The 288358-nt window shown below is 38.3% G+C and overlaps 2 protein-coding genes across 3 annotated transcripts in view; one reads left to right on the top strand and one right to left on the bottom strand.

The window, feature by feature from the left end:
• The window catches only part of LOC110293680 (FERM domain-containing protein 3-like), a 16108-nt gene extending 13937 nt beyond the window's left edge, over positions 1-2171 (bottom strand). Inside the window, exon 1 of the mRNA XM_021161550.3 lies at positions 2122-2171. The gene's annotated coding sequence lies outside the window, so the exon portion shown is untranslated. The remainder of the gene's footprint in view (positions 1-2121) is intronic.
• A 74285-nt stretch (positions 2172-76456) lies between these two features.
• On the top strand, positions 76457-275925 carry Frmd3 (FERM domain containing 3). 2 transcript variants are annotated; one of them, XM_021160425.2, is made up of 15 exons: positions 76457-77277; positions 129596-129700; positions 156400-156442; positions 176538-176616; positions 184321-184418; positions 191578-191701; positions 216583-216670; positions 224899-224987; positions 230677-230740; positions 235708-235796; positions 237041-237115; positions 237389-237457; positions 244676-244800; positions 261194-261649; positions 275704-275925. In XM_021160425.2, exons 1-15 carry the CDS (start codon positions 77131-77133, stop codon positions 275715-275717), a joined length of 1665 nt encoding a protein of 554 aa, XP_021016084.1. In that variant the 5' UTR covers positions 76457-77130; the 3' UTR covers positions 275718-275925. The 2 variants fall into 2 exon arrangements, with proteins under 2 accessions (XP_021016084.1, XP_021016083.1); XM_021160424.3 differs by lacking the exon at positions 275704-275925 and having other exon boundaries at positions 76458-77277; positions 261194-264558.
• Positions 275926-288358: the final 12433 nt, after the last annotated feature.

Below are 288358 nucleotides of genomic sequence, written 5' to 3'. Positions count from 1 at the left end.
CAAGCCACAATCTTTTTAAATGAAAAAATATTTAAGCAGTAAATCACAATTATTTTTCATAAGATCTTTTATTTGAAAATATAATATCTTGGTTCTGATAGTATGGCTTCAACATGCAGTGGTTTGTTAAGCAGTTCACATTTTTCAGTGATAATGATGTGTGTTGCATGTGTATAGAAAGTCTCGATTGGGACGAGCAACACTGATGATGGTATTTAGCAGTCACATGGGGCAAGCATGCTGGACTGGACTGTTCTCACTAAAGCAATTTGCATGCTTCATCTCCATTCCCATCACGATGCCAACTCTTCAGTTAATTTACAAGGACAGGATATGGAGAAAATTGACCTAGACAAATTCATAAAATTAATAAGTGGTAATCCATGCTGAAACTTGGAATTCAAATAATATCACTTGACTAAAACATAAATGTCCATACTGACAGCTGTTGGTAGCTTGAATTACAAGCTGTAATGTGTTTTAAATGCAGGAGTCAAATATCACGTTCTTTTTACACTTTGAGACCCTTGCACTTGTGCATCTGACAGAAACATGCCCGCTAAGGTTACAAACATTCTCATTTTTGAGTACACAGTATATAACTAAAATTTTTAGCTGACTAATAATAATACATAAAACACTTTTATTTGTATGGTTTTGTTGGTATTTTTTATTGCCACCAATTTCAGAAGAAAATCCTGTGCACTATGTCATTTTGCATGCATACATTCTTTGGCTTCTAATGGCTACATTACTGACGAACAAAGACTTTATAATGGCAGTGGATTGTCCTTTTCTCAGGAGACAAAGGGTTATGTTTAAAACCATCATTTCTAACTCTGCATTGTTATATTTCTTTGTGAGACAAAAATTAGCAGCATTTACAGAAAGAAGTTTAGCAAAACGTATGGAGTTTTACAAGTCTGGCATTCCTTAATCCTAAAATCCACTTTTAGAAATGTATTTTGAGTGAATACTCAGAAATGTTGACAAAAAGGTTCATCAAACTATCATTTATTACATCAATAAAAGCATCAGTCTAAATTTCCAATGAGAATATTACTCTTATATGTAATAATTCATAGACATTAAAAGTTGTTTATAGGAACTTAATGATGTAAGAAAATGCCTGCAATAGACAACTAAATGAAGAAAAATATGTTTATATAATCATAAAAAAAAAAAAAAAACATAGCCGGGCGTGGTGGCGCATGCCTTTAATCCCAGCACTCGGGAGGCAGAGGCAGGCGGATTTCTGAGTTCAAGGCCAGCCTGGTCTACAGAGTGAGTTCCAGGACAGCCAGGGCTACACAGAGAAACCCTGTCTCGAAAAAAAACCAAAAAAAAAAAAAAAAAAAAAACCAAAAAAAAAACAAAAACAAACAAACAAACAAACAAAAAAACATTTAGTCCAAGATAAAAAAAGAGACAGCATCTGTCCTGAAAGAGAAGGCCACAGCACACTATAGTTTTAGGGAGGCAGAGGTTGTCACTCCTGAAGACATCACAGGGATCCTATCTCACTGCATAGATTGGTAGTTCCAGCCACAGCAAATATGCCTATAGGGTGAGATAGTTTACAAATTCGAGCCTTGAACCGAAATGTTTCAAATTTCAAACCCAAAATTGTCATACTATAAATGCATAAATCTTCCATCATTTTCAACTCCCCTTTAGATATAATTCCAAGTAAAATCTCCACAAACAAAATAGACATATATCAAAAAATATAGGCCGTAGACAGTGGTGTAAGTCCTCCCTCATTTATCACCAACAATAGTTCTTATAGATATAATTTTTTTAATTACACACCATAAATGATTTCATTTAAAATGTTTTTAAAATAAAATTTAATTTTAAAATACAATAGCTAATTAAAAACTATAGGAAATATTTTTTAAAATTAAAAATCAAGTTTGAAAACCAATTTTTATGAATTTCTGGGTTTTAGTATAAAATATGAAGAATTTCACAGGATTGGTAAGGATTCATTTAAACAGCCAGAGCTTAGTAATGAGCAATTATCACTTTGACCTCTTTTGGGAAGAATTGATTAACCAAAAACTGCCTCCATACGTATTTTAAGTGGAGACGAAAATTCTGCTAATAGTGAGCCCTTACTTGATAGTTTCTTCAAAACTCTTGAAAATAGGTCTGGGTGTCAGCAAATCTTAAGCCAGCTGTTCCTTCCATGTCCAAATAAGACACATAAGCTGTAATCAGTCAAGTTGTCTCTGTTCACTTGGATTTTGTGTGCTTACTTCCTCTTCTGTGGTGATAAAAATAGCCATCCTATGTAGTAAGCCAAAGAATTCTGAACTATTTTTGTCCAGACTACCATCTGATTCTAGAATCATAAAGCTTATTAAGATCTACAAAACTAGCTTTGCTGTAATGTTGACTTATAATGTAGATCATCCCACATTATTTCTATTTATTTCTCATCCTATTAGAACAACCTGTGACCTGTTGGATCATATGAAAGAAGCAGACTTTTCAAAAACAAAACACAAGGAAGTAAAACTCCTGAAGTAAATTATTTCCACACTTTTCTTTCCCCTAATTCTCAAGCACAAAATCTCACCATAGTTTACATACCTTGTTTCTTCATTTTATTTGATTTTTATCATAAAGATTATGATTTTTAACTAAGGTGAATTACAATATTTACCACTCACTACATATTTCATTTAATCTCTCTAAATTGAAAAATCAATTCTCTACTACACTTTTCAGAGACCTTAAATTCCTAATTCATCTGTGGAGCTTCTACATTTAGAGGAGGAAAACGAACAAGGCTGACTTTCTCCATTGTCCTTGCTACTTTTCTTCACCTTTTTAGACTCAAGGCAACTATACAGCTGTCTTTTGGAGGAAAAAGAAAAGGGAGGCAGAGATATGCAGCCCTTCCAAACATTCTTGTTTGGAGCACAGAGTTCCAAAGAATACTATATGTAGCAGAATACTCAGAGACCCTTAAAAAGAAAATTCCTATTCAATTCATTCATTTGAAAAAATTGGAATTCATGTTTAAACAGTGAGAAAATTCTGAGAGCAGCATGCTATTCTCTTCACTGATACAAAATATCCAACAAGAACCAGCTTAAGAGAGCAGAGTTTATTTTGCCTCACAGCTCAGAGAATATAGTCCATGATAGGAAGGTGTGGTGGGGATGTACAGCAACTTCTGCATACTTCTCAATGAACCATGGAGCAGGATGTAGTGAGTCAAGGGGAACTCCTTCCTCTTTCCACCATAATGGTCCCATGAATCTCAGTTACAACATTTTAGGTGTTGCATGGTTTCCTGCAGACACATGTAAAAAAAATGTCTATTTATCAAGTCCACTTTGAGAACTTCTGAGTTTATTGTTTGCAATATAGGTGAAGGGTAACCTACAGAATGATGTAGGATACAAAGGGCAGTTGAATCCCACTAAAGCACTTCCTAGTGAGACAGTTGAAGGGTCTTGATAAGGTACATCAACTCAGTCAGCTAAAGAACAGAAAATCAAAAAAGAATCTCCAGTACAGCAGGAAGCAACAGAGAGTCCCCCAGCACTGGAGACAGCATTAGACAGAATTGGCACTTACAGAAAGGATTCTCTCAGGGTTAAGAAAATATATATATGCAGGAAGACACAGAGAAAAAAACCTGCAAAGCAGAGAAAGACACTGGAAGCCAAAATACCTAGTCTCTTCTCCAAGGCTGGTTTGTGTTGTTTGCTTTGGTTGGTTGTTTAGTTTAGTTTAGTTTTGCTTTTTGATGTCAGACTTTTGTTGCAGGTCAGAAAGTAAGGAAAAAACCCATGAGTATTACCTAGTCATGAACTCTTTCCCTGTCTGTCTGCTTCCCAGTGAACCTGTGCCTAGTCTCAAACTAGAAAGGGTAATAACTCATAAACCTCTGAAGATCCCTGCTGGTCAAAGATGCTTCTCTTTGAGAATTGTTACTGCTTGTTTTTGTTTTTTTGTTTTTTGTTTTTTGTTTTTTGATACAGGGTTTCTCTGTGTAGCCCTGGCTGTCCTGGAACTCACTTTGTAGACCAGGCTGGCCTCGAACTCAGAAATTCGCCTGCCTCTGCCTCCCAAGTGCTGGGATTAAAGGCGTGCGCCACCATGCCCGGCATGAGAATTGTTACTGCTTATACAATACTGTTGTACTGGCTAGTTTTGTGTCAACTTGACACAGCTGGAATTATCACAGAGAAAGGAGCTTCCGTTGAGGAATGCCTCTATAAGATAAAACTTTAAGGCATTTTCTCGATTAGTGATCAAGGGGGAAAGGCCCCTTGTGGGTGGGACTATCTCTGGGCTGGTAGTCTTGAGTTCTATAAGAGAGCAGGCTGAACAAGCCAGGGGAAGCAAGCCAGTAAAGAACATCCCTCCATTGCCTCTGCATCAGCTCCTGCTTCCTGACATGTTTGAGTTCCAGTCCTGACTTCCTTGGTGATAAACAGCAGTATGGAAGTGTAATCTGAATAAACCCTTTCCTCCCCAACTTGCTTCTTGGTCATGATGTTTGTGCAGGAATAGAAACCCTGACTAAGACAGCTGTGTAGAGGTTTTATATTTTTTTTAAATTTCAGGAGACTCCTGACCTCGTAAATTTCCTTTACTTCCTGAGTTCTGCATATTTTACTTAATTTCCAAGTCCGGTAAGCTTCATTTAGGAATGAATGTTTCTGTTGAGATGAAATAGCTCAAAGCAATAGCTTTTGGCTAGTCTACAGATCCAAACTCTTCCCCCATACAAAGGGTTCCAATTGGTCAGGTTTCTTACAGCAAATCAAGAACTCTTTTTTTTTGGGGGGGGGGACAGCAATTTTGTGTTAGCTCTTTTTCATAGCCTGGTGATCAAGTACAGGCAAGAAACAATTTAAACAAAGAGTTTATGTTTACTAAGAGTCGAGGAAAACAGTCCCTCCAGATTGGATGTAGAGTCAGTGATACAAGAAAGTAACAGATTGCTCTCTTTTCAGGGGACAATGAAAAAAAAAAAAAAAGGTCAGAAAGAGAGCAGGGTCCATCTTTAAATATCTGTACCACTCCTTCTTATACACCTACTACCTGTAGCTAGGCCTACCTTTAACCTTCATATGACAATGTCACAATCTGATATCCCAAACTGTTGTGCTCAAACACATGGAGAACATTTTATATCCAAACAACAATGCAAAGGATATTCGAAGGAAAAAAATCAATTTTTCCATAATATTGTCAAAAACACCCACCTTTAAATGAGGATGAAACCAAGGAGAAGGTACATAACCCAATGATGGGAATATGAGTTTGTTCATAGGCCTGAATTACATGTCTACTGGAGATATGAACTCTGTGGAATGTACTTAGAATAGGAATGTGTCTGCTCTGCTGATAACTCAAACTTACTAAACACTTCGGGGTTCTGCTGCCTCCAATTATAAAATGAAGACTAAGGAGCCTTCTCCTGGGTTTTTAACAAGGAAATAAGGTAAATACATTAGTGACTGTCCTGGCGCTGTCTTCTGGGTGGTAAACCGGTCCTTGCGAAATGGGTATAGAAAATAAAGCTTAAAGCACAGGCTCCAAAAACATCCTTGGCTGCCAACCTTGCCTTCTGTGCCATACTACTTTTTTCCCCTCTCAGCCTCTCTTTGCAATGCTGTAATATGAGCCTTGGACAAACAGTTTGTACCTCCAATGGTGGTTGTTAGGAATGAATAATATATGGGCATAATCACTCAGATCACTTCCAGGCAGTAAGTTATTTTAAAAAAAAAGTAGAGATATTTTTTCTAAATACATTATTTATTTACCTCTGTTAATGACACAAGAGGAATATAGCGGTGATAAAAAAATTGTCTTCTTCTCCTTTGAGGAAGTTATTCTTTCTGGCAAATTATAATGAAACACTTTTACTTATTTTTATGGATTTACCTGACCTGTTTGATAACTTGGAAAATTTGTCTCATCTTGGTTCCCTTCATCAGTATTTTACCTTCAAGTTGGTGATATTATTAGTACTTGCATGTACTGTATTAGATGTTTGGTAACGGATTTTGTAAGCCTTGTAGATTAATGCATTGGTTCAGATAGTTATGCTCAATCTGCACTGAAGAGCTAAGGCTGTTCCACAGCCCTCTGTGCACAGGTCCCACCAGTAGAGAGCTGATCTCCCAGGAGTGATCTCACTCCTGGACTCAAAGGTGAGATCACCACTCTCTATCCAATAACTGTCAAAAGTGGGACTGGCTAGGAGCACACAAGGCACAGGAATAGTGGAGCATCTGGAACAGGATCCTTCTGATTTCCATCTGCACCCAGGACCTGGGGTTATTCCACAGCTTTCTGTACATAGGTCCCTCCAGAAAAGAGCTAGTCTCCCAGGAGTGATGACACAAGTGTACAGGACAAAGGGCAGGAGAAACAAGCTCCAGCCAGAGACAGCAAGACCAGCTAACACCAGAGATAACCAGATGGTGAAAAGCAAATTCAAGAATCTTACCAACAGAAACCAAGGCGACTTGGCATATTCAGAACCCAGTTATCCCACAACAGCAAGTCCTGAATACCACAACACATTGGAAAAGCATGATTTGGATTTAAAAATCACATCTCATGATAGAGGACTTTAGGAAGGACATAAATAACTCCCTTAAATAAATACAGGAGAACACAGGTAAACAGGTAGAAGCCCTTAAAGAGGAAACACAAAAATCCCTTAAAGAATTACAGGAAAACACAACCAAACAGGTGAAGGAATTGAACAAAACCATCCAGGTTTGAAAAGTAGAGGTAGAAACAATAAAGAAATCACAAAAGGTGACAACTCTGGAGTTAGAAATCCTAGGAAAAAGATCCAGAGTCATAGTGCATAACCAACAGAATAAAAGAGATAGAAAAGAGAATCTCAGCTGCAGAAGATACCATACAAAACATTGACACACAATGAAAGAAAATGCAAAAAGCAAAAGGCTCCTAACCCAAAACAGTCAGGAAATCCAAGACACAATGACAAGATTGTCACCTAAGGAAGACAGCTAAGGTGTAGAAGACAGCTAAGATTCACAACTTAAAGGGCCAGTAAATATCTTCAACAAAATTATAGAAGAAAACTTCCATAACATGAAGAAAGAAATGCACATAAACAGAGCTAAACAGTCAGAATAGCTAAAATCAAAAATTCAGGTGGCAGCAGATAATGGTGAGGATGTAGAGAAAAAGGTACACTCCTCCATTGTTGGTGGTACAACTACTGTGGAAATTAATTTGGCAGTTCCTCAAAAAATTGGACATAGTACTACCTGAGGACCCAACTATACCACCCCTGCACATATAGCCAGATGATGCTCCTATATGTAATAAGGACACATGTTCCACTATGTTTATAGCAGTCTTATTTATAGTAGCCAAGAGCTGGAAAAAAACACAAATGTCCTTCAACAGAGGAATGGATACAGAAAACATGGTACATTTACACAATAGATTACTACTCAGTTTTTAAAAACAATGAATTTTTGTAATTCTTAGGTAAATGGATAGACCTAGAAAATATCATCCTGACTGCAGTATCCCAATCACAAAAGAACACACATGGAATGCACTCACTGATAAGTGGATATTAGCCCAAAATGCTCCAAGAACAAAAGATACAATTCACAGACCACATGAAGCACAAGAAGAAGCTTGACCAAAGGGTGGGTGCTTTGGTACATCTTAGGAGAACAAAATATTCACAGGAGCAAATATGAAGAAAAAGTGGAAAGCAGAGACTGAAGGAGAGGTCATCCAGAGACTGTCCCACCTATGGATTCATTCCATATACAGTTTCCAAACCCAGACACTATTGTGAATGCTAAGAAGTGCATGCTGAAAGGTACCTGATAGGACTCTTTCCTGAGAGCCTTACAAATATGGAGGTAGATGCTCACAGCCAACCAATGGACTGACTGTGGGGTCCCCAATAGGGAGTTAGAGAAAGGACTGTAGGAGCTGAAGGGGTTTGCAAACACATAGGAAGAAGAACAATATCTCCCAACCAGATCCCCAGAGCTCCCAGAGACTAAGCCATCAAAAACGGGAGTACACATAGCTCTAGCTGCATATGTAGCAGAGGATGTCCTTGTCATCAATGGGAGGAGAGGATCTTGGTCCTATGTAGGCTCAATAGATGCCACGATTTAGCGGAATAGAGGGTGGATGAAGAAACACCTTCATAAAAGCAGGGAAAGAAGGATCGGATTGGGCATTTCTGGGAAGGGGGGAATTGGAAAAGGGGATAATATTTTAAATGTAAAGAAAGAAAATATCAAATTAAAAATAAAAAATAATTTAATGAAGATGAAGCCAAAACATACCCAAACATATGGGATACAATGAAAGCAGTGTTAAGAGGAAAATTCATAGCTCTGAGTGCCTCCAAAAAGAAAATGGAGAGAGCTTACACTAGCAGCTTAACAGCACATCAGAAAGCACTAGAACAAAAAGAACCAAGTACACCCAAGAGAAGTAGATGGCAGGAAGTAATCAAAGTCAGGGCCAAAACCAATCAAGTAGAAACAAAAAGAACTATACAAAGAATCAACAAAATCAGGAGCTGGTTTTTTGAGAAAATCAACAAGATAGGTAAACCCTTAGCCAGACTAACCAGAGGGCACAGAGACAGTATTCAAATTAGCAAACTTATAAATGAAAAGGGAGACATAACAACAGACAACAAGAAAATTCAAAAGATCATCAGATCCTATTACAAAATGCTATACTCAACAAAACTGGGAAATCTGGATGAAATGTAAAATTTTCTGGAGTGATACCAAATAACAAAGTTAAATCAGGATCACATAAACTATCTAAACAGTCCAATAACCCCTAAAGAAATAGAAGCAGTCATTAATAGTCTCCCAACCACCACCACCACCACCACCCCCAAAAAAACCAAAAAACCAAAAAACAAACAAACAAACAAACAACGACCAGGACCAGATGGATTTAGTGCAGAGTTCTATCAGACCTTCAAAGAAGACCTAATACCAATCTTGGTTCCCGTACTCCACCGAAATTAGGAACTTAGTCTGCACAGGTGAGAGTGTGCACCACAGAAGCTGACAGCTTCTGTGACCTGCCAAAGCAACACAGCATCTGGGTAAGGTCCTATTTTGGGCCTTCTTCTTCGGCCAGGAGGAGGTCCAAACACCAATATCTGTGCACCTTCCCTGTAAGAGGAGAGCTTGCCAGCAGAAAGTGCTCTAGCCACTAAATCTCAGAGGAGAGAGCCAGTCGCCCAGGTCTGCTGATAGACGGTAATCAGAATCACCAGAAGAAAAATCTCTAAACAGAGACAACTATAAAAACTAACTCCAGAGATTACCAGATGGCTAAAGGTAAATGTAAGAATCTTACTAACAGAAACCAGGACCACTCACCATCATCAGAACCCAGCACACCCAATTCTCCCAGTCCAGGGCACCCCAACACACCCGAAAAGCTAGACCTGGATTTAAAAGCATATCTCATGATGATGGTAGAGGACATCAAGAAGGACTTAAATAACTCACTTAAAGAATTACAGGAGAACATTGCTAAAGAGTTACAAGTCCTTAAAGAAAAACAGGATAACACAATCAAACAGATAGAAGTCCTTAAAGAAAAACAGGAAAAGACAACCAAACAGGTAGAAGTCCTTAGAGAAAAACAGGAAAACACATCCAAACAGGTGATGGAAATGAACAAAACCATACTAGACCTAAAAAGGGAAGTAGACACAATAAAGAAAAACTAAAATGAGGCAACACTGGAGATAGAAACCCTAGGAAAGAAATCTGGAACCATAGATGCAAGCATCAGCAACAGAATACAAGAGATGGAAGAGAGAATCTCAGGTGCAGAAGATACCATAGAGAACATCGGCACAACAATCAAAGAAAATGGAAAATGCAAAAAGATCCTAACTCAAAACATCTAGGAAATCCAGGACACAATGAGAAGACCAAACCTAGGGATAATAGGAGTAGATGAGAATGAAGATTTTCAACTCAAAGGACCAGCAAACATCTTCAACAAAATTATAGAAGAAAACTTCCCAAAACTAAAGAAAGAGATGCCCATGAACATACAAAAAGCCTACAGAGCTCCAAATAGACTGGACCAGAAAAGAAATACCTCCTGAACATTATAATAATCTGAACAACAAATGCTCTAAATAAAGATAGAATACTAAAAGCAGTAAGAGAAAAAGGCCAAGTAACATATAAAGGCAAGCCTATCAGAATTACACCAGATTTTTCACCAGAGACTATGAAAGCCAGAAGATCCTGGACGGATGTTATACAGACACTAAAAGAACACAAATTCCAGCCCAGGCTACTATACCCAGCCAAACTCTCAATTAACATAGATGGAGAAACCAAAGTATTCCACGACAAAACCAAATTCAAACATTATCTCTCCACGAATCCAGCCCTTCAAAGGATAATAACAGAAAAAAACCAATACAAGGACAGGAACCACGCCCTAGAAACAACAAGAAGGTAATCCCTCAACAAACCTAAAAGAAGACAGCCACAAGAACAGAATGCCAACTTTAACAACAAAAATAACGGGAAGGAACAATTAAATTTCCTTAATATCTCTTAATAGCAATGGAATCAACTCCCTAATAAAAAGACATAGACTAACAAATTGGCTACGCAAAAAAGACCCAACATTTTGCTGCTTACAGGAAACTCATTTCACAGAAAAAGATAGACACTACCTCAGAATGAAAGGCTGGAAAACAATTTTCCAAGCAAATGGTATGAAGAAACAAGCTGGAGTAGCCATTCTAATATCTGATAAGATTGCCTTCCAACCCAAAGTCATCAAAAAAGACAGGGAGGGGCACTTCATACTCATCAAAGGTAAAATCCTCCAAGAGGAACTATCAATTCTGAATATCTATGCTCCAAATACAAAGGCAGCCACATTCATTAAAGAAACTTTAGTAAAGCTCAAAGCACACATTGCACCTCACACAATAATAGTGGGAGACTTCAACATACCACTTTCACCAATGGACAGATCATGGAAACAGAAACTAAACAGGGACACAGTGAAACGAACAGAAGTTATGAATCAAATGGATCTGGCAGATATCTACAGAACATTCTATCCTAAAACAAAAGGATATACCTTCTTCTCAGCACCTCATGGTACCTTCTCCAGAATTGACCACATAATTGGTCACAAAACAGACCTCAACAGATACAAAAATATTGAAATTGTCCCATGCATCTTATCAGATCACCATGTACTAAGGCTGATCTTCAATAATAAAATAAATAATAGAAAGCCAACATTCACGTGGAAACTGAACAACACTCTTCTCAATGATACCTTGGTCAAGGAAGGAATAAAGAAAGAAATTAAGGACTTTTTAGAGTTCAATGAAAATGAAGCCACAACATACCCAAACTTATGGGACGCAATGAAAGCATTTCTAAGAGGAAAACTCATAGCTCTGAGTGCCTCCAAAAGGAAACTAGAGAGAGCACACATTAGCAGCTTGACAACATACCTAAAAGCACTAGAACAAAAGGAAGCAAATTCACCCAAGAGGAGTAGACGGCAGGAAATAATCAAACTCAGGGGCAAAATCAACCAAGTGGAAACAAGAAGAACTATTCAAAGAATCAACCAATCAAGGAGCTGGTTCATTGAGAAAATCAACAAGATAGATAAACCCTTAGCCAGACTCACTAGAGGGCAAAGGGAAAGCATCCTAATTAACAAAATCAGAAATGAAAAAGGAGACATAACAACAGATCCTGAAGACATCCAAAACACCATCAGATCCTTCTACCAAAGGCTATACTCAACAAAACTGGAGAACCTGGATGAAATGGAGAAGTTCCTAGACAGATAACAGGTACCAAAGTTGAATCAAGATCAGGTTAATGATCTAAACAGCCCTATATCCCCCAAAGAAATAGAAGCAGTCATTAATAGTTTCCCAACCAAAAAAAAAAAAGCCCAGGACCAGATGGATTTAGTGCAGAGTTCTATCAGACCTTCAAAGAAGATCTGATCCCAGTTCTTCACAAACTATTCCACAAAATAAAAACAGAAGGTACTCTACCCAACTCATTCTATGAAGCCACAATTACTCTGATACCTAAACCACAAAAAGACCCAAAAAAGATAGGAAACTTCAGACCAATATCCCTTATGAATATTGATACAAAAATCCTCAATAAAGTTCTTGCTAACCGAATCCAAGAACACATCAAAACAATCATCCATCCTGACCAAGTAGGTTTCACCCCAGGGATGCAGGGATGGTTCAATATACGGAAATCAGTCAACGTAATCCAGTATATAAACAAACTCAAAGACAAAAACCACATGATCATCTCCTTAGATGCAGAAAAAGCATTTGACAAGATCCAACACCCATTCATGATAAAAGTCTTGGAAAGATCAGGAATTCAAGGCCCATACCTAAACATGATAAAAGAAATCTACAGCAACCAATAGCCAACATCAAAGTAAATGGTGAGAAGCTTGAAGCAATCCCACTAAAATCAGGGACTAGACAAGGCTGTCCACTTTCTCCATACCTATTCAACATTGTACTTGAAGTCCTAGCCAGAGCAATTCGACAACAAAAGGAGATCAAGGGGATACAAATTGGAAAAGATGAAGTCAAAATATCACTTTTTGCAGATGATATGATAGTATATATAAGTGACCCTAAAAATTCCACCAGAGAACTCCTAAGCCTGATAAACAGCTTCGGTGAAGTAGCTGGATATAAAATTAACTCAAACAAGTCAATGGCCTTTCTCTACACAAAGAATAAACAGGCTGAGAAAGAAATTAGGGAAACAACACCCTTCTCAATAGTCACAAATAATATAAAATATATTGGCATAACTCTAACTAAGGAAGTGAAAGATCTGTATAATAAAAACTTCAAGTCTCTGAAGAAAGAAATTGTAGAAGATCTCAGAAGATGGAAAGATCTCCCATGCCCATGGATTGGCAGGATCAACATTGTAAAAATGGCTATCTTGCCAAAAGCAATCTACAGATTCAATGCAATCCCCATCAAAATTCCAACTCAATTCTTCAACGAATTAGAAAGTGCAATTTACAAATTCATCTGGAATAACAAAAAACCTAGGATAGCAAAAACTCTTCTCAAGGATAAAAGAACCTCTGGTGGAATCACCATGCCTGACCTAAAGCTTTACTACAGAGCAATTGTGATAAAAACTGCATGGTATTGGTATAGTGACAGACAAGTAGACCAATGGAATAGAATTGAAGACCCAGAAATGAACCCACACACCTATGGTCACTTGATCTACGACAAGGGAGCTAAAACCATCCAGTGGAAGGAAGACAGCATTTTCAACAAATGGTGCTGGCACAACTGGTTGTTATCATGTAGAAGAAGGCGAATTGATCCATTCCTCTCTCCTTGTACTAAGGTCAAATCTAAGTGGATCAAGGAACTTCACATAAAACCAAAGACACTGAAACTTATAGAGGATAAAGTGGGGAAAAGCCCTGAAGATATGGGCACAGGGGAAAAATTCTTGAATAGAACAGCAATGGCTTGTGCTGTAAGATCGAGAATTGACAAGTGAGACCTCATGAAACTGCAAAGCTTCTGCAAGGCAAAAGACACCATCAATAAGACAAAAAGACCACCAACAGATTGGGAAAGGATCTTTACCTATCCTAAATCAGTTAAGGGACTAATATCCAATATATATAAAGAACTCAAGAAGGTGGACTCCAGAAAATCAAATAACCCCATTAAAAAATGGGGCTCAGAGCTGAACAAAGAATTCTCACCTGAAGAATACCGAATGGCAGAGAAGCACCTGAAAAAATGTTCAACATCCTTAATCATCAGGGAAATGCAAATCAAAACAACCCTGAGATTCCACCTCACACCAGTCAGAATGGCTAAGATCAAAAATTCAGGTGACAGCAGATGCTGGCGAGGATGTGGAGAAAGAGGAACACTCCTCCATTGTTGGTGGGATTGCACGCTTGTACAACCACTCTGGAAATCAGTCTGGCGGTTCCTCAGAAAATTGGACATAGTACTACTGGAGGATCCAGCAATACCTCTCCTGGGCATATATCCAGAAGATTTCCCAACCGGTAAGAAGGACACATTCTCCACTATGTTCATAGCAGCCTTATTTATAATAGCCAGAAGCTGGAAATAACCCAGATGCCCCTCAACAGAGGAATGGATACAGAAAATATGGTACATTTACAGAATGGAGTACTATTCAGCTATTAAAAAGTATGAATTTATGAAATTCCTAGCCAAATGGATGACCTGGAGGGCATCATCTTGAGTGAGGTAACACAATCACAAAGGAACTCACACAATATGTATTCACTGATAAGTGGATATTAGCCCAAAATTTAGGATACCCAAGATATAAGATACAATTTGCTAAACACATGAAACTCAAGAAGAATGAAGACCAAAGTGTGGACACTGTGCCCCGTCTTAGAATTGGGAACAAAACACCCATGAAAGGAGTTACAGAGACAAAGTTTGGAGCTGTGATGAAAGGGTGGACCATCTAGAGACTGCCATATCCAGGGATCCATCCCATAATCAGCTTCCAAACGCTTACACCATTGCATACACTAGCAAGATTTTGCTGAAAGGACCCAGATATAGCTCTCTATTGTGAAACTATGCCGAGGCCAAACAAACACAGAAATGTATGCTCACTGTCAGCTATTGGATGTATCACAGGTCTCCCAATGGAGAAGCTAGAGAAAGTACCCAAGGAGCTAAAGGGATCTGCAACCCTATAGTTGGAACAACATGATGAACTAACCAGTACCTCGGAGCTCTTGTCTCTAGCTGCATATGTATGGAAAGATGGCCTAGTCGGCCATCACTGGAAAGAGAGGCCCATTGGACTTGCAAACTTTATATGTCCCAATACAGGGGAATACCAGGGCCAAAAGAATGGGAATGGGTGGGTAGGGAAGTGGGGGGGGGGGGTATGGGGGACTTTTGGGATAGCATTGGAAATGTAATTGAGGAAAATACGTAATAAAAAATATATAAATAAAAAAAAAAGAAATGTTAAAAAAAATCGAAAAATGGGACCACATAAAATTGCCAAGCTTCTTCTGTAGGGCAAAGGACACTTTCAATAGGACAAAACTGCCACCAAAAATTTGGGAAAAGATCTTTACCAATGCTACATCCGATAGAGGGCTAACATCCAATATATACAAAGAACTCAAGAAGTTAGACTCCAGAAAACCGAATAACCCTTTAAAAAATGGGGTACAGAGCTAAACAAAGAATCCATATGGAGGAATACTGAATGACTGAGAATCACCTAAAAAAAATGTTCAACATCCTTAATCATCAGGGAAATTAAAAACAAAACAACCCTGAGATTCCACTTACACCAGTCAGTATGGCTAAAATAAAAATCTCAGGTGACAGCAGATGCTGGCCAGGATGTGGAGAAAGGAACACTCTTCCATTGTTGGTGGGATTGCAAGCTGGTACAACCACTCTGGAAATTAGTCTGATGAATCCTCAAAAAATTGGACGTACTATTACCTGAGGACCCAGCTATACCACAGCTGGCCATATACCCAGAAGATGCACCAACATTTAGTAAGGACACATGTTCCACTATTTTCATAGCAACCTTATTTATAATAGCCAGAAGCTGGAAAGAACCCAGATGCCCCTCAACAGAAAAATGGATACAGAAATTGTGGTACATTACTACCCAGCTATTAAAAACAATGACTTCATGATATTTTTAGGAAAATTGATGGAACTAGAAAATATCATCCTAAGTGAGGTAACCCAATTACAAAAGAATACACGTGGTATGTACTCACTGATAAATGGATATTAGTCCAGAAACTTGGAATACCCAAGATATAATTCATAAACCACATGATGCTCAAGAAGGAAGACCAAAGTGTGGATACTTCAGTCCTTATTTGAAGGGAGAAGAAAATACTCATGGGAGGAGCTACAGAAACAAAGTTTGGAACAGAGACTTAAAGAAAGGCCATCCAGAGACTGACCTACCTGGGAATCCATCCCATATACAGTTACCACACCCAAACACTATTGTGGATGCCAACAAGAGCTTGTTGACAGGAGCTTGATATAGCTGTCTCCTGAGAGGCTCTGCCACTGCCTGACAAATACAGAGGTGCATGCTCTCAGACAACTATTGGAATGAGCACAGGGTCTCCATGGAGTAGCTAGAGAAAGGAGCCAAGAAGCTGAAGAAGTTTGCAGTACCCTAGGAGGAACAACAATATGAACCAACCAGTACTCCCAGAGTTCCCAGGGACTAAACCTCCAACCAAAGTTTCCACATGGTGGGACCCCTGGCTCCAGCCACATACTCAGGAGAGGATGGCCTTGTTGGACATCAATGGGAGAAGAGGCCCTTGGTCCTTTGAAGGCTCTATGCCCTAGTGTAGGCCAATTCCAGGACAGGGAATCCGGAGTAGGTGGGTTGGTGAGCAGTGGGAGGGGGATGTGATAAAGTTTTTTTGGAGGGGAAACCAGGAAAGGCCATAACATTTGAAATGTAAATAAAGAAAATTTCTAATAAAAGATAATAATACAAATAGTCTCACTGAAATGTTAACTTTGAATTATGAAATAATACATACATACATTACATCTTCATTGCCACATATATTAAACAACAAAATGCTTTTTTTTATCTCTTCTTTACAAAACAAACAAACAACAAGAAGAACTTCACCCTTATTCAGAGACCCAGGGCATTTTAAAATCCCTTGAATAAAAGTAGTTTGTATATCCTCCTCTAGAGGTAATGGTAGCATAAGAAATGGAAATCTACCACAGCAGTCTGCTATTTGTGGTATTGTGATTAAATACCCTAGTAAAAGCCACTTGAAGGAAAAAGAGTTTATTTTTGGAGCATAATCCAAGTTATAGTCCACCATAGAGGATGGTGATGCAAATCATGACTCTTACCTCAAACGGAATAAGAAATAAGTTTATTCCAGAGCCATGGCCTAGTAACACATATTTAGGTTACTCCAAATTCTATGTTCTAATACCCCGTTTCATAAAGTTTTCATAGTAATAGAACAAAGAAAGTCATGAATCTGATTATTTCTTCAATTATACTTGTTGAAACACCACTACAGATATGTTACAGCCAAACTGAGAAATCTCACTATAGGTCTCATAGCATTCTTAGTCCTTTAGTAGTAGGAGAACTGGGTTTTGTTAAGTTAATATGTTCCAAAGTTTTTTATCTAATCATCAGAATATTGGGACTAACACAGAGGTAGGCCAGGAATAACTCTTTATACGGTAAACATAGCCCAAGAGGAATTGTATTTAGGCTTTGGAACCGCAGTATTCCATCTTCTCTACATCATAAAGTTAATCAGCCTTTGAAGATACAGTTTTTCTTCTGTGGTGGCGCACACCTTTAATCCCAGCACTTGGGAGGCAGAGGCAGGCGGATTTCTGAGTTCGAGGCCAGCCTGGTCTACAGAGTGAGTTCCAGGACAGCCAGGACTACACAGAGAAACCCTGTCTCAAAAAACCAAAGAAAACAACAAAAAACAAAACAAAACAAAACAAAAAATTTCTTCTGAAATTCTTGTTCATGTGGGCAATATACAGTAGCTAGCAGAGGAGCTTAAGTGAATTGGTTCCATCTTGTCTACAATCAAAGACATGCTAATTAATGCTAAGCTTAAACTCTTATTTTCACTCATTCTATAGCCAAGATCATAAAATAATACTGCCCACTTTCAGGGTGAGCATTTATACTTCAGTTATCATAATCATGATAAACTCACACAGACATGCCCAGAAATGAACCTGACATAAAGTCCTTCAATGAGACTATTTTCCAGGTAGATCTAGAATGTATCAAATTAACAGTTAAAACTAAACATCCCTCTGTCCAAAGATAGTCTTTTACAGAGATTAGACAGGAAATGAAGCCATCATAAGTACAGCATGTTCCTCAGAAACATGAATGAAGAGTTCCCTTTGAGTAGAATTCACATTATCTTATTAACCAATGTTCTTATAATACAGATTCTTCCTTCTGTACTAATGATGCTCCTTTTTGTCCTGTTTGACATAGTACTTTAATAGCATCCTGATATTGTCTAACTTGAATATATCATGCACTCTACTGTAGATTTCTTAGGTAACAGTATGAACTCCCAGAAACCTCACAAACGCACAATGCTGCCCAGCTTGCTAGTTTCATGTCAGATTGATATAACATAAAGTAGTTTTGTAAGAGAGAACCAAAATTGAATAAATCGCCCCTCCATATTGGTCTATACTGTATTTTCTTGATTGATGATTGATTAGGAAAGCTCTCTGTGTGCAGCGCTACCCTTGGGATTTTACTCCTGGGTCCTGTAGGAAAGAAGCACAATCTGTGAAGAGCAAGCCAATAGACATCAGTGCTCTGTGAGTGCCCCTGCAAATGTTACAGCAGGCAGACAAATGATCCCCATGAAGTGATAAGGAAATCCAGGTCAGCACAACTTAGCTAGCCAGTGCTGCTTCAACATGAGTGTAGGAGGAACAGCATAGCCAACTCTGCATAAACACCAGGGGCTGGGTAGTCACAAAGGCATCTCTCAATTAAGAAGACCTAATTGAGGACTGCGTGAAAGACCAAGGACTGCTGATGCAATCCCAGCCAATCGAAAACTGCTGTTTAGAAGAGATGCTTTCTTGAGACCAATGGAGCAGTGGGTGGAGGGTATTAAAGGAGCCTGCTGCAGACATTTCTCACTGTTCCAGGAGTCTATGCCATTGATTCCAAACCAATTCACCTCCAACCTCTAAAGGCAAGTAGGATTGGTCAGTGGATGGCCCAGGACACAGGCAACACATGAGGATCTTGTGTCTTCTACACTCCTCCATAATCTTTGCAATAGCTCCTGCCTCCAGGTTTCTGCTCTGCTTTCCCCCTCTTCCTTGACTTTCCTCATTTTTAGACTGCTATGGAACTATAAAATAAAATAACCCCTTTCCTGCCTGGGCTGTTCAGCAATAGAAACCTTAAGAAATTTGCTATACTTATGACGCCAATTAGAGCAGCCTTATTTTGTGTAGTTTTTCAAGGATGAAGCTGCTGACTTCGTCAGTATATGGTGGATTTGGTTTTGTTTCATTTCTGCTTTACTAATTCTGTGAGAACACAGCCCATTATTTCAAATAGGCTAGTATTGTTTGAATAAAAACAATAAACTTGGGTTACATAAATCAATGAAATGTTAGAGCTTTTTATTAATTCTTCTTAGCAGTATGGCAAATGGTTTCAAGAAACATGACATTGTTGGAAGCTTTTTGAAAGTATCCCTTATGTTTCTGCTGTGTGTTTAAGCTTCTTGACCCATGCATTCATCCTGGGAAAGAGTCACATCTGTCATTCCTCAACAGTCTATCCAAATGTTCAGAAAGAGAAAAACAAACAGCATAAAAACATGAGAACAATGTCCAATGATGATTGTGTTGGTTTTGAAGTTATTAAATATTTTTAAGTTACTTTACCCATTTTTGCTAGAATACAATGAGAAATATTCCTATAAATAATTTATGAAGAAGGGAGAAGGAGTTGAGACATACATGTGTTCACTGACAAATTCCTGGAACAATATTGAGTATGATGGACAAATATTCATGTTACCCTGAAAGTGAAGATTTAGACTTTAAAGTGGTGTTTTATGTATTTTCTGTGTATTTGTATATATGTGTTGGTAAGAAAGTATGTAGTATAATGTGTACCTGTGTCTATGTTTATTTATGTGTTGAAGCCTGAGATTAATATCGCCCCTCCATATTGGTCTATACTGTATTTTCTTGATTGATGATTGATTAGGAAAGCTCTCTGTGTGCAGCGCTACCCTTGGGATTTTACTCCTGGGTCCTGTAGGAAAGAAGCACAATCTATCCTCAGTCATTCTCTCAATGTATTTATTTTTAATCATTATTTATTTGTTTTATTTATATTTATACATTCAAATGTTTATATTATTTACTACATATGTAAAAAAGTCAATCCAATTGTTTGGGCAAATAGAATGAAAACTGAGAGATGAGAGAACAACTACTGAAGGGTTATATTAAAAGCTGTTTATCTCCAGCAATAGTATCAAAGAGATGTATGTGCTACTATGTGATTGAATAAAATACAATCCCCATAGGTTGATATAATTGATAGTTGTTCCCAAGTTGGTGGAGCTGTTTGGAAAGGATTAAGAGGTATGATCTTCTTAGAGGAGTGTATCACTGTGAATGAGCTTTGATTAATCAAAGGCTTCTCATCATCTCCATTGATCTCTCTCCCTCACTCTCTCTCTCTCTCTCTCTCTCTCTCTCTCTCTCACTCTCTCTCTCTCCCTCTCTCTCCCTCTCTCTCTCTCCTGCTTAGGGTTCAAGATGTGAACTCTCAGCTGATGCTTTTCACTATGTCTTTGCTCCTACAAAATTTCTAAGCCTCTAGTACCAAAAGCCCAATTAAACACTTCATATGGTGTTTTATTTCAACAATAGAAAAGTAAATTATGCAGTTGTCTTTTAACATGGTTCTGAGTCTAAAAGTTGCTGATTTTTGTGGCTGGCTAATCATGAATATAAATCAAAAGCATATTATGAGGTAAGCGTATGAAGATGTAGAATTTGCTTATAACGACTAAAGACTACATGCCTATTGTTAATGTTCATCTATTGATATTAAGAACTGTTGCGAGCTGACCCACAGCTCACATCGACCGGGTACATGTGACAGTGGCAGGCTGGGGCTGAAAGACAGAAACTAGGTGGTCGAGAGAAAAATGGAGCTAAGTCAAGATTGCTGATCAAAGCTCAAATATTTAATAGAAAACTGTGCTTATAAAGTGGGGGGGAATGCTCATCCATCCATCCATCCCCCTTCCCCCCCCAATCCATTCTTGGAGCCTAGAACCAGCTGCAGGTGATAATGTGCAGGATAGGGTGTAGTCTCCAGAATAGTTTAGGGGCCTCTTAGCAGGTAGCAGTGTATTGAAGAACAGCGGCAATGGCTGAACAATAGAGTCTTCTAGGCAGGAAGGCCCCACCCTAGGTAATCTCCTTAGTGGCAGCAAGTTCAAGGTCTGTATCAGCCTGTATCAGCCTGGGGGGATTACAAAGACCAATAAACAGCATTACAAATCAGTAGATGAAGTACAGTGTTGATACATACTGATTTGTGTGGAAGGAATGAATCAAACGTAAACCATAGAATCCCTGAAATAAATTGTTGTATACCATCTTATACTCCTTTTTCCCCACTAATTAACTTATTTATTTACATTACATCCCAATCACAGCCCCTCTCCTCCTAGTCCCTGTCGCACACAGGCCCTCCCTTCTCTTATGAGAAAAGTGAGGTATCCCCTAGGTACCAACCAACCCTGGCACATCAGGTCACTGCAGAACTAGGCACATCCATTTTCACTGAGGCCAGAAAAGGCAGCCTAGTTAGGGGTACAGAATCTATAATCAGACAACAAAGTCAGGGACAGACCCTGTTCCAGTAGTTGAGGGAACCTCATAAAGACCATGCTGTACCTCTGCTGCATATAAACAGGTAGCCTATATGCTGGTTTGGTTTGTGGTTCTATCTCTGGGATCCCCTAAGGTTCCAGACCCTGTTGGTCTTCTCATGGAGTCTCTATTCACTCTGGGTCTCTCAATCTTTCCTCCAACCTTTTCACCAGGCTTCCTGAGCTCTACGTAATGTTTGGCTGTGGGTCTCTCAAGATGGATATGCTAAGCTCCTGTCTGCAGGAATAACAGGGTATAATTAATAGTGCCAGGGATTGATTTTGCCCATAGGTTGGGTCTCAAGTTGGGCCATTCTCTCAGTTTTTATGACTTTTTATTTCCTGCACTTCTTGTAGACAGGACAAAATATTTGGTTGAAGGTTTTGTGGTTAGGTTGTCCTTATTCCTCCATTGGGAGTCCTGCTTGGCTACAGAAGGTAGCCACATCAGGCTCCATATCCCCCCACTGTTAGGATTCTCAGCTAGAGTCACCCTCATAGACTCCCTAGAGACTACCCAACCCCAAGTCGCTGACATTTTCTAGACATGTATCCCCAAACTCACCCACTGCTGATTTCCATTCACTCTACCAGTTCTCTCTCTGGCTCTCCTACACCTGACCCTTCCACCCAATTTCCATTCTCATTCCCTTTCCTATCCAGTTCCTTGCCTCTATTCACTTCTGATGACTATTTTCTTTCCCCTTCTAACTGAAATTCAAGCATCCTCCCTTGTTCCCTCCTTGTTTTTCAGCTTCTTTGGGTGTGGAGACTGCAACATTGGTATCCTGTACTTTATACATAATAACCACTTATAAGTGAGTACATACCACAAATTTTGGGGGCTCTGGATTATCTCACTCAGAATGGTATTTTCTACTTCCTTCAATTGCGTGTAAATTTCCTAATGTCCTTGTTTTTTATTGCTGAGTAGTATTTCATTGTATAAATGAACTACATTTTCTGTGTCCATTCTTTGGTTGAGGGACATCTGGGTTGTTTTCCATTTCTGGCTATTAAAAATAAAGCTGCTATTAATATAAGTGAGCAAGTGTCCTTGTGATATTGTGGAGCAATTTTTGGTATATGTCCTGGAGTGGTATATCTAGGTCTTGAGACAGAATTATTACCAATTTTCTGAGAAACACTCAAATTGATTTCTGGAGTGGTTGTACAGCTTTGTACTCCCAACAGAAAAAAAGAAAAAGAAAAGAAAAAAAAATGTGTTCCCTCTGCTTTACATCTTGGCTCTATCAAAACTTGACAGGATATTTACCCAGAGCACCCCTTTATTACTACATAGTTGTGAAATTAACTTTCTGCATTGCAATGTCTGTGGCCCTACCTGCTACATCCACTCCAGTAGTGACTCGGGTGACAGGCCTAGAAACCTGGACACAGTCCTGAGGCAAAAAGTTCATGGAACTTAGTTTCCTGGAACCGTGGCACCCTGTAAAACGAATGCTCCAATTCTGTCCTTGTGTTTAGTCGGGTGTATGGATCTGTGTGCTTTCTTTCAGTATTGTTTTATTATAAGGGCCTTTAAGGATTGATTTTGGCATATAGCTAAGTTAGATAAGTCTCCACCAGTGTTCCAATGTCCTAGGCATCCTTGAGCCCACCCTGAGCTTGGAATTCAGTAAGAATGTTACCTATTCAGTAACATTCAGAATTACCTCTAGTCTTGTAAGGGAGACAATTAAAGAAATCAGGCATTACAATTTATTTGAATAGAGCTAGTAATCTCAGGGCTAGTCTACATAGTAAATACTTAGAACAATAGCAGAGTCACACCCATAAACAGGAATTTACAATGGCCTAGGAAGAAGGTGGGTTGCAGTTTTAGGAACTGAAGTATTATTCATGTAAGGGTTTGTAGAATGGAATTCCCCTAGTACATGTTTTTCAGTAGGCCCAAAGGAATAGCATGATCAGGTATTTACTAAAGGACCCCTGGTGGTGGATTTAACAATAGACTAGCATTGCATCAGACCACTCACCTGGCTCCTGTGTTTAGCTGATCTTAATTAAGGGTTGTTCTATTCTCAGTTGTAAATACTGCCTGACGCCCCCTAGCTTTTTATGTATGCATTTTCTTTGTTTTGTGTCAATGTACCTTGGCGGATGTATTTGCCTAGCTTTCTTGTTTTTCTTCTGTATTGAAAGTCTGATGCTTGCTTGGAAAAATTACATTCAGATACCACACTCCCTTGTGTCCGTGTCTGTTTGTCACCCATTTCTTGCTGACTCCTGCCCACCTGTAACTGGAACCCTGATTTTTTCCAGTGGATTGAGGGGGTGGGGGGGAACTGAGGCTGGTCCATGGCACCTACCCAAGTACATCCCAACCCAGAACCAAGATACTTGATGTATCGTGGCTGGACTCAAAATAAGAGAAAGAGTTATCAGTTTGAGAGGATCTGTCACAAGATCTGGGGAAACAATAATCATTAAGACACGGCTAACTCTCTACTAAGAAGATTCTTCTTGCAGTACATTACAATTAGAGAGAACCATAACTTATCTAGATATAGAGAATAAGAATCTCCAGAAAGCAGGCCCTAAACCAGACATTTATGTCATATTGCCTTCTCCCAATGCTCAGGAGTCATGGTGGAAAAATGTGCACAAATCATTGTAAGAGCCATATGTGGTAGAAGTTCACCTGTAGTTTCTGAGACAGTCCTACAATGAAATTCATCAGTTTGGAGAAGCTGAGTGTCACTTGGGGTGATTCATCATTTCTTCCCTGCTCAAAGCAGCTGGGGTTATAGGCATGCACTTATAAGCTCTCTGCTGCTACTGCTACTGCTGCTGCTGCTGCTGCTGCTGCTGCTGCTGCTGCTACTGCTGTTGCCACCTTCTCCTCTTACTCCTCCTCCTCTTTTTTTTCTTCTTCACACAAAACAAAAAGTTTATTGTCAACAAATATTAATGTATAGGTATAACAAGTCTAATTAAAAGGATGGAGGGACAAATAGGAGGAGGGAGAGAGAGGAGAGAAAGAGAGAGAGTCAGGGACACAGGTAGATTTCTCAGCAGGTTTAAAACGTTCAAAGTTTGGTAGCACAATAGCTGATACAGTATTTTATAGATACATCTGGACGTTTTATTTACTTGATAACTTTTACACAGGGTTCTTACAATCTGAAGTTGTGTTTTGGTTTTACAGCTTGTTGAGGTAAAAAGAGCAAGCAAAATTTCCCTAGTATAAAGAGGCATTCAGAAGTTTGTCTTTAGGCATTCTTTTGAAAGCATGAACTTTAAATTTTAAAGAGACATCTCAGTTTTTCTTACTCTAAAAATCACAACAAAAAATTTCCCCAAGTTCGATATCACAGGAGCTTTATAAACTATAAAAATAGATGTGCAGCTCTTCCGGTCAGAAAATCACCGGGGTAGCTAGGGCACAGAGTCAGCTGACACTCGCCAGCTACCCACAACACCCGCCAAAGGATCTTAAGACTTCTGGTGAGTGGAACACAGCTTCTGCTCCAATCCAATTGTGCGCGGGACCCGAGACTGCATTAGTTAGGGAAGCAGAAACCGGCCTGAGTAGGGCCACAGGCCTCATCCAGCCGGAACAGCACCGGTGTAGCTAGAGCGCAGGGTCAGCTGACACCTGCCAGCTACCCACGACCCCCGCCACAGGATTTTGATACTGCTGGTGAGTGGAACACAGCTTCTGCTCCAATCTTTAAACACTGACAACGACAACAACTAACCCCAGAGATTACCAGATGGCGAAAGGTAAACGTAATGATCTCACTAACAGAAACCAAGACCACTCACCATCATCAGAACCCAGCACTCCCACTTCGCCCAGTCCAGGGCACCCCAACACACCGGAAAAGCTAGAAACGGATCTAAAAGCATATCTCCTGATGATGGTAGAGGACTTCAAGAAGGACTTTAATAACACACTTAAAGAAATACAAAGGAACACTGGTAAACAGGTAGAAGACAATAAAGAGGAAGCACAAAAATCCCTTAAAGAATTGCAGGAGAACACTGCTAAAGAGTTACAAATCCTTAAAGAAAGACAGGATAACCTAATCAAACAGGTAGAAGTCCTTAATGAAAAACAGGAAAACACATCCAAACAGATGATAGAAATGAACAAAACCATACTAGACCTAAAAAGGGAAGTAGACACAATAAAGAAAACCCAAAATGAGGCAACACTGGAGATAGAAACCCTAGGAAAGAAATCTGGAACCATAGATACCAGCATCAGCAACAGAATACAAGAGATGGAAGAGAGAATCTCAGGTGCAGAAGATTCCATAGAGAACATCGGCACAACAATCAAGGAAAATGTAAAATGCAAAAAGATCCTAACTCAAAACATCCAAGAAATACAGGACACAATGAGAAGACCTAACCTACGGATAATAGGAGTGGATGAGAATGAAGATTTTCAACTCAAAGGACCAGCAAACATCTTCAACAAAATTATAGAAGAAAACTTCCCAAATCTAAAGAAAGAGATGCCCATGAACATACAAGAAGCCTACAGAACTACAAATAGACTGGACCAGAAAAGAAATACCTCCCAACACATAATAATCAGAACAACAAATGCTCTAAATAAAGATAGAATACTAAAAGCAGTAAGAGAAAAAGGCCAAGTAACATATAAAGGCAAGCCTATCAGAATTACACCAGATTTTTCACCAGAGACTATGAAAGCCAGAAGATCCTGGACGGATGTTATACAGACACTAAAAGAACACAAATTCCAGCCCAGGCTACTATACCCAGCCAAACTCTCAATTAACATAGATGGAGAAACCAAAGTATTCCACGACAAAACCAAATTCACACATTATCTCTCCACGAATCCAGCCCTTCAAAGGATAATAACAGAAAAAAAACAATACAAGGCAGGAACCACGCCCTAGAAACTACAAGAAGGTAATCCCTCAACAAACCTAAAAGAAGACAGCCACAAGAACAGAATGCCAACTTTAACAACAAAAATAACAGGAAACAACAATTACTTTTCCTTAATATCTCTTAATATCAATAGACTCAACTCCCCGATAAAAAGACATAGACTAACAAACTGGCTACACAAACAAGACCCAACATTTTGCTGCTTACAGGAAACTCATCTCAGAGAAAAAGATAGACACTACCTCAGAATGAAAGGCTGGAAAACAATTTTCCAAGCAAATGGTATGAAGAAACAAGCTGGAGTAGCCATTCTAATATCTGATAAGATTGACTTCCAACCCAAAGTCATTAAAAATGACAGGGAGGGACACTTCATACTCATCAAAGGTAAAATCCTCTAAGAGGAACTATCAATCCTGAATATCTATGCTCCAAATACAAAGGCAGCCACATTCATTAAAGAAACTTTAGTAAATCTCAAAGCACACATTGCACCTCATACAATAATAGTGGGAGACTTCAACACACCACTTTCACCAATGGACAGATCGTGGAAACAGAAACTAAACAGGGACACAGTGAAACTAACAGAAGTTATGAATCAAATGGATCTGGCAGATATCTACAGAACATTCTATCCTAAAACAAAAGGATATACCTTCTTCTCAGCACCTCATGGTACTTTCTCCAAAATTGACCACATAATTGGTCACAAAACAGGCCTCAACAGATACAAAAATATTGAAATTGTCCCATGCATCCTATCAGATCACCCTGGACTAAGGCTGATCTTCAATAACAAAATAAATAATAGAAAGCCAACCTTCACGTGGAAACTGAACAACACTCTTCTCAATGATACCTTGGTCAAGGAAGGAATAAAGAAAGAAATTAAGGACTTTTTAGAGTTCAATGAAAATGAAGCCACAACATACCCAAACTTATGGGACGCAATGAAAGCATTTCTAAGAGGAAAACTCATAGCTCTGAGTGCCTCCAAAAGGAAACTAGAGAGAGCACACATTAGCAGCTTGACAACATACCTAAAAGCACTAGAACAAAAGGAAGCAAATTCACCCAAGAGGAGTAGCCGGCAGGAAATAATCAAACTCAGGGGTGAAAACAACCAAGTGGAAACAAGAAGAACTATTCAAAGAATCAACCAATCAAGGAGCTGGTTCTTTGAGAAAATCAACAAGATAGATAAACCCTTAGCCAGACTCACTAGAGGGCACAGGGAAAGCATCCTAATTAACAAAATCAGAAATGAAAAAGGAGACATAACAACAGATCCTGAAGACATCCAAAACACCATCAGATCCTTCTACCACCAAAGGCTATACTCAACAAAACTGGAGAACCTGGATGAAATGTAGAAGTTCCTAGACAGATACCAGGTACCAAAGTTGAATCAAGATCAGGTTAATGATCTAAAAAGCCCTATATCCCCCAAAGAAATAGAAGCAGTCATTAATAGTCTCCCAACTAAAAAAAGCCCAGGACCAGATGGGTTTAGTGCAGAGTTTTATCAGACCTTCAAAGAAGATCTAATCCCAGTTCTTCACAAACTATTCCACAAAATAGAAACAGAAGGTACTCTACCCAACTAATTCTATGAAGCCACAATTACTCTGATACCTAAACCACAAAAAGACCCAACAAAGATAGAAAACTTCAGACCAATATCCCTTATGAATATTGATGCAAAAATCCTCAATAAAGTTCTTGCTAACCGAATCCAAGAACACATCAAAACAATCATCCATCCTGACCAAGTAGGTTTCATCCCAGGGATGCAGGGATGGTTCAATATACGGAAATCCATCAACATAATCCAGTATATAAACAAACTCAAAGACAAAAACCACATGGTCATCTCGTTAGATGCGGAAAAAGCATTTGACAAGATCCAACACCCATTCATGATAAAAGTCTTGGAAAGATCAGGAATTCAAGGCCCATACCTAAACATGATAAAAGCAATCTACAGCAAACCAGTAGCCAACATCAAAGTAAATGGTGAGAAGCTTGAAGCAATCCCACTAAAATCAGGGACTAGACAAGGCTGTCCACTTTCTCCATACCTATTCAACATTGTACTTGAAGTCCTAGCCAGAGCAATTCGACAACAAAAGGAGATCAAAGGGATACAAATTGGAAAAGATGAAGTCAAAATATCACTTTTTGCAGATGATATGATAGTATATATAAGTGACCCTAAAAATTCCACCAGAGAACTCCTAAGCCTGATAAACAGCTTCGGTGAAGTAGCTGGATATAAAATTAACTCAAACAAATCAATGGCCTTTCTATACACAAAGAATAAACAGGCTGAGAAAGAAATTAGGGAAACAACACCCTTCTCAATAGTCACAAATAATATAAAATATCTTGGCGTGACTCTTACTAAGGAAGTGAAAGATCTGTATAATAAAAACTTCAAGTCTCTGTAGAAAGAAATTATAGAAGATCTCAGAAGATGGAAAGATCTCCCATGCTCATGGATTGGCAGGATCAGCATTGTAAAAATGGCTATCTTGCCAAAAGCAATCTACAGATTCAATGCAATCCCCATCAAAATTCCAACTCAATTCTTCAACGAATTAGAAAGTGCAATTTACAAATTCATCTGGAATAACAAAAAACCTAGGATAGCAAAAACTCTTCTCAAGGATAAAAGAACCTCTGGTGGAATCACCATACCGGACCTAAAGCTTTACTACAGAGCAATTGTGATAAAAACTGCATGGTACTGGTATAGTGACAGACAAATAGACCAATGGAATAGAATTGAAGACCCAGAAATGAACCCACACACCTACGGTCACTTGATCTTCGACAAGGGAGCTAAAAACATCCAGTGGAAGAAAGACAGCATTTTCAACAAATGGTGCTGGCACAACTGGTTGTTAACATGTAGAAGAATGCGAATCAATCCATTCCTATCTCCTTGTACTAAGGTCAAGTCTAAGTGGATCAAGGAACTTCACATAAAACCAGAGACACTGAAAATTATAGAGGAGAAAGTGGGGAAAAGCCTTGAAGTTATGGGCACAGGGGAAAAATTCCTGAATAGAACAGTAATGGCTTATGCTGTAAGATCGAGAATTGACAAGTGGGACCTCATGAAACTGCAAAGTTTCTGCAAGGCTAAAGACACCATCAATAAGACAAAAAACCACCAACAGATTGGGAAAGGATCTTCACCTATCCTAAATCAGATAAGGGACTAATATCCAATATATATAAAGAACTCAAGAAGGTGGACTCCAGAAAGTCAAATAACCCCATTAAAAAATGGGGCTCAGAACTGAACAAAGAATTCTCACCTGAGGAATACCGAATGACAGAGAAGCACCTGAAAAAATGTTCAACATCCTTAATCATCAGGGAAATGCAAATCAAAACAACCCTGAGATTCCACCTCACACCAGTCAGAATGGCTAAGATCAAAAATTCAGGTGACAGCAGATGCTGGCGAGGATGTGGAGAAAGAGGAACACTCCTCCATTGTTGGTGGGATTGCAAGCTTGTACAACCACTCTGGAAATCAGTCTGGCGGTTCCTCAGAAAATTGGACATAGTACTACTGGAGGATCCAGCAATACCTCTCCTGGTCATATATCCAGAAGATGTCACAACAGGTAAAAAGGACACATGCTCCACTATGTTCATAGCAGCCCTATTTATAATAGCCAGAAGCTGGAAAGAACCCAGATGTCCCTCAACAGAGGAATGGATACAGAAATTATGGTAGATTTACACAATGGATTACTACTCAGCTATTAAAAAGAATGAATTTATGAAATTCCTAGCCAAATGGATGGACCTGGAGGGCATCATCTTGAGTGAAGTAACACAATCACAAAAGAACTCACACAATATGTATTCACTGATAAGTGGATATTAGCCCAAAACTTAGGATACCCAAGATATGAGATACAATTTGCTAAACGCATGAAACTCAAGAAGAATGAAGACCAAAGTGTGGACACTGTGCCCCTTCTTAGAATTGGGAACAAAACACCCAGGGAAGGAGTTACAGAGACAAAGTTTGTAGCTGTGATGAAAGGATGGACCATTTAGAGACTGCGGTATCCAGGGTTCCATCCCATAAGCAGCTTCTAAACGCTGACACCATTGCATACACTAGCAAGATTTTGCTGAAAGGACCCAAATATAGCTGTCTCTTGTGAGAAGATGCTGGGGCCTAGCAAACACAGGAGTGGATGTTCACAGTCAGCTATTGGATGTATCACAGGGCTCCCTATGGAGAAGCTAGAGAAAGTACCCAAGGAGCTAAAGGGATGTGCAACCCTATTGTTGGAACAACATGATGTACTAACCAGAACCCGGAGCTCTTGTCTCTAGCTGCATATGTATCGAAAGATGGTCTAGTCGGCCATCAATGGAAAGAGAGGCCCATTGGACTTGCAAACTTTATATGCCCCAATATAGGGGAATGCCAGGGCCAAAAGAATGGGAATGGGTGGGTAGGGAAGTGGGGGGCGCTATGGGGGACTTTTGGGATAACATTGGAAATGTAATTGAGGAAAATATGTAATAAAAATATTAAAAATTAAAAAAAAAGAGGTAAATTTTCATAGCATGAAAAGCAAAGCAAATCTAAAACTGCCATATATAATTTAAGAGGATATTTCCTGGAAGAGTGAAGTTTTATAAATTCCATTTTCTTAAATAGATAAAAATATACTATTGTTGGGGCCAGGTGGTGGTGGCGAACTCCTTTAATCCCAGCACTTAGGAGGCAGAGGCAGGCGGATTTCTGAGTTCGAGGCCAGCCTGGTCTACAAAGTGAGTTCCAGGACAGCCAGGGCTATACAGAGAAACCCTGTCCTGATAAAACCAAAAAACCAAACCAAAACAACAACAACAACAACAAAACCTATTGTCCAAATTTCTAGTAGTCCCTGGGTGGATACCCAGTTTGAGTTTCCCAGCAGTGCTGTTCACTGAACTGCACGTAGAGAGGATCTTCTTGTCCAGCCCTTCCTCAGACTGTTGCTGCTTGAGGAGAAGCACAGAGCCAGACTTTCTTTAAGAGACTTTGAAAGGTTGAACTTGATATTTAATATATCTCTCTTTCAAGATAAGAAGGATGCTTTTATAAAAACACAATTGTTCCAAGGTGAGAAAAATTTCTCTTGATTATTCAGGAACTTGTGCTTGGGTGTGGCTATGTTGAGTCACTCTGGATTTCAGTGTGTTGATATACTGTGGAGGAAAGCAGTCACTCACAGGGTACTTTTCCTTGGGACAATAACTCACAGAACATTTGGAAATGTTCATAAGTCACTTGTTTTGAGAGTCTTTAGCAACAGTTTAATAAATGACATCTAAAAAAAAAATAGATGTGCAGTCAACATTTCCTATTTTCTTGAAACACATTTCAAGATATTACGTCATGTGGTAGCACACATGTCTGCACATACACATTGTCCATTGGCTTATTCTCTGTGATTAATGTATATTCACTCCTAGACTGAAATTTTAGTTTTTGGGGGTTTTTTTGCTTTGTTTTGTTTTTTTTTTAAGTTCAGTGTATTTGGTTTTAATTTTTTTTAATTAGGTATTTTCCTAGTTTACATTTCCAATGTTATCCCAAAAGTCCCCCATACCCACCCCCCCAATCCCCTACCCACCCACTCCCCCATTTTGGCCCTGGTGTTCCCCTGTACTGGGGCATATAAAGTTTGCAAGTCCAAAGGGCCTCTCTTTCCAGTGATGGCAAACTAGGCCAACTTTTGATACATATGCAGCTAGAGACAAGAGCTCCGGGGTACTGGTTAGTTCATATTGTTGTTCCACCTATAGGGTTGCAGTTCCCTTTAGCTCCTTGGGTACTTTCTCTAGCTCCTCCATTGGGGGCTGTGTGACCCATCCAATAGCTGACTGTGAGCATCCACTTCTGTGTTTGCTAGGCCCCCGGAATAGTCTCACAAGAGACAGCTATATCTGGGTCCTTACAGCAAAATCTTGCTAGTGTATGCAATGGTGTCAGTGTTTGGAAGCTGATTATGGGATGGCTCTCTGGATATGGCAATCACTAGATGGTCCATCCTTTCATCACAGCTCCAAATTTTGTCTCTGTAACTCCTTCATGGGTGTTTTGTTCCCATTTCTAGGAAGGGGTAAAGTGTCCACACTTTGGTCTTCATTCTTCTTGAGTTTCATGTGTTTAGCAAATTGTATCTTTGATAACTATAATGTATATAGAAAACAAAATAGAATTTGGGAGGTTTTGTCAGAATTATTCAATTTTGAAATTAGAATCAAAGCTGTCTTGTAGATTCTTTTTCCTCATTCTATTAGTAGATCTTATATGGGCAGTTTGTCTTGATCATGATTTACTTTGGCAAAATTATCTTTAAAACTTCACAAACATACAAAATGTTCTACAATGTAAGGAAAATCATCTCACTCAATAACCAGTGACAAAAGTTTCTCTGATTCCCCTTTCTTCTGTGCTTCTTCATCTTATCAAAACTGTCTGGTCACTGCTCTGCTGTGTATTTGAAGTGAACTCAAAAGCTAGCAGAATGTTGAACTCTCATTCTCAAATAGTTCTGTCCTCTTTTGTCAGTAGTAACTCACAGTCAATGATCTCATTAAAACCAAGCTTTTCTGATCAGATGCTTGACAACCACCAAATAAAACAACTATTGGATAAAAGTTTGGTGGTGGGCTCTTCTAATAATGCATCTAAAAACCAACCATTCCAGGGGTTTTCTGGAACATCTTGCTGGTTTCTGTCAAAACTGTGGGAAATTACAAGAATATTAGATGCTAAAATACATTTATCCTAGCATTTGAATACCAAGATTACAGGTGGTTTTAATTTTTGTTTGTTTGTTTGTTTTCCCCTTTTGGCATTTTAAGAATCATCTAGGATGAGGTATGCTGCTTTTTATTTTGTGTTATAAAACAATCAGTCATGATAGCACAGTGTACAAGAATTGGGGGGAAAAAGCCATCTATGGAGACTGATTGACTGATTAAAAGTTCACAACTATAAAGAGACTGTAACATTACAAGTCTAGACGCTAACTACTTTATCTTCAGTTAGTTTTAGCCTCTGTCACAGCCATTCCTTGCTCACCTCTAGTGGCCGATATAGCCATTAATTTATGGGGAAGAGATCTATTACAGCAGTGGAAAATGGGAAATGTGTTATGCTGGGGCAGGCATATACCTATGTTTCCACAGGAAGAGAAAAGCTGTGGGTTCCTTCCAAGTTAATAAAAATTAGACATGACAGAGGAAGACCTCCTGAAGACCTTGGCGACAGAGAAGAGAGACTAATCAACAAAATAGGTGATGTTTATTGGGTAAAAATTTCTCATAACTTGTTATTGCATATCATCCTTTATGAGGGCAAGTATACAAAGTTATATTACAGTCTGATTATGTGATCAAACTAACCTGAAGAAAGGCAGCCGTCTTTCTTTATTGGTCTTCATTGACCAATATGTGCACCCTGCATGCTCCATGTGAATGTCTTTACAGAACTTTATGTTGCTTTTAAGTTTTGTATACAGCAGGATGAAAGAAGATAAAGACAGCCCTAAAGAGATTCATACTCCAGGATGCTGAGATTCTGGAATCATCCATTCCAGCTTAGCACTTAACTCTACCTCATCTACGTTGAAGCTGCTTCTTTCAAACACTTGCTTCCAGAACTTTTCCAGAATAGCTAGCTTGCCTATCCAGCCTTTCAGACTGTCATAGTCAAGATGTCAGCTAAGCAATGAACTTTCTCAGTACACAGTGACTGGAAGGCTAAGGAGCCAGATAGCTCTCCTTTGACAAAGCCATACTTCCTATTTCCCTTTAGGCCCCCAGAAGAGAATTCTTCACCACAATTCAGCTGGAAGCAGACAAAAGAAGACCATCACCCCAATTCCTTATGTTGGGGTGGATGGTTCTGGTTATTTTATGAATTATAGATATGTTGTCATTTAAGGGATACTTTACAAATGTAAAGGGAACTACAGAGCTTAAACTCAGGGATTTCTATCTTTCCTTTTCTCTTCTCTATGCTTCCCTCTTAGGCAAAAAGGAGGGTGTTGGAAAAGAAAGAGGGGATATAGTAATAGCATAAAAATTATAGAAATAGACAAATAGGGCTAGGTTAGCAAATGTACTCTTAAGCAAAATATTACATAGCTATATCTTACATTGGTACAGAATTTATTTGATACAAATTTAACGTTTTCATTGATATGAATATTTTATTGATATAAAAGTGGGATTAATATTGCTACTCTTTCATAGGTATTGTTCCTATATGACAGAAATAAGAAGACAAGGCTTGGATCCAGTCCTTCTATTACTGTTATTAGAAACTGATTTGAGATGATTAAGCTTGTGAATTAAGGGCCAAATAGGAAATTCATGGCTCTGAGTTTATTGTTAGGGTGCTTTCAGTTATTTTAATTAGAAATGGCTGAGAGTTGTTAACAGAGAACTTTACATGGATAGTTGGTTTTCAAAAATGTCAGAAATCCACAGAATGTGACATCTAATGATATCTATTCACTTGTTGTTGAGATAAGTCTGCTTCTAACAGAATTTCCTTTCTTGGATTCAAAGAAGAAATAGAGCATCAATGGAGTTGCTCCTGTTGTGGCGAGAGAGCCACTAGGCAAGAATTGCCTCGTTTCATCTACAGTAAAAATTCTTTCCAGAAAAAGGACACACTATGTGGAATAGCAGACTGATAATCTCTGCCAATACAGGGCTTTGAAATTCTGCATTACAGAGGTCTTTCAGATGATCCTGGACCAGAAGGCTGAAGATCAATGCTCCAACCTTTTGAAGTATAAGGGGCTGTCCAGGTGGTCAGCCTCTCTACAAATTGGCTAAGTTTTGTAAATTATATTTTGTGCTTCTCATATTTTCAGATACTATTACTTGTTCTTGGATTTCTGATGGGGTTGTAGTGAAAGACCCACAACGTGAGGACTCCCCCACGTTCTGACTCAGGAGAGGCGACACCCCAAAATCACCCACAAGAAACAGTCTTGCTGCAAATTGCAAGAGGATTTTTATTCAAGAGCGCTCTGGGCCCACGGTCATACACCACGCAGGGGTAGAGGACTGTGGTGCTCCGAGTAGCTGTATAAGGGGGTATTTAAAGGAAGAAACCACAACTCAAGGAAGTGGGGAGGGCGTTGTTGGAAAAATACCAAAGATACCAGTTAAGAGTCACAAGGAAGTGCAAAGTCACAAGAGTCACAAAGAATACCTGGTAATTGTTCTGGTTAACTCTCAGTTTCTAAGAGCCCCTAACAATAGCACATTTGCTTGGCAGTTTCCGGTAATGGTCAGGGTGACTTTCTTTGAATGAACACTCTTTGAACCCAGGAAGCTGGTGGGTGGAGGAATGTCTCTATCTGATTAGCATACCTTGGAGCATTAAGTCACAGAGGTCCCATTCCTAAGCCTGGGCCTAAAGGCCTAGAATTTTGTTTTTACGTTATACTTTCAGTAGACTGGTAGTCTCATAGCCAGCCCAAGTTGATTAGCATTGAGAAAGATGATATAGATTTGAGAGGATGGTTTTCAGTTGGCATTAAATCTAGATTCAGGACATGAGTCAGGCGTAGAATTATAAGTCTTTTTAGATAGGGTAGATGAGAGAGGTTCTATTTAATTGACAAAGATGCTGGACTGGGTGTTAAGTCTTTCTTGTACTTTATGATAATAGTTGTGTTCAATTTATATCTGAGATAAGTCTTTTTAATTGCACAGAAAAGGGGAAATGTTTCAGATAGCTCTGGGGCTACATTTAATCTGATGCTAACTCCATTCTCCTGGGAGTGGGTGTGAACAAGGAATGAGTCAGCACTCAGGTGTTTTCCTATAAACCTTCTTCTACCTTCATTTGTAAAATAAAGGCTAGAGCTGTTGATTGGGCAGATAAAGGAAATGTAGAGCTGAAAAGTTGAGAGAAAGAAGGAGTGGCAGAAAGAGAAGCTGACAAAGAAAGAAGTGGTAGGAAAGTGGAGCAGAAGCACATGGCCTGGAGAAACTGCAAGTTATAAGGGATATCAAAGATGAGGAATATGAAAGTGTAGTGGTAGATCTGCCCAATCTAAGCACACAGTTTATATTCATATTAATTGAGTGGTGTTTTCATTGCCAGGGCAAATTTGGGTTGGAGAATTATGGCAACAACCTCTTATTTGGGACTAGGATCCTATGGCTTTATCAGATAACATCTTAAGTCTATAGAAAAGATTTGCCATATTGTTCTAACGGACTCTCTCTGGTATATCCATCAAAGTTGTTTAAGATTTCCCTAGTTTTATGATATTGTTATGTAAAATTATAAAATTAATGAAATTGCATTTACGTTGGAACTTTGAATTGGTGATAGCATAAGTCTTTTGTTTTGGGGCCAGCACTACTCAAAACGACTCCAGAAGAAACTATCTCGTAGTACTTTTAGGATGATAATTGTATTTTTTTCCTCTCTCATTAACCTTTTTTTCCCCACATTTTTTATTAGATATTTTCTTCATTTACATTTCAAATGCTATCCCAAAATTCCCCTATTCCCTCCCCCCCACCCTGCTCCCCTACCCACTCACTACCACTTCTTAGCCCTGGCATTCCCCTGTACTGAGGCATATAAAGTTTGCTAGACCAAGGGGCCTCTCTTCCCAGTGATGGCTGACTAGGCCATCTTCTGCTACATATGCAGCTAGAGACACGAGCTCTGGGGGTACTGATTAGTTCATATTGTTGTTCCACCCACTGTTTGAAGATGATATGATAGTATATATAAGTGACCCTAAAAATTCCACTAGAGAACTCCTAAACCTGATAAACAGCTCAGAGCAGTAGCTGGATATAAAATTAACTCAAAAAAATCAATAGCCTTTCTCTACACAAAGGATAAACAGGCTGAGAAAGAAATTAGGGAAACAACACCCTTCACAATAGTCACAACTAATATAAAATACCTTGGTGTGACTCTAAGGAAGTGAAAGATCTGTATGACAAGAATGTCAAGTCTCTGAAGAAATAAATTGTATAAGATCTCAGAAGATGGAAACATCCCCCATGCTCCTGGATTGGCAGGATTAATACAGTAAAAATGGCTATCCTGCCGACAGCAATCTACAGATTCAATGCAATCCCCATCAAAATTCCAACTCAATTCTTCACTGAGTTAGAAAGGGCAATTTGCAAATTCATTTGGAATAATATAAAACCTAGGATAGCAAAAAAACTATTCTCAACAATAAAAGAACCTCTGGGGGAATCACCATGCCTGACCTCAAACTGTACTACAGAGCAATTGAGATAAAAATGGCATGGTACTGGTATAGTAACAGACAGGTAGATCAATGGAATATCAAATCAATCAATCTGATAGGGGACTAATATCCAATATATACAAAGAGCTCAATAAGCTGGACTACAGAAATTCAAATAACCCCATTTAAAAATGGGGTACAGAGCTAAGCAAAGAATTCTCAACTGAGGAATACGGAAGGGCTGAAAAACACTTGAAAATGTTTTCAACATCCTTAATCAACAGGGAAATGCAAATAAAAACAACCCTGAGATTCCACCTCACACCAGTCACAATGGCTAAGATCAAAAATTTAGGTGACAGCAGATGCTGGCGAGAATGTGGAGAAAGAGGAACACTCCTCCATTGTCGGAGGGATTGCAAGCTGGTACAACCACTCTGGAAATCCTCATAAAACTGGACATAGTTCTACCGCTGGATCCAGCAATACCTCTCCTGGGCATATATCCAGAAGATGTTCCAACTGGTAACAAGGCCACATGCTCCACTATGTTCATAGCAGCCCTATTTATAATAGCCAGAAGCTGGAAAGAACCCAGTCCTTCAACAGAGGAATGGATATAGAAAATGTACATTTACACAATGGAGTACTACTCAGCTATTAAAAACAATGAATTTATGAAATTCTTGGGCAAATAGATGTATCTGGAGGATATCATCCTGAGTGAGGTAACCAAATCACAAAAGAAGTCATTAGATATGCACTCACTGATAAGTGGATATTAGCCCAGAAACTTAGAATAACCAAGATACAACTTCCAAAACACAAGAAAATCAAGAAGGAAGACCAAGGCATAGATACTTCATTCCTCCATAGAATACAGAATAAAATATCCATGGAAGGAGTTGCAGCAACAAAGTTTGGATATAAGATGAAAGGATGGACCATCCAGAGACTGTCCCATCCGGGGGTCCATTCCATAATCAGCCACCAAACACCAACACTATTGTAATATGCCATCAAGATTTTGCTGAAGGGACCCTGATATAGCTGTCTCCTGTGAGGCTTTGCCAGTGCCTGGCAGATACAGAAATGGATGCTCACAGTCATCTATAGAATGGAACACAGGGCACCCAATATAGGAGCTAGGGAATTGTATTTTTTTTTAACTAAGGGCACACACACATCATCTTAAACCTTAGAAGGGTAAAATGGGAGCATTGTCAAGTCCAGACATGCTTGAGATACATATTGCAAACCTATCTCTATAAAAATGGAAGAAAATAAAGAAGAAATTCTTAGCTTCTAATAAATTCTGTAGACAGGATATATATTTATGGTATGATTTCTACCATATATTTAAATGTTTGTCTTCCTATACTAATATCCATTATTGATTTTTCACTGATTGAATAAATATTATTCAGTGCCTACAGAATGTCAAAACATGTATGAGACAAGCAAGGTATAGTTCCTATTCTGATAATAATTTACTCAAAAAGATAGTACCAAACAATCACAGCTCTTTTGAGTGATTTAAATTGCTAAGAGATAGAGCAAATACATGTAACATATCATGTTATCATATACCTTTGATAGACAGATGTTGCACCTATTGTAGGGATCTTAGAATGTCGCATGAATAAATATAGGAGGCAGTTTTTATATTGCCACGTGCTCTAAGGAAATAAAACAGAGAAATGAAATGAGGAATTAGATACTCATAAAATCCTTCCAAAAAGCTGAAGTTTGAGCAAAGGCTTAAAGAAAACAAAATAAACTACACAAACCCTACAGATAAAGCTGTCTAGTAAAGAAACAGTTTGTACAAAGACCCTAAGGTATTAATGTGCTTATACTACTCGAGGAAGATGTGGAGTTTGTAACACAGTGCGGAGGGGGGAGACCACAGACTCAATCCAATTATGATTCAAATATTTATTGACTAGCTGCTATTAGGATGATAGCCATAAAACTGAATCTCAGGCCTGTTGTGAAGGAGAGATATGGGAAATGGTTGTTTGTTTATTTGTTTTGTGTCTATACAATCAAGCAAAACTTGTTTATTATGCCAAGTTTAAGTGGTTATAAGACTCAAATAGTCTTTGGATATCTGCATAAGTTACAGAAGCTAAAAGTTCAGTTAGTTTTATCACCTTACCATAATGGTTGTACACATTTGAGTAGGGGCCAATTAGTCAGCATTATTTTCTATTAAGTCATCTTTCTGAAATTGGTTGTCTAGGGCAAACAGTCATTAGGTCCTGTGATGGAGGCCTAGAACAAAATGAAATTTCTCTGGACTGGCCTTTTAAGGATAGGAAAGCCATTGTGGGAGCAACCTTGAGAGCATATGACCAAATCACTTAAGTCTGCAAAAACACAAAAACGAACAGTTAAGTGAAATATGAACACAATTCAATACATAAACATAGAATTTCATGAAGAGATAGCATCAGTAACAAAACTCCAAACTGAAACAAATCAAAGAATATCAAACAAAACCTCAAAAGTAAACCTCACAATAGATTATGAAACATGGAAGAAAGAATTTTAGGTACTGAAGACAAGGTGGAAGAAATAGATAACTAGAAGACAATATTAAATCTAAAAATATTCAATTCAGTCACAAAATATCCATGAAATATGAGATACTATGAAAAAGCCAGAGACAGGAAAATCATGAAAACACCAAATGTATAAGAAGAAACACCAAAAGTATAAGAAGCCTGCAGAATAACAGATAGAACCAGAAAAGAAATTCCCATGAACAATTATGAAAACACCAAATGTACAGGATAAAGACAGGATATTAAGTGCTGCAAGGGAAAAAGGAACAGTAATACATAAAGGCAGACTCATTATAATAACAATCAACCTTTCAATGCAGACTCTGAAATCGAAAACTGCCTGGAAGGATATTCCACAGACTCTGAGAGATAACAGATTCAAGCCCCGTCTACTGTACCCAAGAAAAGTATCAATTCAAAATTAGTAAGAACGAAAAACATTCTAGTATAAAAGAAATTTAAATTATTTTTATCTACCAATGAAGCTCTAAAAGGGCACTCGATAGAAAAATTTAGTCTAAAGAGGATAACCTCTAAAGAAGAAAGAAAGAATAAATAATCCCAGACACAAGCTCAGGGGGAAGCAAGTTCTTTGCCTTAGATGATGTGCATGAAGAAGAGATGTCCTCCCCTCCAAACCATCACCACCACCTCCAGCAGGAGAGAGAACTGACCCTAGGATCATGAGAGCACAAAAGCTAGAGGGATGAAGAACACCAAGGAAAGGAGGCCCTCTAAATAACAGGATTGAGGTACATATAAACTCAAAGACTGATGCATCATAAGCAAGACCTTCCTGGATCTGCACCAGATAGAGTCCTATAGCTGACAGGAGATGTGGTCACATGCCCCCATGTCTAACCCAGAAGTTATCTCCAATTGATAACTTCTTGAAAATAAAATTTTAGTTTTCTCCAAGGGTATTTCACTGGGGAAATGAACACTCTTAAGGGTGGGATTCATGCCTAGCAGTCAATGGCCAACTGAAAATGAACTCAGTGAGATCTTTACAGGTTCTTCTCTCATAATGTTGTGTCCAGGTCTTTACTATTTTATTTTATTTTGTTTTATTTTACTTTTTGAATTTTTATTTATATACTTTTACTCTCCAGTTTAGTGTTTTCATTGGATTCCTGAGTGTGCAAACAATAGGGTCTCCACATCTATATCTGTTCCTTGTGATTTTTCTTGGACTCTTTTTCTTCTATTTGTTTTTTTCTTATTTCAATATTCTACCTTTTGTTTTGTTTTATTTATTTTATTGTTTTCCATTAGAACATGATTGGACAGGAGATAGGGCACAACTTGGAGGAGTAGATAGAGAGGAAAATGTAATCAAGATAGATTATGTGAGAAAAAAAATCTATTTACAATAAAAGAGAAAAATAAACAACCTAAAAACCTCTCATACCAGGAATGGGTTATATCTGTTGGGTTATTGGACATGGAAACTCCCAAACTTCATGGGCTATTCCTAAAGGTTATTGATTACTTTCTACAACTTGATGATAAGGCCCTATTGCTGAAGACAACACTTATGTCATCAAACATGGATCAGGAAAAATAGTGTATAAGTAGAAGCTTCACCACTACTTCTGAATCTCAGGTTATTCAAAGGCACTCTTCACATTACTCTAGGAGAAAGGTAGTCATCAATATTTCCAAACTTCAAACCGTGGGGCCCACCACAGTGATCAGTCTGCAAGCTATACTACTACAATCATAGCACAAATGCTATAGGAGAAAACAAGTACTTTCTATTTGGATAGAACCCATTCAAATGACCAGTAAAATTGATTAGTAAAATAATTCTCAACCTGAGAATCGATACGTCATACACCCTAGAGGAAAACCTACTATTACCATGCTAAAGGAACATAGCAATAAAATTAGTTCTAATAATGTACTGATATGCTCATATATCAGTGCTTCAAGCAGCCCCCATCAGAGAAGCTTCGTTTTGCAGTAGATGATAATTAACACAGAGATGAACAATGGGACAATGTACAAAGAGGGAGAGAATTTGGAACACTCATCCCTAAATGGAATTTCTTTATCAAATCCTTCTCAATGTTCAAAGGTATAAGTGAAAGAGGAGGTAGAAATATTGTAAGATCAAGATATAGGGTGAATAGGGTGAATAGACATACAAACTCAAAGAGACTATGAGCATATGCACAAAACCTGCTCAGGTTGAAACCGGACAAAGTCCCAGTACTGTGAAGAGAAAATGGACAGAATATCTCACCCATAACTACATTTTCTCCAATGGAGTATCACTGAACAGGCTCACCACAATTAAGAACAGACTCCCGTGCCCAGGGTAGTTGGTTAACACAAAATGACTCAATTATATTTTTGAAGACCTTTGTATCACTTTGCATCATTTTGCATTTTTTTGTCATTTGCTTGCTTATTTTCCATATTAATGTTTTTGTGAGAGATTTTGTGTGTATGTGTTTGTTAATTCACTTATTATTGCTTTTTTGTTATTTCTAGATAGAGATACAGTGAATATAATGTTGAGTAGGTAGGGAAATAGCACAGATCCAGGAGGAACTGGAGGAAGGGGGAAACATTATTAAAGTATATTGTACAATTTTTTCAATATTAAAAAATGTAGGAAAGGAGCAAAGAAGGTCAATGAATGTAGTGACACATAAACCAAAAGAAGAAAATAATGTTTTCTTGTAACTGAATCTAAGTTTCACTTGTACAGAATCATACATGCTACCTTGTGTTAAATAATGGCCAGAGAAAAATGGGCATAATGCCAAGAGTGGAATCAGTTCTCATATTACCAAAAGACAATAACTCAGGTAGGACAAAGCAATAGGGCAGGGTACTGAGCTTAATTATAACAAGCAATGAAGCAGCAATATATACTTTAGAACAAGAATGAGTTAAGAGTTGCAACTATGGGCCAATTCCAGAACCTATGAAGCTAATACTTTTCTTCTTCCTATTATCTTCTCCATTATTTTCTTTATGGGCATTTCCTAGTAAAGAAATTACTTTCTTGAAAGCTGACAGTCACATCCAAAGTCCAGAGCAAATAGAATGAGTAAATGCTACTCTTATCTACATTCATATGGCCCAAGACCCCCCTGCTGTTGGAGTGGTGCCACTCACAATGAGCAAGTCTTCCCACTTCAATTAGTACATTCGATACAATCTTCCATATACATACTCACAGGTAAAGTGATATTGAAAATCACTCCTTGAAAGTTTAAAGTTAACCTTATCATCACAGAGCTGAATGGTAAGTTCCTCTTGCTGAAGACATTGCATGCACTTTGTGGTTGATGTAAATAGAAATGTTATGCTGGAATTGACATAAATCTTTCTTCCAGTTCATTAGCTTTCATAGTTCAGAAAGATGCTGTGTAGAATGCTTAGGGAGGAAAGCCATCAACAGTTTATTTTGACCTAGATATGTATCCTGTGACTTTCAAAACCAGCCTCCAAAGAAGATGTTCTCAGAGGTGCTGTCAGGAATGGGTCTTAAGTCTTACTTATTATTGTTATCCATTCATTATTATTTTTCCTCCAAGGGTATACCTTCCAGGAAAGGGGTATGCCTTTCTTTGCCTATTCTGTATAGAATTTACTTTGTATTGATGCATAAGATCCAGGAATAAGCATATCATTTGTATCTTATTTGGGGAGCTCTGAACTGGGACAGCTCAAAATGCTACCAACAGATTGTTTTATTTGTTATTTTAGAAGACTTGACATGGCTTAGCCAAAAACAACACAAGCACCTGCTATGTATTTTTCGTGCTCAACCATGAATAAGTCCTTTTAGAATTACTCTTCTGCCGAATAGAGTTGGGTTGACACTATGGTAATGACTGTGTAGTATTTTTAGAAAGTTAAAATGAACAGAATTTTATGAATAAATTTAACAATTAAGCCCATAGCCAATAGGAGGAGCTTCACAGTCAGCTATTGGATGGATCACAGGGCCCCCAATGGAGGAGCTAGAGAAAGTACCTAAGGAGCTAAAGGGGTCTGCAACCCTATAGGTGGAACAACAATATGAACTAACCAGTACCCACCGGAACTCTTGTCTCTAGCTGCATATGTATCAGAAGATGGTCTAGTCGGCCATCAGTAGAAACAGAGACCCATTGGTCATGCAAACTATGCCCCAGTACAGGGGAACGCCAGGGCCAAGAAGTGGGAGTGGGTGGGTAGGGGAGTGGGTGGGTAGAGGAGTGGGTGGGGGAGTGTGTGTGGGACTTTTGGGATAGCATTGGAAATGTAAATGAAATAAATACCCAATAAAAATATTTAAAAAAAAATAAAAGCTAAAAAAAAAAAATAGGAGGAGCTTAACTATGGGACTTCAAAATCTGACTTCTCTTCAGAATCGTCTGAACAGATTTGCTGTATGAAGACAACATAGGACACAGGACACAGGACAAAAGAGAAGGCTAGGCAAGCTATCAATCACCAGAGAAGAGGCAAGTCTCTGATAAAGTTCAACATCAGAAGCAAAACCCAACCCAGGAAGAAACAATTAGTTACTGGGACCCAGAACACTGGAAACCACTGAGAAATTTGGAACAGAAGTAGAATGTTATGAGGGCTAGAAGACAGGACAAAGCAACAAGCAAAGCTAGAGTAACATAATAGGAAGAGTGTGGTTCTCTGGTTTAGACCTTGTCCTATGAATGTATGATTCACTCATAGTTTGATGGAAGGCTAGATCTCTTTCAGAGGACAAATGTTAAACTCTATTCGTAGTGATCTTTTTGGCACAAGACTTTTCTTGGTCACTGGGTAGTAAAGGATTCACTATACTCTTAATTAGGTTACTAAGACCTATGGCTTTCTCACATAGGTTATTTCATATCACCATGAAAAGCCAATTTATTTCCCTTTAGGCAAAGTAACTGGCCATCATCACACCTGTATTGTTGAAATGGAGATTTTAATAAAGTTGTCAACTGAAATTCATGTAAGGAGTTCCTTCAGATGTTAAAGCCAGCAAGTCAGCAGTGAAACAAGAGTCAAGCAGTAGAGTTGTTTTGGTCACTATTTCAGTAATTCTTATCCTTCACTAATACACTAGGTACTCTGCCACCTAACCCAGGCATCATTCATCATTTTATAAAGGCACAAATCCAAACTATATATGTAGAGCCACACCATAACTATCACCTTGGGTTTTCACTACCTCAATATGTTCTTTACTGGATCTAGAAATCAACTACATTCATTTTCTCCATTAGCTCTAAAAGTTGTTTATTCCAACATGAATTCAGAATGTAAGGGTCTCATCTAAATATCATCTAAATGAGGTATGTGTGGAAAGCATAGTTCACGGTAAGGGAAACTGCTTTCCAGGTATAAGCTTGTGAACCAGAACAAGTGTATGCTTCTAAGGCAAACTGATAGATCTGGCACAAAATAGTCATTCTCGTGCCTAGTTCTCATGAAGAGTAAAATAACCAATGCCAAAGAAACTAAAACCCCAATATTAACTTAAGGCTTGTGATTAAACTTCTTTGACTCCCTGTACAGCTGCCTGGATACACTAGATGTGAGGTTAGGTGCCAGGGCACTCTGGTGGAGTTAGCTTGTGAGGCAGAAATGCCAAAAAGCTGCTCACGAGAAATGAATTTCTAGGACTCTCCTCCTGGAAGTCTGACGAAAGTCAGCTCTCCAGTTTGGGTCAGTTTGACAGGCGAAAAGCCTGGAAGCTGTTCACGAGGATAAGAGTTCCATGGAAATTCTCCTCCCGGAGTTTTGGCGTTTTCCCCTAACCCATAATAATCAAATTTCCACCGCATTAGTCTAATGTATAGATTCACGTGCACTCTATTAAGCATTACCTTATAGTAAATGCCTTTTAAGATTGTATTCTAACATAGAACACTTTTCCCAGTGTTCTTAGATTCCAGATAGCAGTAAGGAGTTTAACCTATTCAGTAACTAATTAAGCACTACCATAAAACAATAAAGCACTAGCCATTAATTCAGTTGTCTGCAGAAAGAGTCTGGAATTCTCACTGAGATAGAAATTCTTATTACAGACTACATTACATGCCAAGAGCAAATTAATATACTATACTGATAAATGGGAATTCTCTAGACATAGATAAGAACTAACAAGGCCTAAGAATTCCAAGGTTCATGACACTACTTTATTCCTGAAGCCAGGCAAGAGTTAATACCCCCCTAGCCCAATTAATGCTAAAGTGTGAAACTCTTGCCTGGCGCAGGGCTGATCTGACGCAGGTGCTAATCTCTAATGTAAACATAGTCCTTTTGTAGTCACTCCTCTTGCACCTGGAAAACTTCAATGTACCGTATCTGTTATGTTTTACAATTTATGATATTTGCTGTAATATAATTAGTCTAAGCTCGACCAGAAAATTACATTCAGATTCTGCACAACCTCTCCTGTGTGTGTCTGTCTGTCATTCCATCTGACTCTTTGCCCATCTGCTCGAGAGAATCTGTTAAATGCAGACAAAGAAACCAAGAAGGTCTGCGGCAGTTAGGCCCCCAAGGCTTCAGGTAGCTTCAGAGAATGGTCTTGTAGATATGGTAAATTAATGTGACAGTGACTCTTCCAGGATGTCAGTGCATATGCCCCTACAACTCTGACATTTCCACATGGGCCCAGTTCCTTGGGTCCCGGTAGCTTTGTTCAAGTTTCTTAGTGCTGCTCTGTGACTAGGTTTTTCAAAGGAAGCTTTTAATACCTAGATGGAAGTATCCATGTGGTGAAATGTGCCCAGAGAAGCAGAACAATGTGAACACTGTCATTCTGCTTATGCCCCCAGAAGTGTAAAATGAACTGCACCTTGGCCCACTACAGTTTTGTCAGAGGTGGCCAAGTAGTACTGTGTTGAATGAATAGAGCCAAGTTCTAATGTAGCCTTGGCAGCAAAATCCAGAATGTTATGGAACCCTGCCCACAAAGCCCTGGCATGTGAGACATGTGATGGAAACAGAAGCTCCAAGGATCTCCAAATTGCCATTGGCATTAGTCTCCTACCATCTTGATAGATGATATCTTGATTCTTTTTATTTCATACTAGTCTTGTCAAATGATCCTTGTCTCTATCCTTAGTACTGTGTCAATTAGTTTAACACAATCACATGAAATTCTAAGTGTATCTAGTGGCCTTCCCATTTAATTTTTGTAGGTAGAATATTTAATAGTTTATACATGTCAAACCCTAGCCTATTTTTCCATTGAGTGACTCTTGGGTCAATAGATGTGTTCTTGCATGCTTTATTACTATGAGTCTGTAATGAAGAATGACAAAGTTCCTTTCTTTTTCTCTTCATTTTCTCTCTACAGAGATGGTGTGCATGATAGGTCAAGATATAAGCAATGCTGTCCAAAGCTTGCATTTGGCAGAGACCTCATTGTGTACTAGAAGTTCTCTACTGGCAATGTGTGATGGAGAAGTTTGATGAACTGTATTTCATAGATACCTTCATCCCTATAGAGGTGGTATGTTTATCTCCACATATGGGTTGCAATGACTTCAGTCTTTCATTCTTTAGTTCCCTTTTCCAGGAAATCCCACAAATGTTTTTCATTCTAAGATTACTGCCTTCTGTGTGACCATTATGACACATAGACAGTACCAGTGTGTCTTCATTCATTTAGGTTCTAAAAAGGTGGCAACTCATAGGATATCCCAGCCTCTGAGCTTGACTGAAGTCTTTCATTCTCAGACTTTCAAACTATGTTGGACTTCAATATGAGATGGCTGATTAATATAAGAAGAAAATATAGATCAACCTCTCTTCCTCTCATGGAGCAAGAAAGGTGCTAGGTTACTTACCACACAGAGATGGCCTTGTCAATATGTATATTATAGGAGCCCTTGAGACATTTATGTGGAAATACAGCAAACACACTTTATAACTAGTTATACTAAGGAGAAGATTCACTTTTTGGTTCAAGAATTTGAGGTGTTCAAATTTTGAATCATGTCCCAGCAAAACTATTACATTCCTTCCATTGGGTTGTAATGTCCAGCCATGATATGAGTGAGGGTTGTGCCCAGTCTTATTGTATCTTGTTAGGTCATGTTTGGTGGATGTCCCTGTGAGATGTTGGGTTTTTTTATTATTTTTTTAAGGAAACATATAAAAGGATTGGATCTGGAAGAGAGAGGAGGTGACGGCAAGGACTGAGAGGAGTGGAGGGAGGGGAATGTAATGTATGAGGGAAGAATAAGTTGTTTTAAAAGTAAAATTAAAAATTTCAGTCTTATTCCTCATCACCTCTGCCATCAGGTTCATTTACTAGGAAGACAACAAGGCCTGTCTGACATTACTTCCTCTTCTGTGAGTTTCAAGATAACAGGTAACATGAATATAATCTGATAGTATTTGTTCTGGATTCATTTTTGTTGCTGTAATAAAATACTCTGATGTGAAAAGGGAAAAAAGAAAATAAAAAAAGTTCATGACTTCTCATATGTATAGAAAAATAAGAAGTCAATCTGCAAATTCATCTGGAATAACAAAAAACCTAGGATAGCAAAAACTCTTCTCAAGGATAAAAGAACCTCTGGTGGAATCACCATGCCGGACCTAAAGCTCTACTACAGAGCAATTGTGATAAAAACTGCATGGTACTGGTATAGTGACAGACAAATAGACCAATGGAATAGAATTGAAGACCCAGAAATGAACCCACACACCTACGGTCACTTGATCTTCGACAAGAGAGCTAAAAACATCCAGTGGAAGAAAGACAGCATTTTCAACAAATGGTGCTGGCACAACTGGTTGTTAACATGTAGAAGAATGCGAATCTATCCATTCCTATTTCCTTGTACTAACGTCAAGTCTAAGTGGATCAAGGAACTTCACATAAAACCAGAGACACTGAAACTTATAGAGGAGAAAGTGGGGAAAAGCCTTGAAGATATGGGCACAGGGGAAAAATTCCTGAATAGAACAGTAATGGCTTGTGCTGTAAGATCGAGAATTGACAAGTGGGACCTCATGAAACTACAAAGCTTCTGCAAGGCTAAAGACACCATCAATAAGACAAAAAAACCACCAACAGATTAGGAAAGGATCTTCACCTATCCTAAATCAGATAAGGGACTAATATCCAATATATATAAAGAACTCAAGAAGGTGGACTCCAGAAAGTCAAATAACCCCATTAAAAAATGGGGCTCAGAACTGAAAAAAGAATTCTCACCTGAGGAATACCGAATGGCAGAGAAGCACCTGAAAAAATGTTCAACATCCTTAATCATCAGGGAAATGCAAATCAAAACAACCCTGAGATTCCACCTCACACCAGTCAGAATGGCTAAGATCAAAAATTCAGGTGACAGCAGATGCTGGCGAGGATGTGGAGAAAGAGGAACACTTCTCCATTGTTGGTGGGATTGCAAGCTTGTACAACCACTCTGGAAATCAGTCTGGCGGTTCCTCAGAAAATTGGACATAGTACTACCGGAGGATCCAGCAATACCTCTCCTGGGCATATATCCAGAAGATGTCCCAACCGGTAAGAAGGACACATGCTCCACTATGTTCATAGCAGCCCTATTTATAATAGCCAGAAGCTGGAAAGAACCCAGATGTCCCTCAACAGAGGAATGGATACAGAAATTATGGTACATTTACACAATGGAGTACTACTCAGCTATTAAAAAGAATGAATTTATGAAATTCCTAGCCAAATGGATGGACCTGGAGGGCATCATCTTGAGTGAAGTAACACAATCACAAAAGAACTCACACAATATGTATTCACTGATAAGTGGATATTAGCCCAAAACTTAGGATACCCAAGATATAAGATACAATTTGCTAAACGCATGAAACTCAAGAAGAATGAAGACCAAAGTGTGGACACTGTGCACCTTCTTAGAATTGGGAACAAAACACCCAGGGAAGGAGTTACAGAGACAAAGTTCGTAGCTGTGATGAAAGGATGGATCATTTAGAGACTGCTGTATCCAGGGATCCATCCCATAATCAGCTTCTAAAAGCTGACACCATTGCATACACTAGCAAGATTTTGCTGGAAGGACCCAAATATAGCTGTCTCTTGTGAGACGATGCCGGGTCCTAGCAAACACAGGAGTGGATGTTCACAGTCAGCTATTGGATATATCACAGGGCTCCCAATGGAGAAGCTAGAGAAAGTAACCAAGGAGCTAAAGGGATCTGCAACCCTATTGTTGGAACAACATGATGTACTAACCAGAACCCCGGAGCTCTTGTCTCTAGCTGCATATGTATCGAAAGATGGCCTAGTCGGCCATCAATGGAAAGAGAGGCCCACTGGACTTGCAAACTTTATATGCCCCAATATAGGGGAATGCCAGGGCCAAAAGAATGGGAATGGGTGGGTAGGGAAGTGGGGGGCGCTATGGGGGACTTTTGGGATAGCATTGGAAATGTAATTGAGGAAAATATGTAATAAAAATATTAAAAATTAAAAAAAAAGAAAAATAAAATGCATAATTGTCAGGCTCACTGTTCTATTCCAATATGTGAAGAAGGAAAAGAGAATGCATATACTAATAACAAGTTTTACATACTGTTTATGAAATTTTCCAGTCAACTATAAGATGCATCAAGAAGCAAGAGGGATATGCTCTAAAAGAAACATCTCAACTTTGACCCATACTACCTATAAGTTCTTCAGTGATGGTCTTCTGATTCAAGACTCCTCCTTTTCACTGTGCATCCTGGCCCAGGACCAGGACTACCTTGCCCAAATGAAGAATCCATCCTTTCATTCTCAAAAAAACATGAATCTTTATGTGGTAAGGCTAATTTACAGGTGACATATTAGGAAACTGTGTGGTGATATCGATGCAAACACCGTAGAATAGACATGTATTTTTACTAAAATCCTTTGCTGGGCCAAAGGGAGTACATGGAGTGCTTCAGGCTAGAAGGCACTCCAAATGTTTTTCATTTTGAAGGTTCATGCCTGTTATCTGTTACAAAATTCTTAGTTTATCTCCCATGCAGAAAATTTTAGTTTGAGGATGTCTTGGTTTCTAATCCATATTTCCATATTGTCTCCTTTGTCATTGCCTCCAAAATTGTTTATACAGATATTTTATCAAGAAATAGATTTTCACTTGATTTATTATTATCTGTAAGGATAGTATTAATTTTTGTAGACACCAATACTACCATTAGTTTTCTTCCTTCCTCCTTCTCTCCTTCCCTCCACCCTCCCCTTTTGTCTACCTGTTTTGCTCCTTCACATCTGCACATTGCTTCTGGTACATATAAGCTGTTGTCTAATGTTTGTGGTATCAATTTATTTTCACCATATGAAACATTTTCAGTCTCTTGCAACAGTGTCCCAGAAAGGAATTCCCATATGGTATGTGAAAAGACAATGAATTCTAGACAATGAATGAACACTTTAAAAACTTTTGGGGAAGTTGCTTTCTAGATCCAGCAGTGAGGCGTATGTTCATGTCATGTAGAGTTCCTTATATCTACTCTGGGATGATAGTTTTATATACTAGGCCTCCTCTACCCTGAGAAAGTACTTCTGTGCTAAGTCTATATGACAGAATTATTACTATTTACATGACTCTCACTAGAAATTCTGATGACTCACTTCAAGCACTGTTTCTTTATGAAAGTTATTTTAAGGACTACTAATTGCAACCAGTTTCTTGTTAATATCTTTTGTACCTTCTACACTACCATTTGGTTTATGAAATCTTAAGGTTATGTATTTGACTCTAGAGTTTTAATTTCCTGGGAGAAAGCAGGCATAGAAAATACTTTGGATACATTCACTTTAGAAATGAAATAGCTTATTTCTTTACATCCAACTCAATTGTTTAGTTCCTCAAAGTGTAGCACAACCCAACATAGCAAGGATTATTGGATACTCACTATCAATGTGTCCCTTATTTCAATCTGTAATACACAAATTATCAAGGTTTGCCCAGAAGATATCATTATCTAGTTATCCAGTGGTCAGTTGCTTCAGTCTTTTATTCTTTCTTTATTAACAGTACATAATTTAAGATCCTTGGAAAATAATCATAGGCATATACAATTTCTTACTCCAAGTATTGTAAAGTCTTAATATTAAACTATTCTTTATTAATCCTTAAATTATATATGATAAAACATAATTAATCCTTAAATTATATATGATAAAACATAAAAACCCAATTCAAAAACTATATTGCTACATCATTACAACTGCTACTTACACCAACATATACTTTTTCTAGATCTCTACCTTGCTCTCATATTTCCTTGCCCTAAATTGATATATCTGCCAAAGACAGATACTATTCAGAACTATGTGAGACAAAAGTTACCTGTTTTTATAGAATGCAAAAGTGAACTTTCTATTTACTCATTTATTTGATCAACCTTATATCTATCAAAGTTGTTCTACTTGTTTTATGTTGTGGCAGCTTGTCCTTCACTGCTGTGCAGTATATTAATGAAAAACAATACTATAATTTATTTATTCATGTTCTTATTTATGGACATTACAAATATGTTCTGGTTTCATTTTGTTTGCTATTATAAAATACCTGGACAATAATAGTTTATGGAAATGGGGCTTATTTTAGCCTATAATTACTGGTGATAGTCTATCATTGTGGAGAAACCAAAGCAGGAACTTCAAACAACTAGACCAGAGTCAAAAGCAGATAGAAACACTTGGTTACTTGATTGTTTTTATGTACACTGTTTTATTTTCTACTCATTTAAAATTCAAGAACTTTGCATATGGAATGAGACTCCTCTCAAAGAGCTGGGTCTTCCCACATCAATTTATGATGGCAACCTCCCAAAAATATACCCACAGACCCACCCAGTCTAGGTAATTCTAGATTATGTGAATTTGTCAGTTAAATAAAACCATCACATAATATTCTCAGTTTACAGCAAATAGAAGTAATTTTGTATATGTTATATAAATACAAATACAATGAAGTAATTTATTATATTATCATTTTTATGTATACTATATTTAACCAAATGAGTTACTTTTATTAGATTATATATTGTTATTCAATACTGAAATAGTGATTCAGAACCAAACTAATAATAAATACCTCACAGGAATATACTGGGATGCTTAAAAATATTTGCTATAAAACATTAGTTTGTTTTAATGTGAGACTAATGTAGTATAAATTTCATAACCAAATTCGTTTCTACAGAGATGAGAATTGAACCCAGGGTTTTGTATATTGTTGATCTGAGCTCTACTAGCTTATTCTATTTTAGGCTCCAAATATTTAAGAAATAAAATGAGGCTGAAGAATGATTTGTAATCCCACACATTTCTGAAGTCAATGGATAGTACCTAGCAGAATACCGTACTACTGTATTATCTACCCTATAAGCCATTCAGAGAAGCCACCCACTCCTGAGTTCTGTGGCCATAATTTCAGGGAACTCTGTTACCTGATACTTCACCATAATCCATGAAGAGAACTTGCCTGTATGTGTGATAATAAATTGGTATCACAGCAGACCCTGTCATCTCATAACCCACCAAAGAGCTTCATATAGAACCTGACCACTTCTGTGGTCAGAGTTAGTTATCCCAGTATACTTTTGAATCTCACACTTTGCAAGGTAGACATGAAGAAAGTAAAATAAAAATCTCAGTGGAAAATCTCATCAACACAATGAATCAGGTCTTCAAAACAAATTACAAGTTTCATAACCTGTGTTTTTGGAAGAAAATATTTTCTTGGCCTTTGGCAAGGGATTCTTCACTTTCTTTGACCCGAATGGACAGATCTCCTAAAGATCCTCATGTTCTACTCATTCATTTTTTTATTAATGTTTTCCTCTATTTAATGATCTAATTCTGCTACTTAAAAAACCTTTTTAATTAATTATAAAAAACATAAAAGTTTTTGAAACTTTCATATATATATACATATATAAAAATCACTCCTTCCTTTTAACTCCTTTAGGCCCCACAACTCATCTGTCTCCCAATTATATGCCCCCATTATTACTAATTTTTATAATCTACTTAGTATAGTTAGAGCAACTCCTATGTGCATGAAGTCATCCACCGAGTTATCAGATGTTGGAGGACATTTTTGATCACTGTATACAGATTATTCTTTTTTTTTTTTTTGTCTGTTCTTTTTTTTTTTTTTTTTTAAAGATTTATTTATTTATCATATGTAAGTACACTGAAGCTGTCCCCAGACACTCGAGAAGAGGGCGCCAGATCTCGTTACGGATGGTTGTGAGCCACCATGTGGTTGCTGGGATTTGAACTCTGGACCTTTGGAAGAGCAGTCGGGTGCTCTTACCCACTGAGCCATCTCACCAGCCCCAGATTATTCTTGTATTATTCAAATGCTGGTTGATTTCTGATCCAGCAGAGATCTGATTACAGGCCAGATTTTGGTACTGTTAAGCATGTCTTGCTTTAGTATTTTGTAAATAGTTTTCTTCATTACCTTCTGACTGGTTAAAGTTAAAAGTCTATGGCCTATAGCAAAAAAGCAGAATAGTAAGTTGAGACTTCTGGAAATGAAAAGGACCTATGGGAAGGAGTCCCACATGGGAGATTCAGCCAGTAGAACATGGAGGAAGAAATATGCTGGGAAGGAAGGTGGGATACCTAACCAGCCATGTGTCAGAACTTAGATCAGTATAGATAATTAAGCCACAATCTAATGGGAAGCAAAGCCTAGTTATGAGGCCAAAAGCTTATAAATAAATATAGTTTCCATGTCATTATTCAGGAACTGGGTTGGCATAGAAAGGCCCATGTTAACAATGGGCAGTCTGTCCCTGGTCATTTCTACAAAGAAAAATGATATTTTTCTCCCCTAGTAAACCTAAACTATCCTTAGCTATATGACCAGTGGAAAATTAGGGCTGCTATCTCCTCCAATACTGGGAGTTTTGAGTAATTGCATCTTGTGTCATGTGCATGTAAGAAACCACAACTGTCCTGAGTAAATGTATAGTCATGTCCTACTGAGAGGCCAGTATTACAGAATACTCCTTGCCATCCTCTAGTTTCTATATTTTCCCCTTCCATAATATCTCCTTAGTCTTGTGAGTATGTTATCTAGCTGTTTGTGTATTGTTGGTCATTCATACTCACTTCTTTTCAGCACTCTGAACAATTATGGATTTCTGTATTAACCACTACCTTCTACAAAAGAAACTTTTCTGACCAATATTGAGAATGCATATACCTATGGATATAAACATCAGTACTTAGAAAATATTATTATAATATGACTGTTAGCAAAAACACATCAATAGGTTCTTCCCTGAAGCCCATGGCTTCCATAGCCATGGATATAAGCATGGTTATATTACCAGGAACGAATTCTGTCATGTGAAACTGCCCTTAAACTCAATGAAGAGAGAAGTTGGTTACCTCTATTAATGATGTTACTGTTATGGCACCAATGAGACATCTTGCTTGTACAGTTGCATTTAGCATGCAGGGTTCAATTCTTGGTAAGACTCATTGATGCATTTTCTTCCTAGCTGTCTAGATAGTATGTTGTGCAGTATAACACAAGATAGAGGTTCCATTTAATAATTAGTGTCTTCCAGTAATAATAATATCGTTTACCCACATGGCATACATCTGTTTAAACTCCTTTTTAAACGAGTATATTTTATTCCAGCACTGTTAAAACTAGCCCATTGGGAGAGAGATTCCTGGTCAGTTCAAGATTGAGTTTTCTGAGTCCTATAACCAAAATGAGTAGTGTCCTTAGGACTAGATTTGTTGTTGTTGTTGTTTTTCATCTAGTTAGAATGTATTATCAAGAGCAAAGGCAATATCTTGTACTATTTTGAGGACATCTGTAGCTTCCTTGATAAATAACTTATAGGGAAGTAAACCATATCTAGCACTAAGATTTTCACTTAAATGCAAAAACTTGCATTGAGTGAGGTCAACCAAGCTCCCAAATGACAAACACCACATTTTCTCTCACATGAGTATCTTTGTTAAGGTTTCTACTTCTATAAAGAGATGCCATGACCACAGCAACTTTTATAAAAGAAAGCAACTAATTGGAGTTGGCTTATAGTTCATAGATTTAGTCCAATGTAACATGTCAGGATGCATGGCAGAATGCAGGCAGATATAGTGCTAGAGAAGTTCCAGAGAATTCTACATCTGGGTCAGCAGGACCAACTGTAGACTAGAAGAGAGTACCATACTGGGCCTGACTTGAGCATCTGAGACCTCAAAGTCCACCCCTCAGTGACACACTTCCTTTAACAAGGCCACACCTATCCAGCTATGTGTATTCAAATTATCCCAGCAGGTAATTGATTTAATTCCTTTTGGTGTGTGTGTGTGTGTTTAGCCTGGAGTTCATGCAGAAACCAGCAAATTAAAAATTAGGCCACTGTTTGTGATGTGCCAAGGGAAAATATTTGGTAGAATATAAGAGGAAAGCTTACAAAAATAAAGTGTGCTTGAAGAAGCTACATAGGAGTCTATTGTCTTGCAACTCTAAAAAATATAGTACTAGGGACTGTAGAATATGTGTGATATGAAAGAATGACATCTGCAGAATATTGGGAGCTAAAGGTTTAAAGTGTGGTGGCAATAGGCACCAGAAAAATGAGGAGTAGGAAGTGGGTTAACCCAAGTTAAGGTTGTTTTAAGAAGCCTTATAACACCCTCACAATTTCTAATCTAACTAAAATATACTTTTTAAAAATGGAGTTTAAACAAGGTTTGACACATGGATATATAATGTTGCTTCCAAAAAAGAAGAAAAAGTTCCAAATCGAGGCAAGATACCCATCCAGGTACCTTTTTTCTATCTCTAAGAGAATTCTTTTTTGTTTTGTTTTGTTTTGTTTTGGAATTTGTTCAGCTGTTCTGCTCAGAACATAAAATAGACAGAACCAAACCAGAAACCCCCTGTATCATGTTGCACTCAAACACTAATGGAAAACAGCAACAAGAGAAAAATAGTAAAAGCTGCAAGAGATAAGGACCAACTCACAAGCAAAGACAAACCCATTAAACTAACAGTTGGGTTTTCAATGGACACTGTAAAATTCAGAAGGGTTCAGGAGGATATTTTTCAAGATCTGAAATACCACAGCTGCCAACTTAGAGTACTATATGCAGTTAAATTATTCATCTTAATTTGAGAAAGGTTTTTTTTTTATAATTGCATAATTCAAACAGAGTAAAGGACATTATGACCTATCTCACAAAAGATTCTGGAAAAAATACAGCATACAAAAAAGAAAGATAAAACATTTCCCAGAGGCTAAAGGGGGAATAATAAAACAATTATTGTGTAAAGGAAACCACCAAACAATAAAAAATGATGTCATGACAGGTCTCAATCCCTTGGCTATACGGGAAACACAAAGTACACCCAATGGGAAAAGAAAAACAAACAAACAAAACAAACAAACAAAAAAAACAGAATATCAAAATTGGATATCAAGAGATGGGAACCTGAGAATGAGAGCTGGAGAGTTAAGGGTGGAGTTGGGAAATAGGATGAGAATATCCAAAACAAGCTGCATGAAATTTTCAAAGAATTAATTTAAAATATTGTTTAAAATGACTGTAATTAAGATAAGGTTACACTAATAATTGAAAAGTAGAGAAAAGACATAAACTAGTAGAGTGGATTAGAGAACAAGATCCCTGTTCTGTTCCTGTTCTTGCCTCCAAAAAAAAAAAAAATCTCATGATCAAAGACAGATACTGCTTTACAAAGAGCAAATACATTTCAAGCACAATGACAATCATTTGTAAGTATTCTAATATGTGACAAAATATACTTCAAATTAAAACTAGCCAGAGAACATTGGTCACTTCATAGCTATCGAAAGGTCATTACAATTCTAAAAATATATACAAGGAACACAAATGCTATAAACTTTTATTGTTGTACCTTTCTTTTTTTTTTTTTTTTTTTTTTTTTTTTTTGGTTTTTTCGAGACAGGGTTTCTCTGTATAGCCCTGGCTGTCCTGGAACTCACTTTGTAGACGAGGCTGGCCTCGAACTCAGAAATCCACCTGCCTCTGCCTCCCAAGTGCTGGGATTAAAGGCGTGCGCCACCACGCCCGGCCCCTGTACCTTTCTTTTTTTTATTGGATATTTTATTTATTTACATTTCAAATGTTATCCCCTTTCCCAATTTCCCCTCCAGAAACCCTCTATCCTATCTCCCCTCGTCCTGCTTCTATGAGGGTGTGCCCCCATGCACCCATCCACTCCCACCTCCATGCCCTTACTTTCCCTACACTAGGGTATCAAGCCTTCATGGGGCCAAGGGCCTCTTTTCCCATTGATTCCCCATAAGGCCATCCTCTGCTACATATATGGCTGGAGCTATGGGTTCCTCCATGTGTACTCCTTGGTTGGTGGTTTAGACCCTGGGTGCTGTGGTTGGTTGATATTGATGTTCTTCCTATGGGTTTGCAAACCCCCTCAGCTCCTTCATTCCTTTCTCTAACTCCTTCATTGAAGACCCCATAATCAGTTCAATGGTTGGCTGTAAGCATCTACCTCTGTATATGTAAGGCTCAGGTAGAGCCTATCAGGAGACAGCTATATCAGGCTCCTGTCCCCCTGCACTTCTACAACAGTGTTTCTGTTTGACGACTCTATACGGGATGGATCCCCAGGTGGGACCATCTGGATGGTCTTTTCTGTCTTGGCTCCACACTTTGTCTCCATATTGGCTCCCGTACGTATTTTGTTACCCCTTCTAAGAAGGACCAAAGCACCCACACTTTGTTCTTCCTTCTTGAACTTCATGTAGTCTGTATCCATTCTTCTGTTGAGGGACATATGGGTTATTTCCATCTTCTGGCTATTATAAATAAAGCTGCTATGGACATAGTGGAGCATGTGTCCTTATTACATGTCGGAGCACCTTCTGGATATATGCCTAGGAGTGGTGTAGCTGGTTCCTCAGGTAGTACTGTGTCCCATTTTCTGAGGAACCACCAGACTGATTTCCAGAGTGGTTGTACAAGCTTGCAATCCCACCAGCAATAGAGGAGTGTTTCTCATTCTCCACATCCTCGCCAGCATCTGCTGTCACCTGAGTTTTTGACCTTTGCATTTCTGACTGGTGTGAGGTAGAATCTTAGGGTTGTTTTGAGTTGCATTTCCCTGATGACTAAGGATGTTTAACATTTCTTTAGGTGCTTCTCAGCCATTCGGTATTCCTCAGTTGAAAATTCTTTGTTTAGCTCTGTACCCAATTTTTAACAGGACTAATTGGCTCTCTGGAGTCTAACTTCTTGAGTTATTTGTATATGTTAGGTATTAGCCCTCTATTGGTTGTAGGGTTACTAAAGATCTTTTCCCAATCTGTTGTTTGCCTTTTTGTACTATTGACAGTGTCTTTTTTTTAAATGTTTTTTTTATTATGTATTTTCCTCAATTACATTTCCAATGCTATCCCAAAAGTCCCTCCCTTCCCCCCCCCCCCCACTTCCCTACCCACCCATTCCCATTTTTTTGGCCCTGGCGTTCCCATGTACTGGGGCATATAAAGTTTGCAAGTCCAATGCGCCTCTCTTTCCAGTGATGGCCGACTAGGCCATCTTTTGATACATATGCAGCTAGAGTCAAGAGCTCCAGGGTACTGGTTAGTTCATAATGTTGCACCTACAGGGTTGCAGATCTCTTGAGCTCCTTGGATACTTTCTCTAGCTCCTCCATTGGGGGCCCTGTGATCCATCCAATTGCTGACAGTGAGCATCCACTTCTGTGTTTGCTAGGCCCCGGCCTAGTCTCACAAGAGACAGCTATATCAGGGTCCCCGCAGCAAACACTTGCTTGTGTATGCAATGGTGTCATCGTTTGGAGGCTATGTATGGGATGGATCCCTGGATATGGCAGTCTCTAGATGGTCCATCTTTTGTCTCAGCTCCAAACTTTGTCTCTGTAACTCCTTCCATGGGTGATTGTTTCTAATTCTAAGAAGGGGCAAATTGTCCACACTTTGGTCTTCGTTCTTCTTCAGTTCCATGTGTTTTACAGATTGTCTCTTATATCTTGCTATACTATGTTTCTGGGCTAATATCCACTTATTAGTGAGTACATATCATTTGAGTTCTTTTGTGATTGTGTTACCTCACTCAGGATGATGCTCTCCAGGCCCAACCATTTGCCTAGGAATTTCATAAATTCATTCTTTTTAATAGCTGAGTAGTACTCCATTGTGTAAATGTACTACATTTTTTGTATCCATTCCTCTGTTGAGGGGCATCTGGGTTCTTTCCAGCTTCTGGCTATTATAAATAAGGCTGCTATGAACATAGTGGAGCATGGGTCCTTATTACCAGCTGGGACACCAATAAGGACAGTGTCTTTTGCCTTGTAGAAGCTTTGCAATTTTTTAAGGTCCCATTTGTCAATTCTTGATCTTATAGCATAAGCTGTTGTGTTCAGGAAATTTTCCACTGTGCCCATGTGCTTGAGGCTCTTTTTCACTTTCTTTTCCTTTACTTTCAGTGTATCTGGTTTTATGTGGAGGTCCTTGATCCACTTGGACTTGAGCTTTTTACAAGGAGCTAAAAATGGATCAATTTGCATTCTTCTACATGCTGACCACCAGTTGAACCAGCACCATTTGTTGAAGATGCTGTCTTTTTTCCACTGGATGGTTTTAGCTCCTTAGTCAAATATCAAGTAACCAAAGATGTGTGGGTTCATTTCTGGGTCTTCAATTCTATTCCATTGATCTACCTGTTTGACACTGTACAAGTACCATGCAGTTTTGTTTTGTTTTGTTTTTTCACAATTGCTCTGTAGAACAGCTTGAGGTCAGAGATGGTGATTTCCCCAGAAGTTCTTTTATTGTTGACAATACTTTTCACTATCCTGAGTTTTTGTACTGTACTGTACATGAATGAGGTACATGTACTGTACATGAATGAGGAAATTGCTCTTTCTAACTCTATGAAGAATTCATTTGGAATTTTCATGGGGACTATATTGAATTAGATTCATGTAGATGGCTTTCAGCGAGATGACAATTTTTACTATAATAATCCTGCCCATCCATGAGCAGGGGGGGATCATTCCATCTCTTGAGATCTTCAATTTCTTTCATCAGAGACTTGAAGTTCGTGTCATACAGATCTTTTACTTCCTTAGTTAGAGTCCTACCAAGATATTTCATATTATTTGTGGCTATTGTGAAAGGTGTTTTTTCCCTAATTTCTTTCTCAGCCTTTACCTTTGAGTAGAAGGCCACTATTTTGTGTGAATTAATTTTACATCTAGCCACTTTGCTGAAGTTTTTTATTTAGTTTAGGAGTTCTCTGGGTCACTTAAGTACACTATCATATCATCTGAAAATAGTGATATTTTGTCTTCTTCCTTTCCAATGTGTATCCCTTTGGCCTCCCTTTGTTGTCTAATTACTCTGGTTAGGATTTCAAGTACCATATTAAAAAGTAGGGAGAGAGTAGACAACCTTGTATAGTCCCTGATTTTAGTGGGATAGCTTCAAGTTTCTCTCCATTTAGTTTGATGTTGACTACTGGTTTGCTGTATATTGCTTTTATTATGTTTAGGTATGGGCCTTGAATTCTTGATCTTTCCAAGACTTTTATTATTAATGGATGTTGGATTTTGTCAAATGCTTTCTCAGCATCTAATAAGATGGTCATGTGGTTTATTTCTTTGAGTTTGCTTATATAGTGGATTAAGTTGATGGATTTCTATATATTGAGCCATCCTTGCATCTCTGGGATGAGACCTACTTGATCATGATGGATGATAATTTTGATGTGTTCTTGAATTTGGTTTGTGAGAATTTTCTTGAGTACTTTTGCATCAATATTCAAAAGGAAAATTGTTTTGAAGTTCTCTTTCTTTGTTGGGGCTTTCTGTGGTTTAGATATCAGAGTATTTGTGGCTTCATAGAACGAAGTGGTCAGTATACCTTCTGTTTCTATTTTGGGAATACTTTGAAGAATATTTGTATTAGGTCTTCTTTAAAGGTCTGATAGAATTCTCCACTAATCCCTTCTGGTCCTGGGTTGTTGGTTTTTTTTTTTTTTTGGTTGGAAGACAATTAATGACTACTTCTATTTCTTTAGGTGTTATGGGACTGTTTAGGTCATTTATTTGATCCTGATTTAACTTTGGTACCTGGTATCTGTCTAGAAAATTGTCCATTTCATTCAGGTTTTCCAGTTTTGTTGAGTATGGGCTTTTATAGGAGGATCTGAAATTTTTGGGGGGGTTCATCACTTTCTGTTGTTATATCTCTCTTTTCATTTCTGATTTTGTTAATTAGGATGCTGTCTTTGTGCCCTCTAGTTAGTCTGTCTAAGGGTTTATGTATCTTATTGATTTTCTCAAATAACCAGCTCCTGGTTTGGTTGATTCTTTTTATAGTTCTTTTTGTTTGTACTTGGTTCATTTCAACACTAAGTTTGATTATTTCCTGCCTTCTACTCCTCTTGGAGCTATTTACTTCTTTTTGTTCTAGAGCTTGCAGTTGTGCTGTCAAGCTGCTGCTATACGCTCTCTCCAGTTTCTTTTTGGAGGCCCTTAGAGCTATGAGTTTTCCTCTTAGCACTGCTTTCATTGTGACTCATAAGTTTGGGTTTGTTGTGGCTTCATTTTCATTAAATTCTAAAAGGAAAATTAAATTTCTTTATTTCTTCTTTGACCAAGTTATCATTCAGTAGAGTGTTTTTCAGCTTCCATGTGTTTGAGGGCTTTCTATTATTCTTGTTGTTATTAAAGACAGCCTTAGTCAGTGATGTTCTGATAGAATTCATGGTAGTATTTCAATCTTGATTCTATAAAGGCCTGTTTTGTGACCAATTATATGGTCAGTTTTGGAGAAGATACTGTGAGGTTCTGCCAAGAAGGTATATTCTTTTGTTTTAGGATAAAATGTTCTATAGATATATGTTAAATCCATTTGTTTCATAACTTCTGTTAGTTTCATTGTGTCTCTATATAGTTTCTGTTTCCATGATCTGTCCATTCCTGAGAGTGGGGTGTTGAAGTCTCCCACTATTATTGTGTGAGCTGCAATGTGTGCTTTGAGCTTTAGTAAAGTTTCTTTTATGACTGTGGGTGCCCTTGCATTTGAAGTAAAGATGATCAAAACTGAGAGTTCATCTTGGTAGATTTTACCTTTGATGCAGATGAAGTGTCCCTTCTTATCTTTTTTTTTTTTTTTTTTGATAACTTTAGGTTGAAAGTCCATTTTATTTGGTATTAGAATAACTACTTCAGCTTGTTTCTTAAGACCATTTTCTTGGAAAATTGTTTTCTAACTTTTTACTCTGAGGTATTGTGTGTCTTTTTCACTGAGGTGAGTTTCCTGTATGCAGCAAAATGTTGAGTCCTGTTTAAGTATCTAGTCTGTTAGTCTATGTCTTTTTTCTGGGAAAATGAGTCCATTGATTTTATTAAGGAAAAGTGATTGTTGCTTCCTGTTATTTTTGTTGTTAGCGTTGGAATTATGTTTATGTGACTATCTTCTTTGTGGTTTGTTGTAAGATTATTTTCTTGCTTTTTCTAGGGTGTTGTTTCCCTCCTTGTATTGAAGTTTCCCATTTATTATCCTTTGATGGCCTGGATTTGTGGAACGATATTGTATACATTTGTATTTGTCCTGCAATATCTTATTTTCTCCATCTGTGGTAATTGAGAGTTTTGTTGGGTATAATAGCCTGGGCTAGCATTTGTGTTCTCTTAGGGTCTGTATAACACCTGTCCAGGATCTTCTGACTTTCACAGTCTCTGGTGAGAAGTTTGGTGTAATTCTGATAGGTCTACCTTTATATGTTACTTGACCTTTTTCCTTTACTGCTTTTAAAATTCTTTCTTTGTTTTGTGCATTTGGTGTTTTGATTATTATGTAATGGGATGAATTTCTTTTCTGGTCCAATCTATTTGGAGTTCTGTAGGCTTCTTGCATGTTCATGGCCATCTCTTAATTTAGGTTAGGGAAATTTTGTTCCATAATTTTGTTAAAAATATTTACTGGCCCTTTACATTGGGAATCTTCACTCTCTTCTATACCTATTATCCTTAGGTTTGGTCTTTTCATTGTGTCCTGGATTTCCTAGTTGTTTTGGGTTAGAATCTTTTTGCATTTTGCATTTTCTTTGACTTTTGTGTCAGTGTTTTCTATGGTATGTTCTGCACCTGAGATTCTCTCTTCTGTCTCTTGTATTCTGTTAGTGATGCTTGCATCTATAACTCCTGACCTCTTTCCTAGGTTTTCTATCATGTGCGTTTTGTTAGAGTGGACACTTGAGAGTACACATGATGCCTGGAAAGGCTATAAATAACCTAGCAGGTACTAGATGATGCTGTGTGGTATTGGCACATGTTACAACTCTTTGCTGGTCATTGTTGGGCTTTGCTGATGCTGGTCTTTGTTGACTACACTATATGGTATTGATTCATCTTGCCATTCTTTGCTGGTCATCGTTTGTTGTGACTTCATAGAGAGAAATACCACCAAAGAACTTCTGGTAGTGTTCTGGCAGCTTCTTGCATCTTCTGTGGACTTGGGTTAATTGGCAGAGCCTCACAGTTTCTTCTGAATTGAACTGCTGTTGCTGATTCTTGAATGCTGTTGGCAAGTGGACAGAGCTACCACTGCTGATTTGTGTCAACTGAACTGCTGATACGACAACAATGTAGATTGGATTTGCTCCAAACACTTCTTGTAAACAAGTCCGTTAGCCTCCTTTGTCCTATTACTTTTCATTTCTACTATCCCTGGTGGGTGGTGCACTAAAAGGAGGTTAAAACATTAAGTACCCTTATTAAGAGCAGGTTCTGAAAAATCAAAGCCTACAGTTATTGACCAGCATTGTTCAAGAGACTCCTAAAATAGTTTTTTATTTTTTTTCTCCTAAAATATTATAAGCTATTGTTATTGCACTTGCTTGGCCCTTGGAGGTGGAATGAAAACCCCTATTGTTCAAGACACCATGCCCCTTAGACAGGGCCCATAAAGCCTTAGCTTTAACTTAACAAAATATTCCTCCTGGAGTACTAGCTTTCCTGGTACCAAAAGGCACTGTGAAAGTCCTAAAGAAGAAAAGAAACCAACAGTTCTAGCCATCTTTGAAGCACAGCAAAACCTTGCCTTGTATGATAACCCTAAGAATGCAGCATGCCACGGTGGAAAACAACTGTTCTCATTGGACTTAAGACCTGCTCAATATGCTGGGCAGTAGTGGTGCACGCCTTTAATCCCAGCACTTGGGAGGCAAAGGCAGGCAGATTTCTGAGTTCGAGGCCAGCCTGATCTACAGAGTGAGTTCTAGGACAGCCTGGGTGTTAGAGAGAAACCCTGTTTTGAAAAAAATAAAAAGACCTACTCAATAAGAGAGAAACTGTGGATGGTACTGGTTAATCAAATAACCTGTACTAATGAAGTCACTGATCTTGGACTAAAATTATCAAACTTCACTTTACTAAACCAACAGAATCCCTAAATATATTCTGAATATTTATCTTTATATTCTCCTCCCCACATCATGACACTTTATATGAGGCAACTTGATTTTGGTTCCCAGCCACAGGTCAACCATCTTTGGCTCAAAATAAAATATCTTTTATTCCATTTGAGGTAAAGGCTTACTTTGTATAAATAGTTTGCTACCAGAGTGTGAGGCCACATGAATCATCCATTTAAACCAGGTGAACTGCATGGCACTAGTTAGTAGCATGGCCTTTTTGTACTCAATCATTTGTGCTGCTTCCTTGGATATAGTTGGTGAGTTCCTACACAGTAGACACAATCCCATGGTTTGTGTCTATATGTATATTAAAAGTTGTATATTTGGATATCATCACATTTTGATGTCAGAGCATTAATTTAATTAAATATTGCCTTTTATTTTAAGGAAATTTGATTATTTGGAAATATTTATCTATATACATGAACATTTGTTTTTCAGACTATATGGTTCATTTTTCTTAATCTTCTAAGCATTCATATGTTTAGGGAATAATATTAAATTTTTTTCCTGCCTCATTTGCAATGTGTAATTCTCCTTTCCTGTTATTTCTCTGGCTGTTTGAAACTGTTTCTCTCAGCTTCAAAATCTTTGAGTATCTGGTCATAAATATATTAAAAAAATAAAGGAGACTTGTTCTCATCTGCTCAATAGAATGGGTGTGTCAAGGATAATGTGCTAGGATATGAAATGTTGTCATAAAAATTTCCCCCCAAAAATAAAAATACTCAATCCCTGAAATAAAGAGAAACTTCTTGACTCACTGAGAAAGGCCTCATAAAAGGTTTGGTCAATGAATATCTTAAGATCCCACCACATTCCATTTATTATGTAGAATAAACACAAAGTACCAGAGAGGAGCAAATTCCAAGTGCAGCTGTAGGGAGCTATTCTCTCCCATCAGTAGCACACAAATGTGACTCAAAACATAAATCCCTAGGTATAAAGAAGAAGCTTGGTATTTTCAAGAGAAATAAGTAATAACGATTCAAGTATGGATGGATATGTTTGGTAAAAAAACTGTCATTCAGTATAGTTTAATAATCACAACTTATTAACATTAAAGATGTTTACTGTCAAATACGTCCATATACTCACCTGTCTGAACAGATGGTCTACAGCTAGTACTGCTGTGTTCAACACCATTACAATGTGAAAAGTTCCAGCCTTGCTGAAGGAAGTGAGTCACTTGATGTGGCCCTGTTGGTTTGATAGACTAGCATACTCTCTTTATGTATTGCATGGTAAGGCAATTTTTCTTGACATACCTAAATTAAAATGCATATGTAAATAAATATGAACATTTTAAGAATTATTTTTAAATTTGTAATCATGGCATCAGTATATAGGAACCTATCTTCTCCCCTGGCCTTGCCATTGTTCTTTATGACAAACAAGCATTGAATGGTGCTTATCATAGGCAAGTCCTTCAAGGGTTAACCTTGGAATTTGGGACTAAAAAATAAAAAATAAAATAAAATGGGTTCCATTTTTAAAATGTTACTATTGCATGTTTCAAAGCTTACAAAAGGCATCTTGAAAATTTCTCATGGAGAAAGGTAATCCTAGTATGTTGTCTACAGAGGAGTCCAATGTTATGTTGCCCATGATCCAGTGGATGACCAACATCCATACACATACAGGTAGCATTAATTAGACTTTACAAGTTAAAAATATAAATTTAAACAAAGGATCTGAGGTAAAGCAGATGATGTGTTGAAAGAGATTCTGATGAGATGGAAAGGGCAGGTGGTACGAGTTAAGTTTGTATATGACCAAGAAACATTGGTTACATGTATGAAATTTTCAAACAATTAGTTAAGAATAGTAATTTCAGTATGGAGTAAATTTTAAAATACAAAACTGAAGTGTCTACAGATTTTGTTACTCAGTTATTTACAGGAATTACATGAGCATATTAAATCTTGACTCAAGATGTTTGAGAGAGATATGGCCCATAAAAACAGTTAAACTATTTCAGAATGAATTTTGTAAAACCAAAGTAGAAAGTTTTATATCTAAGAGTTTGCTTAAATGAAAAAGTAAGCAATTTAGATTATTCATAATTTATCTATTAAATGAGAAGAAATACAGAGGCCCACACTAGATAACATGTCAATAGTGAAATTTCTTGGACAACTCAATACTAAATGGGATCTCTCTATCAAACCCCTTATGGAATCATGGAAATCTATAGAAAAGGAAATAGGAAGAGCCAGTGGGCATGGGCAACATGAAGAAAATAAGGCCTTCTAAAAACAATAGAACTGATGCAAATATGAATCACAGAGACTGTGGCAGCATGCATAAGAGGGTCGTCATAGGTTTAAGCCAGATTGGGTTCCAGAGATAAGAGAGGAAGAAAATACAAACTCCCTTTCTTGAGGCTTTTTTTTTTCTTCCCAGTTTTCAGGTTCAAACATGTAAACTTGCAAGGGCCTCGGGTGCTATGGATTGATTTTTTATTTATCAACTTGATACAAACTACAATGACCTGGGAAAGGAATATCAAATGAAACAATACCCCCATCAGATTGCAGGAAATTATTTAAGGCATTGTAGTGACATTGTAGTGAAGTCTCCTTCAGCCACATCAGCTATGATTTGTCTTGTGCTCTGGTGAGAGCACGATTTTGGCAGCTGCAGATAGTTTCTGAGATTGTGTGATGTTTAGAGTTTTGAGAATTTTTTAGAGGGTATATAAATGAGCAGACTTGACAAGGAACTTGTTGACCCCAGTCAACATGAAGTTGGCTAATGATAAAGTTGCCTCTTTTCCTACCCTTGACTTTATTCAGGGATGTCTTTCCTTTCTGCTCTATGCTCCCCCCACCCCACTTATCTAGTGTTAGGGGTTTCAAGGGGTAGAAAAGGGCTGGAGAGAGGTGGCAGGAAGAAGAGCTCACAAAGTAGCCAATGTCTAGCTACAAGGAATTATCTTAATTGCTTACTTTTGGCAGTACCACACTTAGAAAAACAGGCCAGGAAGCAGGAATGGGTGAGTTGGGGAACAGGGGGAGGGGTAGGATAAACCAGGAAAGGGGATAACATTTGAAATGTAAATAAAGAAAATATCTAATAAAACCAGTAGAAGAAAAGAAGAGGAGAGGGAGAGGGAGAGGGAGAGGGAGAGGGAGAGGGAGAGGGAGAGGGAGAGGGAGAGGGAGAGGGAGAGGGAGAGGGAGAGGGAGAGGGAGAGGGAGAGGGAGAGGGAGAGGGAGAGGGAGAGGGAGAGGGAGAGGGAGAGGGAGAGGGAGAGGGAGAGGGAGAGGGAGAGGGAGAGGGAGAGGGAGAGGGAGAGGGAGAGGGAGAGGGAGAGGGAAGGGAAGGGAGAGGGAGAGGGAGAGGGAAGGGAAGGGAAGAGAAGAGAAGGGAAGGGAAGAGAAGAGAAGAGAAGAGAAGAGAAGAGAAGAGAAGAGAAGAGAAGAGAAGAGAAGAGAAGAGAAGAGAAGAGAAGAGAAGAGAAGAGAAGAGATAAATGGCTCTGGTTTGTATATGAAAGCAGGCTAAGCAAGGCATGCATAGCAAGCGTGTGTGTGTGTGTGTGTGTGTGTGTGTGTGTGTGTGTGTGTGTGTGTGGTGTACTGAGTCCATTTACTGCTGTTCTTTGTGTATATATTTAAGGGTGACCAGAGTTTGGATAACCTATCTGAGTGGTTCATCCCTAGAGATGACTTATTCTCCTTTCCTCAATGCCACAGATTGCATGTAGTTTCATATAGGGGTAGGGCATAATTTGATCAAAACATTCCTGGTGATAATTCAGATCTGGTCTGCACAATGCAACACACATAACTAGTCTTGAGGAACAAGGTAAACTTAATGAAGATCAAATGTGATGACCTTGAAACTCTTTGTAAAGTACATGTGATACCTTACATAAAAACAGGTTCTATAGATTGAGAAGAAAACAAGCTCATGCTAAGCATCTGGGGAAGAATCCTGTCTCAGCTACGAATTGAGCAAAGGTCACCAGGCTATTAACCAAATTTGCTCACAGCTTTATGGGTAACAGGCTATGCATCCTTTCCTTTGAAGGCAAAACACTGTGTGTCTAACATTCTTAGTTCTCGTTGTCTTATCTGTGAGCACAAAGACCTCTGAGCCTCCTAAACTGCAGACATAAGTTTCACCATTTCATCCTTGGGAATATCTTGCCATGTTGGTCATTTTGTGTTTCACAAATATTATAGTTAAATAGGACTACGGTTTGCTTTTCTCTCTTTGAATTTGTAACATTCCTGCCTCATATAATATGGATTATAGAGCAATTCTTGTTCCCATGCTCTGGAAATACAGGTGTATCACCTCACCCAGATCAAGACCTTGGCTTTTAATATTATCTGTCTGTATGTCACCATGTAGTTTTGAACTTAATACAGCATTTCATTTAGACTCAGTGTTTTCTCGTTATAGTTCTTCAATCACTTTTCCATTCTGTTTCAATTTAAAAACTACTTATTCTACATCTCTTCTTGTATTCGGTAGTCAATTACCAAGCACAATTTTCAAGGAAAACTGTATTGTCTAGAGATAAAATATTTTTCAGGTTTCCAAAATGAGGGCATAGGTGCTATCTATGATTTTTTGTCAATTTCTAACTTTTATTACATCTGTTATTGCCTAGAAATAGCAAAGATCATTCAGAGTCACCTGGAGGAAGAAGATCAGATACAGTAAATAACAGAAGCACATAGCTGGACAATCTATAGTGTTCAGATTAAATTTAGTATAGATTATGAGTTCTCAATAGAACCTGCTATTTCTCGGCTTATATACAACTCCTATTCCCACTTATTCTAGATCCATCATAGCCTGAGCAAAGTGAACTCTCATTTTTTACTAGCAAAAAGGTTATTCAAAACATCTATAATTTAGGTAGTGACTTGAATATTCATTGTCTACACCCTGAGACAGTGGGCTAGAGTCTCCATGTAAAACAAGTTCTCTAGTGGTCAGGGTGTGACTCTACATTCTCCTGTATGTAATTCAAGTCATGCAAAAGTGTATGGTCTATATTGGTCTGTATACACTTGGCGTAGTTTGTTGTAAGCTACTATGTACAAAATTTCCAGTTATACCATCTGTGACATGTAAACAAGAGCTATGAAAATTAGGCTTATGCTAACTAGAGCATTTTAGGTCACAGAATGGGGTCATTGGATGCCAGGCTATTGTTGTCAGGTTTCAACATTCCAAGGTAAGCAGTTTGGCATTATCAATCTTTTGATGATTTCCAAATAGCACATCATCGCCATTTTCTAATCTTTACTTAGTTACTAGTCTCCTTTCTACAAATAGTTTTGAAAAACATCTTAAAGGCATCCTCAGCTAGTTTTTCCAACTACTTAGAGGCATCCTCAGCTAGTTTTTCTCCTCAGCTCCTCAGATTTTCACCTCTAGCAGTTATCCATCTCCTTCTCCCAAGCATTGGTAACAATTTGTACCCATTAAAAGACAACCCAACTTAGAACCTATTGCAAATGTTTACGCTATAGACACTCTCAATGAAATTTATGATTACTCTATTATGTGGTATAAAACACACCTGTTGAAGTTATTGGTTTTTTCCTAACTGTCAGAACAGAAATCTCTGCTTTCATGTATTTTTCCTCCTCTAGACCAGAGAAACCTGCTTGCTTGCTTGCTTGCTTGCTTGCTTGCTTGCTTGCTTCCTTCCTTCCTTCCTTCCTTCCTTCCTTTCTTTCTTTCTTTCTTTCTTTCTTTCTTTCTTTCTTTCTTTCTTTCTTTCTTTCTTTCTCGCTCTCTCTTTCTTTCTTTCTTTTTTACTTTTTAAAGCTTATCTTCATCCTCTTCATCACCTGTGAATAGATAAGCATGATCTGTGTGTGTGTGTGTATATGTGTGTGAGTGTGTGAAACGCGCACACATGCACCATGACATATATTTAGAGGTCAGAGAACATTCTTGTGGAGTCATTTTTCTTTATGTGGCTTCTGTTATCTAACTATCCATGGCTAGGCTTACATGTCTAATCTCTTCACTCACTGAGATAACTTGCCAATCCCCCACTTATTATTTTTTTTTGTTCCAGAAAAAATAATTACTATAAGCAATATCTACGATATTCATAAGACCTTATAGAGATTAGAGCAGGGTAGAATACAGAAGAGTGACTGCTTATTGTGATGGCAGAGAGGAATACCCCTACATAGTAGATTGTGTTCTTTTTTTTTTTTTTGTAGGTTTCTTTGTTTTTTCTTTTTTTTTTAATTAGGTATTTTCCTCATTTACATTTCCAATGCTATCCCAAACGTCCCCCATACCCTCCCGCCACTCCTCTACCCACCCACTCCCACTTTTTGGCCCTGGCTTTCCCCTGTACTGGGGCATATAAAGTTTGCAAGTCCAATGCGCCTCTCTTTCCGGTGATGGCCGACTAGGCCATCTTTTGATACATATGCAGCTAGAGTCAAGAGCTCTGGGGTACTGGTTAGTTCATAATGTTGTTCCACCTATAGGGTTGCAGACCCCTTTAGCTCCTTGGGTATTTTCTCTAGCTCCTCCATTGGGGGCCCTGTGATCCATCCAATAGCTGACTGTAAGCATCCACTTCTGTGCTTGCTAGGCCCCAGCATAGTCTCACAAGAGACAGCTATATCAGGGTCCTTTCAGCAAAATCTTGCTAGTGTATGCAATGGTGTCAGCGTTTGGAGGCTGATTATGGGATGGATCCACAGATATGGCAGTCTCTAGATGGTCCATCCTTTCGTCACAGCTTCAATCTTTGTTTCTGGATTGTGTTCTTATTTGAAAGCATATAATGTCCCTCTTACAGCTATAAGTTTCTCAGTTTGGTGGTTTAAATGAGAATGGCCTCCATAGGCTGATAGGTTTGAAAACTTTGTCCCCAGTTGGTACTGTTTGGGAAGGCTTGTGAGATGTGGCTTTGTTTGAGGAGTGGCTTTGTTTATGGGAGTGCTTTTAAGATTTCAGAAGCCTTCCAACACCGGCAGTACCTTCTCTTTGTGTTTTAGAGATGGAAATTTTAAGCTATACTGGCCACATACCTTCACTGTGCCATTAAACTCTCTGAAACTCTGATTGCACACACACAAAACAAATCGATTTTATAAGTTGCCTTGTACATAGTGATTTAACACAGAAATGGAAAACTAAGACAAATGTTGGTATCAGGAAGTAGGCTGTTGCTGGGAAGAAACTGACCATGTTGTACTTTGAAGGACTGTGAAAGATGTTGGGACTTTAGATTACAAAAGCAGTTGAAGGTTATAGAAAGAGCTTAATAAAGTCATCCTAATAGGAACCTGAAAGGGAATAACACTGAGAGCTATGAGGACAAGATGTTTGAGAAGAGAAGAATATTAGCCATTGGCTGGAGAACATACTTCTGTTTTAGCAAAGAAAAAAAGTGACTACTTTCTGCTGTTATGCTGCCCTGTCATAGGAATTTATGTGAGGCAAAATTGAAAATTATTGGACTGATTTTTTTTTTTGTGATAGAGATGTCAAGACAACATAATATTGACTCCATTACGTGGTTACTAGTAGTCAGTCTAATGCAGGTCTGTAATGTAGGGAACAAGTAGGGCAAAGAGAAATACAAAATCTACTGCTTGAAGAGAAAAAGAGCACCAGGAAATGTAAAGATGGAGCCAAGGCTTATTCTGAAAGAGATAAGATTAAGGATAGGCCTGATCTGCATTGGAGTAAAGAAAAAAAATATCACTTAGCTAAGATTACAAATGCTGGAATAAAATAATCATAATAATAATAATAATAATAATAATAATATAAGAATAATAATAATAATGGCCAAAGGAATTTTTCTATTTCTTAAAAGCAACAATCAATTGGCTCCAAGAGTAATTCGATGAGACAAGGTGTACTTCAAGTTGGTAGCCAGACTGTGGCACACGTGTGATGCTGGCTTCAGAGTCTTGAAGGCTATACAAGTAAAGGAGTCATGGCATCTTCTTCCATGGCTACAGCGAACCACTGAGGCCAGAGCTGTGGCTGTGGAATCCCTGCATGGAGGCCCTGAGAAGACGTTATGTGATCTGTGAAAGTGAAGCCTGGTTTGGACTGGAGACAGGAAGCTTTTGGATATGCCAAAGTTGTGGAATATCTGCTCCATACAGGCAGTTGAATCAGCCCAAGGGAGGAAAAAAAGGCAGAAGAGGCAAGCTGTCTAAGCCCATTGACACTGAACATTGCTCAAAGCCCATTGACAAAATCCATTGGGATTTGATGTTTGCTGGTTTTCAGTATAGCTTTAATCCAGTATTTTCTTACTATGGCGATTGTATGCTGGAAGTATGTTATTTGCTCTTTGATTTTTTATAGGGGCTTGAAATAAAGAGACTACTTTGAGTCTTAAAAGAAACTTTGGACTTTTATACTGTGTTAAGAATGTGAAAGGCTATAGGAACATTTGAAGTCAGACTGAATGCATTTTGCATTATGATATGGCTTTGGGCATGTGGATGCCAGAGAGCTTTGAATATGGTTATTTGAATGAGAATGCCCCCATATGCTTGCTCATATGTTTGAATACTTGAATCCTTGTTTGTGGATCTGTTCAGGAAGTTTCTTCCTTAGGGTTTCTAATGCTGTGATAATGAGACACCTTGTCTGCAAGGAAGGTGGGAAGAAAAGGATTTATTTCACCCCCCAGCTCCATAGCTCCTCAGAGGAAGTGAGGGAAGAAACTCAGGTAGGACAGCAACCTGGAAGCAGGGGCTGATGCAAAGGGTGCTTTGTACTGGCTTACTCGCCCTGGTTGGTTCTGCCTGCTTTGTTATATAACTCAGGACCAGATAAAAACCACCCACAAGGGGCTGGGCCATCCCAAATCAACCACTAATTTAAAAATTCCCTTCCAGCTGGATCTTATGGAAAATTTTTCTGAATTGAGAGTTTCTCCTATCAGATAATTCTAGCTTCTGACAAGTTGACCTAAGACTAGCCAACACAGGAAGGATTTATATGTGTGATGTTGAAGGGGAGGAGGCAGACTTTGAGGTTTCAAATGTCTGGTGCCTTTGCCAGTGTGTTCTCTGCTTCCTAGTTGTAGTTCAGAGATTTAAGCTTTGAGCTGTTCCTGTAGACACGCCTTCAGTCTGTCATCCTGGACTCTAACCCACTGAACCTTTAAAGCCAACTAAATACTTTCTTTTACTAGTTTCCTTGCTTGCAGCATTTTATTACAGTAATTGAAAAGTAACTATTACACCATCTTTACTTGAGCAGATGTAGGAATGTGTCTTGGGCTCATACCCCATTGCACTGACATCTACAATTTATATCACCCCATGACCCTAAAATCTGATCTATCAGATTCTATTCTATGGGATAACATAAACAATTACATAATATTTCAAGTCCCTAATTCAGCTATGATAACTTGTGTTGAGTTTTTATTAAGAATGATTTCTATAAGGTCATTTGAATGCTCATTCACCACGGTGTGACAAGGAGGCACAGCATCTGTCTCTGTCTCTCTGTCTCTGTCTCTCTCTGTCTTTCTCTCTGCTACTTACAGATCAGGATGTAGTTTGCCACTGCTCCTGCACCATGCATGCTGTCAAATGCTCCCTCCATGCTCCCGATGATGATCACAACTACCCTCTGAAACTGCAAGCTAACCCACAATTAACTGCTTCCTTTTATAAGAGTTGCCTTTCTCATGCTGTCTCTTCCTAGCAATAGAAGAGTGACTAAGATACAATGTTATACTAAATGCGCTCTCTCTCTCTCTCTCTCTCTCTCTCTCTCTCTCTCTCTCTCTCTCTCTCTCTCTCTCTCTCTCTCTCTCTCTCTCTGTGTGTGTGTCTCTCTCTCTCTCTTCCTTTTGTTATTTGATACAGTCTCACTAAGCAATCCAGGCTGGCCTCACACTCTCTCCTCCAGCTTCATCATTGCTAGTGCTGAGGTTTCAGACAAGGGGCAGTAGTAGGTTGAAAGCTCTTGCAGTTTAGAGGATTGAGAAACAGATGCCTGTAGGGTGATTACTAGTGCTGGAATTGCAGAGGAAGCAGGGAATACACAGGACAGGAAGACGCCAAGTGCATTGCTAGCCACAGCCAATCCCTTCCCAGCCTTTTTCCCTCCACAGCACAGGGTATCCCTCTGGATGAAGAGACTGCATATGTAGCAAACCATTAAAGAATTGACAGCTAACAAGCCTTCCTGGTAGCAATCATTCTCTCCTCACTGAAAAAGAAACAACAGAGCAAAGCAGCTTTCATTTAATTCCTATTTTCTAACATTTCTCCCTCCATCTCAAAGTTCTACCTACCTGTAACTGCTGCAACATCTCTGTCACCCCTTGAACCTAGAGCATTTCACACAGGGACAGGAGCACGTTGGGATGACAATGAATTCCTGGAGAGCGACAGAGAATTCCAGGGTTTCCAGCACCCAGAGAGGAGACTAAAATAGGATGGGAGACGTCTTTGTCATTAGACTCCTACTAGATTCCTATGCAGTCGGAGGTGGAGGAGGCTCCCTAAAGAGGGTGGGGCAGAATAGAGCTTCTAGTTGGAGTCTAAGGAGATAGATCCATATAAAAAAATTAAAAATTAAAAAAATCACACTATTTAAGAAAGACAATTCCTAACTAAAGGTGGAAAATGAGGGCTGATCTCAGTTAATATTAACTTTAAAATCGGCCAGGAATATCCGAGAGTGTTACCACGGTCGTGTGCATGTGCAATGCTTGTGCCTCTTGCCATTGTTTGATAATCCCTTCCAGCCCAACAGTCATCTCCACCAGCGGAATTCCCTTGAGGGTGTGTGGGTTGTTCTGAACTCTTTGCTGGCCGCCAGGATCCGGGAATTCACAATGCAGGGCGCCTTTGAGTCGAAGAGAAGCAGGGCAGGGACCATCTAGCAACCGCGATGGGAGGAGGGAGGAGGAGGCCAGTCGGAGGAAAGCATCAGGGCCTAGCCTGACGCAGCAGCAACCCTGGAAGTGGCCCCCGCCAGAGCTTCTGGGCGTCAGGGGACAGTCGGTCCTGTGCCTCCTCCAACCGCGAGCCCTAGGAGGGTCCCGGGCTCCCACCGCCCTCAGCCTTCAAGCCCAAGCCAAGGGAGGTGCCCTCTGAGCTAGCTAAGGAAAGGAGGCGGGGATTGGAGCGTGTGAAGAGGAGAGGGAGGGACGGGTTCTCCTCGCCACTCACCGCTGGTGGCCGCAGGCGCCCTGCGCTGCCACCGTCTCCGGGCGGAGCTGCACCCGGAGCCGCGACTGTATTGAGAACGTGTGAATGTCCGCGTGGACCAGGGCCGCGCGGGTCCCGCGCCTCCTACGGCTGCCTCCCGCGTGCTGCTGTGTATGTTCGCTTCTTGTCACTGTGCTCCGAGAGGCAGAAGGACTATGAAGATGATTCACTTTCGGAGCTCCAGTATCAAATCGCTCAACCAGGAGATGAAATGCACCATTCGACTGCTGGACGACTCGGAGGTCTCCTGCCATATCCAGGTGCGGTGGCACCGGGGGAGGATGCAGGGTGTGTGGTACTCTCACGGTGCAGGAGTGAGTGAGAGGGCTCTGAGGGTAGACATGCACTGGTGGGAAACCCATCTCAGCAAAGAAGAGCGGCTGGAATGCTGGATTTGCTTCAGTCCTCAAGATAGGGGCTTTGGCCCACTATAGTCATCTGCTGTGTATTACCCTTACCTCAGCCCCCTACCCTGGGGTGTTCCCTGGGCTCACATCACGTTGCTCCTAGGCTGAGACTGTAAGCAAATGTCTCTTGCTTGGCGCTGTACTGGTCCCTTTGGAGTCTATCTCACCAGGACATAGAAGCCACCAAGCCAAGGGAGACCCTTGCATGCTACCCCCTGTCCTTCTTTCTCATCCACCACGTGGAAAAGGACTCCACCAGCCAGGGTTCGCTCCTGTTTCCCGCGCCCAGGCGGTTCCGGAACCTGCTTCTTGTACCCTGCTGTTTCTCTGACAGGAGCTTGATTTCTCTAGTGTGGTGATGGACTTCTCCAAGTTTCCTAGAAATCTTGGGCTCCAGCCTTGAGGGATGGGATGCACTTTGTATCGATTTGGAGCTACCTCTAAAGAAACATGAAATATGTGTTTCAGAGAAAGGAAAAAGATACATGAAGCTAGCAAACGAGTCCGCAGGAAGCTGGGTCTTGGGTTAAAGAGCTTGGAATTTTGGTGACTATTCATGTGGTCAAGTTGGAGAAGGCACATTGCTTAGTATTTTTATTGGCTGCTCCCTTCCTTGGGAGATCATTGTCTGTGGCCTCGCAAATATATTTGCAAACTGCTGTTGTTGCTGCCTCAGCTGGTGCTGTTGGTGGTGGTTGTTGGTGGTGGTAATGATGTGTCTATGTGTTTCTATGCACTCACACAGGCTTGTGTGCCCTTTGGCTGCACTTGTTCAGGTAGGTCGGTGTGAGCTTCTCCTATGACCTCATATGACATGCACGTTCTGCAAAGGTTGTAGCAGAACTAAGCACTGTGAGCATCAGAGTTTAAAATCTAACTATTTCTAGCATTCCCTCTTCCAGGCTACTATATCTTGAGGTTCTAAGACCCATGCCTGTGGGAAATGAAGGGATTAACACCTCCAAGAGGCAGGAATCTGCCTCTAGGTTGTGCTAGAATTTTTAAAAAGACATTTTTTAATTAAAATATAATTACATCGTTTTCCTCCTTCCCCTTCCTCCTTCTATCCTCTCCCCCAAGTCTCCACTCTCCAACTTTTTCCACGTACCGCATCCACAATTTCAACTGATGCCTTTGTTCTTTTATCATTATGGTTACATATATATGTATATATATATATATATATATATATATATATATATATATATATATATATATATGCATAAGACTATAAGCACAACCTTCCCAGGGTGTTTTTATTGTTTGTGTGCTTATGGTTTCAGGGCAGATCACTTCTATCGAATAACCACTAAGTGGACTCATCCCTGGGAAGTGCTATTATCCTTTTCCATGGTCATAATTGCCCAATGTTCTTTATATAGGGTAAGGTTCTGTAAAAATTTCCTCCTTCTCAGTTTATATGTATATTGATATTGCCATTCTTTAGGTGTTGTATATGCCATTTCTATGAAAGATTGTTTCACAGTGGACATCTGGTATTCTGCATCGTGTAATCTTTCTGCAAGCTTTTACCCAATGTTCCCTCAGCAATAGATGCAGCAGTCTTTAGGAAGTACCCACATAGGCAAGATTCCCCATAATCCTTGATCTTTGCATTGTTTCCAATTGTGGTTTTCTGTGAGGGTCTCCCTTTGCATTAAAGAGATGTTTCTTGCGGGGCGTGGTGGCTCACACCTTTAATCCCAGCACTCGGGAGGCAGAGGCAGGCGAATTTCTGAGTTCGAGGCCAGCCTGGTCCACAAAGTGAGTTCCAGGACAGCCAGGGCTATACAGAGAAACCCTGTCTCGAAAAAACAAGAAAAAAAGAAAGAGAGAGAGAGAGAGAGAGAGATGTTTCTTTAATGAAGGATGGTACCTACATTTGTCTGTGGGTAAATTTTAGAGTGTAGGTAGGAGTTTTGTTGGCCTAGCAAAGTGGAAGTCATAAATTCTCATCTAAGATCCATGACCTCACCAGCTCTGGGAAGTTGGCTAGTTTTATAGTACTGTTCATGATTTCACTGCTGTTGAGTGAACTTAATGTTTAACAAACCGCTGATGTTGCACCTTTGTAGATATCTTGTCCTGGGGGTCACTGTTATAATTCCTAAGTGTTGCAGCTCGATGGGACCATTATGTTTCTCTCCTGTACTGGTTAGCTTTTATGTCAAACTTGAAACAAGCTAGAATAATTTAGGAAGACAGAACCTAAATTGTAAAACTGTCTCATCTGATTGGCCTGTGGAAAAGCCTATTGAGCATTTTCTTGATTGATGATTAATGTGGGAAGGCCTCCCTAGTTATGGGCAGTGCTGGTCCTAGGTGCTATAAGAAAGCAGGCTCAGAAAGCCATAAGGAGCAAACCAGTAAGCCCTGCTATTCCATGACCTCTGTTTCAGTTCTTGCTTCGAGGTCCTTGGCCTACCTTTTCTTCCCTCAGTGATAGATCCTTACTTGGAGGTTTAAGAGATTAAACCCTTTCCTCCCCAAGTTGCTTTTGATCATGGTTTTGACACATTAGAAATTTTACTAAAAGTCAAGTAAAATGTAAAGTAAATATTTCTCTAGAAATATTTCATAGTATTTTCTGGTATTATGTTATGGAATCTAGAACACAGGAAGGAGGATTTCAGGTCAGATCCAGTTTAAATAAAAATAATCTGAGTTCCCTGTCATAAGTGTATAGTGTTTTTAGGAATAGAGTATTACCTTCAACCTCTGAAAGGCAACAGTAGCAACAACAGTATTCTGACCAACCACTCAGAGGGAGATCTCTCATAACTGATACTGTGATTTTCCGTTAGTTTGTAGCTTTTGTGGAGGCATTGTCAGCTGAAATGTGTGTGTGTGTGTGTGTGGTGCGTTCTGTATAATTGTATAATTCTGGGTAAATGAAAAACAATAAGGTTTCTTCAGGCTTTATCAAACAATTTTGATATTGTCTGTCACCTCTCATTCCTTCAGCTTCTGTAATGACCTCCCCCTGCCCTTCCCAGTTAGTGACCCCTCCCATTTTTCTGTTTTGGCCTTCATTTTACCCATATCCTGCTACTCACCTCTGAACCCCTCCTACCCTGTAGTACTATTACACTTTCCTGGTTTCTATGCAGCATACTTGTTTCTAAAGATTTGGTACTAGGGAGGACAAATGAGAGAAAACGTGTGATGTCTTTCTTTCTGGGTCTGAGTCAATTCATTCAATATAATCTTTCCTAAGTCCATCTACTTATCTTCAAATTTTATGACTTCATTTAGAGCTGAATAGTATCGCTTAGTATATGTGTACTTCAATTTCATGACCCATTCACCCGTGAAAGGACAATTAAGTTGTTTTCATTTCTTAGCTATCATAAATAGGGCCACAGTAAACACAGCTGACTAAGTGCATGTGGAGTAGAACATCAAGTCCTTTGGACAAGTAGCAAGGAGTGGTATAGCTTTATGGTATATGGCATATGGTGTTGTTTTTATGAGGACTCACTCATCAATTATTTTAACTCCCGGATAAATGGAGTCCTATTCATAAAGTCCTCTCCTGCTGCTACACCTTGTACTGTACTGCCAATGTTGTAGCACTTCAGGTTTCAAATTGAGTTTCCTGAGCAACTTGGAGTTAATGTTTGTGCATGGTGATACACATAAGTCTAACTTCATTCTTCTGCATGCTAATATCTACCTTTCATTTGTTGAAGATGCTCTCCTTTCTCTAGTGTGTATTGCTTTTAGCCTCTTTGCTAAGTACCAGATGGTTGTTGTTACGTGCAACTCATGTTTAGGTCTTGTGTATTTGATTCCATTTGTCTACATGACTGGTTTTTCATGGCAACACCTTATAGTTTTTTGTTACTACAATTCTATAACATATCTTGAATGGCAATCCTTCTAATAATACTTTTGGTCAGGATTGCTTGGGATATTTGGCTTCTTTTCTGCTTCCATATGAATTTTAGGATTTTTTTTTTGTACTTCTGTCATGGATGTTATGGGTATTTATTAAGGTTTGGGGTTTGTCCCAGCACGTGTGGTCTATTTTATCCTTTAACATTAGGGTATTACCTATCTTTTAAGCTGATTCCTGTAGACAATAGATTGACATTTGTTTTTGTTTTTGGTTTTGGTTTTGTATTTTGGTTTTTTTCAATACAGGGTTTCTCTGTATAGCCCTGGCTGTCCTGGAACTCACTTTGTAGATCAGGCTGGCCTCGAACTCAGAAATCCGCCTGCCTCTGCCTCCCAAGTGCTGGGATTAAAGGCATGTGCCACCACATCCCAGCAACTTTTGTTTCTTAATACATTCAGCTAACCTGTTTCTTATGATTGGAGAGTTGAGACTATTATTTAGAAATTATTAAATTATTGAAAGGTGTTATTAAGAAATTATTAAATTATAAAGATTGCATTTTAGAAGGTTTATATTTTTAGTTTTCCTTTCTCTTTCTTAGAAATTTAGCTTCATTTATTTTCTTTCTACAATTTCTTGGTTGTGTATATTCTTCTTTTCAGTTCTAAGTATTGCTTCCAGAGTTCTACTTTCTTTGTTGTATTGTTTTATATGAGTTGTTTTAACTTTGTAAAACATTTTGATCTCTCCTTCAAATATGGCAGACAGTTTTGTTGGGTACAATAGTATAGGTTGGCAGTCATAGTCATTTTGAACTTGTAGTACACTTCTCCAGGCTCTTAAGCCTGTCAGAGTTTCCATTGAGAAATCAGCTGTTCAGCAGGGTGAAATGGTGTGCTCTTTTAATTCTATCATTCAGGAGGCAGAGGCTGGTGTATCTCTGTTAGTTGGAGGCCAGACTGGTCTACATAATGAGACACTGTCTTAAATCAACAATAATAGCCAAAAAAGGAAGGGGAGGAGGAAGAGGAGGAGAAGAGAGAGAGAGAGAGAGAGAGAGAGAGAGAGAGAGAGAGAGAGAGAGAAGAAAAAAAGATAAATTAGCTGCTATTCGGATGGGTTTTAATTTAGAGGTAGCTTAGTTTTTTTCTCTTGTAGCCTTCAATATTTTTCTTTGTTCTATTTGAAGTATGATATGTTGTGGAGTGTTACTTTTTTGGTCTTATCTAGTAAGGGTTCTGTTTGCATCTTGTACTTGTATTAATTTGCCTTTCCTTAGTTCAAGAAATGTTTTTTCTTTGATTTTGTTATAAATCTGATCTTTGAGATTCACATGTGATTCATCTCACTTATATATGCCTTTAATTCAAATATTTAGTCTTTTGATGGTGCCCGTGCTGGCTAGTTTTGTGTCAGTTCAACACACAAACTAGAGTTGTCTGAATCAAGTGAACCTAAATTGAGAAAATGCTTCCATAGGTCTGACTGTAAGGCATTTTCTTAATTAGTGATAGATGGGGTGGAAGGGCCCACTCACTGTGCTTCCTGGGAACAGAGTTTCAAGTTTTGTCAGGGTAGTTGTTTTTGTTCTTTGACCTGAGTGTATGGATTTCTTTGAATATCTGTCTGATATGATAATCTGGCCTTCCTTACATTGAATCAGTGTAGGAGCTGAATGGCTAGAACTAAGCCAGGTAAAGCTGATGGAAAGGCTGTTCAACTAGACTTGGGCAAAGATGGCTCCAAAATCACAGATACGGAGCTAGGTCTGTTGTCATGGAGATGACAATGGATAACCAGAAAGATGTCAGGCAGTTGTGGAAATAAGCTTGTGAGAGTGGAGATCATGCGTGATGGGTCTAGAACTAGACTTCTTGAACTTTTAGTTTCCTTATTCATTGGGGGTATTTATGAGTAGAGATCATTGAAATTTTTGTAAATTAACATGTAGGTAAATTTCTGTGCAGGGCTATGCTTCCCCATTACATGCCAGGAAATGTTGCAACAGCAGCAGTGGCTTTTGAGTATGTTCACCAACATATACAGAGTGCCTCCTCCAGAATAAGTGGAAAAACTCAGGCTACAAATTCTTGAGTTGTTCATTAGTCTCCTTTCCGTAGTAATCATTCCCAGAGAGAGAAAAAATATATATAAGCTCTGTGAAAGATTTCACTGCAAGGAGCCCTCAGGACTGTTGTGTGAGATCATATGAATGAATCCCATACCATTTGTCAGTATCTTCTATGTGTTTTCCCTTTTTAACCTATAATATTCAATACATAGTATAAATCTCTTGGGTAAACATTATTTTGATTTTATGAATAAGAAAACTGAGACACCAAAATGTTAACTTATTTGTCCAAAAGAGTTTCAGTTGTTGGCCTTAAGTTCTACAATTATCTGGATCCAAAACTTGAGTATGCCTTTGGCTTACTACTTTATATTCAAATAGTTAGATTTCAGTGAGATTTCCAACCCAGAAGCAGATGAATCCATGGAATCCTGCCTGAATTGACTTGAAGACCAGTAGGGATTCTTGTCTCGCTAATTTGCATATGGATCAAGTTCAGGATTTGGCAGGAAATCTGGCATTCCAGAGCTGACTAGAATGCCTCAATCTAAATGCCACTAAGAAACATTTCCAGTCCCAGAAAACACTGTATTTTTCCTCAAGAAAACTATACTTACATGCAGTTAGGTTCTACAAGCTGTATTTTTATGCTTCAGTTCAATCTTCAAATTACCTCTGTGAATCAAAAGATGAACTTTGAACTAAGCTACTGTACTGGCTAGTTTTGTGTCAACTTGACACAGCTGGAGTTATCACAGAAAAAGGAGCTTCAGTTGAGGAAATGCCTCCATGAGATTCAACTGTAAGGCATTTTCTCAATTAGTGATCAAGGGGGAAAATCCCCTTGTGGGTGGGACCATCTCTGGGCTGGTAATCTTGGATCTATAAGAGAGCAGGCTGAGCAAGCCAGGGGAAGCAAGCCAGTAAAGAGCATCCCTCCATGGCCTCTACATTAGCTCCTGCTTCCTGACTTGTATGAGCTCCAGTCCTGACTTCCTTGGTGATAAACAGCAGTATGGAATTGTAAGCTGAATAAACCCTCTCCTCCCCAACTTGCTTTTTGGTCATGATGTTTGTGCAGGAATAGAAACCCTGACTAAGACAGCTGCCAAGGAGATTCCTTGCCTGTGCTCTCATAACAGACTGTAATGGTCAAGGGGCATGTGACCAAATTTTTTCACATGTAGCATTACTTTTGGAGGGCACTACACTGTGTTTTTGTAATATGAGCTTTGGAGCTCATAACATTGGTGACGTAAGGACATAGGACAAAAGGAAAGGAAATTTTCAGAAAAAGTGTAGCTCTTTCATGAGATAATGAGTTTTTGTGTAGTTCAGAAAATTGCATTTTCAAAGATGAATTATTTTTAAAAATCATTTTAATTTTATGGTAAATATCTTTGATATTTCAAGAACAGGGATAGAACTAAAGATGTTTTAAAATTAAGTTAGTTAATGGGTCCTTTATCAGATTGAAACAGATAGACAAAATTTTATTTGCAAATAAAATGGCATATAGACATAAAGACAGATATATGTAGGTATAACACTAAGAGAATGTACCTATACAAGGCTGGGAAAATTCTCAGAATGTCTGGTTATACATGAAACTGGTGAATAACTAAAGGATCAGTGGACATCACCTAGAAGCAAGTTAGAAAGCCAAATCTGAAAGTCTGAAAGTTTTTTTGATTATCTGTTTTGGAATCTTCATTTGAATGGTGTAGCCATTGGTCACCCTTCTGCATGCCAATTCCTTCCAACCCCCCAACACTAGGTAGGATAGAAAGAAGGTTAGAGAGAAAGGGGACACAGACTTCTTTAGATTATTTCCTGCTGATTAGAGGTGTTGAGTTCCTTGGGGTAAGTCCTTCTTCATTGTTAGGATATTGAATTTATTATTCACTTTGTTCACTACCATTTGACAAACAGCAGCTGCAGAAACCAGCTGCAGGAGCAGCAGCCTCCTTAGAGTATGCCTCTAGCTCTGACAAGTCTCAGGGCTCTGGCATTTATTCCCTCTCAAAAGTTTCCAGAATTCCAAATATCATGTACTCTCAGAAACTATTTGCTGCTGGCAAAACTACACCTCTAGAGCTTGGGGCAAATCATAATCACCTGCAGTGATTATGCTATCTTTTATCTCACACCTGGGCTTAAAACAAAAATGTATTCATATAACATAACTGAGTTTTTAAAGAAACTGAAATTCTCACTATAGAATGGGAACACAAAAGATTGTCAATTGACTTCTATTTATCTTTTTATATGTTTTTTTCTTGGCAAAGTGCTATATTAGGGTTTTATTGCCATGAAGTAACACTATGGCCAAGATAACTCTTATAAAGAAAAAAGTTTAATTGGGATTGGCTTACACTTTCAGAGGTTAAGTCTATTATTGTAATGGGAGGAAGCATGGCAGCATACAGACAGACATGATGTTGAAGACAGAGCTGAGATGTCTATGTCTTGATCCACAGGCAGCAAGGAGAGACTGTGTACCATAATGGGTGGAGCTTGAGAATAAATGACCTCAAAGCCCTCCTCCACAATTGGCACACTTTCTTCAAAAGGCCACACCTGCTCCAGTAAGGTCATATCTCCTAATATGTCACTCCCCATGTGCCAATCATTCAAACACATGAGTCTATGGGAGCCATCCTGATGACCACCACATGTACCATTGGTATAAATAGTATAATTGGATGTGGAAATGAAGGCTGAATATGAGTCCAATATTGTCAAAATTAGTGACTAAAATATTGATAAAGCCCTTTCAAGAACTATTCACATAACTGTGGCCTAGTACTTATGCTATAGTTTGGAGTATGATTACTTGAAGGCAGGGAAGATAATTTGCATGTTAGCAGATCATGGCCAGGTTAATTAACTCTTATTCTAAAAGTATAAATTGCTGCATTAAGAGAAAAATACGGAGATAATATCAATACAATTCCTCTAAAATGCTTTAACTTTTAGACTTAAGAATGATCCTGTAAGTCAAGTCAATTCTTACAATGTCAGGCCCTCTAGAAAATTAAGAAAACATAATGTTTCAGGACTGAACATGAGCTACAACTTAGCTTGACAATTTTTTTTAAGGCTCGGGGAAAAGAGTGATAAAGTCATTGAATCACTGGAGTTGAAAAGAATAGCAAACACACACACAAACAAAAAAACCCTTCATGTTCTTCCATACCACCCGGAACTTTATCTGGGGTAGCTTCACATTTTGAATTCCCAAACCTCACGGGAGATGTGTTTCTCCAGATGGGTGTCCTAACACATGGTTGAGGGGCACCTTGAGCAATACACTTTGCTTGCAGGTTTGAAAAATGTTTTTTCCACCAGGTGTAGATAGCACCTCTTGTTGAAGAGCAAGGAAAGGAAAAGTTGTACTGTAATTCAAGGGCCACTACAGAAGCTGAGTTTGCAGCTCCAGCTGCAATGTAGCCACCTGACAACAGTAAGTTAGAAGAACAAAGCAAATTTAAACACATGCCACAAAGAGGATGGCTCAGGTTTCTTTCCAAATTGTACCTTCATTAGATTGAGTGTGTCTTTTCATGCTAGTATCCAATCCATATATTGTTAAAAAGAAAATCCTCACCAGGCTTTCTTGAATATAGGATGCCCTACCCCGGTATGTTAAGTAACTATTAAATAAAATATTTTTTGGTGTTACTTGAAATAAAATGGGGAGAGAAATCAGAATTTAGATTTGTACCTTTGAGGTATTCCATTATGAAGGCTAAATTTAACGCTTAAGAAATACTTACATTTATCCAAGCAGCAATGTTTTCCAAAATCAAACACCCCACTCCATCCCCCCGCCAAGGTGGGGAACATTGGACTTTATAAGTTCTCAGCAAAGGTTCTAAATTTTCATGTGGTGTTGGGAGTAGAGATCATTCCAAAACTTGTGTTGGCTGCAATAGCAATCAATTTCAAATTGCAAATCAGAAAATTGGGGAGCCTCGCTGTGTTTATATACCTTTTTTATCTATTAGGGAGGACCGGAGGATGGCTAGAATGTAGAAGTTCCAGGAAAGATGTGTTGAACAGAGATGCAAAATCCTGAAAGGCCTATTGGGCATTTCTGGGCATCAGAGATACAATAAGACATTTTGAATGTGTTCCATTCCATTCTAATAGAGAATAAAGACACATAAACAAATCCAACACAGTAATATTGTGATAGAAAAATCCCAGAATGCTATTGGTATGGAGTGGGGGTGAAGCTAGTGAAGTTATGAGCTGGAGACATGTTATGGCATGGGCTTTCCATTAAATATTGTTTGTTTTGTCCAGAGCTACCACTTTTTTTTTCAATTTTTTTATTAGATATTTTCTTCATTTACATTTCAAATGTTATCCCGATAGTCCCCTATACTCTCTCACCACCCTGCTCCCCTACCCACCCACTCCCACTTCTTGGCCCTGGCATTCCCCTGCACTGGGGCATATAAAGTTTGCAAGACCAAGGGGTCTCTCTTCCCAATGATGGCTGACTAGGCCATCTTTTGCTACATATGCAGCTAGAGACATGAGCTCAGGGGGTACTGGTTAGTTCATATTGTTGTTCCACCTAGAAGGTTACAGACCTCTTCAGCTCCTTGGGTAATTTCTCTAGCTCCTCCATTGGGGGCCCTGTGTTCCATCCAATAAATGACTGTGAGCATCCATTTCTGTATTTGCCAGGCACTGGCATAGCCTCACACGAGACAGCTATATCAGGGTTCTTTCAGCAAAATCTTGTTGGCATATGCAATACAAATGTCAGTGATCTATTTCAAAAATTCCCTTTAAGAAGTGGTAGCTCCATTCTTTGTGAAGAAGAATTTTTGAAATAGATCACTGACATTTCTCATTGACATTTCCTTAAATTTTACTTTGCTGTTTTACTTACTTGCAGACATCTCATCAAAACTTATTTTTTTATTAAATATTTTCTTTATTTACATTTCAAATGTTATCCCCTTTCTTGGTTTCCCCTCCAAAAACCCCCTACCCCTTCCCCCTCCCCCTGCTCAATAACCCACCCATTTCTGCTTCCTGGCCCTGGCATTCCCCTATACTGGGGCATAGAATCTTCACAGGACCAAGGGCCCCTCCTACATTGATATCCAATGAGGCCATCCTCTGCTACATATGCAGCTAGAGCCATGTGTTTTCTTTGGTTGGTAGTTTGGTCCCAGGGAGTTCTGGGGGTACTGGTTAGCTCATACTGTTGTTCTTCCTATAGGGCTGCAAACCCATTCAGCCCCATGTGTACTTTCTCTAGCTCCTTCATGAGATCCTGTGCTCCATCCAATGGATGGCTGTGAGCATCAACTTCTGTATTTGTCAGGCACTGGCAGAGCCTCTTAGGAGAAAGCTGTATCAGACTCCTGTCAGCAAGCACTTGTTGACATCCACAGTAATGTCAATGTTTAGTGATAGTATATGGGATGGATCCCCAGGTGGGGCAGTCTTTGGATGGTCTCCAGTCTCTGCTCTACACTTTGTCTCTATAACCCCTTCCATGGGTATTTTGTTCCCCTTCTAAGAAGGATTGAAGTATCACACTTTGGTCTTCCTTCTTCTTGAGTTTCATGTTTCGCAAATTGTATCTTGGGTATTCCAAACTTCTGGACAAATATTCACTTATCAGTGAGTGCATATCATGTGTGTTCTTTTGTGATAGGTTACCTCACTCAGGATGATATTTTCTAGTCTACCAACTAGAGTTGGTCATTGCCACTTGTTGTTTTTATTATGCCCTTTTGAGGACCCTGAGTTTGCTCATCTAAAGGGGCTACCATTACTTGACTTTAAATCTTGTTTGTAGACTACCATTCTTCTTATGGCTGTCTAGAGCCATCCATACTGTAATTTGTTGTATTGGTTGTCTTGTTTTAGGCATACAGTACTTCCTAGACCTAAGCTCTTGCCTCACATTATAAACTGCAATTTGAAGATGAATCCCATGTATCACTTTCTGCCAGATTTTCACCCTGCTATCATTACTGGAGCAGTGACTGGAATATATGCTCTTATGTGACATGGAAAAGGACAGGAGAACTTTTGGTAGAGATGACATGTAATGTATGTTTTAAAGAAAAAGTAGTCATTTTCCAAAACCTGGAGAGTGAGCACAATGAAGAGGTATAGTTGGGATGACATTCTGATAGAAGGCTGAGCTTAAGGAAAAACATGGAATTTGGGGGGAATTGAAAGAACTGTACTGCAATTTTATAAAATAGTGTAGTCATAACGAGTCTTAATGATTTGAAAACATTAATGATTTGAAAATATTATTGGTCATTTTTATTAGGGAAAAATTTAGACTATTCATCAAGATATGGGTTGTTTGGGCCAAAGTGATCTGAGGAAGAGTTTCTTCTGAATAGTTGTTGGGTACCATTACACCTGGGAAGATGGGAACAAATGTTTGTTTATCACAGACAGGACCAGTGACAGAGCACAGAATATTATCAAAGTCCTACTTGGTGAACCAGTCAGTCTTCCTGGGGTTACTTATGGGAGCAGGAATGACTACAGGCTCTACTGTAAGATTTACCCTTCCTTTAGAACATCCTATTTCTAACAAACTTCCCTCTAATATGGGGTGTTTTATCTGAGGATAGTGCTATACATTTATATTGCTCATATTTTTATAGATACAGGTGAGATTTGCTAAGTGTTTTGTCTCAGGGTTTGAATGTCTTAATTTTTTTTTTTTTTTGAAAAGGATAATCTCAGGGCCACTAGAATTGAATTGGAAACTTTTAGCTAAGATTTTAAACTCTGCCTCCACCATCAGTGAACCTATCAGTGAAGCAAATCATTCTTAATTATTAATCATGAAACTAGCAGATCTTGCCAAGGCAACTTACCCCTCACCTACTAAGTTAGTACTGAATCCCCATCCAACTGATATATGCAATTGTAAGGGCTCCAGGAAATCAGTATCAAAGAGACAGAAGTATACAAACTTCAAAAAGGCCTCATTATGCACAGTGTACACAGTTTTTCCACAGATAATTTGTGAAAATGTTTTTCTACTCTTTCTGACCTGACATAAGTGCTAGCTTATGTGGGAACTGGGCAACTGGTATGAGTCTGGACCTGAATTTTCAAGGATAGTCATCTGAAGCTCCCTGTGGTTTTAAGTAGCACCTGGTCAGCTCCACAGCAGTTATTAACCTTGGAAGTGAAGAGGAAGTAATTGTTCCTATACTTATATGTTATTTGGCTGTTACTGAGCATGAGTCACATTTTAAAATGGTAGGAAAATTCATAATGAATATATGCACCTTTATGCTCAGGAGTATTTGGCGGGGGGGGGGGTGATTAGATAGGATTTTAGACTTTCCAGTCCAGTCAATGTCTATCTTTTTTTAAGTCTGGGAAAGGACAAATCCATTTCGCATGTAAATAACAAAGAATTCTAGGACCTTGCTCTCCTTTTCATTGTTCTTTCTCTTTTGTGATAAGTTATTGTTCATGCAAGCTTAGATAGTGTGCTATATTTTCTCTTTGTACCTAAATATAAATGACCTACAATGATTAAGCAGATGAAAATTCACCCTTGTAAATACTGAAGAATAAATAGCACTTCTCAAATTAGTTTTTATCCTCTTATTGATTTTGCAGAGTATATCTTTTATCATTAATTATGAAAGCACAGAGTAAAAAGTCAAATAAACACAGGAGATTATTCAGCGAAAAAATGGATTCTCCTTCTGCATATGACACTAGCTGTACTCCTCAGGGTCCCCAATTCCCAGAGAAATGTTTCATAGGGTTCGAAAACCTAGCACCTGCAGAACCAAAAGATAAATGTTTTGGATTTTTTTCTATTGGGTTTTTAAAACCTTCAGTATTTTGGTGCCCATATATGTGTATATGTTTTCTTTGTGGACTTATATTTGTGCTAGTTGCTAATAGTCATGTTCTAATTTGATGGGTAATCTCTACTGTTTCAATTATTTTTATTTTATTCCCCTCCTTTGTAGTATAACTGGAGTAGATGAGTAGTTTTTCATGTCCTTCTATCTCCTCAGCTCCCCATCCTAAAACTTTTATATATCTTTAAAGAAAACTGCCTAACTCCAATGGGCCCTGAATAAAATTCCACTTTGTCTGTGTAGAATGAATTAGTTCCTGAATGACCTCGTAATGATGGGAAATGGAATGTCAGCCTTCAGAAGGAGAAGAACAAAAAGGAAAGTTCTGGAGATGTATATCAGTGTGCTGGATATACATGTAACTATGGCAGGTCCTATGAACTGGTTGTACTCAATTAGCTGATCAACCAGCAAACATTTACTGAATAATAATAGTAATGATAATAATAATAAGTAATAATGCTTTTACATTTTTGTTTGTTTATGTGTGCTAGTGCTTTGTCTGAATGTATACATTTGCACCATGTGCATGCCTTACAGATGCCATAAAAGGGTATTCGCATCTCTAGAACTGGAGTTACAGATGACTGTAAGCTGATCTGTGGGTCCTGGAATATGAACCCAGGTTTTGTAAGAGCAGCAAGTATCCTTACCCACTCCTGTTTCTTAACTAACAATTTGCTATTAGTGTTTGTTCCTTACGCACAATGTGTTTTTCCCCTTGCCACATATTCATAGCACTCGTTGTGATTGTTAACCTGCTTCTTCTTTTGTGGGCATTCTCATTATCTCTAGTCTACATTGATTAGCAGCTCCATAAAGGTTGTAATAGAACATTGTAGGGTTTAATACAAATATTGGTTAAATGAAAGAATAAATGAATCACTTGGCAAGTTGTAAAAACCAAAATAATAAGCCCTCTACCATGCATCAAAGCCCATAGTAAACACCTTCTATCTCATTAAACCTCAAAAGCAGCCTTGGGAAGTAGCAATTACTATTCTTACTTTACAAGTTCAAAAATGAAAAGACCCAATAAAAATGTTGGGTCTTTTGTCCCATTACATGTAGACAGTGGTAGACTGGGGTTTGAATAAGGCTTGGCTGGAGACCCTGAAGTTTAAAAATTATTGTAAAAGTCCAGGAGATACCAGGCACCTCAGAAAGTAGCTCTGCAGGGGAAGGAGAGTTTTGATAGATGTCTGTAGCTGGGGATAGACGAAGTTGCTGTTCCCAAAGCGCTTAGGTGGAATCGTGTAGTCCATCAGAGTACAGTGCAAAGTGGGTTTGTCCATGACCTGGGCGGATATTTTAGCAGTTGTAAATTATTCAGGTGCTGAGGCAGAGTGATTCCTTGCACTGAATCCTAAATGCAAACTGGGATGAAATTCAAGACCACAGTTACTGCCACTAATGGGCACTTTCATTTTTCCCCTATTAATAGAAGGATGAAAAAAAGATAACCTTGAAGCTCCTAAGTTCTTTTTGCTTATTATTTCCCCCTCCGTTTCTCCCTCCTTGTGGTGGGATAAACTGAACCCCTCTTGTGCATAATAAGCCCTTTCTCTACCTCTGAGCCACATCCTCAGTCCCAAGTGCTTCATAAAAAGTTGGTGCTGGGAGAACTCTTCCCACATCTTTAAAAAGTAGTTTATTGGTATAGAATACAAATAAATCACTATCATTTAATATATAAAATTCCATGGGTTTGAATTTTTATTACATTTACTTATTTATTTATTTAATGTGTGTACTTCTATGTGTGTGTGTGTGTGGGTGGGTGAATATGGGGGGTGGATATGTGTGGGTGTGTACTCATGCCATGGCATACATGTGGAGCTCAGAGGGCAATTTATGGGAGCCAATTTTCTCCTTCTACCACATTGGACCTGAGGGTTCACCTCAGATGACAAACACTTTTATCTACTAATTCATCCCACCTGTTCCAGTTGCTTGTTTTTTAGGACAGACACAGAACTATTTATCCATGACTACAGTCCATTTTAGAATATTTATCATTATAAAGAGCATTGGGAGGCACTCTGCACACCACTGGAAGAAGAAGATAATCATACATATCTCTTAGTTACAACTTCTGCAACCTGCATCAGTGATCTTCCTGAAAGATACACTAAAGCAATAATGGTACAAATTTATGGAAATAACCAACCAGTTTTTTAATTGGGCTTAAATTACATTCCATGGGATGGAACTCATGCCTGACATTGCTAAAGAGTCTAAGAACCTAAGAAAAAGGGCCTAGGGGAAATAATACTACTACTAGTAGTAGTAGTCTGAAAAAGGAACATAGAAATGAAATATCTCCCAATGAGATACTAGTATATCCATAGTGCCTCAGTCTTCCCTCTTCAAAGAAAAATAACAAACCCAGAACTGAACGATTTGCAGAAAGTGAGACACATTCAAATACTCAGCCATAAATGCTATGTCTTTATCAAAGCTTACTCTTTTTTTTTTTGTTTTTGTTTTTGTTTTTGTTTTTCGAGACAGGGTTTCTCTGTATAGCCCTGGCTGTCCTAGAACTCACTCTGTAGACCAGGCTGGCGTCGAACTCAGAAATCCGCCTGCCTCTGCCTCCCAAGTGCTGGGATTAAAGGCGTGCGCCACCACGCCCGGCTCAAAGCTTACTCTTTAAGGCTCGGAGATATATGCAGAAGATAATGTGAAAAAAATTGTAAGAGCCAGGGTTGACACATGACACCAGTGATAATAATTATTGGGATATAACAGGTCTGATGAACAAATGAACTCAGAGTGACAAAAGCACAGGCCTTCACTGGTAAGGACTGATGGGTTCCATCAGTGAGAGAACGAAGTGGACATGGACCCCCACCAGTAACCTAACTGCAAAGGATACGCACTGGCAAAGGAAAAATTAGTTTTATCCAGTGAAGTCTTACTGGGAATCTTGTCCACACCTCAGGACAGACCCCATGTCTATGAGAAGCTTAGCCAAGAACATAATGGTACTTTTGTAGACTTTTGATCATGTTTTGTTTTGTTTGGGCATTCTTGTCTTGCTTTGTTTTATTGGCCATTTTCTTGTTTATTTTGATTTTTTTAGATTTTTTTTAATATGAATACCTGTTTTAAGAGAAAGAGATGTGCCAGGCAGTGGTGGCTCACACCTTTAATCCCAGCACTTGGGAGGCAAAGGCAGGCAGATTTCTGAGCTCGGGCCCAGCCTGGTCTACAGAATGAGTTCCAGAACAGCCAGGGCTACACAGAGAAACCCTATCAGGAAAAAAAATATATGAGAGAAAGAGAGAGAGAGAGAGAGAGAGAGAGAGAGAGAGAGAGAGAGCTCATAAAGTTGTGTGGATAGGATCAGAGAAGAGTTGTATAAAATATGATCAAAATATATTGATCATATATATTATTTTTTAATAAGATAAATTAGAAAGAAGAAACATGTTTCCTGTAGCTTTGTAGGGCAGGTTTTTAGTGCTCTCGGGTTAATGGCAATTATGTATTTTATTTATTAGATTGCTTTGACCTTAGAGTCTATAAAATATTTAACATTTGGGTACTTGCACGGATACTTGTTACAGCCTTTTCTCCTGTATTTTCTCTGTGTGTACATTGCACCCTGTCTTTCAGCATAAAACCGTCTCTTTAACACTTACATACAATATTATCTCGCCAATGGACTTGGCTTCCATAATGGGAATTGTCTAGGGAGACTGTGTATTCACAGTTCTTTGGTTCTCCAGCTTCGTTGGATAAGAATATGTCTCTACTAGACTTACAAGTACATAGTTCTACTAGGACCTAAACAAGACCCAGGCTTGGTTACAACCTTGGAACCAAATCAGCGGCTCACAATTAAAGCTCCAGGGGATTTGCTGCCTTTCTATGACTTCTGCAGACAGCCACACACATGCAGCACGCATTCTCATAGAGACACACATATACTCATAAACAAAAACAAATCTTAAACAAATTGACACTCAAAGTGTCAGTTGAGTCACTACAGGGCTTTGTTATAGGTGCTTCTGTAAATATTTTCAAGTTTTTGAAACTAGCTTTTTATCATTAGCTTCTTATATATTCAGGATGATGCTCCTTGCCTTCTTGCTAAATATTTTGACTACTACCCCTAATTCCTAGCAAGATCCTGAGAGGTTCATTAGTGACATACCTCAAGAAATACTAGTTTTCTGGTATTCATATTGCTTGCACAGTTCAGTTAGGCTTTTGGTAAAAATTCGTTTCATGCATATTAAAACCTGGGAACCTTTTGGCCATATCACAGTGAGCTAAAGAAGGCTCAAAGGAGGACCAGGAGGTGGTAAGAGAGGGTTTTTTTGGTTTTTTTTTTTTTGTTTTTGTTTTTGTTTTGTTTTGTTTTGTTTAATCTAAACATAATCTTCAATTTCTTATATTTTTTTGGCTGTATGCCTAGCCTTTAACAGCTGAGCTATCTCTCCAGTCCTTCCTTCTTAATTCTCGTATCTCTTCCAATAAAGTTGAATAGAATTTAAAGGAGAAGTTGTTAGTCCTGTATAAGGAAGCAAAGAGAAACAAAGGGGTTGGGAGAGGAGGGAGAGTGGAGGGAAAAGGGAGGGATGGAGGGAGGGATGGGGAGAGAGAGAGATATCAAGGGAACTGGTAATTCAAAGTTAGGATTATTTAAGTCACATTAGCCCAAGGGAAACTTGAAAATCAGAGCTGATTCAAGCACTGTTTCAGCATCTTGACAAGTGGCTCAAAGGCCTTGGTTTACTTCACTAATTGTTAATATTTGAAAATGTTACAGGGCTTTCAGAATGTGACTTGCTGACTGTGTGGCCACTTCCAGAAGGTTGCTGGTGCACCAAGTCTTCCTGGAAGCATTTGAAGACCTAGGGTTTAATTGCACAGTCAAAAGTATATCCACTGGAACAGTAAGGTGGTCGGTTGCTATAGACTTCTGTGTTAAGTTTGGATAGGGCTGTGTGTACTCTTGTACCTCCCTTTCTTGTCTGAGTGTCTGTCTTCAGCTTGCTTTTAATCTTGTCTTAAGTGTAGGAGTCACAGACTGAGCCTTATACATGGCCAATTAAGAAGCATGTTAGAGACAAGGCAAGAGGGAAGACACAGTGGAAGGCTGCAGGGGATGTGGCCAGTCTCGTCAGATGTTATTTTCAGCTATGTAATAATTCTCTTAAACAAGGAGGTTTAGGATCATGCACAGGATAATTATTAGGTAGAATGATTACAGAAGAAACACTGAAATTAGATTCTTTTGAACGTCTAAGAACCAATCTTTAGAAATTCAAACCAAAAGTAAATGAGGCAAAAATACCCCCCCAAAAGAAGTCTATACCTGCAATTTATATTTAGCTCAGAAATTTACAATTTCTGAGGCAGTGTGAAAAGGAAAAGATACATTTGTCTACCTATTAAGTACAAGACAATGTATTGACGTTTCCATATCCTGAGATTCAGACATTTTATGAAGTAGGTATCATGCCACACTCATTTTTGGTCACAGAGAAAACAAATAGTTTTCTTATGGTTACTCAGCAACAATGAGGTGGCAACAGAAATTGACACTTTACCTTTTGTCCCTTAGTCCAGAAGCTGCCTCAGTGTCACTGTATTTTTGTAGTCATTGTCCAACCTCTGGCCTCCTGCACTGCTAGTCAGAACATTTGTGTTCACTGGGGCTAGCTGTCAGTTGTTATCCACTCCATAACTTCTGGAGGTTCAGCTACCTAGGCCCCTGTCAGTTCTGACTACAGGTCTCCTTGCTGCCTTTAGGGCAGGACTCAACCTGACCCTGGTACTTATTCTTCTTGTCTCTACCTCCAGGTGTACTGACATTCCAGACTGGAGTAGGTGATGACTAGGCTTGTGGTCAGATCCCTGTTGACCGAGCAACAGTGGCCTGACTGGAGTTGGAGTAGCTGTCTTGATTTTCATTTACACCTAACTTCCCTGACCTATATGGTTTAGAAGCTAAACTGTCTTAAAGAACAGAGGATAAGGTTGTATTTTTTTCCTCATGATTATAAGTAAAACAGAACATTTGTAAGATAGTAAACTTAGTATCCTATACTCAGAGCACCCAGAAATGCTGCTAAGAGAAAAGAAAAAAAAATACCCACCCACCGGGGACTTTTCTAGTTTTCAGGTCATTATGCTCCATGAATATTTGTGCAGTACATTAATTAATTTATTTATGTTTGCCTGTGACAGGATATGCTGGATAGCCTTTTAACAACTTCATACAAAATGGGATTATATGGGAAGAGAGAACTTCAACTGAGAAAATACCTGTATCAAATTGCCTATATTCAAGTCTATAGTGGCATTTTCTTGGTTAGTGATTGATGGGGGAGGGCCAAATCTACTGTGGGAAGTGTTACAGATCGGGTGTCCTGAGTTTTATTAGTAGCAAGCCATAAAAAACATTTCAGTAAGCAGGCCTTCACTTTGGTTCCAGCCTCTAAGTTCCTGCCTTGAATTCCTACCCTTAATTTTCATGGAGTTTTCTTAACAATTAAAATGAACCATTTACTCCTGGAGTTGCTTTTGGTTGTGGTTTTTTTATTACAATAGAAGGGAAACTAAGATACAGGATCTCATCTCAACATATATTTCAGCATTCTCTCTGATTCTCTAGACAAACAGAACTGATGACATGAATTTCTCCTCTCTCATCACTTCTTCCCCCTCTCTCATTTATCCTATCCTATCATCTGTCTCTCATGTATCTATCTACTGATCTATCATCTGTCATTCTATTTATCTATTATCTATCATCTATCTATCAATCTATTGTCATCTAGTATTTATTAGCGTATCTTACAAGCAGTGTCTCATGCTAACAATGGCTGTCTCCCAAGAGAAAGCCCAAGAATCCAATGGTTGTTTGGTCCAAGACTAGATGTGTAAGGTGGTCTTCAGTATACACCAGAATTCTAAAGAAGCAGGCTATAATGCCAGTAAAGGAATGAAGTTGCCAGTGAAGATTGAGCACAATCAGACAAAGAACAAGGACTTCCTTCTTCCATGTCCTTTATGTAGACTGCCATCAGAAGGAGTTGCCCAGATTTAAGGGTCTTCCTAACTCCAATGACCTAGATTTAGGGTGGCTCTTCCTACCTCAAATGTTCCAATCAAGAAAAATCTCTCAAAGGTTTACACAGTGTCTTGGAATTTAGTTAATTTCAGATATAGTCAGAATGACAACCAACCAAGAATAACTGTCACACCCAGACTGGTCTTCAGCTCAAGATCATGTAACTTCCCTACTACTGACATCACAGACCTCTAGTGCCATGCTGGCTGATGTTTGAAGAAACATCAAAAGAGATCATACAATATTGACCTTGGGAAAATAACAATGAGAAAACTTATTTTACCCAGGTTTAAAGTTTTCAGCCATCAACCATCAGCAATGTGGAAGCTATGCTATGTAAGAGCTGTGACAAGTAGTCCTTGGATGTTTGTGATGAGCTTGGAAAAACCTAATCAGCTGCTTGAGGTCACGTCTCCTCACTTAATACATGCTGAATATTTACTGTCTAAGGAAAATAAAATAGCATATATAATGATAGAAAAAAAAGAAAAGAGGAACATATGCTTAGAATGTTCTAGCTTTGTATCAGGACAGCAAGGGTAGTGGTAGTTGTTTTATACATTATGACTTCTTCTACCCCAAAAGTGACATACATCTTCAGAGATACAAAGCAGCTTATATTTATGAATATATGTATATATGCATATGTGTATGTATTAATAATTAATAAAATAGGCATGCATTTAAAAGATAGTAATGAGGGGAATATGGGAGGATTTGGGGAAGAAAAGAAAGGGAAAATTACTTTGATATGTTATATTGTCAAAAACAAAAGAAAAAATGAATTTAGGCTTAGTGCAGCATGTAGTATGCAACCTTTAATTCCAGTACTCAGAGGGCAGACACAGGTCATTTTGTCATTTCAAGGCCAGCATGATATACATAGCATGTGGCCAGTGTGTGAGGGATACTCAGTGAGGTTCTGTCTACACACACACACACACACACACACACACACACACAAAAACCACACACACACACACACACAGAGGGTGGGTGGGGAGAGATTAGATTCAAGTTATAAAAATCTGAATTTGTGTCTTGGACTTGGGTTTTACTAGATGAGAGCCTCAATTTACCTTGTAAGACCTGTAAAAGTATTATGCATTAGAGTTATTGAAAATATGGAAAGATTTAATGTACACAAAGTTTTATACTTGATAATTGGAAGCTCACCTCACAAATAGAATCTGTTGTCATTAAGTTAATGTGAGGAAACTCAGTTTCAAAGAAGATGATTAAGATCCCTCACCTGTTGAGGGGTAAGCATAGGATCTGATACACTGGAATGTGGAGTTAATGTTTGCTGTATTTAACTAGGTCTGACTAAGACAGTTGTTTTTTATTTCGTTGTTTTGTTGTTTTGGCTTTTTTCTTTTAAGTCCAGTGCCTTTCATTTCTTCTGTCTAGATGTCTATAAAGAAGTGGATGTTCACACTTTGAAATGTATACTAGCCTTTTGGGAATGTGGTACATATCCAGGAGAGTAAAGCATTCTGCTTTTTCTGGATGGAAAATGAGAAACATTATGCATCCTGTGGTGGCATCTACAGCTGAGACATTGACAGAAAAGGACACTTTAACAATATATTTGTTTATTTTGACTAGGAAAAAGCAGGTTTTTTTAACGTTGCTCACCACTATTTAGTAACATGGCTTTATGCTCTAGAACAGGAAAGAGATGTTTTCTCATCTATTGATGGGTTTTAAAGGCTGAAAATACTTAAATTCTATTTTCTTTTTCTGGGATGTTGACCTTGATTCTTTGGTTAGGACTATTCTGGCTGATGTTCAGAACTCTTAAGCTTTTAATCTATAGATTATTTTGTGTTTATCCCATGAGGCTTAATGTGAACATTTAAATCCTCACTTTACAAAGGCACAGCACAGATTCAGTAACCAGGATTATTTGCCTTTTCTCTTTTTAAGCGCATGTAACTAACATACCAAGGTCCTTCCTTTGTGAACTACCTTGGTCTTGGATAACATAGTCACAAAACTCAGAGTCAATATTGTCCAACATTTGTTAGATTATCCTTTCAGCAATGGTGGTCTACACCATGCTGTTATAATATTCGTTCCTAGAAATATCAGTGGCTCTGTACAACATTTCTCTTTCTGCTCATAAACTCATCTCCCATGGCAGTTGCATGTTTATTTTGATCGTCATATCACACAGTGACCGAGTATGATTGAAGCCTGCATCACAAATGATATCACAGTAATTAAAAGATATTGTTGGATCCTCTGTGAGAGGGCTCCATATCTAAATAGCACCGGGACAGAGTGAGCCTCCCAGGAGCATGGAACAGCATGTGGTGCAGGTTGGATCACCACTGCTGCTCAGAGGAACCCACCCAGAACCTTCAGAACACAGGAACCTAGGAGCAACCTGGAACAGAAGTCTTCCTGTCTCTGTCTGCACCTAGAGCTGATCCTATGCCACAGAACTACATATACAAATACCACCAGTAGAGAGCTGGTCTCCCAGTATTGCCTACACATCTGCGAGCACAGATAAGACCACCACTCCTCTTCAAATTCCTAGCCCTAAAGGGACACTCACAGAGCCATCAGAACACAGGAACCAAGAATCAGCTGAGGACCAGATCCTTCTGGTCTCTGTCTGCACGCCAGAGCTGACCCTGTACACAGCTCTCTATACCCAAATCCTCCCAGAGAGAACTGTTCTTCCAGGAGTACTGACACACAGGCTTGCAGGAAGAACAAGCCAAAGTCATAGACAGCAAAACCAGCTAACACCAGAGATAACCAGATGTCGAAAGGACAAGAACATAAACAACAGAAACCAAGACTACTTGACATCATCAGTTGCCACCACAACTCAGTTCTCCCACCATAGTGAACCCTGGTTACCCCAACACACCAGAAAAGCAAGACCCTGATTTAAAATCATATCTCATGCTGATGATAGAGGACTTTACAAATGACATAAATAACTCCCTTAAAGAAATACAGGAGAACACAAGTAAACAGGTAGAAGCCCTCAAAGAGGAAACACAAACATCCCTTAAAGAAGTACAGGAAAACACAACCAAACAGGTGAAGGAATTGAACAAAACCATCCAGGATCTAAAAGTAGAAGTAAAAACAATAAAGAAATCGCAAAGGGAGACAACAGTGGAGATGGAAAACCTAGAACATAGATGAGGAGTCATAGATTCAAGCATCACCAGCAGAATACAAGAGATAGAAGAGAGAATCTCAGGTGCAGAAGATACAATAGAAAACATTGACATAACAGTCAAAGAAAATGCAAAAAGTTCCTAACCCAAAACATCCAGGAAATCCAGGACACAATGAGAAGACCAAACCTAAGGATAATAGGTATAGAAGAGAGTGAAGGTTCCCAACTTAAAAGACCAGTAAATATCTTCAACAAAACTATAGAAGAAAACTTCCCTGACCTAAAGAAAGAGATGGCCATGAACATGGAAGAAACCTACAGAACTCCAAATAGATTAGACCGAAAAAGAAGCTCCTCCCATTACATAATAATCAAAGCACAAAACTCACTAAACAAAGAATATTAAAAGGAGTAAGGGAAAAAGGTCAAGTAACATATACAGACAGGCCAGTCAGAATTACACCAGACTTCTCACCAGAGACTATGAAAGTTAGAAGATTCTGAGGAGATCTCATACAGACTCTAAGAGAACACAAATGCTAACCCAGTCTACTATACCCAGCAAAACTTTCAGTTACCATAGATGAAGAAACCAAGATATTTCATGACAAAACCAAATTTACACAATATTTTTCCACAAATTCAGCCCTACAAAGGATAATAGATGGAAAATGCCAACACAAGGAGCAAAACTACACCCTAGAAAAAGCAAGAAAGTAATCTTCTTTCAACAAACCCAATAGAAGATAACCACACAAACATAAAAATAACATCAATAATAATAGGGAGGAACATTCACTATTCCTTAATATCTCTTAACATCAATGGACTCAATTCCCCAATAAAAAGATATATGCTAACAGACTGCATATATAAACAGGATTCAGCATTTTGGAAAAGCAGGAAAAGCACCTCAGCATCAAAGATAGGCACTACCTTAGAGTGAAGGGCTGGAAAACAATTTTCTAAGCAAATAGTCCCAAGAAATAATATTCTAATATTGGATAAAATCGACTTTCAACCAAAAGTCATCAAAACAGATAAGGAAGGGCACTTCATACACATCAAAGGAAAAAAATCTACCTAGAAAAACTCTCAGATCTGAACATCTATGCTCCAAATGAAAGTGCACCCCGAATTCTCAACTGAGGAATACCGAATGGCTGAGAAGCATCTAAAGAAATGTTCAACATCCTTAGTCATCAAGGAAATGCAAAATAAAACAACCCTGAGATTCCACCTCATACCAGTCAGAATGGCTAAGATCAAAAACTCAGGTAACAGGAGATGCTGGAGAGCATGTGGAGAAAGGGGAACACTCCTCCACTGCTGGTGGGATTGGAAGCTGATACAACCACTCTGGAAACCAGTTTGTTAGTTCCTCAGAAAATTGAACATAGAACTACCTGAGGACCCAGAAATATCACTCCTGGGTATATAACCAGAAGATGCCCCAACATGTCATAAGGACACATGCTCCATTATGTTCATAGCAGCCTTATTTATAATAGCCAGTAGCTGGAAAGAGCCCAGATGTCCCTCAACAGAGGAATGGATACAGAAAATGTGGTACATTTACACAATGGAGTACTACTCAGCTATTAAAAACAATGAATTTATGAAATTCTTAGGCAAATGTATAGAACTTGAAAATATCATCCTGAATGAGGTAACCCAACCACAAAAGAACATACATGGTATGCACTCCCTGATAAGTGGATATTAGCCCAGGAGCTATGAATACCCAAGATTCAATTCACAAACCACATGAAACTCAAGAAGAAGTAAGACCAAAATGTGGATACTTCAATCCTTCTTAGGAGGGGGAACAAAATACCCATGGAAGGAGTTACAGAAACAAAGTGTGGAGCAGAGACTGAAGGAATAACCATCTAGAGACTGCTCCATCTGGGGATCCATCCCATACACTATCACCAAACTTAGACACTACTGTGGATGCCAACAAGTACTTGCTGACAGGAGCCTGATATAGCTGTCTCTTGAGGGGCTCTACCAGATCCTGACCAATATGAATGTGGATGCTCACAGCCAACCATTGGGCTGAGCACAGGGTCCCCAATGGAGGAACTAGAGTAAGGACCCAAGGAACTGATGGGTTTTGCAGCCTCTTAGGAGGAACAACAATACGAACCAACCAGCACCCCCAAAGCTTCCAGCGACTAAACCACCAACAAAAGAGTACACATGGAGGGATCAGAGGATGACCTTGTTGAACATCAATGGGAGGAGAGGCCCTTGGTCCTGTGAAGGCTCTATGCCCCAGTGTAGGGAAATGCCAGGACCAGGAAGTGGGAGTGGGTGGGTTTGTGAGCAGGGGGAGGGGAAGCCAGGAAAGAGGACAACATTTGAAATGTAAATAAAGAAAATTAAAAAGAAAATAAAAAAAGATATTGTCGTGAATCCATCAGTGGCTCATTGGCCTAAACAAATCATACCTTAAGACACATGGTTTGGTCATATACTTAGAAGGAAAGGAATCTAGTATACATAAATGTGTCCCAAATGATCGCCGTACACTCTGGGACCAGACTCGGTATTCTTTGCCTTGATATGTCATTTATAAACTCTACCCAAGGCACATATTCCTATCTCTACATTAAAGGGAGATTTATAGAGGTATTCTAACTACTCTAGAACCCACAGTCTTAAAACAGCAACTGTTCTTTATGATACTCTAAATGAGTTCATTTTCCTCGGTTATGCTGCCTATAACAGTTTAGATTTTTATCTTCTCTTCCAACCTATGATCAAGTTCACACACACACACACACACACACACACACACACACACACACCACAGTGTTCAGGAGGAAAGAGCACCAGCTATCTCACACTTGAGAGAGAGAGAGAGAGAGAGAGAGAGAGAGAGAGAGAGTTTATTATGTTGTTGTCTTGACTTTACTAAAACTCATCAGGCTGCCCTAGAATTTTCAAAGATCTTTCTGGCTCTGTATTCCAAATACTGGGAATACAGGCATGGGCTGTCAAATTGTATATATGTTTTGTTCATTAAACATGGCAACATCTGGGTCAGTAGCACTGTCTTACAGATACTTTTCCTAAGGAAGTCTATGTGCATCTGGAGTCTCAGGCTTGTAGATATCCCCTGGCTTCCTTTCAAGTATTTCTTTTCTGGAGGTTATCCATGGAGTCATACACTGTGTAAGAGGAAAACAGGGTTGATGTAGAGCTGAGTCTTAGAACATTTTATGGCTCTCCCAACTGTGGCAGACAGAAAATACAGAACTAGAAAACTGTTTCTTTCTTTTGTTCCCAGAGTGGTTATTTGACCTACTTAGGGTCTGTGCTGTAGCTGTCCATGGTCTGTGCTGTAGCTGTCCATGATAATGGATGCTCACATTTGTGCAGAAATCAGTCCTTTCTGAAAATCACAGGACAAGCAGAGGGAAATTACTTATGTTCCTTACTAAACACTCACTTGTATGGTCCTTTTAGGATGTCATCTGTCAATGACAAGCATAGCTATCTACAGATAGAACTTATTTTATCAATTTAAAAACAGAACTTCCAGGTTTTACCTATTTGGAGTAATATCATGAATACTTATCTATCCCATACTCTGTTGCTTACTTTAGAAAATACATTTGCTTTTCTTTTTTTGGAAAATTCTGTCAGGTTGTTTTCTTGATTCAGGCCTTTTCTTAATATGGTTACTAGTAATTTAGAAAGAATTTTTAGACTTTTTTTTCCTGGCACTTCCAGCCTCTCTGTGAGTTTGCTTATAGTATCAGAACAGGCAGTGTGTGGGAGGTGAAGCTGAAAGTAGAGGCTGATGCTGAAAAATAATGCACTCTTCCCTGTGCCCTCACATGCCCTCCTTATCTGTTTTTCTCCCACACTGCCTTTTGGGTTCTTGAGGATATCCTTTGCTTCACTTATTTAGCTTTGTTCAGTGACATAAACACATATTTAAATGTAAAAATATGATACCATTTTAATTTCTTGTAGCAATCAGTCAATAAGAATAGGACACTGGGCCAAATAAGATGTAGATGTGACCTCTCCTGTCTCTGTGGTGTTTTCTACTTACACAGAAAACTCAGTTCTATGTATCTGGGTTACATGCCTGGGTTTCAGCCAGGTCAGAGTGGAGTAGACTCCATAAGAGAAACTGGTACCCAGGAAGATCCCAGTGGCTGTCATAAGTGGTGAGGATCTTAGAAAATTTATATAGGATAAATGGAACCTTGACTCAAGAATTTTGGAAATTCAGACATCCATGATATCACAGAATTGGCATTCATTACAGGACAGAGAGATGACTGGGTCAAATGTCAAGGAAAATCTCAATGAAAAATTTTCAGTAAATGAAAATACTGAGTTACCACTGGCCATGGCCACAGGGCCTCTTCAGCTAGCCATAACCAAACATCTTCTCCTATACAGATGCAATTTGAACGCACTGAGGATTTGTTTAGCCCACTAATGAAGAAACTAGAAGAATGACCAAATCAGTTCAAAGAAACATAGTAAGCATGCATATTCTCTAAAGTAAATGATGTTAACACAAAATGTACCAAGGAATAGCTGTGATGGATCTAAGCAAGGTGATTAAATGCTAAACTTTGAGGTGTTTCTTCTTAGAAACAGAAATTATTTGTGGCTTATAAATCTTCAATAAGTAAGCATCAAATTTCATAGTATCTATTCTAAAGGGTAGTTAATATGAAGTTTAATCAAATGTGTATTTCTGAAGAATGAGGCGGCTCCACCAGCCGAGCAAGTTGCCCAAAGGAAAGAAGGCCAGGGGAAGAAGATGGCCCTGGCCCCACCGTCGTCAAGAAACAGGAGGCCAAGAAGGTGGTCAACCCTCTGTTTGAGAAGAGGCTGAAGAACTTCGGCATTGGACAGGACATCCAGCCCAAAAGAGATCTAACGCGCTTTGTCAAATGGTCCTGCTACATCAGGCTGCAGCGGCAAAGAGCCATCTTCTATAAGCTGCTCAAAGTACCTCCTGCCATTAACCGGTTCACCCAGGCCCTTGGACAGGCAGACAGCTACTCAGCTGCTTAAGCTTGCCCACAAGTACAGGCCAGAGACAAAGCAAGAGAAGTAAAGGCTACTGGCCCATGCTGAGAAGAAAGCTGCTGGCAAAGGCAACTTCCCAACTAAGAGACCACCTGTCTTCCGAGCAGAAGTAAATACAGTCACCACCTTAGTGGAAAACAAGAAGGCTCAGTTGGTGGTGATTTCCCATAATGTAGACCCCATTGAGCTGGTGGTTTTCCTGCCTGCCCTGTGTCGAAAGATGGGGGTGCCCTACTGCATCATCAAGGGAAAAGCCAGGCTGAGGAGACTGGTCCACAGGAAGACATGCACCACTGTTGCCTTCACACAGGTTAACTCGGAAGACAAGGGTGCTCTGGCTAAGTTAGTGGAAGCTATTAGGACCAATTATAATGACAGATATGATGAGATCCATCTCCACTGGAAGGCAACATCCTGGGTCCTAAGTCTGTGGCTCACATTGCCAAGCTGGAAAAGGCAAAGGCTAAAGAACTCACCACTAAACTGGGTTAAATGTACACTAAGTTTTCTGTACATAAATATAATTACAAAATTAAAAAAAAAGGAATGAGGTGGCCATTATGTGACTATGTTGGAAAATGCTTTATGGGTCATTGAGATGATACTTAATCATCTCATGCCTGATTTTCAAGGTTTGGATATTTTTCTTGACAACATGATGTGATTGTTACAGAAACTGTTCTTGTATCCAACATTAAAACAGCCTTAGGATTTCTCACTTGATATTTATTCTTTTTATTTAAATGTTTTTCATATACTGTTTTCCTTTCCCAACTGCACCCAGATGATCCCCACTGATCAAACTCTATGATTTTTTTTCTCCTCTTTAAAAAAACAAACAGCAAACAAACCATAATAAAAAACAACAAAAAAGAAATGCATATTCACACCAACCCAAATTCATGAAAATACAAAATCAGAAATCATCTAGGATCAAGCCAAACAGGGCACTGAAACAAGAAAGAGGACAAAGGCTCCCTTCACTAACCAAGAAGCTATCTCCCTTTGACATCTGTTTGTAAAGAAGTAATTCATTTTCTCATTGGGCATATTAACCACATTTAAGGGTGGGCCTCATGTTCTATAATAGATAATCAACACAAAATTAATTGAATTGTACTTTTTGTTTCATATTGCCTTGTTTGGACACAGAATAAACAGTGCATACCTACCTGGAAATGGCATGGCTATTTTGGAGAAGGAAAAAAAGTCTGTCATTCTTCCTTCCTTTCTTCCTTTCTCTCTCTTTGTTTCTTTGTTTCTTTGTTTCTTTCTTCCTTCCTTCCTTCCTTCCTTGCTTCCATCCTTTCTTCCTTCCTTCCTTCTTTCCTTCCTTCCTTGCTTCCCCCCTTCCTTCCTTCCTTCCTCTCTCTCTCTCTCTCTCTCTCTCTCTTTCTTTTTTTCTTTCTTTCTTTTTCTTTTTCTTTGTTTTGTCTAGTACCAGGGCAATTGAAATGGATCATATGAATGTTAAAAATTACTATTTTATAAACTGTATTTTTACTTAAGAAACTCACATCTTTTCATTGCATTTGATACAAAGTTTTTCTTTCTGAATGAGTTGTTCTAGTTTTCATATACCCTCCTCCATCCAACAAATCTTAATTTATATTACACTAGAGAAAACAGTGCTTAGCCTATACATGTTCTTATTTACTAAATATCTAAGTATAGTGAAGCCCTTTGAATCATTTGTCATTCCTGCTGTGAAGATAGTTCTGTCAATACTTCATTTAACTTCGGATCAATCCCCAATGCCACAGACCAGCAAACAGTTTTGAAAATAGTGAATGGGTTGTTTAGTCTCAAGGAAGAGGATGTAAAGTTAAAGCCAAAGGCAAAAGTTTTAAGGTGATGGACAGCTGTGTTGAGAACCAGGTGAGCTGGACAAGTGAGGTTGAAACAGTGAGAAAGAAACTCATGTGTGCAGAGCTTCCAGGAAGACATTCTGTGAGTTCCTTACACATGTTTCTCAAGAATGTCTGTCACTTTCTTTCAATGGAATTACATTCTTGGAAGAAAAAATAAAACAAGTTTTGCCTCAAGCCAGGTTCTAGAGATTTTGATCAAATAATCCATTCATTCCCTGTATATTAAGGTCTGAAAAAAAATCTCATTAAAATCAATGGGGCAAAGAAATATTCAAAAGTAGATTTATTAATTTATATTTAAGATATGCTGAATTAAGATCTAAGGATGAAGTAAGGAAACTCCCTTTGGTAGCATTCCAGGACATCTTTTTAAAAATTGAGAATCACTCAAATAGCTGTTATATTATTTCTACACTCCTCCTACCCTATGTCATGAATAAAAACATAGTAAAATCTGTCAGAACAGATTCTCTCAGTGTAGTCATTTTGACTTCTTGTTAAGCTATCTAGACACACAAAAAAATCCACCTAAAGCATAGATGTTTAAAAAATAACCTTGCTAACAATGATGTTCATGGTTTCATGGTTTTAGGAAAGACTCTTATTTCCTCAATGACTCTACAGTAAGACTATTGTCAATACTTTTGTTCTAGACCCCTGGGCCTTCTCATTAACATTTCTGTTCGTATTAGATTCACATCTAACTTCAAAGAGGAACAAACTTGTTTTGTACAAAAACTACTTGAATTCCTTGGAATTCCAAATAGACCAGACCAGAAGTTTTTCAGGCTGAATTTTCACATAGAAGGCTCTGAAGAAGTAGTGGAAATCCCTATGTATATCACTGTTCCCGTAACATCTCTTTAGGTAGCTATAGAATTGAGATACTCGAATAAGCGATCTTAACCAAGAAATTCCGCTGTTAGCATCTCAGGTGAATTGTGTTAATGTGTTCGAAGGAGAAGCTGTAGACTTCTGATCATAATTTATAGCTTATCTTCTCCCACTCTTACTCCTTACTCCCCACTGAAAACTATAAAAATGTCTACATTGTAAGTCTATGACATTGGGGGAGAACAATTCATTATCATTATTTTATTTAATATTGGTTTTGATGATAGGACAGAGGCATAGCTCAATATATTGCTGACAGTCACCTTGAGAGTTTTATTTCCTCTTAGAAATCCCCATTTAGGTAAAATCAGGACTTCTTACTTCCAAGAAGAAAAGAAATGAGCCTCTATCAAATATATTTGGAGATTTATTTAGAGATACTTTTTAACTTCAATGTTAAGAATAAAAGTGAACTGAAAGACATGCTGGGAAAGAATAAGATAACCAAGCATGAGTATAGGTTTCACAAGAGACAGTCACAGTTATATTGCTCTATAATTAGTGGAATATAATATAACTTTTGTGGCACTCAAAGTTGCTAAGAGCACCTCCTCTTTTCTTTCTATCATTGTCCAATACCTGTAGTTTGTAAGATAACTGTAGTTTATAAAGGACAATGTCTAGGTTTAGGAAAGAGGTGGAAATGTTTGAGATTACATAACATTTGGCCCTAGGAAGCAAGAGTTCTTTGGCTGCCTTTAACATCTCTGATATCTAACTTCCCATAGCCGGCATTATTGTTGAGCACACAGACTTTGACAATGTGGCTAAGGGTAACTACTACCAAGCCCTTTATTAATATACTTCTTTCATGTAGAACCCCTTCATTTGTTAGCCTTCTGCAGTGTTTAAAAAATAATCATTTTATTAAAAAGATTTGTCTCGTATTATCTTTTATATTCTTGTTATATTTAACTTGCCAACAAATATTTCATTAGGCTTTGGGTGGGTGTTCTCTGACCTTTGCTTTGAATATTTCTCTGTCTAGCCTTTGAATTCCCAGAAGCCTTGAAGAAGTGGGTAGTACTTTCCATGGTGTGGCAGTGGGTTTTACTGTAGTTCACATAGAAAATCTTGGAATGAGAGTGGGCTTTGGGGTAATAAAGGCAGGCAGACTGTGGGAAGAGAATGACATGAAAGACACATAGTCACATTCTTCCTGGCCCCTGGGTTATGCTTATGGGTTCTTGCCATGTGGCAGCTCTACAGTGTTCTCCCAAAACTGATTCCTGAGTGTTGGCGTAACTCATTGTCAGGGATGATACAAAAGTAGCTTGTAGGAGAGGAGATTGTAGCCAGTAGGTAAGTTAACCAGCTTCTAGTGGAGGGATTAGACATGAGTCAGAAAAGAATTACCCATGTGATTTTTATTTTTAATATTTCACTGATTTATTTGCTTGCTTGTTTATTGTATGTATATACACCATGGCACACATATAGATGTAAGAGGATGACTTCTGGCAGACAGTTCTTTCAACTATGTGAGTCTCTGGAATTTAACGAGGTACTTAAACTTGCCAGCATCTACTTTGCCTGCTGAGCGATGTCACCAGGCTTGTATGTTTTCTTTCCAATGCAACATTTATAACTTTAATACATTCATATACATACTAAATGATCTATGTAAACACATGAATACATATTTTTATAGACATTAAAGTTCAAAATCAGTTCACTGTAATATTAACTGCTACTCTTCAGACATCTCATATTTCTTACCCATTTTAGAAGGAATCTGAGCCCAGCTGATATTTTCAAATTCTAGTGTCTCAGAATAAAGAATGTGCCCAAGGACACATGGATATTGAGCTGGATAGTTTTTATGTCACCTTGATACAGGTGGTGTCAACTTGCAAAAGGTAACTTCAGTTGAAGAAATCCCTCTATCATATTATCTGTAGGCAAGTGTGGAGAACATTTTCTTGATTAATAATTGATTCGGGAGGGACAAGCTAACTATGGGCAATACCACCCTTAGACAGCTGGTTCTTTGTTATATTAAAAATCAGTCTGAGAAACCCAGGAGAAGCAAGCCAGTAAACAGTGTTCCCCTATGCGCTCTGCTTTAGTTCCTACCTCTAGGTTTCTACCTTGAGTTAATACCTTTAGTTTGATCAATGGACTCTATACATGTTAGCCAAATAAAACCTTTTCTCCTGAAGTTGCTTGTGGTCAGTATCTTGTCATTTCTTATAACTTATCTCAAAACCAGAAATCTAATTTTATGCCTTCTAATCTACAGTTCAGACTTACCTTCCTTCTGAGTTTCTCATTTGAGGTTTTGTATCAGTATAGTGATTCTATATTTTCTGCTAAATTCTACTTTCACGTCATGAATTATTTTTCCATTATTTCATTCAACTATTTTTACAGTCTTCCCTGAGGCATTTATTCATATTGTTCCTGAGGCCCTTGGATATATTCATAATTGCTGTTTTGAGTTTCCTTGTCCTGCTTTTTCTATACATATATTTCTTTGTAGTTTGTACCCATGATTGCATGCAACATTTCCCTAACTCTTCTCTGCTAATTAGCAGTGGAAAACCCAAAACAAAACAAGACAAAAAAACACCCTAAAACAAACAAACAGAAAGCCTAGCTTTAAGAGGAGAGGCAATATGAATGATTTTCAGACTCTAAACAAATTTACAGTCTAGTACCAACATTATGATTGTGATACTGTTAAGTTCTCTAAGCCTAGGCTGAAAGAGTCTGAAATTCAATTTTTGAAAAGTAGACCTAACTTTCCCATCAAGTTCCCATTGCAGGATTGATTAGAAATTTTCATATGTCTCTCCTGAACCTCCTTCTCTACTAGGCATGTGGCGTCATGGCTTCCTCCATGTGCATACACATGTGCCAACATACAGACATACAGTGGATGAGGAATATGCTTGGCCACCAGAATAATTTGTTACATGTATTTAAAAACTAGAAGGCTGGATTCCCCAATTATACCTCCTCCTCATTTCAAGGGATTAGTCATGGACAAAGAAAAACATCTTGATTATACTTGTATCTGTTCTAACACAGAACAGAAGCCAAGGTTGTTTTGTTTTTCAGAAACTAAAAATATGCAGAATGCCTGGTAGCACTTTAGTCATTGCTATCAGCTGTTACAAATCCTTTTTTGTTCATTAAGCCTCCTCTGCCTTTTTTTTTTCTTCTGTGGCAGATGGGAGGTTCCTGGAAAAAGGAAAATATATGCACTCTGCCAGCTTTTTATTCTTGAAGATCATGCTTATTCGTGTCTCAGCAAGGCTCCAATGCCTAACCTACCAGGCTTCATGAATACAGAAACACTTTGGGTTCTTTTGCCTGATAATAACTAAGGTTGGATAATATATCAAATGCAGGAAAGATTTAATTCAGTGTTCAGCTTGTGTATCTCTTGTTTTGAATCAAATAATTTCCTATGGACCACTTATCCTAAAGTCAAATGTGTGAAGCTTCTCCGTTTCAGAAATATAGTTGTCTCAACTCAGTGTTCATTATCTATGCTATCTTGAAGTTTATGATGACTGAGTGTTTGTAATATGTAGAATATTTATTATTAATTTTTTAGTTTTCTTTGAGTCAGTGCAATTTCCATGTTCCTGTAGGTCTGAGCTAGTAAATCTCCAGTTCATCTGAGAAATTTTAATTGTAAATTAAAATTCTCTTTGATGAAGATGTTCACTGAGGATAAAGTGGGGATCTTCCTTTTAGGATTCCATCTGCAGAAGGCATTCACACATATATATTCAAAAATGTGCAAAATATACATAAAAAGAATCATCTTTTAGAGTGCATGTTTTACACATGTTATATCTTATACCCACATATAGAGATAGAGATATATAAAATAAAGCCTTGTAGGCAACAAAGATAAATGTTGCTAGTGATGCCAGTGGGAGATAACAAGCTACTCATGTGTGTTCATTCATTCATATTTTTGAGTTTTCCTATAATGAAACTTTTACTGAGTTGGTTATCAGTATAATGCACTTCTTTTTAACCATGTAAGACGAGACTATATTCTTTGAAGGTAAAGTGCAGAAAATATTCTTTTAATGCACTGTGAGAAAAAAGCTCAAGCATTATTAAAACTTGAAAGCCAGACTCCCAATTATCCTATTAGCTACAGAACATCACAGAGTTTCAAACAAGAACAAATAGAAGCAAGAGAGTAAGGCAAATAAAAATCACTCTGATCTTAACGTCCATGGTTTCCTACCTCTGTCAACCACTGACCTGGGAAATTAGCAACATTTTGGGGCTCCCAAGTGCCCATGTGTACTCCAATAGGCTTAGTTGATGTAGGTGGAAGACCATTCCTGACAAAAGCTTTGGAATAAATTTCTCACTATTTCTTTAGCCTTGGTGTTGTTCACTGACTTCTGAATGCAGTTATCTGGGCCCCTTGCACACTTAAAAGGAAATTTGGAGAGATGGGCTTGGGGATGAATAAAAAGCGTTTTAAAATGTATATCATTCCTTCACCTAGAGTCCTGGGATAAAGGTAGACCAGAGCCAACAGAGATTTTTAGCTTGGCGTGTTTATTAGAATAGGTACATCTGTTTTTTGGTTAAGTACCTAATTATGTTTCACTGCACACCAAAAACTTATTTTCTTTTTGTTTCACTGCACACAAAAAAACTTATTTTCTTTTTCAACAATTTTATCATATTTTCCCCATAAACACTCCACTATGTAAAAATTCTGAGTAAAAAACTTTAATACTAATGCAGAGCTTCTTGGGCTAAGCATAAGAAAGCAAATGCATTGTATTGTTAAATCATTGGCTATTTAAGCTTTCTAGAAACCACACACAAACACACACACACACACCTACCTCCTCTGCCAGCAGTCCACACCTTCCCTGTCTTGCCTGACCACTTGTTGTAAAGGGCTTCCTAACCCTTGCTCTCCAGCCAAAGTTGGAATATGAGAAGGAAACAAGCCAAAGGTCACAAAAAAAAAAAATGTCCATAATTTGAAGGACACCTATATAAGAATTACCACACTGCAGTTTATGCACACTCATATACTTTTTTTTTAATATTTTTTATTACATATTTTCCTCAATTACATTTCCAATGCTATCCCAAAAGTCCCCCATACCCTCCCCCCTACTTCCCTACCCACCCATTCCCATTTTTTGGCCCTGGCATTCCCCTGTACTGGGGCATATAAAGTTTGCATGACCGATGGGCCTCTCTTTCTAGTGATGGCCGACTAGGCCATCTTTTGATACATATGCAGCTAGAGTCAAGAGCTCCGGAGTACTGGTTAGTTCATAATGTTGTTGCACCTAGAGGGTTGCAGATCTCTTTAGCTCCTTGGATACTTTCTCTAGCTCCTCCATTGGGGGCCCTGTGATCCATCCAATAGCTGACTGTGAGCATCCACTTCTGTGTTTGCTAGGCCCCAGCCTAGTCTCACAAGAGACAGCTATATCTGGGTCCTTTCAGCAAATGCTTGCTAGTATATGCAATGGTGTCATCGTTTGGAGGCTAATTATGGGATGGATCCCTTGATATGGCAGTCTCTAGATGGTCCATCCTTTTGTCTCAGCTCCAAACTTTGTCTCTGTAACTCCTTCCATGGGTGATTGTTTCCAATTCTAAGAAGGGGCAAAGTGTCCACACTTTGGTCTTCGTTCTTCTTCAGTTTCCTGTGTTTTACAAATTGTCTCTTATATCTCAGGTATACTAAGTTTCTGGGCTAATATCCACTTATTAGTGAGTACATATCATTTGAGTTATTTTGTGATTGTGTTACCTCACTCAGGATGATGCCCTCCAGGTCCAAACATTTGCCTAGGAATTTCATAAATTCATTCTTTTTAAAAGCTGAGTAGTACTCCATTGTGTAAATGTACCACATTTTTTGTATCCATTCCTCTGTTGAGGGACATCTGGGTTCTTTCCAGCTTCTGGCTATTATAAATAAGGCTGCTACGAACATAGTGGAGCATGTGTCCTTCTTACCGGTTGGGACATCTTCTGGATATATACCCAGGAGAGGTATTGCGGGATCCTCCGGTAGTACTATGTCCAATTTTCTGAGGAACCGCCAGACTGATTTCCAGAGTGGTTGTACAAGCTTGAAATCCCACCAACAATGGAGGAGTGTTCCTCTTTCTCCACATCCTCGCCAGCATCTGCTGTCACCTGAATTTTTGATCTTAGCCATTCTGACTGGTGTGAGATGGAATTCCCCAATAAAAAGACATAGACTAACAGACTGGCTACACAAACATGACCCAACGTTCTGCTGCTTACAGGAAACCCATCTCAGGGAAAAAGACAGACACTACCTCAGAGTAAAAGGCTGGAAAACAATTTTCCAAGCAAATGGTCTGAAGAAACAAACTGGAGTAGCCAGTCTAATATCGAATAAAATCGACTTCCAACCCAAAGTTATCAAAAAAGACAAGGAGAGACACTTCATACTCATCAAAGGTAAAATCCTCCAAGAGGAACTCTCAATTCTAAATATCTATGCTCCAAATGCAAGGGCAGCCACTTTCATTAAAGACACTTTAGTAAAGCTCAAAGCACACATTGCACCTCACACAATAATAGTGGGAGACTTCAACACACCACTTTCATCAATGGACAGATCGTGGAAACAGAAACTAAACAGGGACACAGTGAAACTAACAGAAGTTATGAAACAAATGGACTTAACAGATATCCACACTCATATACTTTATGCAAACAAGAAGGCCAGCACTAGATTCTCCCTGTTCTCTTACATCAAGGGAAGTCTGCATAGACTACAGTTTCTGATGGGTTTCCCAGGACTCAGAAAGAAAGAGAAAAGGTACCAATCAGTTCTTGCAAACTATGAAACAGGCCTGGTGGTCACCCTCCCTCAGCCTTCAGTACAGCTCCCCCAAGTTAAATGCTATTTGTCTGAAAGTTGGTGGTTTAGATTTTAAGACATTACCTAAGGGTCTAAGGATCTTCATGTGGTTAAAGTTACCCAATGTCTGTGAGAACACAGGCTACTGAAGAAAATAGGCATATTCTGAATGTGACTACATCTCCTGCCTAACTTTCTGAGTTTCATTCTTCTGCTATTCTAGCCAGTTTTTCTTTATTCTCTATACTTTCTTTGCAGTCACTCAAAATACTCCACAAAACTTCCCATCACACTCTTTATTTATACACTGCCTTTTGGGAACAAAGCCTTTTTCTTCCTGTCACAATTCTGCAGTTGGTACATTAATACACAACTGCAGGCCTAGCATGGTGGCTCAGGCCTTTAATTCCAGCACTTGAGAGGCAGGGATCTCTGTGAGCTCAAGGAGAACTTGATTTACAAAGAGACTTACAGGATGTCCAGTGCTACACAGAAAAACCTTGACTGGACAAACAAAACCAAGAACAACAATAAAAATAACAACAACAACAAAATAGACAATGTCTACAGGACTGGCCCCCATAGCACAGTGCCCATATCCAGAGGATAAGGGTCTCATCCTCAGACTCCACTAGCAGTTGGTGAGCCAGCATGATCAGCTTTCATATTGTTCTGAGATGTTCTGATCTCTTGAACAGAGGCTCACCTCTCTGTTTATTAAATATAACACAACAGATATAATATGGACAAGGAATGATAAACTTTTCATTTTATATTTTCTAAGAGTCTTACAAAGGAAGAAATAGTTTTTCTGACGATGTTGACCTAGAACAGCATACAAAGCCACAGTCACATGTCATCCATCTATACTCACATTTTGTTCTCAACACCTTTTTGTGAGGTGTTGCTTTTAACACCTCACTGTTTCCAGTAAATGGTCTTATATCTAGTCATCTTAGGCACATATAAGTTTCTCTGCCTCAGGGCATGAATGGGCAACAAAGAGAAATAGGGGGGCATGGGTATAAACTCAAACCAAGCATCCAGCTTAATTTCTAAGTTAATTATATCAGGAATGCAAGTTTAAGTAAGACTGATTACATTCTTATCATCAAAGATTAATAAATTCTGAACAGTTTGAATAGACAAAATGATACATAAAGTTCCAGCTAACTCTGATAGTTAGTCTTTACAACAGCAGCCAGGAGCCAGGTTGGTATAACAGTTTCCTAACCCCAAAGTATCATGGTATTTTGTTGACAAAACAGAACATGCTGGGAAATTTGTTGTAGCAAATTTACCATCAGTTTGGCTGGTCCCTTTGTCACCTATACCTGTGTGTTATTCCAGCCTGGTTGGTTACTAATCAACTGTATTTAGTTTGAGGCTTTCTTTCATTGTTTGCCCTGAGTGAGAAGTTTGAGTATAATAAACAGAAAAGCAAATTTGCATTAGCTTCAATAATAGATGGACATCGTGACATCTATTTACATACATATTAATAGTTTAACAACGTGAATACAAAGTCTTCACTTCTCTGGATATTAGGTTCTAGCCAATGTGTTTCAGACTGGCAGTAGTTATAGGCTGTATGTCCTTGTCTATTACTTAGAGGTAAGAGAAAGTCTTTTCTTGAAACTCTTTCAGTAAGTAAACAGAAACTATGCTAAAATCTCTAATAAGTGACTTCATATGCTATATTGTATGTGCTTTCTTGAACCAGTCAGACAAGAGAAGAAGAATTATCTTTAGATCAGTCTAGCCTGTGTCCTGGAGATAAGGATAGGTCCTAGTTCTTTTAGACTATAATGTGAATTTGCATCTCAATAATCATGCACATAGTTGCACAATATTGGGGTGCCATTAGCAGAGAAGTAGGAGTATTGGGATCCTGGGCAGTCATCCAGTGACTTTCTTATATTGTACTTAGCATTTTTTGAAAACACAAAGCTTGCCTTTACTAGATATATTCTGTTTTGTAACCCACTGTTCATTCCAATCTGTGTCCTAATTCTAATAGCTACCATGGGATGAATATTAACTAAATCAGTGGATCATTAGGAGATTAAAGGTGTAGTCTGTGAAAGCTGTTCATGACACTGTTTAATTACATAAGTGCAGTTTTCTATCATTGCGTTTTTACCTTCATTCCTGATGGTAACTTCCAAACTCTTAGCTTTAGCTTAGAATCATCCTTTTGAGTAGCGTCTCTTTTTAACTTAACCAACATTTCAAAAGTTTCAAAATGCCTTAGATTAGAGCTTTAGGAATTGAAAGTTAAGGTTTTTATTATTTTTTGTGGGGATAAAAACATTGTTGATATAGGACTTTTTTTCCTTTTTTTTTTTTTTTTTTTGTATCACAGATGTATTATTGTTTTGACTTTGCCACTGATCTAGGGAATTAAAGCAAATACATTGTCAGCAACTGGCTGTTATCAAAAGACTCGAACTCTTTTTTTTTTTTTCCCTGTTCACTCCTCCTCCCTTATAAGGGACAATTCTAGGAGGGAAATACTACTCTAAAGCACACAAGCCATATACTTTGAAAACAAAGTGACCCATAACACTGTTCCCAGTGTTCCACAAATTATCTTTAAGTTTATTCCTAATTTTAGTAATAATGACATATCACTTGTGCTTTGCCATTTCTAAGATGTTTCACAGTTTCAAACCACAGGGATTTAAGGCCCCTGGGTTTACAAATAATTGCTTACTATATTTCCTTCACTGTTTCTCACTAATTGCTATTCCAGTGTATGATTGGTATTTACCAAATATGTAAATGAGACTTAAAATCACCTGTTGGGTGTAGATCAGGAAATTGTTATAATTGCTACCCATTTACCCAGTAAAAACTCAGCTTCAAGATTTCATGACTTGCTGAAGGCCTCTCAGCTGGTAAGTAGCAAAAGCGAGACTTGATTGAAGTAGTTTGTTCTGTTTGTCTGTTGGTTTTTGATGTCTTGTTTGGAATGGTGAGGTGACATGTAATTTTTTGAGAACTAATCCAGTTTGTGTTCTTAAGAATCAGCTTCTTTGAGGCATGAGGAAGCAAAACTTATCCCAGGAGAGAATAACAAGTTCAGTACTCAATCTGTGTTTAACAGAAGTTCCTGCTTACTCTAGTCCATGTGATACCCTTCAAACAAAGACCATGGCATCATAAGTAAACCTCTTCCTATTACATCATACTGTAATTGCTTTGTCATGATTCATAAGCTTCGGCCTCCTGATGCTAAGATTACGGGCAATTGCCACCACTCTTGAGTATAGTTTTTAATTTACTGAACATCTACTTGTTACCAATCCTTAAATTTATTATTACAACTATTATTTGACTTCCGAATCAGAGACTTTGTATATAATACAATCTAGCCTAGAGCTATGTACTTTCTGATGTTTCACTATGTAGCCCATGTTGAGCTAGAATTTGCAATCCTCTCGTGTAGAGGAATTTTAATCCAGTAATATGGCTACACTGACAAGGATCACATACGATACAGATAGAATGCACACAAGCCATATACTTTTTATCCCAGAGAATATGCTACTTGATGGGCAGACAAAATAATGAATCAGAGAAAGATTTGACAGAATGAGTCAGAGATAAGATATGCACAACTCTCATGAGTGCCGACAGGAAAGAGAAGCTGCATAAAGAACAGTGATGGAGAGAGAATTCAATTAAGTTCTGAGCAATTCAGTTCCGAGAGTTAAGGTCAGTTCAGTTGAGTACAATTCAGAGCAGAACAGTTGAGTTCAGAGGTAGTCTTTCTAAGCAGAGCAATGCAATCAGAAGTCAAGGGAAGACAGTCTGAGTCAGTCAGCCTGGAGAGGAGCTTGTGCTAGAACAGCTGAGTTGAATCAGACAACCAGAGTTCAGAAAGAGCTGGGAAGAGTGAGATTATTCAGCAATAAATCTCAGAGGCTGAAACATTCTAAGCCAACATTATTAGCAGATGGAAGGTACAGAAGCTAGAAGCTTCCAGGCTTAGATCCTAGCAATAATGAGATGGAAACTCTATGGACGCAGGCCTAGATACATAGTATCATAGCTTGGGCCCAGCTCTCATCAGTATAATCCCATCATCTGAGAAAATAAAACCAACATTTGTTTCCACTACTGCCAAGCATCTGCCTCTGAACCACTGGGATTACAGATAAACCCACCATGGCTAACAAACATCTTTAAAATTACCAGAAAATAGGGAATAACTTACCAAACAGACTGGGTAGTAGAAATTCAGAGAAACTACATGGTATTTTCCTTCTTTCAAAATGATTATCAAAGAATCCAACTGGAATATTATTGCAATGTTAGAATGGGCTAGAAAGGAGAGCTAATTCATCGGCAGCAATTCTATGATATGTGAGATGTCCAATCACATATTATTGGCCATTGAGCTGTTATTTACCACCCTTGGACTACAGAAAAGGATTTTGTTTAGCATTTTGGTGGAAAGGCAACAGAATTAGACCTTTCATTAGTAAAAGTTTCCTGTTTCTCTGCTCAAACACGTAGTCATTTTACACAAAGACTAATTAAACGGCATTTCAATAACACAGATAAAATTCTGCCTCACTTAAATTTGTCTTTTAAGATACCACAAGTTGGGGGCATTGGCCTTGGAAACCAGTGAGGCCTCTCCACCTCCTGGTGTGTATGGCAGGGTATCACTAATATGAGACAATATGTGGTGTAAACATGGAAAAGAGAGAAAAACAGAGTGAAGCATGCATTGAGGAGAGAAGGAGGATCTGGCTGATGTGTGTGGTCTCTGCTGCCACCTTAGGCCAAGGTGATATCTGTATTGATGTTACCATAGAGGGCCATGTCTGGCTCCAAAGTCCTACTGCACACAGGGGCCATGTTCATGGTTTGTGCTGTCACCAGAAACCATGTAGAAACCCATGATCCATGGTCCCAATAACTGTAAAAAAAAAAAAGCAAGGAAGTTACTTTTTGTCATTCTTTATTAAATATTTTATTTATTTACATTTCAAATTTTATCCCCTTTACTGGTTTCCCCTCCAAAAACTCCCTGTCTAATGCCCGCTCCCCCTGCTTCTATGAGGGTGTTCATCCACCCACCCACTCCTCCTTCCCTCCCTGTCATTCCCCTATACTGGAGCATCTAGCCTTCACAGGACCAAGGGCCTCTCCTCCCATTGATGTCCAACAAGGCCATCCTCTGCTACATAACGCAGCTGGAGCCATGGGTCCCTCCATATGTACTCTTTGGTTGGTGATTTAGTCCCTGCGAGCTCTGGTTGGTTCATATTGTTGTTCCTCCTATGGGACTGAAAACCCCTTCAGCTCCTTCAGTCCTTTCTCTAACTCCTCCATTGGGGACTCTTTGCTCAGTCTATGGTTGGCTGTGAGCATCTTCCTCTATATTTGTCAGGCTCTGGCAGAGCCTCTCAGGAGACAGCTATATCAGGCTCCTGTCAACAAGCACTTCTTACTTCTGCAGTGATGATTTCAGAGGCATAGTTGAGAAAAAGGGACATGGAAGACTTCTATGACAATGTCAACCCCCTCCCCCTCCCCCCCCCCAAAAAAAAGCAGCCTACACAGTAAGCTATCAAAGAGAATTCTTTGAAAAATGTAATAAGGATGCTGAGTTAGCTTTCCACAGTTGATGGTTTCTGGCAAAAGTGCAGGAAGGGAAGTATTCAGTCCTATTTAAGGGGCAAGCCACTGAGAGTTTGACTATGTTCCTGTGAATATACACGTAACACAAATTGAACTTGTTTTACTTTCCTTAAATTTAAATTTAATTTTTGTGGGGGGAGGTTATTAGCATTCAGGCAATTTTGCCTGCCTGCCCTCAGGGATTTAGCAATTGCTTACATCATGACCTGCCACACCCACCAGGTTCTCTAGGGGTGTGAGGACAGATAAAAGGGTTGCCTGGTACCCCAGCTCTCCCTACTTCCAGTGTTTTCTCCCCCGTTTCTGTCCTACTCATCACCAACCTCCTTCTCTGCCCTATGCCTCGGACTTGCTCTGTCTGCCTGTCTACATGTCCACTGGTCTGCTTCTACCTTTTCCCAGGTACTCACTCCTATCCATTCTCCCAATAAGCCCCCTTTATACCAGATCTGTGTTACACAGCGTAACTACTCAGTGGCATACACCACCAGGGTCCACATCATATTTCATAACAAAAGTCTCAAGGAAGTCAGGATCTGAACATGGAATGAGTGGAAAATGAGTATGAACAATGTAAAATGTGTGCAATGTAAAATTCAGAAAGAATCAATAAAAATACCATATTGAGAAAAAGATACCCAAAATTATTCCAGGTATTCCCCCCATACTCAGTGCAAGTTACAGATCTGCATATACACACAGACAACTGTGCGACCAGTCAGGGAGAGAATGTGGGAAAAGCACCGAGTTCATTCACAGTGAGGCTTCTGAATTAAAGTTCCCCACATGAAACCAAGTATGGTGCCACTTTGGATCAGAATAAACATTTTCTGGAATAGGTTCTACAATGGTTTTCCCCATCTGTTGCGAAGCAATCACAATAGAAAACACATTAAAAATAGATGTCTAATCTTACTGAGGAATATAAAAAGCAATTTGTATTACAACATAGACCATGGGAAACCTGTATAATACCGTTGCTTAAAGATTGTTTTAAACAATATTTCATTTGTATTTATATAGTTTTGGTACAATATAAGTGTGTTAAGGATCTCCATTCCCACTGGTCTGATCTGCTTTTAAAGAAATTACTTCATTAGTTTATATGCCACAGTATAGGGGAATGCCAGGGCCAGGAAGTGGGAGTGGGTGGGTTGGTGAGCAGGGGGGAGGGTTTTTCGGAGGGAAAACTAGGAAAGGCAAAGAAAATATCTAATAAAAAAAAGACAAAAAAGAAATTACTTTATTTAAACCATGTATATTTAAATTATGTGTATTAATAAACTGATTTATGTGTATTATATGTACATTTGGCAGTAAATATTACTATAGCTTATTATGATTTTTTCAGATATTCTTATTGTTTTTTTACCCTAACCTCACCTTTTTCTGTATTTATCTATCTCCCCTTCCATATTTAGAGACCCTCACCCATTTATTCCATTTTCCCCATCAGACTACTTGTACCCGGGGTTTTTGTTGTTGTTGTTGTTGTTTGGTTGGTTTGTTTTTTGTTTTTTTTTTTTTGTTGTTGTTGTTGTTGTTGTTGTTTTTTGAGACAGGGTTTTTCTGTGTAGCCCTGGCTATCCTAGAACTCACTCTGTAGACCAGGCTGGCCTCAAACTCAGAAATCTGCCTGCCTCTGCCACTTGTACCCTTTTTATTTCTCATCTATCTTCCCTCCCAGCAATGGTCCATTTTTTATTTACCTTGTTTTGTGGTTACTCCAGAATATGTATTCACATGTGAAGACTTTGAATTCTAAATCTCAGGTGAAAATAACATGAAACACTTGTATATCCAGGTCTGGGTTATATCATTTAATATCTCATTCAATAGTTTCCTGATTTCAGTAGGATTGCTTTAAGTTTCTCTCCATTTAGGTTGGTGTTAGCATATATTGTATAGGCTTAAATTTTTTAAAGTCTACTTTCAAGAAGGGTTCTTAAATGCTTTAACCTCCCTTCTGGCCTACCAGAGATAGTGGAAAACAAAGACCACTAAGACACAGAGGAAGTGAATCTGTTTAGAAGTAGGTCTTTGAAACAAATCTAATCTGCGTTGTCAGGATATCAGTGGTTCAGTTCACATGAATCAGCAGCAGCAGCTTGATCCACTTGAAAACACCATCAGCATACCAGCAGTCCAGTTCAGTAGTGTCAGGATAGCAAACACGACTCAGCAGTGGTGACACGACCCAACAGAAACAGCCAGCTTCAGTCAAATAAGCAGGAGCAACCAGGACTAGCGGAAACTCCATGAGAGGTTCTCAGCTGTGCCTCTCTCAACGAAGTGAAGATCAACAAAGACAAAGACAAGAGACCAACGAAGCATTGCAAAAGTAGTTATAGTTATGCAAGCCCCCACCCCCACCCCGTCAATGTCCGAGGAGTCCTATTTATACTCTATACAAGCATCGCATGCCTTACCTCAGCAAAACACCACATGAGTCTGTCTTAGCAAAACTCTTTGTGAGTTTGTATCAGCTGACATATCCAGAAACCTCCACTTCACTCTGCCAATCAGCCTACGTCTGCAGAAGTGGCAAGAAGCCACTAGAACACAATCCCAAGTTTTCTGTTGTGTTTCTTCCTATGAAATTACAACAAATGATGACCACTAAGGAATGACAAGGCACACCAATACCATCCCACATCATCCACTGTCTGTTGGGTTATGTTCATATTCCTTGTTAACATCATGCATCCTTTCACATGTTTGCTTTAACAAAACATCCTTTTACCTGTGTCTGTTTCAGGAAAACATTCTTAAGTGTCTGCTTTGGCAAAACCTCCTTTTACCTGTGTGCCCCAGCAAAACATCATTTGACATAACTGTCTTTCCAGAGAAACAAGAAGTTTCCATTTCAATATTGTTCATATTATGCTGAACTGTGTTACCTCTAGTCCTCTCTGAAGGACTCTTCGCAGAAAAGCATGTTGGATTCTCTCAAAGGTTTTTTTTGTTTTTTTTTTTTTTTCCTGCATAAGTTCATTTATGTAGTATATTGATGCAATCATGGTAACACACTCCTGAATTTCAGGCATAAAGACAACTTGTTCATGGTAAATAATCTTTTTTATGCATGTCTGTACTTGAACATTCAAATATTTTATGAATAAATCTATGTTCATCAGGAATAGTCTATAGTGTAATATTTGTTGTATCTTTATCAGGTTTTTTACACTTTTATAATCTTCTGATTTAATAGAAGGCTTTTTTGAGTTCTTCCTCTCCCTCTCCCTCCACCCTCTCCCTCTCCCTCCACCCTTCCCCTCCCCTCTCCCTCTCCTCTCCCTCTCCCTCCCCCTCCCCTCTCCCTCCCCCTCCACCCTTCCCCTCTCTCTCCCTCTCCCTCTCCTTCTCCCTCTCCCCTCTCCCTCTCCCTCCCCCTTTCCCTCCCCCCTCTCCATCTCCCTCTCCCCATCTCCCTACCTATCCCCCTTCCCTTCCCTCTTCCCCTCCTTCTCCCTTTCTTTTTCCCCACAGGAGTGGCTGTAGATCTTCTTTGAAAGTCTGGTAGAATTCTGCAAAACCATCTGGACCTAAGGCTTGTTTTGTAGCTGGGAGAATTTTTAATTACTGTTCCAATCTCCAGATTTGTTATAGGTCTGTTTAAGTTATGTACTTCTTGGTTTCATTGTAGTGATTTGGCTGAATTTAAAAATGTATTCTCTTTTATTTTTTTCTAGCTTAATATAATACAGGTTTGTAAGATATTTCATGCTAGTATTCTGAGTTCTTTTTTTGTCTTTTCCTGTTTATTTCTGATTCTGATCATTTAGTTCCTGTCTTTTGTTCTTTCAGTTAGCTCCTCCAAAAGTCTGTTAATCTTAAAGAGATAGATTATAGATTCATTGATTCTTTGTTGGGTTTTTTTTTCTATTTCACCATTTTTTTTTATTTTTCACCCAATTTTTTATTAGATATTTTCTTTCTTTACCTTGCAAATGTTATCCCCTTTCCTAGTTTCCCCTCCAAAAATCCCCTATCCCCTCCCCCCTCCCCCTGCTCCCCAACCCAACCATTCCAATTCCCAGTCCTGGCATTTCACTATACTTGGGCATAGAACCTTCACAGGACCTAGGGCCTCTCCTCCCATTGATGACCGACTAGGCCATCCTCTGCTACATATACAGGTAGAACCACAACTTCCTCAATGTGTTTTCTTTGATTGGTGGTTTACTTTCAAGGAGTTCAGGGTTCTGGTTAGTTCATATTGTTGTTCCTCCTATGGGACTTCAGACCCCTTCAGCTCCTTGGGTACTTACTCTAGGACCTTCACTAGGGATCTTGTGCTCCATTCAATGGATGATTCTGAGTATCCACTTCTGTATGTGTCAGGCACTGGCAGAGGCCCTTAGGAGACAGCTATATCAGGCTCCTGTCAGCAGACTCTTGTTGGCATCAGCCATAGTGTCTGGGTTTGGTGATTGTTTATAGGATGGATCCCCAAGTAGGGCAGTCTCTGGGTGATCTTTCCTTCAGTCTATGCTCCAAACTTTGTCTCTGCAACTACTTCCATTGGTATTTTGTTCATCCTTCTATGGATTCTGAGCTTCTGGGCTAATATCCACTTATAAGTGAGTGCATACCATGTGTGTTCTTTCGTTACTGGGTCACCTCACTCAAGAAGATATCCTCCAGATCCATCCATTTGTCTAAAAATTTTATAAATTCGTTGTTTTTAATTGCTTAGTAGTACTCCATTGTATTAATGTACCACATTTTCTGTATCCATTCCTCTGTTGAGGGACATGCGGGTTATTTCCAACTTCTGGCTATTATAAATAGGCTGCTATGAACATAGTAGAGCATGTGTCCTTATTACAAGTTGGAACATCTTCTGGGTATATGCCCAGGAATGGTATTGCTGGATCTTCTGGTAGTACTATGTCTAATTTTCTGAGGACCCACCAGACTGATTTCCAGAGTGGTTCTACCAGCTTGCAGTCCCACCAGCAATAGAGGAGTGTTCCTCTTTCTCCACGTCCTCACCAGCATCTGCTGTCACCTGAGTTTTTGATCTTGGCCATTCTGACTGGTGTGAGGTGGAATCTCAGGGTTGTTTTTAATTTGCAGTTCCCTGATGATTAAGGATGTTCAGCATTTTTTAGGTGCTTCTCAGCCATTCAGTGTTTCTCAGTTGAGAATTCTTTGTTTAGCTCTGTTCCCCATTTTTTAATAGGCTTATTTGGTTTTCTGGAGTCCAACTTCTTGAGTTCTTTATTTATATTGGATATTAGTCCCCTATCAGATTTAGGATTGGTAAAGATCCTTCCCCAGTCTGTTGGTTGTCTTTTGGTCTTATTGACAGTGTCCTTTGCCTTATAGAAGCTTTGCAATTTTATGAGGTCCCATTTGTCAATTCTCGATCTTACAGCACAAGCCATTGCTGTTCTGTTCAGGAATTTTTCCCCTGTGCCCATATCTTAGAGGCTTTTTCCCAATTTCTCCTCTATAAATTTCAATGTCTCTGGTTTTATGTGGAGTTCCTTGATCCACTTGGACTTGTCCTTAGTCCAAGGAGTTAAGAACAGATCAATTCGAGCCGGGTGTGGTGGCGCACGCCTTTAATCCCAGCACTTGGGAGGCAGAGGCAGGCGGATTTCGTTCGAGGACAGCCTGATCTACAAAGTGAGTTCTAGGACAGCCAGGACTATACAGAGAAACCCTGTCTTAAAAAAAAAAAAAAAAAAAAAAAAAAAAAGAATGGATCAATTCACATTCTTCTACATGATAACTGGCAGTTGTTGCAGCACCATTTTTTGAAAATGCTGGGTTTTTTTCCACTGGATGATTTTAGTTCCCTTGTCAAAGATCAAGTGACCATAGGTATGTGTTTTTATTTCTGGATCTTCCATTCTATTCCATTAATCTACCTGTCTGTCACTGTACCAGTACCATGCAGTTTTTATCACAATTGCTCTGTAGTACAGCTTGAGGTCAGGAATGGTGTTTCCTCCAGTTCTTTTATTGTTGAGAACAGATTTTGCTATCCTTGGTTTTGTGTTATTCCAGATGAATTTGCAAATTGCCCTTTCTAACTCAGTGAAGAATTGAGCTGGAATTTTGATGGGGATTGCACTGAATCTGTAGACTGCTTTTGGCAAGATGGTCCTTTTTACTATATTAATTCTCCCATACCCTGAGCATTGGAGATCTTTCCATCTTCTGAGATCTTCTTTGATTTCTTTCTTCAGAGACTTGAAGTTCTTATTATACATGTCTTTCACTTGTTTAGTTATAGTCACACCAAGGTATTTTATATAGTATTTATAGCATATATAATTTAATAAATATTTATAATATTTATTATTATTTAAATTATTTTATCTATAATATATACATATATATATATATATATATACACATAGTATGTATATGTGCTTTATCTGTCTTGGTATCACCTTTATCCCACTGTCAAAAAAGACCAATGATACCAAAGAGGACAAAGGATTGCTTGGACTTGAAATCACAGATACTAATGAGCTACCATGTGGGTACTGAGAACCAACTCTGGGTCCTTTACATGAGCAACAAACAATATTTTATTGCTGAGGAATAAAGGAATGTCTCTTGTCAGTCACATTGATTGAAGCATACCCTATTGTGATTTATCAGTCCTCTAAATCCAATACATTGATTTTTCACAACATTACTAGTGCGAGCTAGGATATTCCATTGCCTTTCACTGCGTATCTATCCCATTCAAACCATGAGTAGTCTCAAAATATTCCAGAAAGACTATGTGGTTCGGCAGAAAGACATATTCCAAATCCAAGTACTGAGACTGAGATTCTAACTTAATCCATGCAAGTTGAGTTACCTTAAACAAGTCAATGAATTCTTTTGTTGCTCAGTTGTCTCTGAAACCTGAGTCAGTAAAAAACTGATACCATTTAGAATAAAGTGTCAAAGGCACTGTAAATTCGCAAATTGTGGGTTCCTGTATGGTAATGAAGTGTGAAATGTTTTCTCAGTTGTAAATACCACAAAGCAAATTAAATTACCCATGATAGAATGAAACAGAACACACTGAGCACATTGTACCCATGCAGGGCATTGCTGTGTAGCCTATTTATTCCACTTTGGGGTATTCTTGTGATTACAAGCGTGTGTTTCTGTGTGCACATGTGCAAGCACACACATGCATTTTTGTTGGCTTACTCTGTGGTTTGCATGCCAGATGTCCCCTATTGTCTACTGGGTTTGAACATTTGCTTTACAGATAGTAGTGCTATTTTGAGAGTCTGTGAAACCTTCAGGATTTGGGATTTCACTGGCAGAAGTTTCTGTGGATGGAATTTGAGGTGTTTTTAGTATGTCTTTGTTTTCTATGGCTGATTTTGATTTTGTTATTGTTGTTGTTGGTGGTGGTGGTTTTTCCTGGCTATGTTTTATTTCATCCTTCCATTTACTCATCTGCTTGCTTTCTGCTTGCTTGTCTGCAAGCAGTCTCACACTTCCATTGCCAAGCCTTCCTTGCCAGAATGCACTATATGCTATACAACCATGATGAAAAAAATCAACCTTTTCTACTTTAAGTTGCTTCTTGTCACTTCAGTGGTCACAACAACCTAAAAGTGACTAAGCTGCTCACTTTGTGAAATTTGTTGCTTGCTGAAGTTGTAACGAGTGATATTGGAAACATTTATGCCAATATTTGAAGTAACCAAACCCATTGTTCTAAACACAGATCCAGCTAAGTAAGGCCAACTGGAATAGACTGGGAATGTGCTTGTGAGTCCTAACTATTAACTTAAATGTGCTTCCTTTACAGAGGGAAACGAAAGGGCAGTTTCTTATTGAATACATCTGCAACTACTATAGCTTGCTGGAAAAGGACTACTTTGGAATTCGCTATGTGGACCCAGAGAAGCAAAGGGTAAGAACACATCTTGACCTTCAACCTATGGGCTTAAGGGAAGGCCCAGAATGCTGGGCACTGTGGGGTCCTTTCCAGAAACCTTATGGTGCCTTTATTCTAATGGATTATTGACCTGAGAAATAAAGCAGCTGGTGGATGTTTAACTGGAAGGAATAGGAACACAAAAAAGTCTTTCTCGGAAAGCTGGGCTCACATGAAGAGAAGTGGGAATGGCCTCATGCTCTTTGAATTTAGACTTCTCAGAGTAGTTCCATGGAGTCCAATTATAAAGAAACACAACCACCATCATAAGAACCTACTGACAGAGGTAGGGGATAAACTTGGTAGAAGTTGGGTGTTTTTATGGTGTGATGAAAATATTTAGAGTCTGGCATAGATGAGGCTATTCAACACATCAATTGTAAATATTTTGTGGGTCACTATGAAGTAATATGAAATGTACTTTTAAAAATGGTTCATTTCATGTTACTTGGAAGAAACTTTTGGGAAGATGGTGAATCTCTCTTTGGAAGCAGGCAAGAGAAGATTGGATGTTTCTTATCAGCAATACATGAGTTTATGGGGGTCACCAGAAGCCACAAAGTGCTTCCGTTCACACCCAGCAGCATTGCCCAAATAGTAAGGTTAGCTGTCATGAACTGGTACATAGTTATGGATGACAAATAGCAACTGAAGACAATGAAATGGAGCGTGGGTTGGATGGTGTGCGTGTGTCAGTTTGAGAGGGATGGATGGACTAACATTATACCCTATTGTCCATGCCTGTGAAGATTTTGCCTACATTTTTCCTGTCTCTTTTTTTAATCTGTTTTTTTTTCTTTCCTTTTTTCCCCATATGCATTTCTCTTACTGTTACATAGCCAAAGCCCCAAGGTTGACTTTATTACAATACCTGAGTACATTTATTCATTCACCCTTTTAATCTACCATTAACCAAAATGTCTACATTTCTCCCCACTTTTTCCTCTCTATTCTCACCCTTATACATGTCTTTCTCTCATATAACAAAGAAAATACGAATTATTAGTATCATCAATACAGCTTATACCTGATTCTCTCCAGTTTCCCACTTGTATAAGTAATAACTGAAATGTTAATATGTACAATATTACCAGGGTCTCTTTACTTCTTAAATCAATTTATACTTTACAAGTGTTGTTTTGCAGTCACCTGCTACTGTATTATAGGAGCAAGTTAACTACTGGATAGAAAATATTGCAGGAAATAGTAAACGACCCACAAAATATTGAAGGAAATAGTACTCAGCTCACAGAGGACAGACAGGGGATAGAGCCGTTTGCCTGGAAATCAAGATTGACAGAAAAAAAATCACTACAACCATGTTGTTTTACTCAATATTTATAAGCTGCTGTGACCTTATATAGGCACATTAGTTGCAATGTTATTGTTGAAAATATTCTTATTTTAATTTAAGCCAGGTTCTCACATTTTCCTTAGGCTGGCCTCAAACTCATCTACATCCTTTGGCTTTTGCCTTGTAGGCTTTAAAATTATAGGTGTGGGGCTCTGTGGCATCCGACCTGCATAGGTTTGATTTGATTTAATGTTCTCATTTCTGTGGTTCAGACTATGAGCCTTTTACATGCTTGGCAAGTAGTCGACTACGGAGTACCAACCAAACCTCTTCAAATTGCATAGCTTTAGGACTCAGAAAGATGCGATTTAGAAACCCTGCCTCTTCTGGTTAGTAAGCTGTTTGACCCAGCAGGTTATTTTGCTTGGTACTCTGTTCCAATGAAAACAATAAACAGAATAACTTCTTTTTTTACTTTTAAGAAAATGAAAGTAGGTATATAAATGCTTGGCATATGGCATATATTGACTCTGAGTTACATGTTGTTCTCGATGTAAGTCAATGTTATGGCTTTTACCATTGCTATGGTCTGCCTGGGTCCAGGTGAGAAATTAGAGACATGCTTAGTGCCTGCATAACATACAAGTATTTGTAACTTCTGTTAAAGGCTACTACTGTTAACAGTCTTTGATGAGTTATTTATTTACAGAAGCTAACCAATTAAGAGAACTAGGTAAGCTAGATAAGCGAAGTATAATTATCCCTATTGTGTAGTTAGTAGTGGGTTACCTGTACTTCTTCTCAGCTTCAATGATGACAAAACATTATGCAATATTATTTCACCATCTTAATTCCATCATTTTTCTCAGCTAAGGAGGGAAGGATCCTTCTGGAATATATTTTTTAAACAAGTAGCAGAATTTTATAACTCAAAGTTCTATTATTATGGTATCATATGTAAAGTGTATTGGATCTCCCTTCATATTTTTGTACCTCACCCTCTACTCCAAATCTAAGGAAAGAGTCATGGTATTATTCACTGGAGTTATTGCGTACTCCAGTCACCATCACAAGCAAAGAAGAATTAGACCACACCTAGGTTGGAGGTGATTGGTTTATATTCTGGGTACTGGTGCCTCCCCTCAATGTAAGCTAACACAGCCCTGAGCTTTTTATATAGCAAGACATATAGTAAACCTATTGCTATCTTATTAATAATGGGAAAGTATCTTGTCTGTATCAGAAAAATTTGCATTTTGTACAAGCACCTTCAGGAGGACAGAATGGAATAAACTATTGGGATGGTGGCAGGAAGCCAGATGGTATTATGTCCCACCACCTGCTCCTGCTATTGAAAGGCTGCTTCCTGCTGGTCTCCTCGAGATAATTGTTTCCCAGATGCTCATCACTGAGAACAGGAAAGGAACCAAAGATTTAGGGCAGCCCTGAACAGAACAAGATTTACTGTAAGCAGAAGTCTCTGCTTGTGGATTTGCTTCCTTAATATATTTTTAAAGGTTAATAAGGATTAAATATCACTATTTCAGAAGCTGGAGAGACTGCTCAGTGGTTTCAAGTGCTTGCTACAGTTACGGAGAACCTGAGTTTAATTTTCAGCATCCACATTGGGCAGCTTACACCTGCACATAAGTCCAGATTGTGGACATCCTAGGCTCTTATATTGCCTCTGCAGACACCGACATTTACATAAACTTACACACAGAGACATATGCCCATAAACATAATTTAATTTAAAAAAAAGAACTATTTAGAAAATTGTATTTTCTTGGATGCCTTAGAAGACACATACAGATAACTTGTTCTCCTTAGAAGTCTTGGTTCCTGGAGTCACAAAGCACAGAGTCCTACCATCAACTCTTTAAAGCTGGATGTAACTAAGAGATTCAAGTGTTGCTCAAAGAATTAACATTGTCACATATTAGGAAATGATCAGAATACTGCAGCAGACAGAAGATCTTCAACTTTAACCATTATTGCAGACAATGTAGATATCTGAACACTTGTTAGTATAATTAAAGAGGAGTGACTCTGTAAATGTTTGAAAATTTGAGTCAGGAGCTAAATAAACAGTTTAAGACTCTGATATAGTTGTTTAGAACAAATAAAACATTTTATTTCTTAAAACTCTGAGATGCAATTGTAGAGCTAAGGAAGAGACTACAGATGGAAGATAAGCAACACTCATATTTTAAGATATGGTCCAAAAAACAAAACCAGGAAGACCTAATTAAAGCAGACAGAAAGAATGAGCAAAACATGCTTTCCAAAGACTCAGCCCCAAAGAAGACTTGACAGTTTCAAGGGCAATGGCTACGAAATTTACCAAGTACCACGAGAAGGACTTGGAGAGTACTTGTCTATGCCATTTGCCTCTTGCTCAGCACTCTATCCCACAATTTCTTCATCTATAGGACAAGTAGTTCCTCTGTTCTTTTAATTAATCATCCATATTATCAATCTTATATAATTGATTTTATAGTCCATGTTTTGAAGAGTTTAAGTAGACCCTTGGAGATATCTGGCCTTAGAACACTTCAATAAATCTTACTGAGTTTATATGGTATGGCATCTTATATTATGCATTGATAAAATATAAACTTGAATGAATTCCACAAGTTCCCTTATTTTTGAATTTTAATTTATTTTATTTAGGTGTGTATGTTACCCTGTATGTGTATATATATCTATATATATATATATATATATATATATATATATACTACTAATATATCTGGTGTCCAATGAAACCCAAAGGTTTCAGATTATATAGAACTGGAGTTATAAAAGGTTATGAGCCTGTTTGCAGATGATATGATAGTATATATAAGTGACCCTAAAAATTCCACCAAAGAACTCCTAAACCTGACAAACAGCTTTAGCGCAGAAGCTGGATATAAAATTAACTCAAACAAATCAGTGGTCTTTCTCTACACAAAGGATAAACAGGATGAGAAAGAAATTAGGGAAACAACACCCTTCACAATAGTCACAAATAACATAAAATACCTTGGTGTGACTCTAACTAAGGAAGTGGAAGATCTGTATGACAAGAATGTCAAGTCTCTGAAGAAAGAAATTGAAGAAGATCTCAGAAGATAGAAAGATCTCCCATGCTCATGGATTGGCAGGATCAATAGAGTAAAAATGGCTATCCTGCCGACAGCAATCTACAGATTCAATGCAATCCCCATCAAAATTCCAACTCAATTCTTCACTGAGTTAGAAAGGGCAATTTTCAAATTCATCTGGAATAACAAAAAACCTAGGATAGCAAAAACTATTCTCAACAATAAAAGAACCTCTGAGGGAATCGCCATGCCTGACTTCAAGCTGTACTACAGAGCAATTGTAATAAAAACTGCATGGTACTGGTACAGTGACAGACAGGTAGATCAGTGGAATAGAATTGAGGACCCAGAAATGAACCCACACACCTATGGTAACTTGATCTTTGACAAGGAAGCTAAAATCATCCAGTGGAAAAGAAGACAGCATTTTCAACAAATGGTGCTGCCACAACTGGGAGTTATTATGTAGAAGAATGAGAATTGATACATTCTTATCTCTTGTACAAAGCTCAAGTCTAAGTGGATCAAAGAACTCCACATAAAATCAGAGACACTGAAATTTATAGAGGAGAAAGTGGAGAAAACCCTCGAAGATATGGGCACAGGGGAAAAATTCCTAAACAGAAAAGCAATGGCCTGTGCTGTAAGATCAAGAATCAATAAATGGGACCTCATAAAATTGCAAAGCTTCTGTAGGGCAAAAGATACTGGCAATAAGACAAAAAGGCCACCAACAGATTGGGAAAGAATTTTTACTGATCCTAAATATGATAGGGGACTAATATCCAATATATACAAAGAGATCAAGAAGCTGAACTCCAGAAATTCAAATAACACCATTAAAAAATGGGATGCAGAGCTAAACAAATAATTCTCAACTGAGGAATACCAAGGGGCTGAGAAGTACTTGAAAAAATGTTCAACATCCTTAATCATCAGGGAAATGCAAATCAAAACAACCCTGAGATTCCACCTCACACCAGTCATAATGGCTAGGATAAAAAATTCAGGTGACAGCAGATGCTGGCAAGGATGTGGAGAAAGAGGAATTCCTCCATTGCAGGTGGAATTGCAAGCTGGTACAACCACTCTGGAAATCAGCCTGGCAGTTCCTCAGAAAATTGGACATAGTTCTACCGCTAGATCCAGCTATACCATTCCTGGGCATATACCCAGAAGATGTTCCAACTGGTAATAAGGACACATGCTCTACTATGTTCATAGCAGCCCTATTTATAATAGCCAGAAGCTGGAAAGAACCCAGATGTCCCTCAACAGAGGAATGGATACAGAAAATGTGGTATATTTATACAATGGAGTACTACTCAGCTATTAAAAACAATGAATTTATGAAATTCTTGGGCAAATGGATATATCTGCAGGATATAGTCCTAAGTGAGATAACCCAATCACAAAAGAAGTCACTTGATATGCATTCACTGATAAGTGGATATTAGCCCAGAAACCTAGAATACCCAAGATACAACTTCCAAAACACAAGAAAATCAAGAAGGAAGACCAACGCGTGGATACTTCATTCCTCCCTAGAATACGGAATAAAATATCCATGGAAGGAGTTGCAGAGACAAAGTTTGGAGCTAAGACGAAAGGATGGACCATCCAGAGAATTCCTCACCCAGGAGTCCATCCCATAATCAGCCACCGCAGACACTATTGCATATGCCAGTAAGATTTTGCCCTATGTGACCCTGATACAGCTGTCTCCTGTGACAAGTGCAACAGGCCCAGAAAATTTGGGCGCTGTCCCTAGGCAAAAAGTTCATGGAAACTTAGTCTCCTGGAATCGTGGAATCCTGTGTAAAGAATACTCCAATGTCCTTGCTTTAGTTGGTAAACAGATCTGTGTGCTTTCCCTTTATATTGCTTTATTACAAGTGTTCCTAAGGATTGATTTTTGACATATAGCTAAGTTAGATTCTAGGCAGTCCTTGATCCGACTTTGGGCATGAATAGTTAAGTCACTGCCCTACACAAGAATTTACCATTATCTAGGAAGAAGGAAGTTTGTGGTCTAAGAAGGAACCAGAGTAGATACTTAGAACTATAGATAGCTGAGTTACACCCAGACACAAGTATTTACAATGGCCTAGGGGGAAGGTGGACTATACAATAGACTAGTATAGGAACTATGACAAGAGCACAAAGCCCTTGACTCTGGCTTCTAAGATTAAAGGACCTTAGGTGGAGCTCTTTATGATCCCAGTTGTTAACACTGAATTTTATCCCAGTTGTTTCCTGCCAGTCCTTCCGTATTTGCATTCCTCTGTTTTGTGTAAGAATCCAGTAACCTCTTTGCACCTTGCTGGTGTGTCACCCAACTTCCCTATTTTCTTCTGTATAAAAAGTTTGATGCTCGATTCAACAAATTACATTCAGATTCTACACAATCTTGTGTGTCGCTTCTGTTTGTCATTCTCTGACTCCTTGTCCACCTGCAACCAGAGACCCGTTCCACACAGATAGGAGATCCAAAAAGGGTATAGTCTGTGGCAGCTTTGCCAGTGCTTGGCAAATACAGAAGTGGATGCTCACAGTCATCTATAGGATGGAACACAGGGCCCCCAGTATAGGAGCTAGAGAAAGTACCCAAGAGCTGAAGGGGTCTGCAACCCTATAGGTGGAACAACAATATGAACTAATCAGTACCCCCAGAGCTCATGTCTCTAGCTGCATATGTAGCAGAAGATGGCCTCGTCGGCCATCATTGGGAAGAGAGGCCCCTTGGTCTAGCAAACTTTATATGCCCCAGTACAGGGGAATACCAGGGCCAAGAAGTGGGAGTGAGTGGGTTGGGGAGGTGAGAGGTCAGGGAGAGGGTATAGGGGACTTTTGGGATAGCATTTGAAATGTAAATGAAGAAAATATCTAATTAAAAAATGTGGGGAAAAAAAAGGGTTGTAAGCCACCATGTGGGTGCCAGGAACCAGACCTGGTTGTACCCTTAGAGTAGCAAGTGATCTATACAGAAAACCATCTCTGCAGTCCCCATGTTTCCATTTTGACTGCTTGTTATTATCCTAAAATAGTTTGTAATAATCACAGATAAATCTTTTACAAGATATTATATTTATATTATGAGATTAATTTGTTAGTGTATACTGAGTTATTGACTGTAAGGTAGAAGCTATAATGCAAGTATGTTTCCACAAGTTATATTTTAATGCAAAACAATTCTGACACTTTATTGATATATTATCAAATTTTGGATGACTTGATACTAGAAAAACAGTACTGTTACAGAGGCCATGTTGGCCACAAAGCCTAAAATACCCACTCCTTCTATCTTACTGAGGTGAATTATAAGGATGTATAGATTATTCTGAGCACTGTAGGGAGCCACATAAAGATCAAATGCAGAGTTGATGAATATTTAAATGGAGATTTGTGCTTTTTTAGCTTTCACACCACCTTCTCCATTTTGTGCAACATTTTTTCCTTAATTGCCACTCCTTTTTAAACTATCCAAGACTCTATAGCTACAAAAGTAAAAACCACTGCACCAAAGCAGTTAAGTTTTTTCTGTGGAGGACTTCCAAACAAATGCATAATAGGTAACTTGCCATTTCTTCTTGTTTTATGTATGTTCTCATATGTTTTACAGAAATGACTGTAATACATTTTACTTGTAAGAAAATGACAGGATGTTCTCTGTTGCTTTACATCCAGAACTCTGTTAAGGCTCTATTCACTCAGATAGTCTTGCCTTTGCAGCAGAAAGCAAAGTGCCCGTAAATGGCATAATTTATGTGTATATAGCACCAGGACTAAGTTGCTTTGGATTTTGCCCTGGTGAAAATGAGAATTGGGTAACATTTTTCAGGGGATAGTGGTAACTGTTTAGACATTTGGATCCTGTTAATATTAAGGGGAAAGATTCATGGATTGTTGATCATATCTCTCTGAGTTGTACATTTTTCTGCTTTACAGCACTAAGATGCTTGAGAAAGATATGAGATAGGGGTGTGAATTATTCTGTAATTATGAGCTAAATCCATGTCAACAGAAACCAAACATTTGGGGATAAATATGTGTTATAATATTTACTTTCAGAGCCATTTTTAAAACTTTTGGTTTCAGCAATTACCAAATTAAAAATCACACTGCTTATATATTAGTTGTCCCTTCACATAACATCTTCCCTCCCAGTAGTCCAGATTAAAATGCTAAATAAGTGGAGAAATGATCCTGCTATGTACAATTGGTGTCAAAAGTTATAAAGAAATATAGAGCCGGGTGTGGTGGCGCACGCCTTTAATCCCAGCACTTGGGAGGCAGAGGCAGGCAGATTTCTGAGTTCGAGGCCAGCCTGGTCTACAGATTGAGTTCCAGGACAGCCAGGACTACACAGAGAAACCCAGTCTCGAAAAACCAAAAGAAAGAAAGAAAGAAAGAAAGAAAGAAAGAAAGAAAGAAAGAAAGAAAGAAAGAAAGAAAGAAAGAAAGAAAATAAAAAGAAATATAGAAAGATTTGGTGACACATATATACTCCAGGGTCAGAGTGTGGACTGCAGTAGTAAAGTACTCTACACTCAATCTCCTACTCCCAGCACTGCATCCCTTCCTTCTGTCAGTGCAGGTGAGAAAATTACAATGTAGACAGTTTGGGGATTTTATCTGTATTTTCTTTATTCAGTTCTCTTCTATTTTTCCTCCATTTATTTAATCTGCTGTCAAAATGAATGTGTTCTAAGAAAGGGTTTATGATATTTTCAGGTTTGATTTTGTTGATTCTAAAATATCTTTTATATTTGAACCTCTCGCCAAGGCTTACTTGTGTGACCTTAAAAGAAGGAAGTAAAGTAATATCTTAATATAATATTGGGCAAGATCCTTTCTTTTATCTCACAGGGGAGCTGAGGAATCAAATGCAAAGGTATTTATATTCCTGCATCAGTCAATCACTATTTTAAAGAAGAAAACTGGCTTGCAGAAGGTAGAGTGATCTATAGAGTTTGCCCTACAGTAGATTCCAATAAACTAAGGAGGAACTTTCCTAAAAAGAAAAACACTATTGTCGTAGTTAGATATCTGTTATAGTGCAAACACTATTATTAAAAGCTACCTAGTGTGGAAAGAGCTTGTTTTAACTTATACTTGTGGCCCATCATGAACTAAATTCAGGGCAGGAACTCAAGGCAATAACCTGGAGGTAAGAACTGATGCAGAAGCCATGGAAGAGCACTGCTTACTGGCTTGCTGTCTAGGCTTATGTTCGGCTACATGACTTTTACCTCTGAGGACCCCTTACCTAAAAATGGCAATGTACACAATTTGGGGGACCTCCTAAATCACTCATTAATAAAGAAATGCCATATAGACTTGCCTACAGGCCAATCTGATGGAAGCAATTTACCACTTGAGCATCCCCTTCACAGGTAACTCTACCTAGTGTCAATGTTAAAAAACACTAATGAGGACAGCTGCTTAACCCTGATCTTATCTGTTGCTGATTATCCCCTGGTACTTTCAAGTAACACTAATCAATAATCATCTGTTTTCCCATGTTCCCTCAGTTCATCCTGTAAACCAGTAGAGGGAATTTAGCTTCTGTGAATTTTGTAGGTTTTATTCTGTAAGAGAATTAAAGAAATGAAGTGCTCATCAAGACTTGAATTCACCAGCCATGAATTCACATAAATCTGCAGCTGTTTCTTTCTGCCTTTCTTATGGAATACCAGTTTTTAGTTATAAAACACAATTATTTATTTTTAAAACCAAATTGTCATAAATTCCAGATAGCAAATGAACTTAAACGAAATAGGAAAAGTATCTTGACCTATCTAACTTCCACGCAGATCACATAATGTAATATACTTTTACACATCTAGACTTCTAGTGAAAATAGAAGTTGCTGACATTATTGGCAAGCTCTTACCTCTATTGGAAAGAACAAGCAAAGGAAGGAAACAAAAGAAGAGAATGGAGAGGTAAATGGCTGAAAGCTGCCTGGCAAATGCATAAATAATGCCCTTAGGTGGAGGAGAATGAAAAGTGAGACAGGAAGGGGAAAGAGATCAATAACAAATGGATTCACTGAAACCTACCACTGTATGAGTCAAGGAGAAAGACTGTGACCCTGAGTGCTGAGCTGAGTTTTATATTTTCTATTATGAGGAAAATTCTTCATGCAGAGTAGAAATCACATGAAATTCACTTTCATCCTCTAGGTATACCTTAATTTTCTCCTTTTTTACATCTTATTTTTAATTTTTCGTGGGATGTGTCCATACATGGAAAAACACTAAAGTTGAACAATCTCAGATAAAAATGTTACAGAAAAGGGTGAAGTTCTAAATTTCTTTAACCAACACCTTTAAATTTTTGTCCCTCACCCAAACTATCTTCCACTGATATTCCTTTAGTGTGTTGCTTCTAAACTTTAAAGAATAAGTTTAGATGCCTATATTTGATTTTCAAATATTATATTGTTTTGTACTTTTTATTTTAAAAACAAATCATATTATTTATATAATAGATTATTCAAAATTTCCCAAAGTTTTCTCAATGCATCGTTCTCTTAGCGTCTTAATCATGATATCATTGTTGTCTATGGGCTGAAGAACATTTCCACGTAAGTAAGGCAAATCTAAACGTACCACTTACAAATATAGTTGCACCTTGAAATATTTTTCACATATGTTTCAAGAAAAACACTAATTTCATTTCATTCTAAATAAGGACAATTATTTCATAATGGCAGGTTTTTACCTCCTGAGTATGCTCAGGATCTTCACAAACACCATCAAGTTCTCTGTATGTTCCATGCATAATTTTGGATATTATCTGTCTTTGATCACAACATGCAAGCTAACTTGGTAAAGGAAAGCAATAACAAAAAGATAACTAATGCTAGCACTATAAGCTCTCTGGAATTATGGCTGTGGTATTGACATGTTAATTATGGTTATATTCCCTTGGGTGGCTAATAGCTGCTACAGTTATATGTTTTTCAGCTTACTTTGTCATCCTGAAATATTTCTAAAATCTTTGTATATGTTAAACATAAAATTTTATCTCATATCAACACTCCTTTTGAATCATCCAGAACATTAGCAAACTACAGCTTATTTACCTAATGATTGCCTTTGGTGTTATTTGTAACCTTTTATTATTTCATAAAAAATTGCAATTGAAATCCTTGCTATGAAGACACATGCTCCACTATGTTCACAGCAACCTTATTTATAATAGCCAGAAACTGGAAAAAACCCAGATGTCCTTCAACAGAGGAATGGATACAGAAAATGTGGTATGCTTGCATAATGAAATACTACTCAGCTATTAAAAGCAATGATTTCGAGTTTCAACATGAGAAGGACACAACATTTGTTCCAACACCACTGGGAGTAACTGGGAACAGTGGGATCCAGGGACACAAGAACCCCACCTAAACAGTGGCTCAGGTTCTTTTTAGTCTGCACTGGTTTACCTTGGTCTCAAACTCCTAAGCCAGTTCCATAACACCCAGCGGAAGCTCCATTCCCAGGCTTATTTCTTTGAGAAAATCAACAAGATAGATAAACCCTTGGCCATACTAACCAGAGGGCACAGAGACAGTATCCAAATTAATAAAATCAGGAATGAAAAGGGAGACATAACAATGGAAACTATGGAAATACAAAAAATCATCATATTCTACTACAAAAGTTTATACTCAACTAAATTGGAAAATCTGGATGGAATGGGCAATTTTCTAGACACATACCAGGTGATAAAGTTAAAACAGGATCAGATAAACCATCTAAACAGTCCCATAAGCCCTAAAGAAATGGAAGCAGTCATTAATAGTCTCCCCACAAAGAAAGAAAGAAAGAAAGAAAGAAAGAAAGAAAGAAAGAAAGAAAGAAAGACAGAAAGAGAAAGAAAGAAAGAAAGAAAGAAAGAAAGACAGAAAGAGAAAGAAAGAGAAAGAAAGAAAGAAAGAAAGAAAGAAAGAAAGAAAGAAAGAAAGAAAGAAAGAAAGAAAGAAAGAAAGAAAGAAAGAAAGAAAGGCAGGCAGGCCCAGGACCAGATGAGCTTTAAAGAAGACCTAATACCAATATTCTTCAAACTATTCCACAAAATATAAACAGAAGGAACACTATCCAATTCATTCTATGAAGCCACAATTATGCTTATACCTAAACTACACAAAGACCCAACAAAGAAAGAGAACTTAGGACCAATCTCCCATATGAACACTGATGGAAAAAAACTCAAAAAAATTCTTGCCAACTGAATGCAGGAACACATCAAAATGATCATCCATCACAATCAAGTAGGCTTCATCCCAGAGATGCAAGGATGGATCAATATAAGGAAACCCATCAATGTAATCCACTACAAAGAAAAACTCAAAGAAAAAAATAAAGAATCATTTCATTAGATGCTGAAAAACATTTGACAGAATTCAGCAACCCTTCATGTTAAAAGTCTTAGAAAGATCAGGAATTCATACCTAAGCATAGTAAAAGCAATATACAGAAAACCTATAGCCAACATCAAACTAAATGGAGATAAACTGGAAGCAATCCAACTAAAATCAGGGATTAGACAAGGTTGCTCACTCTCTCCCTATATACTCAATATAGTACCTGAAGTTCTAGCAAGAACAACTAGACAACAAAAGGAGATCAAAGGGATTCAAATTGTAAAGGAAGAAATAAAAATATCACTATTTGCAGGTGATATAATTGTATATGTAAGTGACCCCCAAAAATCCACCAGAGAACTCCTAAACCTGATAAGCAACTTTACCATAGTGGCTGAATATAATATTAACTCAAACAATCCAGTGGTCTTCCTCTACTCAAAGGATAAATAGGCTAAAAAAGAAATTAGGGAAAGGACACCCTTCACAATAGTCACAAATAATATTAAATAACCTTGGTGTGACTCTAACAAAGCAAGTGAAATGTCTGTATGATAAGAATTTCAAGTCTCTGAAGAAAGATATGGAAGAAGATCACAGAAGATGGAAAGATCTCCCATGCTCATGGATTGGCAGGATTAATATAGTAAAAATGGTTATCCTGCTGAAAGCAATCTATAGATTCAATGCAATCCCCATCAAAATTCTATATCAATTCTTCATAGAGTTAGAAACAAATTCATTTAGAATAAGGAAAAAAACAGTATAGTGAAAACTATTCTCAACATTAAAAGAAATTCTGTTGGAATCACCATCACTGACCTCAAGATGTATTACAGAACAATAGTGATAAAACTGCATGGTATTGGTATAGAGACAGTCAGGAAGATGGATGGAATAGAATTGAAGACCTAGAAATAAACCCACACACATATTGTTACTTGATCTTTGACAAAGGAGCTAAAACCATCCAGTGGGGAAAAGATAGCATTTTTAACAAATGGGGCTGATTCAACTGGCAGTTAGCATGTACAAAACTGAGAATTGATCCACTCTTATCTCCTTGCACAAAGCTCAAGTCCAAGTAGATCAAAGACTTTCACATAAAACCAGAAACACTGAAACTTATAGATGAGAAAGTATAGAAGAGCCTCGAACATATTGGGTACAGGGGAAAAATTACTGTACAGAACACTAATGACTTACGCTGTAAGATCAAGAATTGAGAAATGGGACCTCATAAAGTTGCAAAGCTTCTGTAAGGCAAAGGACACTGTCAATAGGACAAAAAGGCCTCCAACTGTTTGGGAAAAGATCTTTATCAGTCCTACATCTGATAGAGGGCTAATATCCAATATATACAAAGAACTCAAGAAGTTAGACTCCAGAGAATCAAATAACCCTATTTAAAAATGGGGTACAGAGCTAAACAAAGAATTCTCAACTGAGGAATACTGAATGGCTGAGAAGCACCTAAAAAATGTTCAACATCCTTAATCATCAGGGCAATCAAAACAACCATGAGATTCTACCTCACACACTTCAGAATGGCTAAGATCAAAAATTCAGGTGACAGCAGATGTTGGCAAGGTTGTGGAGAAAGAGGAACACTCCTCCATGCTGGTGGGACTGCAAACTGGTACAACCACTCTGGAAATCAGTCTGGCAGTTCCTCAGAAAATTGGACATAGTGCTACCCGAAGGTCCAGCAATACCTCTCCTGGGCATATACCCAAAAGATGTTCCAACTTGTAATAAGGACACATGCTCCACAATGTTCATAGCAGCCTTACTTATAATAGCCAGAAGCTGGAAAGAACCCAGATGTCTGTCAACAGAAGAATGGATACAGAAAATGTGGTACATTTACACAATGGAGTACTACTCAGCTATTAAAAACAATGAATTTATGAAATTCTTAGACAAATGGATGTATCTAGAGGATATCATCCTGAGTGAGGTAACCCAATCACAAAACAACACACAAGGAATGCACTCACTGATAAGCAGATATGCACTCACTGATAAGCAGATATTAGCCCAAAAGCTCGGAATACCCAAGATACAAGTCACAGACCACATGAAGCTCAAGAAGGAAGATCAAAGTGTAGGTGTTTTGGTCCTTCTTAGAAGGAGGGAACAAAATACTCACAGGAGTACATGTGGAGACAAAGTGTGGAGCATAGACTGAAGGAAAGGCCATCCAGAGACTGCCCCACCTGGGGATCCCTCACATATATAGTCACCAAACCCAGACACTATTGTTGGGTGCCAAGTGCATGCTGACAGGAGTCTGATATAGCTGTCTCTGGGTGGCAGCAAATACAGAGGATGATATTCACAGCCAACCATTGGACAGAGCATGGGGTCACCAATGGGGTTCCCAATGGAAGAGTTAGAGAAATGACTGAAGGAGCTGATGGGGTTTTCAACCCCATAGGAAGAACAACAATATGAACCAACCAGACCCTGCAGGGCTCCCAGGGACATAACCATCAACCAAGGAGTATATACGCAGGGACCCATGGTTCAAGCCACATATGTGGCAGAGGATGGCCTTGTAGGACATCAATGAGAGGAGAGGTCCTCTTGGTCCTGTGAAGACTCATTGTCCCAGTGCAGAGGAATGTAAAGGTATTGAGGCAGGAGTGGGTAGGCGGGTGGATGGGGGAACACCCTCACCATGGGGAGGGTGTTGGAATAGAGAGTTCCAGGGGCGGGAAAGGTACATATGAAAGAAAATATCCAATAAATAATTTTAAAAAAAGAAAATACTTGCTATGTTTACATGCATGAATTAGAGAATAATGAAATTGCTTAGCCATTGTTTTAACCGCTATTAACAGATTGAGTTTAGCCCTCTTTGAAAACATGGTTTTCTATAATCCTTTGAAAGATGATTATTATGAGATTATTCTCCCTAAGTCTCTCTACCTTGTGATCATCCGTTTGGGAAAGAATAGTTGCCCTAAAAAAGTAAATATCAGTCACAGTACATAAGCAAGTGTAATACACAGATCCTAAAAGGAAAGAAAATAGGAACTGATAAGAAACTGTGAGGTGTATTTCTTAAAGCAATGAAGAAACCAGCTCATTTAGAATAAATAATTTATTTAGGGCACAGATGGTAAGTACCTGGAAGGCATTCCTTAAATATTTCCTCTCCCTATCCTTGGCATACATAGCCAATCCCAGATGACATTCATTTGAGCCTTCATCCAGTACTAGCACCAACTTCACAGTACATGAAAGGCAGCAGATGCATCAGTTCCCTGAGTAAGAGAGACTTTAGAACAATGGGTTCAAATTCAGGAAGGGAAATCTGGGACTTCAAAGGATACTAAGTGAAGAGAACATGGAAAGGTTATTTATATTTCAGCCTGGCAAAATGGGTAGTGGTTATCTTTATGAAACAATAATATGGGCAGGTCTCTGATTGCTCTAATTTTTCTCCTGAGCACAATTCTAAATTAATCTGCTTATTTCTCCCAAAATAATTTAATCACAATGAAGTCTGTTTATTACTCACTTCCGTGCAGCCCACTGAAAGATAGTCCCTACCTACTAAATTATGCACACATAATAAAATCACGGGCCACTGAAGCAAACTTTTGGTAGGTTTTTTTTTTTTTCACTACAGCTGTGAGACACACATTTATGATCTTTATAAGAACTTTAAGACCTATTGATCTAGATCGATTTTCACCTTAGACTTGTGGAGTCTGAGATTCAGGGAATATTTTTACACAAAGTTGCATCAATGCTAGATTATAAGGTGAATTATATGTCTGGATGTATTAATATGTGACAGTAAAATCAAAAAATCAAACAGATATAATTTTGGTCAGAAGTAAAGAAACTTGCTCTTTTCAAGAAGCTTGCCTATGTATAAATGCATGTCCTGTTCTCTTGAAGAATTGTCCCATAATATTGAAAGAGTTGAAAGAATCTCCTTACTGCTTGAGAAGACTTTACAGATCTGACATATTAGATTGGAAACTACTGATTTGACCACTCAGTTTTTCAGTTCCGGAGAAAATAAATATTCATCACAGAAAGTATTGCTTATTATGCATACTGATGAGTAGGATGCTAAAGTCTGTCTCTGTCTCTGTCAATCTCTCTCTCTCTCTCTCTCTCTCTCTCTCTCTCTCTCTCTCTCTCTCTCTCTCTCTCTCTCTCTTATGGTTCAGCTAGTAACCTGAGGCAAATCTTTTCAGATTAAGAGCCACAGATTTCTGAATAGAAAATAAGTAGTTGTGAGAACTGAATAAGACACCCTATATAAGAAGATATTCTTGAAGAGTACCTGGTATTCAATCAATGCTTTTATTTACATTTATGAACATGAATTTACATTAAACAATAAAGATAATGCAGACATAGATGTTTATTGGAAGACAGAAAGTACTATGGGGAGTCCACGAAAAACTGACCACTCAGACACAATTTGTCAAGAGTTGTAAGGCTTTATTCCCCAGCCATCTTGAACTACGCTCAGTAGTTTGAGATCCTGATGAATCCTGACTATTTAGAACAAGGGGCTTTTAAAGACAAAATCCACCTCTTGGTAAATCAGTGGACAGCTGTACTGGGAGGTTTTAAGCAAGCAAGCAGTTTAACTGAGCTAAGATAAGTTATCAGGGACATCTTGTTCCAAGATTCCTAGAACAAAGTTAGTTTTCCACAGGATTCTTCATCAAGGAGATCAAATTCCAGCTAAACTTAAGTGGCCTCAGAAAGAATGGAAGCAAAACCTCTGCACTGGAACAAAAGAGGGTAGAGTGAAGTGTTAACCTTGGTAAATTTTCTCTGCTTTTTTTTCTTTCTAATAGAATGTGGGCAGGTGCTCATAAAAGGGCTTTCCTGAACTCAAGATGTTTTTGAAATGGAAACACAACTATCACCACAAAAGGGCTAAACGAAATATGAATGACCATGACCCAAGAGCATAGATTTAGCTTGCTCAAATCCTGTGTTTCAACAGCAAAGAAGTTCAATTGAGTATTTATAGTAACAGAACAAAATAGTCATAAATCAAAACACTTTTCAATACATTAAGGGAAATATCAGAAAGGCTGGGTTATAGCAAAACAAGGAGTACTCGGCTACCGTCTTTAGATGTTTAATCCTTTGACTGGTAGAAAATAGTGTTTTGTTAAGCTAAAGAATTTATAAAGCCTTTTACCTGTTAGTCACCGGATGTTAGACCCAACAATGAAATGGGAAAGGAATAACCATTTAGTAGTAGAAAGATGGCCCTAGGTAAATTTTAACTAGGTTTTGGACATATTGTCTCAATCACTAAAGTTCTAATCAGCCTTGTTGAAGGTTTCAGATTGAAGGTATAGCTTTTTCTGAGAGTTTCATTCATGTGTATATTGTTGATGCAAAAACCAACAATTTCAAGCAAGAATAAGAGATAGTCTAGTCTGGAGCTGTTTCGAGTGACCATGGCCTGGGAAAACAAATTTAGGTTATCCCAAATTCCTATTGCAAAGTGGAAGCAGTTTCATGAAAACAACTCCAACCTCCACAGCAGACTGTCTTTTCATTGAAACAATGAAAGGCAATACTCTTTCTGCAGGAATAGAGCTTGAACCCTCAGGGTGACACTGAGCAGGTTTATGTCAGGGAATTGAGGGTAGAGAAGTTTCAGGTGTTGAGTCTGGGCTGTCTGCAGGTTTTCTGAGGTGCAGAGTTCCAGTGGGAGCAGAACTAAGTACTTCTGGGCAAAACTATGTTTATTCCAACAAATCCCAACTCTAAAGGGATTAAAAAGTTGCACTGAAGAAGTTTCAAGACAAGAAATTTTATAAGATGATCTTCGTTTGGAAATGGAGTTATTGTTTGGAAGATGCTCCAGCTGAGTGGGGGCAGAGATCAACAGTTCAAGGGTAAAGGGGTTGACCTGATCTGTAGAGGTTGTCCTTATGTTCGATAGTGTTAATATCCTTCTGGCCCAAAGGGTTCTTTGACCCTCTGAGTAATGAAAATGTGTAATCTTTGTTGGAGGAACTTGGTGAAGCAACTGAGATGTAGGATCAAATAATGAAATTAGCAATTTCATAGCTATTGGGTTCTGGGTGATCTAAGTGTTTCTCTTAATAACAGTCCTAGAGCCTCACTCTGTTGACCAGGCTGGCCTTGAATTCACAGAGATCTGACTATGTCTGCACTCTGAGTGGTGGTATTAAAGGCTTGTGCCACCACAGCCCATCTGTCCTTTTTTTTTTTTTTCTTTAGTCAGATCTAGCTCTCTTTCATTTTTCAAGTGCCATAGTAACCAAAGAATTCAGTTGGACCTGATGGATGTTAAGCTGATCTGAAATTTCTTCAAGGTTTTCTGATAGGTAATGTGACAGAGATGTTAACTGATACAGGGAAGGCTTCAGGGAAGATGATTTGTTTCTGAGACCAAAACAATAAATGTCCAGAAGAAGGAGTGAATTGGGCAGCCTATTAGTCTCCTTTTTGACATGACCAGATATTCTTTTAGAGGTTTCAGGGCATAAATCACTCTTAATTCCTTCTACCTGACAAAGGGACCATGTAGAAAGGGCAACAGTTAAAGTGCTTCAGAGGAGGTACAATAATAAAACTTAACAGATGGCAAAGATCCAGAACATAAGACAGCAATCTGATGATATGTATTCTTGAAGTGATTATGTGAGAAGGATATATCTGTAACATATGAAGGGTAAGATCATTAGGACTACTACAATTCCTAGGTCATACTCAAGAAAATAGTTAGGACTTGAGTGTATATATATATATATATGTGTGTGTGTGTGTGTGTGTGTGTGTGTCTATATATATATATATATATATATATATATATATATATATATATATACATATATATGAAACCTACTTATCATTTTAATCTTGGTTATACTTTCCTGCAGGATGTTTAACAACATGTAGACAGGCAAAATTAATTTTTGTTTTTGTACTGTTAATAGCAATTGAGGATCCAGTCCTGAGGAGTCACTAGGGATTGTGAAGAAGGTCTGAGTCCTTGAACCTTTCTTCACTAGTTGTTCATCTACATGAGAATACACCAAAGCCTTTGCCAAGCCTGTCTATGGCTTCCTCTAGAAGCACTAAGGAAGTCTTTCTCATGTGTTGAGCCTCCATTTTGTAGAGTGGATACTGGTTACAATTAATTGAATGGGTTCCTCATGACCTCCCTGTATAAGAGAGTAAACATTTCTAGAAACGACCCACAGTCCCCTGGGACCTCACTGATCTTAGAGGTGAAAATATTCTCCCTTGTAATTCCTCTGACCACATTAGATTAGCTCTCAAGTGTGGATACTAAACACTCAGAAAGTCAGTTACAGCAATCTGGTACTTATAACAACTGTTTAATATTTTAATAGCTGAATATGTCTAAATAAACTTTGATTGACTCAACATAACATTCTAGGCAGTTTTTTGTAATTGTTGATCTTAGATCTTAGAAACTTTATATATGTATATATACATATATATATATATATATATATATATATATATATGAGAATTGTTTTCTCAATATTGCAAGACATAATAGCATTAACAAACGAAATACTATCTGTTGTGATAATATACTCCCTAGGGGATGGTATGGTCCCAATGACAAAACAAAGTTTAATTTTATCAACATTCATCCTGAGAAATCAGTGAGTTTTTGAACTTGCTTACAAGGAGTCATTAAGGAGTTACTGGTAGTTGTGAGGGTGTCCCTGAAACAATCAGACTGAAAACTCTTTACTTTGTATGAATAAGAACATTTTATAGGGGGGCGCTATGGGGGACTTTTGGGATAGCATTGGAAATGTAATTGAGGAAAATATGTAATAAAAATATTAAAAATCAAAAAAAAAAGAAGAACATTTTATAATCATGTTGATAGCTGTCACCTTGTCTTTTTGAGGGGGGTGGGTCAAGACAGGGTTTCTCTGTATAGCCCTGGCTATCCTGGAACTCACTTTGTAGACTAGGCTGGCCTCGAACTCAGAAATCCACCTGCCTCTGTCTCCCAAGTGCTGGGATTAAAGGCATGTGCCATCACACCTGACTCATGTTTTAACCTTTTGTCCATATAAATTGACTGAGATGGACTACTAAGCTCCCGTTTTTTGTGAAAGAGTATTAACATTTAACATCTTCTTATGTCAGCATAGATGAAGATATGAAGATTATACTTATGTACCTCAGAAGATAGGACAGAAGCTCTGTACTAGATCTTTGAAAAAGATAGTTGTCAGAACCAAAATTCAGATGAGGATCAAGGCACTCTGACCAGAATACTATAATTAAGTATGTCTTGTCCTGGGACATACTATAATTAAGTCTTGTCCTGGGACTTTTAACAATGAGAGGGAGGGCAAGGCTCTGACTCTCTTATCTGCTCTTAAGATCCTTTTCTTCTATGGATTTGACTCATCCAACCTTGATATAAGGGTTTGTGCCTAGTCTTATTATAACTTGTTAATATATATATATCCCTTGGAAGACTGCTCTTTTCTGAATGGAAACAGAGGAAGAGTGAATCTGGGGAAAGGGGAAGTGGTGGTGGAAGGAACTGGAAGGAATGAAGGGAGGAGAAACTATGGTCAGAATTAATGCATGAGAGAAAAATAAATATTTTAAAATTTATGTCCTCATGGTAATTGTTCAAATGAAAGATTTAGGACCATATTCATAAGTTAATTTGGTGCTAAGTTATTATTATTATTACATTCATAAATTTTAGTTGTACTATGAAAAGAAAATGAAGTGGAGCAAAGTTAAAACTTTAGTTTATAATTTGTAAGTCAATTTCGTGCTGAGTCCATGATGACAAACCATAATTACATGTGGTCAGTGTGTGTGTGTGTGTATACACACATATAAAGATGTGTATTAATAAACTAATATATGAACATTGTTTTGTTTGTTCCAATTGTGTTTTGTACAATCCTCATGTGAAAGTGAATCTTAACACAGATATGTTCAGCAAACACATTGTTAGATTGGGCAGAAGCAAAAGTAAAAATGTGAGGAACAAAGGAGATCTGGAGTTGGGGGATCTCTGATCTCAGATTATAATGAGTCTGTGTAAGGAGCCGTCCTCACATTCGCCATTATAAGATGGCACTGACACCTGTGTTCTAAGTAGTAAACAAACCATCTGCACATGCGCTGGGGTAGTTTCCCACCCCATGTGCTCTGCCTTTCCCGTGATGACAACTCTGGCTGATGGGCTGCAGCCAATCAGGGCGTGACACGTCCGAGGCGGAGGACAGTCCTCCATAAAAGGGAGGGGGCTCCGCCATCTCTCTCTCTCTCTCTGGCTCTCTTCTCCACTGGCTCCTGATGGGGTAAGCAATAAAGCTTGTGCCGCAGAAGATTCCGGTTGCCCTGAGTGTGTTCTTACCAGGGGGAACAAAAGCGGCGGGCAATAAATGGTGCCGAAACCCGGGAGCTACTACATCACGGAGAAGGAGCGGTTAATGAAGTGTTCCCGGAAACAGACTGTTGAGAAGGATCCGGTGTGGGTTCAGAACTCTACAGCTGGGGAACTGTGGTAATGAAGTGTTCCCGGAAACAGACTGTTGAGAAGGATCCGGCGTAGATTCAGAACTCTTCAGCTGGGGAACAGATGCGCGTTCGTTACAGCTTTACAAGGTATGTCTGGTCTTGAACTTTCTCTAGTGTTAAAAGCCCTTTTATTTCTTTTCATATGTCAACAAGCAGTTAAGACAGGGTGGAGAATTCTGGACAAAATTCAAGACAGTCTATCAGAAGTAAAGCGGGGAGAGAGAGCAGGAAAAAAGAGAAAGCATGGCGCGCGAAATAAGTATACAGGCCTTTCCACGGGTCTTGAACCCGAGGAAAAGTTAATGTCAGGGAAGAATACCTGGGGAGAGATTAGAAGGAAAGAGGAGAAAAAACAAAGGAAAAAAGAAAAGTTAATGTCAGGGAAGAATACCTGGGGAGAGATTAGAAGGAAAGAGGAGAAAAGAGATGAGTTTAAAGAGCCAGTTCTTAGTAGCTGTGAATCAGATGAAAAAATTAGCCCTTCTGAGAAAACAGACTTGGAGGAGGGAGCAGCTCGTTATGAGAGAGAAATTCGAGCTTTTAAGTCAAGAAAAAAGCCAAAAGCGGCTGGCAAAGGCCAGCTTGCTGCTCAGCCTCAGGGCAGTCGGCTTCAAGGTCATAGTGCACCTCCGCCCTATGCGGAGCCCCCGCCCTGCGTAGTGCGTCAGCCCTGTGCAGAGAGGCAGTGCGTGGACTCGTTCATTTCAAGAGAGGCACAAAGGAAGATACAACAGGCATTTTCAGTCTTTGAAGGAGCCGAGGGTGGGCATGTCCACGCTCCAGTAGAGTATTTACAGGTTAAAGAGCTTGCTAAGTTGGTCCGTAAATATGGAGCCAATGCTAATTTTACCTTGGTGCAGTTAGACAGGCTTGCTGGCGAGGCACTAACTCCTGCCGACTGGCAAATGATTGCAAAAGCCGCTCTCCCCAATACGGGCAAATATATGGAATGGAGAGCTCTATGGCAAGAGGCTGCACAAACGCAGGCCCGAGCAAATGCTGCCGCTTTGACTCCAGAGCAGAGAGATTGGACCTTTGACCTGTTAACGAGTCAGGGAGCTTATACCGCTGATCAAACAAATTATCATTGGGGAGCTTATGCCCAAATTTCCTCCACGGCTATTAAGGCCTGGAAGGCGCTCTCCCGAACAGGTGAAGCCACTGGACAATTAACAAAGATACAGCGGCTGAACGTCATTGTTCAGAGCCAGATAGGCCCAAAGAGATGGTTAAATGGAAAGATGTTTTAAATAACAAATGGAAAGGCCCGGATCCTATTTTGATAAGATCCAGGGGAGCTGTTTGTGTTTTTCCACAGAATGAAGACAACCCATTTTGGATACCAGAAAGACTCACCCGAAAAATCCAGACTGACCAAGGGAATACTGATGTCCCTCATCTTGGTGATGTCCAGTGCGATAACAACAAAGGGAGAGCAGCGTTGGGAGATACAGAATTGGACGGCTAAATTTAAATAGACCCTTTGAAAATTGAGACTTGCCCCACGCACTTGGACCTGTCCCTGACCTAAGGACTATCTTTTCAACATTTTCCTTCTTTAAAGAATGGGTGGGGGTGGAATTATTTGAAGCTGTTCTTTGCTGTGGATTAGTGTTGCTTCTCTGATTGGTCTGTAAGCTTAAGGCCCAAACTAGGAGAGACATGGTGATTATTTCCCAGGCGCTTGCAGCACTAGAACATGGTGCTTCCCCTGATATATGGTTATCTATGCTTAAGCAATAGGTCGCTGGCCACTCAGCTCTTGCACCCCACGAGGCTAGTCTCATTGCACGGGATAGAGTGAGTGTGCTTCAGCAGCCCGAGAGAGTTGCATGGCTAAGCACTGCAGTAGAAGGGCTCTGTGGCATATATGAGCCTATTCTAGGGAGACATGTCATCTTTCAAGAAGGTTGAGTGTCCAAGTGTCCTTCCCCCAGGAAAAACGACACGGGAGCGGACCAAGACCCCTTCAGGTGATGAGCCTGGGAGGAGGTTTTGTGTAAAGCCCCTATTTTACACACTGGGGATTTGACCTCTATCTCCACTCTCATTATTATGGGTGGCCTATTGCTCTTAAATAAAAGAAAAGGGGGAGATGTAAGGAGCCGTCCTCACATTCGCCATTATAAGATGGCACTGACACCTGTGTTCTAAGTAGTAAACAAACCATCTGCACATGCGCTGGGGAAGTTTCCCACCCCATGTGCTCTGCCTTTCCCGTGATGACAACTCTGGCTGATGGGCTGCAGCCAATCAGGGAGTGACACGTCCGAGGCGGAGGACAGTCCTCCATAAAAGGGAGGGGGCTCCGCCATCTCTCTCTCTCTCTCTGGCTCTCTTCTCCACTGGCTCCTGATGGGGTAAGCAATAAAGCTTGTGCCGCAGAAGATTCCGGTTGCCCTGAGTGTGTTCTTACCAGGGGGAACAAAAGCGGCGGGCAATAAGTCTGGAGATCCCAGGCAGAAATAGCAAACATTAACACCGAGCAGAGCCTATTGTAGTAGATCTTCACTGACAGCATCGTGTCCCTGTTAGGATTTAGGAATCTTTGTTTGTTAGGCTGGCTCATTTCCTTTTCTGAGTCACAGAATCAAAGGACCAGCCTGACCCAGGACAGAGATTTAGAGACCATTCCAAGAAAAACATGCTTGGAGTCTGAAGTGGGAGGGCCAGTTCCATAGTCAAGGGCCAGCTTCTCAGATTAAATAGCACAAGACAATTTGACAGTAGTGCCTGCTCTACTTTGATAGGGAGGGGCACATCAGCTAGATGAGCATCTGGGAAAGTTTGAGGAATTAGGTTTAGAAGTTTACACTGGTAAAACTATAGAAATGGTGGAATATAGCAAATGGTCAGAGTGAAGACAGAAAACAGACTTGAAAGTGGAACACTTCCCACCTTTTGTCATTCTGTCACACAGTTGTCTGAGTCAGTGAGACTCTGAAACTAGAAAGTATTATCCAAGACCTTAGTACAGTAACATCTTGAGGTTTGTTTTCAAACAACCCAAAGTGTCTGAGAATGAAGATCTTGGACCTCATTGTGGGCAAGATAACTGTGAGCATTCTTTCCAGGAATAAGTTATCACCTACAATCATAAAGTGACTGCAAATGGATGGCTAAGGGCTGGAATGGGTATTCACGTTTTTTGCAAGTTGGTAGACAAAGCCAAATGTGGGAATCTGTAAGAACCCCTGAGGTTCAAAATTCTAGTTACCTGTCAGGCAAAGCCAGAGAAACATATAGGCCCAGATATGGTGTCTGTCCAGAGCACCCTTATACTGAAACTAAACCCTACCTTGTTGTTTGGATGTGGGATTGATTCAGTGTGGTCAAATGATAAAAAGCTTCTACTCCACAGATGAGAATTAGATCAATAGTGGAAAGGAAGAAAAGAATCCAAAAACTGAGTCTAACCCTTGAATCAATAAAGTCTCCCAAACCAGAAAATTATTATGACACTGGAATTTGGACTGTTCACATAGCGGGAGGCCAAAGGAGTTGTTCCATTGGCATCTTAGCCAGTAGTAAGTTTGTAGTGCTGAGGAGATAGGGGCAAGAGGGAGAGAGAAAGAAAGCAGTCAGCTGGGGAGGAGCCATTGAAACCCCTCATTGTTTCCCAAAATATTAGATTGGAATGGACTGTGACAACTGGAAAGAAATGAGAGCACAAGTCTGACATCAACAGAAGCAGTTTGTCCTTTAATTAGAACAATGTGGACAACAACCACTGGGCTGAAATGGAGATTAAGCCCTCAAGACATCTTTGAAACCATCTTATATGAGGGAGTTGAGGATATGGAACTTGTAGATGTTAACTGTAGGCTATTTATTATTAATTATTTGTCTGGGAATATTTAGGGGCTTTGAATTCTAGTTGTGCCCAATCGGTTGGACTGTTGACTTCAACAGAAACATCTACAGAAGTTATCAGTCAAATGTCCCTTCCCAGTTTCTCTGTCATTCTTAGGTTTTTAGGTCATTAACCCTTCAAAAATATGTCAGAATTAGGTACAGCGAAGTGAGGGAAGCTTTCTTATAGTCCCAAGATGTTATCTGATGGCATTCTTAGCTTTTGGATTAGAGAAAGATAGTTGTCAGCCAAGTTAATAGATTCTAAAAGGTTCTTATTATGCACCAAATGTTAGCTCAGACACAGAGGTGGGCAAGAAATTGCTGTTCTGCAGGGCTAGAACTAGCCCAGTGTAAGGTAATTAGCCTCTGGACTTTGAACATTCCAGTCTCCCAACAGAATTGCACTTCTAATCCATCAGTCTTTGCAGACACAGCTTTAACTTCAGGAGTTTCCATTCATACCACCAATCTTTGTTTTGTTTTGTTTTCTCCCTAGCACTGGCTTGAGCCTAACAAGTCCATCTTCAAGCAAATGAAATGTAAGTATCAAGCTACAAAATATTCAAGAATATATTGTATTTCCTAACAAAGCTGCACATATCTGCAGATAAGGGTAGTGAGAAACATATGGGTGAATGGCAGCTTCTTTCTCTGAGAACTATGAGTCTTCTCCCCTTTTTCTCTGACCTGGGTTCCAATAACACTCATAAATTTAACTGCCTACAGTACTTCTTTCTATCTCCCTTGCTGACTCTCATATTTCTTGTTGAAATAAGAACTTTGAAATTGTGTGGTTAAATGTTAGCCATAAATACTTGCCTCTGTTTTGTAGCAATTGGTAGTATAGTTTGTGGAGTCTCAAGTGAGGATGTGAGAGTGGGTGTGTTTGGAAACTGAAATTACACTAATAACTTCACTGGATAGTACTATTTTTTTTTCCTTTTCCCCCAACTCAAAAAAAAAAAAAAGTAAAAATGTTTTCTTTCTGGTAAGTACGTTAAAACCCTGATGTTGTGAACAAAGCTTTTTTTCTAGAATCCTTTGTCACTCACTATAGGCATTGTGAGGAAGGTATTGAATTTTATTCTTAAGGGACGTGATTCTTTGTCTAAGTCACCTCTTTCAGTATATATCCAACACACACACACACACACACACACACACACACTTTCTAACAGGTACCTTAGAAAGCCATAGCCTTCTATTAAAATCTACCCCATCCTGTGCTGGCTGGTTTTTGTTATTGTTGTTGTTTGTTGTTGTTATTTTTCAAATTAACACAAGTTAGGATCATCCAGAAAGGGGGAATTACATTTGAGGAAAATGTCTCTATCAGACTGGGCTATAACAAAATCTGTGGGAGATTTTTCTTTTTATGATGATGATGATGAATGATTGATGAGGGAAGACCCAGCTAACTCTGAGTGCTAGAGTGGTACTATCCTCAGCAGGTGGCCCTAAGGTGTATAAGAAATGAAACCAGGCAAGTTTTAGAGATCAAGCCATAAGTAGAGTGCGTCCATGGCCTCTACTTTAGTTTCTACCTTCAGTTCCTGTCCTGATTTCCCTTCAAGACAGACTATAAGCTGTAAGCTGAAAGAAACCCTTTCCTCCCCAAGTTGTTTTTGATCATGATGTTTTGTCATAGGAATAGAAATCTAACTAAAGCAAAAAATCAGGACAAGGATCACATGATAATGCTTCGAAGACTTAGCCATGTTTTTTTGTTTGTTTGTTTGTTGTTTGTATTTTAGTTTTGTTTTGTTTTTGGTATTTGGGGGGAGTTGTTTGTAGGAATGTGGAATTGTTTAGAAATTTGAGGCACCGAGAGCTTAATAGATTGTTGTGGGAACACAGAAGACAATGGTGACAGTAATGTGCATGAAGGGAGAAGTTTGTTAACTTCAGGAGGGAATTTGAGAGTCTCTTAAAGATCACCTCCTGTGATATTGTGAATGAAACACCTGTGGTTTCCAGGTTGGCAAAGGCTGAAGAATCACTTGTGTTTAAAAAAAAGCTAGGGCCATGGATGGGGAATATTTGCTTTACTAGGGCATTGGTGGCTGCTTAGATGGAACTGAGAAATTAGCTATAATTAAGAAGAAATCAGAAACATTGAGATGAACTCTAGAGTTTGTCCTCAAGGTCAGCAAATAGACTTTTATGTTCCAGATGGTGCATCTCATGCTGGCAGATGATCTTGGTAAGGTGTGAGAGTCTCCTTTGTGTTACTAATTTTGGTGGCATGAGAGTTGCTAGACTGAGGAAAAATATGGGGAGCAGTTGTGACATGGTAACAGGAGAGGCCATTGGTGAAGGTACAGCTATAGTTCTCATGATTAAAAGAATCATGGAGAGAAGCTGAGGCTTGGCACTTTGAGACAGGTCATGGTAAAGGTAGAACAGTGGTTGCTATGGAAACCCTGTATTAAAAAGATAAAGGGGAGAAATGGGGGCTTAGAACCATGTGGCAGTCCACAATCACAGATGAAGGATGAAAAGGGCATTGGGGAATATACAGCTTGTATGGACCTGAGAATATTAATAATGCTAAATTGTAAAATGACCACTTAAGTACGGCAGCAGGTGTGGAGTGGAGACAGCCTAAGCTTATGATCATGTGTGTTTTTTCTGCCAATACCATGTGATTATTTTTTAATTATTGTCCTAATTCTATAGTACAACTTGAAATTAGGAATAGTAATACCTCCAGAAGTTCTTTTACAGTACAGGATTGTTTTAGCGCTCTAAGTTTTTTGTTTTTCCATAAGAACTTGAGAATTGTCCTTCCAAGTTCTGTAAAGAATTGTGTTGGAATTTTAGTTAGGATTCCACCAAATGTGCAGATTGCTTTTAGGAGGATGGCCATTTTCACGGTTATTCCCACCAAAACATGAGCATAAAAGATCTTTCCATCTTCTGATATTTCTTCAATTTCTTTTTTTCAAAGACTTGGAGCTTTTATTATTCAAGTATTTCACTTGCTTTGTTAGACTTATTCTAAGATATTTTATATTATTTGAGGATGTTGTTTTGCTGATTTTCCCCCTACTCCATTTGTCAATTATATATAGGAGGGCTATTGGCTTGTTGTTGTTGTTGTTTTAGTTAATCTTTTATCCAGGCACTTTGCTGGAAGTGTTTATTCATCAGCTATATGAGTTTCCTAGCAAAATCTTAAGGGTCACTTACGTAGACTATCATATCATCTGCAAATAATATGATGACTTCTTTGTTTCATATTTATAACCTCCTGATCTCTTTCAGTTGCCTTATTGCCCTAAATAAACCACCAGTTACTATATTGGATAGATACAGAAAGAGTGGACAGCCTTGTCTTGTTCCTGATTTTAATGAAATTGCTTTGAGTTTTTCTCCAATTAATTTAATAGTGGCTATAAGCTCACTGTAAATGGCTTTATTATGTTTAGGTATATCTTTCACCTGTAATCAGTTCTAGGTTTTTATCATGTAGGGGTGTTGGATTTTGTTAAAGAATTTTTAGCATCTCATGAGATAATTATGTAGTTTTCCTTTCATTTTCTTTATATGGTTAGTTGCATTGACTGATTTTCATATGTTGAACCGTCCCTGAATTTCTGGGACAAAGTCTATTTGATCATGCTAGATGACCTTTTTGATGTGTTCTTGGATTTGGTTTGTATTTTATTGAGTATCATTGCATCACTGTTCCTGAGGGACATTCTCTTTGTTGAGTCTTCATGTGGTTTCTGTGGCCTCATAAAATGAGTTGGGTATATTCTTTCAGTTTCTATTTTGTGAAATAATTTTTAGCTCTTATTTGAAAGTCCTGTGTGTTCTTCACCACAACCTTCCAGCCCTGGGCTTTTGTTAGTTGGAATACTTTAATGACTGCTTCTATTTTACTAGGTGTTATAGATCTATTTATATTGTTTATCTGATATTGATTTAACACTGGTAAGTGGTACCTAGCAAGAAAATTATCCACTTCTTTTAGAATTCTCAAGTTTGTAGAATATAGGGTTTTATTTATTTGTTTATTTACATGCCAAATTCTGCTCCCTCCTCATCCCACCTAACAGAGTTCCTCCACCACTCCCTCCTCTTCACTTCTGAGGGGGTGCTATGCAGCAGAATGATGGATCCTGTTTACCTATCCAGTCTGTTAGCCTATGTCGTTTTATTGGTGAATTGAGTCCATTGATTTTAAGAGATAATTGTTAGTCCCTGTTATTTTGTTCTTGAAGGTGATGATGGTGGTGGTGCTGTGTGTGTGTGTGTGTTTCATGTCTATTGGGTTTGCTGTGAGTTGATTAATTTCTTGTGTTTTCTTGGGTATATTTACCTTCCTTGTGTTGGAGTTTTCCTTCTACTGTTCTCTACTGGGCTAGATTAGAAGGAAGATGGTGTTTAAATTTGGTTTTAACATGGAAATCTTGGTTTCTCCATCTATAGTGATTGAGAGTTTTGCTGAGTATAGTAGCCTGGGCTGACATCTGTAGTCTCACGGGGTCTGTAAGACATTTGTCCTGGATCTTCTGGTCTTTAGCGTCTCTGTTTAGAATTCAGGTATAACTCTGATATGTCTACCTTTATATTTTACTTAGTCTTTTTCCCTTGTAGCTTTTAATGTTCTTTCTTTGTTCTGTACATTTAGTGTTTTGATTATTATGTGGTAGAATTTTCTTTTCTGGTCCAATCTATTTGGTGTTCTGTAGGCTTCTTGTACATTTATAGCTATCTTTCTTTAGGTTAGGGAAGTTTTCTTCTATGATTTTGGTGAAGATTTTCTCTGGCCCATTCAGCTGGGAATATTCAATAGGAATAGAAATTCCTATTATTCTTTGGTTTGGTCTTTTCATTGTATTCCAAATTTCCTGGGTGTTCTGACATTTTCGTTGACCAATGTATCAATTTCTTCTATATCTTCTATACCTAAGAATGTCTTCCATTTTTTGCATTCTGTTGGTGATGTTCACATCTGTAGTTCCTATTCTCTTCCCTAGGTTTTTCATGTCCAGGATTGCTTCCATTTGTGTTTTCTTTATTGGTTCTATTTCCATTTTTAGGTCTTAGATCATTTTCTTTATTGCCTTCACCTGTTTGTGTTTTCCTGATTTTTTAAAAAGAGATTTATTTATATCCTCTTTAAAGACCTCTATTATCTTCAAGAGGTAGGATTTTTAAGGTCATATAATCATGTTCTTCATGTGTGGTAGGATCTCCAGGGCTTACAGAAATAGGAAAACTGGTTTCTGATGGTGCCACATTTTATTGGCTTCTGTTGATTATGCCCCTGTGCTTGCCATTTGCCATCTGTTTGTCTCTGGTGTTGGCTGGCCTGCATGACTCAGGTTGTAGCAGGTCTCCTGGAAAGCAGGCAGAGATGGCGGCAGGGAGGTGACAATTCGAGAGTGTACATGGAGTTACAAACAGGAAGGAAGATGGAGCTCTAATAGGGCAGAACAGAACACAGGTCTGCTGGGCATGATGGAGTTCCAGCAGATGTGGGTATTTCTATGGGAGTCTCACCTATGTCCCTGGTTAGAGAAGGTCTCCTGGGAGACAGGCAGAGCAGTTAGGAGTGGGAGGCAGCATACCAGTCACCAATACATGTGGCGGTTAGGACCAGAAGAGAGATGGAGCTCAAGTTGGCCTCTGTGGCATCCCAGCACGTGGAGATATTGGGGCAAAGGTTTCACCTGTGTCCCAGTTAGAACAAACCTGCTGGGATGAAGGAGAGGTTTTTAAAGTATGTTCTTATCTTTCTCTGGATTTACTCAGTGTCTCTTGTTATGTCCCTTGTTTTGGTTATGATTTTGTTAACTTGGATATTCTCTGCAGTCTTTTAGTTAGTTTGGATAAAGGTTTGTCTGTCTTGGATTTTTCTCAAATAAATAACTCTTTGTTTCAGTGATTATTTGTATTGTTCTCTTTGTTTCTATTTTATTGATTTCAGCCCTCAATTTGATAACTTCTTACCATATACTATTGGGTGTGCTTTACATCTTATTGTTCTAAGCATTTTAGGTGTGCTATTAGGTTGCTAGTATGTGATCTTCACTTTTTTTTTTTTAATGTAGGCACTGAATGCTATGAACTTTACTCTTAGCACCACTTTAATTGTATTCCATAAGTTTGAGTATATTCTGTATTCATTTTCACTGAATTCTAGAAATTCCTTAACTTCTTTCCCTATTTTCGCCTTGACTCATTTTTCATTGCATCGTGTTGTTCAGTTTCCATAAGTTTGTAAGCTTTCTATTGTTTGTGGTTGATATTCAGCTTTAATCCATTGTGGTCTAATAGGACACAGGGAGTGTCCTGTATTTCTACTTTCTTGAATCTATTATGAGTTGATTTGTGTCAAAATATGTGATCAATTTTGAAGAAAATTGGTTGAGGTGCTGAGAAGAATGTATATTCATTTATGTTAGAGTGGAATGTTCTATAAGTATCTGTTATGTTCACTTGTTTCATAATGTCACTTAACGCTAGTTAGGTCAGGCATTACTCTCAGTGTCTGTTTGGATGACTTGTCCATGGATGAGAATGGAGTTTTGAAGTCTCCCACTCTCCATGTGTGAGGGTTGATATGTGGTTTAAGCTCTAGTAATATTTTTTAAAACAAAAATTAGTGTCCTTATGTTTGGGCATAGGTGTTAAGAGTTGACAGGTCATCATTATGGATTTTGCATTTGATGAATGTGTATTATCCTTCCCCATTTCTTTTGATTAACTTTGAATCAAAGTCTATCTTGTTAAATATTAGAATAACTACACCAACTTGCTTGTAAAGACTATCTGCTTGGAATATCTCTTCCCTTTCCCGTGAAGTAATGTTTATTTTGATGTCAAGGTGTGTTTCTTTAATACACAAAAAAGATGGGTCCTGTTTTCATATCCATTCTGTTAATCTGTGTTTTCTTACTGGGGAATTTATAGTACTGTATTGAAAGAGGTAACAAATGATTCTTAATTCCTATTTTGATGCTGGTGGTGATAGAGTGTGTATGTATGTGTGTGTCTCTCTGTGTGTGTGTGTTCTCTTTATTTTGTTTTTGCTAATGGGAGATTATTTATTTCTTGTGTTTTTATGGGTTTTATTAACCTAGTTGGTTTAGATTTTATTTTCTTCTAGCACCTTCTGCAGAGCTAGATTTGTAGATAGATATTTTTTTTCATTTTATCATGGAATATCTTTTTTCTTTTTTCAAATGTATTATTTATTTATTCACTTTTTAATCCAATATCACCCCTTCTGATCCTACCACTAGTCCCTCATGCAAGTCCTATCCCCATTCCACCATTCCCTTCATAACAGCTGGTGGATGCTACCTGTTTGGAGGTCCACTGTTTGAGAGATCTCAGGGATCCGGATTAATTGAAACTGCCGGTCTTCCTAGAGGATCGCCCTTCTCAGGTTCTTTCAGCCTTCCCTAATTCAACAAGGGTAAGCTGCTTCTGTCCATTGGTAGAATGCAAATATCTGCATCTGACTTTTTCAGCTGCTTATTGGGTCTTTCAGAGGGCAGTCATGATAGATTCCTTTTTGTGACTACTCCATAGCCTCATTAACAGTGTCAGGCCTTGCGACCTCCCCTTAAGCTGAATTCTACTTTGGGCCTGTCGCTGGACCTTCTTTCCCTCAGGCTCCTCTCCATTTCCATCCCTGTAATTCTTTCAGACAGGAACAAGTATAGATCACAGATATGACTGTGGGATGGCGACCCCATCCCTCACTTGATATCCTCTCTTCCTGATGGAGGTGCGATCTATAAGTTCTCTCTCCCTACTGTTGGGCATTTTATCTAAGGTCCTGGGAGTCTCTCACCTTCCAGGTCTCTGTTGCATTGGGGGGGGGGTCCCCAACCTCCTATCTCCTGAGGTTGCCTGTTTCTATTCTTTCTGCTAACCCTCAGCACTTCAGTCCTTTTCCCAATACCAGATTAGGTTCCCCTCTCGCCCCCCCAACTCCCACCACCCTCCATCCACTCCCCAGTTGTGATTGCTTTCTTCTCCCTTCCAAGTAGGATTGACTCAGGCATCATCACTTGAGTACTTCAGTTTGTTGAGCTTTTGAGTTTTGTGGACTGTATTTTGGGTACTCTATATGGTCTTTTTCTTTTTCTTTTTGTTTGTTTTTGTTTTGGCTAATATTCACTTATTAGTGAGTACATACCATGCATGTCCTTTTGGGTCTGAGTTACCTCACTCAGAATGGTATTTTCTCGTTCCATTCATTTGCCTGCAAACTCATGATTTTATTTTTCTTTTCTTATTTCATTTTTTTTTTACAGCTTGATATTTCCCAATTGTGTATATGTACCACACTGTCATTACCCATTTATTAATTTGAGGACATTTAGGTTATTTTTACTATATAGCTACTGTGAATAGAGAACCAATGAACCTAGACAATTAAGTATCTATGGAGTAGAATGTCGAGTCTTTTCACCATATGCCAAGGAAAGGTATAGGTGGGTTATACAATAGATTTATTCTTAGCTTTTTGAGAAATGTTCACACTGTTTTTCAGAGTGGCCATACTAGTCTGCAATGCCATTAACAGCACATATGAGTTCTCTTTTTCTACATCCTTATCAGCATTTGTTGTTGCTTATTCTAAAGATAGGTAAAATAAAATCCCAGTTATTTTTATTTGCATTTCCTAATTCCTAAGAATGACCAGAATGTTTTGATATAATTCCTACCTATTTTTTAAATCTTTTTTTAAAAACTCTCTGCTCAAATCCAGAGTCCATTTTTGAATACTATTTTTAAATAGTATTTACTCTCTGTTTATTCAATTCTTTATATAATCTGGATATTAACCCTGTATCCGATGTATGCATGACAAAAGTATTCTTCTATTCTGTGGCTTTTACTTTACTAAATTGATTGTTTCGTTAGCTGTGCAAAACCTTTTTAGTATAATGACATCTTACTTTTCATTTGTTGACCTCATTTCTTTGGGCAAATGGATGAAATCTTATTCTAAACATACTTTCCTATACCTATCTCTTTTCTTCTAGCAGTTTTCTTCCAGTAGTTCCAGTAGTTTTGCTTTCATACTAAGATTTTTAACATATTTGGAGTTTTTCATAAAATGGCTCTGTAATATATTGTAAGATCCAGAATGGAAATCCCTCCAGCAATGGTTTTATCCCCAGTCAGCATCACTTTAGCTATGTCAGATCTTTTGTGGGTCCATGTTAATTTTACGGTGTCTTTCTTTATTCCAGTGAAGAATGTTATGGGGATTTCCATAGAATCTATGAATAACTTTTGGATGAAAAGTCATATTTCTCAATATTAATTCTACAATCAGTGCATATGGGAGATCTTTTCATTTATCTAGCATCTTTCTCTAGCTCTCCTCAGTGATTCAGAAGTTTTCTGTGTAGAGTTCTTTCACTTTCTTTATTTCTAGATGTTTTTAGTTTCTTTGGTGCTATTGTTAATGGGAGTGTGTCTATAATATCCTTGTCATGGTGTTTGTCGTAGAAAAATTACAGATTATTGTATCCTGATACTTTGCTGAAATTATTGATTATTTTTATAATTTTCAGTCGAATCTACAGATTATCTTATGTATTTAATAAGATGAAAAATAGTTTGACTGTATTTTTTTCTTGTTTATATCACTTTGATTTTTTTCACTTGCTTTATTGCTCCAGCTAATGATTTGTGCACTATATCAAAAAGGACAGAGATAATGTACAGCCTTTTCTTTTTCCAAATTTTAAAAGGAAATGTTTTGCCTCCACTTAAGATGCTGTAGACTGTGGGTTTCTCACATGTAGCCTTTATTTTATTTAAATATATTTCATACAGTACTATATTCTGTGAGACTTTTATCATAAAGTCATGTGGGATATTGTCAAAGGGATTTTTGCATTTATAGAGATGACATGCAATTTCAGTCTACAATGATTCACTACAATTCTTTACTAATCAATATATGTTTAAAAAAAAACTTGGCTGTCTCACAGAGAAGAAGCCAATATGGCCATGTTGGATAATATTTTTGATATATGCCCTTTTTAGTTTGCATATATTTAGTTTCCATTGCTTGGGGGGCATTTTGAAACTATGTTCATCAGGGATATTAGACTATTCGTTTTGTTGTGTCTTTAATGGTTTTGATATTAGGGTCATTGTTTTCTCTGCTTCTATTTTTTTTATTTCTTTAAATAATTAGGATTGACTGATGGTAGATTTTCTATGAAATGCTCATAGAATTCTGCTGTGAATCTGTCTACAAATGGAGTTTTATTTTGCCAGAAGGATTTTTCTTACTGTGTTGTTGTCATCATCATTGATGTTATTGTTGTTTCTATTTCATTAATTTCTTCTCTGATTTTTCACATTTTTTTACAGTGTGACGGTTTCAGTTTGTTTTGCTTTTGAGTTTTCAAATTATTAATTCAATTAAACTTTTTCTGTTTTTTAATGCAGACATTTTGAGGTATAAACTTTTTCTCATGTAAAAGGGTTTTTTTTAATTTAGAGATTATAATTATTTATATCTTTTCCCTACCCAAACTCCCTCCAAACCATTCTACATGTTCCTCCTTGCTCTCATTCAAATTCATAGACTCCTTAAAAAAACTTATTGTTATATGTATATATAACTACGTATATATGTATATACATATATATTCCTAAATATAATTTAGACTACTTAATGTTACTTATATGTATATTTTCAGGACTGACCATTTATTAGTTGGTGTACTAATCCCTAGAGATTACTTCTCACTGTCAGTATTCCTTACTTGGCTATAGTCCTTTAGGTAGGGTTGAGACATCATGGACTTTCCCCCATCCAAGTTGGCATATGTATTGTTGTTGTTTTGTTCAGTTGATATTTAGGCAGTTATGTTGGAGGAGTTTATGATACTATTAGGAACACAATCTCAGAGAAAACCTCCTGTTCCTATGTCACTTAGGACCTTTCCATACAATGCTCCCTGTGTACAGCTGTTGTTTTGGAGATATATCCATTAAGACTGGGCTCCACAAATTGACCTTTTGATCAATTATTTTTTCTGTAATCAATTCCATTTGTTTCAAAGAGATGTTTTATTAATGATGGATGAGGTCTATACTTATCTGTTGGTATAAGAACAAATACTTAGGGTGCATTTAGGGATTATGCTTGTTAATAAATTAGCAGTTGTAAACTTGTAAAGATCTATCACTTCAATAGCACTGAGTTGTTACCTAGGTTTTCATTACCAAACATGATTTCTCTCATTCTGGTGAGTGTTATGGTTCATAGGCATCATAGTTGTGTTGCACTGTTGGTTGCTTTCCACCTATGGAAGTTTCCATAATGCTTTTGGCACCATGAAAGCTAGATCTGATGGAGAAAACTTTGAGGTCAGTTTTAGTTGAGGGGTATTTGGGTGCTGTATTTGAAGTGCGTTATGTCATCAGCATCATGGACTTTTCTTCAAACTTTGGTAGGAGAGAGCAAACAAAAGCAATAGCAATAGCCTCAAATATCTCAAATATGGGAATTTCTTAGACGACCCTCACCAACAACTCAAAAAAGTACTTGTCTTGCTTAGTATTGGAATCTTTGTTAGGTGTTTTTTGGCTCTGGGAAGCCATATTGTTAGCTCAGTTGGGAAAACTACACATGCACACACACACACACACACACACACACACAGAGAGAGAGAGAGAGAGAGAGAGAGAGAGAGAGAGAGAGAGAAAGAGATCTTATATTTTTAATTTTTTAGATAGATAGCCAATATTATGATGACTTATGATTCTTTCAAACATTCTTACTGTTGTTTTACCCTCCCTCTTCCTTCTTCTGTGTTTATATTCTTCCACCATCCATAGTGAAACCATTCCGGTATTAACTATTCCCCTAATCAGACCACTCATATCTTCTATTTCTCTCTTTACTGTATTTCAACTATTCACCCCCAACATGGTCTCTTTTTACATTCCTTATTTTAGCAGTTACTCCACAATATATGTTTATGTCTGGAATTTTAGAGGTAGGAGCCTCCAGTGAGAGCGAACAAGCGATGTTTGGTTTTCTCAATTTAAGTTACCTCACTCAGTTTGATTTTTTCTAGGACTGTCCATTTATCTGCAAGGTTCATGATTTCATTTTTCTTTATAGTTTATTATAATATTCTGTGATGTTTATGTACCATATTTTCCTTATCCATTCATCAGTTTAAGGATATTTAGGTTGTTTTCATTTTCTTGCTGTTGTGAATAAGGCAGCAATAAAAAAAGCTAAGAAAGTATCTGATGTATGATGGCAAATTCTTTAGAAATAAGTCAAGGAGTGGTGTATCTGGGTTCTGTGGTAGGTTTCTTTGATTGCTTGCTTGAGTTTGAGGATTTTACATGCTGATGAGATTCCAGAGTGAGTGCACAAGTGTGTAGTTCTACAGCGTCTCAGATTTCCCTTTTGACCACACCCTGTCCAGCAATTGTTCTTGATTCTTTTGTTCATAGCCATTCTGCCAGAGGTAAGATTTAATTTCAAAGTTGCTTTGATTTACATTTCCCTGCTTGCACATTCTGAACCTTACTTTTAAAGTGTTATGAGTCCTTAGAGAAGCTTGCTGATTTCTTGTTCCTTTGCTGAAGCCCCAGAATTGACATGGCAACAGGTCCCCAGTTATCACTTGGAGCCCAAGTATTTCCCTTTGGGAGAATGTTATATTCCATTCATCTGCCCCCATAAAGCTGGAGTACATTTCTCTGATAAGCTGCAAGTAAATGGGAGAATATGATATTAGGATGTAGCTATGTAGGGTGAAAGAAGAAAGTTCATTTGAGTCCTATTGCCCATTGTTTTCTGTTTATAAAGAAGAATTTGAGTGATGATAGGGATCATTCAAGATCTCCTTAATTCTACTCCTTTCTTATATACTCCCTAGCATGATAAATGAATATGAAGACCTTCAGATCACTTCTCTTTGATTCTTATGACATAAATCCAGCTAAAGGATGATTTTGTGATTTATGCTTACAGCTGTTGGCATAACTTCTTCTCCCAGCTGTTTTTGAGACTAGATGATGTTGCAGTATGGTAGCATGTTTTTCTTAAGGTTCTCAAGATCAGATTTCTAACTCTTGAATCTGCATCATAGCAGCCATTCAAGGATATTGTCCACATGTTTCTTGTTAGTGAGAGATAACTGCTAAAGGTCTTTAAAACGAAAAGGCATCTCTGCCATATATTCTCAGTCTATTGAAGTGGAAATTTTTGGTTTCTTTGGAAACTCAGTTATGTTTTATGCCCCAGTTTTGTGGGGGAAGACAGGTAAAAGGGTGTTTTGTAGAAACAGACACAGTTGAGAGGCTGTTTTGCTGAAGCAGACATGGGAAAGGACACATAAATATGAGAAGGAATATAAATATGACCCACAGACAATGGAGTTTCTGGCCTTGGTCTTGCTACACCTCACTAGTTTTTGCTGACAACGCTCTAGCATTGATTGGCCTTGCCCTGTGTGAATCTTCACTTGTTACTTCACTGAGAGTAACTTGCTAAAGAACTTCCTGTGATATTTCAATGACTTCTTGCTGCTTCCAAAACAGACCAAACCTATGAATAATAGGAACAGAGAAAGTAGAAGAAACCTGGGTCAAAGTTACAGAGCATATTTGTAACACAATCATTGAATATGAGTTTCCCAATCTAATAACAGAGATAGATGCCTATCAATGTGCAAGATGAAACAGAAGACCAAATAGTCCAGACTAGAAAATGCTACAACACAAGATAATGAAAATTATGAATGTACTGAACAAAAAAAAAAGGATATTAAAAGCTGAAAAACATGAAGTAATGTATGAAGACAAGCCCATTGGAATAATATCTGACTTTTTTTTTCTTTTTTTTTTAAGATTTATTTATTTATTATATGTAAGTACACTGTAGCTGTCTTCAGACACTCCAGAAGAGGGCGCTAGATCTCATTACGGATGGTTGTGAGCCACCATGTGGTTGCTGGGATTTGAACTCTGGACCTTTGGAAGAGCAGTCGGGTGCTCTTACCCACTGAGCCATCTCACCAGCCCCAATATCTGACTTTTTAGTGGAGACAGTGAAAGCCAGAATGTCAAGAAAGGAAGTCCTAAAAAAGACCAAAAGTACTATTTTGATTTCTTTTCATTTCACATATCAGTTTACTTGTACCCTTGCAGTATAATATCTGAAAATAAAAATAGAATCACTAAAGAAAAGCAAAACTGAGATAAAGCAGTATTCTCTTCTAGTCCCCTCTCTATTACGTGTTGCACACACATACACACATACACACATGCAAACAATGGTCCATTTTTCAATGTTCTTGTTTCTGTAATTATTTCAGGATACATACTTAAATCTGAAAATGTGTAGCTAGGAGCCTCAGAGGAAAGAGACCATGTGGCAATTGTCTTTGTAGGTGTGATTTATCTTACCAATATGATCCTTCCTCAGTCCATCAATTACTTGCAAAAACCATTATGGCATTTTTCTATCCAGCTTAATAATATGCCAATGTGCATATGTATACCACTTTTTCACTATCCATTCGATTGATGGAGATGATATACTTTTCATTCCCCACAGCAATGGATATGGCTGAGCAAGTATCGGTTCAGTGGAATGTTAAGCTCTTTGGGCATATGCCAATGAAATATCTACTTGGGTTATGTGGTGGGGTACTATTTGTTTTAACTTTTTCAGGATTCTTCATACTGATACTTAGAGTGGATGAAGTTGTTTGCAGCCTGGCAAACAGAAAATGAGTGTTTGCTTTTGCCCACCTCCCCCTGAGCACTTGTTTTTGTTGTTGTTGTTTTGTTGTTGGTTTTGTTTTTGTTTGGCTGATCTTTATTTACCATGGTGATTAGAGGAACATGAATTCTCAACGTTCTTTTGATAAGTGTTTTCATAATTCCTAGGAACATTGACTATTTTTTGAGATTTTTCTTAGCCATTTTTTTTCTGCTTTGAAAACCCTCTATCCTATTACCAGACCTATTTTTTAATTGATTTGTTTTGTTTTCTTTTGTTTTGTTTGACTCCTTGTTTTTTGAGTTCATTATATACTCTGGGTATAATGCTCAGTGTGATGCATAGAAGACAAGGATTCCAATTCTGTGGAATTTCTCTTCACCCACTGGACTCATTTGGTTGTTTCTTTAGATGTGCAGAAGCTTTTTAATGTTATTAAATTCCACTTGTCAACTGGTGACCTTAGATCCTGAGCAAACTGAGTCTTATTCAGAAAGTTCTGTCCTGCATCTATCCCCTACAGACACTCCCTGTGCCCTTTCTCACATTTATGTGTTTTATTTGGAGTTAGTTTTTGTGCAAGGTGATAAAACTCCACTTTAATTTCATTCTTATCCCTGTGGGTACATGGTTTTCTGAGGGAAGATGCCTTTGTTTTTTCAGCACAAGTTTTTGGCATATATTAGGGGGATGAGCTGTATGTTCTCATGATAGGGGCTCTACCAATCCATTAGCATGGGATATTTTTCAATTTCCTGGTGTCTTTCTTGTCTTTCCTCAGAGATTGAAAGTTTTGCCTCTTTAGCTAAGTTTATTTCTAGATAATTTCTGATGGTATTCTTAGTGGAAGTGTTGATGACTTCCTTCTAAGTATGTTTACTACTTTTGTGTAAAAAACTACTGATTTATGCAAATTATGCTATGTCCTCACACATGGCTGAATTTGTTTATCACTTCTACATGTTACCTTATAGAAATCTGGGTATCTTATGAAAAATTCATGTCTTCTGCAAATAGAGATACCTTAGCTTATATTTTTCCTGTTTGTGATCCCTTAATTCCTCTTATTTGCTTTATTGGTTTAGATAGTACTTTGAACACAGTATTGAAACTATTTCAATACTGTGAAAGAGTCGAAAGCCCTGTCTTCTTCCATGTTTCAGTGGAATGGTTTCAAGAATACAGTGAAACTACATTGTATGCATTTTTTAAGAAACCAAAAAGTACATAACAAAAGTCCTAATCATTCCTGAAAAGAATGACTTCCAAAAGATGGAAAATTAGAGCAAAAGTGGACAATGATCTGTTTTAAGGAGACACTTGACCTGTCACCAGTCTGTGCATCAGCCTGTCAGCCAGTAGATACTCCTGCATGCATTTCCCAGACCAGTTGCCCAATCCTGGCATTTAAAATGGGTGTTTCAGATTCTTATCTTCACTGCTTCTTCTCAGTGGTAATGCCCACCACCACCACTCCCCCATGCCACACACACAAACACATACACACACACACACACTGTTTACATGACTTTGCACATGTTTTTCAGCTTTTGGAATGAGCAAAATTTATTCTTCCCCTTCTATTAACTCCCATTTCTACCTCCAGTTTTTGTCCCTACTTATCTGAGTATTTTCCTAACAAGGAAACCTTCCATTTAGCTAATGCCCCATGTAAATGTGCCAAAAGCCCACTAGATCAATCCAAACACTTATGGGGTCAACATATTGGCTAACATTGTCCCATCTTTCAAAACAGGAAGCAAAACAGTTAGATGACTTGCTCAAGGACAGTATTTAACACAAGTATTTATTTAGATGGAAATTGAAGTATTTGGACATGTTCCAAGCAGTAAGTGCCAGATGCCAGTTGGCACCTAGAAAGATCATGTTCATCACTGATACAGCTGGTATGGACAGATGTCAGAGCTCAAGTGGTACCTTCTCACCCTAAGCCAGTGCCCAGGACACTTGAAAATATAAATGGATCCCCTTTATCTCCTTGTTTAATGAAAAAAATATTAAATAGCTATGTTTTCCATCTCATTTTATTTCTCTAGTAAGGTGAATTGCAGAAACTCTATTTTGTCGTCTACATGAAACAAATGATGTTGGTTCAATACTAGTAACAGATGATAGGTTATATGATAATTGAAAAAATTGAAAAATTGGGCCTTGAAAAGTAACTCCTACTTCTTTTTTTCCTCTTGCCATATGTCATTTCATTTCTGAAAATGGGTCTAGTAAAAACCATCAGTACAACATTAGTTTTTAGGCTGGAGTGATGGCTCAGCAGTTCAGATTGGCTTTGCTCTTGCTGCTTTTTCAGAAGACCTGGGTTAGTTGCCTAGCACAGTTTCCTAGTATCCACATGCCAGCATAAATAGTCTTTAACTCCATGTCCAGGGCATCCTATGTCCTTTTCTGGCCTCTGCACGCACCAGCACAGAAGAGATATGCATACATACACGAAGGCTAAATAGTAATGCACATAAAATAAATAAATATTTATCAAAAATTTAAAAGAGAAAAGACCATAATACTGGGAGCACTGTTTTCTAACAAAGTAGAATTCTTAGATGGGAGAGGTAGCCTTTGGGTTGGAGTAAGGGTGACTGAGTGGAAGTATTCCTCCACTCAGATGTTTACTGCAGAGTTATGTGTCTCTTTGTGAGATCACTGTAGGCTTAGATTTTTTCAAAGCCTATGTTATTTAGGGCTCTTAAATGTTTCATCCTCCCTTTTAGCCCACTGAACAAAGGTTAAGAAGAAAGAAGGTTGATAAGACAAGAGGGTGTGGACCTGTTAAGTAGTTCTGTGGGGAGGTTCCAATCTCTCTTGTCAGGAATTCAGTAGCAGTGGCTCAATCCATCAGAAACCTCAAGGCTTCACCAAATTTGCACAGGTTGGCAGAAGTGGCAAGATTCAGTCAGAATACCACAAGAAATTCTGGTGAGTTTCTCTCTATGAAGTGAAGACCAGTGAAGACCAGTGAAGACTCAGCAAAAACCAACAAAAGCCAGCAAAGTCCCCCGAAGCAGTGCATAGCTGATGAATACCAGTGAAGCATTGCAAGGTATAGCAATGCAAAAGCATCCTTTCACTGTCTGTGGGGTTACACTCTTTCAAAACAAAATGTCCTCTCACGTGTCTATTTCCGCAAAACATCCTCTTATAAGACAGCTTCCATAAAAACGTGACAATGACACAACTGAGTCTCCAAAGAAATTTACACTTCATATTTGTGTGTAATATACTTAGATCTAATTACTGTAGGACACCTAACTGTAGGGCATGATAAGTTGATGTAATAGAAGATTATGGCCCTACTTGTAAAAAAACAAAAAACATAAATTGTGATCACATTTTCTGCAGTTGCTTTCAGTCAGATAACTTAGTTTTCTACATCTTTGAAGACATTTTCCAGTATAAGTTGGCCCAGCCTTCCCACTTTTGGAGTGTATCATGACATATAAAATAATGCATACCACAAAATAATTTAATTGTAAAAATTTTAAAATAATAATAATAATAATGAAAATTGAAGGCAAATATCTGAGTAAATTTGAATTTACACATAATATGAGTTATTGCTGCTTATGGGAAGTTGTATAAATATTATATATACCCTACTAGAGAGAGGGAAAATGCAGCTTTACAACAATAAAAGTAAACATGCATAGTTTGATTCAATTTTGACAGAACAAATAAATGATTACTCCATATATAATATATATTAATATGGTCATAAAATCTGTAGAAAGATGTAAAAAAAAAAAAACGTGCTGGTAGGGAGAGGAAAAGTGGCATTTGGTATTATCTTGAACAGTGAGAGATCAGGAACCAAGACAAACTGAAGGAGGATGGTTGACCTATCTATCATTCTGTTCATTGGATAACATTCTACATATATATTTAAATTTTTAGAAAATATTAATAAAAAAATAAGGAAGAAATAGAGAAAATTATCCTCTTAAGTCTTTGGTTCAATTGTTCTTTTTCAGTAAAAATAGTTTTCTGCTAATAAAGTGTTTGGATAGAAGAATGGGAAGGGAGAAATTATGTTATTATAACCACAAAAATGAAATTAAAATACAACATCTAATGTTTTATAATAGTTTCTTAATTTAAACATGTTTTCAAAGAATCAAATAGTGATAATGTAAAATGATAAAATATTTTATGGTCTAGGTATGAAAGGTGAATGACTTGAGGCTCACTTGTACTTTTTTAAGCTGCATTATTGCCATATGAAAAGTGTCCATTTTTTCTAGTTCTTAAGAAAATGTACTACCTCTTACAGGATTTATTTGTGTTTATGGCATGTATAGTAAGTGTACATGCATGTATATCTGCATGTGTTTGGATTCCAGAAGAGAACATTGTCTTCTTTCACTGTTTTCTACCTTTGGGGGCATTAGGGGTTATACTCTCTTTCTAAACCTGAAGCATGCCATTTGGCTATGCTGACTAGGCATAAACTTCAGGAACCTCCAGTGTATGCCCATCAGTGCAAGGTTACAGATTTTCCCAGCCATGCTGACTTGTCTGTGTACTAGGAACTTGATCCCAGGTACTCTTGCTTTCACAGTAAGTGCTCTTCTCACTGAGTCATCTCCAGTCTTTCTTTTCTTTAATTTGAATTTATTATTTTAAATATGGGGTTTCACTATGTACCACTCACTCACATAAAACTCTTGCTCTCATTCACATGGAACTAGCCTGGTCTCATAATAGTGATTTTCCTGCCTCTATTTCTTGAGTACTGGACTACAGATATGCCTCAATGTTTCAAGACCTTTCTATCTTTCGTAAATATAGGAACACAAAGCAATGTTGGTAGCAATGACTCAGGAAATTTGTTGGCATGAGAATATCATACAGACTCCTGTGTGACTATGAGTCTGTAGTTGTGTATACGTGTGTGTCTGTCTGTGTGTGAGTGTGTGTGTGTGTGTTCAGGGTTTTTTTTTTTCTAACATGAAGGTGTTGTTCTCATGATGCCAGTATTTTCTATTAAATTATTTTGTAATTATAATTATTTTTATAGGGTATAGGACATGAGATGATCAGACAACCACTTGCAGCAGTTGGTTCTCCACGGCACCATGCTAGTCTCAGGGACTGCACTCAGGTCATCACACTCAGGAGCCAGCTTCTTTACTTGCCAATCCATATAACTAGCCCAATTATAAAAACACAGTGATAATTATTTTCCATATGAATATTCTTCATTATATAGTCAGACTTACACCTGGTACGTCTTTCTAGGACACAGATTTGATTTACAGTCTGAACAGTTCAGATACTGTCAGCTGTTTGGTGATGATTAACTCCTACTTATCTTGAAGGAAGAATTGGAGAATATAATTTCATCTAACCTCATATATAGATAATAATAAAAAACCTACAAATGTATATATGGTCTATGTCTTAAAAATCTCAATTGTGCTTCAAAGACTTCATCTATTTTGCTTAAAAACACATATAAAATGGCAATTTTTCTACCTCACACAGTCAAAATTCTTTCATGTGTCCCAAACCTAAATATGGCTTTGGGCAGTTTGGCTTTTACGTGAGAGTGGGAAGTGTCAGAGGAGAAAATCTTCCTTGAGCTGTGATCTGGAGAGTTGGAAGGGAAGGTGACTTGTGATATAGAGTGATGAGCTTCTTCTTGCTTTGGGTTGTACTGTACATTTGCTCTGGATATCCTGTTAAACATGTTTTTTGTTTTTGTCACCATCTTGGGCATTCTATTGGCTTCTTCCCTACAACCCTCTTCCCTTCCCTGCTGGTTGGTTCTTTCATGTGCTGAGGTTCCTATGTGTGTTTGCCTCTGTGATCTTTTGCCGCTTATCTCATGCCTTTTCTTTATGACGTTTCAGCTCATCCACCATACACCATGTGCTTTAGAGTGAAATTCTACCCACATGAACCCTTGAAGATTAAAGAAGAGCTCACAAGGTATTTTTCATTTTTGCATATTTACTTGACCTCTTGCATTCAGGTAGAGCCTCTGCTATCTTATAGGTAGACATTCCTGTTATCGATTTGAGAACACCTCCAGGAAGTAGGCTGTGGAGTCAGCATTGTGCTCCTCATATTCTTGTTGGGTTTGGAATACTTTATAGAGAACCTTGGTGAGAAAGTATTATCTGTACAAGAAAGCAATGGTTATGAAAGGGAAGCTCTCTAGAACATTTGACAATGGAGTGCTAACAAAACCAGAAGATGACTGTCTTTTGGGTATAGGCAAATGCAGAGAGAAGCCCTTGTCTGTCTTTTTGGATCTAAGACTTTCTGGAAGGACAAGGTTACTGGACAAAGAGGACAATTAGTTGTTTTACTTTCCACTTGCTACATGACAACTACCAAGCAGACAAACTCTCCAACTTTCTTCTCTCTCTCTCTCTCTCTCTCTCTCTCTCTCTCTCTCTCTCTCTCTCTCTCTCTTGGGTTTATATTCACTTAATCTTAGAGGTTTTTTTTTTTCCTCTGAAAACCTTGGTACAAGTTGCTGAGTAGAATTCCAGGTGGCCACTTCCTGGATTGAGAACTGAAAAAGCTGTCATGCACCTAGATCTTGATGAGGCTTTAATTTAGTAACATCCAAATTGTCGTGTGTAATTATAATTGACAATAATCTGCTTAGGTCTGGATCCTACAAAAAGGCAAATACATGTTCTTCTTGGCAGATTTTGTGTGTGTATATGCATGTGTAAATGAATATGAGTGTATATATGTATGTGTGCATGTAAAGAAAGGTGTGTGCCTGTGTGAAATGTGAAGAAAAATAGGTAGTAGATATATTAGTGTTATTTTTAAGTATTTTTTCTTCTCATTGAATATAATTAACAAATGCATAAATTTCACAGGCACATTCATAATGTTAGAAAACTATTGCCACTATTGAATTCCAAAGTATTTTCACTACCACATTAAACACACACACAATATCAACAATAGTCATGATCTGCATCTCTATAGTTGTCCCTGACAACTATTAATCTACTTTCTGTGTCTATAAATTCATATACCCAGATATCTCATGTCAGTGAAATTGTGGAAGAGTACGTAGCTCTGACTTGATTTGGCTGGAAATTTTGAAACTTATTTTTAATTTATTTGATTATTTTTTTCTCAGCTCAAATTTTCTACCTAAGTGGAAAAAACAGTAAATTAGAGAAAAATAAAAGTACAACAACAACAACAAAATAACATCTTTGACACCACCCCAAACCTCAAATAACAATTGAAAAATGGAAAGAATACACACACACACACACACACACACACGCACACACACACACACACACACACACAAATGCTACCACCACCAATAACAATAAAAAGACACACCTAAGGACACATTTAAACTCCAAGGCAATTTTTTTTTACATTGAAAAACTCCTTGAGGGCTGGAGAGATGGCTCCAACTGACTGCTCTTCTGAAGGTCCAGAGCTCAAATCCCACCAACCACATGGGGGCTCACAACCATCAGTAATAAGATCTGACTCCCTCTTCTGGAGTGTCTGAAGACAGCTATAGTGTACTTATTTATAATAAATAAATCTTTTTTAAAAAAAAGTAAGAAGGAACGAAATATCCACACTTTTGTCTACCTTCTCCTTGAGTTTCATGTGTTTTGCAAATTGTATCTTGGGTATTCTAAGTTTCTAGGCTAATATCCCCTTATTAGTGAGTACATATCACATGTTTTCTTTTGTGATTGGGTTACCTCACTCAAGATGATATCCTCCAGATCCATCCATTTGACTAAGAATTTCATAAATTCATTATTTTTAACGGCTGAGTAGTACTCCATTGTGTAAATGTGCCACATTTTCTGAATACACAAAGAAGGAGTTACAGAGACAAAGTTTCAAGCTGAGATGGAAGGAAAGACCATCCAGAGACTGCCCCACCCAGGGATCCATCCCATAAACAACCACCAAATCCAAACACTATTGCATATGCCAGCAAGATTTTGCTGACAGGACCCTGATATAGCTGTCTCTTGTGAAGCTCTGCCAGTGCCTGGCAAATACAGAAGTGAATGCTCACAGTCATCTATTGGATGGAACACAGGGCCCCCAATGGAGGAGCTAGAGAAAGTACCCAAGGTGCTGAAGGGGATTGCAACCCTATAGGTGGAATAACAATATGAACTAACCAGTACCCTCCCCCAGAGCTTGTGACTCTAGTTGCATGTGTAGCAGAGGATGGCCTAGTAGGTCATCAATGAGAGGAGAGGCCCTTGATCTTGCAAAGATTATATGCCCCAGTACAGGAGAATGCCAGGGCCAGGAAGCAGGAGTGGGTAGGTTGGGGAGCATGGCGCAGGGAGGGTAAAGGGGACTTTCAGGATAGCATCTGAAATGTAAATGAAGAAAATATCTAATAAAAAAATTAAAAAGAAAAGGAAAAACTCCTTGAATGTACTTACAGCATACTTAGGAAAATACATGGATACATACATACATATATACATACATACATATTACTATTGTATGCATGAATACATGTATGTATATAACAATAATAATTAAAGGAAAATACTATCATGGTGAGAATGGAAGGGCCATGGGAGAGCTTGGAGGGAGGAGCAGGAAAGAGATGGAAAAGGGAAAGTGAATAATTGTATAGAGTGTATAATTAAATGTAATTGTATTTCAATTAAAATTGTACACAATTTTATAAGTGAATAAAAATTTAAGGAAATCATTTTTGTCACTTATCTTGTAGGTTTTTTTAACTTTTATTTGGCTTTTGAGATTGTACTGAATGACATTTCTCCCTTTTCTTTTCTTCACCTAAGCCATTCTATATACCCCTTCTTGCTGCTCTCACTCAGATTCATGACTTCATGTTCTTTACTGATTTTTATGTATGCATGCATATATCTATATGGCTGTACATATATACTCCTAAATATAGTATATTCAGTCCATATAGTGTTAATTGCACATATATTTTCAGTGCTGACCATTTGATACTGAATAAAGAATTGGTGAGGAAACTTTGAGCATATGTCCCAATCGTAAATAAAGGATGAATCTGTTGTTATTGAGAAAGTCTCACAAAATAATAAAATAATACAAAACTATAGTAAATAACTCTAATTTCTATCAGTATCATGTTCTTATGCTTAAATGATATTTTATTGCATCTATATAACATATTGGTTTTATCTATTCATCAGTTAGTGAGCATTTGAATTATTAATATTTTTTGGTTATAATGCATAATACCACCAAGAACATTTATGTACAAATTTTGATGGTAGCCCGGATGCTGATAAGTTGGGTCCAGGTTATCATTTAGAAACATATAGAATTTGTACTTTCTTTAATTTTATTTTTTAATTCTTTGAAAATTTTGTAAATGGATTTCCATCATGTCTACCTTCCTTCTCTAACTATTCCCAGAGCTTCTCCACTTCCCTCCCACCCAATTCTGTATCTTTTTTTCCCCCAATTGACACCAGGTGTGCTGCCCAAACACGCTTGGATATACGGACTTTTACTAGAGTATGGTGAATTATCAGGGGCTGCCTTCTTAGAAAAAAATAATACTAACCCTTTCTCAGCAGATAACAATTGTCAATAGCTCTTTGCTTGGTGATTGCTTCTCATATCAGATCTCCCTTTCCATACTGGAATTGGCATGGGTTTGGACTTAATAAATCTTATGGATCTTGCCCTTTAGTTCATCTGTATAGCTTTCCTGCTGTGTCCTAAAGTTAGTGTTTCTTTGTAGTCATCCACCAAATCTGGCTCTCACATTCTCTGTCATCTTTGGAAGAGAAAGGAGTGATATACACAATCCGTTTAGAATTGAATAGTCTACAGTCTCTTTTTCTTTACACATCTGCCAGTTGAGGATCATGGTGGTGATCCTTGTCTACTGAAAAAAGAAGCATCTTTTCTGATGAAAGCTGAGAGGTGCTTTAAACCATGGGTGCAATGATAAATCAAAAGGAGCTGGTTTCATATAATATACATTTAGCAGTGTAAGGGTAGTGGTTTCTCTCCTAGGGCCTATAACCTCTCCAGTCATAGTTTCTCAGTCCTGTAACAGTACCTAGTATGGGTTCATCTTGTGTAGCAAACAATAAATCCAATTATAAAATGGTTAGTTTCTTTACGTTGTTTAAGCCACCATCTCAAAAATGGGCATGTCTTGCTAGGCCAATCAGTCTTAAATGGTGCACAAGTGGCTATAATTAATGTATATTCTGACCTCTGGTATATACACAGCTCTACCCAACATTTTAAAAGATAATTAGTAGAGAAGTTTCCAGATCACTACCAGTTTGATTTTTTTCCGTGTTCTAAGACTCATGTTTATGGTGTCATCACCAGCCGACTCTTACCATCACATTCTGAAGCATACGCAAGAACATTGGCATGAGCCTGAAATGTTTGGGAGTCAACAAATTCAAGACATGTAACCTACTCCTGAGAATGAACTTTGTATTTGTTAGCCTGCCATGTCATTAAGGGCTGTGTTGCCTTATTATAGGATAACTACATTTTAACTCTTTTTATTTGTGTGTATAGATGTATGATGTAAAGCTTCTATGATAGTAGTTTTCCATATGATATTTTGGGAAAGTTTTATACTCTGCCTTCCCCTTCCTCATGCCTATTTATCCCTTCTTGTTCCATAATTCCCCTTTAACTTTTTAATACCAATGATTTTACCACACTCCTTGAAAGCCCCTTTCTATGAGTACTTTAATTTTCTAACTTCTGTAGATCACTCCCATTAACAAAATAAAAAACATAGCTAAAGGTTCTAGGCTAATGTCTACATATAAGAGGGAAAATGTAATGTTCTTCTTTTGGGGACAGCTATATCCATTTACTTGTGAATTTCATAATAGCAAATTAATACTCAATTGTGTAAATATATTATTTTTATTGTCCATTCCATTCATCTGTTTATAAACATCTAGGCTGTTTCCATCCCTGGCTACTCTGAACAGTATGGCAATGGACATATTTAAAAAGTATCTATGTAGCAGTGTATAAGGTCTTGGAATATATATCCAAAGAGGTATAGTATATCATGTATTAGATGTTTTTACAGTTCTTTTAGGAACCTCCACAGATTTCTGCGATGACTGTGCCAGTTTGCCCCCTTCACCAGTGAATAAGTGTTCCTCATTTCCCTCATCAAACCTAGCATCATTTGTTTTTTGTATCTTATCCATTCTGACTGCGATAAAATTGAATCTCAAAGTACCTTTAATTTGCATTCATGTGGTGGTTAATGATGAGTGCCTCCCAGGTGATTCTCATGTTCACTCAAAATTAAGAAACTAATTATTTAAAGTATATCTCATCAGAGAATGGCCTAGTCAATCATCAATGGGAGGAGAGGCCCTTGGTTCTGTGAAGGCTCTAAGTCCCAATGTAGGGGAATGCCAGGGCCAGAAAGCAGATGTGGGTGGGTTGGTGAGCAGGGGGAGGGAGGTGAGGATAGGGGGTTTTCGGAGGGAAAACCAGGAAAGGGTACAACATTTGAAATGTAAATAAAGTGAATATGAGAGAAAGAAAGAAAGAAAGAAAGAAAGAAAGAAAGAAAGAAAGAAAGAAAGAAAGAAAGAAAGAAAGAAAGAAAGGAAGAAAGAAAGAAAGAAAGGCTGATGACACAGCATCACCAGGTAGCTACTGAATACACAAATATCCTACCTGGCTACTGAATCAGCATAACATTTTTAATTTAACTTTTAATATCTTGGGTTAATAAATGTGCTCATTAGAGTTTGCAGGCCTCAGTGCATGGATCTATGCTGTCAATTCAAACTGGGTAATAAACTTACAAGGAACATTCTCTCTTTAATACAATTATGTACTAAAATAAAGACAGGTTGTCTTTTGTATCTGTCATGTGTCCCTACTACCTTGATGGCTAGCACAATGCATAGTATAAAGTTTGTGAGATAAAGATCCATTGATCTTTCAGTGAAGTAATCTCCAACACTGGGTGCTCACATGTTTATGATATTAGCACACATATTTCCCTTTCTGGTTTTCCATGTCTTTTTCCTTATCTTTAAAATGAGCAATACTGAGTAAGATGCAAATTACTGAGTAATAGAGATATTAGGGTTTTTCCAGAGAAACACACAGTAGGATTTGTGTGTGTGTGTGTGTGTGTGTGTGTGTGTGTATCTGTAGATGTGTATATATACATAAGTGACTATGTACATATGTTTGCATAATGTTTATTATAAGTAATCAACTTGCATAATTATGGAGACTGAAAAGCCCCCACAATCTTCATGTTAGAGGCTGCATAGGGCCAGTGGATTCTAGTCCTGCTCTGAAGACCTAAGGATAAGAAATTTTTTAAAAGGCAGAATACTTTAGCTCACATTGTCATATCGAATACACTCATTCTCTCTCTGCATTTCTGTCCCATTCAGTCCTATAATACATTGCATGACTTCAACCTCAAATAAGTTAGTCACCTGTTTTGCTGTTTCATTAACTCAAGTATAAGTCATGTCCATACATACCCTTGAAGAAACCCAGAAATCAGATTTAACTGCATATCTGGTTATTCCATGGCCCAGTAAAGCTGATGTCCAAAGTTAATTATCTAAAAGTTGTAACTGGCAGGTTAAAAGGTGTTATTAAAGGTTCTGCTAAGGGCATGCATGGAAGGGAAGAAGGTCTCCTGTAGGTAAATGTTAAAATTGGCATGAATGGAGTATGTTACTTTGGTTAAGAAATGAAATAGATCTTAAGATCGGAGCCTGGAGAGGAAGTATTAATTTGGTTAAGGGAGAGCATGGAACCTGAAAAGCAAATGGATCAACCCAAAGGACAGTGACACCGGAATGCCTCTGAGGTTTTGTTGTTTGGTTTTTGGTTTGGTTTGGTTTGGTTTGGGGGGTGCGGGTGGGGCTGGGGGTTCACTCTAGTTTTTAAAGTGTCATGATAACGCTTATGAATGTAAAAGTTTCATGTGTAAATACAACCTCCTGAGATTTCTCACAAAGTGGACACATTGTTTTTCTGCTTTTCTGCAACACAACACAGGCAGAGTTTCATAGTAGTTGATTCTAACATAATTTACCCCATTTTTCACTCTGTTCCCCCAGCTCACTTTACCAGCCACGTGTGATACAGGTATCTGAGCTTAAGTACAGACCAAATACAATGAAACAAGAGCCCACTACAAGAGTTAGTCCCCTGGATTTCTGACCTCATAAGCAAGTTTGTCGCTGATGGTTGGTTTTCATTGAGCAGTAACTACAATGCTCTCTGTTCTTCAGGAACAATGAGTGTATCTTCTTAAACTAATTGATCTCAGTTTCTGATTACATGTTTCAAAAAGAACTTAGAATATTGATAATAAGTTTTAGTTTCTTGTTTAGGAGTGATGACTGCTGGGCAGTGTGTTTCTTGGTTATTCTTGTTTTTATCGAAAAGCCAAAATCATTTACATTTGGAAATTCATATACACTTCTGGTTTTTAAATTCTGAAACTTCTCTTCTTCTTTCTACATGTGTTAAAGGGAAGTTTGGCATGTCCAAGATACTGCATTGAGCTAGGCATGACACTAGTGGTTCATCAAACAGTGTATAAACATTCTTACTTCAAAGCTTCAGCTAAAACTTGGGATGGTTATTTCTCCATTTGTGTTGCAGGTACCTACTATATTTGCAAATTAAAAGAGACATTTTTCATGGTCGACTGCTGTGTTCCTTTTCTGATGCTGCCTATCTGGGTGCTTGTATCGTTCAAGGTAAGTCTAGCCCAAGCACACTCATCCCTACCACTGCATGGGTTATGGAACTATATTCTGTGCCTCTTATCTCTGCTACCTGCAACTATTTTGTCTTTGTCTATGGGGGAATCTAGATATGTCTAGATAGTTTGCAACATATTTCTCTGTTCATTTTCCAAGCCACTCTTCCTGGCAGATGGTTAAGCTCTAGTGTTCATAGTGCTTCTATTCACGTGTTAACATGTACAAAACCCCAAAAAGTAGAGTATTGAGTTTATTTTCAAGGAGACTATCATTTTACAAGACTTTCCACATTGACATAGGTATCCTATGTTGTGAGTTCCACCTGGTAAATGTGAGGCCTAATACACATACCAAGGGGAAAATTATATCAAAGAAGTGGATTTTAAATAATTATGGTCACTGAAATCATATTTCGTGTGTGCATATATTTTCTGTAAATTCTTCAACTTTTCTAGCCATAGAAGAAGATGAAGAGACCATTAAATTCACAAATCTATTCTCTGAATCTTTATTCAATTTTCCTAGTTATTTTGTCAGACAGGAATATCATGAGTTCTTTAAGCTTCAGAGCTTTCCTTATAAAATGGAGTACTTTTTAAAACTTTAAAAATTCAAGTACTTTAAAAGTTCAGTTTCCCCAGGAGTCTTCCCCTTCTCAGAGGAGAACATGACGGGGAGGGAGGAAGGATCTGTGGAGGGGAGGCTGCTATTAGGATGTTAAGCAAAATAATTAATCAGTTAGTTAATTAATTAATTTTAAAAGTTGTTTCTTTCAAACATTCAAAGTTAAAAAACATTTTAAAGTTAAAAGTCTTTATTAATGGCCTAGTCGGCCATCATTGGGAAGAGAGGCCCCTTGGTCATGCAAACTTTATATGCCCCAGTACAGGGAAACACCAGGGTCAAGAAGTGGGGGGTGGGTAGGTAGGGGAGCGGGGGGGGGGTATGGGGGACTTTCGGGATAGCATTTGAAATGTAAATGAAGAAAATACCTAATAATACTGAAATACTTTAACGCAAGAGGGAACATTTGGGGTACATTAAAACCAAATCAAAGCTCAACAGTATAAACAGCTCAGTGCTTACTGACAAGGACCCATTTCTTATCTTCTGAGCTACAAAGGCTTTGGAATTATCTTTCTACAGTGCTGCCATCTACAGCACACATAGATGGTCTCCTATACTCAAGCTGGCTCTGCATCACAGATTCCACTGTCCGTGGTAGTCATCCCCTGATACTGACATCTCCAAAACCTTGGAGTCTCTGCTAGGATTGGGCTGTACCTTCAGCAATAGTTTCTCTTCAACTCTCTTCTGGGACTGTATCTATGACACAGGATGTCAAGCCTTAATTTCCTTCCATGCCCTCTTCAATACTGGAGCTTCTACTGCAACTGAACTGTGCTTTCACCTATAGCCTCTCCTGTCCTTTCACAGTACCGACCCTCAGTCTTAACTCCATGATATTTTCAAGTCTTCAAAAAAAGTACCATCTGGGTGCAACCAGCAGGGAGTTCAATGTTGATTGCCTGTGACCCAATTCTGTGTGCTGAACCTGAGGGAAATTTTCCCAAAATAATTTACCTGAATGATGATGGCCTTTTCTCAATCACAGCTGATTATTCAGATTTTTAATTCAAAATTCCATTCAAATGGCTGTAATTGCTAAAAAGGCCTCTGAAACTCCACCAGATAGACCTCTGTCATCTACATTGCTCGCAACATTCTTATTTTCCTCAGAAAAAAACCACTGAGCTCTGAGCACTCGGTTGTTTTTCCAACCTAACAGTCAAATGCCACTACATCTTTTCCCCAAATCACATGGTCAGGTCTCAACAGCATTATGTATGACCTGGTATCAATTTCTTAGATAGGCTTTTTGTTGTTATGATAAAACACCAGGACTATGAGCTACATGGGGACCAAAGTGTTTATTTGACTTGCACTTGGATGTCAGTTTCAAGAAACCTAAGAGGGACTCAAGACATGTAATGGAGCAGAAACCACGGAGGAGTACTACTTAACTTGCTTGCTCCTCTGAGCTCACTCAGCCTGCTTTTTGATACCACTTACCTAGGCATGACATTGCCTGCCTCCCCAGTGAGCTGAGTCCTTCCACATCAGTCATTAGTGGAGAAAATTCACTAAGGACTTGCCTACCAGCAAATCTTACAGAGAGATTTTCTCAATTGAGAGTCCCTCTTCCCAACTGTCTCCAGCCTGTATCAGATTCACAAAAAAACTAATGAAGACATGGGTACTAGAGGGGATCCAGTTTTATAATAGTGACATATTGTCTATGCATTTATGGCAAATGGAGGTAATGGCTTACACCACCTTCGACTGTTGGGGGCCATGGCCAGCTGCTGGTAATGCCTAAAGTGGAGGTGCCTGTTAAGTGTACTTCTGGAAATTAATTTGAGTTATCCATCATTTCATAGCCCATATTTCAGTTCACATGGTTATTTACAGACTTTTCCTTTTTTTCACTAATCTCTATTTCTTACCCTAGGACAACTGGATTGTTTTGCCTACAGTTCCATAACCTGTTGAATATTACTGTTACCTCATGCTGTACCTTGTTACACTTCATAAATTAAATAGGACAATAGAACTCATTTAATTTTTTTATTTTATGCCCAAATACTGTTTGAGATAATTGTTTCTAGCCAAAAACAATGTTTTATAATGTGCAACTCTGTGTTTTACTCATGAACTCTGACAGTGAACACCCAAATTGCTTATCAATTTTCATAATCATGGTTGATGCTATAAAAGCAAACAACAGATACCATTGATCATATCCATTCTTGCAGATAACTCTGATATGTGTCCAGTATGTATGCCTAGAGGAGGGATTTCTTAATCATAATACTTTCCTAAATACTCCCATATTGCTTTCTAAAACTACATGTCAATAATCTATAAAAGTACATACATGTATCTATCTTCTCATATCACAAAGTGGTGTTTTTTGCTTACATATATCTACTTTATTATAAGTTTGAACATCTCTTCCTATCCGTTTTGGGGTTTGTAGGTTGTGTGTTCATATGTATTGAGCATTTCTCTACTGAACATCCTATCCCTTTTCTTAACTATTTGTGGGGATTCTATATAGCAGCCCATCAGATTTTGCAAGTATACTTCTTAAATTTGACTTTGTTTTGACTTTGACTAAAATGCCATTTAGTAAAGGGAAATATTTTAATTTTAATATAATCAAGTTAATCAATTTTTGCCTATTTGACCAAGTAAATTATATCTTCAGCAGTATGTTCTTGCTGTGTACTTCTGGAGATAATTAATGGCCTTGGTAATACCTTATAATGTTTATGGAGAAGTCTGTGAGACACCTTTAGCCAATAACTCAAGCTAGAAGTAACCCATTTCTGGTACTGGGAGTTTTATTTCAAAGCATATGGTGTCTAGTTGTAATCTTCCCCCATATAGGATAATTCAAATATATATATATATGAACCCACACACACTTTAGAAAATTCAGTAGTAATATGTTGCCCTGTGGTGTTTTCAAAATTATTTTTACTGTTTATTGACCTTTCCCATGTTCTTACTACTCTACCCTCCAACCCCCATCCTACTTAATCCTTTCTATTTCATTTTGTCCTATGTCCCTTTTATGGACTATATTCTATATTCCAATCCTTGAGAGATCTCTACCCCCCACAGAGTCCCATATTATTTGGCTAAATCTATGGATATCCCAGATGAAACATACATACCAAACTTAAAAGCTAACATTCATATGTTGGATTAAGCATACAATTTTGGACTTTGTGAGTCTTTGTTTATTTTTATTTTTATATTTTGTTTTATTAGATATTTTATTTATTTACATTTCAAATGTTATTCCCTTTCCTTGTTTCCTATCCAAAAAAAACCCTATCCTATCCCCTCTCCCCTGCTCACCAACCCACTCACTCATGCTTCCTGTCCCTGGCATTCCCCTATACTGGGGCATCGAGCCTTCACAGGACCAAGGGTCTCTTCTCCCATTTATGACCAACAAGGGCATCCTCTGATACATATGCAGCTGGAGCCATGTGTATTCTTTGGTTGGTGATTTAGACCTGGGAGATCTGGGGTATTGGTTGGTTTATATTGTTGTTCCACATATGGGGCTGCAAACCCCTTCAGTTCCTTGAATCCTTTCTGTAGTTCAACCATTGGGACCCTGTGCTCAGACCAATGGTTGGCTGAGAGCATCCAGGCACTGGTAGAGCCCCTCACAAGACAGCTATATCAGGCTCCTGTCAGCAAGCACTTGTTGGCATCCACAATAGTGTCTGGGTTTGGTGACTGTATATGGAATGGATGCCCAGGTGAGGCAGTCTCTGGGTGGTGTTTCCTTCAGTCTCTGCTCCACACTTTGTCTCTGTAACTCCTCCCCTGGGTATTTTGTTCCCCTTTCTAAGAATGACCGAAGTATCCACACTCTGGTTTCCTTCTTCTTGAGCTTCATGTGGTCTGTGAATTGCATCTTGAATATTCCAAGCTTCTAGGCTAATATCCACTTATCAGTGAGTGAATACCATGTGTGTTTCTTTTGATGATATTTTCTAGTTCTATCACTGCCTAAAAATAGCCTAAGAATTTCATAAATTCAGTGTTTTTAATTGCTAAGTAGTACTCCATTGTGTAAATGAACCAAATTTTCTGAATCCTATCTGCTGTTGAGGAACAATCTCCCTTATGGACATAAATGCTAAAAATTCTCAATAAAATACTTGCAAAATAAATCCAAGAACATATCAAAAAGATCATCAACCTGAGCAAGTAAGTTTCATCCCAGAGATGTAGGAATAATTCAACATACATAAATGTAATCCATCATGTAAACAAACTGAAAGCGAAAAACCACACGATCATCTCATTAAATACTACAAAGATCTTTGACGAATTCAACAACCTTTTATGATGAAAGTCCTGGAGAGTTGAGGGATGCAGATCACAACTAAATGTAATAAAGGCATGATTTAGAAAGCCCAAAGTGATCATCAACTTAAATGGAGAGAAACTCAAAGTATTTCCACTAAAATTGACAAGACAAAGTTGTTCATTCTCTCCATACCTATACAATGTAGTACTTGGAATCTTAGCTAGAGCAATAAGACAACTGGTAAACATCAAAGTACAGAACGTAAGGTATCTTTGTTTTCACATGATATGATAGTACATATGAATGATCCTAAAAATTCCACCAGAAAACACTGAAAAACACTTTTAGAAAACTAACAGGATACAGAAGTAAGTCACAAAAATCAGTAGCTTTCCTCTATTTCCTATATATAAATTGCAGATGGACTGAGAAAACAATCAGAGAAACCCATTTTCACAATATCATTAAAATTATAAGATATCTTGGGGTAAATCTAATCAAGCAATTGAAAAACTTTAAGATAAGCAGGTAAAGACATTGAAGAGAGGAACGGAAGGAAGTATTAGAAGACAGAAAGACTCATATGCCTCAGGGAGCACTAGCTTTAACAGTGTGAAAACAGCCATCCTACTAAAAGCAATCTACAGATTCAACACAATTCCCATCAGACTTCCAACACAATTCCTTGCAGAACTTAAAAGGACAATTTTCAGTTTCATATGGAGACAAAAATACCAAGGTAATGAAAACAATCCTGGATAATAAAAGAACTGCTGGAGGTCTCACCATTCCTGATCTCAAATTGTACCACAAAGCTATAGTAATAAAACTGCACAAACAAAACTTTCCTGAGCCTCAAAGGTCCAGCTTATCAAGGATCTGGACTTTTGTTCTTTCTTCCTGACAATTTCTGGGTAATAAAGGTACCTGGGAGTAAAAAGAAGAAAAAAAAATATTCAACAGAGGAGAAAATATGAAATATGTTTGAATTTACAGTCACAAGCACTAGAAAATCTTTTAAACTAAATCTCTTCTCTATTACAATGGACTCCATTAGTTCTAGGACAGCAAGGGCTACACAGAGAAACCCTGTCTCGAAAAAACAACAACAACAACGAAGAGACAGTCTAAACAACAGGAGAAAAATATGTTTAACAACTATATACTTAATCAAGTGTTCATATCTACACTATACCAAGAACTGCAAAAATTAAACATAGTGAAAAATAATGAACCAATTCTAAAATATGGAATGGAACTAAATACGGAATTTGGAAAAGATGAAATGCAAGTGGCTGGCGATGCTGTCATAAACTAGACCTTAATCATGTTTTTCAAACCTTAATAAACATTACAATCACCAGGGGGAGCTCTCATCCTTATCCATCAGGGAAATTAAAATTACAGATACTTTGAAATATCATCTTAACATCATGATCAGAATGGCTATCATTTAAAAATAAATAAATAAAAGTGGTGATGACCAGTGCTGGGGAAAGGGGAACTTTTAACTCACTGCTAGTGAGAGCACAAACTGCTGCAACCATTATGGAAATCAGAGAGGAGGCTCCCCAAACAACCCTAAAAGGTCAACCATAGAGCCTTGTATAATACGTACCATGGGGTTTTAATGTTTGGATTTTATGGTTTCCAAATTCAAGGGGTGTGTGTGTGTGTGTGTGTGTGTCTGTGTGTCTGTGTTATGCCCTCCATATATAATTTTATGTGAACATTCAAAATCTATTCTACTGAGTTTTAAAATTAGTATATATTCCTCTAATAAGTATACTCACAATGTAGCATAGCACATCTATTGAATGTATCTCTTCTACATGACTGAAATTTTATATCTTTTGACTTTTTCTGGAGGATGTTATTATTAATAATAAGAGTGATTTAACTAGTAACATTTAGTGTCTGAAAAGTCCTGTGAATCTTAGGAAATCTGAAAGAATAAAATTATTCAGTGTCCTAAGTGCCAATAGGGCCCTAATGAAGAACAACAATGATTTAAACCATTTTATGACATGGAAAATGAGGCACAGGAGGGATTAACCAGCACCCACACTCACATAGCCAGATATGAATATGAATATGTCTCTGGAAAATGAGGCTGATGGTTTCCCCATAAGTACAAATGAATTATATTGTGTAAGTTCAGTCTATTTTCTTTTGATTGGTAGAAGACAATGTGTGCTCTCATTGTGTTGTTTTTTAATTTCTCTCTTTTCCTCCAATTTTTGATGGTTACAGCTGAGTTTGGTGATTACTATCCTGATGAGCATCCTGAGAATTATATCAGTGAGTTTGAGATTTTTCCCAAGCAGTCACAGAAATTGGAAAGAAAAATCATGGAAATTCATAACAACGAACTAAGGTAATTAGAGTAAAAATCTAAAGATGAACAGCATCCTTACTAGGTAGAAAGTGAAAATTATGTGAAGCCAAAGTATTTGAAATGTGAATAGGCAGCTTGAGCTTACAGAGAAATGTTTCTGGGTTCTAATAATGATGACTTTAGCATCTCAATAGTATAAGACTTTTCCAAGATAGCCATAAGTGATCAGAAGTTAGAAAAGTTATATATTTTATTATGCAAATACATTCCTGAACCTTCTTAAGTTTTGAAAATAAATCTGAGATTAATAAGTTATCTTTTTTAAATTTGAATTTTGCTTTTTCTCCTTTCTTGTGAACCTTGCTAGAAGTGTTAACTCTACATATAATGAAATTCATTGAAAAGATTCCATTATCTGATTTCAAGATGGTGAATCTCAATGTATGTTACTCCTTTGCTTGTCTCCAACACTTCAGAATAATAGCATTACTGTAATGCTTACCAAAGAACCAAATTGACTAGAATATCACTGAATACCAGACACTGTGCTATTATATGCATTGCACACACTGACCCAATTAATCTTCACAACAGTGTAGGAAGAAGATACTATGGTTGTTTTCCCCTTATGTGTGTAGGACAGAGTCCAGGGAGGTTAAGTAACTTATAAATTTCTGGGATTTGAATTCAAGCATAAATAAACGGATCAAAATTAAACAGGCTTATGAACATTCTCAACTTGAAGTTCCAGTAACTTAGGTATGTTAGTCTACAATTAGGTGGAATTTACATCTTATAGAAATCATAGAAATATCACATGATAATAGCATGGATAGCTAGTGCTGTTATCATTATGATGAAGAAGCACATAATGCCTCTCTCTCTCTCTCTCTCTCTCTCTCTCTCTCTCTCTCTCTCTCTCTCTCTCTCTCTCTCCCCCCCCCCCCTTGTGGTCTGGGTCTCTAATAATATAGAAAGTATACCTGAGGCACTATTCCCCTTTTTCTTTTTGTTTTTTATTTTGATTTTCACACTAAATGTTTGGCTACTTAAAGTGGCAGCATATTTCAGCTTAAAAAAAAGATAACCTTTATTTTAAAATACTTACACATCACAGCACTGTGTCTATTCCAAAAACATAATCACTTCTATGCTTACCCTAGAGAAATTTCTTCTAAAGGAAATGTGTTAGAAATATATATATATAGGATATTCACTAGTCTCTCTCTTTTTTGGAAATAAATGTACTAGAGGGAACAATGAATCAGAGTATTCCAGTTGATGAAACTGTAATATAGAATTAGTCTTATTAAGAACCAAATGATAACTTAGATGTGTAAGTTTTACATTCAATACATGGATGGGTAAGAAAAGGAGATCTGTGAAAAGAATTCACAGGGGCTTAAATTCTTGGTAAATGTATTGATAAATGTTTGTTGAGCATTCCCAGAGTGCCAAATATAATGGAAACAGTTTTCTGAGTGGTGTTCCAATTCATTCTTCCAAATTGTAGGAGGCAGGCATTATTTGTGTGAAGAAAATAAAGATACATCTTGAAGGGGATAAAAAAAAAATGATTCCTTTTAGTTAACATTGATGTCAGGAATTGAACCTTTGGCTACCAGACACTAATGCCCATGCATTACATCTGTGTTGGGGAGGTCTTGGAAAGAGATAGCCATCTGGGAGTTACAGAGGTAATGAGAAAGGTTAAGAACAGTGTCAGGACCAGAAGGCAAGGGATGGCTTGTATAATTGAAGTCATAGTTTCCAGTTGGTCATAATGTTTAGGAACGTTTAGGACCTATGACTTGTTGAAGGAGGTATCTGACTACTGAGAGGCTTTAAAAATTTATAAGACTGGTGCCATTTCCATTTCTCTCTCTGCCTTCTGTTGGTGTTTTAGGAAGGGAACTATCCACTTACTGCTCTACTCACCAAGTCTCGCAGATGCCACCCTTGCCCACTATGAGAGTGGTAAACATTTATTCCTCTGGAAACATAAGCCAAATAAGTCCAGTTCTTAAGTTCCCTCTATCAAAATGTTTTACCACAACAGTAGAAAGAAATCTAGTACACCATTCTAGAATGCTATGCACACACACACACACACACACACACACACACACAAATCTGTAAGATTTAAAGGAGAAAGAAAAAAATTCCAAGATATAAATTAAAGAAAATAATTCACAGCAGATGCTGGTGAGGATGTGGAGAAAGAGTAAAACCCCTCCATTGCTGCTGGGATTGCAAGCATGTATAACCACTCTGGAAATCAGTCTGGTGGTTCCTCAGAAAATTGGACATAGTACTACCGGAGGATACAGCAATACCTCTCCTGGGCATATACCCAGAAGATGTTCCAACTGGTAATAAGAACACTTGCTCCATTATGTTCATAGCAGCCTTATTTATAATAGGAAGAAGCTGGAAAGAAGCCAGATGTCCCTCAACAGAGAAATGGATACAGAAAATGTGATACATTTACACAATGAAGTACTACTCAGCTATTAAATAAAATGAATGTATAAAATTCTTAGGCAAATGGATGGATCTGGAGGATATCATCCTGAGTGAGGTAACCCAATCACAAAAGAAGTCACTTGATATGCACTCACTGATAAGTGGATATTAGCCCACAAACTTAGAATACCCAAGATACAATTTGTAAAACTTGTGAAACAAAAGAAGAAAGAAGACCAAAGTGTGGATACTTTGTCCCTCCTTAGAATAGGGAGCAAAATACCCATGGAAGGAATTACAGAAACAAAGGTTGGAGCTGAGACTGAAGGAAGGAACATCCAGAGACTGCCCTATCTGGGGATCCATCCCATAATCAACCACCAAACGCAGACACTATTGCATATGCCAGAAAAATTTTGCTGACAGGACCCTGATGTAGCTGTCTCTTGTGAGGCTATGCCAGTGTCTGGCAAATACAGAAGTGGAGGCTCAGAGTCATCTATTGAATGGAACACAGGGCACCCAATGGAGGAGCTAGAGAAAGTACCCAAGGAGCTGAAGGGGTCTGTAACCCTTTAAGAGGAGCAGCAATATGAACTAATCAGTACCCCCCTGAGCTCATGTCTCTACTGCATATGTAGCAGAAGATGTCCTAATCGGCCATCATTGGGAGGAGAGGCCCTTGGTCTTCAAAGATTATATGCCCAAATACAGGGGAACACCAGAGCCAGGAAGCAGGAGTGGGTGGGTTAGGAAGCAGGGCCAGGGGAGGGTATAGGAGACTTTCAGGCTAGCACTTGAATTGTAAATGAAGAAAATATCTAATAAAAATTGTTTAAAAAAAAAAGAAAAAAATAATTTATGTCCAACAAACCAGCCTTACAGAGAACACTGAAACAATACTTCAGACTGAGGACAGGAGAAAAATAAGCAAGAAACTATAGAGAAGAATTTCCTATAATTATGGAAATACAAAATAGGACAAAGAATTCAAAAAAATATAAAAACAGTAAACATAAGCTTTTCAAATTTTTTACCAAGTTTTCTTGATTTTTAAAGTTTTATTTATTTATTTTAGTTTTAATAACTTTTCCTTTAATTGTTGTTATGTATTGTGTATATTTTTAATTGGACATTTCATTTATTTGCACTTTAAATGTTATCCCCTTTCCAGGTTTCACCTATGCAATGACCCTATCCCATCCTCCATCCCCCCCAGGTTCTATAAGGCTGCTCCCGCACCCACCTACTCACTCCTACTTCACTGCCCTAGCATTCCTACACTGGGGCATCAAGCGTTCACATGATCAAGGTCCTCTTCTTCCATTGATACCAGATAAAGCCCTTTCAGCTCCTTCAGTTCTTCGCCTAACTCCTACATTGGGGTCTGTGATGGTTTGTATATTCTTGGACCAGGGAGGGGCACCATTTGAAGGTGTGACCTTGTTGGAATAGGTGTGACCTGGTTGGAGTAGGTGAGTCACTGTGGGTGTGGGCTTAAGACCCTCACCCTAGTTGCCTGGAAGTCAGTCTTCCACTAGCAGCCTTTGGATGAAGATGTAGAACTCTCAGCTCTGCCTGTGCCATGCCTGCCTGGATACTGCCATGCTCCCATTATCTTGATGATAATGAACTGAACCTCTGAACCTGTAAGCCAGCCCCAATTAAATGTTGTTTTCATAAGACTTGCCTTGGTCATGGTGTTTGTTCACAACAGTAAAACCCTAACTAAGACAGGGTCCCTGTGCTCAGTCCAATGGTTGGCTGTGAGCATTCACATCCATATTGGTCAGCATCTGGAAGAGCCTCTGAGGAGACAGCTGCATCAGGCTTCTGTCAGCAAGTACTTCTTGGCATCCACAATAGTGTCTGGATTTGGTGTCTGCAGGTGGGGAAGTCTCTGGATGGCCTTTCCTTCAGTCTCTACTCAACTCTTTTTATTATTATTATTATTAGAAATTTTCTTTATATACATTTCAAGTTTCAAATGCTATCCTGAAAGTTCCCTATACCCTCCTGCCACCCTGCTCCCCTACCTACCCACTCCCACTTCTTGGCTCTGGCATTTCCTTATACGGGGGCATATAAAGTTTGCAATTCCAAGGGGCTCTGTTCCCAGTGATGGCCAACTAGGCCATCTTCTGCTACATATGCAGCTAGAGACACGAGCTCCGGGGGTACTGGTTAGTTCATATTGTTTTGCCACCTGTAGGGTTGCAGACCCCTTCAGCTCCTTGGGTGCTTTCTCTAGCTTCTCCATTGGGGCCCTGTGTTCCATCTTATAGATGACTGTGAGCATCCACTTCTGTATTTGCCAGGCACTGGCATAGCCTCATACGAGACAGCTATACCAGGGTCCCTTCTTCAAAATCTTGCTGGCATATGCAATAGTGTCTGGGTTTGGGCTGATTATGGGATGGATCCCCAGGTAGGGTAGTCTCTGGATAGTCCATCCTTTCATCTTAGCTCTGAACTTTGTCTCTGTAACGCCTTTCATAGATATTTTGATCCCTATTCTAAGGACAAACAAAGTATCCACCCATTGGTCTTCCCTCTTCTTGATTTTCTTTGTGTTTTGAAAATTGTATCTTGGGTGTTCTATGTTTCTGGGCTAATATCCACTTATCAGTGTCTACTCCACTCTTTGTCTCTGTATTTCTTTTAAACAGGAGCAATTCTGGGTTAAAATTATAGAGGTGGGTGGGTGGCCCCATCCCTTAACTGGGGAGCCATGCCTAACCTCTGGATGTGGTTTCAACAGGTTCTCCTTCCCTTTTGTGGGGTATTTCAGCTAATGTCATCCCCAGAAGTCCTGGGAGGCTCTTGCTATCCAGGCATCTGGGACATTCTGGTTAATACCTGCAGTCCCCCCTCCTTTATTGCTACCTCTATTCAATTTCCTGACCCTCTGTACATCTTCTCAATCCCATCCCATAATTGATTCTGCCCCCTTTTTCCCTCCTCCTCCTCTCTCCCTCCAAGTCCCTCCCACCCTCTACTTCCCTTAATTATATTGTTCCCACTTCTAAGTAGGACTGAAACATCCACTCTTTGGTCTTCCTTCCTCTTGAGCATCCATGAGTTATATTTTTGGTATTCCATACTCTTTGCCTAATACTCACTTATCAGTGAGTACATATCATCTGTGGTCTTTTGTGACTGAGTTACCTCACACAGGATGATATTTTCTACATCCATTCATTTGCCTACAAATTTTGTGAAGCCATTGTTTATAATACTTGAATAGTACTCCATTGTGTAAATATCCCACATTTTCTGTATTCATTCCGTTGTTGAGGAACATCTAGATTCTTTCCAGCTTCTGGTTATTATAAATATAGCTGCTATGAACATAATAGAGCATGTGTCCTTATTACATGTTGGAGCATCATCTGGGTATCTGCCCTGGAGTGGTATAGCTAGGTCCTCAGGTCGAACCTTGTCCAGTTTTCTCAGGAACCACCAGACTGATTTCCTGAATGGTTGTATCAGCTTCCAGTCACACCAGCAATGGAGAAGTGTCCCTCTTTCTCCACATCCTCAACAGCATCTGCTATCACCTAAGTCTTTGAACTTATTCATTCAGACTGGTGTGAGGGGAAAATTTCATAGTTTTTTTTTTTTATTTGCATTTCCTTGGTGACTAAGAATGTTGAACATTTGTTTAGATGCTTCACACCCATTCAGGTTTCCACAGTTGAGAATTCTCTGTTTACCTCTGTTTCCCATTTTTTTTCAATATTTTATTTATTTATTTTTAAAAATTTTTTATTACATCTTTTCCTCAATTACATTTCCAAAGCTATCCCAAAAGTCCCCCATACCCTCCCCCCAACTTTCCTACCCACCCATTCCCATTTTTTTTGGCCCTGGCATTCCCCTGTACTGGGGCATATAAAGTTTGTATGTCCAATGGGCCTCTCTTTCCAGTGATGGCCGACTAGGCCATCTTTTGATACATATGCAGCTCTGTTTCCCATTTTTGATGGAATTATTTGGTTCTCTGGAATTTAACTTCTTGAGTTTTTTGGGTTTTTTGTTTTTTTGTTTTGTTTTGTTTTGTTTTGTCTTGGTTTTGTTTTTTTTTTTTTTGTTTTTGTTTTTGTTTTTGTTTCAAAATAGGGTTTCTCTTTGTAGCCTTGGCTGTCCTGGAACTCACTCTGTAGACCAGGCTGACATCAAACTCAGAAATCTGCCTGCCTCTGCATCCCAAGTGCTGGGACTAAAGCTGTGCACCACCACTGCTTGACTTGAGTTCTTTGTATGTATTGGATATTAGCTTGCTATCAGATGTAGGATTGGTAAACATCTTTTCCTAATCTGTTGGTTGCTATTTTGTCCTTTTAACAGTGTCCTTTGCCTTACAGAAACTTTAGAATTTTATGAGGTCCCATTTGTCGATGCTTAATCTTTGAGCATAAGCCATTGGTGTTCTGTTCAGGAACTTTCCCCCTGTGCCCATGTATTTGAGACTGTTCCCCACTTTCTTTTATATTATATTCAGTGTACCTGGTTTTATGTGAAGGTTCTTCAATTACTTTCTAAAGAGGTTTGATAAACAACTTCATAAAAGTGGTTGCATATAAAATTAACTCAAAGACATCAGTAGCTTCCTTTATACAAACAATAAGTAGGCTGAGAAAGAAATAAGAAAAACAACACAATAGTAACAAATAATATAAAATACCTTTGTGAGATTCTAACCAAGCAACTGAAAGATCTGTATGACAAGAACTTCAAATCTCTGAAAAAAGAAATCGAAGATCTCAGAAGATGATAAGATCTCTCATGCTCATAGATTAACAGAAATAATATAGTAAAAATGGCTATTCTTGCCGAAAGCAATCTGCATATCAATGCAAAATTCCAACTCAATTCTTCACAGTGTTAGAAATGGCAGTTTGCAGCCAGAAGCTGGAAAGAACCCAGATGCCCCTCAACAGAGGAATGGATACAGAAAATGTGGTACATTTACACAATGGAGCACTACTTAGCTATTAAAAACAATGAATTTATGAAATTTCTAGGCAAATGGATGGACCTGGAGGGCATCATCCTTAGTGAGGTAACCCAATCACAAAAGAACTCACACAATATGTACTCACTGATAAGAAGTTATTAGCCCAGAAACTTAGAATACCCAAGATATAAGATACAATTTGCTAAACACATGAAACCAAGAAGAATGAAGACCGGGCTGGTGAGATGGCTCAGCGGGTAGGAGCACCCGACTGCTCTTCCAAAGGTCCTTAGTTCAAATCCCAGCAACCACATGGTGGCTCACAACCATCTGTAACAAGATCTGACTCCCTCTTCCGGTGTGTCTGAAGACAGCTACAGTGTACTTACATATAATAAATAAATAAATAAATAAATAAATAAATAAATAAATAAATAAATAAATCTTAAAAAAAAAAAAAAAGAAGAAGAAGAAGAAGAATGAAGACCAAAGTGTGGACACTTTGCCCCTTCTTAGAACTGGGAACAAAACACCCATATAGGAGTTACAGAGACAAAGTTTGGAGCTGAGACGAAAGGATGGACCATATGGAGACTGCCATATCTGGGGATCCATCCCATAATCAGCCTCCAAACGCTGACACCATTGTATACACTAGCAAGATTTTGCTGAAAGGACCCAGATATACCTGTCTCTTGTGAGACTATGCCGGGGCCTAGCAAACACAGAAGTGGATGCTCACAGTCAACTATTGGATGGCTCACACGGCCCCCAATGGAGGAGCTAGAGAAAGTAACCAAGGAGCTAAAGGGATCTGCAACCCTATAGGTAGAACAACAATATGAACTACCCAGATACCCCACCCCCAGCCCCCAGAGCTCGTATCTCTAGCTGCATATGTAGTAGAAGATGGCCTAGTGGCCGATCAGTGGAAAGAGAGGCCCATTGGTCATGTAGACTTTATCTGCCTCAGTACAGGGGAACACCAGGGGCAAGAAGTGGGAGTGGGTGGGTGGGGACTGGGGGGGGGGACTGTATTGGGGACTTTTTTGCATAGCATTGGAAATGTAATTGAGGAAAATACCTAATTAAAAAAAATTTCTTTGGAAAAAAAAAACGGGGCTCAGAACTGAACAAAGAATTCTCACCTGAGGAATACCGAATGGCAGAGAAGCACCTGAAAAAAATGTTCAACATCTTTAATCATCAGGGAAATGCAAATCAAAACAACCCTGAGATTCCACCTCACACTAGTCAGAATGGCTAAGATCAAAAATTCAGGTGACAGCAGATGCTGGCGAGGATGTGGAGAAAGAGGAACACTCCTCCATTGTTGGTGGGATTGCAAGTTTGTACAACCAATCTGGAAATCAGTCTGCTGGTTCCTTAGAAAATTGGACATAGTACTACCGGAGGATCCAGCAATACCTCTCCTAAGCATATATCCAGAAGATGTCCCAACCGGTAAAAAGGACACATGCTCAAGTATGATTATAGCAGCCTTATTTATAATAGCCAGAAGCTGGAAAGAACCCAGATGCCCCTCAACAGAGGAATGGATACAGAAAATATGGTACATTTACACAATGGAGTATTACTCAGCTATTAGAAAGAATGAATTTAAGAAATTACTAGGCAAATGGATGGTCCTGGAGGGCATCATCCTGAGTGAGGCAACACAATCACAAAGGAACTCACACAATATGTACTCACTGATAATTGGAAATTAGCCCAAAACTTAGGATACCCAAGATATAAGATACAATTTGCTAAACGCATGAAACTCAAGAAGAATGAAGACCAAAGTGTGGACACTGTGCCTCTTCTTAGAATTGGGAACAAAACACCCATGGAAGGAGTTACAGAGACAAAGTTTGTAACTGAGACGAAAGGATGGACCATCTAGAGATTGCCATATCCAGGGATCCATCCCATAATCAGCTTCTAAACGCTGACACCATTGCACTAGCAAGATTTTGCTGAAAGGACCCAGATATAGCTGTCTCTTGTGAGACGATGCCGGGGCCTAGCAAACACAGAAGTGGATGCTCACAGTCAGCTATTGGATGGATCACAGGGCTCCCAATGGAGAAGCTAGAGAAAGTACCCAAGGAGCTAAAGGGATCTGCAACCCTATAGGTGGAACAACATTATGAACTAACCAGTACCCCGGAGCTCTTGACTCTAGCTGCATATGTATCAAAACATGACGTAGTCGGCCATCACTGGAAAGAGGGGTCCATTGGACATGCAAACTTTATATGCCCCAGTACAGGGGAACGCCAGGGCCAAAAAAAAATGGGAATGGTGGGTAGGGAAGTGGGGGGGGGTATGGGGGACTTTTGGAATAGCATTGGAAATGTAATTGAGGAAAATACGTAATAAAAATATATCAAAATTTTTTTTAAAAAATGGAGTATAGAGCTAAACAAAAAAATCTCAAATGAGGAATATCGAATGGCTGAGAAACACCTAAAAATATTCAACATTCTTAGTCATCAGGGAAATGCAAATCAAAACAACCCTGAGATTCCATCTCACACCAGTCAGAATGGCTAAGATAAAAAGCTCAGCTCACAGCAGATGCTGGAGCGGATTCGGAGAAAGAGGAACACTCCTCCATTGCTGCTGGGATTGAAAGCTTGTACAACCACTCTGGAAATCAGTCTGGTGGTTCCTCAGAAAATTGGACATAGTATTACTGGAGTATCCAGCAGTACCTCCCCTGGGCATATACCCAGACTATGTTCCAACTGGTAATAAGAACACATGCTCCACTATGTCCATAGCAGCCTTATTTATAATAGGAAGAAGCTGGAAAGAAGCCAGATGTCCCTCAACAGAGGAATGAATACAGATAATGTGGTACATTTACACAATGGAGTGTTACTTAGCTATTAAAAGCAATGAATTTATGAAATTCTTAGCCAAATGGATGTATCTGGAGAATGTCATACTGAGTGAGATAACCCAATCACAAAAGATATGCATTCACTGATAAGAGCATATTAGCTCAGAAGCTCAGAATATGCAAGATACAATTAACAAAACACATGAAACTCAAGAAGAAGGAAGACCAAAGTGTGGATACTTTGATCCTTCTTAGAAGGGGGAACAAAATACCCATAGGAGTTAAAGAGACAAAGTGTGAAGCAGACACTGAAGGAATGACCATCCTGAGACTGCCCAACCTGAGGATCCATCCCATAAACAACCACCAAAACCAGACACTATTGTAGATGCCAAAAAAAGCTTGTTGACAGGGGGCTGATATACCTGTCTCCTGAGAGGCTCTGCCAGTGCCTGAAAAATACAGAAGTAGATGCTCACAGACATCCATTGGTTCAGAGCACAAGGTCCCCAATGAAGGAGCTAGAGAAAGGACCCACAGAGCTGAAGAGGTTTGCAGCCCCATAGGAGGAACAACAATATGAAATAACCAGTACCCCCATAGCTCCCTAGGACTAAACCACCAACCAAAGAAAACACATGGTTGGACTCATGGCTCTAGCTGCATATGTAGCAGAGGATGACCTAGTTTGGTCATCAATGGGAGGAGAGGCCCTTGAGCCTATGAAGGTTATATGTCCCAGTATAGGGGCATGCCAAGGCCAGGAAGCAAGAGTGAGTGGGTTGGTGAGCAGGGGGAGTGGAAAGGAGGAGGGGGAGGGGAGGGGGAGTTTTCAGAGGTTAAACTAGGAAAGGGGATAACATTTAAAATGTAAATAAACAAAATATCTAATAAAAGAAGAAAGAAAGAAAGAAAGAGAGAGAGAAAAAGAAAGAAAGAAAGAAAGAAAGAAAGAAAGAAAGAAAGAAAGAAAGAAAGAAAGAAAGAAAGAAAGAAAGAAAGAAAGAAAGAAAGAACAGACAAGTCTTAGTCCATAGTGATCTGATAAGATGCATGGGATAATTTCAGTCTTCTTGTATCTGTTGAGGCCTTTTTTATGACCATTTACATGGTCAATTTTGGAGAAGGTAAAGGTACAGAGTGGTGCTGAAAAGAAGGTATATTCTTTTGTTTTAGGATGAAATGTTCTATAGAAATCTGTTAAATACATTTAGTTTATAACTTCTTTTAGTTTCAGTGTGCCTCTGTTTCGTTTCTGTTTCCATGATCTGTCCATCGTTGAAGGTCTGGTGTTGAAGTCTCAAACTATTATTGTGTAAGTTTCAATGTGTGCTTTGAGCTTTAGTAACATTACTTTTATGAATCCACATTCAGGAAAGTTTTCTTCTATTATTTTGTTGAAGATCTTTACTGTCCATTTAAGCTGGGAATCTTCCCTCTCTTCTATATCTATTATCCTTAGGTTTAGTCTTCTCATTGTATTCTGGATTTCCTAGATGTTTTGGGTTAGGAGCTTTTTGAATTTTGCATTTTCCTTGACTGTTGTGTAAAGGTTTTCTTTTTTTTAATTTTTAATATTTTTATTACATATTTTCCTCAATTACATTTCCAATGCTATCCCAAAAGTCTCCCATAGAACCCCCCACTTCCCTACCCAACCATTCCCATTTTTTTGGCCCTGGCATTCCCCTATATTGGGGCATATAAAGTTTGCAAGTCCAATGAGCCTCTCTTTCCATTGATGGCCGACTAGGCCATCTTTCGATACATATGCAGCTAGAGACAAGAGCTCCGGGGTACTGGTTAGTTCATAATGTTGTTCCAACTATAGGGTTGCAGATCCCTTTAGCTCCTTGGGTACTTTTTCTAGCTTCTCCATTGGGAGCCCTGTGATACAACCAATAACTGACTGTGAACATCCACTCCTGTGTTTGCTAGGCCCCGGCATCGTCTCAAAAGAGGCAGCTATATTTGGGTCCTTTCAGCAAAATCTTGTTAGTGTATGCAATGGTGTCAGCGTTTAGAAGCTGATTAAGGAATGGATCCCTGGATACGGCAGTCTCTAGATGGTCCATCCTTTCATCACAGCTCCAAACTTTGTCTCTGTAACTCCTTTCATGGGTGTTTTGTTCCCAACTCTAAGAAGAGGCACAGTGTCCACACTTTGGTCTTCATTCTTCTTGAGTTTCATGCGTTTAGCAAATTGTATCTTATATCTTGGGTATCCTAAGTTTTGGGCTAATATCCACTTATCAGTGAATACATATTGTGTGAGTTCCTTTGTGATTGTGTTACCTCACTCAAGATGATGCCTTCCAGGTCCATCCATTTGGCTAGGAATTTCATAAATTCATTCTTTTTAATAGATGAGTAGTACACCATTGTGCAAATGTACCATAATTTCTGTATCCATTCCTCTGTTGAGGAACATCTGGGTTCTTTCCAGCTTCTGGCTATTATAAATAGGGCTGCTATGAACATAGTGGAGCATGTGTCCTTCTTACCGGTTGGGACATCTTCTGGATATATGCTTAGGAGAGGTATTGCTGGATCCTCCGGTAGTACTATGTCCAATTTTCTGAGGAACCGCCAGACTGATTTCCAGAGTGGTTGTACAAGCTTGCAATCCCACCAACAATGGAGGAGTGTTCCTCTTTCTCCACATCCTCGCCAGCATCTGCTGTCACCTGAATTTTTGATCTTAGCCATTCTGACTGGTGTGAGGTGGAATCTCAGGGTTGTTTTGATTTGCATTTCCCTGATGATTAAGGATGTTGAACATTTTTTCAGGTGCTTCTCTGCCATTCGGTATTCCTCAGGTGAGAATTCTTTCTTCAGTTCTGAGTCCCATTTTTTAATGGGGTTATTTGACTTTCTGGAGTCCACCTTCTTGAGTTCTTTATATATATTGGATATTAGTCCCTTATCTGATTTAGGATAGGTAAAGATTCTTTACCAATCTGTTGGTGGTTTTTTTTTATCTTATTGATGGTGTATTTTGCCTTGCAGAAGCTTTGCAGTTTCATGAGGTCCCACTTGTCAATTCTCGATCTTACAGCACAAGCCATTGCTGTTCTATTCAAGAATTTTTCCCCTGTGCCCATATCTTCAAGGCTTTTCCCCACTTTCTCCTCTATAAGTTTCAGTGTTTCTGGTTTTATGTGAAGTTCCTTGATCCACTTAGACTTGACCTTACTACAAGGAGATAGGAATGGATCGATTCGCATTCTTCTACATGTTAACAACCAGTTGTGCCAGCACCATTTGTTGAAAATGCTGTCTTTCTTCCACTGGATGTTTTTAGCTCCCTTGTCGAAGATCAAGTGACCGTAGGTGTGTGGGTTCATTTCTGGGTCTTAAATTCTATTCCATTGGTCTATTTGTCTGTCACTATACCAGTACCATGCAGTTTTTATCACAATTGCTCTGTAGTAGAGCTTTAGGTCAGGCATGGTGATTCCACCAGAGGTTCTTTTATCCTTGAGAAGAGTTTTTGCTATCTTAGGTTTTTTGTTATTCCAGATGAATTTGCAGATTGCACTTTCTTTTTTTTTTTAATATTTTTATTACATATTTTCCTCAATTACATTTCCAATGCTATCCCAAAAGTCCCCCATAGCGCCCCCCACTTCCCTACCCACCCATTCCCATTCTGTTGGCCCTGGCATTCCCCTATATTGGGGCATATAAAGTTTGCAAGTCCAATGGGCCTCTCTTTCCATTGATGGCCGACTAGGCCATCTTTCGATACATATGCAGCTAGAGTCAAGAACTCCGGGGTTCTGGTTAGTACATCATGTTGTTCCAACAATAGGGTTGCAGATCCCTTTAGCTCCTTGGGTACTTTCTCTAGCTTCTCCATTGGGAGCCCTGTGATACATCCAATAGCTGACTGTGAACATCCACTCCTGTGTTTGCTAGGCCCCGGCATCGTCTCACAAGAGACAGCTATATTTGGGTCCTTTCAGCAAAATCTTGCTAGTGTATGCAATGGTGTCAGCGTTTAGAAGCTGATTATGGGATGGATCCCTGGATACGGCAGTCTCTAAATGGTCCATCCTTTCATCACAGCTACGAACTTTGTCTCTGTAACTCCTTCCCTGGGTGTTTTGTTCCCAATTCTAAGAAGGTGCACAGTGTCCACACTTTGGTCTTCATTCTTCTTGAGTTCAGATTGCACTTTCTAATTCGTTGAAGAATTGATTTGGAATTTTGATGGGGATTGCGTTGAATCTGTAGATTGCTTTTGGTAAGAAAGCCATTTTTTTTGAGAATATATTATTTTATTTTTGTTGCCAATTATACATTCAACAGAGGGCTAATATTCAAAACCATAAAGACCAAAAAACAAAAACAAGCAAAACCAAACAAACACAACACCCTAGATATTAAGAAAATAAATAGCCCAAGGAGAGGCCTGGTGGAAGGGTGTGGGTACGTGTGGGTGGGGACATCTTCTTAGAGACAGGGGGAAGGGGGAATGGGATCATGAACTGTGTGGGGGGGGTAGGGGGTAATGACTGTACTGCAAAAAAATAAAAGAAATAAAAAAATTAAAAATTTAAAATATGGGCTACAGATTCCAACAGGGAATTCTTTTTTTTTTAATTTTTAATATTTTTATTACATATTTTCCTCAATTACATTTCCAATGCTATCCCAAAAGTCCCCCATAGCGCCCCCCACTTCCCTACCCACCCATTCCCATTCTTTTGGCCCTGGCATTCCCCTATATTGGGGCATATAAAGTTTGCAAGTCCAATGGGCCTCTCTTTCCATTGATGGCCGACTAGGTCATCTTTCGATACATATGCAGCTAGAGACAAGAGCTCCGGGGTTCTGGTTAGTACATCATGTTGTTCCAAAAATAGGGTTGCAGATCCCTTTAGCTCCTTGGGTACTTTCTCTAGCTTCTCCATTGGGAGCCCTGTGATACATCCAATAGCTGACTGTGAACATCCACTCCTGTGTTTGCTAGTCCCCAGTATCGTCTCACAAGAGACAGCTATATTTGGGTCCTTTCAGCAAAATCTTGCTAGTGTATGCAATGGTGTCAGCATTTAGAAGCTGATTATGGGATGGATCCCTGGATACGGCAGTCTCTAAATGGTCCATCCTTTCATCACAGCTACGAACTTTGTCTTTGTAACTCCTTCCCTGGGTGTTTTGTTCCCAATTCTAAGAAGGTGCACAGTGTCCACACTTTGGTCTTCATTCTTCTTGAGTTTCATGCGTTTAGCAAATTGTATCTTATATCTTGGGTATCCTAAGTTTTGGGCTAATATCCACTTATCAGTGAATACATATTGTGTGAGTTCTTTTGTGATTGTGTTACTTCACTCAAGATGATGCCCTCCAGGTCCATTCATTTGGCTAGGAATTTCATAAATTCATTCTTTTTAATAGCTGAGTAGTACTCCATTGTGTAAATGTACCATAATTTCTGTATCCATTCCTCTGTTGAGGGACATCTGGGTTCTTTCCAGCTTCTGGCAATTATAAATAGGGCTGCTATGAACATAGTGGAGCATGTGTCCTTTTTACCGGTTGGGACATCTTCTGGATATATGCCCAGGAAAAGTATTGCTGGATCCTCCGGTAGTACTATGTCCAATTTTCTGAGGAACAGCCAGACTGATTTCCAGAGTGGTTGTACAAGCTTGCAATCCCACCAACAATGGAGGAGTGTTCCTCTTTCTCCACATCCTCGCCAGCATCTGCTGTCACCTGAATTTTTGATCTTAGCCATTCTGACTGGTGTTCAGTGGAATCTCAGGGTTGTTTGATTTGCATTTCCCTGATGATTAAGGATGTTGAACATTTTTTCAGGAGCTTCTCTGCCATTCAGTATTCCTCAGGTGAGAATTCTTTCTTCAGTTCTGAGCCCCATTTTTTAATGGGGTTATTTGACTTTCTGGAGTCCACCTTCTTGAGTTCTTTATATATATTGGATATTAGTCCCTTATCTGATTTAGGATAGGTGAAGATCCTATACCAATCTGTTGGTGGTTTTTTTGTCTTATTGATGGTGTCTTTAGCCTTGCAGAAGCTTTGTAGTTTCATGAAGTCCCACTTGTCAATTCTCGATCTTACAGCACAAGCCATTACTGTTCTATTCAGGAATTTTTCCCCTGTGCCCATATCTTCAAGGCTTTCCCCCACTTTCTCCTCTATAAGTTTCAGTGTCTCTGGTTTTATGTGAAGTTCCTTGATCCACTTAGACTTGACCTTAGTACAAGGAGATAGGAATGGATCGATTCGCATTCTTCTACATGTTAACAACCAGTTGTGCCAGCACCATTTGTTGAAAATGCTGTCTTTCTTCCACTGGATGTTTTTAGCTCCCTTGTCGAAGATCAAGTGACCATAGGTGTGTGGGTTCATTTCTGGGTCTTAAATTCTATTCCATTGGTCTATTTGTCTGTCACTATTCCAGTACCATGCAGTTTTTATCACAATTGCTCTGTAGTAGAGCTTTAGGTCCGGCATGGTGATTCCACCAGAGATTCTTTTATCCTTGAGAAGAGTTTTTGCTAGGTTTTTTGTTATTCCAGATGAATTTGCAGATTGCACTTTCTAATTCGTTGAAGAATTGATTTGGAATTTTGATGGGGATTGCATTGAATCTGTAGATTGCTTTTGGCAAGATAGCCATTTTTACAATGTTGATCCGGCCAATCCATGATCATGGGAGATCTTTCCATCTTCTGAGATCTTCTATAATTTCTTTCTTCAGAGACTTGAAGTTTTTATTATACAGATCTTTCACTTCCTTAGTTAGAGTCACGCCAAGATATTTAATATTATTTGTGACTATTGAGAAGGGTGTTGTTTCCCTAATTTCTTTCTCAGCCTGTTTATTCTTTGTGTAGAGAAAAGCCATTGATTTGTTTGAGTTAATTTTATATCCAGCTACTTCACCGAAGCTGTTTATCAGGCTTAGGAGTTCTCTGGTGGAATTTTTAGGGTCACTTATATATACTATCATATCATCTGCAAAGAGTGATATTTTGACTTCATCTTTTCCAATTTGTATCCCTTTGATCTCCTTTTGTTGTCGAATTGCTCTGGCTAGGACTTCAAGTACAATGTTGAATAGGTATGGAGAAAGTGGACAGCCTTGTCTAGTCCCTGATTTTAGAGGGATTGCTTCAAGCTTCTCACCATTTACCTTGATGTTGGCTACTGGTTTGCTGTAGATTGCTTTTATCATGTTTAGGTATGGGCCTTGAATTCCTGATCTTTCCAAGACTTTTATCATGAATGGGTGTTGGATCTTGTCAAATGCTTTTTCTGCATCTAACAAGATGACCATGTGGTTTTTGTCTTTCAGTTTGTTTATATACTGGATTACTTGATGGATTTCCGTATATTGAACCATCCCTGCATCCCTGGGATGAAACCTACCTGGTCAGGATGGATGATTGTTTTGATGTGTTCTTGGATTCGGTTAGCAAGAACTTTATTGAGGATTTTTGCATCAATATTCATAAGGGATATTGGTCTGAGGTTTTCTATCTTTGTTGGGTCTTTTTGTGGTTTAGGTATCAGAGTAATTGTGGCTTCATAGAATGAGTTGGGTAGAGTGCCTTCTGTTTCTATTTTGTGGAATACTTTGTGAAGAACTGGCATTAGATCTTCTTTGAAGGTCTGATAGAACTCTGCACTAAACCCATCTGGTCCTGGGCTTTTTTTAGTTGGGAGACTATTAATGACTGCTTCTATTTCTTTGGGGGATATAGGGCTGTTTAGATCATTAACCTGATCTTGATTCAACTTTGGTACCTGGTATCTGTCTAGGAACTTCTCCATTTCATCCAGGTTCTCCAGTTTTGTTGAGTATAGCCTTTGGTAGAAGGATCTGATGGTGTTTTGGATGTCTTCAGGATCTGTTGTTATGTCTCCTTTTTCATTTCTGATTTTGTTAATTAGGATGCTTTCCCTGTGCCCTCTAGTGAGTCTGGCTAAGGGTTTATCTATCTTGTTGATTTTCTCAAAGAACCAGCTCCTTGATTGGTTGATTCTTTGAATAGTTTTTCTTGTTTCCACTTGGTTGATTTCGCCCCTGAGTTTGATTATTTCCTGCCATCTACTCCTCCTGGGTGAATTTGCTTCCTTTTGTTCTAGTGCTTTTAGGTATGTTGTCAAGCTGCTAATGTGTGCTCTCTCTAGTTTCCTTTTGGAGGCACTTAGAGCTATGAGTTTTCCTCTTAGAAATGCTTTCATTGCATCCCATAAGTTTGGGTATGTTGTGGCTTCATTTTCATTGAACTCTAAAAAGTCCTTAATTTCTTTCTTTATTCCTTCCTTGACCAAGGTATCATTGAGAAGAGTGTTGTTCAGTTTCCACGTGAAGGTTGGCTTTCTATTATTTATTTTGTTATTGAAGATCAGCCTTAGTCCATGGTGATCTGATAGGATGCATGGGACAATTTCAATATTTTTGTATCTGTTGAGGCCTGTTTTGTGATGAATTATGTGGTCAATTTTGGAGAAGATACCATGAGGTGCTGAGAAGAAGGTATATCCTTTTGTTTTAGGATAGAATGTTCTGTAGATATCTGCCAGATCCATTTGATTCATAATTTCTCTTAGTTTCTCTGTATCCCTGCTTAGTTTCTGTTTCCATGATCTGTCCATTGGTGAAAGTGGTGTGTTGAAGTCTCCCACTATTATTCTATGAGGTGCAATGTATGCTTTGAGATTTACTAAAGTTTCTTTAATGAATGTGGCTGCCTTTGTATTTGGAGCATAGATATTCAGCATTGATAGTTCCTCTTGGAGGATTTTACCTTTGATGAGTATGAAGTGTCCCTCCCTGTCTTTTTAATGACTTTGGGTTGGAAGTCAATCTTATCAGATATTAGAATGGCTACTCCAGCTTGTTTCTTCATACCATTTGCTTGGAAAATTGTTTTCCAGCCTTTCATTCTGAGGTAGTGTCTATCTTTTTCTCTGAGATGAGTTTCCTGTAAGCAGGAAAATGTTGGGTCTTGTTTGTGTAGCCAGTTTGTTAGTCTATGTCTTTTTATTGGGGAGTTGAGTCCATTGATATTAAGAGATATTAAGGAAAAGTAATTGTTGTTTCCTGTTATTTTTGTTGTTAAATTTGGCATTCTGTTCTTGTGGCTGTCTTCTTTTAGGTTTGTTGAGGGATTACCTTCTTGTTATTTCTAGGGCATGGTTCCTGTCCTTGTATTGGTTTTTTTCTGTTATTATCCTTTGAAGGGCTGGATTCGTGGAGAGATAATGTGTGAATTTGGTTTTGTCGTGGAATACTTTGGTTTCTCCATCTATGTTAATTGAGAGTTTGGCTGGGTATAGTAGCCTGGGCTGGAATTTGTGTTCTTTTAGTGTCTGTATAACATCCGTCCAGGATCTTCTGGCTTTCATAGTCTCTGGTGAAAAATCTGGTGTAATTCTGATAGGCTTGCCTTTATATGTTACTTGGCCTTTTTCTCTTACTGCTTTTAGTATTCTATCTTTATTTAGAGCATTTGTTGTTCTGATTATTATGTGTCGGGAGGTATTTCTTTTCTGGTCCAGTCTATTTGGAGTTCTGTAGGCTTCTTGTATGTTCATGGGCATCTCTTTCTTTAGATTTGGGAAGTTTTCTTCTATAATTTTGTTGAAGATGTTTGCTGGTCCTTTGAGTTGAAAATCTTCATTCTCATCCACTCCTATTATCCGTAGGTTTGGTCTTCTCATTGTGTCCTGTATTTCTTGGATGTTTTGAGTTAGGATCTTTTTGCGTTTTACATTTTTCTTGATTGTTGTGCCGATGTTCTCTATGGAATCTTCTGCACCTGAGATTCTCTCTTCCATCTCTTGTATTCTGTTGCTGATGCTCGTATCTAGGGTTCCAGATTTCTTTCCTAGGGTTTCTATCTCCAGTGTTGCCTCATTTTGGGTTTTCTTTATTGTGTCTACTTCCCTTTTTAGGTCTAGTATGGTTTTGTTCATTTCCATCATCTGTTTGGATGTGTTTTCCTGTTTTTCATTAAGGACTTCTACCTGTTTGATTGTGTTATCCTGTTTTTCTTTAAGGATTTGTAACTCTTTAGCAGTGTTCTCCTGCAATTCTTTAAGGGATTTTTGTGCTTCCTCTTTAGTGTCTTCTGCCTGTTTAGCAGTGTTCTCCTGTATTTCTTTAAGTGTGTTATTAAAGTCCTTCTTGAAGTCCTCTACCATCATCAGGAGATATGCTTTTAGATCCGTGTCTAGCTTTTCCGGTGTGTTGGGGTGCCCTGGACTGGGTGAAGTGGGAGTGCTGGATTCTGATGATGGTGAGTGGTCTTGGTTTCTGCTAGTAAGATTATTATGTTTACCTTTCGCCATCTGGTAATCTCTGGGGTTAGTTGTTGTCGTTGTCACTGTTTAAAGATTGGAGCAGAAGCTGTGTTCCACTCACCCGAAGTCTCAAAATCCTGTGGCGGGTGTCATGGGTAGCTGACGGGTGTCAGCCGACCCTGCGCTCTAGCTACCCCGGTGCTGGTCCGACCGGATGAGGCTTGTGGCCCTACTCAGGCCAGATTTCTGCCTCCCCAACCAAAGCAGTCTCAGGTCCCGCGCGCAATTGGATTGGAGCAGAAGCTGTGTTCCACTCACCAGAAATCTCAAGATCCTGTGGCGGGTGTTATGGGTAGTTGGCGAGTGTCAGCCGACCATGCACCCTAGCTACCCAGGTGCTGTTCTGACCGGAAGAGGCTTGTGGCCCTACTCCGTGTAAATGTTTTCTATGGGATCTTCTGTCCCTGAGATTCTCTCTTCTGTCTTTTGTATTTTGTTGGTGATGCTTGCATCTATAATTCCAGACCTCTTTCCTAGGTTTTCTATCTCCAGGGTTGCCTCCCTTTGTGATTTCTTTATTTTTTCTATTTTCATATTTTTGATCCAGGATGGTTTTGTTCAATTCTTTTACCCGTTTGGTTATGTTTTCCTGTAATTTTTAAAGGGTTTTTTGTATTTCCTCTTTAAGGGCTTCTACCTGTTTACCTGTGTTCTCTTGTTTTCTTTTAAGGGTGTCATTTATGTTCTTCTTAAAGTCCTCTATCATCATCATGAGATGTAAATTTAAATCAGAGTCTTGCTTTTCCTGTGTGTCAGTATATCCAGGACTTACTGTGGTGGGAGACCTGGGTTCTGATGATGCCTTGGTTTCTGTTGCTTATGTTCTTGCGGTTGCCTCTCTCCATCTGGTTATCTCTGGTGCTACTTGCCCTTGCTGTTTCTGACTTGAGCCTGTCCCTCCTGTGATCCTGGTTGTGTCATAACTGCTCGGAGTGCTGTCTCTTTGATCCTGTGATTCTGGGATCCTGGGATCCTGAGATCACAGGTGTGTCAGAGCTCCTGGGAGTCCAACTGTCTCTGGGATCCTGAAAACCTGGTGTGACCAAGCTCCTCAGATCCTGTTGTGTCAAGCTTTCTCTGGGTACCACAGAATTGGGTGGGGAGTCAGAGCCCTGGCTTTGCTCAGGGCACAGGTGCCTCTGGCTGGGCTGGGGTTTGTGTTTTCCTGGTTCCTGTGAAGGTCTCAGTTATGCCGGGTTTGGGGAAACATATTGTGGTTTCAACTGTGATCTTGAGTGTGTCAGAGCTCCAGTGATCCTGGGTCTGTTCCATCTCCTGGGAGTTGAGCTTCCTCTGTGATCCTGTGTTCCTGTGATCCTGGGCATGTCAGGGCACCTGTGATCCAGTGATTCTGTGATCCTGGGCATGTTAGAGCACTTGGGAGTCAGATTCTTTCTGGTTGTTGTAGGAGTGGGTGTAGAGCTAGCTTCCCAGGTCTGCTCTGGTAGCAGGTTCAAACTGAAAGGAACCTGTGCCACTGGCCAGGCAGATCTTCCTGTGTACCTGGATCCCTGAGGATCCCAGTATCTCTGGGTGTTGGGGCAGATGTTGTTACCTCACCTGTGTTCCTGGCTGTGATAGAGCACCTGGGAGTTGGGCTTTCTCTGGGTATTGTAGAAGTGGGTGTAGAGCCAGCACTCCAGGTCTGCTCCAGGTGCATGTGAAACAAGAAGGAACCCGTGCCTCTGACTGGAAGGGGGGGTTCCTGTGTCCCTATGGTCCTGGGCATGTTAGAGCACCTGGGAGTTGAGCTTCCTCTGGGTGTTGTAGGAGTAGGTGCAGAGCCAGCAGCACACCACGTCTTCTCCAGACACTGGCCCAAACCTCAGTATGTTTTCTTATAGAACATACAGCCACCAGCCCATGCATAGCCCCACTCAGATGGTCTGAGCCCTCCACCATTGATCATTAATTAAGAAAATTCCCCACAGGCTTATCTACAGCCTAATTTTGTGGAGGTACTTTCTTAATCGAAGCTTCTTCCTCTCTGATGACACTAGTTTGTATCAACTTGACATAAAACTAGCCTAAACTATATAAAAATCAACTCAAACCATATTAAATTTAAATTTAAAATCTGAGACTATGATGCATATGACATTTAATACTTTAGTTTTATCTTCAGTTTTCTTCCTTTTTAAACTTATGGAAACAGTGGCATTCAGTATTTATCAGTTTGTCTAGGTTCTTTGGTTCTTTTGTGATATTAACCCATTTCTGTTTGTCGGTTCTTTTGACTTATTTATTTTTATGGCTGTGCAGTATTACATCTTATATCTACTCTACTATTACTAGATGTACATTCACATTGCTTTCTCCATTTTTCTATTACAAATACTACTGCATGAAACATGTTTTTCTTGGAACAATTCATACAATTGTATTGCATATAGAACTAAGAGTGTCATTGCTATAATTTACCATAAATATATTTTAGCAAATAGTGCCAGAATTGTTTTCTATATTAGTTATACTACCTTGCTTTTCTTAATCAGCACAGGAAATTTGTTTTTGTTATGCACCATCACCAGCGCTAACTTTTGTCAGTCTTTTTAGATTTAGTATGCCCAGATATGTTAATGGTGCCTTACAGTTTTAAGTTATGTTTTGTTTACTATAAAGAGGCTTAGCATATTTTTATATAGTTGCTGACTGTTTATACTACCTATTTGTTTAGTGTCTGTCAAGATGTTGGTCCATTTTTTCTTGGTTATCTGTATTTTTTTAAATGTTCTTTATTCATCATTAAGACTTTTAAAGGTATTTTAGATACTAGTACTTTTTTGGTTGACCACATTGCTGATATTCTCTCTCATGCTGTGACTTGCCTAGTCATACCTTGGATAGCAACCTCTAATTAGTAGAGACCCATAAGTTTAATATCCTCTGCAATTGGGCAGCACAGGAACTCACTGTCATCTGATATTAAGTTTGGTGATTAGAAATTAGATATCCATTAGACATAAAAGGGTGGAGACATATTCACAAAATTACCATGTAGGAAAAGGAAAGTTAATCACTTTCCATTTTAACCTATTTCCTTTTGTTACTACAAAACACTAGAGGCTAGGTGCTATATTTAAAAATATATCTATTACGCTCCCACTATTATAAATTCAAGAGCATGGCATGATCATGTTTAGCTCTTGCTTTGTTGTCACACTAGAGATGGTCATTTGCTGAGCACATGTGTGGGAGTGCAAATCAGCATATCAAGAAGCAAGTCATTCAGGGGCCAAGTTCTCTGTCTCTATCTCTGTTTCTATCTGTGTGTGTGTGAGAGAGAGAGAGAGAGAGAGACAGAGACAGAGACAGAGACAGAGACAGAGACAGAGACAGATCTTTTTGTGAGTATAGGTGCATGTTTGCAGAGTGGCACAGAACAGTGTAGAGACAATATTGGGTACATCTACTTACTTTCCACCTCATTTGAGGAAAAATCCTATTTTTCACTGCTATATACATCATACTAGCTGGTCTGGGAGATTTTCCAAGGATTCTTCTCTCTCTGCCACTCATGTTGCAATAGGTGCATACTATTATGTCTATCTTTTACATGAGTTCTAGGAAATCAAACTCAAGTACTCATTCTCTAACAACAAGCACATTATACACTAAACCATTACACTTAGTGATGGGAGTGGCTTGGATTCTCTGCAGTATATGTGAGATGTTCATATGAGTCAGAGCTGAATCTTTCAAATAGAACATAGTCTCAGTGTACAAGCGAGTTTTTCCTGAATATGTTTTGCTAACCCCCTTTCTCTGCATCTTGCTTATCAAAATAGGGAACAGTTCTAAAATTAATATTTGAAATTTCCTGTGATGATCCAGAGCTCTTTGTACAATTATCTACTTTTTTGTTGTTGTTGTTCTGCTTGGAATTGTGGACAAAAGAACAAGATTACCAACTTTTTTATCTGAATGAGAAATATTCATCCTGAATAGTCTTTTAAAATATGTAGTAAAGAAGAGATTTTGAGTTTTGTTTTATATTAATATTTAATTTGCGGGACATCCTTACTGGTAACTTGATAACATTTACTAACTCTGTATTATGAAAGTGTGGAAAATATACAGCAGTATATTTTTGTACAATTAGCTACAAAATATGACATTCATAAAGGATTCTACATGGTGAGAAATACTGATAGATGTACCCAGTGCTATTGAAGTAAGGATCTTTATTATATATTTAATTTAGAAAGTAACATTTTATTAATTAAAGGGACTACTAATTATTGATTGTATTTCACTTGAATTCTCTAATTTGTTTTGTGTGTGTCATTTCAGAGGTCAGAGCCCAGCAATTGCTGAATTCAACTTACTCTTAAAAGCTCATACATTGGAAACTTATGGAGTGGATCCTCACCCATGCAAGGTAACTGTCTCATAGAACAGGTCACGATATAATTCATTTTGCCCAAAAAGAAATTATTGGCATGTAGACCTGCAGAAAATACTTAAGAGATTTATACAGTCATACCACAACAATAAGAATTAGACTATGGTCTAATTCTTTTTGGACATGATTGGTATCTGTGCCAGAGACCTGTAAATGTTCACCAACTGTAGTAGAGTATCCACATTTTCTAAAATATGTACTCATTTATTCATTTAACTGATAATTTCCATCATAAAGTAAGCATTTTTAAAGAGGTTTACTTTTAATGTCCTGATCAATAAAAAGTATATAGTCTTGAACCCACTCTTTACAACCTTCCTTTCAAGTCTATCTTTTTTGTACCCACCTACCCACAGTATTATTCTGTACTGTGTAGGACCCAGTGGCTAGGGTAGGCTAGTACTCACATAGGCAAACTTTATTATAATTCCTGTCTTCCATTCTGGATTCTCCAGATTTAGTACTATAGCAGCCTGCACACATGAGCTCCCCCTCCAATCCCATTTTCATTCCATGGAAACTTAGCCTGTTGATGCAGACCCAGGCTACTCCTAGTTCATTGCTACAGCCCTTGCACCTTTTCCTTCAAAGCCATCTCCATTTCTTTGTGATACTTACCTAGCCACATAAATATTCTCTACCATGAATTCCACAGCCATTTCTTTCTTTCTATTGAGTAGAAAACAACATATACAGAACATAACATTCATCCAACAAAGATCAAACCAGGTATCTCTGTCAGGACCACTTCAATATTGTAACTCCAGATGGCTAGATCTTGACAACAAAACACAAACATGAACAGACAAAATAATGTGCCTCTTTTGGAAGCTACCAACCTTATTGTGTAGGGACCAGAAAAAGCAATTCAGCTAAAGCATATGACATGGACCTCAAAATAGTAATTATATAAATGCCTTTTAAAAAGATTGTGAGAACATACACAGATGAATAAAATAACAATAATAGAAACTCAAGAAATAAAAGTAGAATTTAACAGAGAAATAGAAACACACACATACATACAACCAAAAGAAAGAAAGAAAAAAAGAAAGAAAGAAAGAAAGAAAGAAAAGAAAAGAAAAGAAAAGAAAAGAAAAGAAAAGAAAAGAAAAGAAAAGAAAAGAAAAGAAAAGAAAAGGGAAGAAAAAAGAGGAAGTAAAAAAAGGCAGGAAATCAAACATGAAGCTCAGAGGTAATACTTACCACTAGATGAAAAGATACAGAAGAAAGAATCTCAAATCTGAAGACAAGGTGGAAGAAATTGATAAGTCAGTCAAAGAAAATGTGAAGTCTAGAAAATAAAAATAATCATGGTATAAGACATCCAGAAAATCTAGGACAATACAAGTAGCAAGTACAGAGGAAGGGAAACAAACCCAGGGCAGAGGCAAAGAAAGACTTTTCATACAATTTTTGAGAAAAATTACCCCAAGCTGAAGAAAGATTCCTATCAAAGTACAAGAAGCATCTAGAACACCAAAATAGACAACACCAGAAAATAAACTCCCCATGACAATAATAATCAAAACACTAAATGTATAAAACAAAAGAAAAGGATGTTAGAATCTGCAAGAAAGAAAGAAAGAAAGAAAGAAAGAAAGAAAGAAAGAAAGAAAGAAAGAAAGAAAGAAAGGAAGGAAGGAAGGAAGGAAGGAAGGAAGGAAGGAAGGAAGGAAGGAAGGAAGGAAAAGAAAGAAAAAAGAAAGAAAGAAAGGAAGGAAGGAAGGAAGGAAGGAAGGAAGGAAGGAAGGAAGGAAGAAAGAAAGAAAGAAAGAAAGAAAGAAAGAAAGAAAGAAAGAAAGAAAGAAAGAAAGAAAGAAAGAAAGAAAGAAAGGGGGGCTGGAGAGATTGCTCAGTGGTTAAGCATGCTGACTGTTTTTCCAGAGGTCCTGAGTTCAATTCCCAGCAATCACATGGTGGCTCACAACCATCTGTAATGGAATCTAATGCCCTTTTCTGGGGTGTCTGAAGAGAGTAACTGTGTACTTACATACATAAAATAAATAAATGTTAAAAACAAAACAAAAAAGAAAGGAAGGAAGGAAGGAAGGAAGGAAGGAAGGAAGGAAGGAAGGAAGGAAGGGAATGGAGAAGAGGAGAGGAGGTGGGGAGGGGAAGGGAGGGATGGGGAGGGAAGGGAAGGGGAGGGATAGGGAGGGAAGGGAAGGGGAGGGGAGGGGAGGGGAGGGGAGGGGAGGGGAGGGGAGGGGAGGGGAGGGGAGGGGAGGGAAGGGAAGGGAAGGGAAGGGAAGGGAAGGGAAGGGAAGAGAAGAGAAGAGAAGAGAAGAGAAGAGAAGAGAAGAGAAGAGAAGAGAAGAGAAGAGAAGAGAAGAGAAGAGAAGAGAAGAGAAGAGAAGAGAAGAGAAGAGAAGAGAAGAGAGACATTTAAAGGCAGACCTGCTGTAAAAACACCTGACATTTCATTGAAGACTCTGTAAGCCAGGAAGGTCTAGATGGATGTTCTCCAAACTTTAAGAGACCACAGATAAAAGAACAGACTACTTTACCTAGCAAAACTGTCAATCACAATGGTCCATGACAAAAACAAATTCAAGCAATTTCTATCTACCAATCCAGCTCTACAGACAACACTAGAAGGAAATGTTCAGTTTGAAGGTATTGACTAGATTCAAGATGATACAATAAACAATCCCAGAAGTCAGTCAATAAAGGGAAAAATACCTACAATACAATAACAAAATACCAAAAATTAATAAAAATTGTAATTAATAACTGTGAATATCAGTGGGCCCAATAACCCAATAAATAGACAGATTAACAAATTAAATTACAAAAGAGTATCCATCTTTCTATCAAAGACCAGCCATGGCTTGGAGAAGGGTTTTGAGGAAGTGGTGTTTGGGAATGGCAAAAAGAGCAACTTGAAGTCAATAATGGGATACGAGCCTACAGCCTTGTGTTCCACTCCTGCTGGCTTTCCAAGATAACTCTCTTGGACCAAAGCCTAGTCTTCTATTTACATATCAATTTAATCACCCACCCCAGGTTCCCTTTTGGTTATCCTATGAATGAGCATTTTATGACCACTTGATTCTTAGAAAAGTAGAGCAAGTACATGTTTTTTTTAATATGGCAAATGAATTCAGAGATCTGCCCGCCTTTGTAAACAGAGACAATAAGTTGTCTGGGTGGGATCTTGCTCTGAGATTGCCATTACTACCATGCCTGGACCTAACCTCACTCTGTCCCAACCTGACCTTCAACTCAGCAATTTGCCTGCCCTTGTAATCACAAACAATAAACTTACCTTGGTGGGGTCTTGCCCTGCAATCACCACTCCCCAAATCTCTTTATCTCCTTTCTTAATATCTTTCTGATAAGCTGCTTCAAAGTGTAACTACCTCTGTTTTATAGGTTTGTGAAGTCCTTCACATAATTCATATTGGATCCTTACATTTTGCATAGTTGAAATCTTGTTTATATATTTTTGAACTCATATTTTTAGAGTTTTTTTCCCACAGCCTTAAAGAGCTATCTTGCAGGTCACCGTGTTTATTATTTTGCTAAGAAGATTACACACACCCTCAACTCCCAGACTCCTGCTGTCTCTGATTATCATGGAGTCATTAGCCTTGGCAGAGAGGATATTTCCTTTCATCCAGGGACAAACATAAAGTAAAATATACAAACAAGCCTTATGCTAGCAACCATCACATCTCTGGAGACCATGCCCTGCTGGCTCTTCTCCAGGGGCAGGACCCATGTCACACCTTCCTTTACTCATGGCCCTGTAGGTCTCAGCATCTCCCTCTTTCTGTTTTAATTTGAAAGTGTAAACATTGACCATGAGTGTGGTTACTGAATGTGTGACTTGATTGATGTAGACTAGAAGGAGAAACAAAACCAGCAGAAATAAACCAACTGCAATTTCTCCATTTATCAGCAAGTTCATCCAGGAAGACAAAGCAGTGTGGTCATGCAAAGCAAAGACAAAAGCTGCAGACACTTCCTCAATAATAGTTGATCCCACTAATATCCATGTTGATAAGATGTAGGGAATCTGTATCCAAAGTCAAATGAGAGTTGTTCCAAAGCCCCTTTAAACAAAACTTGATTTTAGAACCAGTCATGTTCAGAGGTATTATACTCCAAGAAGATTATGAAGACCCAATTAAACAGTGAATATCATTGCACTGAGAGCTAGATCTTAATATTTTTGATTTGACTTTCCACAAATAGAACTGCTTCCTCTAAAGGATGAAACCTATTCTGGAGTCCCCTGTCAATAGTCTCCTGAAGCATGAGTTATATTGATATATTTTTGGATAATTTATCTTCATGATGTGCTGTGTAAATCTCTTTAACCAAGGATGGAGAGGATAAGGCAGAACTAGAAACCACACCTACTAAGGCTGTGATCTCCAATATCAAAATTGGAGCAAGTCTTCGCTTTCTCTGTTTTTTTAAGATTTTTATTTATTTATTTATTTATTTATTTATTTATTTATTTATTTATTTATTTATTTATTATAAGCAAGTACACTGTAGCTGTCTTCAGACCCACCAGAAGAGGGTGTCAGATTCCATTATGGGTGATTGTGAGCCACCATGTGGTTGCTGGGATTTGAACTCAGGACCTTCAGAAAGCAGTCAGTGTGCTCTTACCCTCTGAGCAATCTCACCTGCCCCCATCTTTTAGCTCTCTTGAGAGCCAAAGTAGCTCTCTGCTATATCCTAGAAACATTCCTCACCATCCTTGACAGATTTCTCCATATGGAGAGAGAGAGAGAGAGAGAGAGAGAGAGAGAGAGAAAGAGAGAGAAAGAGAGAAAGAGAGAGATCTATGTTAGCAAGTCTAAACATTAATGTACCAGACACAATGGCACCCAAGTTCGTAAAGGGAACACTACTATAGATAATTTCATATATTGACCCAAACACAGTAATGGAAGCTAACTTCAGCACCCCCTCTCTCTTCAATAGTCCAATCATGTAAACAAAACAAAAACAAAAATCACAATAAAACAAAACAAAACAAAAAACACACAGAGATGCTGTTGTAAGATATTGTAAATCAAGTGGTCATTCCAAACATCTATTGAATATTCCAATCAAACACTAAAAAAATAAAAACAACAAAAACAAAAAAAGAACTAAAAACAACTTTCTTTTCAGTGGCTAATTAAACTTTTAGACTAAATTGACAACATATTAGGAAAAAAAAACAAGTCTCATTACTGATTGAAATTGGAAACAACAATGAAACTTAAACCTTTTTAGAATTAAATGAAAATTAAAAAAAAAAAACTGAAACCTATGAGACACAAGAAAGGAAATTCTTTTCTTTCTTTTTTTTTTTTTTAGATTTTAATTTAATTAAAATAATGCTCCCTTTTCTTTCTTCACTCTCAGTATGCCCCTTCACATTCCTTCAAATGTATGGCTTCTATTCTTTTAATAATTGTTATTACATAGATATAGAGAGAGATACAGATATTTCCAAAATACCTATGCATATATGTATAACGAATTTATTCCATGTAATAATCTGTATATGTAAGTTTTCAGAGCTGGCCTGTTGGCACTTGACATACAATCTATATGATTTTCATTGGAGAAGAACACTTCTCTGTTCCTAGTTTCCTCAGTTGACAATTATTATTTGTGTGGGGTCTAGTAATTTTCTCTCTGGTTAGTTTTGCATGTTTCTTGATATCATCCTTGTTCCAATCACATTTGTATCATCATATTGGTAACACTTTATGGGTGTAGCTTATGATATTCCTAGGAGACAACCTCAGAGCAAACATCCTGATCTTCTTAAAAGTAATCTCCCTTACCCCCACTTTCTTAGCATTAGGTAGGGGAATGATATGTAGATATATCCACTGATACAGGGCTCTACAACTCTGTCTCTTGATTGGCTGTATTTTTCTATAATAGCCTCCTCCATCTGTTGCAAATAGAAGTTTCCTTAATGGTAGATTAAAGATACACTTAACTAACAGTATAAGGACAAATTTTTATGCAAGGTTGTTATGGATTATGATGATTTACCAAATTCATGATTGTAAATTCTTTTCTGATAACCATGACTTCACTAGCACTGAGTACTTAGCTAGGTTTCCAATATGAGGCATGCTTATGCAGGTTGTCAGTCCAATTAGAGAGCTGTTAGTTGTTACCAAGATATTCATACTACTACTGCACCCTTAGGGTTTTCATGCTATGCTAGTCATTGATATGGTTCATAGGCATTATAGCTGGGTAAGATTGGTGGTTGCCTCACTCTTTGGAAGCTTGCATGGCATCTTCTGGTACTAGGAAATTTAGTTCCCATAGAGAGATTTTAGGTTGGTTTTAACTCAGACATCTTTGGGCCTTGTTTCTGAAGTACATAGTGTCTTTAGCAACATGATCTGACCTTCCATCTCTGAGGCGTACCCAAGGACAAAGCAATGGGCTGTACATTTTGGGAGTCTCTTGGATATCCTTGGACAGCATGTTAATGTAACATGTTATGTCCACATAAGATAAAAGTATGTTAATTTTTCAATGGAGTCTTAAAAACAGAAAAAGGTGAACGGAAAAGAAATTGTTTCAGTTATATTAACTGAAAGTATTTGTTAATTATTTTCTTTTCTCATATTATTTGTCAACATTTTCCACAAGGGTGAAAAATAAACAACTTTTATCAGAATCACCTAAACTTTTACCAGAATCACCTACAGATTTTCTCTCTCTCTCTCTTTCTCTCTCTCTCCCCTCTCTCTCTCTCTCTCTCTCTCTCTCTCTCTCTCTCTCTCTCTCTCTCTCTCTCTCTCCTCTCTTACACATATACACACACACAAATACACACACACACATAAACAGAAACATGTGTGTGTGATACATGTATGTGCGAGTATCTACTTATATGGGCTTACATGTGGAAGCCCATGGACAGCCTGGGGTGTCTCTCATTAATCTCTCTGTACCTTAATTTTATTAGATAGTGTTTCCTCACTGAACTGGGAGCTTATTGATTTGGCTAGGCTGGTATTTTTAAATAATCTTCCTTCATTCCATAGCTAAGGCTAGGGATTTTATGTACACATTTTTATGTCTAAATAATTTTAAGTGTGAATTTGAGGATATCAACTCAGACCTTTATACTTGAATGGTACTTTGACAATTTAGCTATCTCCCAAAACACAGATTTTTTTCTCTTATCAATTTTATAAGGTGGTATTGTGTTCACAATCTCAAAAAATTATTCATGTAGTCAATATTTCCTTCTCTGCATTTTAACTATGTATCAACAAAATAGTAGCACTAATTCTAGACTAAGCATTCATGTCAATCAGGATATTAAAAAATATGTTTTGGAGTTATTCTTTGAGCATATACATTTCCCCAGAACAAGACGGCTTATTAGCTGAGTACTAGATCTATACTACTCAGCTCAGTCTGCTCATCATAAGCACTTAGGAACTTCACAAATATCTGCTTTCCCAGAGCTTACCCCACCCCGATTACTTCAGGCACTGTGAGTCCGGAGGTGAGGGTGCCAAGTGACACTGGTGTGCTAGGTAGGGTGCTTCTACTTGTCCATGTTGACACATGCATCATCTCTTTCTTCCTATACAGTTGTTTTATGATATTTCTCAGTTGCCTCTTGTAATGATATAAATATGTTTATTTCTTTTTGTGGCACAGATTCTTTCCAGAAACGTAATTACCTCTTTTTATTTTCTTGTTTGGAAAAATGACTGCATTTTTCTGTTACACATTGACCTCATGTTCTCTATGAGTTACTTAGAATTTCAGGTTTGGTCAGGAGATGAGTAGGCTTTATCTGGTGGTTTTTATACTGATAATGTCAGAAATTCTGCATATGGTTGAATCAGGTCGGCAAAGTGCTCAAAGCGGTGGTTTCATTGTATTAGAGGGCTAATGGCAACCAACCAACAACAGTTTGCTGGTAGTACAGAGAAGATGCAGAGCACAAGCAACTCAGAACCCTGGAAACTAGAGTGTTCTTGCTAGGATAAGATGTCAATCTCTGGAAGAGAAACAATAGATAACCCCAGATTTTGTCCAGAATTTAGAAGTCATGTTCTTTGGAATTCCATCTTAAACACTTAATTTATGGCTGTAGTTGCTGGCCTTGATTCAAATTAGCCCACGATGAAGGACAAAGAACAAGTCATGTATCATTATGTTCTCAATCCAAATACTTCTTTATTTTTATTTCTTAGGATTCAAGAGGTGCTACAGCATTTTTAGGATTCACTGCTGCAGGTTTCGTCGTATTCCAGGGAAATAAAAGAATCCATTTGAGAAAATGGTAAGTGCATCCTTCAAAAAAAAAAATGACTTACCTTTTTCTTAATCTTCCTCTTTCTCTTTAGCATTATTTTTCTTTCTGAAACTTTCAGGTAGTTTCCTAGGTAGCTAGCTTTAACTGTCAACATGATACAACTTAAAAGTGCCCAGTGTGCTTGTTAGCTTTTGTCAACTAGACACAAAGCCTAGATTTACCTGAGAAGACTGAATCTCAACTGAGGAACTTCATTAAAACTGCATTAAATCACAGGCATACCTGTGGATCATTTTCTTGATAGCTAAATGACACAACATGGCCTATACCCACAGTGGTTTTTAGCATGCCTGAGCAGGCAGGCTTGGGCTGCATAAAAAAAATAGCAGAAGGCTGGTGAGATGGCTCAGCGGGTAAGAGCACTAACTGCCCTTCCAAAGGTCCTGAGTTCAAATCCCAGCAACCACATAGTGGCTCACAACCACCCAGAATGAGATCTGATGCCCTCTTCTGGTGCATCTGAAGATAGCTACAGTGTACTTAAGCATAATAATAAATAAATCTTTGAGACTGAGTGAGTGAGATTCACCAGAGCGAGCAGAGGTCCTAAAAAAGTTCAATTCCTAACAACCACATGAAGGCTCATAACCATCTGTACAGCTACAGTGTACTCATATACATAAAACAAACAAATAAATCTTTAGAAAAAAAAAAAAGAAAGAAAAGAAAAGCAGCAGAACAAGCCATTGGGACAAGCAAGCAATGTTCCTTCAGGGTCGGTGCTTCAGTCCCTGCCTCAAAGGAAGCATACTTTATATTTAAAATATTGGTCTTGCTGTGACACACCTTAACATGTTTGGTTTTAGAGAAGATTGTTGCAGGATTTTGGAGTTTTGGGCCACAAAAGAGATTGAGTGTTTAGAGTTTAATGGGCTATTCCGTGGAAAATTGGAATGTAATGCTGAAAGCAATGTAAACAACGAGGGCTTGGCTTGTGAAGTTTTACAAGCCAGAAAACCTTCTATCAGGGTTGTTTGTGTGATACTTTGTATTCAGACTTTGTGAAAAAGAAGCCTTGTTTGCTTAGGTTGAATAATTAATAATGTTATCTGGGACAGAAAAATCAGTTGTTATTAATAAGACCACCATCACTGAGGTGAAATCTTCTGGGAAGTATTTCCTTAGAATCAACACACAGATGCTATGATCCAGAAAGAACCAAAACTCCATCTCAACCTGAGAGCCAAACATGCTAATATGTTAGAGTCTCCCACATCACACTGCTTTTGAAGTAATAAAAATGTCATGAAGAACAGCTAAGGCTTGACACTATATGGCAAGTTCAGAGTTCCAGAAGAACATCTAGGAATCGCCATTTTTAAAGGTGCAGCCTCAATTGCAGTAGAAATCCCAGGATTGAAAGGGCCATAGAAAAAAAAAAGCTGAAAATTGGTATTATGTGTTAGGACCAGGGTTCCTGGAGAGAATCTAGGAGTCTACTAATGTAGATGTAGTGTCAGGTGCATCACCACGGGATGAGCACCAAAAACAGTGGTAGACCTAGAGTGGAGGACGCTGAGCCTCTCTGTGTGTACCATTGATTATGGAGTTGCAGTGATGGGGTTGTTCAAGCCCTTTGGATCCAAAAGATCGGGAGTGAGTCCCAGACATTGGACAATGGGCTATTTTCACACTTTGATTTTAATTTGATATGATTTTTCCTGTTCCCTAGTGATTTTTTTAAGAAATATTATACCATAACGTATTTTGGATTTTACAGAAACCAACAGTAAAACTATTGGATTTTTTTAAGAGATCGTTGACTTTTAAACTACTGTAATTTTTAAAGGTCATATAGATTTATTTTATTAAAAGTGGGATTGTGTTTTATATTGTGATGTGAACATGAGATCTTGGGAACAAAAGTATTGCTTAACAATAATATGTTTGTTGTCAAGTTAACAAGGGGTAGATTCTGCTACATAGCTTTTGTCACTTGACCCAAAATTCTAGGCATACTCAAAATGAAAAAATAAAATGACTTGAGGAATTGTTTGTCTCAAACTGGCCTCTGATCATGTCTATGGGGCATTTTCTTTGATTATTAATTAATGTAGAAAGGCCCAGCTTATTCTTAGTGGCACCACATCTGAATGATTGACTGGAACTATATAAGAAACATAACTGAGCAAACCAGTGGAGTAAACCAGTAAGCGGCATTCCTCTGTGGTCTCTGCTTTAGTTTCTGCCTCCAGGAACTCTTGCCTTGAGTTCCTGCCACACTGGGTTCCCTAAGCTCTTACCTATAAATGTAGAATGGAACTAAACATTGTGCCTCTGCAGGCTGACTTTTTATTTATTTTTTGGCAATGCTGTTTATCACAGAAACTGAAAAGATCAAATTGGCCTGTGGACATTTCTGTGGGAAATTGCCATGATTTTTAATTGATATAGGTGGAGTCAAGTGACTGTGGACAGCACCCTCTCCTAGGCAGGTAGTCTGAAACTGTAAGAAAGCTATGGTCCCTGTGGTACTGAGTAGCTGATAAATAGATTTCTTGGTCAGTACTTGCTGTATGGAATAGAGTGCTGGACTGCCTTCAAGTTCCTACCTTGACTTCATGCCTTAATTTCTTTTAATGATGGATCTGTGCTGGAGTTATAAACTGCAATAAACTTTTCTTCCCTTAGGTTCCTTTTGGTCAGAGTATTTTTCATATCAATAAAAATAAAAGTAAAACAAGTAGTAACGATTTACCTGGTTGCCTTATGATTGCTAGATTCATCACCTGTAAAGTAAAAGCAGAATTCTAATAGGCTTCCAAAGAAGGTCTATAGCCAATAGTTCTTTTTGTTTTCTTTTATTGGATATTTTCTTTATTTACATTTCAAGTGTTATCCCCTTTCCCAGTTTCCCTTCTAGAATCCCCTTATCCCATCCCCCTTCCCCTGCTTCTATGAGGATGCACCCCCACCTAAATAGTTCTTAAATTATTCAAAAAAATAGAAACATAAAGTATTTCCAAACCCCTTCTATAAAACCCTTATTACTCTAATAGCAAAATCAGGTAACCACATATGTTCACTCGTGTGTGTGTGTGTGTATGTGTGTGTGTGTGTGTGTGTGTGTGTGTACCAGTATCACTGATAAACACAGACTCAAAAACCCCCAATAAAATACTTAGAGATTGAAAGCAGGCATGTATCAAAAGGAGTATATCTCATGATCAAGTTGGCATTATACCAGTAATACAAGTTCAACATATATAAGAAATAAATGTAATAAACCAAATAAATGGACAAAAACTACAGGAATCATATGATCATCTCAATAGAAACAAAATAAGAAAAAGTCTTTGATAAGATTCAACATGCCTGCATAATAAAATCCCTAGAACAAGTAGGACTGTAGGAAACATATTTCAACATAATAAAGGTTATGTATGACAAACCTATGGCCAATACCATCCTAAATAAATAGAAAACATTAATAAGCCCCATTAAAATCAGGAATGGGAGAGGACTGCCCACTATCCCTACTGCTCATCCATAATGTGATTGAAACTTTAGCTGGAGCAATAAGGCAAGAGAAGGGATACAAATGGGAAAATATTAAGTCAAATTATTTTCAGTTGAAGATTACATTATCCTATACACACAATGTTCCCAAAATATGACTAGAAAAGTTGTAGAAACTATCAATAATTTCAGCAAAGTATTATGACTCATAATTGACTTACAAAATTTACCAGCCTTTATACATATCAAATAACAAGCATGCTGAGAAAGAGATCATGGACACACTCCTCTACCAAGTTTCTCAAATAAAATAAAATATTTAGAATATGCATAACAAAAGAGGTGAAAAAAACTCTACAATGGAAGCTTTAAATGTGTGAAGAAAGAAAATGAGTAACATACTAGAATTTGAAGAGCTCCCAAGCATATAGCTTGAGCTTGGTAGAATTAACATTGTGAAAAAAAAGACCTTCCTACCAAAACAATTTACTGATTCAATGAAATCACAATCAACATCCTCATCTTATTCTTCACATAAATAGAAAGAAAATTCTCAAATAGATATGGAACAACAAAAGACCCAGAATAGCCAATTAGTCCTAGATAAGTGTCTGTTTCTATGCATTCTGCTTGTTTTAAGTGCTAAGTGCATCTGTCTAAGACCCCAACTTTTATACATCTGTTTCTATTGCATCATTGATTTTTCAGTCAGTCATACTTTCAATCCTCCATTGTACCCATTTGTCCTCTTCTTCCACAGTTAGGAATCTAAGAACTTACTCTTAAATTCTTTGAGTCTCAATGTATTCATCCATAGAACGGGTATTGGTTGTATATGATTGTCTTAGAAAGGGTGAAGGAGTTGGAGGAGAAATAAATGCAATGTTTATGAGTGCTTTGAAAATCTGGTATAATTTAATAACTATAAATTGTTATATGACATTACTATTTGGTTTTCTTCTCTAGATTTTCAGCATCCGACAAAGAAGCTCCAATGTGTTTACTTCAATCCATTCCAGGGTAGATACCATAGATATTCCAAATTAGTTTGGGAAGCATGGGTAACTTGAAGACTGCCCTCATTCCATCCCAGGACTGCAAAAGTCTTGGAGGACATTATATACTCAGGTTTCCAAAATTTCTTGAGACCTGAAATATTTTAAATAGAAGCAGCTGCACCTAAACGCAGATTGATATCCTGTCTTTTCCACTTGAACACCATTTTGCGGAGGGGTCATTTGACATATTGAGGTGAATAGTCTGGAGTATTGGTTCTGTTTTTTTATTTCTTCAGGTTGCCTATGTTACTGTTATTGAGTTCGTGTGGATTCCATCCTTCTTGGCTTCTTCTTAAACATATTTTTTGTTGTAACCTTGCATCTCTTGCTAAATCAAAGTTTCTTCTCATGTAAATCACAGTTGTGTGTTTGTGTGTGTGTTTAATTCAGCTTTGTTATCATTTCAAATTTCTCTCCCTACATTGAAACAGATGAATGAAGTACCACTGTTTATTTTCTCATGGAAAAAAATATACATGCAATATAGCTATTCTAAAAATAAAACAAAAGAGATATTTTTTCTTTTCACTCATCAAGGAAATGAGCATGGATCTACACTCAAAGCAGGTTTATATCAAAGAGCCTTTTGAGATAAAATCAAAGTTGTCTTTGACCATACTTTTTTTGAGAATTTCAATGTGGACAGGAATGATTCTCTTGAAAAATCTGTAATGTGGTATATGTTCTTCCTAGAGGTGGTTGGAGAGTAATGGGAAAAAAATAGATACTCTGAATTCATATTATCTTACTAACATTCTTTTAACTTTGCAAAATGTGTTTACCATTTGATGTTGCAGTTGCTAATGTTTACAATTAAACATTATTACTTAATAAACAGAACCTGTTAAATAAAAGATGTATTGTATACAAGTGAAATTATTCTGAGATAGCAGTATATCAACTCTTGGGAAGAAAATTGCTACATAATTGACTTAGCGGCTTCCATTCTCAACAAACCATTATTGATGATTAAAAATATATATATTTTGATTCATTGTAGTTTCCTTGGCATTTGTGAGTCAGATAGATTTATATGGAAAAACCAGGCATTTTGTTTAGCTATAAGGTTTTTGTTTGGTTGGGTGTTTTTGTTTTTGTTTTTGTTTTTGTTTTTTCAACCAGAGACTTTCTTTTCTTAGGTCAGATGTCTGCAAATTGAAGTTTGAAGGGAAGACATTTTACGTGATTGGTTCCCAGAAAGAGGTCAGATACTGATTTTCTAATTAGTTATGTGTGCATGTGCAAGTGTGTATGTGCATAAGAGAGATCCAAGAATCAAAGGTGCCCCCAAAGAGAGTGGCTTTGAAGAGTGGGAATAATGGAAGCTAATTGCTGAAAACAGTGTAGAGCTAGAGAATTTTTATGGCAATCCACCCATAAAAATAAACTGAGTGAGCAATGTTAACTGGATAGAGCTATGTTACAAAGACAGATTGGGGTAGACTTTATTCATCAAATATAAAACATAAACTCTATAAGTCTTTGTCTAAGTTATGAATAAATGAAACAAAAGAAAAATACTTATAAAATTGACATAAATCAACAGTAGATAAAGTGTTATGACAACATTATAAAATCCCAAGTGGTTTAATTCTCCAATAGTTTTGGGGTTCACCGGGGAGTGGACTTGGTGGCAGGCTATTACCAAAGTATTGAAACTTAAAGCTAGACCTGAAGTTTGCTGATTTTCTTGACCTTTGACATTTGACTCAAATGTTCTTCCAGTTTAGTAATTTTTTTTCTTTTTTTTTTTATATATTTTTATTACATATTTTCCTCAATTACATTTCCAATGCTATCCCAAAAGTCCCCCATAGCGCCCCCCACTTCCCTACCCACCCATTCCCATTCTTTTGGCCCTGGCATTCCCCTATATTGGGGCATATAAAGTTTGCAAGTCCAATGGGCCTCTCTTTCCATTGATGGCCGACTAGGCCATCTTTCGATACATATGCAGCTAGAGACAAGAGCTCTGGGGTTCTGGTTAGTACATCATGTTGTTCCAACAATAGGGTTGCAGATCCCTTTAGCTCCTTGGGTACTTTCTCTAGCTTCTCCATTGGGAGCCCTGTGATACATCCAATAGCTGACTGTGAACATCCACTCCTGTGTTTGCTAGGCCCCGGCATCGTCTCACAAGAGACAGCTATATTTGGGTCCTTTCAGCAAAATCTTGCTAGTGTATGCAATGGTGTCAGCTTTTAGAAGCTGATTATGGGACGGATCCCTGGATACAGCAGTCTCTAAATGGTCCATCCTTTCATCACAGCTACGAACTTTGTCTCTGTAAATCCTTCCCTGGGTTTTTTGTTCCCAATGCTAAGAAGGTGCACAGTGTCCACACTTTGGTCTTCATTCTTCTTAAGTTTCATGCGTTTATCAAATTGTATCTTATATCTTGGGTATCCTAAGTTTTGGGCTAATATCCACTTATCAGTGAATACATATTGTGTGAGTTCTTTTGTGATTGTGTTACTTCACTCAAGATGATGCCCTCCAGGTCCATCCATTTGGCTAGGAATTTCATAAATTCATTCTTTTTAATAGCTGAGTAGTACTCCATTGTGTAAATGTACCATAATTTCTGTATCCATTCCTCTGTTGAGGGACATCTGGGTTCTTTCCAGCTTCTGGCTATTATAAATAGGGCTGCTATGAACATAGTGGAGCATGTGTCCTTTTTACCGGTTGGGACATCTTCTGGATATATGCCCAGGAGAGGTATTGCTGGATCCTCCGGTAGTACTATGTCCAATTTTCTGAGGAACCGCCAGACTGATTTCCAGAGTGGTTGTACAAGCTTGCAATCCCACCAACAATGGAGGAGTGTTCCTCTTTCTCCACATCCTCGCCAGCATCTGCTGTCACCTGAACTTTTGATCTTAGCCATTCTGACTGGTGTGAGGTGGAATCTCAGGGTTGTTTTGATTTGCATTTCCCTGATGATTAAGGATGTTGAACATTTTTTCAGGTGTTTCTCTGCCATTCGGTATTCCTCAGGTGAGAATTCTTTGTTCAGTTCTGAGCCCCATTTTTTAATGGGGTTATTTGACTTTCTGGAGTCCACCTTCTTGAGTTCTTTATATATATTGGATATTAGTCCCTTATCTGATTTAGGATAGGTGAAGATCCTTTCCCAGTCTGTTGGTGGTTTTTTTGTCTTATTGATGGTGTCTTTAGCCTTGCAGAAGCTTTGTAGTTTCATGAGGTCCCACTTGTCAATTCTCGATCTTACAGCACAGGCCATTACTGTTCTATTCAGGAATTTTTCCCCTGTGCCCATATCTTCAAGGCTTTTCCCCACTTTCTCCTCTATAAGTTTCAGTGTCTCTGGTTTTATGTGAAGTTCCTTGATCCACTTAGACTTGACCTTAGTACAAGGAGATAGGAATGGATCGATTCGCATTCTTCTACATGTTAACAACCAGTTGTGCCAGCACCATTTGTTGAAAATGCTGTCTTTCTTCCACTGGATGTTTTTAGCTCCCTTGTCGAAGATCAAGTGACCATAGGTGTGTGGGTTCATTTCTGGGTCTTCAATTCTATTCCATTGGTCTATTTGTCTGCCACTATACCAGTACCATGCAGTTTTTATCACAATTGCTCTGTAGTAGAGCTTTAGGTCCGGCATGGTGATTCCACCAGAGGTTCTTTTATCCTTGAGAAGAGTTTTTGCTATCCTAGGTTTTTTGTTATTCCAGATGAATTTGCAGATTGCACTTTCTAATTCGTTGAAGAATTGAGTTGGAATTTTGATGGGGATTGCATTGAATCTGTAGATTGCTTTTGGCAAGATAGCCATTTTTACAATGTTGATCCGGCCAATCCATGATCATGGGAGATCTTTCCATCTTCTGAGATCTTCTATAATTTCTTTCTTCAGAGACTTGAAGTTTTTATTATACAGATCTTTCACTTCCTTAGTTAGAGTCACGCCAAGATATTTAATATTATTTGTGACTATTGAGAAGGGTGTTGTTTCCCTAATTTCTTTCTCAGCCTGTTTATTCTTTGTGTAGAGAAAGGCCATTGATTTGTTTGAGTTAATTTTATATCCAGCTACTTCACCGAAGCTGTTTATCAGGCTTAGGAGTTCTCTGGTGGAATTTTTAGGGTCACTTATATATACTATCATATCATCTGCAAAGAGTGATATTTTGACTTCATCTTTTCCAATTTGTATCCCTTTGATCTCCTTTTGTTGTCGAATTGCTCTGGCTAGGACTTCAAGTACAATGTTGAATAGGTATGGAGAAAGTAGACAGCCTTGTCTAGTCCCTGATTTTAGAGGGATTGCTTCAAGCTTCTCACCATTTACTTTGATGTTGGCTACTGGTTTGCTGTAGATTGCTTTTATCATGTTTAGGTATGGGCCTTGAATTCCTGATCTTTCCAAGACTTTTATCATGAATGGGTGTTGGATCTGGTCAAATGCTTTTTCCACATCTAACGAGATGACCATGTGGTTTTTGTCTTTGAGTTTGTTTATATACTGGATTACGTTGATGGATTTCCGTATATTGAACCATCCCTGCATCCCTGGGATGAAACCTACTTGGTCAGGATGGATGATTGTTTTGATGTGTTCTTGGATTCGGTTAGCAAGAACTTTATTGAGGATTTTTGCATCAATATTCATAAGGGATATTGGTCTGAAGTTTTCTATCTTTGTTGGGTCTTTTTGTGGTTTAGGTATCAGAGTAATTGTGGCTTCATAGAATTAGTTGGGTAGAGTGCCTTCTGTTTCTATTTTGTGGAATACTTTGTGAAGAACTGGCATTAGATCTTCTTTGAAGGTCTGATAGAACTCTGCACTAAACCCATCTGGTCCTGGGCTTTTTTTAGTTGGGAGACTATTAATGACTGCTTCTATTTCTTTGGGGGATACAGGGCTGTTTAGATCATTAACCTGATCTTGATTCAACTTTGGTACCTGGTATCTGTCTAGGAACTTGTCCATTTCATCCAGGTTCTCCAGTTTTGTTGAGTATAGCCTTTGGTGGTAGAAGGATCTGATGGTGTTTTGAATGTCTTCAGGATCTGTTGTTATGTCTCCTTTTTCATTTCTGATTTTGTTAATTAGGATGCTTTCCCTGTGCCCTCTAGTGAGTCTGGCTAAGGGTTTATCTATCTTGGTGATTTTCTCAAAGAACCAGCTCCTTGATTGGTTGATTCTTTGAATAGCTGACCCTGCGCCCCAGCTGCCCTGGTGCTTTTCTGACCGGAAGAGGGTTGTGGCCCTATGTAGGCTGGATTTCTCTCTCCCCAACCAGAGCAGTCTCAGGTCCCGCGTGATTGGACTGGAGCAGAAGCTGTGTTCCACTCACCAGCAGTCCCAAAATCCTGCGGCGGGGGTCGTGGGTATCTGGCGGGTGTCAGGCAACTCTGCGCTCCAGCTACCCCGGCGCTGATCCGGCCGGATGAGGCCTGTGGCCCTACTCAGGCCGGTTTCTGCTTCCCTAACTAATGCAGTCTCAGGTCCTGCGCACAATTGGATTGGAGCAGAAGCTGTGTTCCACTCACCAGAAGTCTTAAGATCCTGTGGCAGGTGTTGTGGGTAGCTGGCGAGTGTCAGCCGACCCTGCGCCCCAGCTGCCCCGGTGCTTTTCTCCTGCTCCTACTTTCCCAGTTTAGTAATTTTTAACTTAATCAAAAGTTGATAGAGAGGTGGGTGATACCTGAGTATTGGTAAAAAATTATGAATCAATCAGCTTTTTATCGCACTTAAATAGATTAGTGATATCTAATGAGTAAGGAAAAACCCATACCATTTCAGCTTTAATGAACGTAGTAATATTGGAGGGGTTCCTAGAGAGAAGGCTCAGTGGGTAAAGTGCTTACTGTGCAACAACAATGATTTTAGTTTAAATACCCTTGCCCCCAGCTGGGTGTGAAAGAGAGCTATCTGTAGAGTTTGCTGGTCTGCCACTCTAGAATGGTGCACACCAGGTTCAGTAAGAAACTGTCTCAAAAAATATGTTAAAGAGTGGTAAAGGAAGATATCCAACATCAATCTCTTGCCTCCATACAGGAATGTATACAGACCCGTATGCCTAAAGTAACACCCATGTACAATAAAAAAAAAATATAGTAGGATACAAATATCTATTGAAAAGCATAAATAACATAAACTGTGTTTAATATGCCATTTCTTGTTATTTTTTTAATAGAAAAATGCTGTTTTGGCATTCCATACTTCAACACCAGCTGCCTGCAAACATTTATGGAAATGTGGGGTAGAAAACCAAGCCTTTTATAAGTAAGACTCTGTGTTTCTTTGATTATAGGTTTATAAAGTACCCATGAAGCCCTTTATGCCTTACCAGTGACTATATACTTATTTTGTTTAGTATACCTCTTTATAGTCTATTTAATGTAATGTGACATTACATTTAAATACATTACAGTATGAATGAGGGACATAATTATTTACCACACACATCTGATAGTGGATTAGTATCTAGAATATCCAAAGGACTGAAAAAATAAACAAAAAGAAAATGAACAGCCCAATTAAAACTGTGCTATCAAACCAAACAGAGAGGGCTCAAAAAAATTCAAAAACTAAGAAGTATTTTTCTCCTTTTTAAAATATGTATTATTTTCTCATATACTACAACCCTACCACGGTCTTCCCTCCCTCCACTCCTCCCAGTCTTGTCCCCTTTCTTCTCCACCAGATTGACTAAGCCACCATTTCCCTTCAGAAAAGAGCAAGCCTCCCAGGAATAGCAACTGAACACTACATATACCACAATGCAATAATCCAAAGGACAAAACCTCATTAAAGTCGGATGAGACAACCCAGTAGGAGGAATAGGGTTCTCAGAGCAGGCAAGAGTCAGAAACATAACTCATTCCCACTGATAGGGGTCACACAAACACTCTAAGCTAAAACTCCATGTGTATGCAGAGGACCTAGTACCAAGCCATTCAGGCTCTGTGATGACTGCTTCAGACACTTGTGAGCCCCTATGACTCCCACTAAGTTAATTCTGTGACCCATGTTCTTCTTATGCCATTGACCTCTCTGGCTCCTACAGTTCTTCCCCCCACTCTTTCTTGAGGTTTCCCAAGCTCCACCTAATATTTGGTTGTGGATATGTGCATCTGCTTCCATCAAATGTTGGAATAAATATCTCTGATGACAATTGAGTTACCCTATTACATGCAGTTCTACACAATTCCTTCTAGTCATCAACATACCTGAAACTTTCTTGCAGGCCTGAACTAGAAATGGAGTAAAAAAATCAAATGTGTGGCTTATGACCAGTGCTCACAAACAACAAAAGGAAATAGCATTGATCACTGCTGAACATATCAAATGATAATGTACATAAAATTTCTATTTTTTGAGAAACCCCTCCTGATCATGTGTGTGTAAGCTTGCTCGTCATGTAAAATTAATGTCTTTCTAAAAGTTGAAGTTGGTAATTACCACAGTTGTACTGCATGCCCTGCTTGAATATTTCACTACCACCTCTGTTGTGCTTCTCCTTGAAGGTATGCAAAGTCCAGTCAGATCAAGACTGTGTCAAGCAGCAAGATATTTTTTAAAGGAAGTAGATTTCGATACAGGTGGGTAACAATGGGTCTGTTGCAGTGATGGGTTGAGGTGGGGAGTTCATTTACATTTGAATTTTTGTTTGTAGTTTTATGCTTTACCTTCAGTTAGTCTGTTTCCCATTTCACAAAGTTATCCTCCTGACAGGCACCCTAAACCTCCAGATAAATTTTTCCCATGGAAGAAGGGAAAGGATAGACTCTTAAAGCCACCTTGGGAATATGTACACATGCTTTCCCATTATTTGGAGTGCTTACTTACATACATTGTATTTGTGTATTTTATAGTGGTAAAGTTGCTAAAGAGGTGGTAGAGGCAAGCTCCAAAATCCAGAGGGATCCTCCTGAGGTGCATAGGTGAGTAGGGTGATCTATTTTGTTTTGTGGGGATGGTGTTTCAATGACAGACAAAGGCACTTAAAAGCTAGATTACCACACATGAGACTCTAGGTTCATCCTTCAACAACTACAAAAAAAAATAATAACTATTACCCTAACTTTTGATACCTCTTGTATGTCTCTATGTATAGAGGCATGCAGCATGAAGTCAAGTGATTCATTTCTCTAGAAATCTCCCTCACCTTTGTCAGGTCTGTGCCCTCAAGGCAGCTTGGATTCCCTCCTACATCACATAGTATGCAGATAGATATTGAGTTAGAATGCTACATGAGTAAGCAAGACATATGCTACTGGATGGCTCCTGCTACTTCTGTCTGTTCCATCACCCTGTCACACTTCACTCATAGACCAGTCCTAACTATACCTTGCTCATAAGACATGGTCAGGCTTGCTTCTCGGGGTCTTTATGAATGAACAGCTGATGGATAGGTTCTTCTGTATCTGGAAAGTGGATTGTCCAGAGGCATGCAGTTATAGTAGAGCAGTGACAATTTATTAACCAGTGACATGAAGATCCAAGAAAGAAGGAGGATGGGGAAAGGAAAGGGAGCAGCAGTTCCAAAAGCCAACATTATATAAACGATTGAGGGGTTTGAATCACTTGGATCATCTTTTGTATATCATAAGCTTTCTCACATATGTTGAGCTACATGCAGTTCTACACACAACCTCATGCATTTCATGTCTCATTGGGCTCCCCAGTTTCCACTCATGAGTGTGTGTTTTCATATAATGAACCACAAGTTACCTCAGAGACTTTAGGGTGCCTCTATACTTGATCAAAGCGTTGATTTACTTAGCCTTATGAAGAAGTGAGGGATTATTCCAGTCCTTTTTGCCAGCTTGCTTTTCCACTTGATAATTTTATAACACTTATATGGCCTCTATAGTACAAATACCAAACCATGAAATGAGAGGCATGACCATTATTAGATTCATACTACACATTTTTTTGAGACAAGATCTTCTGTAACCCAAGACAACCTTAAAATTCTCATTCTCCTGTATACATCTTGCACATCTTTTTTAAAGTGACAATCTATAGTTTGTTCTTAGGAATTAAGTCTTTTCTCTGACAGACTGACTTTATGTGACTACAATTTACAAAAACAAATATATATCCTAAAGTTCAAACTTTGTCTTAAGGTGAATGCTCTCATAATACCACATCCTCTAAAATAAAAATCATCATAACCTAAATTATTTTATAATTTTGTTTTTATGTTATCAAATGACATAATGAGTTTCATTTTGGCATATATATATATATATATATATATATACATATATATATAATCATTCTACTTTATTCTTATTCACCTTCACCTTTACCTTCCACTGACCTTTCAAGTCCTATCTCCAAAACCTTCTTTCATACCCCCATACTTCCCCATAAGGCCTCCACTTCTGATAAATTATTTAGGGAATTTCACACAGGATAGTTGCCACCTGCCTTTCCTTCTTCAACTTTGGACCCCAAATACATTTCCTTTGTGTTCAGATTTGCTGAGGTTCCTCCATTTTCAAGAATCTTGGGTGAGTTCAGTGGTACTCTACTTTATTTTGGCAGTTATAGGGAGGAGACAGTTGTGTCCTCTCAGAAAGTAGGCTAAGCCAGACATTCAAGGGCATCCTGATAACACCAGTCTCCCGAAAAGCTGAGTATAGCTAAACTCTTCAGGAGAACTGATGCAGATATAAACAACTTATGATTCATCTCTGCTTTTGGGTAGTCCTAAGGGGAGTCCAGCTTTAAAGAGGAGAAGAAACCTACAAGGTTGGAGAGGGTAAGAACTATCGATTGACAGTGCCTTAACAACAGATATTGCCTTGATGCAATATCTAAATGTGTGGCCGACTTTTCAAAGATCAGAAGACAATTTAGAACACTCTCCCTTTTCATAAGCTGTAAAAGTCTGGCATAGCAGAAATGAAGACGGGGACAATAAAATATACCATTTTCACTTTTTCAGAAACATTGGACAGAAAATAGCCTTAATGATATATTTGTTCCTTCTATTTAACTGATCTGAGATTTAATCATTTTCTTAGACATGTGTTTTGTCCAAGATGCTAGTCTGAAAGTCCTTAACATCTCCAAGGCACCACATTGGTCAGAGAAGTAGTAATCAGTGACACTTTCATGTAATTTCTACTTTCTTAGAATTCATATTACATAGAAAAACATGTTTCTTTTCTACCATTATCTTAATATATATATATAAACATATATACATATATGTGTGTATATAAATATACATGTATATATATGCTTCTTTGATGTAGCAATCAAAAATTAAAATGTAGTAGTGAGGTTACATTTTGTGGGGATTCTTCAGGAAAAAATGTTAGTCTATAATGGCAATGATAATTTATTTATTATCTGTCCTCACACCTGAGACTCTACTTCTCAAAAAAAAAAAAAAAAAAAAAGACAGGCTAATAGATTCTTGCTTCTGAAAGAAATCTATGTATAAAGCGACAGAAACCAACAGACTGGGAATATTTTAGGATTATTCTTTCCTTCAGAAAGAGAAGCTCATTCTGACATTAGTTCACTGGCCTTTACTGATGGCATGGGAAGATCCTGGGGAAAGCTCTCCTGGGCTGGTTGCTGGGGAAGAATCCCTGAGCCTAGCCAAGGGCCACAACAGAAGGAGGGCTGCAGCTCGGAGCATAGCATCCACCACCAGGGGATACACAGAACACCCAGAACCTGCAAGATACAAGAATGTTCTGATACACAAATGAATAGATTTTAATCTTTGCTACATTACCTGCCAGCTCTGTGGTCTGGGTAAGTCACTGAATTTCCTAGTTTATTGGTTTACCCATCTGTGAAAAGAGACTCTTATATTGCCTTGACCTACTTCTAAATTTTGTTAGGGGCTTTAAAAAGTATTTTACGATGTAAAGTGGTATACACATACATATAAGAGCAATGATCTCATTATTATTATTATTAACTTAGAACAGGGCAGCTAGATCTGGACATTGGGTCAATAGAGTACTTGCTCAGCCTTGAAAGGCCTGTGGTTCAAACCACAACACTGTAAAAATGGGGAAGTAGAGTCTGGAGGATACATTTGTATTGAAATCCATTTGAATGGTACGCCAACATTACTTCGTTTGATTATAGAGTGGTGAATGACTGTCTTAAATGTCATTGTACTCATCCTGTCTTGTCACCATTTTCATGTCCTGCATTTACCTGTCATCAGTTTATGACCTGGTGCTGCAATTTCACTTTGCTCATCTTTCAATACAAGCTTTTATCATGCTAAGAAAAAAAATCAGTACTCTAAAGTCCACATGAATTCTACAAACTTTCTTCCTGCAACAGATTTCTTAACAACAGTTTTATTCAATTGAACAGGAGTGGCTTGTGAACCCAGGAAGTCATTTTGTACAGAGAGTTACTAGATGAGATCTGTAAGTGTAGAAACAGCACATGTTCCAGAGTGGTATAGGAATCAGTTCCTTCATGACAAGGTTTGAGGGACACCAAGGTTTCTATTCCAGATTCTTGATTCCGATAGAGTAGTTGTGAGGAGGTGAGAATATTAAGAGTAAGGCTAAAGGAAACGTGTTTGAATCATGGAGGCACTGCCCTCATGGATGGAGTCTATCTCTTGATGATACTGCGTTCTTCTCTTAGAACCAAATTGTTAATTTTTTAAGGATGCTGCTGCCTCACATTTGCCTTTTTGAACATTCCACTTTGTCTTTCCACATTGTCTGCCATGAGGTAAGCCAACATATGGCTTTCACCAAGAGCTAAGACAATGACTACACAATGCTTTCAGGACGTTTCCAGTATCTAGACCTGTAATCTAAATAATGCATTTTTCTTTATATTTTACACTATAATCATTCTATATTTGTTATAACATCCCAAAATTGACTAAAATACCTCAGGATATGAACAGGAAGGACAGAGGTGAAAGCAATTCGAACCTTGGCAATTCTCAGAAAAGCGTTTCACACAGTAGGACCTTCTTGTATGGCCTCAACCTTGAACTATTACTTGTAAAACAAATCTCTTTGTGATGCTGTACATTCACTAATGTTGAAAGTGTGGCCTAAACAAAAGTACTAGACAAGGATTTGATTCCTGAGTTTGCCCTTTTGTTTTTATTGAATCTTATTTTCTGAGCATTTCATACTTGGGTATATTAAATCATTTTCACCGCTCTGTCCACTCCAACTCCTTTCATGACATATGTGTGTGTGTTTATATGTATATATTGCATATATGTGCATGTGTGTATTAGTGTATATTTACAAAAATCTACATGAATATAATGTTGTGGATACATACAAACACACACACAAATGTTTGTCTGATACACTGAGATCTCACCTTCAGGTTTTAGGAGACAACCAAGGGCAATGCATTAACCTATATTTTTTGTGAGTATTTTGAACCCTACACAGAGGTGATCATCACATGTCTGAGCAACAATTAGAAGTGAGACTATCTGTGCCTGGTTCTAGAGTTTTGTCAGATAGCCTAGGACCTTTATAGAAGAGAGCATTACTCCTTTTAATCAAGTTATATGATATCACTGAATCTGAATTTCTCTTACCAGTACAAATATAATATTTATCCCACCTGACTATAGGAACTCTGTGAAAACTGAAAAGATGAGCAGTGTGTATAAGCCAGTATGTAAAATGAACTGGCTATTCAGGTTTTATTCTATTCATTCTTAGCCATTGTTCCAATGAGTGGTTGCTTCAAATGACAGTCATGTCAGTGTTCATTTTTGTAGCCTTTTCAAATAGATAAACAGGGACAATTTTTAGTCTAAAGGAAATAGAAGATACAGTGTACTTAAGTTTCTACAGCAATATACCACAGACTGGGTAGTTTATACACAACACTATTTTATTCCTCACAGTTCTAAAGGATGGGAAGCCCATGACTGAAACACTGAAAGATTTGATGTCCTGTGAGGGTTACTCCATACACAGAAATGTGTCGCATGTCTGACACTGAAGGAAAGGGAAAACAGACTGCCCTGAAGTTCTATTTGGTTTTCATGTAGTTAGAGAATGTGGGAGGCAAGTGCACTCATAGGGTGCAATGCAGTGTAAAAGCACAACTAAAGAAGTGGTTCCTTCCTTTCTCCATGGGGCCATGGGATTAAAAATAATCAGGCCATCAGGTATAGTGGCAAGTGTCCTTACCTACTGAACCACCCCACTGGCCCTCAGAGTACATTGATAAGAACTCTAGACTATTCATGAGGGCTCTCATGACTGAATCATATCCATATCCTACCTCTTACGGACCACCACACCACAATAGAAATTATATATTTTCTCTTTCTTCTGAAAATATTTTAATAAGTGGAAATTAAAACAAAAAATAAAATTTAGACCATAGAATTTTACAATAGGTGAGAGATATCCATTTGTCCCATAACTTTCTTTGTTCTTTCTTTCTCTCACGTTATCCAGTAATCCTATGGCTTGGAGCCCTAGAATTTTGCAGAAAATTCCTTTGGGTTTATCTGAGTCTTGTACTTACTAGAAAAATTGTGACCTTCTCTGTCATGTTATTTAAAATCTGAGGTTTATAATACCCTCAAGAATCATCTACGTAATGCCGGGCATGTCCATCAGCCATAGACCTCTACTACAATAAAGCAGCATGAATCTGTATATAGGGGCCAAGTTGTCCCCCTTTTATCCAGTACTTAAATGGACTTATACTTGGGAAGCCAACCCTGGAAACCTCAGTCTGACCCAGAACCAAGCAGTTGTTGGACAATTCAGTCATGAATGGAATATCAAAATGTTTAACATCTCCAAATGGAGACTATTGGGAGGAAAATAGATAACACAAAATGTATCTCATAATGTGTCTCAGATTTAAAAAAAAAAAAGTGGAAGTCTGCCTTCTAGACAATGGTTTTCCTTAATGGGAGAGCTACCTATCAACACAATAAGCACATCATGTAGTACATACACATCAGTTCCAACATCTATTTCTAGAATGATAAAGGAAGAAATGACTCTATGGTGAGGCAAGTCCCAATAATTTTCCCATGGATCCAGTGTCAACTGTGAGTTTCCAATTTGAGATGCTAATAGACATCCTAATCTTCGTCTTCTTATGAACGTCCTAACAGAAATGACCAGTCTGAGAAAATTCTTGGCAATCTGAAGTTCCAGGTTATATCAAGCTAAAATTGTACTCAGTTTACTTCAGATTAGGACCTGAAAAGCCTATAAGATGGTATAGATTGTGACACTGTGAGGTACTTAAGAATGGTCAGTACTCTCATCACACTGGGCTGATTAGTACAATAGAAATTGCAGACTGACCAAAGTAATGAACATAATGAATTGTCAAAGAAGAGAGAGTAGTATGTGAAAAGGAAGGAAGAAAGGGAACAACCAGGGAAGGCTTCGAAGAAGAGACATTTGACTGCATTTCAAAAGACTGGTTGATGTGTTTTTGACAAGAAACTGGAGAAAGTTAAGCATTTAATGGCTACCTTCAGGTCTTCACGTCCCTCTATGCTGGCGTTCACAGCTGGTTTGCCTGTAACAGGCAATGAAAATGGACTTCCAGCTGCCAAACAATAGTTTTAATAAAGTACCAACAGATTCCTGGCCATCTGCTACTTGTCATAGCTCCTGTTATGTAAATGCCTTTCCAAAGGAGAACCAGAACTGGGTTTCATGGCTGTCTGATAAGGAGGGCATGAATGGAAATCTTAAACACCAACATCTGACAACATGAAGACAGCTCACAGTGGCAGATCATCTGTGTCCTCTGTCTGAACAAGATTTCGGGTGGTGGTTCAATAGCTTTGAGCTACTGGCACTTACCGTTCTACCTGTCTGATTCAGTGCTAGCAGACTTCACAGTGTGTTACCTGTGTCCACTTAAAAATTGTGTGTGTTCTGTCACCAAACATATATTTGTCTGATGACATATGGGGAACTTTAATTTACAGACTTGAATATCCAATATAGACTCTTGTCAGAAATTTAATGACAAGGAGAGCTAGGTATCTAAAATGTCAGGACATTTTTTTTACTATTGGCATCAATCTCTTTATGTGTCCAGAGGTAGTTCTCATGTTAGGTTGCCACTGAGAAGGAGGGGCCAGTCTTTGTAGCAGATACTACATTTATTTGGCTTATGTCTGTTTTTAGAGTCAACATTACTCAGAGTCGCAGCTTTCACTCCTTGAACAAACAGCTCATCATCAACATGGAACCTTTGCAGCCCCTGCTTCCTTCCCCCACTGAACAGGAAGAAGAAGTTCCTGTGGGTGAGGGTAAGTTCACCACTTCATTCCAAAAGCTACCTTGCCAAGGAATGTGGACATTTTGTGAATTTAAAATATTTCTAAAATTATTTATGAAAAATGTAATGGTAGCAGTTGGAGAAGGGACTGAAAGAGCTAAGGCGGTTTGCAGCCACATAGGGGGAGCAACAGTTTCAACCGGCCACACCCCCCAGAACTCTTGGCAACTGGACCACCAACCAAAGAATACACATGGAGGGACCCATGGCTCCAGCCACATATGTGACAGAGAATGGACTTGTTGGGCATCAGTGGGAGGAACAGCCCTTGATCCTGAGAGTATTTGATGCCCCAGTGTAGAGGAATGCCAGGTCGTGAAGATGGGGGGGGGTCACCCTCATAGATTCGAGGGAGGGGAATGAGATAGGGGGTTTCTGAAGGAGAAACCTGGAAAGGGGAAAACATTTGAAATGCAAATAAATAAAATATCCAATAAAAAAGAAAAGAAAAAAAGAAAAATGTAATGGTACAACACATGTACAGTTAAGCAAGGCAATTGCTTTTAGTGACTATTGAAACTCAGTTATAATTCATTAAAATTAGAACCCGAACTCCCAGTAATGATAGCTAGATTCTACTTCTCAGTAGCCATCAGTGGCTGGTGGTCACTATCTCCATCTGAAACTAAGAACATTCATCATTGCAGAACATCTTGACGGAAAGAATGGTTTTTATACTACTTAAAATTGAATTGATGATTATAAACAATCCTCCCCAAGTCCATCTACATGGATCCTCCTTTCCTGGTATCTTAATTCCCACGCCTTTTGTTTCTACATGGATTTTGACAGCTCTCTAATCTGTTTGATCACTTTGGCTTGGTTTAGTTTTGAGACAAGATCTCATGTATGCCAGGTTACTTTCGGATGCTGTATGTACCAGGTATGGCTTTGAACATGCCTCCAGCTCCTGAACACTGGAATGACTGGCATGCACCACCATAGTATTTTATGCAGTGATTGAGACCTAACCAATACATGATAGGCAAGCACTCCATCAACTGAGCTACACTCCCACCCTGCATGATAGTTTTGATGAAGGCTAAGTAGTTTCTACTTCAACTAAAAAGCTTTTGTATTCTTAAGTGATAGTAAAAGTTTGTGCATCACCTCTAAGGCTAAAATTGCTGCTGCCATTTCTCCTCCTCTTCATCCTCACCCTCCTTTTATTTTTACTTCTGACTTCTTTTTCATTTGTCTTCTTTATATATTCTCACTTTATAAAGACTTACTTCAAGGAAGAACCTCACCACACTGCTTCTTCAAGACACCAAGAGAGGCAAAGTCACACTACTCATATCAAAGTAATTTTAATGTGTATAAATTAAATTTTTGAAAGCCTGACTTGAAACAAGTTTCTCCTTAAGATTTTTATGTGAGATATGGTTGCTCTCGGAAACTCTAGATATCAGACAGTGTCAAGAGGGCAGATGTCCCTGACAGTTTAACCTCAACCTCAAGCTAATAATTTCTTCCATAGAAAGGAAGTTTTCTTTCTATTGTCTACAAGACTATTTAAATAATAGACTATGCAGTTGACATTTATCCAGGAATCCCATGCTCAGAGAAAGAAACATCTGAAGGCTGTTTCCAGCAGAGGGAAAGTTTATTTCTCTGAAAGAGATTTTGTATACTGCTGTCAACTTGTTCATCATTTTGCCCAAAAGAGTGGAGATGAAGCAATGATGATGTGTGGCACCATACACTAAGACTACTTAGATGCTTCAATCTATGGTCTTCTAGGTAAATGCAAACCTTATGTTAGAGACACAATAGTGGACCTGCGGGCATGTGTATTGGGTCTCCTTGTTTCTCTTCCCAATATGGCATCATTGAATATTTACCCCTGTAGTTTTTACTATTATTTGTTTGTATAATTGGCCTATTGAGGATATGTGGCTTGAGTGTGCCTTATTGAGAGCTGTGACAGTCCAGACTCTGACCCTAAAAACTCTACTAATAGGCTCCCTTTTATATCATGGTTGATGGATGTCCCAAAGCAATAATGACCTCATGCACACTGTTCAACCTGTTTGGGTCTTAGGTTTGTTTTTCCATCTAGGTTCGATCTGTATAGAAATCTAGAGGCACAATCCCGCACGTAATTTGTCTTTTCTCCACAAGTCAGTCACATCTTTCTCACTTTTCCTCAATCAAACTTGGATAACCATGACCATTACAAATTTTAATTTCATTCAAAGAAGAATTCCAGGACATGAAATGAAGCTGATAAATTATCTATGGAAGGACTCTCTCTCTCTCTCTCTCTGTGTGTGTGTGTGTGTGTGTGTGTGTGTGTGTGTGTGTGTGTGTGTGTGTGTGTGAATCAACCACTCCTGGGAATGGGGCTGGCCCTGGAGTACAGTCAATGTACCCAGTGACACTCCTCCACTGGAATTAGAAAAAAACTTGTTTTTCTTTGCCAATAGTTATCAGTTGTAAAAACCTTTCTAGTAAGGGGTGAAACCCTGTATCCACTTCTTCCTCTCAGTGCTGAGATTCTTAGCTTAAACCACACAGGTCCTATGCTTACTCTCATAATTTCTGTGAGTTTATCTGTGTGTGAGTCCTGTTGGGCCTGGAAGATAGTGTTTCCTTGGAGTCATTCATTTCTACCTCTTACAATCTTTCTAACTTTTTTTCCATATAGATCCCTGAGTCTCAAGGGGAGTTGTTTGATAAAGACATCCTATTTAGGATTGGGTGCTCCAAAGTCCCTCACTCCATTTCATTGTCCAGTTGTGAGTCATAGTAATTATCGTCTACCTCAAGGAGAAACTTCTATGATGAGTATTGAGCAACACACTGATCTATGAGTATAGATGGATGGACATGAGGACAAAATGAACTAGTCAGTTTAGTTGGATCATCTGAGGTACACAGGTATCTCCTGTGTTTGATAATGTCCTTGTTTCCATCTAGGAGGTCTTAATCTGATTCATTTCCTAAGCCAATTAAAGAATTAAAAGGCAAGAGGAATCTCAGACACAGCAAGCAACAGCAGATAACAATATTTGTGATAATTTAAAAAGCACACGCACATGGGGGTGCTATGTAGAGATCATACATTACAGATGAGAGAGTGATCCAAAAAATCACCTTTTTACATGGAGGGCAAAGGGTTATAAGTGGTTTTGGCAGCCTGAGATGGATCTTATTTCCATTTATTATGGGTTTATCTGCATAAACAAAGAAACGAAAACTGGTAGGTCAATAGTGTCAAGAAAACATGTTTATGGTGATATAGATCAGGTCCCCCTTCCCAATTTAGATTGGTCACTTAAGCACTGGACAGCTAATGGGCCCACAGCTTCTGTTAAACATGTTCAGGACCTGCCTTGAATATATCTGAGCAGCCTGGACTCATCATCTGGAAAAGGAAGAATCCTGCTAGCTGAAGAAAAAGCCCTTCAGGTTTTTGCCTCACGTCTAGGTGATGAGGAAGATGCTGGACATTCACCATATTTAGTATTGAGCTATGGTAGCTTTCCCTGTCTGTCTATCAGTGTCCTAGAGTCTGGATGTAGATGCTCATCCTCATAAAGTCTCCAAAGTGGGGTGCTCATTTAAGGGAACAGAGTTAAGAAGAAAGACCTTTCGGCCATCTTTTACCTCTGTAAGGACAGAATTCCTAACAGGTTCAAGGACATTTCAAGTGATATCTATGGAAAAAAATTGGTGATTCTATTGGGGGGGGGGGTTAATCTCCTACACTAAACCTCATTGATCAGTTTCTATATCCTATTTTTATGAATTCCCCCACAAAAGGCAAACATAATTATTATTAAATAATTTAAAGCATGACCAATCTCTATTGAGAGACAAATTGGTTCATTAGATGTAGCAGTTGGGATACCACTCTATTGAGTGTATCTGAGAAAATTGACACTATATCAGTGGTTCTATTTGTGTCATAACTAAGCATGGCAAGATAGGGAAGTCTTTGGTGCCTTCATAGCGGTCTGAGGGAGGAAGAATAAAAGCAATGAGTCAGATAAAGGAGCATCAAATAATTTGAACACAGGGGAATTTTAGGGTTCCTGTTCAAGCCTTGAAGAATGATCAAGGATACTTAGATGAATTAGATTGTCAAAGGACCATCTGCATGTAGATTGGCTCTAAATGCTAGGAGATAAAAATTAAAACAGCTCTTATTATAAAAGATCTAGAGATTAATAGAATTACTACTAACACTATAATACAGGATAAGCCCTTTCCACCATGAACAAAAGAAATCTATCTCCAGAGATTTCCACTCAATTGCATGATGATGTCTGACATGTTCTGAATCTGTTTCTTGTAGATTTTATAGATCAGAAGAAACATGAGCAAAATTATTAGGAATTGAATGTGTATGATAGCACGAGTACTGGCTTAAGTTGCTGTAGGCATATCTAAAGCCATGTGGTTTTAAATCCTTTCCAGTATATTTAGTAAGTTTTTTTTTATTGTCACATGATGTCCTTTAGACATATAAATGAAATAAAAATGAAAGGTATATAACCTTATCACTGGATAGCTTCAAGTCAACCTTTTCACTTCAAGTCCAGCAATATCATAATGTAAGTTTGGCAGGGTACTCTAGAGGTTTTATTTGTCACCCTTCCAACTAAGAAAATCCCCAAGTATGTCTGTTGATCTATTCTTAGGGTGGTCTGAGCCAAAGGTTAGTGCCTCAGAATCACTTAATGTCATTATATGAATCCCAGTTGGAAAATATGCATCCTAATATACATGATTTCTTGTAGTCATGAAGCCAGGACTACTAGAAAGAGAAAGCTTAAGATACTTCTCTAAGGCTTTATCAGTCCTACTGTGTCCGTTTTGACTCCACCATGAATTATCAATACATTTAATGGCATCCCATCTAACAACCAATTTAAGGCGGGGAAGTTAGCTCTGGCCTAGTTAATATCCTGATGCGATTGATTCCAATAATCCCCTTGATGATGAAATAACCCTGTAGAAATCTACAATAAAAAACAGGAAACAACCGTTTTTCCTTTTTGCTAGGTTCTAAGCCTGTTACTATAGTCACAAAGGCTATCTTTTTCTGGTGGTGTTCATTGTTTTTTAAATATTGCTCATGGTTATAAAAGATTTTAGTAGCAGCTTTAAGGATGTGGTCTACAATGTGTTCAAAGTATAAAGGGATCCTTTTCACTTTCTGCCTGTTTGGAGTGGATTGAGTTATAAAGCAGTCTCAAGATCAAGAGGAGGGGGGTCTATGTTCCTATATTTAATCTAATCACTCTCAGTCTTTCTACAAGGGTTGAGGGTGACTCCTTAAGAGCCTCCCAGTAACTTGAGAAGAATTGGAATAATTTAAGGGGTTATAGTGAATTCTCTTGAGCCTTTATGTCTAAGAGACATAAAAAGAAGTCTGTCTTTGGTCCCCTACAGGGCAATTAAGGTCCCAGTGAGGGTCATCCTATGTGATTGCTCCTGTTCCAGTTGAAAAATTATTTTCTACTTGTGGTTTGTACCTCACCTGTTACAGGGCTTCTCTTTCTATTCATTTCATGTATGTCTGTATGTATGTCTATAGAAGTCTTTTCATTAAGGATCAGCAACTGATTTGGGAGTGATATCACACTCTTCTAGACTATGTCAGAGGATTAAGTGAGTCCCTGGAAGACCTAAATATATTTCTCAGGGTCTTCTGAAATTTTTCCAAGATTACCTTTTTTGTGTCTCAGATCTTGGAGTAACAGAAAGTATACACTCAGTGTGGTGTCCATGTCTGGTCAGTACCTGTCTCCTGCAATGGGAGAAAGGAAGGATATACTTGAGGGAACCCAGGGATTCTGAGGCCAAGGCCTTTTCCTATCATTAAAAAAGTGATAAACCCAAGGAGTGCTTGCTGACAGGAGCTTGATATCGCTGTCTCCTAAGAGGCTCTGCCAGAGCCTAACAAATACAGAGGTAAATGCTCACAGCCAACCATTGGATTGAGAATGAGGTCCCCAATGAAGGAGTCAGAGAAAGAACTGAAGGAGCTGACAGGATTTGCAACCCCATAGGAAGAACAACAATGTCAACCAACCAAACCATCCCAGAACTCCCAGGGACTAAACCACCTACCAAAGAGTACACATGGAACGACCATATGCAGCTCCAGCTGCATATGTAGCAGAGGATGGCCTTGTCAGGCATAATGGGAGGAGCAGCCCTTGGTTCTGTGAAGGCTAGATGCCCCAGTATAGGGGAATGGGAGGGCGGGCAGGCGGGAGTAGGTGGGTGGGTCGGGGAGCATCTTCATAGAAGTGGGGTCACAGGGGAATGGAATAGAGGGTTTCTGGAGGGTAAATCAGGAAATGGGATAACTTTTGAAATGTAAATAAAATATCTAATGGAAAAAAAAAAGAGTGATTAACCCTGTAAGAGGCCACTAACATCTTGGGAATTCCCCTGAAGTGGAGGCATGTTGGAATGCCAGGTCAATATATCACTCCTGTGTATATCTGGGTTGAGTAAATACTACATAAGAAACCTCAAACTATTTGCTTTTTTTTTTTGTCTCTTGCAAAACATATATTATTATAAAATGATATAAAAGTAATACTTCCATCTACAGGCCATTTTTGTCTTTTGTTTGATTTGTATTCAGGCCATTCTAAAGTACAAAACAATATCAGGCATTTCTTTTCTAACATAGGTGGGTTGAGGAGCTACCAGTACACAAGGATTCAGTCTGAAGGAATCTTTGTTAGAGATAAACAGCTACCTATCTGTAGGACAAAAAAAGGATATATTACAGAGTTCTTATCTTCTTTGCCTTCTTTTCCAAAGCATCATCTGGCATGTTTCCCTTTACTCTCCTTGCCTCTTAAGCAGCCATGAGGAGGAGCCTGTCAAGCTAGCTAGCTGCTCTCTGTGATAAGACCTTGATTCTTGTATCCTCTTTTCTTTCATGTGCCATCATGAGAAAAGGAAGCCTAGAAGACTACTAACATCGTTCTAATCAGCCCTAAGCATCCTCATCAACTTCACTCTGATACTGATACTGGATCTACTATAAATTTTTAAATGTCTGGAGTAAATGTTCAACCTTGATAACTGGAAAAGAAGTCAATTTCTGAAGATTATCTAATGTGTAGGGATCTTGACTGTGTTGCACCTCTAATAGACATTCACTCTGGACCTCTTTTTCTTCAAAGTTTTAATCGGCTAATTCGTTTGATGTTCCTCAGTCTAGATAAGAGGAAAGCATGAGAGTGCTAAGGGTGATTTTCTCACTTAAAGAAAGCACCTTGATTTTTTAAAAGCCACACTTTTATTTATCATGTTCCTTGAAGTTGAGTAAATACAGAACACAGTTGGAAAAGATGTCTAAATGAACTTAGAGATAGTATGCAGAAACTCTTTTCCCTGACCCTGTCCATGTCATAGCAACTGGAAAGTGACAGCAAACACAGGGGGCAACCAGAACACCATGTGGCAGAAAAAAAGTAAACAAAGAGTGTGGAGCAGTTTTGAGAGTGCAAATAGCACTCTGTCTCAGCCAAAGAGCAGGCACTAGGACACTTCAGAACCAGAGTCCCCACCACTAGCCCCTAGAGCATTCCATATGTCCACAACAGTTAGGTAATTTCTACACAACTACAACAGCCTCCTTCCCACTTCTGGTTGTAGTTTGCCCAACACACGGCGATTTATTGTTTTGATCCTGGTGGATCTGTGCAGGCTCCAGACACAAGGGTGGGCTGCCATGTATGCACATGGTCCAGTCATCTCAAAGTGCTAGAGCACCCTTTGGAAGCTGGTCATTAGCTGTTTCTTTACTTAGGAACAAATTCAAAGACCATGGTGCATCAAAGGTGTTCCACAAAAAGTAGAAAGGGGAAAAAAAGAAGGATGAGGCTTAAGTTAAAGGAAGGTGCAAAGGGAAACAAGAAACTTATATATAAGTTTCTATCTGAATTTGGAAGGCAGAAAAGTGTGTGTGTGTGTGTGTGTGTGTGTGTGTGTGTGTGTGTGTGTGTGTGTGTAGGAATGGTAAATTTAAAGCAAAAGAACAAATATAGCATTGGTTTCTGTATTCACGATCCTTCAGTTCTTATCCTATCAAACCAATGATTTGGGGAAAGTTGGGCAGCCTTCAGAATAATCAGGTCTGTAACTTAGGAAAGACAAGGTTTGGGTCCTAGAAATTCAGTGACTACCAAAGCCATCTCATACCATTGCCTCTAGATATTTAACTTATGAATTTAAAACATGAATTCATAGACCAAAGAGAGGATAGATTTCTTTTTTTTTTTTTTTTTTTAGTCAGGAATCTTTATAGATACAAGCAAAATGTGACCACGAACCCATACAGATAAGAGACTGAAGCTTGTTTCCATCCTGGTTCTGTTTTCTCGGTAACTTTGAACTTGGTTTTCTTTTTTTTTTTTTTTTTAGGTATTTATTTCATTTACATTTCCAATGCTATTCCAAAAGTCTCCCACACGCTCCCCCACCCACCCACTCCCACTTCTTGGCCCTGGCGTTCCCCTATACTGAGGCATATAAAGTTTGCACGACCAATGGACCTCTCTTTCCACTGATGGCCTACTAGGCCATCTTCTGATACATATGCAGCTAGAGTCATGTGCTCCGGGGGGGTCCTGGTTAGTTCATATTGTTGTTCCACCTATAGGGGAGAGGATAGAGTTCTAAAGGAGTTTTATAGAGCTTAAGAGAAAGAAGGCAGAGCTGGTGAGATGGCTCAGTGGTTAAGAGCTCTGGCTGCTCTTCCAGAGGTTATGAATTCAATTCCCAGCAACCACATGGTGGCTCACAACCATCTGGGGGGGGGGGTCTGATGCCCTCTTCAGGCAGGCAGATATATATGCAGCAGAGCACTCATACATTGAATAAAGATTTTGAGAGAGAGAGAGAGAGAGAGAGAGAGAAGGAAGGCAGTATGCCTGTCTAGTAGGAGTGAAGTAGATTCCTGGAAATGTACCATTTATGTTCTTTTCCAGGCTTTATTACATGAAGGCACAGAGAAGGGAGATAGAGTCAGTTCAGTTGCCATGTTCATAAGATGTTCAGGTACCTCTCAGTTTTATCTGCATCCTCATATATAGTTTCCTAACACAGGTTCCCATTTACAGGAAGAGAGATAATGAAAAACCAGATATCCCTTCTGGCATTTAGGAGACAGGAGATAGAAATTGGCTAGAAGTGTTTATAATAATGGCTCCAAAACAGTGACAAGTTTCCTTCTTAGACAAAAGTCAGAAAAAGTGTGATTTCAGGATTAAGCCATACCACACCCATAAATTTCATATAATTTGATAGAATTCCTTCTAAAATTGTTTTCTATTTATATTCTTATAATGTAGTAAAACAATGAAGAATTCCAAATGATGATTTTGAACATAACCCCTGTGTCATTAAAAAAGAAAAAATATTTTAATAATAAAATTATCTTTTGTCAGTAATTTACCAGATAAAGTAGAAAAATACATGCATGCAAAACTTTCAATTTTTTTCTCTGTAATCAGTGTCTTTGAAATATACTTGTTGTGTGTGTATGTATGTGTGTGTGTGTGTGTGTGTGTATGACACAGGTGAACATATTTGTTAACCAGTTAAAATTTTTTTCAGCTGCAGAATTTTTCTAGTCTCATTTCTTTTTTTTAATTAGATATTTTCTTCATTTACATTTCAAATGCTATCCTGAAAGTCCACTATAACCCCTTCCCTGCTCTGCTCCCCAACCCACCCACTCCTGCTTCCTGGCATTCCCCTGTACTGGGGCATATAATCTTCTCAAGACCAAGGGCCTCTCCTCCCATTGATGGCCTACTAAGCCATCCTCTGCTACATATGTAACTAGAGACACAAGCTCTGGGGGGTACTTGTTAGTTCATATCATTGTTCCTCCTCTAGGGTTGCAGACCCCTTTAGCTCCTTGGGTACTTTCTCTATTGTTATGGTAAAATACCCTGAAAAGGGCAATCTAGGAATGGAAGGGTTTATCTTATCTTACAGTTCCAGTTTACAATCCATAATTGTGGGGAAGTCATGCTGTCACAACTTGAGACTAAGTTGTGTCAAGCTAACAAGTAGAGTTGTCAAAAGCATATGATGAAAATTGAAATAAGCTTGATCCTTTAAAATCCCACTATAAAATTCAATCACAGTTATGCTGTGGATGTACAAGAGTAGTGCTTTCCAATGGCTAACAGTTACAATGTTATGTTTAACTCTTTAACTTAAAATCCATTTGACTAGAGATGAAAGCAGTATTTGTTGTTATTCTTGGGGCTAGACTTTACTCACCTGATGTTATTTGAATTGAAAGTGAACCATGCCCTGGCCAATGAACAAATTTTATTAACTCATCCAATTTAATTCTTCTTCCAATTTTACATATAGTGGAGGAAATGTCAGCATGGTGATGGGGATGAAGGTGGAGCATGCAAAAAACTCACCACCTTGGTGAGAGCTATGCAGTCCATCATGCTTGCCTACTATAGCTGCTAAGCACCATCAGCAGCATGGCTTGTCTGAACTGAAACTTTCTATACATGTGCAACACACATAAATCTTACATTTGTGGTTGCATTGAAGAAGGTTAACTAATTATTTCATGTAGCTGTATGTTAAACTGATGCTATTTTGGATACCTAGCTTTCATTATTTAAATTAGTTCTAATACATTTAATTATTTAAAAGCATAAAAGCATAAAGAGTTATATATTGGTTATTCTAAACTTTTTATTTGGAATCAATGTTCTGAAATATAATAAAAGCTCAGTACGTATTTTTAAATAAAATCAAGTTGAGTTGTTGCTCCGTTCTGGAAACATGATGCTGTCTTTTGATAAAGCCTTCACTGCAGTAGAATTGTGTTCTTCTGTCTACTGAGATAAGACTGAAGGTCACAGTTCAAAATTCTGGTACGTTCATATTTCAAAATTCCAGTATGAGCTGTTCTTGGCTGTCATCCTGTGCCTAAAGAAATAGGATTGATTCCAGTTATGCACTCTGACTAAATCTTTAGAGGACAGCTAAGGATGAATATGGCATCCATTTTTATAGGAAGGATGGAAGAACAAGAAGGATGACAAAGAAGTAGAGAAGCAAAAGCTAACTGAAAAGGAGAAGGCATATCCCCACAGAACAAGATGACACCTTGTTATGCTAAGTAATATTAAGCTAAATAAATGTTTTACTCTATATTCAGAAAAGGGAGAAGAAGTCATAGTGGTGTGTTCCTCTGAATTTCTTCATAGTAAGAGAAGAAGCAAGCATTTCTCATCTTCACATTATTTAAATCATGGGTGCTCCATTTATGGATAGCAGGTCTAGAGAGCCATGACTATACTCCAAAATAAAATTATAACATACTTAATATATTATGAGATATTTTATGATTTTTTATAACGAGATTATAGTTCTTGAATTAGAACATATAGATGGCATTAAGCCTTATAAGGCAAACTAAATGTATGCATATTCTTACTATTTGTTTATATACATGGTATCAGTTTTATGGTGGATGGTGGCTTAAACTATGTTATATTCCAAGTGCAGAGAGTAGAGTTTGAAAAATATGGTAGTTATTAAATACATTTGAACATACGCCTGCAAATGATATAAATTTTCTCTTATTAAGAAGAGAAATATTGGGGCTGGTGAGATGGCTCAGTGGGTAAGAGCACCCGACTGCTCTTCAGAAGGTCCAGAGTTCAAATCCCAGCAACCACATGGTGGCTCACAACCATCCTTAACGAGATCTGGTGCCCTCTTCTGGAGTGTCTGAAGACAGCTACAGTGTACTTACATATAATAAATAAATCTTAAAAAAAAAAAAAAGAAGAAGAAGAGAAATATTATTTAATTAAGGATTTTTCAATACCTTGGCATACCTCTGCATTTCCTACTGTATTTTACAATCAGTCCTCCAGTTCCCACTGCATCAGCAGCTCATATATGAAATGGATGAAACATTAATTTCTCATTTCCTGTCAATTGATTTCATAACAAATGTAAAAATAGCCTCTTATTTACTTTTTTTTTTTTGATCACAGCAAAATTTCCACAATGTCTCAATATAAAAATGTCTCCAGCTCTGAGAAAGGAAAAATTCTACATTGTGGAAGATTTTTTTTTAATTAAGATAAATGATTTTGTTTTTTATTATTATTATTATTATTATCATTATTATATATTTCCTTTATTTACATTTCAAATGTTATCCCCTTTCCTAGTTTCCCCTCCAAAAATCACCTATCATCTCCCCACTCCCCATGCTCCTCAACTCACCCACTCCTGCTTCCTGGCCCTGGTAGTCCCCTATACTGGGGCACAGGACCTTCATAGGACCAAGGGCCTCTCCTCCTATTGATATCCAGCCAGGCTACATATGCAGCTAGAGCCACAAGTCCCACCATGTGTTTTCTTTGACTGATGGTTTAGTCCCAGAGAGCTCTGGGGGTACTGGTTAGTTCATATTGTTGTTCCTCTTATGGGGCTGCAAAACTCTTCAGCTCCTTGGGTACTTTCTCTAGCTCCTTCATTGGGGAGCTCTGTCCAATGGATGACTGTGAGCATCCACTTCTATATTTGTCAGGCACTGGCAGAGCCTCTCAGGAGACAGCTATATCAGGCTCCTGTCAGCAAGCTCTTGTTGGCATCCACAATACTGTCTGGGTTGGGTGGTTGTATATGGGATGGATGCCCAGGTGGGGAAGTCTTTGGATGGCCATTCCTTCAGACTCTGCTCTGAACTTTGTCTCTGTAACTCCTTCCATGGGTATTTTGTTCCCCCTTCTAAGAAGGATTCTGAGCTTCTGGGCTAGCATCCACTTATCAGTGAGTGGATATTATGTGTGTTCTTTTGTGATTGGGTTACCTCACTCAAGATGATATCCTCCAGATCCATCCATTTGACTAAGAATTTCATAAACACATTGTTTTTAATAGCTGAGTAGTACTCCATTGTGTAAATGTACCACATTTTCTGTATCCATGCTTCTGTTGAGGACATCTGGGTTCTTTCCAGCTTCTTGCTATTATAAGTAAGGCTGCTATGAACATAGTGGAGTATGTGTCCTTCTGGGTATATGCCCAGGAGTGGTATTGCTGGATCTTCCAGTAGAACTATGTCCAATTTTCTGAGTAACCGCCAAACTGATTTCCAAAGTGGTTTACAGCTTATGGAGTGGGAAAAAATTTTTAAAGAAAAGTGTATAGATTACTACTTTTCCTTTTTGTTGTTGTTGTTTTTGTCAAGGCATATTGTAAAAAAAAACTGATTAATTTATGTGAGGGTTCTTTAGTAACATTAAAAGACAAAGAAAGAATCAAGATGTTTATACAATGTAGTAAAAAACCAGTGAGAGCAATATTCTTTGTCCATTGTCAACATATGTGTTGTAGTTAGTGATGCCTGAAAGTGGTAGGCAAACTAGAAGAATTTATAATATTGATAAGATAAAGCACAATTCCTACCCGAATTCTATGCTTAATGAAGTAATATCTAGATAGGTAATTTTTCTGTGTGTGACTTTGTTTTATACACCTTTGCCGTAGAATTCTCCTTTTTCTGTGCCCATTATTTTTGATTAGGTCTTATTATTGTGTTCCAAAGACCTTGTTTATTTTTTATTTTTCAATTTTTATGAACCAATTTATATAACTACTCATAAAGCCCTAATATTCTAGTTTCATTATTGATTATGTTGTTGAGGTTTTTCACTCAACTATGTATTTCACTTGCTAAATGTTTCATTTCCAGCTTCATTTTAGTTTTGGGTTTCCTCAATATTTCTCTATCTTAAATTCTATTTTTTGTATCATTCCGTGTCCTCCTTATTTCATTCAGTTATTTGTATTTTCTGGGGTTTCAATCAATTGATTCCTATCCTATTTAAGTTTAGTCAAATGTTTGTCTCTTCTTTAAGTCCTTTGAACTCTTTGAAAATGTTTATAATTATTCTTGTGAACCATGTTCACATAAGTCTTCCTTATTAGGGACTTTTACTGTTGAATTGATAATTCATGGGAAGACAATAAATTCACAGAGCTACTGTTTTGTTTTGTATTCAGTTCTGGCTTTTCTTCCCATATTTCTTGTGTTCTTAAGAATCTGATAGAAACAGATACAGAGAGCCAAAGCCAAACATCAGGCAGAGATCAGGAGTCTTGTGAAAGTGTTAAGGACAGGATTGAGACAGAGAGGTCAAGGGCAGCACAAAAAGAACTAACTACAGAGTCAACTAACCTGGGCCCATGGGGCCTCACAGAGACTGAACCACCAACCAAAGAACATGCGGGTGCTGGATCTAGGCCGCCTACACATTTTTAGCAGACAAGCAGCTTGGTCTTCATGTGGGTCCCCTAACAATTGTAACGAGCCTATCTCTAACCTGCTGCCTAGCATTGGATCCCCTTCCCCTAACTGGATGGGTATACTGGGCATCAGTGGGAGAAGATCTGCCTAGCCCTGCTGGGATTTGTTATCCCAGGACATAGTGGTATCCTCTCTGAGGAGAAAGGGAGAGGTTAATAGAAGTTGGGACTTGTGAATGTGGGACTGGAAAGAGAGGAGACAGGGCAAGCTGCAATCAGGATATAAAGAGAATAAATAAATTAATGAATGAAAAAACTAGGCCATAGAGGAGACTCTGTTATTGTGTTAAATAGACATAGAACTAAACTAGTAGCTACTGATATATAATTATACCTAAAGATGAATGTATCTCTCAGTCCTCATCAGAAAAATTTCATTTGCAGTAGGTGATGATTAATATAGACACCAACAACTGTATATGTGTTAGTTGCATGATATTTTCCATTTAAACTATTTTCTGCTCTTAGGATGGAGCTACCAGAAGATATTGGGTGATTTTTTTGAATGATAAAAAAGTGGGGGAATTATGAATGGTATTCTGTTTTACATTTGATATATTGATTTACCTGCTTGCAAATTTTATGTTCTATTATCCATGCTCCATTATAGAAAACACTTCTTTGATGTTTTTATCATTTCTAATTATTCACCCAAGACTCATAATTAACACAGACAATTTTTACATACATAAAAAGGGGCTAGATATCACATATGTAAAAAAAATTAATATTAAGAAAGATGTATTTTTCAATAAACATTTTTTAAAATCTCAAGCACTTTAATTAATTTGCCTTCTGAACATGTAGCTATAGAAATAAACTGATATGAATTGGAGTAAAAAGCTGTAGATGTAAAAGCAACTCTTAAAAAATTTCTTCAGCCAGGTGTGGTGGTGCACACCTTTAATCCCAGCACTCAGGAGGCAGAGGCAGGCGGATTTCTGAGTTTGAGGCCAGCCTGGTATACAAAGTGAGTTCCAGGAGAGCCAGAGGCAGGCGGATTTCTGAGTTTGAGGCCAGCCTGGTATACAAAGTGAGTTCCAGGAGAGCCAGGGCTAGGAGGCAGAGGCAGGCGGATTTCTGAGTTTGAGGCCAGCCTGGTATACAAAGTGAGTTCCAGGAGAGCCAGGGCTATACAGAGAAACCCAGTCTCAAAAAAAAAAAAAAAAAAGGCTTCATTCTTCCAAAAATTTTACCAGTAGATAACTAAAGTTTCTTGGAAATTTTGGCCTAATTTATAAATAATAGTAATGAAAATACTCTATCTGAAGATAAAACACTATGTATTAAAATGTGAAAAAAGAGAAAAAATCAGTTTGTACACACCACATGGTTGCAATTACAGGTGAGGATTATCTACTCCAAAGGCTTTGGACCAAAGTATATAAGATTTCATTTCTTTTTCTTCTGATTTTGGAACATTTGAGTTTAATTTAATGCTTGAATATTACTAACCTCAAAATCTAAAATCCCAATGTTGATGGACTGAAATCTTTCATTTTGCTTTGCTTTAAATATTCTGAATATCAGGACTTTCCATTCTTTGGATTTGTGAATTAGATGATAATCCAAAAATACTAATAACAGAAATCCCAAAACTGTGCCTGGAAGGAAGAGTAGAGAGCAACACCTCAGAATGATTACTCAATTGTCCCTGTTAGGCAAATTTACATAATACTCAATTGTGCCATAGTGTTAACTCTGAAAGACCTATTTGTAATTTTCATGTACTTCTGGATCATTTTCACATGTTAAAGACCTGGCATTAGTTAAAGGTTTGCAGACCAGAATAATATGCTGAAATTTTGTATATACTTCTTTAATCAGTGTTGTTTATTGTATTGAGCTGAACATTTATGATATAGCATGTTGCTAACAAGATTATTCTTTTTCTAATAAGAGAATGCTACTGAACAATTTCACATATTCTTTGAACTTTGATTCTACATACAGACTTCTGTGAAAGAAGAATATGTGCAATTTAAGCTTTATAAAATTATGTTTCTTTCCAGGTGCCCCACTGCCTAAAATGGATGTGTCTGAGCCCCTAATTGCCAGCTCACCAGTGAAGGGAGCACAGTGTGCAGATCCTCCAGATGAAGAGGAAGATAGAGTAAAAGAAGACCCCTTGACCATCTCTGAACTAGCGTACAATCCCATCGCCAGCCTGCTTCCTACCCCAGTGGATGATGATGAAATCAACATGCTCTTTGACTGTCCATCCAGGCTCGAGTTAGAAAGAGAAGACACGGATTCATTTGAGGAACTTGAAGCAGATGAAAATGCTTTTTTAATTGCTGAAGAGGAGGAGTTGAAGGAAGCTCGCCAAGCTTTGTCATGGAGCTATTCAATCCTGACCGGCCATATCTGGGTTAACCCCCTGGTCAAGAGTTTCTCCAGGCTCCTTGTGGTGGGCCTGGGACTGCTGCTGTTTGTATTTCCCCTGCTCCTCCTCCTTTTGGAGTCAGGTATTGATCTCTCCTTCTTATGCGAAATCCGTCAGACACCAGAGTTTGAGCAGTTTCACTATGAATACTATTGTCCCCTGAAGGAGTGGGTGGCTGGGAAGGTCAACATCGTCCTCTACATGCTGGGTTGTTCATAAAATACATATCTGATAAGACGAAGGGCTATCTTCAATACTAGTAGTAGCATTTTCAGTAGATGCTAGGTTGTTATTGGCCTTCAGTTGTCAAGAGGTAGTCTTAACTCTTGACTCTTAACTCTCTTAACTGACTGCTCAAACCTTGAAATCAGTTTTCTGTACTTCATTGAATTTAAGTCGATTTAAATCAAATACAATACTTTGAGTTATTCTTCAAAAATGCAGTCATGAAGAAAAAAACTCTCCATATCATACCATAATAATTTAATATATTGGAGTTAGGTATTCTTGTTTCTTTTTTGTGAACTATAATCATATTAGAATTTTAGTAAAAATACAAAGTGAATCTTTTTAATATAACCTTTGGTGAAAATAATGACCTCTTACTGATGCCTATACAATAAGTTGATGCTGAGTTTTTCTTTCAGTTTTTTTTAAAAAAAAAATATTTTTACGCGTTCTAACTATTTTGGTAAATTTTTAGCAAAACAGAAGCTTTCTGGAATTATTTGAGTATACCTACTGTAAAACCAATGCACATGGAATTTTTTAATGTTTTGGCACCTGATTTTTTTAAAGATATTTTTTGGCTAACTAATCCATAATTTATTACCTGCATATGACTTTGAAAAAAAATGATAGTAAAAAACTATAGCAAGTTCTCAAAAACAGATGATTAAACTAGAAGATGTAAGCATGAAGAACATTGAGTTGACATTGTCCGGTCTAGTTTTCAGAGTTTTGGACATGATAATCTTATTATAATTTAATTTGTGTTTAGTCCATATATTTGGACTGGGAAAGCAGAGTGTTTTTAAAAGAAATTAAAACTAATTGTAATAGTAAAATTGTAAAGAAGATCAACTAGTTAATTGTTATTGTTGACTTATCTGAGTAAAAGCAAGCAGGAGTTTGGCAAATAGAAGGCAGCAAAGAACAGTTCTTCTGAGACTGCTAGGCAAGTGATACTAAGCATGTGGTTGCCTTTATGGAAGTGATGCTGATATATGGCACTCATTGTAAAGTGATGTGCACTCACTCTCTGAGTTCATAAAATCATGTTTAGTTAATAAAAATGGACAACATTTTAAGGTGAATTTTTGGGACCCCTCATGCTTTTCATTGTAATTCTCTGGGTAAAATTTCAAGGTGGTGTGTGTGTGTGTGTGTGTGTGTGTGTGTGTGTGTGTGTGTGTAAGACAGTGAAAGTAGGTGAGAAAAGACAGACAGACAGACAGAAAGGCAGAGACAGAGATGGAGAGAGAGAGAATGATGAGAGAGAGAAAGAGAGAGAGAGAGAGAATTTCCTTTATGAATTTCTTTAAGTTCTGGACTCTTGTGTAATTGAGGCTTTAATTGAAACAGTGAATCATCAGATAATACATCAATTTTGTTTGGGTAAAATCAACAATGGAAGATAAAAAGAGACAAAAGAAATGATAAATCCTGAGACACAATCCTTCATGTCAGTGAACTCAACACAGAAAAATATCTGGTGCTTTCCATTGCTGGCCACTTACCAACACTGTGTCATAACTAAGAAACAAAGGAGTATGGGAATATTTTTAGGGAAAGAGAGAATAAGGACTCTTTAATTAAAAGAATAACCATAAAGGCTAACACTGGGGTTTTTTAAAACATTTTTTCAATTTGTTTTTTGTTTATTTTATGTATTTATTTTCTCAGTAAGTGCTCTGCTGCAGGTACACTTACCTGTCAGAAGAGGGTATCAGATCCTTTTATAGATGGCCTTGAAACACCATGTTGAGACTGGGAATTGAACTCAGGTCCTCTGGAACAATAGCCGGTACGCTTAACCATTGAGCCATCTCTCTAGCCTCACAAATATATATTTTAAAAACTAGCTGTTTGGCCAAAAAGAATAATGTATAGACATACTTGTGCATGCTTGTGAAAGAAATTAGGGTCTTTAAAAAGAAATCAATGAGTTTTCATTGAAACAATAAAAAAAAATACCTTGAGGGCATCTTAAGTATTGCCACATTAAAGTACACCTAGAGCAGGCTCCTGGGTATCAAAGAGAAAAGATTCTGAGCAGAAAGATCTGGTGGATCCTGCTTTTCTCAAGGTTTAGTCACTCAGGAACTCAGAGGCAACTCCAGTCAAGGTCCAAAGGAAGATAGGCAGACTATCATATCATCCAAATAATGCTCATTTTTCAAACATGCAAAACTCATGAGTTAAGAAGATATGGAGATTTTACCTTTATTTCAGCAGAAGATCTGGAGGTCAGGCAGCAAATGACAGAGAAGGCAATCCCTATGGGAAGATGTAAAGCTGTAGATGTGAAGCCTTAGCTGAAATGGAGACTTGGTTCCCATTACACTTACACACACTTATTTCCTTGAGGCAGGGTCTCTAACTGAACCTCAAGCTAAATTAGCAAATCTCGAACTACTTTCCTAAGCAGCAGCAGCACTGGGGTTACAGATGTGCAACCACACCTGACTTTCTACATGGGTACTGGAAATTTAGACTCAGCTCCTCTTGCTTCCTCATGCTGCCAAGCCTTCTCAGCTGCCAACAAAAGTTTCTGAATCAAGTTCTTTTTATTTTCTTCTGTTGTTTGTGAATGCTGGCATCATATTTGAAGCTATTACCTAACTCAAAATCATAAATATTTATTTCTATAACTTTTGTAAGAGTTTTATTATCATACTAGCAACTTAACTTATGACTGTGATGACAGAGTGTAGTGTGACTTAGTTGTTCTCTATTGAAGATGGAAAAGAGGTGTAACATACATGAATAGAGGAGGGGAGGGGAGAGAAGAGGGAAGAAGAAGAGGGAAGGGGAAAGGAGGGGAGAGGAGTGGGGAAGAGAGAAGAGGAGGGGAGGGAAGGGGAGAGGAGAGGAGAGGAGAGGAGAGGAGAGGAGAGGAGAGGAGAGGAGAGGAGAGGAGAGGAGAGGAGAGGAGAGGAGAGGAGAGGAGAGGAGAGGAGAGGAGAGGAGAGGAGAGGAGAGGAGAGGAGAGGAAGGAGTCTTGGGAGGGAAAAAAACAGAATGGATCAGAGAAATTCTGTGTAACTTCTTTATGAACTGTATCAAATGCTGGACATAATCCCATATCAAAAGCTTAAAGGAGATGGGTGAGTATAGAGTTATGGTCCCCTACCTGCAGGCAGCTTGCCTGATAGAAGTGTGAGACAAGCATTGGGCCTGTTTCCTCAGGGTTGGATATTTGCCCATGAAATAAACCATGAAACAAAGCAAACTAGGATAGTGTACTTGAAAAGATCAAGAAATGAAGGTGTGATGTTGGTGACTGTCTATAGAAAGATAAGTTTAGGTCCTACTGGGTCTGAGATGGTTGGTAATGGAAATAGTATCTACAGCTTCCTGTGGTGCCCTCAAAGTAAAGAGGGAAGCCAACAGTGGGTAAGGGTGCTTACTTCACACACATGAGGACTTGAACTTGAATCCTCAGCATCTGTGTAAAACACTGAACATAACTATGTATTCCAGTAACCCTAGGGGAGTGGAAATAGGGGAGTGGAATCTCAGTGAAGCCCAGGCCAACCAGCCTAACTGACACAGTGGCCTTTTGGTTCAGTGAGAGACCATATCAAGGCCATAATCTGGAGAATGACAGAGGGAGGCATCCAAGGTCCTGCTCTGGTTCTGTAAGCATATGCAACACTCATATGCACCACAAACATACATCATGCATATGCCACAACAACTTTGTTCACTACTAAGTGTGAATAGCTCACTGGGTTTTGTTTTGTTCCTTGGGAACTGTCAAGGGGCAGCTTATTGGTTACTTCTGCATTCTGTGACCACAGTACCCAACATAAACAATTTAAGGAGAGGAGACAGACTTTATTTTGATTTATGGTTTCTGTGGTACAACAGAGAATCATATATCACAACATTTTCCTGATTTTCTGCATACTTTTCGAGATACTCACATTGACAGTAAGATCAACAATCACTGGTTCTTTTATGAGTTTGACATCCAAATGTAACACTGGAATCTTATAATGTCATTTATTCACTATAAAATTAAAGCCTTTAAGAAATATCCATTTTTATTAGAAAGCTTCATCAGTTGTTTGAATCAAATGAAGAGGGGAATTTGTCAACACATAGTATATAAAATGGTGAGATTGGGGCTTCAAAGCAAGCACACAAGTATGTCAATATTCCATATTATTGATATATGTATATTTATAAAAGATGTGTATATGTGTGTTTGTATAGATATAGCTCACATGCCTTTCACACATACTTACTTGTTCTTATTTTGTCCCAAGTGAGGAATTTATGGAACCCTATTATTCTTTTCTCTCTCAGATATCATGAAATATAGACTCCCAAGTGATTATTTTATGAAAGTGCTTTATGTACATTTGTGAATTTGTGTATACCCAGAGAGAGAGAGAACAAGTAAGTGTACACACACTTATCTTTAGTGCTAATATGAGCTTTATAATGAGAATGATATAGGTAAAGGATCATATATTTCTATCTGAGTTTGTAACAGATGTGTTATGTATTTACAGTATATTTTATAGTTTGTCTAATATTATGAACATAACGCTGAAAAGATTTACAATGAGTTGATTTCTTTATGGGGGCTATAGTATGGTTATTGGAGCTATATCTTTGTATAGTGAAATTAGCATTTCTATGTCAACATCCAGATTGCTTGTCTGTTAATATGGTAGTAGGAATCTCTAATAAAATACTCTGGGGCATCTTTTTTTCAATCATTCAGTTTTATTTTATGTAAAGTAATGGTTGGAAATTAAAGGAGGATGTGTGATAGGTAATGGAGAAGATTACCTAATATTCTACTGAAGTTACTAAGGCCCAAGTAGAGATATAAGCACTAGAAACACACTCCAATTTCAAAGAACTCATTGGTCAAATTAAAGTATTAGAATAAGGATATATGTGCTTGGAATGCATCTGTTTTGGTGCAGAACCAAGATCCAAGCCCTTCTTAGCCCATCACCATTATCTTTTTCAGCCATTTCTTCTAAGCAATCTCCATTTCTCTGACTTTTAGCTGACACACAGAACATGTTTCTACCAGAGACCCAGAGCCACTACATTCATCTTGCTGAAAAAGTATTAAACTAAAAAACAGATTATAGACCACACTCTTCCTCCTTCCTATTCTCCTGTTAGGACTCTCTAGACTTGTTCTTAAACTTGCCACTGTCTACTTACCTCAGCCCCTTCTCCCAAAATATTACTGTTTCTTTAGGACTTGGCCAAATCCAGATTCCAATATATCCCTAGTTCTTCCCTGGCACACTTTTTAGCCATTCCTTTGAGATCAAATACATTGCATTGTAACTCTCCATAGACATGTGGAACTCCTATCAAGAACCTCACAACCATTATACTAGGGTAGGAATCAGGGACATCCCAGCACCATATTTGGCTAAGATTTAGATTGGGTAACATCAACCAAAGAAAAGAAGACACAGCAAAGGCAAGACACTAAAATCACTCTAAATGTCATAACCCCAGATGCCTGCATCCCAGCAAAAAACAAAAAACATAAGTAGTAAAGAAAATATGTATTAAATATGCCCTGAGGGAAGAAATTTAGTTGAAACACAAGACAAGGACTTCAAAATAGCAAGAATGCACATGTTCAAGGATCTTAAAGATGATATAAATAAATCCCTTAATGAAGACCATGAAAATATAAGCACCTGGATGGAAAAAAAATGAAAATAATTCCAGACATGAAAATAGAAGGAAATAGAATCATTAAAGAAAATGCAAACTGAAATAAACTTTGAGATGAAAAACTTGGGATGCTAAAGAAAAAGTTCACAAGTAAGCCTCACCAATAGATTAAAGAAGAGAGAATAAATGGATAGCTCATTTTTTAAAAAATGTTAAATCTTTTAAAAAATCTAAGCATTGAACAACCAAGAAATGGAATACAATATGAAAAGACTAAAATTAAAAATAATAAATACACAGAAATGTGAAAAACCCAAGTCAAAGCCACAGATAATGCATTAATCAAAATAATAGAAGAAACATTCCCAATCTAAAGAAAGAGATCAAAGTACAAAAAGCATAGAGAACATTAAATAAAACAGAACAGAAAAAATCCCCATGACACATAGTATTCGAAACTAAATGTACAGAACAAAGGATATTGAAAGCTGCAAGGGGAAAAGACCATTTAACACATAAAGGAAGAACCATTAGAATAACACTGATTTTTCAGTGAAGACTCTGAAAATCATGAGGGCCAGATGGATATTATGTAAACTCTGAGTGACCACAGATACAGTTGTAATATGTGCTAAGGTTTAAGACTATTATACCCAACAAAACTATCAATTACAACCAACAGAGAAAGAAAAACATTCCATGGTGACAGCACATTTTAAAGCTATATCCAGACAATCCAGACTATTATACTCAACAAAACTATCAATTACAACAAACAGAGAAAGAAAAACATTCCACGGTGAAAGCACATTTTTAGGCTATGTCTACCGCTATAGCTCTACAGAAATCACTAGAAGGAAAATGTCGGTCTGAAAGCTGACTGCATCAAAGGCGACATAAGTAATAACTGATCCCAGAACAATCAAAAGAGAGTGGCAATGTCCATACCATAAAAACAAAATAATAACCCAAAATTAATGTTCTCACTTCCCCAATTAAAAGATACATTAACCATGTGTTTTTAATGAACATAAAAATGTACATAAAAATGCCAGAGTAATGTAATAACATGAACCAAATGATTGTTGTAGACATCTATAGAAAATTCTACTCAAGAACTAAACAAAAAAAAAAAAAACTTGTTTATCAGAACTCATGGAACTTTCTCCAAAACTTAGCACATATTAAGACACAAAGCAAATTTAAACAAATATAAAAAATAAACTTGAAATACCAACCATTATTGTAACTGACATCTATGAACTAAAGCTGACTATCTACAACAATAGCAAAACATATACAAACTCATTTCTTCTAAATGAAAAATAGGTCTAGACAGAAATCTAGAAGGAAATTAAAAACTTTACAAACTGAGTGAAAATGAAAACAAACCATAACAAAATCTAAGGGACACAAAGAAGGCAATTCTAAGACACAAACTCTTTTGTTTGTTTGTTTGTTTTTTGTTTTGGGTTTTGGTTTGGTTTGGTTTGGTTTGATTTGGTTTTTTGAGACATGGTTTCTCTGTATAGCCCTGGCTGTCCTGGAACTCACTTTGTAGACCAGGCTGGCCTCAAACTCAGAAATCTGCCTGCCTCTGCCTCCCAAGTGCTGGAATTAAAGGCATACATGAACACTGCCGGACTTAAGAGAGAGTTCTTAACACTACTTCCCTACATTAAACTATTGGAGAAATCTTACATTACTAATTCAATCACACATCTAAAAATCTCTATAAAAACAAGAAGAAATAATACCCAAAAAGAGTAGATGAGAAGAAATAATCATATTCAGGGATGAAATCATAAAATAGAAACAAATAAACAAATAAAACAATACAAAAAATCAATGAAACAAAGAATTGCTTCACAAAACAAAAAACAAGCAAACAAAAACAATCAGCAAGATTGACAAATACTTAGCCCAATTATCAAAAAGATGGACAAAGAAGATACAATTGCATAAAATTAGAGATGAAAATTGAGACATTACAATAGTCACCAAGGAAATTTAGAAGATCAATGACATATTTTAATTTTCTTAATTTATATGACCTACAAAAGTTAAATCAAGGTAAAATAAATGATTTCAATAATCCCAAATCCATAGTAAAATGTGAGTAGTAATTAAAATCTCCCAACCAAAAAAACTCAAAGCCAGAAGTATTCAGTATAGATTCTGTCTACTGTAAACATTCAAAGAACTAATGTCAGTGGTTCTCAAATTATTCCACAAAATAGAAACTGAAGAAACATTTTCAAATTCTTTTTATGAAGCTACCCTAATTACTGATACTGAAAACACAAAGTCTCAACAAAACAAAAAGAAAATAAGAATGAGTTCATGATCATTATCATGGAGAGAAGTAGGCAGCACACAGTTAAGCATGGTGTTGGAGCAGTAGCTCAAAGCTTATATCTTATCTGCAATTTGCAGACAGAAAGAGAGAGAGAGAGAGAGAGAGAGAGAGAGAGAGAGAGAGTCTGACATAAACATTTGAAGCCTCATAGACCACTCCCAGTGACAGACCTCCCCAAACAATGCCACATCTTGTAAGACTTCCTGTGGTAGTTTGAATAAGAATGACTCACATAGCATTATATAGATGGATGCTTAGTTACTAGGGGGAAAATATTTGAAAGGATGACAAGGGTTAGAAAGTATGGCATTGTTGAAGTAGGTGTAGCCTTTAGGGGGGAAGTGTGTTAAAGAGAGATGGGTTTTGAGGTTTCAAATGCGCATGTTAGACCCAGCTCTCTCTCTCGCTCTCTCTCTCTCTCTCTCTCCTCCCTCCATTCTCATTCCCTTCCTCCCTCCCTATCTCCATAATGATATTGAACAACCTGTTAAATTTTTAAGTCTCCCAATTAAATATTTTCTAAGAGTTGACATCGTCCTGGTGTTTCTTCACACTATTAGAACTGCAATAGACTAAGAAAACTATCAAAACAGTTCCATCAGTTAGGAACTAAGCATTCAAATAGGTGAGTATATTGAGGCTATTTTTAGTCTAATTGTCACATTATAGGTGCCGAAATTTTTTTAAAATACTTGCAAACAAAATTAGGGAACACATGAAAAGATTATACACAATGATCAAGTTGGGTTCACTCAGAGACGTATGGATAGTTCAACATATATAGATCAATAAATGTAACCCAACATATAAACAGACTGAAAGACAAAAACCATATGATCATCTCATTAGATGCAGCAAAGGCCTTTGATACAATGCAACATCCCTTATTGATCAAAGTCTTTGAAGAGGAGGCACACAAGAGACATCATAGTGTAATTTACAAGTTTATAGACAACATGATCTGAAATGAGAGAGAAATTCAAAGCATTTTCAGTAGAATGAGGAAAATGACAACAAGGATGCCCACTCTCTTTATACATGTTCAGTATAATTTTTGAAGTCTTAGCAAGAGCACTAAAACAACTGAAGGAGATCAAGGGAATATAAAGAGGAAGGGAAGGAGAGGGTTTTCTTCACCAGAAAACTCCTACAGCTAATAAACACCTTCAGCAAAGTAGTGGGACACAAAATTAACACATATAAATCAGTAAACCTCCTATATACAAATATACTGAGAAAGACATCAGGGAAACAGTACCTAAAAATAAAATAATAAAAATGTCCCAACACAATTCTTCACAGAAATTGAAAGATCAATCTTCAACTTCATGTGGAAGACAAAAAAAAAAAACAAAAACAAAACAGGATAGCTAAAAAAAATCCTGAATAGCCGAGCAGTGGTGGTGCATGCCTTTAATCCCAGAACTTGGGAGGCAGAGGCAGGTGGATTTCTGAGTTTGAGGCCAGCCTGGTCTACAGAGTGAGTTCCAGGACAGCCAGGGCTACACAGAGAAACTCCATCTCAAAAACAAAGCAAAACAAAACAAAAATCCTGAATAAAAAACCTAAATAAAAAAGAACTGCTGAAGCTATCACCATCACAGATCTGAAGTTGTATTACAATGACATAGTAGTAAAAACAGCATGGTATAGGCATAAAAACAGCAACACGCACATTAAACAATGGGATCTGATCAAAGATATAACAACAACAAGTTATATACATATCCAATTTTTTGACAAGGCAGCCAGAAATATACGCTGGGAAAAAAAAAAAAAAAGACAGGATCTTCAACAAATGGCACTGGTCAAATTGGATGACTGCATGTAGAAGAATAAAACATAAGTTCGTGCCTATCTTCTTACACTAAACTCAACTCCAAGTGGATAAAGGACCTAAACATAAGATCAGGTAGCCAGAATATGACAGAAGATAAAGTGGAGAATATACTTGAATTCATTGACACAGAAAAGGACTTTCTTAGCAGAATAATACTGGTATAGGCACTAAGACCAAAAATTAATACATAGAGCCTCATGAAGTTAAAAATAAATAAATAAATAAATAAATAAATAAATAAATAAATAAATAGCTTCTGTGTAGCAAAGAATACCATCATGTATGCAAAAATGTCAGCATATATAGTAGTGGGAAATCTTCACCAATTATGCATGTGATCAAGAAAACTAAACATTAAGAAAACAAATATCCAAATTAAAAATGAAGTGTAAAGTTAAACAAGGAGTCCTCAAAAGATGAAACTGAGAAGCACTTAAATAAACGTTCATTGTTCTTAGTCATCAGAAAAATGAAAAATAAAAGCACTTTGAGATTTCATTTTGAGCTGGAGAGATGATACAGCTATTAAAGGTTGGGCTCACAGCAAAAATATAAGAGATTTCTTACTTCAGTCATAATGGCCAATGTCAATAAAGCAGATGACAGTATATGCTGACAAGAATATGTGGAAAGGAGAACATGTTCATTTCTGGGAAGAGTTCAAATTGGTACAGCTACGATGGACATCAGTGTGGCTGTTCTTCAAAAGCCAAAAATTGATATACCACAACCTCCAAATATACTATTGGGCATACATCCAAAGGTCTCTACATCATACTACAGAAATGTGATGCTTACTTCTCCACATTTATTACTGCTCTATTCCTAATAGCCAAGAAATGGAAACAGCCTACTGATGAAACATTCAACTGATGAATGAATAATAAAAATGTAGTACATTAAAATAACACAATATTACTTAGCTGTTAACCAAGAAGAAATTGTGAAATTTTCAGGGTTTGGTAATTAAATAAATAGAGCTAGAAAATATCATCCTCAATTAGGTAACTCAGACCCAAAAAGAAAAATGTTGCATGTATTCTTTTATATATGAATGTTAGCTTTTAAACTTTAGCTATTTTTGTTTAAATCAAAAATAAACATAAAGGCTAGGCAAGTAATACAAGACCACTAGGGGAGAAGATCTCCCAAATAAAAGAAAATAGAACACTGTGTTATAAAGAGGTAAAAGGGGCTAGAAAAGGAGAATTAAATGAGGGAGAGAATAGGATGGCAGGATAAAGGAGAGAATATGGGGAGGGAGAACAAATATACTGGAAACCTTTCGAAAAGCCATACAGAAACCTACAACTGTCGATGCTTCCTAAAACAAATGCATATACGAAATGAATTTAAATGGAATCACCATATAATTAGAGAGAGAATACCTCAACTAGACATGTTATGCCAGCAAGTTAAACCCCCAGTGCTTGAGATTGGTTACATCTTATAGTTTCATTGGACAAGGGGTTCACATAGACACCCAAAAAAAATCACAACTTATTGCCAATACTGTTTGTTACCTACCACAACCACTTACTTATATGTCATTGAACACAAAGGAATTGAGCTGGTGCCCAACTAGAAGTTTCACACTACTGACTAGCATCACAGTGCAAAATGTACTTTGTGCAATATTGACAATGAAAGTTAATCATCAATATTTCCCAACTACAAACCCATAATCTAGAATAGTATACTGGTATGATAGTGGCACAAATGTTGTAGGAGAAACCAATCATTTTTTAAATTGGATTTAGGGTCCATTCCAGAAGATAGAACCTATACCTGATACTGCTAAGTGGTCAACATCCTGAAACTAGATAGGTCACAGGTCCTAAGAGAAAGAAAGCCTTCTATTAAAGGAACACAGAAATAAAATTACTCCTAATGGCATACTACTGTACCCTTAGATCAATGCACTAGTCAATCCTTGTCAGAGAAACTTCCTCTTGTAACTGATGGTAATTGACTCAGAGACCCACAACCGAACAATGTGCATATAGTAAGTGCAATCAGCCTTAAATGAGATTTCATTATCAATCCCTTCATCTCAAGGCTCAGGGATATATACAGAAAAGGATATGTCAACAGCCAGGGGTGGTGTATGACTCCAAGGAAACAGTATCTTCAAAACACAACAGGCTCAACACTCACTTAAACTCATAGAGGCTGGGAGGCCTGCACAAGTCCTGCAGAGATTCAAACTAAACAAGATCTTAAAGCTGAGAAGTGGACACAGAGAGTCCTAGCCCTAATCAAGAAGGTATTTGACACCAGCTAGGAAATGGAAAACCAGTTTTCTACAGTGGAGTGTCACTAGGTAAAAGAACCAAACTCCAGAGAAGGCCCCACACCCAGGAGTCACTGCTCAACACAAAATGAACTCATGGTTTTTATTTAATTTTTGTTTTTTCTTTGTTTTGTTTATTTGTTTGTTTGCTTTGACCTTTATTTTGTTTTGTGTGTGTGTTTGTGTGTGTGTGTGTGTGAGAGAGAGAGAGAGACAGAGAGAGAGAGAGACAGAGAGAGAGAGAGAGTGTGGAGAGAAAGAACACAGTTGGGTGGGTAGGGAGGTGAAGATTTGTAAAAAGCTAAAGGAAGATAAAGAATATGATCAACATATATTGTACATAAAATAATAAAAAGAAAGACATAGAACATAAGTAGAAAAATAGGAAAGGTGATTGGTCTTAGAGTGCTAGAACTTAGGAGTTTCACCACTGTCTAGAAAAAAAAGAGTTCCTGTTCCAGAAACAATGGAATGAAACTCTTCGCTCCATTGTGCTTACGGGGAAACTCATTTCTTTGTCACTAGCTTGAAAAGACTTTACTGTTGTACTTTTGCTGAGCCTCATAGCTGCAACAAATCTTCAGATGAGTTCTGGCATGAATTCAACAACTCTCTCCACAGAGCTGCAGAAAGAATACTGTATAATGTGACGCAGAAACAGCCCCCTTGTAGTTGTTTCCTGAATGTGTTTGTTGAGTTTTTCTTACTCGGCTGTCCTTAGAAAAACAGAGTCCAGAGTCGAGGACAGAAAGAGTTCAGAGCTAGCCCAGTGGTGGTGGTGCATGCCTTTAATCTCAGCACTTGGGAGGCAGAGGCAGGCGGATTTCTGAGTTCGAGGCCAGCCTGTCTACAAAGTGAGTTCCAGGACAGCCAGGGCTATACAGAGAAAAACCAAAAAAAAAAAAAAAAAAAAAGAGTTCAGAGCTTAGTGCTTAATGATCAGATGACCTAAGAACTTACACTTCTGCTTCCAGTAGCTCTTTTCACTGTCTGTGAATGTATTAACACCCACTGACATTTAGAGATTCATATCTAGCCCAAGGCTTAGAAACAATTAATGCCTTTTCCTGTTCAAATTATATTTAGAGGCAGGCAGATTTCTGAGTTCGAGGCCAGCCTGGTCTACAGAGTGAGTTCCAGGACAGCCAGGGCTACACAGAGAAACCCTGTCTCAAAAACCAAAAACAAAAAAAAAATTATATTTAGCTTCACTTAGTGATGTGGTCATAGGAGGACAGAGAAATATTCTTCTTTGGCTGAATAAAGAGGAAGTCATTTTTGATAATCAGCCCTAAGTCTTGAATGAACCTTATGAAATCAGCAATTTCCTAAGGTATTTTGGCAATAAAATGTCTATACTCTAGAGTTCCAAAGTAAATATGGGGAAATTGGGTACATAGGGCATTTTCTCAGAGGCAAGTTGAGTAACCGTCCATTGTGCCTAAGGGCTCCAAAAATATAGTACTTAACCACTTACTGAGTATTACATTGAGTTTCTGACCCAGGTTCACATCTACTTTTCATTTTTACCTTATATTGTCTGCTGAGTCAAATAGAAGAAGATTCTCTCACAACATTCCTAACCTAATGTGCAAATGATGTGTCTTCAGGGATAGTTGTAGTTGATGGGACTTGGGCATCTTTGGGCTGACTTTCTCTACTTGAGGGAGATAATGTGCTGATGGTCCCTTCTTACTTATCCTCCTACTTCTCTCTCTTTTCCTGTCTGTCTTGGACCTGCTTTTGGACTTCCAGTCTCTATGCCATAAACAGACTCAACAGGACCTGCACATGGAGGACACATCCAATACCAGTTCTCCACATTCCAACCTCTCTCTCTCTCTCACTGGGTGGATAAATTTGTGAGCCAACCAAGAAGGCTCAGCTGCCATCACTTCAGAGAGGAAGGAAGAATCTTCACTTAGCCTGAGACTTCAGGTGCATTGACCCATCCATTAGTAAAGCTGATTTGAACCATCTTCTGGCCATTGTGTCTTTTATCTACTGGGAATTGGAATGGTGTCACAGTGGTGGGTGAGACTCTTAACTTTCAATGTCACAAAAGAAAAAGTGTACAGAAGGTTGATCTTGGCTAAGCCTTAAGCATCAGAGGATGTTTGTCACCAACATGGGTCTTCACAGCCTTCATGAATGGGAGAAGGAACTAGGAATCAGTTAGGAACTAATAAAGGGTTTATTGGAACTATATTTACCTATTCAACACCCTTAGTTACCACAAATATCCTTTTAGAAAGGATGCCAAAGTCATTTTCATGGTTACAGAAAATAACAAGATAAAGAGATATTTTCTGTAGGTACTACATTTTGAAAAACACCTTGCAAATTCTAGGAGTTTCTCCAGCCAACATTCATCACGATCTGTAACAGAATTATTTTTCTGATCATTAAATTTCAAAGGAGAATATTCTTCAGGGTAGAAAAGAATTAAGAAAATATTAGTTTACATGAAGTATGACAGATGCATTTTTCAGAAGCAGTTAAAATTTCAATGTTCTTGTTTAAGTTTCCTGTAACTTTTTCAGTATGAATCAACAGAGGTTCAGACAACTGAAATTTCACAACATGGTTTGAGGATAATGTTCTGTAAACAGCAATACAGGCTATAATTACAATGATGGTCATGTAATTACAGTGCTTCTTAGTAAAGTGGCTACTGTATACTTCATCCATATTTAAAAAAAAAAAACCTTTTGACAGTAAAACAGGATATGTTGAAAAAGCATGTCTTAGCAACAGAAATCACCTATCCCTGTTCAAGGCACTCTGTATGCACTAGATGCCCTCTTTTAGCTGTTTTTCTAGGGTGTTTCTTTGTATCCTTGACTAATTGAAACAGAGTAGAATTACTTCTTTACACTCATAGCTCTCCCATTTATCAACACTCAGAGGATAGGAGTACTGTTTAGTGATAAAGAGCTTATATAATATAGGTGAAACCCTGGGTACAGAATTTATTTTCAGCACTAAAAAGCCAAAAGAAAACAAGAATCAAGTAGAAATTCAATATGATGATGTATAATATATATTTTGACTCTCAATTATAACTTACAAAGAAGAAAATTTTAAATTAAACTTTGCAATTGAATGGTAAGAAGCCCTTACCTAATCATCGTGATGTTCTTAACAATTAGTATGGCCCTACACTGAAACATAAATATATCCTTATGTCAACCCTAAATCTAACTTTTAGGCTAGCCTTGTCTTAAACTTATTCCTAATCCTAAATCTAACCATAGCCTATTCCTAATCCTAGAAATAACAATATTCTTATTCCTACTGTTAATCATAACTTTAACACTATCCCTAACTCTAACCATAAATCCTAATAAAAGCAAAAATTTAATATTAACCCTGCCTCTATCTGTAACAAGAACCCTTTATTATTCCAAGCACTAGGGTTAGACCTAGCACTAAGCCTAACTACAAAATGAGCATATCCATGACACCAACCCCACGTCTACATCCATATTAAAATCATAATTCTAACACTTATTCTTAATACTAATGATAACCCTAAACTTCAAATTTTCTCTATCAAAAGTGTTTACCCTAATCTTAAAATGAATGTACTTATAACCTCACAATATCCCAACTTAATACTAATTCAAATAATAACCATAAGCCAAAAACTATTCTAACCATAACAGTATACTAACCTTAATACTAAGCATAACTCTAAGCCTAACCCTAACCATACCCTAACCTACACTGACGTCTAACCTTAATGCCAATAATAACACTTACCCTAAACCTATCTTTTTTTTTAAGATTTATTTATTTTATGTATGTGAGTACACTGTTGCTCTCCTCAGACACACCAGAAGAGAGCATTAGATCAACCCATTACAGATAGTTGAGAGCCACCATGTGGTTGCTAGGAATTGAACTCAGGACCTCTGTAAGTATCCCGAGCTACAGTTCTCGCCGGCAAGAACACACTCGGGACAACCGGAATCTTCTGCAGCAAAAAGCTTTATTGCTTCTTCAAGAGGGAAGACCCAGACCCCAGAAAATGGGGTCGCTTATATAGCCCTCAGCCATGGCATTTCAGCACCTGATGTGGCGTGTCAGCTCCTGATTCATTGCTCACCCATCACCCCACTACTACGTCCCGAGATAGGCAGTGACTAAGCGTGAGTTCACTCTCGCACTTGCGCACAAGGCTTGTTTACTAGTTAGGCACAGCGGAGGCCAGCACCATCGTATAATGACGATTGCTCACGGTTCGAGATTGCTCGCGGCACGGCTCTCCACATGGAAGAGGAGTCAGTGCTCTTAACCGATGAGCTATCTTTCCAGCCCCTCCCCCCATCTTGACCATAAAAATAACCTAGCCCTAACTCTAATTCCAAGACTAACCAAAACATAATCCAACCCTTAACATTAACTCTAAGCTCTAAACCTAACCTAATCCTATTTCCAAGTCTAATATAAACTTATTCATTGCATTAACTCTAATTATAATCCTAACCCAAACCTCATTTCTAACTCTAAACACAATCTTAAATTTAAACTTAGCCCTAAACCTCACCATAGGCTAAATTGTAGCAGTAATCTAATGCTAAGTTTTTAAGACCCTTTCTCTAACATTATTCTTAAAACAAACACTAAACATGACCACACGCACGCGCACACACACCACAGACATGCACAGTATCAAAGAGTCACATACATACAGTTATCCACAATCTTTCTCAATCTCTCTCTCTCTCTCTCTCCCCCTCTCTGTCACACTCACACACACACACAAATACACACACAGACACACAAATCACAAGTCTTATCATAACTCTAACCCAATTCATAACCCTAAATGTATCCCTAACTACAACCTTAACTCTTTTCCTAACCTTAATATTTAATCTAACACTAACCCAGTCTTAACAATACCTCTAAAATTAACCCTAACCTTAATCCTAGACTTAAATCTTACCCTGACCCTGACCCTGACCCTGACCCTGACCCTGACCCTAATAGTGCCTGTCCTCATTTCCCTAGTCTTTTCTCTAACAATAATCATGCCCCTATTTTGAATCCTAACTATTACCCTAAAGTTAGCCATATAGCTTACCCTAAAAATAAATCTGACTATAAACCTGACACCTAACACTAACTAACCCATAGCCCTAATGAGAGTCCTACCCTTCACTCATACATACACAAACATTCAGACATAAACTCTCACACAGTCTCTCTTTAAACCTACTTTTTTAAAACATTTTTTGACTGATATATTAATTTCTTCTCTGGTTATCTTCTTATTTGTTTGTTTGTTTGTTTACTTATTTATTTACTAGATATTTTCTTTTTTTACATTTCAAATGTTATCCCCTTTCCTAGATTTCCCTCTGAAAATCCCCTATCCCATCCCTCCTCCCCCTGCTCACTAACCCACCCACTCCTGCTTCCCTGTCCTGGCATTTCCCTATACTGTGGCATCCAGTCTTCACAGGACCAAGGACCTCTCCTCCCATTTATAACCAATAAGGCTATCTCTGCTTCATATGCAGCTAGAGCCATGGGTCCCTATATGTGTACTCTTTTGGTAAAACCTGTCTGCATCGCATGACATATCCAGAAACTTCTACGTCATATCCCCCTTTTTGTTTAAAAGCTGTCTTTTTACCTAACATTAACAGCCTACTTACAATAAAAATAATTATAACCATGAAACTAGAACTTTACATATTTTAAATAAACAGCTTATATACAATATAGTCTAAGAAAATAACCTTATTACTTGTGACTATTGAGAAGGGTGTACTTTCCCTAATTTCTTTCTCAGCCTGCTTATCCTTTCCCATGGAAGGAGTTGCAGAGACAAAGTTTGGAGCTGAAATGAAAGGATGGACCATGTAGAGACTGCCATACCCAGGGATCCATCCCATAATCAGCCTTCAAATGCTGACACCATTACATACACTAGCAAGATTTTGCTGAAAGGACCCTGATATAGCTGTCTCTTGTGAGAGGCTATGCCGGGGCCTAGCAAACACAGAAGTGGGTACTCACAGTCAGCTATTGGATGGATCACAGGGCCCCCAATTGAGGAGCTAGAGAAAGCACCCAAGGAGCTGGGGAATCTGCAACCCTATAAGTGGAACAACAATATGAACTAACCAGTACCCCCCCGGAGCTCATGTCTTTAGCTGCATATGTATTAGAAGATGGCCTAGTTGGCCATCATTGGGAAGAGAGGCCCTTTGGTCTTGCAAACTTTATATGCCTCAGTACAGGGGAACACCAGGGCCAAGAAGCGGGAGTGGGTGGGTAGGGGAATGCAGGGGAGTGGGGGGAGAGAGGGCATGGGAGACTTTTGGGATAACATTTGAAATGTAAATAAAGAAAATACCTAATAAAAAAATAAAATAAATGATTTTTTAAAAAAGAAAGAAAATAACCGTAAACTTCTGTTGATATACAATAATTCAAATAAAAACAACCTTAAATTTCTATTAATATACAGTCATTGAAATAGAAAAACTTGAAATTTCTATCAATATACAGTAATTTAAACTTACCACCCTAGATGATAACAACCATAACACATCAAACAAACAAAATGGTCTACTCCAACTTAAGGGATCTGAATGACTGCCTTCTTACAATTGGTGCTTGCTGAATTGGAATGATGAATTCCTGTTTGGGGCCCAAGGAAAAAATATGATTAGTCTGAAAAACAAAAATCCTAGCTATACACTTGTTGCCCTATGTGTTGTGTGTCCAGGCTATCTGTTGTCCATCCAGTCTATGTGTTGATGGTCTAGTTTGTGTTGTCTATCAGTCTATGTGTTGTCTGTCTCTGTGTGGTTGGTAATTTGGGCTATTTCCCTTTTGAAGTTGATATGCATGCATATTTTGAAGAAGTAACTAACTCAGACAGTCTGTGAGAGTAAATCACGTGGACTTACTTGTTTTGTGAAGACATTCATGTCTCAGCTGATAAGAGGTTTTCCCTGGTCAGATCTAAACTTTACAAGTTTTGTTATTAAACATAAACTTTCTATGTCAATACCATTCATTTGCACCATTAATTTGGGTCTCTGATCATAAACCATTGTTTGCCAGAAACACAGGTTTTCCAGTACTCCCAAAAGTTCCTATCATTTCTACTGGAGCAACCTTGCCCTTGATTTAAGGAAACAACAACAGCTGAGCAATTCTATCCCCTGCATTAAGTTTTATCTCCTAATATGCCATGATCCTAATTTCTTCCTTGCTATCCCTACCTGTGATACCAGGATGCAAAATAAATCCTTGAGAAGTTAACCCACTTCTTCCCAAGATTATCCCCACTGTTCCTGAGAGTCATAGACCATCCACATCAGTGGTTAACTTATAACATTCAGTTTGGGGGGTAGGGTAAAAGGCGTATATATGGTCAGATCCAAAGCTGTACTCCCTTCTGTTGCATGTATAAGATCAGAAATACTTAATTTTTATTTTCTTACCTGCTTGGTACTTTCTGGCTTATCAAAGAAAGATAGTTCATATTGTTTACTGCAGGGCCTCCAAGTGACAGCCCCCTCTGTTCCTTTTCTGAGGGCAAGAGGCTGCCTCATATATCCCTCTTGGACCTGCAATCCTTTAACCAAAGTTTACTCTTTCCACAGCTGCTACAATACCTGGATAACCTTTGTGGTTCATAGCAGCTAGAACATTCGTACTCTCTTCTACAAACACCATATTCTCTAGAGTCAATGTGCTGCTATTTTGAGCTGTGAATCTTCTAGCTTCGGAACTTGCCAAATTCACCATAATTAAAACACTGGGTATTTTGATTTCTAAGACTTTCAGCTCTGGCTTGCCCTATGATATTAGCATGATGCTTCAAAAAAACAATGCCAGCTCTCTCTTTTATACATTTGCCTATTGATCACCTGGTGCTTTCATGGTCAGATTGCTCTCTTACATTCATTATTCACATTTTCAAAGGCTTATATTTCTATCAATAGCTGTCTAGTTTCAGGATCTGATATGGCTCTCTTTACAGCTGAACCCAGTCTATGTAAGAAATTGGTGAATGTTTCTGTAAGCTACTGTATTACCTTCATACATGAGGCAGATTTTCCCCTTGGCTCCTCAATCATACCCTAACATCTTAAAGCTTCAACATGACATTATTCCATTATACCATCATCAGATCAGATTTGTACTTGTAAGTCAGTATAATGCCCTTTACTAACCAGTTTGTCTTTAGTAACATTTATGTCCCTTGCTATATTCCATTGTTCTATTTTTGTGGCTTCCTACCTCCACCATGAATTGTTGTCCAGCTTCTAGAACAGCTGACAACAATCCTTTCCAATCTTGGGAGATAAGCCTATTCTGCATAACCCAAGTATTTGCCATTTCCTAATCAAATGGAGAGTACAAGCCATACAATTCCACAGTCTCTTTAAAATGCTTTACATCTAGCATTTCTACCAGATGCCAATTCAGCTCATTATAGGCAGGAATACCGTCATTACCAAGTTATATGTTGCACAAAGACTGGCAAGGCTAACTTGTGTTCTAGCCTCTTTGATGAAAAAAGGTACTCTGCACGCTATGAAGCTATCCAAAGAGAAATCTGGACACCAACCCATCCACAAAACCCTCCACCTACGAATTTGTCCTACCTGCAAGATGAGTTGGAATAATGGTGGGCCAGAACTGATTGGAATGGCCAACCGATGACCAAAACTTCAGGCTCATGCCAAAAGAGGGAGCCTTACCCTACACTGCATGGATAGTCAAGAATAGGAGACTGGACAGCCCAGAGACCTGGGATAAAATCAAAAACAACCAGCAATAAAAGTCAATGAAATGATTCCTAATGATATACTCAGAGATTGTGCCTTATTCAGAAAAGTTTCCTCTAGCAGCAGATGTGGGTGTTTGCAGAAACCCATAATCAGCCATTACGGTGAAAGTCTAAGTTATAGGTCTCCATCATGTCCCTCCCCTCAGAGCTAAGGGAACCCTATGAAAGAAGTGGAGGAAGACTATAGGAGTCAGAGGGGATGAAAAACACCAGGAAACTTGGTCCACTGAATCAACTAAGCAGGATTCACATGATTCTTTGTTAGTTTCACAGTATGCACCCAGTCTCATTCATCTTCTTGTCCTCTCATGTCTGCCCTCTGTGCTTGCAACCTCTTCTCCAAAATAGAGAGCATACAAACAAATTAACAAAACAAAACAAAGCGTAGAAAATATTAACAGGACACAGGGTCAGTTCTCTGGCTCTTAAGCCCTTGGAGCTGTAGTGTGTTCCACAGTATCCACCTCTGTCCATACATGTTCACTTGCAGATGCCACAGGTGGTGAAAAACAAAGATGAGAGGGTATCATCTCCAAGTTCATGCCACCTCACAGCAGGGGAGTTGCAGGGCCAGTACTACCTCACCCTTGGGGCCAGCTCACCAGTGCTCCCACCACCAGTGCCAGCTCTGCTGTACTGTCAGTGCAAGGTGCAGGACCCAAAGTGGACAAGGACAGCTCTCTGGCTCTCACGGTCCCAGAACCAGTTTCCCAACTGCTGCAAACACCAAGGAGTGATGCAGGAAGGGCATCTCCTCAGTGCCCGCGGTCTCCCATGATCCCACCTGACTGGGGCTGACTCACTAGTGCCCCCTCCACTAGAGTCAGATCTAATGTGCTTCCTAGGCCAGATGCAAGGCCCATTTTCTCAAGTACTACCACAGACAATGAGGGACAGGCCCAGGTTTTCACAATCCCTAAATATCCAATTGGTACCTGGAAGCTGCCCAGACTAGGGACATGCTCTCCAGTGGCAATATGAGCCATGAACATCAACACCTGTCCCTGCATAGCCATTGACCCAGACATGATCTTCAATGGTTTGTATATCCTTGGACCAGGGAGTGGCACCATCTGGAGGTGTGGCCTTGTTGGAATAGGTGTGACCTGGTTGGAATGGGTGTGTCACTGTGGGTATGGGCATAAGATCCTCACCCTAGTTGCCTGGAAGTCAGTCTTCCAGTAGCAGCTTTTGGATGAAGACGTAGAACTCTCAACTCTGCCTGCGTCATGCCTGCCTGGATGCTGCCATGCTCTCATTTTGATGATAATGGACTGAACCTCTGAAACTGTAAACTAGCCCCAATTAAATGTTGTTTTTTATAAGACTTGCCTTGGACACGGTGTCTGTTCACAGCAGTAAAACCCTAACTAAGACAGCAGGGGTTAGAACTTCACCACGGCATTAAGTGGCAGGACTAGCTACTCACAACAGGCTACTCCTCTGTACCCTCCAGTCTTCAGTTCCATTTCTCTTCATAATGTGCAAACTGTTCCACTTCTCCTTCTTTCCCTTCTGTCCACCACAGACTTGCACATTCTAGTGGCTCCCACTGCAGCCTGTCCATGAGACTGGTGGTACTCTGGGTGATCTTCTCTGTCAGTGCTTCAGATGTGGTGACAAGCATACCAGATTTCCACAGCCTGCCGGTGTGACATAGTGTTGGCAGGTCTGGTGACATCTTCCCCTATATGGCATGAAAGCAGGCAGGCCTCTGTGTGTCTATGGCACACCTGAGACATGCAGCAGCTGGCAGGTCTCTGGGAATCTCTCCTCACCCTTGTCCTATGGCACTGCTCTCAGCAGGTCTCTGGCTATCTTCCTCCTCACATGCTGTGTTCTATGGTGGTAGGTGGGGTTCTGTGTGTGTGTCTCTCTCTCTTTTTTAATGTAGGTATTTAGTACTATGAACTTGCTTTTTAGAATCACCTTCATTTTGTCTCAAAGCTTTTGGTATATCATGATTTCATTTACATTCCGTTCTTAGAAGTGTTAATTTTTAAAATTTCTGTCTTGACCCATTTTACATTCAAAAGTGAGTTTCTGTAAATTGGTAAGCTTTCGGTTGTTTCGGTTGTTGATATCCAGCTTTAATCTGTGGTGGTCAGTATGTGTTGAAATTTGCTTTGCACTCAGGTATGTTTCGGAGTAAGTCCCTTGAGGTGCTAAGAAAAAAGTATAAACTTTTGTTTTGGGGAGAAATTTTCTGTAAATATCTCTTAGGTTCATTTCATTTGTATTAGCTTTAGCATTTCTGTTTAGTTTTTATTTGGATGACCAGTCCATTGGCAAGAGTGAGATATTGAAGTAACCTGCGATCACTGTATAAGGGTCAATATCTGATTTTAACTGTATTAGTATTTCTTTTATCAACTCAAGTGCTTGATTCTAGTGTTCTTTTGCTTGATGCATGAAAATTCAGAATTGTAGTGTCCTCCTAGTAGCTTTTTCCTTTGATTAAATAGGTAGCATCCCTCCCTATCTCTCTTGATTAGTTTTGGTTTGAGATGATTTTGTCAGGTATTAAAATAGATTTTAATACTACACTGGCTTGTTTCTTGGATTCTGGAATATTTGTTTTCATCCTTTTACCCTGAGATTCTGTCTATCCCTAACGATAAGGTGTGTTTCTTAGCTGCAACAGAAGAAAGAGTTTTGTTCTCTAATTCCCTCATTAGTCCGTGTCTTTTTATTGAGTAATTGAGACCATTGATATTACCAGTTTCCAGGACCCAACTGGGATACTGTTGTTATTACATATTCTAATGATTCTTTGCATTACCCCACCCTATTGAGCAGATTTTCTGTAGATCAACAAAGATGTACTCTCTCTAGCAATACTGTGTAGACAAACTGATGATTTCACAATTCCTAATAATAATTCTATAGAATTCCAAAATTTATACAAGTAATTTTAAGCCCTCTATAGTATGAAAACTGCAATTAGGGCTCTGTAAACCTTCATGAGTCATGGGTAAAATGGGCTAGGATAGAAAGCAAACTTGGAACAAGTTTACAATCAGGGGAAACCTCCTTCTGGGTTATCAGTAAAGCCATTATCTGATAAGGCAATAAACTGGGTATAGACTATTTTAGGTGCAAGGACAGAAAATAAAATATTAACTGGATTTACCTGTACAAAACTTCAAAACTAATGAGATACCTCTTGATAAACCATGCTAACTTTTGACATAAGAATAATTGTTTTAAGTTGTGGAGCTAGTTAGATACTAGTCCTGGTGCAAACATATGTAAATATTTTCTTCTTCTTCTTCTTCTTCTTCTTCTTCTTCTTCTTCTTCTTCTTCTTCTTCTTCTTCTTCTTCTTCTTCTTCTTCTTCTTCTTTTGGGGGGGGGTGGTTTTATTTGAGACAGGGTTTCTCTGTGTATCCCTGACTGTCCTGGAACTCACTTTGTAGACCAGGCTGGCCTCAAATTCAGAAATCCACCTGCCTCTGCCTACCAAGTGCTGGAATTAAAGATGTGTTCCGCCACTACTCAGCTATATGTAAACATTCTTGCTATAAATTCTTATTCAATTTATTTTTTTATTTTTTTATTTTTGCTTTTTGAGACAGGGTTTCTCTGTGTAGCCCTGACTGTTTTGGAACTTACTTTGTAAACCATGTTGGCCTGGAACTCAGAAATCCACCTGCCTCTGCCTACCAAGTGCTAGGATTAAAGACATGTTCCTCCACCCCCAGGCTATATGTAAACATTCTTGCTATAACTTCTTATTCAATTTATTGACTTTGACTTGAATTAATGTCTTGAACTTGATATGAACTTTTTTTGGAATGTAAAGATGCTTGGAAAACAATATGAACTATTTTCCTGAGAAAGTATAAGATTTAAGAATGAACACAGCAGTCATTAATAGTCTCCCAGCCAAAATAAGCCCAGGACCAGATGGGTTCAGTGCAGAGTTCTATCAGACCTTCAAAGAAGATCTAATTCCAGTTCTGCACAAACTATTCCACAAAATATAAGTAGAAGGTACTCTACCCAACTCATTCTATGAAGCCACAATTACTCTGATACCTAAACCACAGAAAGATCCAACAAAGATAGAGAACTTCAGACCAATTTCCCTTATGAATATCGATGCAAAAAAACTCAATATAATTCTCGCTAACCGAATCCAAGAACACATCAAAACAATCCATCCTGACCAAGTAGGTTTTATTCCAGGGATGCAGAAATGGTTTAATATATGGAAATCCATCAACGTAATCCCTTATATAAACAAACTCACAGACAAAAACCACATGATCATCTCCTTAGACTCAAAAAAGCATTTGACAAGATCCAACCCATTCATGATAAAAGTCTTGGAAAGATCAGGAATTCAAGGCCCTTACCTAATCATGATAAAAGCAATCTACAGCAAACCAGTAGCCAACATCAAAGTAAATGGTGAGAAGCTGGAAGCAATCCCACTAAAATCAGGGACTAGACAAGGCTGCCCACTTTCTCCCTACCTATTCAACATTGTATTTGAAGTCCTAACCAGAGCAATTCGACAACAAAAGGAGATCAAGGGGATACAAATTGGAAAAGAAGAAGTCAAAATATCACTCTTTGTAGATGATATGATAGTATATATAAGTGACCCTAAAAATTCCACCAGAGAACTCCTAAACCTGATAAACAGATTCGGTGAAGTAGCTGGATATAAAATTAACTCAAACAAGTCAATGGCCTTCCTCTACACAAAGAATAAACAGGCTGAGAAAGAAATTAGGGAAACAACACCCTTCTCAATAGTCACAAATAATATAAAATATCTTGGCGTGACTCTAACTAAGGAAGTGAAAGATCTGTATGATAAGAACTTCAAGTCTCTGAAGAAAGAAATTAAAGAAGATCTCAGAAGATGGAAAGATCTCCCATGCTCATGGATTGGCAGGATCAACATTGTAAAAATGGCTATCTTGCCAAAAGCAATCTACAGATTCAATGCAATCCCCAAGAAAATTCCAACTCAATTCTTCAACGAATTAGAAAGAGCAATCTGCAAATTCATCTGGAATAACAAAAAACCTAGGATAGCAAAAGCTCTTCTCAAGGATAAAAGAACCTCTGGTGGAATCACCATGCCTGACCTAAAGCTTTACTACAGAGCAATTGTGATAAAAACTGCATGGTATTGGTATAGTCACAGACAAGTAGACCAATGGAATAGAATTGAAGACCCAGAAATGAACCCACACACCTATGGTCACTTGATCTTCGACAAGGGAGCTCAAACCATCCAGTGGAAGAAAGACAGCATTTTCAACAAATGGTGCTGGCACAACTGGTGGTTTTCATGTAGAAGAATGCGAATTGATCCATTTCTATCTCCTTGTACTAAGGTCAAATCTAAGTGGATCAAAGAACTCCACATAAAACCAGAGACACTGAAACTTATAGAGGAGAAAGTGGGGAGAAGCCTCAGGGGAAAAATTCCTGAATAGAACAGCAATGGCTTGTGCTGTAAGATCGAGAATTGACAAATGGGACCTCATGAAACTGCAAAGCAAAAGACACTTTGCAAGGCAAAAGACACTGTCAATAAGACAAAAAGGCCACCAAGAGGTT

The sequence above is a fragment of the Mus caroli genome, unplaced genomic scaffold, assembly GCF_978045245.1.
Source record: "Mus caroli unplaced genomic scaffold, Mus_caroli_1 scaffold_6, whole genome shotgun sequence".
In the NCBI taxonomy this organism is placed as follows: Eukaryota; Metazoa; Chordata; class Mammalia; order Rodentia; family Muridae; genus Mus; species Mus caroli.
Note: the sequence above shows the minus strand (reverse complement) of the source record. Positions and strands in the feature narration are given on the sequence as shown.

Excerpts from the sequence above, each read along its gene's own strand:
- Frmd3 (XM_021160424.3), top strand. The coding sequence starts at position 77,131 with ATGTTCGCTTCTTGTCACTGTGCTCCGAGAGGCAGAAGGACTATGAAG. Across the intron at positions 77,278-129,595 it reads AGGTCTCCTGCCATATCCAG|AGGGAAACGAAAGGGCAGTT; the intron begins GTGCGGTGGCAC and ends CTTCCTTTACAG. Across the intron at positions 216,671-224,898 it reads TGGATCCTCACCCATGCAAG|GATTCAAGAGGTGCTACAGC; the intron begins GTAACTGTCTCA and ends TTTATTTCTTAG.